Source organism: Lithobates pipiens, unplaced genomic scaffold (genome assembly GCF_037356315.1).
Source record: "Lithobates pipiens isolate NorthernLeopardFrog02 unplaced genomic scaffold, aLitPip1_a1.2 Scaffold_23, whole genome shotgun sequence".
NCBI classification, from domain to species: domain Eukaryota; kingdom Metazoa; phylum Chordata; class Amphibia; order Anura; family Ranidae; genus Lithobates; species Lithobates pipiens.
In genome coordinates this window covers 224,080,808-224,369,165 of record NW_027507785.1, presented here as the reverse complement: position 1 = coordinate 224,369,165, position 288,358 = coordinate 224,080,808, and positions in this window count along the sequence as shown.

Here is a 288,358-nt window from a genome sequence, read left to right as displayed (position 1 = left end):
TCCTTACATTGGTGGTCAGTGAGAAGAATGTTCCTTACATTGGTCACCCCACCGGTTCACCCTAGAAACAATCAGACGATGTGGCCACCTGCTCCCGTACCATTGTTGCACTTTAATGTACATTTTATTTTTCTTTAATACCTATAATAAACATTTATTTTGAATATAGTGTAGAGAAATTATTTGAACGCATGCAATGTGGGCAGTGCAATATGTAGGTGGGACTTTGTGTGGATGTAGCTTGAACGTGGGCGGGGACACATGGGCAGATACACAGGGGGCCCCATGTTCTCCTTTTGCCCGGGGGCCCCATGAGCTGTCAGTCCGCCCCTGGTGGGATCTATACATGGACTTCACAATTTTTAGCTATTGTTAATGTCGGTTTCTGATATGTAAGAGAGCTATACATTGTCTTATGCCTGTTACATACACCTTTGCCATTTATTGGCATTGTCAATTTATTCTCCGTTCATTAATTAAACTTCAAGTTGCACATCACTGTTTATCTGATCATTTGGCTGATACTTCTACATTATGAAAAAGAAATGAGGCACATAAAGGATGTGTCTCCACCCCCTAAATAGGTTACAAGGGAGAAAAGTTCGGGACTTTAAATGAAGCATATGACAGAACATTGGGAAAAATATATAAACGTATTTATTGTCAAAAAGTATATCTAGCACATAAGGTTTACATGTGAAATTCATGTATGCACAAATCACAAATCATTTTAATATATATATATACATGCAAGACTTACATGGAGCTAAAAAGAAAGACATGCGGTATGTTCGAATCCAGGACCCGTGTGTTAGCCCATCCCAGGAGCTGAGGTATGGGACCTACAGGCAGTGCAGATGAGCACAAAGTATCCCAAAGAATAGAAACCTCCAGGTGTATTGGGTGATGGTGCACAACCCCAAAATCTGTAAAAAATTTATAAATAGTGAGGGTCTCACATGTAAAGTAGTGCTAATGAAAGTGGGGGTAAGCACCTTGCACAGTGGGAAGGTATACAGATGAATGTAAAAGTGTAGAAATGTGAAAAGGAACCAGAAAATGTGAAGGTGGGTCAAGCTAGGTGGTGAACAGAAAGACGGTGAATGGGCACGTGCTTGTTGTACCTTTTATATATGTAGCACACTACCCCCTTAGGAGCAGTTAATTTAGTTTGTCTGCCAACACTACTACCGCCATACACACCACTCCCAAGAAACTGCAACAGTCCATCTTTAGGGTTTTCTTATTCTTGATTTTATTGGTATAGAAAAATTAACTTGAGTGGGAGGAGGATTTCTTAAGATGCTCTCTTGCTGTATGTTGATTTTCTCTTTGGTTATAGCAATAAGAAGTCACTCCTTAGTGATGGACTTTGGCAGAGTTGTAAAGAGTCATTCTGAATAACTCTTCAGAAATATATTCCCAGAAAACACATAGGCTGGATGATATGGAGTCACTCTGAATAACTCTTCACCCCAAGGCCTTTTCCTTTAGAACGTTTCTGCATCCCAGGCACACTTGCTGCTCTACCTCCACCTGTTTACTGCTACTCCAATTAGTACAGCACTCCCAATTTAAACAAAGGGCACCACTCTGAATAATCCCCTCTGCCAACTGCTTGGATTTCTGGGTGTGGAACCTAAGCCACAGGCCATCACTGCCTATTTCCACGACTCCCGTTCCAGCATCCCTCAGTCTTTGGAAGTACTGTTTTCCTGGGTTTCCACTCACTTGTCCTCCTGATCAACAGTCCATGTTCTAGGTCCTCCTGATGACTCCTCCATCTCTCCTCTCCGTGTGGCGCGTTCCCCTCCCCGCAGGGGGGGGAGGGGGGGAACCACCCAGGCTACCACCAGCAGCTACTCCATGCTGCTTTTCTCCGTCCACCAGACTAGAGAACCCCTGGAAGCATGTGCCCCCAGCTTATATGGGATCCCTTCCCTCTGCCAATACAAATTAATGATTGATAGAGCTCCTCACATGAGCTGCCTGACACTCAGTTCTCAAGTCCTGCCCCTCTTCCAGAACAATTCCACTGAAAGCAGAGGAGGTATCCTTTGAAACAGAGTACAGGTGACCACACCTCCTTCTACACTAACATTTCCAATCCCCAGATCAAAACATCCAGGCCTGTCTTAAGTCACAGGCCTGGCTAAATTTGCCTGACTCTGGGCCCTGTCACTAAAAAAACACTCACAGATCACATACCTTTGGGTAGTGAGCGCTACATATATATATATATATATATATATATATATATATATATATATATATATATATATATATATATATACATGCAGAACCAGGCCCCATCTGCCACAACCCTGGCAAACAGACTACTCCGGAAGTCTCAAGAGACGCAGCCATGCTCTTGACCAAGCATGGCGATAATCTTTAATCCCTGCAAGACTTTACCCTCTACAGATCTGCCTCCACACTGCTAAACAAACCTACTACAACAATCTCATCAAAACCCTTTCATCCAAACCTTGTAAACTCTTTTCTACCTTTAATTCCTTACTTCAGCCCCCACTGCCCCCACCCCCCAACTTGCTTACCGCTCAACAGATTGCCAACCATTTCAAAAGCAAAATTGGCACAATTCGCAAGGAGATAGCTAGCATTCAACTTCCTCCCCTACGTAACACATTAGGTCCAACACCACACTCAATACTCTCCTCCTTCTGTCCAGTTACCACCAATGATGTTAATAAACTCCTCTCCGTGGTCCACCTCACTACCTGTCCCCTGGACCCTGTCCCCTCACAATTACTGCAACCACCTTCTCACTCTATTCTAAACTCCCTAACCCACATCTGCAACCTCTCCCCCTCCTCCACCACCTTTCTTTCCCCGCTCAAACATGCACTGGTTAACCCCATACTTAAAAAACCCTCACTAGACTCCACCTGTTTGAATAACATAAGACCCATCTCCCTGCTTCCATTTTCCTCCAAGCTCAGGAACGCCTTGTCCGTGACCGAATGAGTCGCTACCTCACAGACAACAACCTTCTTGACCCCCTACAGTCCTGTTTCCGACCACAACATTCCACTGAAACTGCCTTACTAAAACTCACCAATCACCTACTAACCACTAAAACCAATGGCCATTACTCCATACTCATACTCTTAGACCTCTCTGCTGCCTTTGACACAGTTGACCACCTGCTCCTCCTCAGAAAAATACACTTCCTTGGCCTCTGTGATTCTGCTTTATCCTGGTTATCCTCCTACCAATCTCAGTGCACGTTCAGTGTCAAAACTTCATCTCCTCCGCTCCTCTTCCTCTCTCTGTTGGGGTACCCCAAGGCTCCGTCCTTGGGCCCCTCCTATTCTAACTCTATACCTCTTCCCTGGGCCAGTTAATAACCTCCCATGGCTTCCAATACCACCTCTACGCCGATGACACCCAGATCTATCTCTCCACTCCTCAACTTACCCCCTCGATCTCCTCATGGATCTCAAACTTACTTAATGACATATTGGTATGGATGTCACACCACTTTCTCAAACTCAGTCTTTATAAAACTGAACTTTTTATATTTTCTCCTTCCCAGTCCCCCCCCCATGACTTTACATTAAGATCAATACCACAAAAATTGGTCCCTCCACACATGCCAGGGTGATGAGTGTAATCCTTGACTCTGACCTCTCCTTCAGCCCTCACATCCAATTACTGTCTAAATCCTGCCGCCTTAACCTCTGCATAATTCAACCCTTTCTGACTAATGACGCCACAAATGGCCTACCTTTACACAGGCTATCCCCCTTCAGTATAATATGAATGCTGCTACTAGACTAATACACCTCACTAACCAATCCATGACTGCTGCTCCTCTCTGCCAATCCCTTCACTGGCTTCCCCTACACTACCGTATAAAATTCAAAGTGCTAACCACAACACACAAGGCTATCCACAACATCTCCCCCAGCTACATCACCAACCTCACCTACAGTTATCACCCAAATTGTCCCCTCGCTCCTCCCAGGACCTCCAGCTCTCTAGTTCCCTTGTTACCTTCTCTCACGCTCGCCTTCAGGACTTCTCCAGAGCTTCTCCCATTCTCTGGAACTCCCTGCCCCAGTATACCCTATCAGCCTCTAACCTGACCACCTTTAAGTGATCCCTGAAAACTCACTTATTCAGGGAAGTCTATCCCACACCCACCTAACAACTGTCCCCGAGCCACCTCCATCAAATCATTCCTTTCATCTATTACCTTTTGTACCACCACCCTCTCCCTTTAGAATGTAAGTTCTACTAGCAGGGCCCTCCTGTCCCTTTTGAATTGAACTGTGCTGTAATTGTGCTGTCCCCCCTCTACATTGTAAAGTGCTGAGTAAACTGTTGGAGCTATATAAATCGTGAATATTAATAATAATGATTAGGGTTGATTTACTAGGCATAGCAGATGTTGACCTGAAACCATATTTGGTCCGCCCCAGGATGGCCACCTATTTAACATCGTTATGCGATGCATGGGTTTCCTGGTTCCCAGTATTAGCTGGGAGGGTTGGAGTTAAGTGGATGGGGGTTACAAGCCGCTCTCCCTTATAAAATAGATGAGTGGTAAGACATCGCTGCTGAAGACGTCTATGACGAAACGCGACTTCCAGGAAACTGAGCGCGTGGGTGGAACACAACCAGAGTATGTTGTCCACCTATAGCTCCGTTGCCTATGCTTTATACTGGCAAGTGTAGCCCTTATGGGACTAGGCATTAGGCTGCATGAACTGCATTTTTTGTCTGTTTGCTTTTATATCGTTTTTAAATAATCTTTTAATAAACTGAAGTTTTGGTTATACTGCACTATGGGAGCATTCCAAACAGAAGTAACCGTTCTGCCGACCAGAGGACCTGTTGTGGTCGGAGGTAGAGGGGAAGCTTCCGCCACTAAGGGATCAACCACCTTGTTACCAGGGACCACAGTGAGTAGCTGAAGCAAGTACTGGAGCAGTATTCTCACCAACCGGAGACTGTGAAGAATTAGGAAACTTCCGCAGGTGCCAAGCCAGGGACCCAACCAGTGGGATGATGCTTGAGGAGTATCTGGGGTACCAAGCCAGGGATCCAGCAGGGAAGCGAGGGTGACGCTTGAGAAAGATACTTAAGGAAAAAGATTATAAGAGCTCACAGGATTCAGTGGCAGTGAATCAGCAAGTCTAGAGAGAGACTGGGAGCTCAGTGGGCTGAGAGTCTACAAGAAGTGACTGTAAAAAAGTAAAGGAGTTTGTTACATTCTGTGTTAGGAACTATTCTAAGCCCTTGTACACACGGTCGGACATTCCGACGGAAAATGTCCGATCGGAACGTGTTGTCGGATAATCCGACCATGTGTGGGCTACATCGGACTGTTTCCGTCTGAATATCCGACCGACAAAGTTTTAGAGCTGGGCTATAAAATTTTCCGACAACATGATCCGATTGGACTTTGTCCGATCATTTGTAGAGAATTCCGATCCGACAAAGTGCCACCCATGCTTAGGTCAAATTCCTAGATCAAAGCTATTGGCTACTAGCCTGAAGGTAGTCCCGTCGTAACGAAATAACGTCATCACGTTACGAACGATCGGATTTTCCGACAACTTTGTCCGACGGTGTGTATGCAACGCCAGTTTCGGACAAAATCCGTCAGACAAAATCTGACGGATTTTGTTGTCGGAATGACCGTGTGTACAAGGGCTAAGACTATTGCCATAGGAGACAGCGCTCCTACACATGCATATGTGGTGTCTTGCTGGATGCCTTTCCCTGCATGGCTGTCTACCTGTAGAAGTCTCAAAGTCTGCTAATTGACATTGCAACTTCCTACGGGCGTCCTGGCCCTAAACCCTCTCTCCCACTGCTCTGTTCAAGAGAAAATAAATCTCTTTGCATTCAAGAAGTGTCTGGCACCCATGAATCTACCGTACATTACACCCACTATGCCTTGCAAGCCACTCTATACTGAAAGATGTCAGCTGTCCTTTGTTCTGGAGGTTCTCATTAGACTAAAGGAGGCCCGGGAACTTGCTACGTACACATCCTTGGCTTGCACGAAAAGTGGATGACAGTTACCCCATTTTTACATTCATGAGTATAAAACATACAGTAACTATTTTTATATTTTCACAAAAATAATGAATAAAAAAGTAGCACATAGTTTACAGTATATATACTATAATATACAGTTGACAAGAGCTATCTACAAAGGTGTTTTAATAGTCTGTCAAGTTCAGTTGATCTAATTACCCCTGGCCTAACATTACAGATGATTTTGTTGCTAGTTTATGGTCCATTGAGGTTTTCCTGTGACCACGACAACTATCGAATTTCTTGCGATGTTTAGGTTAGTGAGATTACAGAACACCAATTATAGATGTGACCAGTGAGTATTTTATCTATGAATAACATTGCCAGTCCAAGTGACTATGAAATAACAACCTCAATTATATTGGGTGTGAGAAATGCCAGAGTACGCAGTGTTTGCTCTCTCTTATCCCTGGGGCTCAGCTTGTAATATGACTGGTATCCATGTGTAACAAATAGTGTTGTTCACTGGACTGGAAGATAATAAATAGATCTAAGTTGGTGATTTACCGAAGGGTGCTTGAAACATATTCACCCAATAGTGAGTGAAACTTAGATACAAATTCTGCTAAGCTGATATTTGCAGATCATGTACTGTGAGTACATTTTTCCAATATGGATATGAGATGTAGTATAAGCTTAAAGGGCTAGTAGGCTTATTTTACAGACTGGCATGTATAAAAGCATTCGTGGATATGTAAGTGCTTCCAGAGATTGTTAGGACATAAAGTTAAATAAACAATGCATAAAAAAGGACTAGGATCTATTTATTAATAATCTAGCAGCAGTGGGATAGGAGGCTGAACACAAATCCACAGAATGTATGAAGCAGACACGGGGAACATTAAGGAGCACAGTAGTGACATCACCAAATCTCACTCCATATCTCAAGAGTGAGACTATCAGTCACAAGCAGCAGTGCTTTCGGTTGCACACTTCAGGTATGCAGCTATGAGGCTGTAGCCACAGCAGTATCCTGCTTTTTTGCAGGCACAATTTCAAGAAATATACATATTTTTCATGGTACTTCCTAGCCAAAATTTATATTTTTACATACAGTGCTTCCTATACCATAGCAAATCTTCATTGTTGGAGTCTAGGTCCACTTTAATGGTTGCATTTTGTTTGGGTTCAATGGTTCATTCAGTTTCTCTGATTCTATGGGGTTGACTGAAATAAACTGAAAGACGGTTTACTTAACAAAGTGATTGCTCAGTTTACAAAGTGTATGTTCACTTTGTTTAAACCGGCCATAGATGGTCCAAATCTTGGCCAGTTCAGCAGGGACCAGCCGAGATTCGAACCGTGTATGGGCAGAAACCAGCAGGTCTGATATTTCATGCGATTCATGCTAGCGGCTATAGCCACTACCAGTAATCACTGTGTGCTCTTTCAGCAGGGATGGCTCCCAGCGCCCCTCCCGCCAGGAGAGCACAAAAGCTCAGTGGAAGGCATTTCCTCATCAACACTGACTGTGTTGATGGGGGAAATCGAGCAATTTAATTTTCTGCAACCCATGGTTGCAGAAAAGAAAATCACACCATTTATGGCCAGCTTTAGTTAAAATGAAACTAAAGGGAGGATACTCACCTTCCCAGTGTTCACTCGCTGGAACGTCATCTTCTCCTGTGTTCCGGGTTTCGGCTTTGTTCATTGGCCGGTGTGAAACAATGTCACTCCTGTGCAGGAACAGGAGCTAGTCGGCCCAGCCCATTTACAGTCCGAGGATCACTGTAAGCAAGCAGGTAGATACATTATCTCACAAAAGTGAGTACACCTCCCACACTTTTGTAAATATTTTTGTAGCACCTTCTACTTTAGGTAGGTAGGTTGCTAGAGAAGTTGTGTTTTTGTTACAGCCAGTACAGGTAGATTTCAGCAGACCTAGCTGTGATCTAGGCCTGCTTGTTTTTGATCTGGGGCTGGGAGTGGTTTTGAGTATAGCAGCAGGTGACTGACATGTACTTCAACTCTCTGGCACCTCCTCTGTTTCTACAGGGTTCTGGAAAAGAGGCAGGGCAGAGAATCGGAGTGGCATGGAGTGTATCTGGGAGCCCTGGCCTCTAAAACTAGGATTGGCAGGGGGCAGGCTTCCTATATATGCTCATGGTCAGCCTGTTTAGGAGGAGTTGTAAGGATGGAAGAACTAGTGATGGAGTGTTAGGCCTCTTTCACACTGACGTCCCGTTCAGGCCCGCCTGTCAGTTTTTCAGGCGGACCTGAACGGGTGCTCCATAGAGGTCTATGGAGCATCGGATGTCAGCGGTGACATGTCCGCTGACATCCGACCCGCTCCGATCCGAAAAAGTGTAACGGAGGAAAAAGGTATTTTTCCATCCGTCTGCGGATCGGATCGGGTGACGACGGGCACTGCGGTCCGTCGTCATCCGATCTCCCATAGGGGAGAGCGGCGCTGTGACAGGTCCGTCCCTGCGCAGTGTGCAGAGACGGAGCTGTCATCTCCCTGCTCAGCGGGGATCGGCGGAGTGATCCCCGCTGAGCAAACGGACATCCACGGGGCCGATCAGAACTGATCCGCCCCGTGTGAAAGGACCCTTAGGCTGTCGTGGCCCTTGAGGGAACCCCCTTTCTGGGGAGGGGTGAACTTGGGTCGGGAGCTTGGGAGCTGGGAAGGAACTTCTCCATACATGGTCATAGAGAGGTGTCTGGAACAGGATCCATTCTGGTGTTGGTGAGTGACAGGCACAGTGGAAAAGTCTTTGAGAGACATGTCTGGAGTGGATTTGTAGCCAGAGGGAGAGACTGTGATGTCAACCCTGTTTGAGTCAAGTTGTTGCAGCTAGCAGGGCCGGATTAGCGTTTGGAGCTGAAGCTCCAGGCCCCCATCATATTATAGGCCCAAACACTTTAATTTACATGCAATATAAGTTAATCACCACGGCCCGGCCGCTATATGCCTTTGTTATTGCCAGGCAGCTGCATTATAGGCCCACATATTGCTGCGCTGATAATGTTGCAGACAATGCCCTGCAATGCGGGCGGTATGTATCAGAGTGCCGCCGAGGCTGAGCGTGCTCGGCTGCTCGCATCCTTCCTGTAGGCGGAGCTTGACGTCTGGGCTGGCGTGACGTCATCCGGAGGCCTTCCCCAGCGTCCCGAGGCTTGACTAGGAAAGGACTGGATGTACTGAGTGCGAGCGGCGAGCCGAGAGATATATCTGCCTGGAGTGGACACAGCACAGTTAAGTTCAAGTAAGCCACAGGCGCTAGCTGCTAGGGAAGTCAATAGCAGACTCAGGCAGAAATTTTTGAAATTGGCTAGTAGTTAACTTACATGGGGGGGGGGGGGGGGGGCGGTAATATATGTGTGCAACTCGATAGTGACTGTGCAGGCAACCCATCAGTGCCCATTTAGTGCATCTCATCAGTGCCACTGTGCCAATGCCCTCTATCAGTGCCACCTATCAATACCAGTGTCCTCTATCAGTGCCTCCTATCAGTGCCAGTGCCCTCTATCAGTGCCAGTGTCCTTTATCAGTGCCTCCTATCAGTGCCAGTGCCCTCTATCAGTGCCAGCGCCCTCTATCAATGCCCCCTATCAGTGCAGCTCATCAGTGCCACCTATTAATGCCTCCTATCAGTGCTGCCCATCAATGAAGCTCATCAGTGCCATCCAATCAATGCTAGTGCCACCTATCAGTGTAACTCATCAGTGCCACCTATCAGTGCCCATTATTGCAGCTCAGCAGTGCCAGTGCCCCCTATCAGTGCTGCCTAACAGTGCAGCTGATCAGCGCCGCCTATCAGTGCCACCTTGTCAGTGCCCATAAGTCCTGCCTGTCAGTGCCGCCTATCAGAGCCCATCAGTGCTGCCCATTAGTGCAGATCATCAGTGCCACCTATAATTGACCATCAGTGCTGCCTGTCAGTGCCGCCTATCAGAGCCCTATCGTTGCCTATAGGTGCATTTAATCAGTGCCCATTACTGCAGTTTATCGGTGTCACCTATCATCGACCATCAGTGCTACCTATCAGTGCAGCTAATCAGTGCCACCTATCACTGACCATCAGTGCTGCCTATCACTGCAGATCATCAGTGCCACATATCAGTGTCAGTGTCACACATCAGTGCTGCCTATAAGTGCCCATCAGTGCCGCATAATAGTGCTGTCTCACCAGTGCCACCCTATCAGTGCCCATAAGTGCTGTCTGTCAGTGCCACCTATCAGAGCCCATTAGTCCAGCTCATCAGTGCCACCTATCATTGACCATCAGTGCCACCTATCAGAGCCCTATCAGTGCTGCCCATCAGTGCAGTTCATCAGTGCCACCAATCATTGACTATCAGTGCAGCTCATCAGTGCCACCTATCATTGACCATCAGTGCTGCCTGTCAGTGCAGATCATCAGTGCCACCTATCATTGACCATCAGTGCTGCCTATCAGTGCAGATTATCAGTGCCACCTATCAGTGTCAGTGCCACCCATAAGTGCTCATCATTGCCACATAATAGTGCTGCCTCACCAGTGCCACCTTATCAGTCCCCATAAGTGATGTCTGTCAGTGACCCCTATCAGAGCCCATTAGTGCAGCTCATCAGTGCCCATCAGTGCTACCTATCAGTGCAGATTATCAGTGCCACCTATAATTAATCATCAGTGCCACCTATCAGTGTCAGTGCCACCCAAAAGTGCCCATCCTTGCCACATAATAGTGCTGCCTCACCAGTGCCACCTTATCAGTGCCCATAAGTGCTGTCTGTCAGTGACCCCTATCAGAGCCCATCAGTGCTGCTCATCAGTGCCCATTAGTGCAGCTCATCAGTGCCCATCAGTGCTGCCTATCAGTGCAGCTCATCAGTGCAAGTTTTCATTGCCCATCAGTGCTGCCTATCAGTGCAGCTCATCAAAGCCCATCGCTGATAATCTGCATATCAGTGCAGATTATCAGTGCACCATATCAGTACAGCCTCATCAGCGCCCCCTTATCAATGCCTCATCAGTGCACATCAGTGAAGAAGAAAAATGACTTATGGCAAAATATTATCACAAACTAAGAAAAACATATATTTTTTTTAAACATGTCTTTTTTTTCATGTTTAGCAAAAAATAAAAACCACCGTGGTGTTTAAATACCACCAAAAAAAAGGTCTATTTGTGTAAAAAAAAATGACAAAAATCAAAACACATTAATTTTAGTGGATGCAGTCTTAATCAATGTGACTCAGGGTGCAGGGACAGTAATTCCAGTAATTTTATGGGATTTTGGTGCGATTTGGGTGCAGTAGACTGCAATGTTAAATCATAAAAGATGCAAGAAAGTCACACGACTTTGGGTCTCAGCAGTGTGAACCGAACTTTGCCATCTTGGGATCCCTCCACAGTGGACGGACTGCCACTAATTTGTTTTAACAAAAAATTGTTTGTATCTTCATTTTATTTATTTCCATAAAAAGGCCCACCGAAATCCTCAGCCCCAGGCCCATGATGTTCTTAATCTGGGCCTGGCAGCTAGGTGGGTTGTCGGGACAGGACACAGAACTGTCTAGGACCAGTAGTCCACCAAGCTTTGCAACTAGCAGAAGAACTTTTCTTCGTAAGTGGTTGCTAAATCAACGGGGACTGCAGACCCCTGCCAGCAAATGGCTATTATTGAAATGTTAGGACTTATTCATAGTAGGGCCTAAACACGTAGCTGTATCAGGAAACTATTACTGTGCAGTAGAGAAAGTGGAGTTTATTCAAGTGATGTGCTGGAGGGCTTTAGAGAGTGAGACTGCCAATATAGATTCACAATCATTTTCATTTTCAATTCAACAAGATCAATTATCTAGGCATCCCATGTCCCTTTTTCCCAATCCAAGTTAAATCCCCTGAATAAAAATAACAAAAACAAGCTAAAGGACTGTTCATTAACTGGCAATGTGTATCTGAAGTGAATGCCTGGCCAAGCAGGATGACGTGTGGAACTACTACATTCAGCAACCCCATGGGGGCACTGCTACATTTTATTATATCTTTTCATGTGACAACACTGAAGAAATTACACTTTGCTACAATGTAAAGTAGTGAGTGTGCAGCTTGTATAACAGTGTAAATTTGTTGTCCCCTCAAAATAACCCAACGCACAGCCATTAATGTCTAAACCGTTGGCAACAAAAGTGAGTACATCCCTAAATGAAAATGTCCAAATTGGGCCTAATTAGCCATTTTCCCTCCTCGGTGTTATGTGGCTCATTAGTGTTACAAGGTCTCAGTTGTGAATGGAGAGCAGGTGTGTTAAATTTGGTGTTATCGCTCTCACTCTCTTACAGTGGCCACTGGAAGTTCAACATGGCACCTCATGGCAAAGAATTCAGTAAGGATCTGAAAAAAAAAATTTGTTGCTCTACATAAAGATGGCCTAGGCCAGTGATGGCGAACCTTGGCACCCCAGATGTTTTGGAACTACATTTCCCATGATACTCATGCACTCTGCAGTGTAGTGGAGCATCATGGGAAATGTAGTTCCAAAACATCTGGGGTGCCAAGGTTCGCCATCACTGGCCTAGGCTATAAGAAGATTGCCAAGACTCTGAAACTGAGCTGCAGCAGCACGGTGGCCAAGACCATACAGCAGTTTAACAGGACAGGTTCCACCCAGAACAGGCCTTGCCATGGTCGACTAAAGAAGTTAAGTGCATGTGCTTAGCGTCATATCTAGAGGTTGTGCTTGGGAAATAGACATATGAGTGCTGCCAGCATTGCTGCAGAGGTTGAAGGGGTGGGGGGGGGGGGGGGGTCAGCCTGTCAGTGATCAGACCATAAGCCGCACACTGCATCATATTGTTCTGCATGGCTGTCAACCCAGAAGGAAGCCTCTTCCAAAGATGATGCACAAGAAAGCCTGCAAACAGTTTGCTGAAGACAAGCAGATTAAGGACATGGATTACTGGAACCATGTTCTGTGGTCTGATGAGACCACAATAAACTTATTTGGTTCAGATGGTATAAAGCGTCTGTGGCAGCAACCAGGTGAGAAGTACAAAGACAAGAGTGTCTTGCCTACAAACAAGCATGGTGGTGGGAGTGTCATGATCTGGGGCTGCATGAGTGCTGCCGTCACTGGGGAGCTACAGCTCATTGAGGGAACAATGACTGCCAACATGTACTGTGACATACTGAAGCAGAGAATGATCACCTCCCTTCGGAGACTGGGCAGTATTCCAACAAAACGACCACAGACACACCTCCAAGATGACCACTGCCTTGCTAAAGAAGCTGAGGGTAAAGGTGATGGACTGGCCAAGCATGTCTCCAGATCTAAACCCTATTGAGCATCTGTGGGGCATCTTGAAATGGAAAGTCGAAGAGCGCAAGAGGGTTAAGACGGTGCTGGAAAATAATGGTGGCCACACAAAATATTGACACTTTGGGCCCAATTTGGACATTTTCACTTAGGGGTGTACTCACTTTTGTTGCCAGCGGTTTAGACATTAATGGCTATGTGTTGAGTTGTTTTGAGGGGACAGCAAATTTACAGTGTTATACAAGCTGTACACTCACTACTTTACATTAAAGCAAAGTGTAATTTATTCAGCGTTGTCACATGAAAAGATATAATAAAATATTTACAAAAATGTGAGGGATATCTTTTGTGAGATACTGTATGTTCTATTGCAAAATAACAGTTGCTTGTCTCTTCTGCTATAAAATGCCTGCCTAGTCACAGTGTATCATAGTGGTTGACTTCCACTTTAAAAAGGCAGAGCTATGTTCACTTTGAATAACTATGATATGACTTATTGGCAATGTAAATGGTAGAAATCAGAGGCCAGTGGCCATTGTAAGATGTAGTAGTGGCAGATATGTAATCTCTGATGTAGCCTTTGTAGATTCACAATATGGACAGAGGTGTCTGTCACTGCAGGCTTCAGTGGTCATTGTGGGGAAGCCTGTATCTCAGTGAAATGCTATACTTTTTGTAAAACAAGGTATGCCATTTTGGCGGTTATCTCTGGCTATTGCTAGCTCCAGACTCAGTAAACCAAAATTTAGGATCACATTCAACATAAACATTTGAACTAACCTGTTTCTTTCTTGTTTCCTAACCATAATAATACTTAAGGAAAATCTGTTTAGAGAGAATAATGGAGTCTGCCATTGCAAAACTCCCTTTTTAAAGATGCTAGTTTGGTGGCTGTCAGGCTGATGCTTTAGCTTTAATGCTGCCATCAATAACCCAGATGAAGTATAGAGATAAGTAGTTCTGAAACTTGCTTAAACACTCATTTACAGCATGCTTGTTCTAAGAAAGTGACTTAAAAGTAATTAAGTCAGACATAGAAAGGCAAGTAGCATTTTTAGAAGGAGGCCAGCAATGGAAGCTCCTGTGCTACTTTAATTCCTTTTTGAAGTCCAGTTGAAGTAATAGAAATAGAATTAGACATGTGTGGTTCGTTTTGTATGAATCGAAAATTCCTACAAATTTCCAAAAATTCCTACATTCGGAAGCTTTTGAAATATGTATTTCTATGCTTCCGAATTGTATACGAATTTTCGTTGACAAATTTCGGATCCAAATTCCTTTACAGAAACATGACTGGTGTTTTGTTGACCAATCAGAGGTTTTCTTCTGCTGCTGAGTGAGGGTTGGGAAAATTACCTTTTTTTTAATATGGGAGTGGGAGACTGGTAGGCCGCGTACACACGCGGGGACTGTTCGCCCAACTTTGTCCGTCAAACAGTTTCGGCAAACAGTCCGCTCAAAATTAGCATGGACGGACATGGCCACACACGACGTACGAACAGTTTGCTGAAACCGTGCGCGATGACGTGAACGGCACGTACGACGGGACGAAAAATACGACGTCCTATACACTGCATTATAACTTTCGGCGTGTAAAGCCTTTCTGAGCATGCGCGGAACTTAGTTTGACGAACAAGCCTACACACGAGGGGACTGTTCGCTGAAACAAAGTTTCAGCGGACAGTTTTTCGGAATTTCCGAAAAACCTTGTTCAGCGGACTGTTCGCTGAAACTGTCCGCTGAAAGCCCACACACAAGCGGACTGTCCGCTGAAACACTGTTCAGCGGACAAAGTTGGGCGAACAGTCCCCGCGTGTGTACGCGGCCGTACTGGTAGTCGATGGAAGATTCAGAATCTGACAAAATAAGAATGTTCCTTAACCACTTGCTTACTGGGCACTTAAACACCCTTCCTGCCCAGACCAATTTTCAGCTTTCGGTGCTCTCACAATTTGAATGACAATTACTCAGTCATGCAACACTGTACCCAAATAAATTTTGTGTCCTTTTTTTCCCACAAATAGAGCTTTCTTTTGGTGGTATTTGATCACCTCTGGGGTTTTTATTTTTTGCGCTATAAATGAAAAAAGACCGAAAATTTTGAAAAAAAACCCGCATATTTCTTTGTTTCTGTGACAGAATTATGCAAATTATTAATTTTTCTTCATAAATTTTGGCCACAATTTATACTGCTACATATCTTTGGTAAAAATAACCCAAATTAGTGGATATTATTTGGTCTTTGTGAAAGTTAGAGAGTCTACAAGCTGTGGTGCGAATCGCACAAAATTGATCACATCTGATGTACTGGTGGCCTATCTCGCTTCTTGTGACCCGAACAAGTCAGGAAAGTACAAATACCCCCCAAATGACCCCTTTTTGGAAAGTAGACATTCCAAAGTATTTAGTAAGAGTCATAGTGAGCTTTTTGATGTTGTCATTTTTTTCCCACAATTCTTTGCAAAATTAAGATTTTTCATTTTTTTTTCTCCACAAAATTGTCATTGTAATTGGTTATTTCTCTCACGTGGCATGTGTATACCACAAATGACACCCCCCAAAAAATTCTGCAACTCCTCCTGAGTATTACAATATCACATGTGTGGGACTTTTTCACAGCCTGGCCACATAGAGAGGCCCAACATGCAGGTAGCGCCATCATGTGTTCTAGGAACATAAATTACACATCTAACTTGTTGACTATTTATTACACTTTTGAAGCACCAGGACAATGACACGTGACACTGATGACAGATGGCACTGATACGTGGCAATGATGATACTTATACGTGGCACTGATGACAGGTGGCACTGATGACAGATGGCACTAATATGTGGCACTGATGACAGATGGCACTAATATGTGGCACTGATGACACGCGGCACTTATACGTGGCACTGATGACACGTGGCACTAATACGTGGCACTGATGACACGTGGCACTAATACGTGGCACTGATGACAGATGGCACTAATACGTGGCACTAATACGTGCCACCGATGACAGATGGCACTAATACATGGCACCGATGACGCGTGACACTGATGACAGATGGCACTGATAAGTGGCATTGATGACACGTGACACTGACAACAGATGGCACGTGACACTGACAGGTGGCACTGATGACAAATGGCACTGATACGTGGCACTGATGACAGATGGCACTAATACGTGGCACTGATGACAGATGGCACTATGTGGCACTGATGACACGTGGCACTGATGACAGATGGCACTTATACGTGGCACTGATGACAGATGGCACTGACGACAGGTGGCACTGACAACAGGTGGCACTGGGGGCAGGTAGCACTGGGGGCAGGTAGCACTGGGGTGGATGGCACTGGGGGCAGGTAGCACTGGGGTGGATGGCACTGGGGGCAGGTAGCACTGGGGTGGATGGCACTGGGGTGGATGGCACTGGGGCGGATGGCACTGGGGCAGATGGCACTGGGGCGGATGGCACTGCTGGGGGCGGATGGCACTGCTGGGGGAGGATGGCACTGCTGGGGGAGGATGGCACTTTTTATTTTATTTTTTTACTTTTTTTTTTACTAGAGGCAGAACGGCTGCCGCTGCAGCCGTTCATCTCTTCCCTCTCGCACTGTCTGTGCGAGGAGGGAGAGCGGCGCTAAGAGATGATCTCATATGTTTACATATGAGATCATCTCCCATTGGACACGCCGATCACGCTGTAAACGGCCGCTGTGATTGGCCGTTTACAGCGATCTGTGTTTGCCTGTCCCCGGGGGACACGGCGAACACAGGACTTCCGCGATGCGCGCCCGCGGCGGCGCGAATTGCGGAAGTAAACATCAGGACGTCCAGGGACGACCACCCGGACGAACGTGCCTGCTCTACGGCCGTCATTCGGCTATAGGGCGGGCGCGAGGTGGTTAATATCGTTTTATCATTGTCATAATAATTACGATTATTCGTTATAATGAAGTTAAAAACCCAGGAAGTCAGCACAGCACAGTTATGGTGGGAGCCCCTCATAATAAGCACAGCACAGGGCTGGTGGGAGCCCCTCATAATGAGCACAGCACAGGGATGGTAGGAGCCTCTCATAATGAGCACAGCAGGGGTACAGCCCCAGGAGGAAGTCAGCACAGCACAGGGATGGTGGGAGCCCCTCATAATGAGCACAGCAGGGGTACAGGCCCAGGAGGAAGTCAGCACAGCACAGGGATGGTGGGAGCCCCTCATAATGAGCATAGCAGGGGGTACAGCCCCAGGAGAAAGTCAGCACAGCACAGGGATGGTAGGAGCCCCTCATAATGAGCACAGCAGGGGTACAGCCCCAGGAGGAAGTCAGCACAGCACAGGGATGGTGGGAGCCCCTCATAATGAGCACAGCACAGGGATGGTGGGAGCTCCTCATAATGAGCACAGCAGGGGTACAGGCCCAGGAGGAAGTCAGCACAGCACAAGGATGGTGGGAGCCCCTCATAATGAGCACAGCAGGGGTAAAGCCCCAGGTGGAAGTCAGCACAGCACAGGGATGGTGGGAGCCCCTCATAATGAGCACAGCAGGGGTACAGGCCCAGGAGGAAGTCAGCACAGCACATGGATGGTGGGAGCCCCTCATAATGAGCACAGCACAGGGATGGCGGGAGCCCCTCATAATGAGTACAGCAGGGGTACAGGTCCAGGCGGAAGTCAGGACAGCATAGGGATGATGGGAGCCTCTCATAATGAGCATAATGAGTCGACGACTGCCATATTAAGAAAGGTATTTTTTGCTTTTTAAATTCATCAAAACGAATGTTCGTAATCGTTACGAAAAGTTAACAAGCCTAACGAAAATTTGTATTTCGTACAAATCCAAATTGAATTTCAAACACAAATTAACGGCTAATACGAAATGGAATGGAGCAAAACCAAACAAATTTATTGACAGTGCATATGTCTAAATAGAATTTGTCAAATAGACAATGTACTATTAAAAGGTTAGTTCAGTTTTTTAGAAAAAAAATTAAAAAGTTAACGAACTCTTTACATCCTCCTTCCCCCCTTCCCATCCCCATTGCACTTACCTTCATGGATGATAGAGTTTCACCATCTACCCTGGCCTGGGGGCTTCACAACTGCACTGTTCTTCCTCATCTTTCACTAGGGACAGATAAGATTGGTTCTGTTTGTCAGCACCAGCATCCTGACCAATCAGAACTGCTCTGATCCCATTATCCTCTTTTCTGTTGATCAAGTCTCAGAATGTGGACAGACCCTTTACGTCATTGTGTACAATGCAATACCAGCATTGCATGTGATGACATCAGCGAGGGAAGAAGGGTGCATAACCGGAAGAAAAGGAATGGCTTTGTGGGACTGGCTGACCATCCCAGGGCCAGCAGGAAAAAAGCATGTAGGAGTACTAAAGTAAGTATTCCTCAGCAGAACATACAACTAGACAAAACAAGCAGTAATTAAAGAATATATAGAGTGGAGGGGCACCCTCATGGCATTTTTAGGGGTACAGAACTATAAAATGAAAAAGTTATGATAATTCATTTGGACTTTGAAACCTTTTCATCATAACCATTGACTTTGCTATTTAGCAAATAACTTTTACAATTACTGTGTCCCCTATAAGACTCTACTAGTACTTGTTATAAATTAAATGTACAAAATGATTTACATATTAGAGAGACTTGCATTGCCCCTAAGAATGACATATCACAGCATCTGTATTTCAAAGCTTGCAAGAAATCTTTTCTAATTGGAGTATTTTATTTTTTCTCTATCTGCGCCAAAATAATTTACACTTGCTTTTTATTTGTTTGTAAACACTTAGACAAATTAATAAATGACACTACACACTTTTAACTGTTGAAAGCTGAACTTCAGGCGAACAGCTAAATTAACAGTTGAAATAAATATGTGAACTGTCTTAACTGCCACATGATTAGTAATTTGTTTAGTCATTCTGCCAATGTGACCCAGGCACTCCTGCCAGGTAGCGCAGTCTAGCTCTGCCATCTCTGTGACCTCTCTGCATGACACATTGCGAATTGAGCAATACTCCTGATTTAGGACCTGCCACAACCTGAGAATGTACTATTAAGTAGCAACAGCATGATGATTAAGGATGGCCATACATCATACAATTTTCTTGTTCAATTATCCTTTAGATTTACCAAAACCATATAATAAATATGAGGTGAAACCTAAAACATTCCAATTTGTATGCAATCAGGCAGGCCCTTATATCACATAGTTGAAGGTAAATCGAATGCCACGTACACACACAATCAGAATTTCGGCCAGCAAAAGACCGATGAGAGCTTTTCATCGGAAAATGCGACTGTGTGTATGCTCAATCGGAATTTAGCTGGCCGAATTCCCGCCAGCAAAAATTTGAAAGCAGGTTCTCAATTTTTCAGATGGAAAAACTTTCTATCTGAAATTTCGATTGTGCATATGCAATTCCGACGCGCAAAAACTCACGCATGCTCAGATTCAACTACGAGATGGAAGCTATTGGCTACTGGGTATTGAACTTCCTTTTTATAGGACCGTCGTATGTGTTGTATGTCACTGCATTCTTGAGGGTCGGAATTTGGTGTGACCGTGTGTAAGCAAGGCAGCTTGAGCGAAATCCATCATAATTTCATCGGGAAAACCATCAGAGCTTTTTCCGACCAAAATTCCGATCGTGTGTACGTGGCATAATGAAAATTGAATAAGAAAATGGTATAATGTACGACCAGCTTTAGTCAATACCTGTGCTCTCTCCTAATTTCAGAAACTTTCTTTGGGTGGAACACCCTAATACAAAAGAGCCTGACTTAACTGCTTGCTGACCAGCCACTGTCATTATACTGCCGCAGGTTGGCACGATCCTGCGTTTTTCTGTAGCTGTACGTCAATTTGTGAACTCACTTTTCAGGTGTGCGCTCGACGCCGGAGGCATGCGCGCTCTCCAATTGGCCAGCGGGGAAGCCAATCAGCGATTGCTCCCTGCAGTGACAGAACGTGGGATCTGCCTGTGTGCTTGGAGATCACACAGATCCTGTCTTTCTGCTATACAGAAAGATCAATCAGTGTGTTTCCCCAGTCACACAGTACCCCATACAGTTAGAAAACACAAACAGGGAAAACATTTAACCCCTTGTTAACCCCTTCCCTGCCAGTGTCATTAGTGCAATAACAGTGCCGTTTTTTAGCACTGATTAGTGTAATAATGTCACTGGTTCCCAAAAAAGTGTCAAAATGTCAGTTAGGTGTCTGATCTGTCCGCCGCAATGTCGCAGTCCTGCTAAAAATCACTGATCGTCACCATTACTAGTAAAAATTAAATAATAAAAATGTCATAAATCTATCCCCTATTTTGTAGATGTGATAACTTTTGTGCAAACCAATCAATATATGCTTATTGCATTTTTATTTATTTTTTTACCAAAAATATGTAGTAGAATAAATATTGGCTTAAACTGATGAATACATTTTTTTTTTTTTTTGTTGTTTTATAGCAGAAAATTTTCAAGCAGAAGTGATCAAATATCACCAAAAGAAAGTTCTATTTGTACGAAAAAAGGACATCAATTTGGTTTGGGTACAACTTCACACGACCGCGCAATTGTCAGTTAAAGCGACACAGCGCCATATCGCAAAAAATGGCCTGGTCATTAAGGGGGCAAATCCTTCCGGGGCTGAAGTGGTTACAGTGCTGCCCCCCCCCCCCCCCCCTAGTCGAAATGCTGCTGTGCAGGGGAATTTAGGATACTGACTATAAGAGCTGATATCGGTGTATATCTTATAAAAAACTAATTTGTTTTTCATTTTATTGAACATATAACTGTTATAAATGGTGATTTTTTTACATTTTCCCAAAGTTCAGCTTTAACAGCCTTATGGGAGCAAAATAGTAGATTTTTAGCTAATTGCCAATGATGAATGCACGCTAAAATGTGGTGCTCATGTAGGTAACAAAAACTGCAGGAATGGGAAACAAGCTTCAAGAAACCAAATGACTACAGCAGAAGATCTCTCGTTTACAGCCAAAGAGACTGGTTTCATTTATAGCATTATTTTTACCACCACAAAAAATGTAATGGTAGTATCTCTAAAATCAGTGTTTACATAAGGCTCTATAATGGTAAGCAATGCCCCATACACACGATCAAAAATTCCTGCAGAAAAAACTTGGATCGTTTTTCCGACGGAATTCCGCTCAAGCTTGCCTTGCATACACACGGTCACACAAAAGTTCTCTGAACTTTCGACCGCGAAGAACACTACGACGAGCCAAGAAAATGAAGCTCGATGCTTCAGAGCATGCGTCTAATTGTTTCCGAGCATGCGTGATTTTTTGTACGTCCGAATTGCATATAGACTAATGCATTTTCGGATAGGAACTTTTTCCGCCTGAAAAAGAAAGAACCTGCTCTCAATCTTTTGCTGGCTGGAATTCTGCTGCAGTCCAATGGAGCATACACACGGTCGGAATTTCTGACCAAAAGCTCACATCTGACTTTTGCTGGCAGAATTTCTGATCGTGTGTATGGGACATTACTGTGCATATTTATTGCTACCTATAGGACAGCAATAATACAAGAGTAAGTTACACATGGAAATTTTCAAATGTAAAACAAAGTGAGTGGCTATAAACTTAGCCAATACTTTATAAATAGGAAAAGAATGATCTATTTGGGGGTTACATTCTTTATGATAATTCTATTTGACTATCTGCTTGGCTTTCCTAGAGCTCTTATCTGAAAGATACATTGAATAAAATCCAGTAAAAATGATTTTCTGTCTCTATCAAGTCCCCTGTATATTCACTATTTACTCCTGTCATTATGCTGACAGTCATTGTCAGATACAATTACAAGTTTAAATTGGGTGTTCTGCCTGTAACAAACCTTTTAACAGCAGTGTATATCCCCCCTATCTATCACCATGGCAGGATCCTGTACACTATACCATTACTGAGAGAAAATGTAAAATATGCTTGTCACCCATGTATTCTGAAGACAGCCATCTCTGTGGATGAAATCAATATTCAACATTTCAGTTCAAGATGAACTAGATGCATTGTTGTGGCTTGAACCATGAAGTCTTGCAATTTACAGTCACAAATTTCTTGTACATTTTAGTTCTGGATCTAGATTATGTTTTCTTTAAGGGATAGGTTCAATTTAGCAACATATTATATATTACACCCTTATTTAGGGTGTAACATGTTTCTACAGTGCCCCCTCACTCCCCCTTCCCTTTGACAGTGGGCGTACCTCTCCCCCACAGCCGCTTTCACCTTTTAAAATCAGCATGGCAGTGTGGGGTTCGTGCACAGCCATGACATTCATTCACAGAGATCTGTGAATGGAGAAGCTACAAGTCCCATCTGCCACTGTGGCTGATTCAATGGTCCATGAGGGTGTTGATCAGCACTCTTGTAGTTCATTGAATTCTCTCACAGCTTTCAAAATAACAGCTCATACAAAGGTACAGGCAAGAAAGCAGGAAAGAGTGTGTGCAGTAGCCCAACATTGTTCCACAATTAACTGACCACAGGTTCAATGCATTGAAGGCTCCCGTACGGAAAATGATAAATTCACATTTTTTTCTGCAAAAATATGTGCATTTGTTATTTATCCCTGAAAGGTGAACTTAGCCTTTAAATGCGTGTGTGTCATAATGGTATTACCTAAAGAGTTGCCTGAAAGGATCATATTTTAACACCCTTTAAATAAGTAAATACAGCATACATACAGTATGTATATTTTAATTAAAGAAAACATTTTTTTTCTGGTAAAAGTATTCAGCAACTGCAACTGATGTGATACACAGGCTGTGTCCAAGCATACATCCATTTAGCAAGCAAATTGCAACATTAATTGTAAATCAGGCTGTATTTCTGCAATAGGTTTACAGACCTGTGCTTCTGTGTTCCTGGGTAGTCAAGTAAAAAAGTTTGCAAAGTTCAAAGACAGATATATTACTGAAAATAAGACACATTTCCACTTTAGGCCTAGATTCACACCGGTGCGGTTAGTGTGTTGTGTTTGCAGGGGCACAGAAGCTCATTTATTTGAGGAAAAAAGTCCTTGGACCTTTTATTAAAACATGCTCACATGGAGCTGCATGGTGCATTTGTGCGCACTTGGTGCAAGAAAAATGGCAACCCCACGTGTTTGCAAAAGAGCAGCATACTTTGGCTGTGGATGTGGAAAGCGCATGCGATTCACACGTGTAGCCGGGTGCTGCTCTGCCTGCTAGAGGAGGAGTGGACTTGTGCCTCTGTGTCCACTTTCCTTGCCGTCTCCCCAACCGCTGCGTGGTGTGAGCTGAGAGCTATCCCCCCCCCCCCCCTTGCCACTGCACTGCACTGGGACAGAGCTCTGTGCAGAGTCCCCTGTAGCTCTATGTAGAATCCCCTGTAGTCTCTATAGCCAATGTAAGGACCAGTCAGGTGCAATCAAGGCATATATGTGAAAAAATTAAATAAAATAGAGATGTTTCACAGCCATCCGTTAACAAATCCAGTACCATAGAGAGACTTACTATGTGGTGTGCTAGTCCTTAATGCAATGCGCCGTCATTGTGTGTGGTGTCTGTCACATCAATAGCATCAATATCCCCTCCTGGCGGTCAGACCAGTGTTATTTGCCTTCCAGGAAACCGTAAGTGTGGTCCAGACGTCACTTCCTGCACGTCCACTGAAATTAACGTCAGCTGTTAAAGTTAGCGTCCTCCATCTTAGTGAAGACTTCCCTTAGAGGATGAAGAAGATGTGCCTGCCGCTCTCTATGTAAACAGGAATATGCAGAAAGGGGCAAGAAGAGGTGGAAAGGGGCAATTCCACACAAATAGTCCATCTCACCTTTCAAATTGAAAAGGGATGAAAGGTCCCTGAGCTCCTCTGGGATTAGATCACCTAGTGGGTGACCCACAAGCAATACCCTCATAAAGGAATGCACATACATATATATACAGATAAATATAATATATATATATATATATATATATATATATATATATATATATATAAATATATATTTTAATAAAACATACCAAAGCATAATGCACAAGGCTGGTGCACCCTCTTTTTTTATTTCTTTTTTGACTGCTAGGATACCTATATCCTGGAGGGCAGCAAGGCCTGAGACATTATCCATCATGAGTATTTGTTTTCTGCTATCAGAACTGGGGAAGCCTGTTGCCATGTGTGCCTACTATCAGTGAGAGTGTGATCATGAGGACCTCATTGTGAGGACCTGATCCTGAGGACTGTCTTCTGGGACAGCTGACCACAGAGCACATTGTACCAGATTTATTGCATACCAGAAGTGGTGAGTGGAAGTTTACCCACTTACTGCGTACAGTTAATGCTAGCAGCCACCCATGGTACAGTCCCAAAGAAAGCTTCACATGTTCCACCTTACAGAAGGGTCCCAACAATTGCTGTCTAATACTGCAATTTGGTATCAGGTACTTGTACTTGCCACAGACAGGTCTGCCTCCATGCCTTCCTTAATGCTAGTTGCTCCAGTCCAACCTGTTCCAGTGCCAGCTGTTCCAGTTCTGCTATTGGGACCTGCGTCTTCACATATTCCAGCAGTTTCTCCAGTGATGGGTTTTTTAACCTCCCACTAATTTTGCATATCCCTGTATTTGTCAATGAAGTGGCCCATGAATTCAAGGTCTTTGAATTGTTTCATATTTGCTGCAAGACAAAACACAAGACAAAAACACTAATTAGGCTAAACTCTTCTAATCTTATCCCAATATAGGACTCAATCTAGAATCAGTATAGGCCACTGATGTACCAAAGTTAAGATATTACCTTTGTTAGATCATTCGCCCTCCTTCCTCAGCACACTGAACGTACGTACGACACACGTGTATTACATTTATATACACAGCACATGGGTGAAACTCTGCCCGCATCGACCGCCCCTGACGTTCTTTCTCGAAGATTCCCCACCCCGTCTCTTTTGTCGCAGTGGGAGAGGAACATGGCGGAGACAGAGCAGGTGGTCACTACTACTAGTAGTAATGAGGAGGAAAGCCCGGAGGCCGAAACATCCCGATCCGGGAGGAGGTTTAAGGCCTCACAAATATATCCTTTGAAGAGATGGTGGAGATAGTCCACATATTGAAGAGGACCGACTATGATGACAAGAATAGACAGTACCCAAACCCCAATTTGCGAGAGGCCAAAATCATGATTGAAAGTGGTGAGGAGTCTGTGGCAGAAATGTGGTGTATAACGATCCAAGGAGCAATTAAAGTGGTTGTAAACCCTTACAACCAACTTTGACCTACAGGTAAGCCTAGATTAAGACTTACCTGTAGGTCCAAGAAATATCTCCTAAACCTACAGGGTTTAGGACATATTTGCCGAAAGACAGGCACAGCTGTCTACGGCGATATGCCGCGAGTGACGGCTCCTGTGTGCATGCGCGGGAGTGACGTCATCACGGCTTCACCGAATGAAAGCAGCGGACCCACGAGAAGATGGATGCGCCGGACTACAGGGGACAGCGGTGACTTTTGTCAGGTAAGTGACACATAATGGACTATTATGCGGTGCATAGTAGTCCATTATGCTTTACCTTTGCAGGGAATGAAAGAGGAAGTAAACTCATCAGGGTTTACTTCCTCTTTATGGAAACGCTGGTCAGACCTAAGATTAAGGGAGCAGGATCAGTACAGAAGGATAATGAACTTGCTTCAAAAAAGTAAGTACTTGTCGTGTGTCCCTATTATTATTATTAACTTGCATGCTGCTCCATGTGCTTTTCTTTACTGTTGACAAGGTGCTTTGGTACGGCACGGGGGGGGGGGCACCTACTGTATGTGCTTCTCAAATTACCAATTTTCCTATCCACAAACTTTATGTCTGCATCAGGGACCTGCGTCTTCACATATTCCAGCAGTTTCTCCAGTGATGGGGTTTCTCGACCGTAGACAGCGGCGCGCAGGCGCACTGAGCGCGCCGCGGTCAGCGGCGATATGCCGCGAGTGGTGGCTCCCATGTGCATGCGCGGGAGTGACGTCATTGCGGCTTCACTGAATGACAGCGGTGGAGCAGCGAGACCCACCGAGAAGATGGATGCGCCGGACTACAGGGGACAGCGGTGACTTCGCTGGCTCCTGTGTCAGGTAAGTGACCTTTACCTTTGCAGGGAATGAAAGAGGAAGTAAACTCATCAGGGATTACTTCCTCTTTAAGGAAACACTGGTCAAACCTAAGATTAAGGGAGCAGGATCAGTACAGAAGGATAATGAACGTGCTTCAAAAAAGTAAGTACTTGTTGTGTGTCCCTATTATTATTATTAACTTGCATGCTGCTCCATGTGCTTTTCTTTACTGTTGTACGGTTTAAAATGGCTACTTTCATGTCCGTGGGTACAGTAATCATTTGCAGGAAACATTCTTTGTTTGCCAACTAAATACAATTTTAGCTGATACAGGGTTAACTACATTTGGTCATGCTAATTTGTATTAAAAGAAGTTTAGGACATTGTTGTCTAGGTGTCTTTGAAACTAGAATGAATTGCAAACTTGATTCAGTGTAATGTAAGGAGAGGACACTCAGCAGCTGTTTACACATCTGGACTCAGGAGCACTAGTGTGGGACACCAGAGCACATTTTTTAGGGTGACCCACACAGGTGCTCCAGTGGATACTTGGGGTGTCTCCATGTGTGAAACTTGTCCAAATAAGGTAAGTATTCCAGCTTGGTTAAGGGAATTAATCATGTCTTCAACTTGGAACTCTGCCCAAACAGACAATTGTACCCCACGTCCAAGCAATGTTTCCCATTCATATTTCTGTCCACAAATATCTGTGTATACCTTTTATTTCATTCTCATAAGGGTGAAAAGACTCGGTCCCTCGGAGGACAACATGAACCCCCCTACCTCCTCAAGAAGGGGAATAGATGACACCACAATCTGAGGATGTGGAGGGAGGAGAGGTGGAAGAAGTTTTTGAATTTGGCACCACAACAGGTAAGTGTTGGACACCACAGATTCAGTTAATAGATGTATGCCTGCATATTTTTAATACATGGTGTGTATTTTTATTTTAGGTGATGTTCAGGTTGTGGTACCAAAATCGATTAATTTCACCAGTGACAGTGCACAACGGCTTATCCAGGAAATCATGTCTTGTAGTAGTGATTTGGACCTTATCAAAGAAAAAAACAAGGAGATTGAACAAAGACTGAAGAAAATGATTGATGTACTAGGGAGAATCTAAATCCTAAAAAGATTCCCGGATTTTTATTTTTTTCTACAAATTTTATCTAAAGTTTTAATACAGTTTAAAAGCCACATTGGGAAGATGCACACAGTGTGTCAACGTGTGCTATATGCCATCAGGTTATTTTAATGTACCCGTTTGTGGGTGAAACTCTTTTTTCCCAACTCTAGTAGGTGAGAGGAAGTGGTTGCACCCCCAAAACATATCCATTGATCCCCCATGATGGGAGATAGCACATGTTGACATTAGGTTTGGGATCAGAAAGGAAATCCCCATTTTGACTCACAATTTGTGTGCATCTTGTAAATTTGGCTTTTACAGGGGTGACTTCACCCCATCTGATGAAGGCAAGATCAAAACCTTTTTCACACTATAACATGTCTGATATTGCCTTCTTTTTTGCAATGTTGAACTTTGTAAGTTCCAGAGTTACGTATGTTATGTTTGGAAACATGCCTGTTTCTGTATTTTTTCAAAAAAAGGTAAAACTTTGAAAAAAAAGATGTGTTTTTTTTTACCACAAAATATTTTTGTAAAAGGCTTTCTACTCAACAATGTGTGGCTTCTTCTTGCATTGCTCAATAACACTTTTTGTATTAAGTTGGTGTTTACAGTGACTAGGGATGAGCCGAACACCCCTAATTCGAACGAACTTTAGAACCCCATTGAAGTCTATGGGACTCGAACGTTCGAAATGAAAAGTGCTAATTTTAACGGCTAATATGCAAGATACTGTCCTAAAAAGGGTTTGGGGACCTGGCTCCTGCCCCAGGGGACATGGGTCAATGCCTAAAATGTTTTTCAAAATGGCCGTTTTGGTGGGAGCACTGATTTTAATGATGATTAAAGTGAAAAAAAAGTGAAATATTCCTTTAAATATGGTGCCTGGGGGGTGTCTGTAGTATGCCTGTGAAGTGCCACGTGTTTCCCCTGTTTAGAACAGTCCCTGCACAAAATGACATTAAACGGAAATAACACCATTTAAAACTGCTTGTGGTTTTAATGTTATATCTGGTTCCTGCAATATGGTTGAAAATCATTGAGAAAAATGGCATGGGTAGCCCTCCCTGCCCATTACCAGCCCCTTTAGGTCTTGTACGCATATTAAGGGGAACCCCGTACCCATATTAAAAAAAGGAAATGCGTGTGGCCCCCAGGCCCTATATACTCAGAACAGCAGTATACAGGCGGTGCAAACAAGACAGGGACTGTGTAGGTTTGTGGTGTAAAGTTGAATCTGTTTGTAATTTTCAACTGGTACATTTTTAAAGTGTAGCTCCAGTCAAAAAAACATTTTTTAAGCTTTTTGGAAAACATAGGGAAGGGTCATCACCCCTATATAATTTGTTTTGTCGTCCATCTTTTTTCATCTCACTTGCTGTTGTCTCCTTCCGTTTGCAAGTAGGAGATGTTTGTAAATTGGATGTTTGAAAGTAGGGGCCTGCCCTATATGCTCTGCAGAAATGGCGGAACAAGGTGTTGGTTTTGCCACAACATTGTAAGCCCTCAAAGTGACTCTTGGTGGGCGCTGGAGAGCCCTGCTGTGAATGATTATATCAAGAATTGTAATTACATGCCATTGTTGAACAGTGGTAGAAAAATTGACCTTTGGTGGTTGTGGTGCTGGTGCCACAACACTATAAGTCCTCACCGTTACTCTGGGTGGGCACAGGAAGGGGCCCTCCTGTGAAATATTATATCAAGAATTGTAATTACATGTCCCTGTTAAACAGGGGCAGAAAAATTTGGCCTTAGGCACTGCTGCTGGTGCCACCACACTGCAACCTCTCCCATATACTCTAGTTTTATTGCAGGAATTAGCCCTGCTGCAAAGCATTGCATCAAAAATTGTACTTAAACGCCCCTGTTAAACAGGGGCAGAAAAATTGGGCTGATGGCATCAACCAGAACCAGAAATGTTCTTCCAACATATCAGCGGAGGAGGAAGAGGATAGATAATCAACATAACAGGACAGTCACTCAGCATCAGCATAGGCAGTCTTGAAGGGATGTGATATTTCAAAAAAAATTATTCTGTTACATCAGCTTCAGGTGCTTGGTAGCTGTGGGTGATCCAAGACTGATTCATCTTGATGAAGGTCAGTCGATCAACTGATTCGGTGGACAGGCGCACCCTGTGATCGGTAACAAAGCCACCAGCAGCACTGAAGGTGCGTTCCGAAAGAACGCTGGATGCAGGACAGGCCAGTATCTCAATTGCATACTGTGCAAGCTCTGGCCAGTGATCCATCCTCAAGACCCAGTAAGCCAGAGGATTTTCAGTGGGAAAGGTGTCCAAGTCTGACCTTGCCCCTAGGTATTCCTGCACCATGTAAATCAGACGCTGGCGATGGGTGCTGGAACCGATCATACCTTGGGGCTGCGGACTAAAAAATTGTCTGAAAGCATCAGTCAGACGGCCACCTTCTCCACCGCTCCTTCTGACCGAAGCCTCAGCAACACATTGTCCAGGACCAGGAGTTTGTAACCTCCCAGTCTCTGGGAACGCGTTGCACAGACCTTTCTGCAAGGCCTCCCGGAGATGTCTCATCCTCTGCTCCCTCTGCGATGGCAAGATAAGGTCGGCAACCTTACCCTTGTACCGTGGATCAAGGAGAGTGGCCAGCCAGTAATGGTCCCTCTCCTTGATCCGAAGAATACGAGGATCCTTCCGCAGGCTTTGCAGGATCAGGGAGGCCATGCAGCGTAGGTTAGCTGAGGCATTCGGTCCAGAGTCCTCTGGGTCACTAAGGACAACATGATCCGCAGCTACCTCCTCCCAGCCACGTACAAGTCCACGTGTTTCTTGGGACTGTAAATCATCCCTACAAGACTGCTGCTGCTGCTGCTGATGCTGAGTGCCAGCCTCCACCTCCATGCTGACACAATCATCCTCCTCCTCCTCTTCCTCCTCCTCATCCTCTTCCTGTGTGATGGGTGGCACAGCAGGAACACTGTCTGGATAAAGGGGGCCTTGAGAGGCAAGGAAGTCCTCCTCTTCCTGCCTCTGTTCTGCCTCAAGTGCCCTGTCCATTATTCCACGCAGCGTATGCTCCAAGAGGTGGACAAGAGGTACAGTGTCACTGATGCATGCACTGTCACTGCTCACCATCCTTGTGGCCTCCTCAAACGGTGACAGGACAGTGCATGCATCCCTGATCATGCCCCACTGGCGTGGTGAGAAAAAACCAAGCTCCCCTGACCCTGTCCTGGTGCCGTAGTCGCACAGGTACTCATTGATGGCCCTCTGCTGCGTGTGCAGCCGCTGCAGCATGGCCAATGTTGAGTTCCATCTGGTGGGCATGTCACATATAAGGCGGTTCTTGGGCAGGTTCAACTCCTTTTGGAGCTCAGCCAGCCGAGCACAGGCATTAAATGATCGGCGGAAATGCACACAGACTTTCCTGGCCTGCTTCAGGATATCCTGTAAGCCGGGGTACCTGCCCAAGAACCGCTGCACCACCAGGTTAAGGATGTGAGCTACACAGGGCACATGGGTCAGTTGTCCCTGTCGGAGGGCGGAGAGGAGGTTGGTGCTATTGTCACAAACCACCATTCCTGGCTTGAGCTGGTGTGGCGTCAACCACCTCTCGGCCTGCCCCTGCAGAGCTGACAAAACATTCGCCCCAGTGTGGCTCCTGTCCCCCAAACAAACCAGCGCAAGCACGGCATGGCATCGTTTTGCCTGCGTACTTGCGTAGCCCCTGGAACGCCTACGAAGCACCGCTGGTTCTGAGGACAGAGCACTGGAAGAGGCCATGGAGGAAGAAGAAGAGGAGGGGGTGGAGGAGAGAGGTGTGTCACAACCAATAGTAGCATTTTGGAGGCGTGGTGGCGGAACAACCTCCAACACTACTGCACCTTGTCCTGCATCCTTCCCAGCTGCCAGAAGAGTGACCCAATGGGCCGTGAAAGACAGGTAACGTCCCTGTCCATGCCTGCTGGACCATGAGTCAGCGGTAATATGCACCTTACCACTGACCGCCCTGTCCAGCGAGGCAAGGACATTGCCTTCCACATGCCGGTAGAGAGCCGGAATCGCCTTCCGTGAGAAAAAGTGGCGTTTGGGGACCTGCCACTGAGGAACAGCACATTGTACAAACTCACGGAAGGGGGCCGAGTCTACCAACTGAAAAGGCAGCAGTTGAAGTGCTAGCAATTTAGCCAAGCTAGCATTCAACCGCTGGGCATGTGGATGGCTGCGAGTGAACTTCTTTCGCCGGTCCAGCAGCTGGGGCAGGGACATTTGCCTGCTATAATCGGACGTGGGTGTACCGCTAGCAGAGTTCCCGGAAGCACTTGGCTGTGACACACCTAATTCTACACCTTCATTCCTCTCAGAGCAGGTTTCAGAGAGGACTGAAGGTCTAGTGGGGTTGGAGATGCCAGCTGATGAGGAGCAAGGAGAGGTCCGCTTTGTTCTTTGGTGTGGGTCTTTGAGGTACGCTTGCCAACGAGCTGCATGGCAGGTCAACATATGTCTGGTCAAGCATGTGGTGCCCAAGCGGCTGATGTTTTGGCCATGTGAGATACGCTTGAGACATATGTTGCAAATAGCAGCGGTGCGATCTGATGCACTCGTCTCAAAAAAGGCCCACACCAAAGAACTTTTAGAATAACGCGCAGAGGCAGCGCTCTGCACAGGCGGAGCTCTGCGGTGTGATTCAGTCGGTGTGCTGCCCCTAAGCTGGCCCCCGGAGGGCATCCTGCCTTGTTGGACATGTGCCTCCTCCTCCTCCTCCTCTCTCCTTCCAGGCACCCACGTGGAGTCAGTGCCCTCATCATCCCCTCCCTCTTCATCGCTGTAGCAAACCTGGCAGTATGCTGCAGCTTGTGGAACATGACTGCCAGATTGCTGTCCTTCTTGAGCATCCCCTCTCTCTGCACTCACGCTACTGCCTTCCTCTAGCTGAGTGTCATCATCAGAGCCCACAAAACACTGGGCATCCTCCTGGAGCATGTACCCAACACTGTGCTCAAAGAGTTCAGGAGACTCCTCAGGAGGACGTGGTGGGTCTAGGGAAGGAGTCACTGATGATGACATTGAGAGGAGGGAAGACGATGCGTTGGCAGCTGCTTTGCTAGTACCCTGAGACTGGGTGAGAGAGGATGAGGAGGATGAAGAGAGCTTGGTCATCCACTCTACCAAGTCGTTGGCATGTTGCGGTTCAACATGTCCAGCTGCCGAAAAGAAGGACAAGCGTGTCCCATGGCCACGTGCTGATGACAATGCACCGCGTCCACGACCAGCACTGTTGTCTCTAGACACAGAGCCTGCTTGCCCTCTTTTATCGGCTCGCGCCTGTCTGCCTCTCCTTGCTGGCCTTCCAGACATGGTAATGGCCTGAAGGGAGTTGGGTAAAAAAGCAGTTGGGTAGTGTATATTGTGCTAGAGGCACACAACACCCACTAACTCCTGCAGATGCCTTTATTATAGAACACCAGAGATAAAGGGGTATATACAGATGTATACTGTGCTGTGCTGGAGGCACACACAACTTCCAATAACTCCTGCAGGTGGCAAGTGGGCTCAAATAGAGAACAGCTATGTAGGTGGATATAGCGGTATGTACTGGGTACAGAGCACGCAGACAGCACGCACTATCTTCTAACACTACTGACTGCAAGCTCTATTATAAAAGATAGATCACAAGCTATATAGGTGAGGTGAATATAGCGGTGTATACTGCGGTCAGGGCACACAGACAACAACCACTACACAACAGCAAGATCGAAAATCGTCCAAAAACGATCGGTGTGTACTGTGTTGAAGGTACACAGAACACCCACTGCTTCAGACGCCAACACACTACACAAGGCCGCCGCGCTGGCGGCCTTATATAGTGTGGGGCGTGCACTACACAGCCTGAGCTATGATTGGCCACAGGCATCCTGCCTGTGGCCAATCATGGCTCTCCTCGCTGCTGGCGCTGCGATTGGCCAAGCATGCGGGGTCACAGTGCATGCTTGGCCAATCATGAGCCAGCAATGCACTGCGCCATCGCAGTGCATTGTGGGCCGTGAGCGCCACACGAATTTGGCGCGAACGGACCAAAATGTTCAGACTTCGCCGAACGGACGAACAGCCAATGTTCGAGTCGAACGTATGTTCGACTCGAACACGAAGCTCATCCCTAACAGTGACAATGGGTGTTGTTTAAATAATGTAAAAACCACTTGGCACTACAAGTACACTAGGAGAACCTAGGAGACAAATAAAAGAAACACAAGCAGTAAATCCAAATCAAGATTTTATCATATCATTTTTTTTTTTTTTATATATTTACAAATTAGCTGGCATAGCAATGACCGTCCTACCCGTAAAATATTCCACATATTTTTCACGCACTTCATGGGCGCTTTGGGGGGGCAAGCCAGGATAGACTGCTTCCAGGGCCATTGGTGTTGGTTCATGCAGTCTAGCCTCGGGCCCAACTGAGGCTATATAATTTGGAGCATTTCTTTTTAAAAAGTTGTGCGGGATGCAGTAGCATAAAACAATGTGGTTCAGTTTGTACTCCACGAGATTGATTGCCATTAGAAATTGGCAGAACTGGCTGGCCATTAACCCAAAGGTATTCTCCACGACTCTTCTGACTCTGGCCAGCCAGTAATTAAAAATCCTCTTCTCTGGGGTGAGGGTCCTCTGGGGGAATGGCCTCATCATATGATCCCCCAGACCAAATGCTTCATCAGCAATAAAAACAAATGGAAGTCCTTTGAAGTTCTCTTCTGCAGGTAGCAATCCCAAGCAACCGCTCTGGAGACGTCCGTAGAACTCGGTCTGGGCAAAGACTCCACCATCTGCCATTCTTCACCATATTCACATATAGAAACTCGTATGTCACCGACACCACGGCTATCAACACCATACTATGAAACTCCTTATAGTTAAAATAGTATGACCCCGAATGGGATGCTCGGACCATGTGGACGTGCTTCCCATCTATTGCCCCTCCCGCAGTTGGGAAAGTCCCAACGATGGGCAGAGTGGGATGCCACAGTCTGCCATTCCTGTGGCGTTGAAGGAAACTGTGGAGTCCAAACAGAAAAAAATAATAATAATTTTGCACATAAACATTGCAAGCAGATTAGACACAAACATTCTTGGCCAGCATCAGTATAACATTGATTTTAATGTGTATTTAACCACTTAAGGACCGGGCATCTTTTTGAGACTCGGTGTTTACATGTTTAGAAAGTTTTTTTTTTGCTAGAAAATTACTTAGAACCCCCAAATATTATATATATTTTTTTCTAACACCCCTAATAAAATGGCGGGCATTGCAATTCTTTTTTTCCCACCGTATTTGCGCAGCAGTCTTACAAGCGCACTTTTTTGAAAAAAAAATTTTGAATAAAAAAATAAGACAACAGTAAAATTAGCCCAATTTTTTGTATATTGTGAAAGATAATGTTAGGCCAAGTAAATTGATACCCAACATGTCACGCTTCAAAATTGCGCCCGCTGGTGGAATGGCGTCAAACTTTTACCCTCAAAAATCTCCATAAGCGACATTTAAAAAATTCTACAGGTTGCATGTTTTGCGTTACAGAGGAGGTCTATAGCTAGAATTATTATTCTTGCTCTAACGATCGCGGCGATACCTCACATGTGTGATTTGACTACCGTTTTAATATGCAGGTGCTACTCACGTATGCGTTTGCTTCTACGTGCGAGCTCGTCAGGACGGGGTGTTTTAAAAAAAATATACGTTTTTTCTTATTTATTTTACTTGATTTTATTTATTTTTACACTGTTTTAAAAAAAAATGAATCACTTTTATTCCTATTACAAGGAATGTAAACATCCCTTGTAATAGAAAAAAGCATGACAGGTCCTCTTAAATATGACATCTGGAATCAAAAAGTCTTCAGATCTCATATTTGGACTTAAATGCAATAAAAAAAAATGTTCCTTTAAGAGGTATGGGCGGAAGTAACGTTTTGACGAGACTCGTCTCTATAGTATAGAGACGAGTCTCCATACCCAGCATAGAAAAGGACCCGATCGCCTCCTCCGATGCGACGGCTCCGGTAAGCGGTGGAGGGCGCGGGAGAGAGGTGGGAGGGGGGATGGCACCTCTCCCGCCTCCGATAACAGTGATTTCGCCACAGAGACCACCATTATCGTACAAACGACCGGCGCCTGAAGAGATGGATATCTCGGTTGTGACAGCAGCTGCTGCCGTTAAAAAGCTGCGCCGGTCGTAAAGTGGTTAAAGACAAAGAAATTAGGTATCATGTGTCAATTTGCATATTATCCACAAGATGGCACCACACTGAACTGGATTACTACACACCCAAACTGACCCAGAGAAAGGTTAACATTAATACCAATTAAGGACAGGGTGGCTCCACCTGTTCGTTCTCATTAGGGAACAACCCAAACCCTTTAAAAGGCAGAGGAATTTGGAGAGAACCCAACCCTGAAGAAGTCCACACAACCTAGTGGACGAAACTAGTCAGTGAAATTGCTTCAGCACACCCCAATTCACACCAGAACCTAGTGACTACAGGCAGAAGACTGCCATTACTGAACAACCGAGGTCCCCAACAGTGCGCTTGAGGCACACATACTACCATCACTCCCCTGTGAGTCTTCAGTCCCATCCACTGAGAAGAGGAACATTTGCCAAGAGCATCCACTGACCTACACAGTGCAAGGAGAAAAACACTGTCAGTAGCCCCTAGACATGTGCAGAGTAAAATATTTCGTTTCGGAATTTCGTTTTTATTTATTTAGTTTTTCGTTCAAAAATTGCATTAGTCCGAAAATCCACATGAATTACGGTCGAATCTGTCTTTGAGGGTTTATGGTGTCTGTCGAATGTATAAAGAAGATTCGAAGGAGCTAGTATATAGCATACTTCGTGTGAACTTTAGAACCCTATTAAAGTCTATGGGACTCCAGCGTTCAAAATCTAAAGTGCTCATTTTAAAGGCTAATATGCAAGTTACTGTCCTAAAAAGTGTTTGGGGACCTAAGTCCTGCCCCAGGGGACATGTATCAATGCAAAAAAAAGTTTTAAAAACGGAAGTTTTTTTCGGGAGCAGTGATTTTAATAATGATTAAAGTGAAACAATAAAAGTGTAATATTCCTTTAAATTTCGTAGCTGGGGGGTGTCTACAGTATGCCTGTGAAGGGGTGCGTGTTTCTGGTGCTTAGAACTGTCCATGCACAAAGTGTCATTTATGCAGGAAAAAAAGTCCTTTAAAATCACTCACAGCTATTATGAAGTGTCGGCTCCGTAATACAGAGAACACTCATTGAAAGTCATTGATAAAAAAAAATAAAAAAAAAAAAAAAAAAGCGTGGGGGTCCCCCAAATTCAATTACCAGGCCCTTCAGGTCTGGTATGGATATTAAGGGGAACCCTGCGTCAAATTAATAAAAAAAATTGACGTGGGGTTCCCCCTAAATATCCATACCAGACCCTTCAGGTCTGGTATGGATATTAAGGGGAACCCCGCATCAAATTTTAAAAAATTGACGTGGGGGTCCCCCTAAAAATCCATACCAGACCCTTTATCCGAGCACGCAACCTGGCAGGCTGCAGGAAAAGAGGGGGGACGAGAGAGTGGCCCCCTCCCTCCTGAACCGTACCAGGCCGCATGCCCTCAACATTGGGAGGATGCTTTGGGGGCCGGGATCCCCGCAGTGTCTCCTCCATGGAGACAGAAGATGGATGGATTCGCTGCACTGGATCAGCCATCGCTGGAGAGATATCATCCATCGCTGGATAGCAAGAGTGGATTACCACCGCTGGAATATTTTTTTTATTTTTAATAAAGGAATTTTTCAAAAGTGTGTTTGTCTTATTTAACTATTTTTTACACTTTCTTTGTGAAATGGTAGGGGTACTTTTGTACCCCCTTACCATTTCAAACGGGGGGGCCGGGATCTGGGGGTCCCCTTGTTAAAGGGGGCTTCCGGATTCTGATAAGCCCCCCGCCCGCAGACCCCCACAACCACCGGCCAGGGCTGTGGGGATGAGGCCCTTCTCCACATCAACATGGGGACAAGGTGCTTTGAGGGGTCACAGACCCCCAAAGCATCCTCCCAATGTTGAGGGCATGTGGCCTGGTATGGTTCAGGAGGGAGGGGGGGCCGCAGCGAATCCATCCATCTTCTGTCTCCACGGAGGAGACACTGCAGGGATCCAGGCGGCCTGACGTTTGTTATATGCGGAGGGCGGGGCCATCTGTCACCTGACCCCGCCCCCTCTGACGCAAGGGGAAACCCGGGCTTCCCCGTAATGTATGGGTGACCCCGCCCCCTCTGATGTAACACAGGCAGGTTTCAGTTATATAACAAACGTCAGGCCGCCGGGATCCCCGCAGTGTCTCCTCTGTGGAGACAGAAGATGGATGGATTCGCTGCGCTGGATCAGCCATCGCTGGAGAGATATCATCTGTCGCTGGATAGCAAGAGTGGATTACCACCGCTGGAATCTTTTTTTTAATTTTTAATAAAGGAATTTTTCAAAAGTTTGTTTGTCTTATTTAACTATTTTTTACACTTTCTTTGTGAAATGGTAGGGTACCCTTACCATTTCAAACGGGGGGCCGGGATCTGGGGGTCCCCTTGTTAAAGGGGGCTTCCAGATTCTGATAAGCCCCCCGCCCGCAGACCCCCACAACCACCGGCCAGGGTTGTGGGGATGAGGCCCTTCTCCACATCAACATGGGGACAAGGTGCGTTGAGGGGTCACAGACCCCAAAAGCATCCTCCCAATGTTGAGGGCATGTGGCCTGATATGGTTCAGGAGGGAGGGGGAGCGCTCTCTCGTCCCCCCTCTTTTCCTGCGGCCTGCCAGGTTGCGTGCTCGGATAAAGGGTCTGGTATGGATTTTTAGGGGGACCCCCACGTCAATTTTTTTTAAAATTTGATGCGGGGTTCCCCTTAATATCCATACCAGACCTGAATGGCCTGGTAATTGAATTTGGGGGACCCCCACGCTTTTTTATTTATTTATTTATTTTATTTTTTTATCAATGACTTTCAATGAGTGTTCTCTGTATTACGGAGCCGACAATTCATAATAGCTGTGAGTGATTTTAAAGGACTTTTTTCCTGCATAAATGACACTTTGTGCAGGGACAGTTCTAAGCACCAGAAACATGCGCCCCTTCACAGGCATACTATAGACACCCCCCAGCTACGAAATTTAAAGGAATATTACACTTTTATTGTTTCACTTTAATCATTATTAAGATCACTGCCCCCGAAAAAACGGCCGTTTTTAAAACTTTTTTTTGCATTGATCCATGTCCCCTGGGGCAGGACTTAGGTCCCCAAACACTTTTTAGGACAGTAACTTACAGAATATTTTCTCTCTGTGGAATATTTTCTCTATATAATATTGGACTAATAGAGGTAAGGTTATGCACATTCGACCACAGGTTCTATAGACACAGATTGTTATTGTCACAGTCACGTCGAATCTCCTATTCTATATCGAACTGTTGTAACAAGGAAAACGAAAATAAAGCATTTATTTATGTCGGATCTTTCATTTTTCGGATTCTGTGCTTTCGTTATCGTTTGTCAAAACGAAAACTAAAATACCTGAAATTCGGACGAAAATGCATTCGGACGAAAACGAATGCACATGTCTAGTAGCCCCACAACTGGTGAATCTCCAGATAAAACACAGGCAACATTGTCAACTATATTGTCCCGATTGGGGACCAGAGGCTAACTAGAAACACGGCAGATGACTGTGTTTTCACATTGCAACCCCTTTTTGCTTCTATCCTCTATCTCTTAACATTTGGAGGCTCACAGTCACCTCCAGTGAACTGCCAGATCTCTCTCACTGCGCTCACCCTGTGAAACCCCGCTGTACATAGTTATCAACAAACTATGCACACACTGCACTTTCAATGCGACCCCCCCCCCCCCCCATAAGGGAGCACATAACCTTTGGAACAATATGACAGCGCTGACTATACAAAAGTAATAATAATAATAATTTTCCCCTCCCTAAAAATTGTGAAAATGACAGTGTTTATGAATGTCTGTTTCCGAATCTGCTTGTAATTTATGCTATTTAGTCTCCCTGGGGATCTCAGACGTATCAGTGAGGACAGACATCCATAGTGTATATGTACTAGCCAGAATCTAAGCCAGTGTTTCTCATCTCCAGACCTCAAGGCACCCCAACAGGTCATGTTTTTAGGTTTACCATTATTTATTTCCAGGCTAACAACACTGAGGTTTCATGCCATCTCACTAGAACTGAACCCCCCACACACTTATCTATATCAATTTTCAGTACTGTCTGTACTTTATTATAGTTCTTTTAATTCACAATTGTGGTCTGCATGTGAACCTGTGTGTGTACTTTTTATTGCAACATTTTCCTATGTTTTCACCTGTATTGCGCAGTCCACATTACTGTATCTGTTCGTATATGATATGCAATAAAGTTCATAACCATAGGTAAAACCATTACTTGCCTCATTCCACTCCTCCCTTTTGAACTCCTTGGGTATCTTCCCCACTTTGTGTCTTCATTATGCTTCATGTACAGGAGTTTAAGGGCTAGGCTTCACCCAAATTGGTCAGTCGGCAAACCTGATCCTACAGTATTTAACCCCATTTTTTTTATTTGTTACTGTTGACTGAAAAAACAGATAGAGTTGTTTGGCCACAGTAGCAGTAGGTATGTTTTAAGCAGACCAAAGACAGCATTTCAGGAGAAGAACCTCATACTAACCGTGAAACATGTAGGTGGAAATGTTATAGTTTGCTGCTTTAGGGCTTGGCCAACTTGTAGTCCTCAAGTCAACTATGAATCCTGCATCATATCAATGTGTGCTTGAAGTAAAAGTGAAATGAAGTTGAACTAGAAATGGATCTTTCAAAATGATAAAGATTAAAAGCCCACTAGAAAATTCACCTAGGAATGGCTCAAAAAGAAGGAATCAAGGATCATTAGATGCCTTAATCAAAGTCATCATTTGAATCTTACTGAAATTTGCCTGAAGTCGTTCATACGGGGAAACCCCCACACATCTTGCATCTGAAAAAGAAGTGCAGCTAAGAGTGGCCAAAATCTCACAGTTTGTGAAATTATGCATGGAATCTCATTGACTGCCATGGACAATAAGAACTGTTTTTCTTTTCTCTTGGCTTTTTTTTATTTCTGTTGACTGATTTAAAAGTTGACCTGGCTACTATAGGATAATTGATGGTTAGAGGTCATTGTCATTATAACCAAAGCACATACATTGGCTCAGCTATCACATGCCTTTAAAATACTGTTTCAAATAGCAGTGTGGGCTGTAGGCCGTAAATCTTAGCAAAGGAGTACAGAGCAGCAGCAGAGTTTTAAACAATGCATCACAAACGACAGCTCCAGTACATTCTGTAGTTTAAATTCTGCAACGAAAACACTCTTTTCATTTCATTAAATATCATCTTTGGTCCTGGGAGCACATATTTATTTTATAGAGCACACAGCTTACTTACTTTTCAGATACACTTCATTGCTGTCCATTATAACATAGCATCACTGCACCCGCAGAACATGAGGAATGTAGGTAGCCTTGTCAACACCTATATATGTTCTTCCCGCAGCAGTCTAAGGGGCTAAGCAGAGAACATTTCAATGCTGCTGGATCTTTTACAACCGTCTTGCTCCCATCATAGATGCTTGGTAGCTAGGGATGGTCCCGATGTTCGAGTCGAGCATAAGTTCGACTTGAACATTGGGCATTCGTTTGTTCGTAGAACAAACAAACATATGGGGCACTCGCAGGAAGTTTTCCCGCCACGGAGTGCCCCATAATGCACTGCAAGATGACATTACATTTACAAAGGTCCCTTTAAGTGCAATGTGTTCAGGCGACGGACACGTGCACTATGGGAGGCGCCATGTCAATGCAATCACGAGATTGCAGACGAGGCGCTTCATTTGCAGGCTTTGACCTGCTTTGTGGCGCAATCCAAAGTGCCGAACAGCTTCCGCCCATTGCATTACTACGGATGGGAGCTTTGTTGTTCAAGTGAAGAGGTTATTTCCGGTTTTCCTTGAACGTCGACAGCTCCGTGGAACACACGGCAGGAGCGGAGCTTCCTGTAAGGTAAGTGAGGTTCGGGGCTGCACTAGATGGGGCACAGTGAGGCTGCATATGATGAGGCACAGTGAGGCTGCATTTGATGGCACAGTGTGAGCATTTGATATGGCACAGTGGCTGTGTTTAATGGGCACAGTGGCTGCGTTTGATGGCACAGTGGCGGCAACTGATGGGCAGAGTGGCTGCGTTTGGCACAGTGGCTGTGTTTGATGGTACAGTGGTGGCAATTGATGGGCACAGTGGCTGCATTTGATGAGCACAGTGGCTGTGTTTGATGGCACATTGAGGCTGCAATTGATTGGGGTTTGTTTCAGAATGTTTCAGTTTAATTGTACCCCCCAAAAATTTTGAGCATCAGCCGCCACTGGTCAAACTACAGCATCTATGAATGTAACATGATAGAGGGGGCAGAACTTTTAATCATCCGCCTGTCTTCCATTTATAGACAGTTTTTCATTCATAGAAACTATAGTACCGCTTCTATGAATGAGGGTTGACAGAAAAGGCAGGCGTAGTCTGGCACTCTTGAAGAGTTCGGTTAACCTTTGCCACACGTAATCAGAAGATTATGGCTAAAGAGGGAGGCGGGTCAGAGAAGGAATATTTCAAGGAATCCATGAACCAGCAGCACAAGGGACACAGCATATTAGGAGTAAGTAGTGCTCCTTGTGCTGATTTTTTTTATTTTTTTTACAAAATTTAGCTGGTTCTACTACTGAGAAAAAGGTTGCAAACACTGGTTTAAAGTTAAAAATTCAATCTAATGAAAAAGTAAGATATCGTTTGATAACTGCTAAAGTATCTAAATGTAAGCAGTTGAAAACTTTGCTCCTTGAACTTATTTTTTTTAAAGCAGCCTGACTTTTCTCTGCTGCAGAAAAAGAAATACAGCTTAGTTACCTTTTCTACCTCCACCCTTTGACTGGACAGTGAAGAAACAGAAGAACACTTTTAGACCATCTCTGTTTTCTCTTCCTATTAGCAGGCTCCTTGTCAGCCCATGTGCATGTAGCACAACTAATTGGCCTCAAGTGCTGCCTTCCCTCTACTATAGCGTACTTCTATACATAGGATAACAAGAGGCTGATAGCAGGTCAATAAAGATTATTTTACACCAGCTGCCTTTAAAAATGTATTTCTTTATTTTTACTAATGAATACATAGTTGCATTATTTGTGAATTCAGTTTTAACCAGAAAATAAATTGATGCATGTGATCTAAGGTTATTAGATTTCCAAAATGAAATCCAAGGACACCTAACTGCCCACACTCACTTTCAATTAGACCAGTGGTCACGAAACTGCGGCCCGGTGGCCAGATGTGGCCTGTTGCTTGCTTTTATATGGCCCTTGGGGAACTATTTTCATCCACTGACACCAAAAATAATCCCCCCCCCCCCCACTTACAGGTATGAAGGGACATAATTCCTTCCAAAGACAACAAAGATTGGACACAATTCCTCCCACTGACCCCAACAATGGGGCATAATCCCTTCTGTAGCACTGATATTTTTGCCTTCTAATGCTTTAATATGTAAACCTATGGACAATATTATAACTTAGTATTTGGCACCATCTAGCGGCCAAAAACAGGAAATGAACTTGGATGATTTTCCTTTGCTAGAGCACTGAACAAGGGACAGGAAATGACTGTTGTTTACTTTTTATCTTGACCTACCTACCCAGAATGCCAGGTGACCTACCCATGATCACCCTGTACTGGAACTGCATGCTGGGTAGGCAATAAAAGAGCCTGCGCTGCCATTTTCTGTCTCTTGTCTGGACGCATGGCCTGCCTGTAAGGACCATGGAGGAGGTCTCCAGAGAGCGCGGCCTACAGCCACTGCAGAGTGCAGCTAAGACAGACTTTGCCATTCATCTGATAGCTGGAGAGACTGAGTGACCGGATCGGGAAGGATCCAGAGACATCTGTCAGAGCATCAGAGAGACCTGCAGAGCGGATCGGTGTGACAGGCGGGCTGCGGCCCACAGTTTATTACGCACTTGCATACAGTTAGACTTATACACAGTGGTGCTGGGACCTGCAGTCCCATGGAGGAGGACCTAACAAAGACTGACATTAGGCAGACCTAAAGCCTACCCTACTCACTGCACTTTAGGACTGTGTCACACCAGAGACAATAAAGGTTGGAGTATCTCCAGGAACAGTTCCAGGATCCCTTTTAAGTTAACCCTTATTATCTCACCCTTTTTCTGGATTACAAATCACTACAGACCTTTATAGCTAGCAGAAGAAAGAAGATCAAAGACTGCATCCTTTACTGCAAGGCCTTGCACCTAGAATTCAAAGTAGGGGGAGCTCCCTTGTAGTTGTGCTATATGTATCTGTTGTTTAGACTCACTGTACTATTACATTATGTTGATGTGACAGCACAACTTCTGTAATTACCACCTCATCACAACCATAGTAAAATACGTCTTTGTTTAAGTACTTTGGTGTGGAGTATTGTTCCTTTCTCAGCAGGTGGAGCCATTGGATGCCCAGGTAATAATAAAGGTATACTGTTATTATATTGTATAATGTGGAGTTATTCTTCACCATTAGCTCCACACCAACTTTGAACCACAGCTGTGTCAAGGGGACTGAGCCAAGTCAGTGGGGGTTCACTAGCAGAGTACAGGCCCAAACAAAATCAGCAGCTCCTTCGGGGGTCAGTGCTACACTTCCAATGACACCAAAGATGGGATGATATTCCTCCTACTGATACCAGTGATGGGGCATTGTTTATTCCCACTGACATCGGGACCTTTTTTACTCTTAATGCCCACGGTCTGCAGAGATCAGGAGTGCATAATGGACAGATTACAGAGGTCAATAACATATAATGACAGAGGGCAGGTCAGGGAGTAAGCATTGCATGGAGTGCAGAGGTCAGGAGTGAGTATCACAGAGTAAGTAGAGGTGAGGAGTAAGTAATAAATAGAGTGTAGGTTCTGCAGTAAGTACCATACAGGAAGCTGAGATCAGGAGTAAATAGTATACAGGGTACAGAGGTCAGGAGTAAGTTATACACAGAGAGCAAATTCCAGGAGTAAGTAATATACAGAGTGGGGGGTCAGGAGTAAATAATGTACAGGGTGCAGAGGGTAGAAGTAAACAGCATAAAGAGTGCAGTGGTCAGGACTCAGGAGTAAGTAAAGTACAGCATGCACAGGTCAGGAGTAAATAGCTTACAGAATGCAGAGGTCAGGGGTAAGTAAAGTACTGAGTGCAGGGCCCAGGAATAAGTAACGCACAGAGAGCAGAGTTTAGGAGTAACAAAAAGAAAAGAACAATTTCAACTTCCATTTCAAGGGTTCCATGTAATGCAGTTTCATTTACTATAAAGACACTAAAACAAAAACAAGAACAGAGTGCAAGGCAACCTTTGTGCACTAATATCATAAATAAAGATAATGATAAAGAAACACAGTCATACAGAAGTGGATCAGAATGTCACAAGCCAGTGCAAATCTGACAGCCCTCAGTGGCCAGTGGAGACGCTGTGTGGGAAGGGAAGTCTTTCATGATACTTGCAGAGAAACATAGCAGGAGGTATGTCCCCAGTTGAGGGGCAGTGCAGTGTAAAAAACTACACTCTGAAGGAACTTTCACCATCCCAAAATTGTGCTGTTGGAATCCATAAACAGAAGTCAAAAAAGGGAAAGCCACCGACCAAATGAGTATTGCTGGCATGCACAATTCAGCAACACCAGCGACACAATTTTGGGGTGGCCAAGGCACCTGTGCAGACGGAAACATGCTGAGGCTGCTCGTTTCCATAGGACAGACTATTTAAATGGGATTGCCCACAGGAAATGGAGATGAATAGTAACCCTAATGTGATCATCTTTTTTATTTTATTATGTTGATTGACAGCACAACCTAGTAGAAAAGAAAAGACTAAAATAAGCTCCAGATCAGTAAAACCTTGGATTGTGAGTAACTTGGTCTGTAAGTGTTTTGCAAGACAACCAATTTTTTTTAATATATTTTGACTTGATAATTGAGTGAAGTGTTGATATATGAGCAGCGTCACGGCACAACTGAGTAAAAAAAGAGCAATATGGTTACATTTAATGAAGGTACAACATTTAGCAACTCACATGGTTGATAAATAAAACAGGCACATCTAAGTATGGAAGCATTCGGGGTAAAGCTGTCCACATAGACCATCCTCAGCACCACTATCGACATCATCCCTTCCACACGCGCTTCAAGCCTCACTTTCAGATCACTCTACTGTAGGTTAGTGTTCCCGGTGACAGCAGTGAGAGCCGGCGGTGCGAAGTATAGTCTGTGTGTACAGCTTTACCCCGGATGCCTGCATACTTAGATGTGCTTGGTTAATCATCAACCATGTGAGTTGCTAAATGTTGTACCTTCATTAAATGTAACCATATTGCTACACTTAGAGGTGCCTCTTTTCTCTTTTATGGTCTGTAATAGGGATGGTTTGTTTGTCCACAGACAAAGCGAACCAAAATTATGGGGCATTCGCGGGAAAATTCGAGCACTGCAGAGCACCCCTTAATGCACTGCGAGATTGCAGGGCATTCACGGCTGATGAATGGCCAAGGCATGCACCTGACGTTCATGCTTTGGCCAAACACAGCGCGATCTGCTGGGAGAGCCATCATTGGCCAAAGGCAGGGTGCCTTTGGCCAATCATGGCTCAGGGGGCTAAGTCCATGCCCCACACTATATAAGGCTGCTTACACAGCGACCGTATGTAGTGGGATACATGGAGGAGATTGAGAGAACTTGAGCTAGATTAGACGGGTTAGTTACTGACGTGCAGGCAGTTTAATATATATATATATATATATATATATATATATATATATATATATATATACTGTATATATATATATATATATATATATATATATACAGTGGTGTGAAAAAGTGTTTGCCCCCTTCCTCATTTCCTGTTCCTTTGCATGTTTGTCACACTTAAGTGTTTCGGAACATCAAACCAATTTAAACAATAGTCAAGGACAACACAAGTAAACACAAAATGCAATTTGTAAATGAAGGTGTTTATTATTAAAGGTGAAAAAAAATCCAAACCATCATGGCCCTGTGTGAAAAAGTGATTGCCCCCCTTGTTAAAACATACTATAACTGTGGTTGTCCACACCTGAGTTCAATTTCTCTAGCCACACCCAGGCCTGATTATTGCCACACCTGTTAACAATCAAGGCATCACTTAAATAGGAGCTGCTTGACACAGTAAGGTCCACCAGAAGATCCTTAAAAGCTACACATCATGCCGAGAACCAAAGAAATTCAGGAACAATTGAGAAAGAAAGTAATTGAGATCTTTCAGTCTGGAAAGGGTTATAAAGCCATTTCCAAAGCTTTGGGAATCCAGCGAACCACAGTGAGAGCCATTATCCACAAATGGCGAAGACATGGAACAGTGGTGAACGTTCCCAGGAGTGGCCGGCCGCCCAAAATTACCCCAAGAGCGCAGCGACGACTCATCCAAGAGGTCACAAAAGACCCCACAACAACGTCCAAGGAACTGCAGGCCTCACTTGCCTCAGTTAAGGTCAGCGTTCATGCCTCCACCATCAGGAAAAGACTGGGCAAAAATGGCCTGCATGGCAGAGTTCCAAGGAGAAAACCACTGCTGAGCAAAAAGAACATCAAAGCTCGTCTCAATTTCTCCACAACACATCTTGATGATCCCCAAGACTTTTGGGACAACATTCTGTGGACCGATGAGACAAAAGTGGAACTCTTTGGAAGGTGTGTGTCCAAGTATATCTGGCGTAGAAGGAACACTGCATTTCATAAAAAGAACATTATACCAACAGTAAAATATGGTGGTGGTAGTGTGATAGTCTGGGGCTGTTTTGCTGCTTCAGGACCTGGAAGACTTGCCGTGATAAAAGGAACTATGAATTCTGCTGTCTACCAAGAGATCCTGAAGGAGAATGTCCGACCATCTGTTCGTGTACTCAAGCTGAAACGAACTTGGGTTCTGCAGCAGGACAATGATCCTAAACACACCAGCAAGTCCACCACCGAATGGCTGAAGAAAAACAAAATGAAGACTTTGGAGTGGCCTAGCCAAAGTCCTGACCTGAATCCTATTGAGATGTTGTGGTATGACCTTAAAAAGGCCGTTCATGCTCGAAAACCCTCTAATGTAACTGAATTAGGACAATTCTGCAAAGATGAGTGGGCCAAAATTCCTCCAGGACGCTGTAAAAGCCTCATTGCACGTTATCGCAAACGCTTGGTTGCAGTTGTTGCTGCTAAGGGTGGCCCAACCAGTTATTAGGTTTAGGGGGCAATCACTTTTTCACACAGGGCCATGATGGTTTGGATTTTTTTTCACCTTTAATAATAAACACCTTCATTTACAAATTGCATTTTGTGTTTACTTGTGTTGTCCTTGACTATTGTTTAAATTGGTTTGATGTTCCGAAACACTTAAGTGTGACAAACATGCAAAGGAACAGGAAATGAGGAAGGGGGCAAACACTTTTTCACACCACTGTATATATATACTGTATATACATATATATAGGGCAGTCGGTGTAGAATATATATATAGTGCAGGCAATGTATTAATATATATATGTATATATATTGAGTAGACTATATATACAGTACAGTCAGTGCAGAGTATATAATACAGTGAATTGAAGTGGTTTAGGGGAACACTGTGACAGAATTAAAAAAAAGACATGGGGTCCCCCCAAAATCCATACCAGGCACTTTGGGTCTGGTATAGATTTTAAGGGGAACTCCACACGAACATTTAAAAAAAATGGGTCTGGCATAGACTTTAAGGGAAACTCCATGGCAAAATGTAAAAAAAAATTGACGTGGGGTCCCCCCAAAATCCATACTAGACACTTATTTTAGCAGGCAGCCTGGCAGGCCAGGAAGGGGATGACAACGAGTGAGCATCCCCTCCCCTCCTGAACCATACCAGGCCTCTTGCTTCAACATGTGGAGGGTGCTTTGAGGTCCCCCCCACAGCACCTTGTCCCCATGTTGATAGGGACAAGGGCCTCTTCCCGACAACCCTGGCCATTAGTTGTCGGGGTCTGCGGGTGAGGGGCTTATCGGAATCTGGAAGCCCCCTTTAAAAAGGGTGCCCCCAAATCCACAACAGACAGTTTTTTAACAATTCCTTTATTAAAAACTCTTTGCTGTGACAGCTGTAATATAGGCAAGGGTGGGGCTGCCCGGTTATGTAACTGAGTCACCCCGCCCCTTCTGACATTGTGTGATGTAATGTGATGTCATATGGGGCGGAGTCATCCGGTTACATCTGCGGGTGGCCTCGCCCTTCCCTTTATAACAGCTGTTAAAGCTAAAAGACAGCAGTTGCCGGGAGGCCTCCCATGAAGGCAAAGTTTTTTCTTTTTCTTTTCTATTTTTCGGATCTGATCTTTTTTAATAAAGGAATTATCAAAAACTGTCTATTGTGTTTTTTACTTTTTGACACATTTTTGGTAAATTGGTAGAGGTACAATGTCACATCCATTCACATAGGGTGGGGCCGGGATCTGGAGGCCCCCTTGTAAAATATGCTAATATTTTGGGGGGGACCCAACACTGGCAATACATTATAGCTGCAAGCAAGTTTAAATTACATTTTTTCCTTTAGAAATATAATTTTGCTTCGGCACTGTTCTACACATCACACAGATGTGCTACCTTACAAGCAGACTAAGGAGACCCCCAGGCACGATATTTAAAGGAATATTTCCTTTTTATTGTTTCACTTTAAGCTTATTAAAATCACTGCTCCTAAAAAAAAGTGTAGTTTAAAAAAAAAATACACTTTTTATGGCAATAACTTGCATATAAGCCTTTACATATAGCACTTTTGATTTTTCATGTTCATGTCCCATAAACTTCAATAGAGTTCACATGTTAGCTAGAACTTTTTGCTTGTTCGCATGTTCTGGTGCGAACCAAACTAGGGGATGTTCGGCTCATTCCTACTCTGTAGTTCCTGCTGTATTTTGCTTCTAATCCTCTTGTGGAGGCTGCCATTTGTGGATGGGCATTTTATGGGTACACAACCACATTGCTATAATCTTTTTATATTGACTATAAACTGACGGACTTATGAAGAAATGGTTGTGGAATGAATCATCTGAGTTGCCATTATTTGTTATGGCGAAATTAGCTTTGATATACTAGGGCGTTGGATTAAAAGCATGTTTCCAGAATGAATTATGTGCACAATCCAAGGTTTTACTGTATATTACAAACAGTGAGCTTATATTCAATTCAGGCCTATCTAGCTGTGATATGCTGACCATGAAGAGGGGGAGAAGTGGAGGAACAGTGCCCACACAGAGGTCGTAATAGTTTAATTCTTGAATATATGCCTGAAAGTGTAAAGCGAGGGAACCCAGTAAAATGTGTTTTTATTTTTACAGAGAAGGCTAAAGGTTTGTAAAAATTGCACTTGGGGTTATATTACAGTTTAAATGCAAACAGAACTAAATCCTTCTATGTATAGAAGAAAATCAACAATAAAATAGCCATTTTTTTTTTGCAGATTTATGTCTTTTATTGACTGATTTGCTGTAGAGTGTTACATCTTCATTTCAGTCTGCAGTCACATTATGTAACAAATGCTGCATTAGTGAGTGAAGGAGAGTGCAGTAAAAACAGCCAGAGAGAATATTGTGTTTTTAATAGCATTTGGTAAAAATAACAACCTGTCAAATGGAGACACATCTTTAAAGTTACTTGCAGGGAAACCAGCAGAGCAAAAAATACAAATGAAAGTTTGCTGAGCCAAAGACTCAAGATTGCTTTTGTGAATTAGACAAAGAAAGCAATGCCGTGTTTTAACAGGGGCCATTTTTATTCTGTAAAGCTTCATGGACTATAGGTTAGAGATGGACTGTAGTGAGAGAAAATATTCAAAATAACACAAATATAATTTACACAATATATACAGTATATACAGTATCTCACAAAGTGAGTACACACCTCACATTTTTGTAAATATTTTATTATATCTTTTCATGTGACAGCACTGAAGAAATTACACATTGCTGTCCCCTCAAAATAACTTAACACACAGCCATTAACGTCTAAACAGCTAGGAACAAAAGTGATTACCCCCTAAGTGAAAATGTCCAAATTCGGCCCAATTATTCATTCATCCCTTCCAGGTGTCATGTGACATTAGTGTTACAAGGTCTCAGGTGTGAATTGTGAGCAGGTGTGTTAAATTTGGTGTTATCACTCTCACTCTCTCATACTGGTCACTGGAAGATCAACATGGCACCTCATGGCAAAGAACTCTCTGAGGATCTGAGAAAAAGAATTGTGGCTCTACATAAAGATGGCCAGCCTAGGCTATAAGAAGATTGGCAATTCCCTGAAACTGAGCTGAAGCACGGCAGCCAAGACCATACAGCTGTTTAACAGGACAGGTTCCGCTCAGAACAGGCCTCACCATGGTTGACCAAAAAAGTTGAATGCATGTGCTCAGAGTCATATGCAGAGGTTGTCTTTGGGAAATAGATGTATGAGTACTGCCAGCATTACTGCAGAGCTTGAAGGAGTGGGGGGTCAGCTTGTCAGTGCTCAGACCATACACCACACACTGTATCAAATTGGTCTGCATGGCTGTTGTCTGCTAGGGAGCAAGAGTCGCATAAGCCAATGCCTCCTCTGTACTGCTGGCTCCTGTATCATGCGGAGTGATACTCCACTTCTTAACCTGGCTAGAGGTCTCCAGAGTGGTGGCAGGAAAGAGGAGATCTTCAAGTCAGTGTGGAGCAATACACTGGGCATAATAGGGCTACTTTCACACTGATGTGAGTTTTCTGCACTTAGCCATAGACTTCTATTATATCCTGCGGGTTTGGTGCACTTTCTGCATGCACTGTTTTGGTACGCTTTCAGAAAGCACACCACATCTACAAGATATAATAGAAGACTATGGCAAAGCACAGCTAACCCAGGAAGGTCGCAGATGCACTGCGCTGCACCCACGGTGCAGGTAAACCACAGTACATCAGTGTAAATGCAGCCTTACAGGGGGCTCAGAATAGTGTGGTTCATTTACATTTGTAGTTTATGGTGTGGTAAAACCCCATAGTTAAGACGTATTTTGGCAGGCGGTAGCACCCACCTAAAGCAACAGGGTGTTTGATTCCTGCATGTGGTGTACAGTTTTGGCTGCTGCCTCATCAGCTAAAAGGGTAGGGATTGGGGGTGGTAAATCTGCAACTCATGCCCCCATAACTTTGTGTGAACGAGCCCTAAGGGTACCGCTAAGGGACTCATTCACAAGTGCAGCAGGCACCGCTGCTTCTATGAAAAGTTGTGTTTGACAGGTGGTGTGGAGCGATGTCACCTGATTTAAACCCTTGATTGCCATGTAATGCATACGATGGCCACATGGTAGTACGGCAATTAGAGGTTTAAAGTTCAAGTGTGAGGAGGCAACACTGTACCCAGTGATCCCTAATTTCTAGACATGTGCATTCTTTTTCGTCCGCATTCATTTTTATCCAAATTTTGGGCATTTCCATTATTGTTTTAACAAACGATAACGAATGTGCAGAATCTGAAAAATGAAAGATCCGGCATAAACAAATGTTTTATTTTCATTTTCGTTGTGACAACAGTTCGATATAGATAGGAAATTCGACATGGCGCTGACAATAGCAATCTGTGTCCATCGAACCTGCGGTCGAATGTGCCTAACCTTAGCTCTATTAGTCCAAGATTATTCTACATAGAGAGAATAGATTCGACATAGATAGAAAAAATTTGACATAGAGAGAAAAGATTTGACATTATAGAGACAATAGCAAAAAAGGTCGAATGTGCCTAAACTAACTTTTAGTCCAAGATTATTCGACATAGAGAGAAAAGATTTGACATGAAGATTAGACGAAGCAGTCACCGCGAGTGGACATTTATGGTCAAATGCTCCGCCTATAGGCTATAGAAGAATTCTAATGTTGGTTGAGTAGTAATAATAATTAATAAATATAATTATTACTTGTGTCATACAACATTAGAATTCTACTAGCTTGTAGGCGGAACATTCAACCGGAAATGTGCAATTGCAGTGTTGTACAGTTTAGCTGCTCCATCAAATCTTCATAGAACATTCGACAGGCACCATAATCCTTCAATGACAGATTCAACCTTAATTATTTAGGATTTCCAGACGAATGCATTTTTTAATGAAATGAAATAAATAAAAACAAATTTTGGGAGTAACTAAATAAATGTATTTTCCGGACGAAAACAAAATTCCGAATCAAAATATTTCAGTGTGCACATCTCTACTAATTTCTCCCATGTTGTTCGGGTATATCTCCACCTCTTTAAGGTGCCCACCCTTGGTCTATGCAATCACTGAGTTCAGGCTGGATCTCAGGGAAGGTACTTTAAAGGGCCAGGTGACATTCTTTGAGACATAGCCTCTATTTCTGTCAAACTCTCAGGACCTCATGTTTGGGAGGTCATTTGACTCCAGTAAGAAGCTGATATGCCATCAGGTGGTGGAACATGAATTGAACACATCATTACGTGTGGAATGTTATCACAACTTATTTACACAATACATAGACTTTTTTTTGCTGCACTATTTATAATTTATTTAATAGTTCCACATTATAAGGTATAATTTGATGCATGGTTGTATTGTTGACTACAAATGTTTAGGTATATTTGAATCCTTTGATATATTTAAAGAGATGAGGCATCTGTTGTATTTTTTTTATTTATTTATGGTTTTGCACAGTTATTTTTGCAGTTGCACTTTGCATATATAGATGAAAATTTGGTTGTTTTTTCATGATTCTTAATTTACCCTTTGGATTAATAAAGTATTCTGAATTTAATTAATTTGTTCATTTGTGTCACTTGTCTCTTTTTAAAGGGACAGCACAACTAATGCATAAAATAAATGAAAGACAATGCCAGAATGCCATCACTCTATAATAGTACATGCCAAAACAAGGATCTTTATGACCAGATCCCATGTATTATTTTAATGACAGATGCAGATTTAGAAATATTGAAAATAACATTTAACAATTACTTTAACATTGTAGATGAAACATCCCAGATTCACAGCACCACTCCATACCCTCTCCTCTGTCTTGTCCATAGACTAACAGGGTGTTTGCATCATGAAGAGATGAAATGAATGGGAGCTGCACTCCAGTTTAGGATATGTAATCTTTGTGATCAAGCCATATATGATGAAACGCATCAAGGTGACAGAGGTTTTTGGGTGGAGACATTATGGTTTCAGCAATTGTGTGGATGCTTGAAGAAAATAACCCTGAAAAGCAGAGACTAGAGAGCAGCTCCCATTCAGTTAAATAATTTAACATGTTAAAGCTTATAAGATATTTAAGTAATTGAGTTTAGCTATACTTTAAGCAGCAATGCCAGGCAACAAGTAAAATCAATCTATGGAGTACTGATACAGTCGAACAAACAAACATGTAGTGAGAGTGATGCTCTGTTTCCGGGTCACTGCAAACATTTTTGTGGCACTTTTTCTTTCAGCAGGCAGTACTGTTGCAGTTGCAATGTGATGGGCCAGTATTTTTTAGGGTTAAACAGGTATTGTGGAGGCATGTGTACCTTACTACAAAGGCTAGTTATAGATTGGGTGTTTGTCACCTATCTGCACAGCTTGTCGGCTGAATTTGGCATGGGGGACACATTGGATGCCTTCAGCTGCCATTATGTTCTTACTGGGCGTCCAGTGTGTTCTTGTGCCTTTAAGGAGGAGTGGGCTCCCTCCATGCAAACCTGCCCTTAATTTATCCACTGCTGTATGTGCTCCAACTTGGAGACTTTCAAAACTATAGAATTAAGATCGCTGTATAAAGAAGAGCCTTGGCAAGGTAATGCGGTTTCCACATATACTGTATTGGCAAATGTGTGCAATGAAACCCTTTGTTTTTAATGCTTTGAATTGTTAGACCTGGTTAATTTGTTTTTTGCAGGGTAGCTGGTAAGTGTGCTGTTAACAATTTTCAGTTTTTTTGTGAGCAGGGGCGGATCCAGAATCTAGTCTTGGGAGGGGCACTGCCAGAAAATAAGGTGTTGCTTACAGAACTGCATTTAATGTATCATACAGTTTACAATGTACAGAGGTCAGTAGTATGTAGGGCAGTGTACAGAAGTCAGTAGTATGTAGGGCAGTGTACATAGGTCAGCAGGTTGTAGAGCAGTGTACAGAGGTCACTAGTATGTAGGGCAGTGTACAAAGGTCACTAGTATGTAGGACAGTGTAAGAAGGTCAGCAGTATATAGGGCAGTGTACAGAGGTCATTAGGTTGTAGAGCAGCGTAAAGAGGTCAGCAGTATGTAGGACAGTGTACAGAGGTCAGTAGTATGTAGGGCAATGTACAGTGGTCAGCAGGATATAGGGCAGTGCACAGAGGTCAATAGGTTGTAGAGCAGCATAAAGAGGTCAGCAGTAAGTAGGACAGTGTACAGAGGTCAGTAGTATGTAGGGCAGTGTACAGAGGTCAGTAGGATGAAGGGCAGTACACAGAGGTCAATAGTATGTAGGGCAGTGTACAGAGGTCAGCAATATATGGGGCAGTGTACAGAGGTCAGTAGTATGTTGGGCAGTGTAGAGAGGTCAGTAGGACGTAGGTCGGAGTACAGGGAACAGTAGGGCAGAGAACAGGGGGCCAGCAGGGTAAAGGACGGGAGTTGGCAGGACAGAGGATAGGGGGTAAGTAGGGAGGAGGATAGGGGGCAAGAGGACAATATACAGGGGTCAGTGGGATGAAGAGCAGTGTACAGAGGTTATTAGAATGTAGGACAGTGTACAGGTATCAGTAGAGCAAAGGACTAGGTGTCACGGGGGGGGGGGGCAGAATGGCATACACTGGGGGGGGGGGGGGTGGGAAGGGCATACACCAGGGGACTGGAAGAGCACACACCAGGGGAGGTTCAGGAAGGCACACACTGGGGGGGTGGGTGTCAGGAGAGCACAAAAAATATAAAACATAGAGGAGCGCCACTTCAGTAAAATTGCTGTTATTTGATTCCAAAAATGTATAATATCACTTACATATAAAATCATGGAATTACACATGGACGAGCGGCTGTTCCCACAAGCAGGTAAATGTCTCAGAATCCAAGTAGCTGTGACAGGATCCACAGAACGCTGGGGGGGGGAAGCTCAGCTGTGTTCTGTGCTCAGCAGAGATGCAGACCAGCTCGTGAGAGCAGCGTGGGATGTCGGCAGGGGACACAACGTGTTTCTGAGCATGCGCAAAGTCTGTAACAGACATGCGCGCTCCTTTCTCAAGGGTAAGTATAGAGGGGAAACACTGAACACAGCATTTAAATAGGGCTCTTCGGTAAATAACATAATTAACTAGATAATGTCTGCTGAAAAGCTAAACTAAAGATAGCAACCTCATAAAAGAATACTATTCACTACAATTAAAAATATATATGTAAATAAAAGTAAAGTTAATAATAATAATAATGAATACATGAAAATATATATACAAAATATATAAATATATAGACTAAAAAAAATATATAAAGAAATAAATAAATAAACAATAACCTACCAAATTACAATGGCTGAAAGACAAAAAACACCTGTCAAATATAGAACAGTGCTGGTATATAGTTACTATTAAAAACTAATAAAATGGAAATAAAAATTAAAAATAAATGTAAAAAAATAAAAATAAAATAAAACCAGATAAACCAAAATAAAACTATGTTTGAAGGAAAAAAAAATATAATTTTTTTTTTATATAAGTCATTTTATTTTATATTTATTTCCTTGGTAATGTTTACTTGAGTTTAGTAAGACTCATGTGTATCTATAGGTGCACTTAGTTTGGACTCACATGCATTAATATTTGAGCACATTCTTTTGGGCATAGATAAAAGCCCAGTGATTTTTTTTTCTTCTTCAAATATAGTTTTATTTTGGTTTATCTGGTTTTATTTTATTATATTTTATTTTAAATTTTTTAAAATTAATTTTTTTTTTATTTAAATTTTATTAGTTTTTAATAGTAATTATATACTAGCACTGTTCTATATTTGACAGGTGTTTTTTGTCTTTCAGCCATTGTAATTTGGTAGGTTATTGGTTATTTATTTATTTCTTTATATATATTTTTTTAGTCTATATATTTATATATTTTTATATATATTTTCATTTATTCATTATTATTATTAACTTTACTTTTATTTACATATATATTTTTTAATTGTAGTGAATAATATACTTTAATGAGGTTGCTATCTTTAGTTTAGCTTTTCTGCAGACACTATCTAGTTAATTATGTTTATACCAAAGATCCCTATTTAAATGCCGTGTTCAGTGTTTCCCCTCTATACTTACACTTGAGAAAGGAGCATGTCCATTACGGACTTTGTGCATGCTCAGAAACACGTTGTGCCCTGCCGACGTCACACGCTGCTCTCACGAGCCGGTCTGCATCTCTGCCAAGCGCAGAACACAGCTGAGCTCCACCCCATCGTTTTGTGGATCCTGTCACAGCTATATGGATTCTGAGACATTTACCTGCTTGTGGGAACAGCCGCTCGTCCATGTGTAATTCAATGATTTTATATGTAAGTGATATTATACATTTTTGGAATCAAATAAAAGCAATTTTACTGAAGTGGCGCTCCTCTATGTTTTATATTTTTTCTGCTCATGAGCTGACTTCACTCTGGAGAGGAGCTGCCTTCCGTGATCTTGCATATTCACCATCCATCTATTCATTCATCCAGCAAGGAATCCTAATTGGACCAGCCATACAATTCAAGCACTTTTTAAATATAATTTTGGATATGGATTTTAGCATTATACTTTTTATGAATTATATTGAATCATGCTGTTAGACAGTTGATCACCAAGCGCCAGCACTCCGTGTTGTTTTTATCAGGAGAGCACACACCGGTGAGGTCAAGATGGCACACACCAGGGAGGCCAGGGCGACACACACCGGGGAGTTCAGGAGAACACACACCAGGGAGGTCAGGGGGGCACACACTAGGGAGGTCAGGAGGGCACACTCAGGGGAGGTCAGGAGGGCACACTCAGGGGAGGTCAGGAGGGCACACTCAGGGGAGGTCAGGAGGGCATACACTGGGATAGGGGTTGGGAGGGCACACACTGGGGGGGGGTCAGAAGGGTGCACATTGGAGGAGTCAGGAAGGCACACACCAGGAGAGGGTCAGGAGGCACACACTGGGGGTTGGGAGGGCACACACCAGGGAGTCAGGAGGGCACACACTGGAGGGGTCAGAAGGGCACACATTGGGGGAGTCGGGAAGGGACACATCAGGGGGCAGTCGTAATGCTTTAATGAGCCCAATTTCTCACTGTGCTACATGAAAAGCTAACAGTACCTCTATGGTAAGCTGCAGTTACTCAGCAGACTAAGCACAGAGGTGCCTGTAAACTAATTCACAATGTACTGCTAGTTGAGCTTACCTCCAGGAAGTTCACAGTCACTCGGCTCCCTCTGCTCAGCTGCTCACACCTCCCTCTTCCAGGCGGGCACAATCTCGGGCACATACTCAACCCTTCCACTCAAGCAGCAGAAGCCAGGAAGCTCCTGCCTACTTAAGCAGCAGCCTGCAGGAGAGAGGCTGGAATATTGCTGGGGGAGGTACAGGTGGTGGAGAGTCCAGTCCTGATGTGTCTGGGCAATAATTCCTAATGCTGTGAGAATAGCTGTGAATTGTCCCATCACTGTTCTCAGCCTCGGAGTCTGTAATATTTTCTCGGGGGGAGCAATTGCCCTGTTGCCCCCCTGGATCCACACCTGTTTGTGAGCTGAGGAGGCAGCATATCACCTCCTCACTGCCTGTTAAACAATTCACTGCAGATCACTTTTCAGAAGGGCAGCAAGGGCTGCTGCATGTGAGAATGAGCCCTTAAAGTGTAAATACACTTGCAATATATTGTATCTTTTCCTACCCACAACTCCCTCATCCTGCAACTCTTATGTATACCTGTTTCTGATCCAGCAAGATATCACAAACAAGGCCATCAGGCACCTGTCAAAATCTTCTGAGATGATTCTGATTTCCATAAAATTTATTAGAGATTGATCAGTACACATTTACACTTTAAATGTAGCACCCATTAAGTAACAGTAGAGGTTCTAAAAACTCAGCAGGTATGAAGAGAAAGGAGCACAAAAGAAACAGGAAAAATGTGCAAGATAGATACCAGGAGCCATGGCAGTGGGGTAGTGGATGTGATGCCAAACTAACAGTAAAGGCTTGGCCAGGGGAATGAAATTACAATTTGTTAGATACCAAATATAATATAGATTTAATGTATGTTTCTCATATGTCTAAGGAGTTGTATTAGCCGTCTGGACTTCTGCTTTACAATTATACGTTCAAATCAGTAGTTATTGTTAAGGAGCTTACAATTCCAACGTTTTTATCTCACACAGTGGCGGCCAATCCATAGAGGGCGGGCAGGGGCTCCCCCTCCCCTATCCATGCGTCCAGCCCCTTGATCTACATATCGGTGGTGCCAGACCATGGATTTCAATGTGGTGGGGTGTGTTTTTAAAGAACCTGATTAGAGCCAGATGCTCTAACAGTCTTTAAAAAATGGATGCCTTGGAGCTCAGAGCATTGCAGAGGAATACATACATGCCCACACATACTAAGGTCAATTTAGACAATATGCAATTACAGATATATGGTCTTCAGCAGCCTTAATTATTCTCTGCAAATTAGTTGGCAGAAGCAGCCTGAATGTGCAAGAGGGATTTCTACAGTTCTTTAATCTATTCTAAAATACAAATCCAGCTTTATATGTGACGTAAACACCAGAAACATCTTCCCAGTATACTGTCACCTTTTAACAATTTGTATTGCTTCATATAATCAACAAGAAAACCTTTTTAGGCGGTCCCAGTACCATTTTTTAACTGAAAAGTGTCATTTTCTCCTAAACACTGGTCATGTACTGCAATCTCAACCCATCGGTATTAGCAATAGCTGTCACTGACGTAATCCTTTCCCTTCGCCATCTTCAAGTGAACAATGATGTTATATTGTGCATCTGTATCAGCCAAGCAAAGCTGTGCATGATTGAATAACCACCCTAATTATACCAGGGTGATAATGTCTATTTTTCACTTGCATTTGGTGTGTCCATCTAATTGAAAGTTGAGCACATTAGTCGAGCTCTGAATAAATAGGCCATTCCTGCTGTCTCTCATCAATAATGTACTGTTCTATTACCAAGGAACCTAATAGAGTGTAACAAATTCTAGCTAAACTAATATAAGCTTCACACCAGACTACAAAGTACAGAAAATATCCATTGCCTCAAACAAACAAGAATCCTTTATAACGTGAGAGTTTCATATCCTGCACAAAAAAATTATTATTTAGGTAATGTTATTATCATTTGCTTATTTATTTACACAACATTTGCATTGGCCTTTTGACATCCAATATAAATCAATATGTTATAATCTAAAGGGCAAAGTTACGCACAGATACATGGCTTTGTACCTCCTGAAACATAATTGCTTCAAATCTAAGTGCTAATAAAAAAAATCCCTGCAAAAAAAAAATACATATTTACCTCTGTTGCTGACCACACTGCTAAATGCCACTGATTTCATAAGCTGACACTTCCAGGAGTGTCAACTTCTTAGTGACTCCCCGTGCTTAGTGCTTCCTCCGATGGACCCGTTGGTCATTACTGTATCCTATAAAGATGCAACCATGCAGCGGCAAAGGTATGACAGGCCATACATGGTTTTAATCTCGGCCGGTTCAACAGGAATTGTCCGAGATTCTAACCATTAATGGGCAGGCTGATCAACTTGGGTACAAGTTAGTGGCTGCAATAGCAGCCCCCGCCTGGAGCAGACAATTGCTCAGCAGGAGGGATTCCCCTGTCAGCACTGTCTGTGTTGATAGGGGAACCGTGCAATTTTTTTTCCCTCCAAAAACTTCTGGAAAAAAATGAACCATTCAAAAGACTCATTATGCCTCACAGATTGTACGTTGGGGTGTTTGCTTTCCAAAATGGGGTAATTTTATGGGAAATTCCATTGTCCTGGTACTCCAGGGCCTTCAATAGGTGGTTGAGAAATGAGATGCGTCATTTTTGCTCGTAGAACGTCTGAAGGTACTACTTCAACGTTGGTGCTCTGTATGTGGCCAAGCTGTGTAAAAGTCTCACACATGTGGCATCGCCATACTCGAGAAGAGTAGCAGAATGTATTTTGGGGTGTAATTTGTTGTATGCATATGCTGTATGTGAGAAATAACCTGATAATATGACAATTTTGTAAAAAACAATAATAATAAAAAAATCTTCATTTTGCAAAGAATTGTGGGAAAAAATGACAACTTAAAAAAACTCACCATGATACTTACTTAATACCTTGGAATGTCTACTTTCTAAAAAGGGGTCATTTGGGGGGTATTTGTACATTTCTGACTTGTTATGCCGCGTACACACGATCAAACAATCAGGTGGAAAAGTCCGGCAAACTGAAGTCCGCCGGACAATCCCCCCGTGTGTAGCCTCCGGCATACTTTTTTGACCCGAAAGTACGGCGGACTTAGAAAGTAGTTTTGCACTCCAATCTTCCCTCCGGACTCGCATTTCGGCAGACAATCCGGCCGTGTGTATGCCAGTCCGCCGTACTTTTGAAATGAACGTGCCTAAGTTGTAAGTACTTATAAAAGGTACTATTTGATATGTTGAATTCTTGTTTTAAATCTGAAAAAGCTTTCAAGGTACTGCCGTCATATAGCTGTCGTAAGCGTCTAATGCCCTGCCATTCCAATTCTGCTGATTTCTCTATATTACTTAGTTCTGGCAGTTTATTATTGTTCCATAAAGGAACATATTCTGATATCCCCTTATACCCCAGCAAAAGCTTCGCTGTCTGCCAGACTTTTTTAATCAATTTAAACGCCGGGCACTTATGGAAGAATGACTCTGCCTCCAGAACCTCAAGTAGAGAGTTATGCGTTGACCTCATCAACATTAAACTCCTATTGGGATTCCCACCCTCATAATCTCCACAACCCCCCAAGTGTTGGAGCTGGGATGCAAGAAAATATGTCCTAGGATGTGGAACCGCCACTCCCCCCTCTTTTAATGGTAACTGCATGGTTTGTAAACTGATCCTAGGCTGACCCTTCTTCCATATCAGGTCTCTAAACAAAGATTCTATTCGTTTAAACAATTTATGGTCTATCCAAACTGGGGAGTTGTGGAAGAAATATAAAATCTGAGGTAACCAAATCATCTTTATTAGGTTACAGCGCCCAGCTACTGACAGAGGGAGGCGGCTCCAAGTATCTCCTTTTTGCTTCCATTTAAGCAACAATGGACTTATATTATCCCTGAGGTATTGGTTTAGGTCTCTGTCAATCCAGACGCCCAGATACTTTAATTTTCCCACTATTTTTAATTTGGGGATGTCTACACAGGTCTGGTTGCCAAGAGGATCAACTGGCAATAAGGCGGATTTTTCCCAGTTGACAACCAGACCAGAAGCCCATTCAAACTCTCCGACCATTTGTATTACAGTTTTCAGTGAGGACTGGACATCACCTAAAAAAAAAAAAAAGGACGTCATCTGCAAACAACGATATTTTATCCTCCTGCAACTGTCTCCGAAATCCTTGTATCTCGGTCATTGATATGGTCTTTATTGCCAGGGGTTCAATTGCAAGGGCAAATAATAAAGGAGACAGGGGGCATCCCTGCCTTGTTCCTCTCTCAAGCCGAAAAAGACATGAGTATTCATTATTAATCTTTACCTTTGCGCGTGGTTCAGTATAAAGTATTTTCACCCACCTAATAAATGAAGAGTCAAAGCCAAAACTCTCAAGTACTCTCCATAAATAATCCCATTCTAGGGTGTCGAAGGCCTTGGCTGTGTCCAAGGCTAACACAGCCCGTGAACCCTCCTCATCAGTTGGAATCTGCAAATTTAAGAAAGCTCGCCTAATATTAATGCTGGTCGACCTATTGGGGATAAACCCTGACTGATCCGAATGTATCAGATTTTGTATGTGTCTGTTTAGAATTCTAGCTAAAATGTTCACGTCTGTACAGAGAAGAGAGATAGGGCGATAAGATGAAGGTTCCAACTGATCTTTCCCCTCCTTATGAATTACAATGATGTTAGCTTCCGACATTGATGTGGGCAGACCCCCACTGGATAGTGCCCACTCGAAAGTTTTTAGTAATTCTGGGAACAGAACCTCCCCATATTTTTTATACATTTCTATGGGGAGCCCATCTGGACCTGGGGATTTCCGATTGGACATCCCAGCTACAGCACAATGGATTTCCTGCAGCGAGATTGGGGCTTCAAGTTCTCTTTTAGCCTCTGTTGATAAGGTCGGGGTTGATATTTCCTGAAGAAAATCATCAATTTTCTCCCTCCCTTGCTCTCTATTGGATGTATAGAGAGATTTATAATAATTACTAAATACTTGGATTATCTCTCCTACATCCATCGTAATCCCTCCTCCTGGGGCTCTGACCGCAGAAACAACCGGGGGGAGGTGTTAGCTCTAATCAAAAAGGACAGCATACGACCGACTCTCTCTCCTTCTCCAAATTGACATTGTTGCTGAAATATTCGTTTATTCTCTGCCTTCCTCATGATGGTCATTTTGTAAGCCGGTTGTCTTTCTAGCCACTCTTTCTGGGTATCAAAGGTTGGATTCATCACATAGGACCTTTCTGCAAGCAGCATCTCTTTTCTAACATCAATCTCCCACCTTTTAGAAATCCCCTTCACTCTTGCTACCTGTTGAATTAAAAGGCCCCTGAGGTAGGCTTTCAGGGAGTCCCAGACCACCCCCCACGACGCTGTACCAGTATTCATTTGGACAAATTCTTGCAGTTTTTCTACTATTCCTCCAGAGCTGCCCATCAGTTCTAGCCAAGTTGGATTTATTCTCCACTCGATGAGTTGGGCTTTACCCCCAGCGTTTACAATCAACGACAGTGGGGAGTGATCAGAGACCCCTCTTGGGCCATATTCTACACTCCTTATCAACGGAAATGCTTCACTATTAGCTAAGGCCATATCAATTCTAGATAAGGTAAGGTGAGTACCTGAAAAACAAGAATATTGGCGCTCTTGCGGATATCTGGTTCGCCATATATCAAATAGTCCAGTTTCAGATAAAAAGTAGGATAAGCAGCCCTCAGCCGCTGTGTTAGGACTATTCCCAGGTGGGAACCCATCTAAACCTCTGTCTAAAACTTAATTGAAGTCCCCCACCACAATAATGGGGATACCCACTTTGTTTAATGTAAATGCCACCAGTTCTTGTAATACCTCAAAATTAAATGGGGGGGGGGGTATATAGATATTCGCTAAAACATATAATTTATTCTCAATTGAGCAGAACAGAAAAACAAACCGGCCCTGTACATCAATGTGACTTTCTCTACAGGAGAAGACTAATTCTTTCCCAATCATTACGCTCACTCCCCTCGAGTAGGAGGTGTGAACCGAATGATATTGGGAACAAAATTTATGACTACGCAATAGCGGAATAGTATCCTTGGTCAAATGCGTCTCCTGGAGAAAAAGGAGTCCGGGCCCTGACCCCTCTAACATGGACAGAACTATCTTTCTTTTGATTGGGTCCCTCAGGCCTCGGACATTCCAAGAAACTATACTAAAGGTTTTATCCTGCATAAGCATTAAAAAACGATATTTCAAAAATAACAAAAAAAGAAAAAAATAAGTATCAGGGTCAGGCAAGTTAGTGAGAGTTCTATGAACCCTCCCAAAACCAGTCTGACCCTCCACCCATTTGTGTTCCTTCTTCTTCTTTAATGTGCAATCCAACCATTTCTCTAAGTATATCTCAAAACATATCCATATCAGTGTTAATCTTTGTAGTGCCTGAAATAAATATGGTGCATCCACCCCGTGCCCGCCCCCCCACCCTCCACCCTCCCTTACCCTCCCACCTCTGCCCACTTGGGCTACCCATCAAGGGTTTTCTCGTGACCCTACCATACCTATCCCCTCTTACATCCCATCCTTGTAGTATGAAGTTTATAAGTGCAAAGTGTATCCAAAATGGGAGCCTCATTTGCTCCTTAACAAACATTACTCTAAATAACAAAACATACAAATCGAGGTGCACTCACCCTCCTCCACACTGGATTTCCTTTTATTCCTATCATTATTATAACATTATACCATTTTTTACCATTTTAAAGTGTTATTGAAAGAAAAAAAAAAAGAGAAAGAGGCCAGCCACTTCCACCTGGTGGTTTTTCTAACCTCTACTCTAAGCATGGCTCCTCCCCTGGCCCTATCAGGGAACCCTATATTAACCTGTGCACTGCAAGCCAGTGGTGCTGATCAACCATTGTATATTCATTATGTGTTTGGCTTCCTGGTCCCTGCTTGCCATGTGCTCTTCGTTTGTCTCTGTTACCGACCCTGGTGTGTTCTCAATGATTCCTGTCTGCTTGTGACCTTGACCTTTTGGCATGTCCCCAACCATCCTTGTCTGCCTTTGACCCTGAACCTTTGGCGTGTACTCTGTTGTTCCTGTCTGTTAGTTGCCCGGACCTCTGCCTTATCCCCTTACTATTCTTGTTGTTCCAGCCTGCTGCTTCCTTCTACTGTGAGCGTGAGCTGTGAGGCCCTAGGGGCCGCGACCTGGAGCCAGACTGCAGCGAAGTCCATCCTCACCACTGGAGGCTCTGGTGAACACCTGCTGGCTCTTCGACTCCGTGCCCTGGGGAATCTATGCTCTAGCTCCTACTGGGATCTGTGTTAGTGGTCCAGTAGACCTGTGTCCTGAATCTCCCTGGGTACAATCCGCAGAAATCAGTCCTAAGGTCCACTACCTAGCGGTGCACTTCCGGCTCCTACGGAGTGCATCTGTCACCTGGTCTCAGGTGACCTGACAACAGACATTTACTACAGCATAGGCATGTGCACAGGGTGTGCCAGGAGTCTAAGGCTGCAGGTGGCAGCCTGTGTGTGAATGTCTGTAGAGGGCAGATAGGGTCTGCAACTAAAACAGCATGAAGCTGACAGTGAGTAAGCCAGGAGGCTATAGTTTGTGTTTATAAAGTTATTACAATACGCTGCACACACCTATGTACTACAGACACCTGTATGTGATTGGGCAGGGTATAAAGGTAGCAAAATCCAGCTAGTTCGGCAGGAACCAGCCAAATTTCAACGTGTGTGTATCCCTCTCTGTATAACAGGAGTCGGTTGTCGGACTGGCTTCTGTCGAATGGTCCCGCTTTAAAACTAGTATTCGATCAGTGCATGCTGCCAATGGCTACAGTGAAGATCTGTGTATTCTGATAGGGCGGGATCTCTGCTTGCAGAATACAATAGCACAGTGGGGGAGATTCCTGCATCCACATCACTTGTGTCGGTGTTGGAATGTTTAGTTTCTTTTTTCCATTTAATCCGCTGGTTGAAATAAAAAATAAAATAAAAAACCTGGGTATATATACAGTATGTACCTTAGCCAGCTTTGGGCTCCATTCACACAAATGTACTTTTCATGCTTTTTTCTTTTTGCAGAAACGCAGGACATTTTTTTACATTACACTATGGAACACATTACCATGAATGCATTTTTGTGCCTTTGCATTTCTGGAAAGAGTCAAGGCCTTTTTTAAAAGAAAAACGCTGCTTTTTTGGTTCAAAAGACTTCCATGGAGAAGCTGCAGAAAAGCATGTAGTGCATTTTTACCGCAATTTTGCCGCAATTTGCGTTTTGCATTTTTAAATCTGGTCAACAACAAATTTGCCTAAAGAAAAAAAAAATCATAAAACAATGCAAAACGCAAAGCATGGCAAAATCATGGTAAAGTTGTGGTAAAATCACGGTTAAAGAGGAAGTAAACCCTGATGGGTTTACTTCCTCTTTGTCTCCCTGCAAAGGTAAAGCATAATGGACTACTATGCATCGCATAGTAGCCCATTATGTGTCACTTACCTGACACAGGAGCCAGCGATGTCACCACTGTCCCCTGTAGCACGGATCCTCCATCTTCTTCCAGGTATCGCTGCTCTGGCCACTCACAGCGCCGGAGCAGCGATGGCATCACTCCTGCGCATGTGCACGGGAGCCGCCACTAATGCCATATAGCCGTTAGCAGTGGCATGCTCAGTGCGCCTGTGCGCCTCTGTCTATGGCGTATGTGCTGTAGACAGAGGTGCCTGTCTTTTTGCAAATATCTCCTAAACCGAGTAGGTTTAGAAGATATTTCATGGACCTACAGGTAAGCTTTAATCTAGGCTTACCTGTAGGTCAAAGTGGTCTGTAAGGGTTTACAACCACTTTAAAAAACACAGTGAAAAGCACAGCAAAAAGCACTGCGGAAACGCTTAAAAGAGCAGTACTAAATCCAAAACCAAAAATGTAATATATTGCAGCTTACCAATCATTAGATGTGGCTACATTTGTTTTTTTTTTACCTTTTTTTTTAACCTTTTTTACTTGTATTAGAGTGCCCCCACTCTGAAGCAACCTTGTCTGTCTGGGGGTAGAGGGGTGTTAGATGAACTAGCAGATTTATGCACACTAACAAATTGAAGCCATACTTCAGCTCACACTGCAGTTACACAAGCAGTTACAGCAAAAAATTTTTCCCTTTGGGATAAAGGTGTTACATGAATAAATAAAGAAAGCTTGTTCTATTGAATAATAATAAACTTAGTGACTGGATCACCAAGTGAAAGTAAAGGAAAGCAAGCAACCTAATAAAGAAAACGAACGCAGCCATTGCATGTAAGAATTGCTAAACTGCAATATAATAAATGTTTGCTTTTGGGTCTAATGCCGCTTTAATGAAAAAGAAACAAAATTTAATGTTACCGTGTTTTAACAGAAACAAAAAAACTGAGCACAAAATATATACAGTATATTATATATAATAATATACATTATAATATACTGTATATATAGTCATGTATAAACATGTATAAAGGTTAATATTACCCATAGAAATTGAAAAAATTTTTTTAGCATATTTTAACAGACAAGTAATAGATCTTCATTCAAAAAGTGCCTACAGATAAATGTGATATACTTGAACAATTTACATTTAGATTTGCCATTTGGAAAATAAGTGCCTCCACATTTACCACCACTTCACATCCATAAGCTTTTATTTTGGCATTCTAGATTACATGTCAATTATTAGAACATTTTTAGGAAGTATGCTACTGCCTTGTGGTAGTACAGTTGCTTAGTGGTTAGCACTCTTGCCTTAAAGCACTGGTGTCCTCAGTTTACATCCCAATGAGGAGAGTGTCTTGATGGAGTTTGACTGTTCTGTGGTTGTTTGGCTTTTCTCGGTGTACTCCAGTTTCCTCCCACACTCTAAATACATGTGGTAGATTAATTGGCTACTGTCTAAATTGACCCATGCATGTAAAAAGGGGCCATAGATTGTAAGCTACTTGAGGACAGGGACTGATATAAATGGACAATATGTAAATTGTTGGCACTTTAAAAATACCATCAATATTAAACTTGTCTTTAACCACTTCAATACCAGGCACTTAAACACCTTCCTGCCCAGACCAATTTTGAGCTTTCAGCGCTGTCGCACTTTGAATGACAATTGCTCGGTCATGCTACACTGTACCCAAATGAAATTTTTATCAGTTTTTTCCCACAAATAGAGCTTTCTTTTGGTGGTATTTGATCACCTCTACGGTTTTTATTTTTTGCGCTACAAATAAAAAAATACCGAAAATTTTGAAAAAAAAAATGTTTTTTTTTGTTTCAGTTTCAAAACTTTGTAAATAAGTATGTTTTCTCCTTCACTGATGGGCACTGATGGGGCTACACTGATGGGCACTGATAAGGTGGCACTGATGGGCACCAATGTGGCACCAATGAAGTGGCACTGATAGGCGGCACTGATGGGCGACACGGATGGGCGATACGGATGGGCGACACGGACGGACACTGATAGGTGGCACAAATTGGCACTGATAGCTGGCACAGATGGGTGGCACGGATGGGCATGGATAGGCGGCACAGGTGGGCATGGATAGGCGTCACAGGTGGGCATGGATAGGCGGCACAGGTGGGCATAGATAGGCGGCACAGGTGGGCATGGATAGGCGGCACAGGTGGGCACTCATAGGCGGCACAGGTGGGCACTCAGGCGGCACAGGTGGGCACTCAGGCGGCACAGGTGGGCACTCATAGGCGGCACAGGTGGGCACTCATAGGCGGCATCGGTGTTATAGTAATGGATGCCAATCAGTGCCAAACAATAATGCATGCCAATCAGTAATGCCCATTGTGGCCACTGATTGGCATCCATTATGGGCACTGATTGGCACCCATTGTGCTGACTGGCACCCTGGTGGTCTAGGGAGGATTATGGATTTTTATTACCTTTTCCCTGGTGGTCTAGTGGTGTCCCTGCTGGTCCAGTGTGGGCATCCTCGGGGGGGCTGTGCTGATAATCGATCAGCACAGACCCCCCCGTCAGAGGAACAGCCGATCGGCTCTCCTCTACTCGCGTCTGACAGACGCAAGTGAGGGAAAGCCGATCACCGGCTCTTCCCATTTACACTGTGATCAGCCGTGATTGGACACGGCTGATCACATGGTAAAGAGTCTCCGTCGGAGACTCTTTACCGAGATCGTAGTTGCCGGGTGTCAGACTGACACCCCGCAACAACGATCGCCGCGATGCGCGCCCCCGGGGGCGCGCAGCGGCTCATAATCCTAATCACGTCATATGACGTCCGGTTAGGATTATGAAACCACTTTGCCGCCGTCAATTTGTAATAGGGCGGGCGGCAAGTGGTTAAAATCTCAGATATTTATGATTTGGTGTAGTATATGGTGTCATCATGCCAAGATAAAAATATCTCTCTAAAGGCACTCAGAAAGAGGCTTGTGGATGCCTATGAGCGTTTAGCAGTGGATTTAATAAGATCATCATATTAATAAATGAGATTGTACTAATTTAATCTTAATAGGATGTATTTCAGGAGAATGCAGTTGCAATTCAATAACAAAATTAAATCAAGACTACAGTTTGCCATTAAGCCTACAGTATAGGCAAAGACCAGGCCTTCTCAAACAATGTGCTGTATACTGGTGGGTCAAAGATAGTAGACATTTGTGGCACAACCAAAAATAGCATTTCAAGAGAATAGTCTCATACCAACAGTGAAGCATGGTGGTGGAAATGTTATAGTTTGAGGCTTAGCTGCTTTAGTGCCTGCGCTGCTTGCAGTCATTTAATTGAAATCAACTATACATTCTACGTCACATCAAATTGTGATTCCCTCTGTCCTAAAGTTCACATTTAACTGGAAGTGGGTGTTTTTACCACAATAATGATCTGACGAGGCTGGATTTACATCTATGAGTTGCAGATGTCAATATGACCATTCTTTGGAATCACTTGCATTGCTTAGCTTGACCTAGTACTGCTTAAAAAATGTTTACTGTTTTATTGCAAGTTGATGATCTTACTTTGTGGTGATTTTGCTGTAGGTTGCTAAATTCAAAAAGGGGTTTACTTAGACGTAAGCTTCTCAGGGTCAGGGACTAACAGAGCTATTTAAAGTGATTGTAAAGGCTTGTTTTTGTTTTAAATAATAGACATGTTACAATCTTGGAAAACCCAATAAGAGGATAGTATGCGACCAGTCTAAACTACGTGGCATGTTATGGACACCAATGCCAGGAGCCTGGCAGACAAGATGGGTGAATTAGAGATACTCTTTTATGAGGAAGATTTGGAATTTGTGGGAATTTCAGAAACCTGGTTTGGCTGGCAACCATACAAGGGTATACCCTTTATCGCAGGGATAGAAAGGGTAAAAAAAGGGGAGGGTATTTCTATATATCAAGAATAATGTACAAGTGAATGTGAGAGAAGACATCATTAAGGGAGCTAAGGAGGAGGTGGAATCCTTATGGGTAGAGCTCCAAGGGGAAGAGGCTAAGGGGGAAATAATACTGGGAGTATGCTATAGCCCCCCTAACCTGAGGGAGGAGGAGGAGGTGGACCCCCTATCACAATTTGAATTAGCAGCAAGGATGGGAAGTGTTATCAAAATGGGAGATTTTAATTACCCAGACATAGACTGGGCAGAGGGAACCACGCATTCGTCTAAGGCTTACTAGTTCCTAAATGTCTTGCAGGACAATTTTATGGGTCAGATGGTAGACGCACCAACTAGAAATAAAGCGTTACTAGATTTACTGATTACCAACAATACAGACCTGATCACGGATGTGGAAATATGTGGCAATTTAGGAAGCAGCAATCACAGGTTAATTGGCTTCAGTATAAGGCTGGGTTCACACTGCTGCGGTGTACGAGATTGGATGTGATTCGCACCGCACTGTAGTGCAAATCACATGCGATCTCTGTGCAATGCGATTTCAGCCATACAGATAGTATGGCTGAATTCGCATCGCATCCGGCCCAAACTCATACAGGACCCTTTTTTGGTCCGCAGCAGAATCCGATCACATGGGTGTTCACACCATGCGATCCGATTCCTGTCCGAGTTTGCAGATCACACTGCTATATGCGAACTGATTTGGAGGTGTCATTAACTTTTCACTGACACTCCCAGCAGTCCGCATAGGGCAGTGTGAACTGCCGCTGTGAGGAATGCGATGCGGCAACCCGCAGTAGATTCGCAGCATTCCCGCATCGCAGCAGTGTGAACCCAGCCTAAATCACACAAATAGGAAACATAAGGGAAATACAAAGACAGTGAATTTCAAAAGAGCCAGCTTCCCTAGATTCCGAACCTTGCAAGAAGGCATAAATTGGGATACAATCTTAGGAACAAAGAGCACGGAGGAGAGATGAGTCCGTTTTAAGAGCATATTAAATAAGGCCACTAGCAAGTGCATCCCATTGGGTAATACATTTAAGGTTGAATATTTGTTTATTGTTACAGTTCAGGTAACATTTTAATACAGTAAGAAATGAGGGGGGGTACAGAATAAAGAAAGTTGGGGTCGGGGGGACAAGGTGGGGAATGCATTGTATACACGGCATCTTATAAGCATCTTAATAATTTGTATATATATTCGTCCATTCAGAACTTGTTCAAAAAGATGATACCTGTGAGGTCCCCCCACGTGGGTAATACATTTAAAAGAGCGAACAAAAGTCCTGGATGGCTTAACTCCAATGTAAAAATGCATATAAAAGCAAAAGAGAAGGCCTTCAAAAAATACAGGGTTGAGGGATCATCATCAGTATTCAGACTTTATAAAGAACGCAACAAGAAATGTAAGGATGCAATTAGGACAGCTAAGATAGAACACGAAAAACACATAGCAGAAGAGAGCAAAACAAATCCCAAGAAATTCTTTAAGTATGTAAACAGTAAAAAAGAGAGGACAGACCATACTGGCCCCATAAAGAATGAGGATGGGGAGATGGCAAAGGTATTGAATTTATTCTTTTTGAGGGAATCGGGTTGCTTCAGTAACTAAAACTGCTGTGTTTATCCTTGTGACACATCACAGGAAGCACCCTCATGGCTAACAGAGGACAGAATTAGAATTATACTTGGGAAACTTAACATTAATAAATCTCTGGGGCTGGATGCTTGCACCCGAGGGTACTTAGGGAACTCAGTCAAGTAATTGCCAGACCATTGTTCCTAATTTTTACTGACAGTCTACTGACTGGAATGGTACCAGCGGATTGGAGAAAAGCCAATGTAGCACCAATATTTAAAAAGGGCCCATAATACATCCCTGGGAATTACAGACCAGTTAGCTTAACATCAATAGTATGCAAGCTCTTGGAGGGGATGATAAGGGACTATATACAAGATTTTAGTAATGAAAATGTTATCATTAGCAGTAATCAGCATGGTTTCATGAAGAATTGTTCTTGCCAAACCAATCTATTAAACTTCTATGAGGAGGTGAGTTGCCATCTAGATAAAAGAAGGCTCCAAGATGTTTTTTGAAAAAGCATTTGACAGTTCCCCATAAACGTTTACTGTACAAAATAAGGTCCGTTGGCATGGGCCATAGGGTGAGTACATTGATTGAAAACTGGCTACAAGGGCGAGTTCAGAAGGTGGTGATAAATGGGGAGTACTCAGAATGGTCAGGGGTGGGTAGTGGGGTCCCACAGGATTCTGTGCTGGGACCAATCCTATTTAATTTGTTAATTTGGAGGATGGAGTTCAATCTCTGTATTAGTGGTCGATACTAAGCTAAGCAGGGCAAAACTTCTCCGCAGGATGTGGAAACCTTGCAAGAAGATCTGAACAAATTAATGGGGTGGGCAACTACATGGCAAATGAGGTTTAATGTAGAAAAATGTAAAATAATGCATTTAGGTGGCAAAAATATGAATGCAATCTATACACTAGGGGGAGAACCTCTGGGGGAATCTAGGATGGAAAAGGACCTGGGGGTCCTAGTAGATGATAGGCTAAGCACATGCAATGCCAAGCTGATGCTAACAAAGCAAACAGAATATTGGCATGCATTAAAAAAAGGATTAACTCCAGGGATAAAGTGATAATTCTCCCACTCTACAAGACTCTGGGCCTGCCGCACCTGGAGTATGCTGTCCAGTTCTGGGCACTAGTCCTCAGGAAGGATGTACTGGAAATGGAGTAAGTACAAAGAAGGGCAAAAAAACTAATAAAGGGTCTGGAGGATAATGATATTAGTTATGAAGAAAGGTTGTGAGCACTGAACTTATTCTCTCTGGAGAAGAGACGTTTGAGAGGGGATATGATTTAAATTTACAAATACCGTACTAGTGACCTCACAATAGGGATAAAACCTTTTCACGGAAGGCAATTTAACAAGACATGTGGCCATGCATTAAAATGAGAAGAAAAGAGGTTTAACCTTAAACTAAGTAAAGGGTTGTTTACTGTAAGAGCGGCAAGGATGTGGAATTCCCTTCCACAGGTGGTGGTCTCAGCGGGGAGCATTTATAGTTTTAGAACTTTTAGATAAGCACCTGAACGACCACAACATACAGGGATATACAAGGTAATACTAACATATAATCACACACATAGGTTGGACTTGATGGACTTTTTTCAACCTCCCCTAATATGTAACTATGTTATACTTACCTCCCTCCTTTGAGTGCCCCTTAGCCAGCAGCTTGTTACAGGGGTTACCCAAGCTTAGGCAGAGCTCCGTGTATCCATTCAGACACAGAGCCCTGGCCTAACCTGCCCAGCCTGCCCCGTTTGGCTGACTGACTTTGATTGACAGCTGCAGGAGTCAGTAGCGCTGCTGCTCTGTCTCAGCCAATCAGGAGTGTACTGGATGGCTGAGGGGATTGTGGATATCAATGGAAAGAGAAGGAGCTCAGGTAGGTAATTGGTGGGTGCTGGGGAGGCTGCTACACACAGAAGGTTTTTTATCTTAATTCATAGAATGCATTAAAAGGGTTGTAAAGGTAATTATTTTTTTCACCTTAATGCATCCTATGATCATCCTAATAATAGTCCAAAATATAGAGAAAAGTATGCACCATTTCATAAATCCATATGAATAAGTCTCTTAGTAGCATTAACCACACAAAGGGCACTGAAACTAGTTCCCATAAGCAGACCACCAGGGGGCCATCCATCCCTGTAGCAGATGTACTATACACCAGGTTGCTACCTCCGCAATACTCCCTTGTGTGATCCAGCGATGTCTCCTCTCCACCTCGTACTTCTCACTTTCAGTGCCCTTTGTGTGGTTTATGCTACTAAGAGACATATTCATATTATTCATATAGATTTATGAAATGGTGCATACTTTCCTCTATATTTTGGACTATTATTAGTGTTTTCTTTCCATTCTATTTACTAGCAATTATCACTGTATGATTGTTACATTGTTTTATACACAATTTTTTAGCGCAGGATCATTATGGACTTTATTTTTGATCTAGCAGTATGTGAATGCTAATAGACCCTGCTGCATCTTTTAGCACTTTAATTGCAATTTGCACGTGTATACGTATTTGTTTATTACTGTTGATAGTGCGCGCTCACTTTATTTGCAAATTAGCACTTTATATCAGCACCTTGATGTACTTCATTTATATATTTATTTATTTTTTACCACATATTTGATATTCGTTATTCAATATTTATCATAGACGTAGGCTTTTCACTTTTATATAGTAGCGCAAAGGCTATTTTTAGTATTAGACATTGGTTCCCGCTGCTGTCAATCAAATCCAATGACACGGCCATTGTGGGGCAGGGCCGAGTCCTGCATTCGGCTTCCATGGACACCGTATGCTAGACTCGAGAGCGCCCGCAAGGTAACCCCCCACTTCTCCCAGGTGGTTATCTGAAGCAGGGAGGAGCCGAGAGAGCCGCTGAGAGACCCCAGAAGACCAGGATCGGGGCCACTCTGTGCAAAACAAGCTGCACAGTGAAGGTAAGTATGATATGTTTGTTATTTAAAAAAAAAATTACTTTAGTGTCACTTTAAGATAAAAAACCTTCTGCCTTTACAACTCCTTTAACATCAGTGTCACATATCCCAATAAAATAAACATGTCAAAAGTAAATATAATTCTGTAACGTTATTATGGAGGTTAAATAACAAGGTTTATTTAGCATAAGTGACAATCTTTCTATTTTCAGTAATACTATATTCCATTATAATTTCATATATTTTAAATTTTTATGACTTTGTATATAAAATTGGGATGATCCTTTTTAATAAACTAATAAAAATGTTAAATTCTTCATATTCTGGTCTATTGTAAAATAATATTTCTGCACTTATGTTTTTCCCCTTGGTTCTTAAAGCACATTTATTTTTATATCACATTTTTGGGCATCAGACAATTACACTGTTTCCAGACAGTTCATCATTACTACATTTTTATGCCAGAAAACAGTTCATGTTTATCTAGCTCATCATGCTGATTTCTTTCTCTCTCTCACAAATAGTTTGATTTAATCATTATCAAGGACTTGAAATTGGCCTCATATTTAATAGGCATATGTGTAGCTGGTGGGAAGATACAAGTCTCAAGAACTGTTATCATTTAGCTGAACGACAAAGTTTTATTACATACCATAATGTCTTGTTACATAATTTATTTTAACTGCCATATGTTTGTTTGACTATACTACAGTTTGCAAACCCAATATAATTTGTGGTTTTTAACTGTAGCTTGATCCCTAGATAGTTTAGGCTAGGCAGAAGAAGTGTTTTATTTTTGCCTGTGACTCCACTAGGTCAATTTTCCCTCCCTTCCTGTTTGGTCACCATAACTGAAAATAGGGGAAATCTTTCCAACAGGATACAGAAATCAATGATTACATTTGGGAAAGGGTTAAAGTAATTGTAAAGGCTTGTTTAAAAAATAAACAAACATGTTATAATTTTGGTTTTGCACAGAGCAGCCCAGATCCTCCTCTTCTTGGTTCCCTATTTGCCACTCCTGCCCCCTTCCTTCTATCAAGTGCCCCCTCAGCCAGCAGCTTCCAATGGGGGCACTGGAGCCGAGTCATAGCTCTGTGTTTCCATTCAGACACAGAGCCCCAACTCAGCCCTGCCCCTCTCTCCCTTGATTAGCTGACTGACTTTGATTGACAGCTGCGGGAGCCAATGGCACCACTGCTGTGTCTCAGCCAACCAGGAGGAGTGTCCCGAAGGGCTTAAACATTTGTGGTCATTGCTGGGAAGAGAGGAGGCTCAGGTAAGTAATTAGGGAGGTGATGGGGTGGCTGCAAAGCAAAATGTAGGTTTTGGAGTGGCCTAGTCAAAGTCCAGACTTACAGTAAATCCAAATGAGATGCTGAATCATGACCTTACACTGGCCGTTCAATTATCACAAACGCTTGATTGCAGTTGTTGTCGCCAAAAATGGCACAACCAGTTATTAGGGTTAGGGGCAATTACTTTTTCACATAAAGCCAGGCAGGTTTGGACAGCTTTTTGCCTTAATAAATTAAACCATCATTTAAAAACTGCATTTTGTGTTTACTTGGGTTATCTTTGTGTAATAATACAATTTGTTTGATGATCCGAGTCATTTGAGTGTGACAAATATGCAAAAAAAAAAAAATCAGAAAGGGGCAAATACTTTTTCACAGAATTGTATTTGTTGCATCTTAAATCATAATCATACTTACCTAGGTGGATGCAGCATCAGTCTGATGCTGCATCTCTCCCCTGACACCTCTACTTTGAGACATGAGCCAACGAACATCACCAATGGATCAGTTCTCTCGGCTCCCTGAGAGGGGAGCTACTGACTGTCAATCAGCAGCTCTCCTGCTCTGTTCCTCCATGCTGACTAGATCGTTGAGCTGTGGAGGGACAGAGAGTGGCTATCTCAGCCTCCTAGTGGCTCACTGAAAATCTGAGACAGCCATCAGTCTAGGCCCCTGGCAGATCCAGTCTTCCGAAGTTGGGATGATGAGATGCCTGGACTTATCTTGGTGACGTCAGCAGAGAGCAGACTTCAGATCTCTCTCTGCTGAAAATGGGTCACATCCTTAGGAGAAGCCCAGCCAAACGAGTCCAGGCTGGACTTCTCCTTTAAAATGAAAGATATAACAAACAAGACCCAGGACTGTTGAGCAGTTAGAATCCTATATACATAATACTACTTTACCATCTTTGCCCTCCTCCTTGGGAAGCCTTGGACACTGGAAAGCCACGCAGTCCCCCTCAACATTGTCTGTTGTTCTTAATTGAATTGTGAGATACATTCATATGATACTGTACCTGGCTATGTAAGTACTAATCAGAGTCTACCTCTTTATGATCATTTTTGTTCCACCATTTGCCTGCCTTAATATCCTGTTATTTGAACTTTACTAGAATTATATCCTATGCTGTATCTATACCCCTGAAGAAGGAGACTATCCCAGCTCCGAAACGCGTAGAGTGATCGCTTCTATAGTCAATTTTGTATAAAATTGTATAAATAATTCATCCTTTGTACTGTACAAATCTCTATGATATGTATAAACTCTATGTTTTTATATGATTTTATATCAATTTAATAAAACAAGCTAATTGTTCCTATTTGCAAAAGTCCACCACCAGGGGTTTCTTATCGATTGTAGAATCCTATATGAGGTAGCAATTGGACAATTTTCCTATCAGAAAACTCCAGCAACTGGTCTCCTTAGTTCCCAGACATTAAGGCTGGATTCACACCTATGCATTTTTAGTGCTTTTTGCATTTTGCAGATTTGCACTACAGAACGTGTTCCATAGGAAACCGTGTTAAATGGACTGTAGTGCAAATCTACAAAATGCCAAAAGGACTAAAAATGCATAGGTGTGAATCAGGCCTTAGAGAGTGTTGTTAAAAGAAGAGGGGATGACATAGCAAACATGGCCCTGTCCCAACTTTGTTGAGATGTGCCATCTATTTCAAAGTTACCTTATTTCTATCTTAAAAATGTACATTTTTTTTCAGTTTAAACATTTGATATGCATTCTATTTTCTATTTTGAATAAAATATGGGTTTATGAGATTTGCAAATCATTGCAATCAGTTTTTACGTAGATTTTACACAGTGTTACAACTTTTGGAATTGAGGTCGTATATAAAATTTGGTTGTCCTGGCATGTACATGAATTGCTGCTGCTCCCAATGTGTTTGTCTGATTTCTATTGCTGTCTGTGCCCCAACTAGGTGATCCCTCTTCGCTTCTTGCGTGGTCAGTGGGACAGGAAGTGAGAGAAAAATTTACCCAAAACGGATGCAATAAAGACTTGACAGAGGTTATTACCTTTCCTCGCTACACAAAATGTAAAAAAAATTATTTTGGCTGGAGCTAGGATTCAAATAAATATAATTTTATGGAGAAAAACATTATTGGGGTCCTAATAGCACATTAAGAGTTGGGATCCCATAACGTGTTACAATTATACAAATGGCAAATGATAGACTTAGCACCTCTGGATTAGCAAAAACAGCACTTATCTAAATAATATACTGTAATAATGAGCCTAATGATGCAATTGAGAGAAACAAAGACTACTTTGTAGGTGCTAACTTTTCTGTGGCACAAGGTAATAAAAAAGTAATGCAGTGCAACTATATGGCTCCAGAAAAACATTGCACACAGAGGCTACAGCTCTTCAGCGTAGGAGCCCTGTTAATTTAGTTTAGTTTTTAAAATGAATATATAAAACATGTCTTTTTCATCTTCAGTGGTTTTTGACAGTCAACTTCAATACATATCAGTGTGCACTTAAGATGGTATTGTTCCTGTATGAAATGTGAATGCTAAACAGCTAACTGATGTAAAATAGCCCTTAAACATTCTGCTGGTTAGAAATATCACATTTGTTAGAGAATTTCATACGTTTGTTAGTAAATTATATACATTTCGTGTATAAACTGTTAAGTCTTTAAGCTCATTGTTGGCATAGTACCAAATTCTGTGAGCTTACAATAGGTTTGTTCATTCTACTTTGGGGGTGCATCAATGAGGCGTATGCACATATTCTTTAGAAAATCAGGCTTACTGTCTTGACCAGTTATTATTTCAGCCATAGTCATTTTGCACTTTTTTCTGCCATGCACATTTGTTAAAAAATATATGATAAGAATGGGGATCAGAGTGTTTCCAGTTCATTCTCAGTTATGTTTACTGTAGTCTAAGCCCTTGTACACACGGTCGGAGAATCCGTCGGAATGTGTCCTATCGGACCGTGTCGTCGGATAATCCGACTGTGTGTGGTATGCATCGGACTGATTCCGTCGGAATATCCGTCGGACCCAATTTTCCAACATGTTGGAAATATTTCCCGACCAACTGGTTCGATCGGACATACTCCGATCATGTGTAGAGAATTTTGATCGGACAAAGTGCCACGCATGCTCAGATCAAATTCCTACATCAAAGCTATTGGCTACTAGCCTGAACGTAGTACCATCATAACGAAATTACGTCATCACGTTCTGAATGATCGGATTTTTCAACAACTTAGTCCGACCGTGTGTATTCAACAGTTTCGGACAAGATCCGACGGACAAAATCCGACGGATTTGGTTGTCGAAATCTCTGACCGTGTGTACAGGGGCTAAGACTACAAAGGACATTGCCATTTGTTTTACTGCTATTTGAGTCATATTTTTTGCCTTTTCTGAACATTTAAAATGTTACTAAACCCAGGACTCACCCATGTTCCCCATGACTAAGCTCCGGGGGGAATGAAGTGAAACACGTTCTGGGCGTGGCCTGATCAGAATCCAGGCTGAGGTCGCCACTTCATTCATTGCAGTAGGACACCATAGATGTGCCACTTCCAGGGGTTACTCTTCCTTTCTTAAAGTGTTACTAAATCCAGGACTCTGCATTCACTATATCTGGTCTTCGACAGTACACAGAACATGGAAATGAAATTATTTTAGTAAATATAAACTGCTAAATATCTTTTCTTATCAGAGGTATATAGCAGTCTTTTGATCGCAATCAGTGTCCAGCCAAGTACTAGTTAAAGCTTGTGGGGAGAGTTTTCATTCTCCACTGATATGAGGATGCAGGACCTCTGATTTTCTGTCTGGACAGTGCTGATTGGCCTGGTGCTGATCACATGCACCCTCCCAAGAAAAAAAACAAGTCTTTAGCAACATAGACCAAACCAAGCATGCGCAGAATGCTCCCAATGCTCTGTTCTATCAGGAGATGGATTGGGGACTGTAAAATAAGGTGGTGATCAGAGAAGACAAGATCAATCAGCCTTTTTTTTTACACAATGCGGATGATTGATCCCTTAGGTTCCACAGTGAGTATTCTGTATTCTGTAGTATTCTGTAGCAAGCATGCTTTACTGCATATACAGACTTATTTTCTTGTTGTGGGTTTAGTAACACTTTAACCGCTTCAGCCCTGGAATATTTTACTCCCTTCCTGACCAGAGCACTTTTTACAATTTGGCACTGTGTCGCTTTAACTGACAATTGCGCGGTCGTTCGACAATGCACCCAAACAAAATTTACATCCTTCTTCCCCCACAAATAGAGCTTTCTTTTGGTGGCATTTGGTCAACTCTGCTGTTTTTATTTTTTGTGCTATAAACAAAAAAAGAATGACAATTTTGAAAAAAAAGCTATATTTTTAACTTTTTGCTATAATAAATATCCACAAAAGTTATTTTTTAAAAACAAATTTCTTCATCAGTTTAGGCCAATATATATTATTCTACATATTTTTGGTTAAAAAAAATTGTGATAAGCTTATATTGATTGGTTTGCATAAAAGTTATAGCGTTTGCAAACTATGGGAAACATTTATGGCATTTTTATTATTATTATTTTTTTTTCTACTAGTAATGGCGGTGATCTGCAATGTTTAGCGGAACTGCAACATTGCGATTGGAGGCTTTTGACACTCATTTATACAGCGATCAGTGCTATAAAAAGGCACTGATTAGAGTGAAAATGGCACTGGCAGGGAAGGGGTTAACACATGGGAGCGATCAAGAGGTTAAATGAGTGTTCCTTCAGCACTATGTGGGGATGGGAGTGATGAGGAAAGGAGCCATATCGCTTTTCCTACTTAGAAGAAAGAAACTATATGGCTTCTCTCCTCTGACAGCGCAGGGATTTGTGTGTTTACACACACAAATCCCCATGCTGGCACTCATTCACTAAATTGCACGTGGCCAGCGGCGATTGTGGCCGCCAGCCACGTGCATCGGGTGCCCTGCACGCACATGCTGTCTGGTGGCCGAAAACAGTAGGACGTACCCATACGGGATTTTACTCAGGAGTGCCACTGTGCTGCAGTATATCTGTGTGACACAGTTGACAAGTGGTTAAGGGCTTTTGCAGGTATAAACAGTACATAGTTGCCTTTTTTTTTTGGGATAATACAGAGAACACATTCACAATTGCGCAGCCTTAGTATTGATTAGCATATTGATATTAGGCTTCATGCACACAGCCATACAGTGGTGCTACAGTGTGCACTTTCCCAGGATCCACAGCCTTTGCATTCAGACATTCATTCAGATGAATTTCAAGATATCTGTTGTAGATTTTTGTGCACCAGGGGTTGCGTATTGCACCCATGAACCTATGCTTTGAACATAGAAATTATGCATTTAGAGCATACATCTGTGTGTGTACAGGTGCTTCACAGAATTCCTGGGGCATAAACGCATTTAGCCGCATCTTCTAATTCATCCCAATGAACAGCTGTATGGGGCAGCTGCGGGTCCCAGGAAAACGATTACACAAGCTTTGCTTGCAGATTGACCTCTGTATGGCCCTGTGCATTAGACCTTTGTGCTAGTTAAAGTGGCTGTAAACATGAAAAAAAAAAAAGACCTGCAAGACAAAGACAGAATGAGCTAGTATGCATAGCACACATACGTGCACATGTACATTCTATTGCTTCAGTGTGCATGTGCCAATGACGTCGGCACATGCAGATACGGGGGATAACTCCTAAACCGTGCAGGTTTAGGAGATATCCAGGATAGCTACAGGTAAGCCTTATTATAGGCTTACCTGTAGCAAAAAGTGGATTGCAAGGGTTTACAACCACTTTAAAGAGACTCTGTTACTTTTCCATTCAGGAATAAGTGACAGTGGGTCTGATTTACGAAAAGAGTTGAAAAACTTTACTCAAAATCATTAGATTCATTGTCGTCCTTGTAGGGTGACAGTGTTCAGGCAATTGGTCAATCGTGACCAAACACTGCATCCTGGCAAAACGCCACCTGGTTCCACATATCCAGAAGTGTGATCCAGAGTATTGTGGCTAAATCTACAGCAAAGTTGTGGGGGAACATGGCAAAGGTGATTATGGGAGTGGGCCAACAGCAAACTCTTATGCCCTGTACACACAGTCGGACTTTCCAATGGATCTTGTTGTCGGAAAATCCAATCGTGTGTGGGCTCCATCTGACTTTTTCTGTCTTAATTTCTGACACACAAAGATTGAGAGCAGGATCTAAAATTTTCCGACAACAAAATCTGATCGTTTAAATTCCAATCATGTGTAGACAATTCCGAAGGACAAAGTGCCACGCATGCTCAGAATAAATTATGAGACAAAACTACTGGCCCGTTTATAGTCCCGTCGTATGTGTTGTACGTCCCCGCGTTTTGAACAATCTGATTTCCTGACAACTTTGTGCGACCGTGTGTATGCAAGACAAGTTTGCGGCAAAATCTGTTGGGAAAAATAAGATGGATTTTGTCATCGGAATGTCCGACCGTGTGTACAGGGCATAATAGTTATCTCTAGTTATCCTAAACTCTAGTTATCCTAAAACCGGTACACGCAGGCACCACAATAGACATATACAGTATCTCATAAAAGTGAGTACACCCCTCACATTTTTGTGTATATCTTACTATATCTTTTTTTAGATGACAACACTTAAGAAATCACACTTTGCTACCATGTAAATTAGTAAGTGTACAGCTTGTATAACAGTGTAAATTTGCTGCCCCTTCAAAATAAGTCAACACACAGCCATTAATGTTTAAACCGCTGGCAACAAAAGTGAGTACACCTCCATAAGTGAAAATGTATAATTGGGTCCAAAGTGTCAATATTTTGTGTGGCCACCATTATTTTCCAGCACTGCCTTAACCCTCTTGGGCATGGAGCTTCATAGATTGCCCCTGGAGTCCTCTTCCACTCCTTCATGATAACATAACGGAGCTGGTGAATGTTAGAGAGCGTGTGCTTCTCCACCTTCCATTTGAGGATGCCCCACAGATGCTTAATAGGATTTAGGTCTGGAGACATGCTTGGCCAGTCCATCACCTTTACCCTCAGCTTCCCTAGCAAGGCAGTGGTCATCTTGGAGGTGTTTGGGGTCGTTATTATGTTGGAATACTGCGCTGCGGCCCAGTCTCCGAAAGAAGGGGATCATGCTCTGCTTCATTATGTCACAGTGCATGTTGGCATTCATGGATCCCTCAATGAACTGTAGCTCTCCAGTGCCGGCAGCACTCATGCAGCCCCAGACCATGACACTATGCTTGACTGTAGGCAAGACACAGTTGTCTTTGTACTCCTCACTTGTTTGCCGTCACACACGCTTAACACCATTTGAACCAAATACGTTTATCTTGGTCTCATCAGACCATAGGACATGGTTCCAGTAATCCATGTCCTTAGTCCACTTGTCTTCAGCAAACTGTTTGCAGGCTTTTTTGTGCATCATCTTTAGAAGAGGCTTCCTTCTGGTACCAATTTGATGCAGTGTGCGGCATATGGTCTGAGCAGTAACAGGCTGACCCCCCCCCCCCACCCTTTCAACCTCTGCAGCTAAGCATGTGCACTCAACTTCTTTGGTTGACCCTGGCGAAGCCTGTTGTGAATGGAAAAAACTGTCCTGTTAAACCACTGTATGGTCTTGGCCACTGTGCTGCAGCTCAGTTTCAGGGTCTTGGCAATCAATCTATAGCCTAGGCCATCTTTATCTAGAGCAGGGATCTCCAAACTATGGCCCTTCAGCTGTTTCAGAACTACATGTCCCATGAGGCATTGTAAAACTCTGATATTCTCAGACATGACTAGGCATGATGGGATTTGTAGTTCCTGAACAACTGGAGGGCCATAGTTTGGAGACCCCTGATCTAGAGCAACAATTCTTTTTTTTCAGATCCTCAGAGAGTTCTTTGAGATGAGGTGCCATGTTGAACTTCCAGTGACCAGTATGACAGAAAGAGAACACACCGGCTCCCCATTCACAACTGAGACCTTGTAACACTAACGAGTCACATGACACTGGAGGGAAAATGGTTAATTGGGTGCAATTTGGACATTTTCACTTAGGGGTGTACTCATTTTTGTTGCCAGCAGATTAGACATTAATATTTATATTTGTTGAGTTATTTTTAAGAGGACAGCAAATGTACACTGTTATACAAGCTGTACACTCACTACTTTGAATGGTAGCAAAGTGTCATTTCTTCAGTGTTGTCACATGAAAAGGTACAATACAATATTAACAAAAATTTGAGGGGTGTACTCACGTTTGTGAGATACTGTATATTCTGTATAATACATATAATGTTACAGTCTGATTGCTGTAGGGATATTGAGGTACAACATGTAAGGTCAGTTGTCTTTACACACCCACAATTTCCAAAAACTGAAACAAGAACCCATATTTAAAAATTCCATGGATCATCAACAAATATGGATTGTCCTAATAGCCTTTCTTTAGTAGATTATTCCAAGCATGCAATGCATTCTTTCCTCTGGGAGCCAACTTTCTGTATTCAAAAACACAATAAATAATTAAAATTTCAACCTTATAGTTCTTAAGAAAGTATGAAAAATCAATTAAAAATCCAAGAATGATATTTTCAAATGAATGTTCAATGCATGCAAATTTAAATAAAGGTTACTGTTCGCATCAGCTTGTTCAATTTTCTATCAAACAAACTTTGAAGGAAGACGAAGGTTAAAACGTTTGTGACCTCCAGTCATTATCTGACTTAATAAAAAAAGGAAAGATTATTTTTTCCCTGGAAATGTTTTACCACTGACTCCCAGGACAATTTCATGTCATAACAAGCTCTTATCAGCAGTAATGATTATGTTTTTATAGGCCAGTACTGAAATAGCTGGAGCAGTGACTTTCTTAATTGGAAGCATGTCCAATGGTTAACCAATTTAGTTTGTCTAAGGCCTCTTTGTCAGATGTGTATGGAAGTAACTGTTTCTGCTTTACATTGCACATGTCCTACTTACGAAGCTGATACAGTAAATGAGATTAGTACCTTTTTTAAGCTTGCTTTCAATAAATTTGTTGTAATAGCTTATTTTGAAGATAGTCTCAACACTAGACTGTGTTAATTAGTAACATTTCCATGCTCCTTAGCCTTGTATGACACCAGGAATCTTCCTATTGAAATAAACAAGCTAGCTAGTCAAAACAACTTTATTCAGTGTATAAAATAGAAAAATGTTTCTCAACCTTTTTTCCCAGTTAAAACACTCTTTAAAATTATAGACAATCTCAAGGCACCCTCTTAAATTATGGACAGTCTTGAGGCACCCCATTCTAAAATGTAAAAACATATTTTAATACTTTTACATAATGCATCAATGTCCACACATAGGACACCCAACTTTAGAGGTGATTTATTCTTCTAAAGCAAATGCACCTTTTCACACTGGTACTGACGAGCATTCATATGTTTCTCCTCCCCCTAAAATTCTCCCTATCAGTCAGCTAAGCGCTGAGGGAGAGAGGCAGAGGAGAGTCAAACAAGGATGCCGTGGAGGCAACAGACATGCTTCTTATCAACTGATGACATCATTGGTTGTTAGGGTGCCAGTGTCTAGAAGGTCATAATGATGCATAATGAAAACCCATGGCTTTGTGAAGCTAAAAGGCAGGTTTGATCCACCTGCTGGCTGTTATACAATTTTTGATACATTTTTAGGCATTGTGCCAAGGCACCCCTGAAGATACCTCAAAGAACCCCAGGGTGCCTGGGAACTCTAGTTGAAAAAAGTTGAAATAGAAAGTAAAACGTACAATACATAAATTAAAGAGAAGTATAGATTTCGGGTTTTTGCAAAACAAATTGCACTCCTGTGACCCATAGGAGAAGCCCAGCCAAACGAGCTTAGGCTGAACTTCTCCTTTAAGGATATTTATTAGCTAAAATCTGATGTACAGTCAAAGCCAAATATATTGCCCCCCCCCCTCCTTTTCCCAAGGAATTCCAATGTGCTGCAAAATAACTGACAGGCATAAATACTATCTACCAATTTTAATTCTATAGTCCATTGAGCAAACACTTTCTTTTTATTGTGTAACTTAACATTTTTTTTTTCATGCTAAAACAAGTTAAAATAACATGGGCATACTTATAGTATGCCTGTAAAGTGGCACGTGTTTCTCATACTTAAAACAGTCCCTGCACAAAATTACATTTTTAAAGGAATAAAAGTCATTTAAAACTGCTTGCGGCTTTAATGTAATGTCTGGTCCTGGCAATATGGATGAAAATCAGTGATACAAACAACATGGGTACCCCCCCCCCCCCCAGTCCATTACCAGGTCCTTTGGGTCTTGTCTGGATATTAAAGGGAGCCCCACACCCAAATAAAAAAAAGGAAAGGCATGGGGCCCCCAGGCCCTATATACTCTGAACAGCAGTATACAGGCGGTGCAAACAAGACAGGGATTGTAGGTTTGTTGTTAAGTAATTTTGTAATTTTGTAATTTTGAACTGGTATATTTTTAAAGTGTAACTCCAGCCAAAAAATCTATTTTTAGGCTTTTTGGAAAACATAGGGAATGGTTATCACCCCTGTAACATTTTTTTTGCTGTCTGTGCACCTCTTCAGAAGATTTCATCTGACTTTCTGTCCCAATGACAAATGTTTTTAGAAAATTTGCGGTTTTTAGTGAAACAAGGATTGGTGATAAAGCATCAGTGGAGAGGATACACATTTTTTCCACATCAACTCTTACAGGAGAGAATTTCCTTTCCTAGGGGTAGATTTCATGTCACTTCCTGTTGTCTCCTTCCGTTTGCAAGTAGGAGTCGTTTGTAAGTTGGATGTTTGAAAGTAGGGGCCTGCCCTATATGCTCTGCAGAAATTTGGGCCTAAGGTGTTGGAACACCCTGCTGAGAACTATTATATCAAGCACATTTCTGTCCTTCTTGGGCACCCCCTCTCTCTGGACTCACGTTACTGCCTTCCTGGGTACCATCATCAGAGCCTTCAAAACGCTGGGCATCCTCCTGGAGCATGTACCCAACACTGTGCTCAAACAGTTCAGGGGACTCCTCAGGAGGACATGGTGGGGTTAGGGAAGGAGTGACTGATGCCACTGAGCCAAGGGAAGAGGCCGCGTTGGCAGCTGCTTTGCCAGACAAAGTACACTGTGCCTGGGTGAGAGAGGATGAGGACGGCTTGGTCATCCACTGTACCAAGTCTTCGGCATGTTGCGGCTCAACAGTTCCAAAGGTTCTGGAGCAGTCCTGATGTTGAGCATGGGAGGAGGTAACAAGGGAGCTGTAAATCAGGATGTCTTAGGAGGAGCGGAGTGGACGATTTGGGTGATATCTCAAGATCGAAAGAGGTTAATCCAAATATCTCAAACTAAGGTTTCTTAATGGTAAAAGTTTATTCAGGTACAGTCCTAGGGCCACATCTTTAGTAAACTCCGACCTGTTGCTGCTCTGATGTGGATAACTATTAGGAGACGGATGTAGAGGATTGTGCACATTTAAAAGTGGACAAGAGAACTATATTTGTCATTTTAATGGTTTTGGGGAAAAACCTCTATAAAAAAAGAAAAACATTGAGTATAAAGTACAGTCAGGTTTGACTAAATTCAAAAAAAAAATTTGGCAACAGTTTTTTTATTCTCTCCTTTTTAATATTTTTTTGTACCTGACTTTTAGTGACAGTGATCCTGTTCACCCGTTGATCATTAATATGGGAGAGGAGTTATCTATTTTTATTTTTATTTTCTAAGTTGCTGCTGCAACAGCTGCAATGTATTATTTTTCAAGGCACTTTATAATAATTTTTCAGGACAGTTAAATATTGTTTGTTTGTTTTTATGAATACAGATATAATGCTCTTTGACATACAGTGAAATGTGTGTGATAAACGGTCAGGGTTGAAGCAGCATTAAAACAGTGTGTTTTTTTTTTATGCTTATTTTGTTTTATCTCTTTTCTACTTTCTTTGTTTCAAATTCTTATCTTATATCTTATATAATTCTTATATTACATTAAGTGATGTTACCAGTCCATTAACTGATAATTTTCTTCTATATCATTAAAAGTAAATGTATTCATCTTCTGGAACTTTTGTTTGAATATCAGAGATGAGCTGTGAAGTGTAAGGCTTTACCGTTCCTGCCTGACAACTACCATATCTCACAACCATTGCCCTGGACATCCAGGTCTTATGTCTTCTACATCTCCCAGTCTGTCTATTGCTTTAACCTAAGCCCCATGAGCAGGTGTGGTTAACCCAGGGACCTGGCAATAGCATACAGTATTGACTGTCCCTACCTTCAAGGGCCATGGTTGATACTGGCTGTTGCTCGGACTCTCTACCCTGTGGGGATCCCACTTTACTCAGCCACATTACACCCCATATAAATATTTAGTCTTGATGGCCAAACTGCTGTTCCTTCCTGGAATTCCTCCAATAACTGTAGACTGACGTTCTCCTTTCCCTTTTTTTTTTTAAATGCATGCACGACTGCCTGGAGGCCCACCCTACCACCACCTGAAGAAGCAATAACAACCAAGTCATATCTGGAAACAAAGGTGGCATGACTAGATTGTCCTTAACTTTCCTTCACCATGCTGAACAGTGCCTTCTTGTGGTCTGATCCAATCTTTGCAAACCACATAGCATTCCCAAGTTATGGGACTAAAAGATGCTAGGATCCTGCTATCGATGTTGGAGTCCTGCTCTTCCAAGGCAGAGGGTTAAAGAAGCATTGCAGCACAGGCACTCATGGTCTGGATGTAAAGTCTCAGAGGCACCAGAACTTCTTTGATCGCTCAGTCTAAAGTCTATCTTGATGGGCTCATCAGAGCAGATAACAACAAGTTTTGTTGTGTTCAAGAAAGGAAGAGGAGGCTGCAGTGGTGATGGCTAGGACCTTCAGGGCTGTCGTGGGTGAGTGCATGATCATTGAGGGAGGGCATAAGTTCAAGAATGAACTTCAGGGGGAAATGTGATGGAAATATTGATATTAACATTATTGTGGACATTCGATAGGGGTCAGTTTTAAAGTAATTCCGGGGACTGGACAATCTGAGTACAGACAATTTAACTAGCCCTAGAGTTATGTGTGGGAGTTGAGTTTTCTTACATCAAAAAGCTCAATTGAAGTGATGGGGGAAGGAAGGCAGCTGGGGCTGTCTGTCTTGTTATGGCAGGTTATGACCTCAGTTGACCAAAATTAAGTGTACTCTCTAGTCACCCCCCACACCCTTGAGGGAATTTGGCAATGTCTTAGGATATGTGAGGGGGGTATTTCTACCTGTGAGGTGGGCTTTAGAAGTGTATATATTAGAACATAGACAACTGGCCTCTCTCTCCTAGCTCTGTGTGGTTCCCTGAAAGCATGGTAACATAAGGTCTGTCTATGTATTGTATCCTCAATGTGTTGTTTTATGTAACTTCTTCTGTCCTACAATGTTTCCTAATATACTGAACGCTTTTGCATGTCCATTGTAGCAATATTCTGCTTGTATTACTTACTTGTTTTTTTTGGAAACATCTTTGTTTTTAAGGTTTTGCCATCTACCTTATAGTTGGTAATATCTGATTAATGCAAGTTTCTTTTCTGTACAATAGTAAGTTTAAATATATTTGATTGTTATATTCGCACAGTTATCATTCATTTTAATTCAATCTGTAATAGCTGCAACCGCATTGCTTGATTCTTATATAGTCGAAAGGTTTTGACCCCCCTCTGGGCGTGGCCATGCCATGCACCACTCCGTCAGAAAGACGTCATGTGCTGACCAATCATCAGCTTAAGCATAGCTGATGCTGTGCTTTTAAGCAATGCCTTGTGTGTTATTATCAGCTGTCTGTGTACAGCTGATCGCTAATTATCACAATCTGCTGTTCTCACTACTCCACAGTTGATTAGCGGCATGATTAGAACCACCTCCCCCTTACTCTCTTTTGCAGACGATTGGTGGATGCTGGGACACAGCCGGTATATATGTGCTGACTCACACTTGGTAGTGTCAGTTTGCCAGCTGATGTCCCGACGTCCACATCTCTGTCAATTTAAAGGTAACACTCTGGATATTTTATTACTACCATCCTTACTACCTTTTTTCTCTTCATACAAAATATACTGGGGAATATTTAAACATGTGGCAGACCCCCTTGTATTGAAGCTGCAACACTATTCACTATATATTTATATAGTTGTGCATTTAGGGATTCATTTATTTATCAAAAAGGATTTCTCTTTTCCCTTTATATGATTGTTTTCACAATATGAATCTTCTTTTGATGCACTTATCTGGCATCTTTTGTAGATGCGATTTGGCTCCTGAGCTGAGGATCCATGTGGTACCACCTTTAGTGCACGGTTATGAGAAGTCGTGTGACCAGCATTTACTGTGTCATCTGTATTATTGTTTTTACCATTTTCAATGAGTCTGATATGTAAGTACCTTTGAGGTGAAAATAGTTTTATAATGGATTGTGCGTTTTTTTCTGATATTGCTGTATATCATAATGCCGCCACTATTATACAATTTCTCATATTTACATTACAGATGAGAAAACAATATCCCAACCTTTATTTATAATAAAACACCCCCGAAGAAGGAAAATGCACAACAATGCAATCATTTCTGAAACATGTTGGGTTTATGGTTGAATATCCAATCTGCTGACCTTACTGTTGTGGATGGCACTTTGGAATTGCAAGCTTGGGTTAATTTTTGATACGTTATATTTGTCTACTCATTGATGTATTATTGCAATTTATGATTGTTGGATATTTGTATGCTATATGAAAAATTTTAATTTTTTTTTTTATTGTGTATATTAATAAAGTTGGCAGTAAATATGCCTTTTAATTAACTATTTGATTTATATATACTCCTTATTCTGCCATATTAAAAGTCCAAAGGGGCATCTCCCAAATGCAATTGTTGCATATTTTCTATAATGCATAAATAAAAAGAAACCAATGAAAGCTTATCTTTCTTCACTTTAGAACAATCACAGCTATGAAAGATGTCTACTGGTTGGCTCCTATGTGTTACCAAACTGTCCACCTTGCTTCTATTAGCCTCCTATTTTTTTCATATCGCAGTAAGTTGAGGTGTACTGTGCAGAAAATCTTGGACATATTTGATATTGCAATGATTACACAGGAAATCTCCTATGAAGCTTAGCAGTTTTTATTTGTACTACATTGTTTTCTTTTGTCAGCTGAATGGTCTATAACAATAAGACTAATTCACTAATACTGTGGTATAAGAGCCCCAAATGTACAATCGTATACAGCCAGCTTATAAAAAGAAACCTTAAACCAGAATTTATAGCTACATTTGCCTCATTGTTCGTGTCATTACTACAGGTTTTGCAGTATTATCGCTAATATTTCTAATAGCATTTCAAACCATTTAAAGCAATGAAATTTGAGTCGCATGTTTGGTAAATAACCCTAAAACTGTGATTATAATTTTCTTTCAAATTGTTATTAAACCTTATGCAATATTAAAAGCAATAACTGTGTAATGTAAATCAATTGCTCAAAGTAACTCAATTTAAAGGTTGTAAAATTTTGTTGATTTTAGACTAGTGTTAATAGAAATAATGTTGATTGCTGGAAAATTGTCTTTAATGGTACACTATGTTTACTGCTGAAACTCATATCGCACTTGAAGAGTAGATATCACTAGTCAAAGTTTGAAAGCTGTCTCTTGTAAAGCAGATTATGTATCGTGCAAAAATCCATGCTACCCCCAGTTAATATAAAAAGTGATAAATGGTAACTATATAAACATATGTGACAGCTGAATATATATGATAGTGCTGCAATCTAAACAAAAAACGTAATATTCAGTTTAAGAGTTTGTGTAATAATAAGAATAGATGCGCTACTTAATGCTCAGTGCAATTTACATAATATCTGTGCTACACCTGTGCTAAAAAGCCAAAAGTGCACTACTAAATAATATAAGTCCATTGAAAATAATTCTTTAAACAGATTCCCAAATAGGATGATTTCTTCGCAGTAACACTCTTAACAAGCGAAGGATAAATAAGAAGGCCAGTATGGTGGCCTGAATTTATGGGAGGAGCCCAGAGGGGTATTTAATCAGACCGTTCGGCTGCCTTCCTTGTCGGTTTCTATGCGCGATATCTGTTACGTCAGAGATCTAGGGCCGACTATTCAAGGTTATACGTTGTGAGTTCAGTGTTCATGAGTACCCGCATTCGTTAGTCCCGTCTCCGTGAGTCCGTGTTAAAAGTCTGTCTTCGTGTCCGTGAGTTGAGTATTCGTGTATTGTCGTTATCCGAGTTTTCAATACTCAAGTCGTCATTGTCGTACAACGCATCTGGTCCGGCTGTCGCAGGTAGGGCTTCGGCTCCCATTTCTCATTTCATGCATTTTATGTCACTAAACTGCGATATCCTGAACTCACAAAGCACTCACATACATTTCACAAAACGTGTTCTGATCATGTCGCACGCATTCGTTATCAAAACATCGGTTGCTCCTTTGCTTCACGAATGATTCGTTGTCACTCGTTCGTGACACATCAGTCAATGCCACTTCAGGCATTCATTTCGCAAACATGTAATTTATTTGAACAAATCCCTAGTCATTTCTAACCGTTTCGAATCGTTCAAATAATTTCTAAAGTCACAGGTCGTTGCTTGTCATGTCAAAACGTTCTAATCAGTCCGGATCATTTCAAATCAATTCCGAAAGCTCACTAATCATTTTTAATCATTTCATTCATTTCTGTCACGTACCGTGCCCCGTTTCGAATCCAGTCGCATCTCCGATGCACCGATTCGCTCCAGTGGGCCCCAGTTTTCGGCCTCATTTCTGTACATGCTCCGGAGACAGTCACTCGCAGGTTCAGGTTCAGTCTCTGATTCTTGTCTTTGCCATGGCATATCATTTCTTGTCACGTATTATGCTCCGATACGAATCCAGTCGCATTTCAAGAATGCACCGATTCGCTCCGGTGTGCCCAGTTGTTTGGCCTCATTTCTGTACATGCTCCAGAGACGGATTCTTTGTCAAAATCGTTGATCCAGTCGCTGATTCTTGTCTCTGTCATGGCTTATCATTTCTGGTCACTTATTATGCTCCAATTCGAATCCTGACGCATTTACAGATGCACCGATTCGTTACGGTGTGCCCAGTTGTTTGGCCTCATTTCGGTACATGCTCCAGAGACAGGATTCATTTGTCAATCATGGGCTTACTCTCTAATTCTTGTCTTTGTCATGGGTATCATTTCGTTGTCACCGGTCACGCTCTGGTATGAATATAGTCACACTCATGCACTAAATTCATCTCGGCGTGCCCCAGGACAGGCCTCATTTCAATACATGCTCCAGAGTCAGTTTCGTGCTCAGTCGCAAGTTACGGCATGGCGATCCGGGCCCTGTCATGGCAGAGTCTTTCATTTCATTGTCACGTACTGCACCCCGGTACGAATCCAGTTGTTTTGCAATGTTCCGATTCATTCCGTGGGCCTTGCTCATTGGCCTCATTTCACTAATTGCCTCATTTCAGTACATACTCCAGAGTCCGGTTCGTTGTCAGTTGCATCTGCAACATGACCGAGTCGTACCTCTGTCATGGCAGATGTTTCATTTAAAGGCAACATTTCATTGTTTGTTTGTTTGTCTCATTTCATTTTAATTTCAAAACTCACCACCCCCCATTGAAGTCACTATTTTAGCTAGTTGTCTGTGACAGGTATGGAACTCTCAACAAATTTTGCCTTCATATTTGTAGGTCAGTCGAGTTTCAGTAGGTCCACCCTGCACCCGTTCCGACAGTGCCTCCTTAGGTAAGGAAAAAAAAAAGGGACACGTAAGCAGGAGTGCCCACTTCGTTAGGTATGTATACCATTAGGGATCACTAGTGAGTCTTGTAATTCATGTCACCCTAATTAGGTTCCGCTCAGAGAAAATCCAACCCTGAGGACAAGTTGGCATGCCCAGGCTTAGACTACGCTACCATGTCCCAAGCCGGCAGTGAGGATCTCATGGCCCCATTGTCCCCCTGTCACGTACCTGGTGGAAGGAGCCCGGAGTGCAGGGAGCGGCCTCTCGTAAGCCTCTGGCTCGAGATTCCCTGGGAGTGGGGACAGGGACTCTAGAGTTCAGAGGGCACAAGCGCCAATCAGGTGATAGTAGGATTGGCCCTGGAACTGGCGTCAGACAGAGGCGGGTACTGGTAGGTGGTTCTGGAACAGCTGGTGAGCAGTCAGCGGCTGGCAGCGGGTACAGGTGATCACACTGGAACGGCTGATAGGTAGGCAGCAGACAGCAGCGGTCACAGATGGCAGACTGGAGCGGCTGGCAGGCAGGCAGCAGACAGCAGCGGTCACAGATGGCAGACTGGAGCGGCTGGCAGGCAGCAGACAGCAGCGGCCACAGATGGCAGACTGGAACAGCTGGCAGAACAAGCAGGGTCAAACACAGGCCGGGTCGTCAACAGGCAGGCAGCAACGGTACAAAGGAGAAGGCAGAAGCGTGGTCAGACAGTCCGAGGGTCAAGGCTGGCAGCAAGCAGGAATAGTCAGGAGCAGGCCGGGTAGAACAGAGCAGGAACAATCAGGTAAGCAGAGGTAAGTCACAGGAACGCTGTAGACTGGACAGCACCGGGGCACTAGAACGGATTCCTTAAGAAGCCCTCTGGGCGCCAAGAACGGTCGCACGGCGTGCCCGCGCGCGCCCACATGAAACCGTGCAGCCGTTCGTGACCCCGCGCACCCGCGTGCGCTCGTTAGCAACCTCGCGCACCCGCGTGCGCACGTTCGCAACCTCGCGCACCCGCATGCACCCGTTTGTACCTGCTCGCACCCGCGTGCGTCCGTTCACGCCAACGCGCGCCCAGGGAAACCTGTTAACGCTCAACGAAGGGATTCTGTGGATAGGTCTTCCATGAGCCACTGGATTCCGGAGACGACCATGACATTGCCCCCCCCCCCCCCTCCGGATGCCCAACTGAGCCATTTTACCCGGATGGGCCCTCTCAAAGGCGAGAATCAGTCTTCTGGCGTGAATGTTAGATTCAGGTTCCCAAGAGTTTTCTTCGGGTCCGTACTCCTTCCACTTCACCAAGAATTGAACTTGATTGCGTCTACGCCTACAGTCCAGGATAGATTCCACCTCATACTCGACTTCACCGTCGATGATCACAGGTTCAGGTGGGGCAACCCTCCGGTTGTCAAAGGGATCTGGGACGGCTGGTTTGAGCAAAGCTACGTGAAATACAGGGTGAATATGGAACGATTCTGGCAATTTCAGCTCGTACGCCACGTCATTTACCTTCTTCACGATTGGGAAAGGACCCACAAATCTTGGCCCCAACTTTTTGGTTGGACAAGCCATCTTCAGGTTCAACGTGGAAAGCCAAACTTGATCCCCGACTTTGACTTCAAGCTCTCCCCTTCTCTTTCTGTCAAAAACCTCCTTATTATATCTCTGGGTTCTTGTCATGGTCTCCTGCAGAAGTCTGTTGTTGGAGCTGAAGAAGTCAATACTCTCCTGAACCGCTGGTACCGGGCTTTCTGGCAGGTCGTTGGACAGAAATGAGGGATGGAAGCCGTAGTTAGCGAAGAACGGGGACTGACTTGTGGCAGAGTGGATGGAGTTATTATAAGCAAATTCCGCTAATGGGAGCAAAGGAGCCCAGTCATCCTGAGAAAATGACGAGAAGCAGCGCAGATACTGCTCCAACGTCTGGTTCGTCCGTTCCGTTTGCCCATTGGTCTGCGGGTGATAAGCAGACGAAAGGCAGAGATCGATCTTCAGGGCCCTACAAAGTGCCCTCCAGAACTTGGACGTGAATTGCACTCCCCGATCAGATGTAATATTTGCAGGGACGCCATGTAATCTCACTATTTCTTTAATAAATACCTTGGCTGTTTCCGCAGCGGAGGGGGTGCCCTTCATTGGCAAAAAGTGGGCCATCTTAGATAGCCTGTCCACTACCACAAAGATTGTGGAGTAGCCTTCTGACGGTGGTAGCTCCACAATAAAGTCCATCGATATCATCCACCAAGGCCTCTCTGGGACAGGTAGTGGTTTCATCAGACCCCAGGCCCTGGACTTGTTGCCTTTGTTCCGGATGCAGGTGACACATGCCTCCACGTACTTTTTACAGTCAGACTTCAACTGCGCCCACCAAAAGGTTCGCTGAACCAGTTCGGAGGTCTTAAGGGCTCCGAAATGGCCGGCCAGCAGGTGATCATGACATGAACTGAGGACTGGAACCCGGGTTTCCTGAGGAACAAAAATGTTGTCTTCATACCAGAGGAGTTCGTCTTTGGCCAGAAGCGTGACGTTAGGTGGAGGAGCAGCACTAGCGGAAGCCTGCTTGATCAGAGACAGCAGATCTTCTTGAAGGAGGAGAAAGTTCCCTGAGGTCAGAATGGTATCTGGATGGGAAGAAGTCTCGGGCTCGTTGAACATTCGGGACAGAGCATCCGGTTTGGTATTCTTTGACCCAGGGCGATAGGTTATGTGGAATGAAAATCGAGAGAAGAAAAGAGCCCATCTGGCCTGACGTGGCCTCAACCTCTTGGCGGACTTCAGATATTCCAGATTTTTATGATCTGTGTAAATAAGGATTGGGTGCGTGGCCCCTTCCAGTAGATAGCGCCATTCTTCGAGGGCCACTTTGATGGCTAATAGCTCCCGGTCTCCGACGTCATAATTCACCTCTGCTTCGGATAGCTTGTGGGAAAAGAACGCGACTGGGTGCAGATGAGACCTAAGCCCATGTCTTTGTGATAGAACCGCCCCAACCGCGATCTCAGAGGCATCGACCTCTAGAATATAAGGCCGAGTCGGGTCAGGGTGTTTAAGAATAGAGGCCGACACAAACAAGTTCTTCAGAACGGTGAAAGCTTCTTGAGCCTCTGGGGACCACTGGAACTTCAGGCCCTGCTTAGTCAATCTCGTGATGGGAGCTATAATAGTAGAAAATCCTCTAATAGACTTTCTATAAAAATTCGCAAATCCGATGAATCGCTGGACCCCTTTTCTGTCAGTGGGAGCGGGCCAATCACGAATGGCAGAGATCTTCTGAGGGTCCATCTCGATGCCATCTACGGAAATTACCAGCCCCAGAAACTGAATACTTCGTTGTTCGAAGGTACATTTTTCCGGTTTGGCATATAGCCCGTGAAGTCGGAGTCGGGATAATACGTTCCTGACGTGTTCCCGATGTTCTGCCAGGGAGGAGGAGAAGATCAGGATGTCGTCTAGATAGGTGATGACGAACAGGCCTAGGTAGTCTCTGAAAATGTCGTTGATGAAGTGCTGGAATGTGGCAGGGGCGTTACATAAACCAAAGGGCATAACCAGGTACTCAAAATGCCCAAAGCGAGTACGGAAGGCAGTCTTCCATTCGTCACCATCACGGATGCGAACCAGATTATAGGCACCCCGAAGATCCAGCTTCGAAAATACTGCTGCAGACCCCAGTCTTTGGAAGAGTTCCGGCACAAGTGGCAAAGGATAACGATTCTTAATAGTTATCTTGTTAAGGGCCCGATAGTCAACGCAGGGGCGCAAGGTTTGGTCCTTTTTCTCCACGAAAAAGATTCCCGCACCCGCCGGTGAAGTGGAGGGACGTATGAATCCCTTCCTTAGATTATCATCCAAGTAAGTTTTCAAAGCCACCAACTCAGTCTCTGATAGTGGGAAAATCCTCCCAAAGGGAATTTCTGCCCCTGGAAGTAATTCTATAGGACAATCATATGGCCTGTGAGGGGGTAAGGTCTCTGCACTCTTCTTGCTAAACACAACCAGGAAGTCGTGGTAGGCAGGAGGTACAGCCCGACGGGTTTCTGCGTCAACTTCCAGGCAGAGCAACGAGGAGGATGCCTGGTCTGTTCCCGACAAGCAGTGCTGGAGACAGTAAGGTGAAAGGAATTTTAATTCTCCAGTGGACCAGTCAATCTGGGGGTTATGTGCCCTCAGCCAGGGCATGCCGAGAATGATAGGGAAAAGGGGGGATGTGATGACATCCAGACACAGCAACTCCTGGTGGATCCCGGGAATGGAAGTCAATAAAGGCTGAGTCTCCTGGGTTACAGGACCGGACTTGAGAGTGGAACCATCGGCCAGATGTATAGAAAGTCCCTTTGCCCTGGGCCGAAGGGGAACGTTATGTCTTGAGGCGAAAGATAAGTCTATAAAGCCACTGCAAGCTCCCGAGTCAATAATGGTGTTGGTCCGGACGTTCCCTCCTGGTAGCTGCAAGGAAATGGACACAGTCAGATGGGAAGTAGTACTTGGAAAGTCAGACGTAAGGGCAGGAGACACGGAGAGGCACTTACGGAGCTTGGCAGGGCAATTGCGCACAAAATGTCCTGGTTCTCCACAGTATAAACAGAGGTTTCCCACCCGACGGCGCTGGCGTTCTTCAGGCGTCAAAGAAGGCCTAAGTAGGCCCAACTGCATGGGTTCGGGGAGATCCTGATTCGTCGTGGTGGCAGCAGAAGAGGTAGGATGAGGAGAGCTGGGAACCCAAGGAAGCATCCACACTGGACGAGGAGTTGTCGAGGACCGCTCCAAACAACGTTCTCTTAGCCGTCTGTCTATTTGAATAGCGAGCTCCACTAAGGCTTCTAAAGTCTCTGGAATGCCCACTCGGGCAAGCTCGTCCTTCAAGGGTTCCGACAGGCCCATACGGAACTGGTAACGTAAAGCCGCATTGTTCCAATCTGTGTCAGAACTCCAGCGTCGGAATTCCGACACATAGTCTTCTACAGGTCGGCGGCCTTGCTGTAGTGAATGCAGGGCCGCTTCAGCGGTGGCGGTTAATTGTGGGTCTTCATATAACCGCGACATGGCCTGAAAGAAGATGTCCAGGGTTTCAAGGGAAGGATCCTTTTTTTCTAGTAAGCGGTGGGCCCAGGACTGAGGTTCGCCAGTTAATAGGGAAATAACATATCCCACCTTGGTGGCCTCAAGGGAGAAGGTCCTGGGCTGGAGAGCAAAGAACAGTTCACAGGAGTTGTGAAAAGTCCGGAATTTTCCACGGTCTCCAGAGAATCTCTCTGGTGTAGGTACCCTAGGTTCAGGGGGCAACATCACCACAGAAGGGGTAACAGAAGTCCCGGAAGCAGCTGGAGTGGAAGTAGACAGGGCCAGAACCCGTTCCTCCAGCTGGCTATAGCCCTCCTGTAGATTCTTCACCGCTTGAGTGAGTCCTGCAAGGTGGCGGCAGAGCTTGTCCATAGGAGAGGCTCCCTGCGTGGGCTCGGACATGGCTGTCCAGTACTGTCACGTACCTGGTGGAAGGAGCCCGGAGTGCAGGGAGCGGCCTCTCGTAAGCCTCTGGCTCGAGATTCCCTGGGAGTGGGGACAGGGACTCTAGAGTTCAGAGGGCACAAGTGCCAAGCAGGTGATAGTAGGATTGGCCCTGGAACTGGCGTCAGACAGAGGCGGGTACTGGTAGGTGGTTCTGGAACAGCTGGTGAGCAGTCAGCGGCTGGCAGCGGGTACAGGTGATCACACTGGAACGGCTGATAGGTAGGCAGCAGACAGCAGCGGTCACAGATGGCAGACTGGAGCGGCTGGCAGGCAGGCAGCAGACAGCAGCGGTCACAGATGTCAGACTGGAGCGGCTGGCAGGCAGGCAGCAGACAGCAGCGGTCACAGATGGCAGACTGGAACAGCTGGCAGAACAAGCAGGGTCAAACACAGGCCGGGTCGTCAACAGGCAGGCAGCAACGGTACAAAGGAGAAGGCAGAAGCATGGTCAGACAGTCCGAGGGTCAAGGCTGGCAGCAAGCAGGAATAGTCAGGAGCAGGCCGGGTAGAACAGAGCAGGAACAATCAGGTAAGCAGAGGTAAGTCACAGGAACGCTGTAGACTGGACAGCACCGGGGCACTAGAACGGATTCCTTAAGAAGCCCTCTGGGCGCCAAGAATGGTCGCATGGCGTGCCCGCGTGCGCCCACGTGAAACCGTGCAGCCGTTCGTGACCCCGCGCACCCGCGTGCGCTCGTTAGCAACCTCGCGCACCGGCGTGCGCATGTTCGCAACCTCGCGCACCCGCGTGCGCCCGTTCGTACCTGCTCGCACCCGCGTGCGTCCGTTCGCGCGCCCAGGGAAACCTATTAACGCTCAACGAAGGGATTCTGTGGATAGGTCTTCCATGAGCCACTGGATTCCGGAGACGACCATGACACCCCCTCTCCAGTCTCAGAGAGTGGCAGCCTGTGGTCCCCCAGAGGATGGACCATTCCAAAGTTGACCTCAGAGTTGAGGCGTAGAGGTGTGCCCTGTCCTGCGACAGCCAGGAAAGCCAAGCTCTTCAAGCTCCTCTTCCCTCCTCCAGCCATGGCAGGATCCAGCACCCAGCAGGCTTCCCTGGATTCTATTTCCTCGGCTATCGCACAACTCCATACCCTAGTGTCATCTCTGTCATCCGAGGTCCAGAATAGGGTGGCCCTCTTGGAGACCCGCTCACCCGTTTCTCCTCCCGACCCCGCGATAGCCCAGGCAGTGGCTATTCCTCTCGCAGGTACCACAGGGGGCAGTACCGTGGTGTACCCTTCTCATTTGGTCCTGGCCAATGTCAGGAAGGACATCCTAGAGGGCATGGACGTCAACCTAGCCTCCCTGCTCATCTCTGTCCACGACCTGGTGGAGAACAAGGTGTACACGTGGGGGGACGTATCGGTGGTCCTCAAGGCCAAAGATCCCAGGTTGGACAGGAAACTATCGGTGACAGAGTTCACATTGGCCTTCGGCATGTTGAGGGATGTCATCTGCTCAGCCTCCCCCAGCAGGAGAGAGGAGCTGGATTGGTATCTCCATACTGTCGTAGACTTGGGCTACAAATACGGGGGTTTTGGCTTCTATGACTATCACCGCTCTTCGTCTGCTAAAGCGGCCGCCAGGCTCCTGCAATTCCAGATGCCTACCGACTGGAGCGTCATGGATACCAAGCTGTTTTGCCACCACTTTGCGGGCCTACGTTCACCCCTCTGCGCAATTTGCCAGTCGGCCACCCACACCGCCACTTGGTGCGCCAACTCGATATCAGCTCGCCCCTCAGAAAACCCTTTTACCTCTGGTGCAGTTCAGGGCCAGCAGGACCCTGCATGCCTGCCTCAGTTAGATAAATTTGGGCGCCCGGTCAAGACCGTAGGAGGAGCAGCAATCTGCAACAACTATAATTACGGCTCCTGTAACTTTAGTCAATGCCGTCTGCTGCATATTTGTACCCTTTGCCAAAGGGCTCACCCGAGGCTCCTGTGTGAGGTCAAGCAGCTGAAGAAAGCGTGACTAAGCCAGGTCAACGTTACATGGCTCGGCGTCTACCTTGCTTCACACCCCACTCCCTCTCTGGCAACCTACCTCGTTCAAGGGTTCATGGAAGGCTTCCAGACGGGTCTCATCTCTCTCTTGCTCTAATCCGCTCCACCCTGCAGTAATTCACTCTACCCTGCCCTATAACCCAGCCCTAATCCGCTCCACCCTGCCCTCATGTGACATATGAATGCCGGAACCTACGGTCGGCGGCCACCGACGAACAGGCCATAGACCAGCTCCTGCAAGTGGAGTTAGATCGGGACTTTATGATAGGCCCATTCACTCAGCCCCCCTTCAACACCTGGAGAGTCAGCCCTATTGGGCTTGTCAAGGGCAAGCTCTCCAATAAATTGTGATTGGTGTACGATTTGTCAGCGCCTCATTCATCTACTATCCCCAGTCTGAATTCTCTTATCCCCTCCGAGGAGTTTTCTCTTAAATATGCCTCTGTAGACAGGGCCATCCAGGCCATACTCAAGACAGGAACTGGCACCTGGCTCTCCAAGGCCGATATCTCGGATGCCTTTAAGCTCCTTCCTATCCACCCATCTTTTTGGTGCTGGCATGGCATCAAGTGGAGGGAGCTATATTACTTCACCACCAAGCTGACCTTCGGGTCTAAAAGCAGCCCCTGGCTTTTTGACACGTTTGCGCAGTCGCTTACGTGGATCCTTCTACATGAAGCCCGGATTCAAGAGGTCATCCATTACCTAGACGACTTCCTGTTGATTGAACCACCCGGCTCACCCCCGGGGGACCTGGATAAGTTAAGGGTGGTGTTCAGGAACCTCAATGTCCCTATTGCAGAACACAAGGTTGATGGTCCAGCGCAGTCCATCACCTTCCTCGGGGTTAACCTGGACACCAGCGCCATGCAGGCCAGCCTCCCCCCGGATAAACTGGCCCGCATCAGGGCGGTCCTGAGGGACTTCACCCACTCCAGAGCGTGCACCAAGAAGCAGTTGCAGTCCCTTCTCAGCATGCTGAACTTCGCCATGCGTATCATCCCCCAGGGTCGCTCCTTTGTATCCCGCCTACTGGTGTTCCTGTCCCACACGCAGGATCCCGAGCAGGTTCTCAGCCTCGACTCCGCAGCAATAGCGGACCTCTCTATGTGGGAGGAATTTCTATCATCCTGGAATGGCATATCCTTGTTAATTTCCTCTGTGTCTTCCCTTTCACCCCAGGTAGTGACCGATGCAGCTGCCTTCACAGGCTTCACGGCAATTTTTGGCCACCTCTGGTTTGCAGCTCCCTGGCCACCTCAGATATTGGCAATGCAGAGTTTTTCTGACATGTCCTCCCTTTTCGAGTTGTACCCTATCTTAGCAGCAGCACACCTCTGGGGCCGCAGCTGGTCAGGCCAAATCGTGGCCTTTTCTACAGATAACCTGGCCACTGCAGAAATCATTAACAAAGGCAGATCCAGGTCCCTTGTGGTGATGTCCTTCCTACGTCGGCTGGTTCAGCTCTCATTACAATTCCAGTTCAATGTCTACTGTTCCTTTATCCCCGGTAAGCACAATCTTGCAGCAGATGCCCTCTCTCGCTTTAATTTCATCTCGTTTTTTGAACAGGTGCCCGGAGCCGAACCAATGTCAGCAGCTATCCCAGCCTGGTCTCAGCTGACCCTGGACTAGCCCCACACCTTCTAGCGGCAACTCAACTCATCAACTCTTCTCTCTCACGCAATACCCTCAAGGCCTATCAGATGGCCTGGAGGGCCTTCAACCGATTCCTGACACGCCACGGTAGAGAGAAATCCCATGTCAAACAAGTGCTGGCCTTTGTCTCCTACAGCTACTTGGAGCTCGCGCTGTCCCACAATACAATCCGGCTGTATCTAGCCGGGGTCCAACATTTCACATCCCTCCAGGACCCTACTGAACCCTCGTTGTTTTCATACCATGCCGTACGGACCATCTTGCGTGGTGTCTAGAAGCGCCAGCCAGTGTTCAGCGCCAAACGCCTGCCTATTACAGGAGATATCTTCAGGAGCATGTCAGATATCCTGGCCACATCACCCTTCTGTCTTCTCCCTAGCGTGGTCTTGCACGCCGCCATGCATCTGGCCTTCTACTGGTTCTTACGGCCAGGAGAGTTCACCTGTAACAACCCCGCAGAACGCATGCTTCGCAAACGCCACCTGGTCCGTTGCGAAGACCATTTCATCTTACATTTAGCAGTCTCCAAAACACAACAGGTTGGCTCCGGTATGGACATCCATTATTATAAGACCAATAACAGCTGGTGTCCAGTCACCACTCTCACTCGACTGTTGTCACTACTGGCCAATCAACCAGACACTAGTCCACTCCTGCCCTTCCATATCAAGCCCCTGAACGCCGCTCGGTTCCTGGAACACATCAGGATACTTCTACGTATCCTTCAGCTCAACCCTACTCAGTACTCCGGACACTCGTTCCGTATCGGGCAGCCTCAACAGCCTCCCGCCAAGGGGTCCCGAACCATGTAATCAAAAACTAGGCAGATGGAAGTCTGCCTGCTTTGCCCGCTATATTCCCAATCCACAGGTGGAGATGGCCCAGGCCTTTGTCAAACTCACACAGTGACTAAGTTTAAGTCAATAAAAGAACAATCCCTACCTGAATGTTTTTGCCCCCTTATTTTGGTATACAGTACGTTAGACCAAGGCACACTTTCAGGTCCATTTCAAGTGGTAAGTTTGTGTTAACCCTGTATGTCATCCTTATCCGTATCGGCCATAGGGCTCTTAACCATAATAATAAAGCCAGAAGGCCGCATACCAGAAAAGTCGGATCTCTATCACGGAGATCTGATAGGCACAGAACAGGAGAGATCACTCAGGCTGACACGCCAAGGCCATGCGTCTGGATCCACTCCACTGCTAATAGGACCGGCCTCCGGTGCACTCCGTAGGACCCACGTTTTATAGGTAAGGCAGTTGCAATAGGAACATCATGGGAGGAAAAAAGAGGGCTTCATAGTGTAATATGTTTAAAATCCAAGTTTGTTTATTCAAAACCACGGCACAGCACTGCACCACAGAACTTTAAAACTTTAAAACATGAAACAGCAAGCCCTTACAAAAACAGCAAGCACTTCCAAAAAAAATGAAAGAACATAGCCGTGGCTCACGCCAGCTGATTGGGGTGTAATGTGTGAGAACATCCACTCTGCTAGCTCCACCTGACGCTGCGTTTCTCCGTATTAGGCTTCCACAGGGAAAGGAGGCTAGGACTGGACGTCTCACACCAGGCGCCATATATACCTCAGCAGGAGCGTGACACCTGGAAATTGGACTGGAAAAACTTTCCAATCTTATATCAGTGTCCATGGAACAGGAAGCAACCCATGCACCCAGCAGGTGATATGATTAACCACTGCTGCATAAAGGGAGAGGCGATCCCATGTTTCCAATTATGTCTCCAACTAAAAACAACATGATTTGTGCAAATATTCATATCTATGTGACATAACATGAAATCATGCACTCACCTACCCCAATATTTAGCAATTACTGTTCACTCCTGTAATACATAAAAATGAACATAACAATTGTTGTGCGTAACACAAACTCATCAATTAATGTGACTCTATATCCTTATATCAAAAAAGACATTGCCATCACATTACCGCATATTAGGCGGGTATCGAAACATCTGACGACAAGCATCACAGCACCTAATGCAGAACATTAAGCCAAAATGCATCTTGTATTAAAATCCAAATAAAATACGAAAATAGTTAATATCTTATCTTAAAAAACAAGCAATATAGACAGGGAGAGGTTTCAGATATACCTGTATATTCGTCACAGGAGTTAGAGGGCAAGGGGCTCTATGACTTAAAATATTCTCCTCACAGCTAATTCCGGTAGGTTCATATATTACATGTACCTGACCCCACATATACCCATGAACAAAAAAGTATAAATATATATATATATATATATATATATATATATATATACATATACGCACACATAAGTGCATACTTACATATACACACAAGGAAGAGGAAATTGGGGAAGGGGAAGGAAGGAAAATGTAACTCCCAATAACTCGGGGGGGGGGCACCCTCCCTCCATCAACCTAGATGGAGATAAGCACCACCCAGAGGATCGAAAAAAGAATAACCTCACATATACATCAGGATCCGCTTAGCTGTTATTAATGTAACAATTAATGTCCCATTCTATATTGAGGCCTAAGGGGCTATAACAGCGCATATCAAAAATCCATCTGGTCTCACAGCGTGATATGTGTCTATTTAGATTACTTCCTCTCCAGTGGGGAACAAATTTCTCTATGGCTATGGCCTCCAACAGTGAAGGGTCATGGTTGTGAAATTGGTGAAAGTGCCACGAGACACTATGGCCAATGAACCCCCTTCTGATGTTGGAAAGATGCTCCCCTATTCTAATTTAAGTGCCCGGGTGGTCCTACCAATATATTGGAAGCCACATGGGCACCGAAGCAGATATGAGATGAAAATGCGGAAGCCCTAATCGTTTTTGAGGATGCACACCCTGAACACCTCCTACAAGGGAAGAAGCCCTTCAAGTTCCCAAACATACTGATCCTTGGGGGAGGGTCTATGACACTAGGGGCAACTAGGTTTTTAAAGGTCTGATTTTTGAGATAAAGTACCTTGGGACATGCTGGAAGCTGAGGTCCCAAAAGTTTATCGCCTTTCAGGATCTGCCAATGCTTTTGCATCGTTCTATTTATCCACCAAAAATGTGAAGAATAGGTGGTCAGGAAAGACCAATCCAGGTCCTTCTGAGTACCATCTATATTCCTCATCCGGGGGGTCAATAGGTGTTGTCTATCCAAAAGAGCAACCTCTCTTAGTTCCTTATCCAGCTGGAGTGACTTATATTCCTTCTCCAGAAACCGTTTTTTTAGAATATTAGCCTGAAGTTCAAAGTCCTGGATGTGAGAAAAATTACGCCTAATGCGTTGCAATTGCCCTTTGGGTATGGCCCTAAGCCAATTTGGGTGATGGCCACTATCAGTTGGAATATACCCATTCCTGTCGGTAACCTTAAAAAAGGTTTTGGTCAACCGAGCACCCCGTTCCTTGAAAATGACCAAATCCAAGAAATTGACAGATACAGTACTGGCTTCATAAGTGAACCTATCCTAATCATTGGTATTCAACATGGTCATAAAGGTACTGAGCGATTCCTCATTCCCTTTCCACAAGAAGAATGCGTCATCTATATAACGACACTACAGGAGGAGGCGGGGCTCTCCCAATGAAAAAAGTCTGTCATTGAAAAGGCCAGCAAGGCTGGGGGAAAATTTGGCCCCCATGGCTGCTCCGGTGCTTTGTAGATAGAACTGGCCTCCATAAAATAAATAGTTGTGTTCCATAGAAAAACTGAGTAGTTTCAAAACAAACTCCAATGTGGGGTTATCTATGGAAGATTCTCTCATGAGGAAAAACTGGGCTGCCTGGTATCCCAACTCATGGGGTATGATAGTATACAATGAGGTAACGTCTGCTGTTACCAGCAGAATGTCCTCATCTATCGAGACCTCCAATAATTCCCTCATGATTTTCATAGAATCCCTAAGGAATGCCGGTGTCTTAGTGACCAACCTCTATAATTCCTTTCCTGTGGCCATCTTGGACCTTGGACAATACCATTCAGGGATTTTTGATATTTATTGATGGAATTCTTTGGGAGGATTGTATAGGTATCCCAATCCGACAACAAATGTTCCATGTCCTTCGGGTAATCATTTTTGTTTAATACAACAATCCCCCCCCCAAGTTCGCTGGGTCTACAATGAGGTTCTTCCTTTCACATAGTGATGCAATCCCCTCCTTATTTGTTTTGTGACGTTCCTTTTTAAATTGCACCTGCTGTAGGTCCTGTACAGGCATACCCCACTTTTAAGTACACAGTGGGGTTTATTTACTAAAGCTGAAAAGTGCAAAATCAGGCTCACTTCTGAATAGAAACCAATGAGCTTCCAGGTTTTATTACCAAAGCTTAATTGAACTGGCTGGGGTTAGAAGCTCCTGAGTTTCTATACAGAAGTGAGCCTGATTTGTCACTTTCTAGCTTTAGTAAATAAACCACATTGCATACTTAAAAGTGGGGTATGCCTGTAATATCAAGTCCTTCAATATTGTGATACTAGTAGCTACCTTTTCCAGGGGGTTGAACAGGGAGGCATTTCTGAACCCCGTCCCCACTTTATCTACTTCCCCAGTTTGCTGAGTGTTCCTAATAATGGGGTTGGATAGGAAGTGTTGTTTAATACTCAACTTCCTTGCAAATTTCTGCACGTCAATAAACATTTGAAATTTATTTAATGGCTTTCTTGGGGCATATTTGAGTCCCTGATTTAATTAGATTTTTTCCGCTCTACTTAACTCTTCCCCACTTAAATTAAAAACTCTCTGGAATATTGCCTCTTTCGCTTCTTTGGTGTGGTTCCGCTTCACTCCCCTGCATCCTCTCTTAGTCTTCCCTTTTTGTTTTGGCCCTTTCCTAAAAAATTATCCATTTTGTTTCTCAAGGGGGCTGCCACCGGGTGTCCCTCAGTGTGCCGTATCTGTGGGTACCCTACTGCCCCCTGGCCCATTCGGTATATGTCATCCTCTTCATTCCTTCTATCACCATACCCCTGCAGGGGTCCATAGCGATTTCTCACTGGGGTATCCTGTCTCAAAGGGGCTCATGGGGAATTGTAAACACCCTGCCCATACCCCCTCCCCCTCATGGTAGTGTATCTGTGAGAGTTCTCAGTACCACCATTGTAGTCCATACATGTTGGCATATTCTGGCTATACGGATAGGGGTTAGGGTACTGATTGTTAGAACCATAAGGATACCCATTACCCCTATTTCCTCTTGGATAGGGTGGTCTACCTTGATTTTTAGGGTGATGGTTGGGAGGGGGTGTGTAATGGTGGTTGGACATGTTATTGACAGATCCCCTGTCTTTCGTTTTTTTTGGAATTGCTTGCTGTTTTTGAAAGTGCTTGCTGTTTCATGTTTTAAAGTTTTAAAGTTCTGTGGTGCAGTAATGTGCCGTGGTTTTGAATAAACAAACTTGGATTTTAAACATATTACGCTATGAAGCCCTTTTTTTTTCCTCCCATGATGTTCCTATTGCAACTGCCTTACCCATAAAATGATGCGTGTCCTACGGAGTGCACCGGAGGCCGGTCCTATTAGCAGAGGATCTCCTAATAGAGATCCAACTTTTCTCTGACTCTGATGGAGACTCTTTACCATGTGATCAGCCGTGTCCAATCACGGCTGATCACAGTGTAAATAGGAAGAGCCGGTGAATGGCTTTTCCTCACTCGCGTCTGTCAGACGCGAGTAGAGGAGAGCCGATCAGCTGCTCCTCTGACAGGGGGGTCTGTGCGGATCGATTATCAGTACAGCCCCCCCGAGGATGCCCACACTGGACCACCAGGGATGCCACCAGACCACCAGAGATGCCCAGCACCAGGTATGCCCCCCTAGACCACCAGGGATGCCAGTCAGTGACCACAATGGATGCCAATCAATGCCCATAATGGATGCCAATCAGTGCCCACAATGGGCATCACTGATTGCCATGCATTATTGTTTGGCACGGATTGGCATCCATCCCTATAAAATAATGCACACTACAATGCCCATCCGTGCCGCTTATCAGCGCCCATCTGTGCCGCCTATCAGTGCCCATCCATGCCGCCTATCAGTGCCCATCTATGCTGCCTATCAGTGCCCATCCATGCCCATTCATGCCACATATCAGTGCCCATCCATGCCCATCTGTGCCGCCTATCCATGCCCATCCATGCCACCTATCCATGCCACCCATCCATGCCAATCCATGCCACCTATCCATGACAATCCGTGCCACCTATCAGTGCCTATTTGTGCCACCTATCAGTGTCTGTGTCACATATCAGTGCCATCTATCAGTGCCACCTATCAGTTCCACTTCATTGATGCCAGATCATTGGTGCCCATCAGTGCTGCCTTATCAGTGGCAGTCACTGCGGCCCCCGTCAGTGCCCATCAGTGAAGGAGAAAACTTACTTATTTACAAAGTTTTGTAACTGAAACAGGCGGGAAGATGTATAAGTGCCCGGTATTGAAGTGGTTAAAGAAAAAAAACTGTATTTTTTTACTTTCTGCTATAAGACATATTCAATAGAAAAAATGAAAAAAAAATTTCTTCATTAACCACTTCAATTCCAGGCACAGAGCTTTCAGCGCTGTCACACTTTGAATGACAATTGCACGGTCATGCTACACTGTACCCAAATGAAATTTTTATATTTTTTTCCCACAAATAGAGCTTGCTTTTGGTGATATTTGATCACCTCTACGGTTTTTATTTTTTGCTAAACAAATAAAAAGAGACTGAAAATGTTGAAAAAAAATATGTTTTTTGTTTCAGTTGCAAAACTTTGTAAATAAGTACGTTTTTCTCCTTCACTGATGGGCACTGATAAGGCGGCACTGATGGGCACCGATGAGGTGGCATCAATGAAGTGGCACTGATGAGGTGGCATTGATGGGCACTGATATGTGGCCCTGATACGCGGCACTGATGGGCACTGACAGGTGGCAATGATGGGTGACATGAATGGGCACTGATAGGTGGCACAAATTGGCACTGATAGCTGGCATGGATAGGCTTTATGGATGGGCATGGATAGGCGGCACATATGGGCATGGATAGGCAGCACAGATGGGCATGGATGGGCACTGATAGGCGGCATATATGGGTACTGATAGGTGGCATGGGTGGGCACTGATAGGTGGCACAGATGGGCACTGATAGGCGGTACAGATGGGCACTGATAGGCGGCATTGTATTGTATTATATTTTACTGATGGATGCCAATCAGTGCCAAACAATAATGCACGCCAATCAATGATGCCCATTGTGGGCACTGGCATCCATTGTGGGCACTGATTTGCATCCATTGTGGGCACTGATTGGCATCGCTGGTGGTCTAGGGTGGCATACCTGTTGCTGGGCATCTCTGGTGGTCTGGTGGCATCCCTGGTGGTCTAGTGTGGGCATCCTCGGGGGCTGCGCTGATAATCGATCCGCACAGACCCCCCCTGTCAGAAGAGCAGCCAATCGGCTCTCCTCTACTCGCGTCTGACAGACACGAGTGAGGAAAAGCCGATCACAGGCTCTTCCTATTTACACTGTGATCAGCCATGATTGGACATGGCTGATCACGTGGTAAAGAGTCTCCGTCGGAGACTCTTTACCGAGATCCTAGTTGCGGGGTGTCAGATTGACACCCCGCAACAACGATCGCCGCGATGCGCGCCCCCGGGGCGCAGCGGCTCAAAATCCTGAGGACGTCATATGACACCCGGTCAGGATTTTGAAACTTTGCCGCCATCATTTTGCAATAGGGCGGGCGGCAAGTGGTTAACCGGTTCCCGACCGGAGCATGCCGATGTATGTCGGCAGAATGGCATGGACAGGCAAATGGACGTACAGGTACTTCCCCTTAAATTTGCTGCCGTGCCATTGCGTGCGCACAGCTGGCGGCGCGCGCGCCGACCGGGACCTCAGTGAGTCGGACTCAATAGCCCGCGGACTCGATAGCCATGGGGATCATCTCACGGGGAGGAAGAACGGGGAGATGCTTGTTTACATTAGCATCTACCCATTCTGCCTAGTGACAGTGTCACTGATCTCTGCTCCCTGTGATTGGGAGCAGAGATCAGTGACATATCACATGTAGCCACGCCCCCCACAGTTAGAAACACGCCCCAGGACACACTTAACTCTATCAAAAAACAAGCAATCAAGAAACAGCGCAGCAAAGAAACTTGTGATATGATATGAAAAAACACATAAAAATAATTTATTAAATATAAAAAAACAATGACAAAGACATCTGATCCTCCTGGGATCTTAAAAGCACAAAATCCATCGATCATAAAGAATGTAAACTGACAGATATTTTGTGATAAATCACCCCTGAAGTCTTTTGTTTGTGACTTTAAGATAATCAAAAAGCTGCACTGCCACCAATCAGCTTGAACATGGGGACTTGGTGATTGTGAATAATCCTCCCCCAGCACGGGGAAAAGCAAGAGTTAATCAAGTGCAGATAAATGGAACTGTGTTCCTGAAGTCACTCACTGTTGCTGGATGGACTGCGGGACTGGGGCGCCTCCGCTCTAAGCCTGTGGAGTGGAGGGGAGGTGTTCTGTCCTACTCCATGTGATGAATCAGACTCTGGGACGGAGGTGCGGTGCACGCTGAGTGGTGTGGATCGAAGTTGGATGCAAGGTGGCGTCCGCCTGGTGTGACGAGAGACTTGGAGCACAGCGCACAAGCCTAGCGTGTGATGCCGTTTGTCTGAGCGGCTGTTTGTCACGTGGAAGGCTCCGTAGTAAGGAGAGTTGCCATGCCGACTAGCCTGCTTACATGTTTCGTGCACATGCGCTTTTTCAAAACTGGAGCGGTATTCGGCAACACGAGGGATAAGAGGCATCGGGTTGTGTGGGGGGGCGGGGAAAGACAAGGTGGATCGGGTTAACCCCTTGTGTGTCACTTAGCACATTTAAGCTAGAGGTAATTGGGCATGGATATGTATCGGTGTAAGAGCTTATAAAAAACAGTTAGCTGGACAGATGATAATGACATGAGATTAATATGAGTATGTGTATGGGTAAAGTGGAATAAAAAATATATATGAAAAAATATATACAAAAATAAGGAAAATGGAATAGGTTAAGAAAAATATGTGGAAAACGAATATGTGAAAATATATAAAAAAATATATTATATATAAAGACATATAATTGAATGAAAAATAATAATGAAAAAATGAATGAAAGAATAAAAAAAATGATAAAAAAATATAAAAATAAATTATTGTATAAGAAAAAAATATATGGATGAATAAATGGATCAATGGGGAGCCCCACCTGCATATGTAGTACTGGGGCTGTCGTTTAAAAACTGCCCCATGGTGACGGCATTCTGTTTATCAAATCTGTCTGCTGTTGGAAATACTATGTAAGAATAATGATAAAATAAGGATTACAAACGATAAGTTGCATTTGTGTCTGGGTGACATATGTCAAATAGTTATACTGAGAACATCAATTTCTTCATTGAGGCCGTCCGGCGAAAGGGAACCCATCAGATATATCCAAAAAGTCTCCCTTCGGCAAAGGAGGGAAAACCTTTCATTTTCCGTTAGGGTTCCCTTTGGGACAGACTCAATTGCAAGAACCTCAATTTTTTTAAATCTTTATCTTGGAACTGGCGGAAATAGCGTGGTATGCTGTGTTTGAGGCAACCCTTTTTGATCAGGCGGCGATGTTCCCCCACTCTGATACGTAAGGCCCGTATAGTGCGACCTACATAAAGGAGGCCGCAGGGACAACGTAAGACATAGATCACGTACTCAGTAGAGCATGTGATGAATTGTTTTATCTTGAAAGTCTTACCTTTAGGTGTAGTGATGGTGGATTGGCCATTTGGGATGGATTGACAGGTTAAACAGCCTCTTTTGAGACATTTGAAGATCCCATGTCTATTGTCGAAATACATCCTAATGTCAGAAAATATTTTATTATGATTTCTATTGAATTTGGTGAGTTTGCTGGGAGCAATAATGTTTTTTATTGTACGGGATCGTCTGAAGGTAATTTGGGGTTTGGGTGGGAGGGATGGTGCTAAAATTAGATCAAGCTTTAAAATGTCATAATGTTTGAAGATTAAAACTACTCCCTATTTTGTAAACTCTATAACTTTTGCGCAAACCAATCAATAACAGCTTATTGAGATTTTTATTTTTTTTACCAAAAATATGTAGAGGAATACGTATTGGCCTAAACTGAAGAAAAAAACAAATTTTAATATATTTTTGGGGAATATTTATTATAGCAAAATGTAAAACATATAGATTTTTTTCAAAATTTCGCTCTTTTTTTGTTTATAGCGCAAACAAAACCACAGAGGTGATCAAATACCACCAAAAGAAAGCTCTATTTGTGGCAAAAAAAGGATGTCAACTTTGTTTGGGAGACATGTTGCAGGACCGCGCAATTGTCAGTTAAATTGACGCAGTGCCAAATCGCAAAAAGTGCTCTGGTCAGGAAGGGGATAAAATCTTCCAGGGCTGAAGCTGTTAATTTAGACCAATAAATATTCTGCTACATGTTTTTGGTAAAAATAATCTCAATAAGTATATACTGACTGTTTTGCACAAACGTTATTGTGTCTACAAACTATGGTATATTTTTACTAGTGATAGCAGCGATCAGCAGGACATTACAGAGGACAAATCAGACACTAAATTACACTTTTTGGGGACACGAATACATAAATACAGTGATCGGTGCTAAAAGAAAATGCACTCTCACTGTACTAATGACAATGACAAGAAAGGGATTAATAACTGGGGCAATCAAAGGGTTATATGTGCTCCTAGGGAGTGATTTCTAACTGTGTGGGAATGGCTTAACTGGAGGAAAACAGAGATCCGTGTTTCTGCTTAGCAGAAACACAAGATCTCTATTTCCCTCTCTGACAGAACGTTTACATCGGCAGATGCAATGTCTAATGCTATGTCTAATCACAATGGTGGCGGGTGGCCAGTGGCACTCCAGACCTGGAAGAAGAGACATGATGTTTCGTGCAGCCAGGCTGCCGTGCCACAGTAAATGAGCGGTGGGAGGACTGGAAGCAGTTAAAATAAAGAATTTTAGGTCTGAAAATTTTCTAAAACTCCCAATCATTCTATATTTTCTGAAAGCAGAGATTCTAGTTAAATAGTGGTAGTTCCAATTTTTTATGTCATGTGATATTTGTGCAATGTTTTTTTAAGAGCAAATTTTCTGTAAAAAATGCATTTAATGTGATTGTAGTCATGTTTTTTTTTTCTATAAAAATAACAAACATATTATACTTACCTGTCCTGTTGCAATGGATTTGCACAGAGCAGCCCAGATCCTGCTCTTCTTGGATCCCTCTTCTGTGATCCTGGCCCCTCCCTCCTGTTGAGTGCCCCCCACAGCAAGCATATTCTGGGAGGACGTCCATGGATGTCCTCCCGGAATAAATCAACTGCGCTGTAGCCGTCTTTTGGCTATGGCCCAGTTGGCAAGTGGTTAAATAAACTGGTTGTGAATCGCCCCAAGAAGGGGGGGAGTGGTCTGAGCATGGCTGAGTGAGGGCGCACAGAGTCCGTGCTCTGAGCAGAACCGCCAGTCACAGGAGATTTGTGCCTGAAGATCCCGGGATGAGCGCACCTAGACAGAGGGAAACGAAAACCTCTCGTAGAGCTGTAGGGTGCGGTGGCCCTCAGTCTGCTATACAGCAGTATTTCTCCCCCAGGCGGATGTCTGCTGGGCATATCCCTGAGACCACGGACACAGCCAAGCCCCGTGAGGCGGTGAGTGTGCAGCGGGATAGAGGAGAGATGAGGTGCTCAATGGAGGCAGGGAACAGCAGAGTGGAAGACGAGGAGGCTGCCCCCCGCCGTATACGATTGGAAGCAGAGGATCTGAAGAGTCTAATTCAGGCTTTACCAACGAAAGCCGATATAGAGGCTCTCATTAAAAGAGTGGAGGAGACTCACCGCGCGGAGATCCAGCAGGTGCATACGGAGATCCAGCTCATTTCTGACAGTGGGGCAGGTAAGAGTGTCCTCATTTGGAGGAAAAATTTAGAGAATGGAGAGGGAGAGTAAGGAGCATGGCGAGACGATGGCGGAGATGCAGCTTCAGATTGAGGAGCTCGAGGATCGCAGCCGTCGCTGGAACCTGAGGCCCCGAGGCGTCCCAGAAGTCGCTGAACAGGAGGACTTGCAGGGGAAGGTAATGAGCGTTTTTCACAAAGTTTTAGAGGGCAATGTCCCGGCCAACATGGACTTGGACAGAGTACACAGGGCGCTAGGTCCTAAATCGATAGACCCCCAAAGACCCAGGGATATAATCTGCCGCCTCCACAGGTATGCGCATAAGGAGACTCTGCTGAGGAAGGCATGGGAGGCTGGCACTATTGAGATAGAGGGGTCAGTAGTGAAGCTCTTACCTGACCTTTCGCGGGCCACATTACAGCGTAGAGCACAGCTGCGAACAGTTTTAGACTGTGTACGACAGGAGGGACACACATACAGATGGAAATACCCGCTTGCTGTGGTAATAAGAAAAGGAACATCTACATGCCCATTGCGACTTTACAGCGATCTTTCAAAACTATTTGCCTTCATAGGTGTTGAGCCGTTTATGGTGACGAATTGGAGACTCCCACTCTCTCTCCTACAGAGAAAAAAAACAGAAATATAGAAGGAGAGGGGGGAGAGGGAGGGAGAAGGAAGAGAGAAATATGTTACAGTATACCGGGACACACGCTGGAAATTAAGCCATACCTCAGAATATGCTTTTCTGCTTTTTTTTTTCCCACCGCCCAGGTTCCCAACTTGTTTAATTACTTCCTCCTATGATGATTTGAGAAGTATGAGTGGAGTGAAATATGCCTTTTTTTTTCTGTGTGGATTGGTATGAATGGAGAAACGAGAGGTGAGAGGTGGGTAGCAAGGGGGAGGAGGAAGTCTAGGGGAGGGAGGGGGGTAGGACGGAGGGGGAACAGGAGATATAGATGGAGAGTTCAAGATAAATGCATAAATATGATCATATGATTATATATATAAATACGGAGGGAGGGATGGGGGAGAGGGGGGATCAGATCCCTTGGGAGACTTCCATAACCTAGGTTCCTAGAAGGAGTGATCACTTAGGAGAATATTATATTTCACAAGGGGGTAAAGAAATGGTTGGGAGAAAATGCGAGGATAGGGGTTTGCTGTGGTTTTTTTTTTTTTCCTCTTTTTGGGAATGAGTTTTTTATTTTTTATTTTTAGAAGTGTTGTGGGGGGTATATAACATTTTTTTTTTTTTTTGAGAGAGGGAGAGGGTAAAAGAGAGGTGGGTTAGTGAATACATATGATGGTGGCACAAGGGTGGGCTTGGATTTTGGGAGGGATAACGGGAGAGATAATGAGTAGGTGAGGGACGGTTAGAGAAGGAGAGTATATTTAATATTAGCACTAGGAATTGTTTATTTCATTTTTTTTTTTATTAAAAAGGAGTTAAATAACAAACACTATTAATCACTAATATCATTAATAAAATAAAAGCACATAGTCAGGGACCTGGGGGAGACGGAAGGCCCACGTGAATGGACCTCCCTATCTGAACCTAAAGATAAATAAAATACTACCCTTCGGTTTCACCCCCTTCCCTCCTTTTCCTCTCCCCCCCCCCCCCGCTTTTTTTTTTTAGCTGAAAAATGATGAGGAATGTATGGTGTTATTGTATTGTTGTATTAATGTATTACTGTATTGCACTGTTGGAATAAGGTTGATACACAATATGGCTTTTGTGTGAGGAGGGGGGAGAGAAATAGAGAGGAGATATGGAAAATGGGAATGAGGGGGGAATGATCAATATAAACATAGGGAAGGTTTAAGTGGTGGACAAGTGTGGGTACACGTATGTATTTGCTTACACGGGTCCATTTATATGTGTATGTCTATACATGTGTATTTATAGACATATGCATGGACAGGTATAGACGGATATATTTAAAGTGGTCTTTCTAATTTTTTTTTTGTTTCTTCTCTCTTCTGCGATCTCCCCTTTCTTTTGCAAGAGCCATGTTGGAGTAGATACAATGTACTATGAAGTAACAGGTGACATATGAAAATGCGTTATTATAAAAGACTGGGGGAGTGCACGGGGGAAGCTCGGCCTGGAGCAGCCATGCACAACCACAAAACCCCACTAGGTCAACACTCATAATCCGGAGGGTCCAGACGTTGATTGGTTAAAAGCAGTAGAGCTTTGAGATTCGTGGGGTGGCTGTTGGTAAACGGCCAACCCAGGGATTGGTAGTGAGGGAGGGAGTAGGGAATTGGACGGGAGGGGGTGGATTTAAAGGGATTTTATTTTTCTCTCTCTCTCTCTTTCCGAAGAAAAATGGAAACTTTAAAAATAATGTCCTTGAACGTAAAGGGATTGAATGTCCCTGAAAAAAGACGAATGTTATTCCACGATTTAAAGAGACTGAAGTTAGATGTAGCGTTTATTTAAGAAACGCATTTCAGAGAAAATAATCTCCCTTTGTTAAAGAATACGGGTTATCCAATGGTCTATCACGCATTCAATCCGGATTCCAAAACTAAAGGGGTAACCATTATGATATCAAATACAGTAGTATGGAATCACAGAGATTCCCTGATAGATGTAAAGGGAAGGTATTTGTTCGTAAAGGGGACTATAGGAGGAGTAGGAGTAACATTAGCAACATATTATGCCCCCAATATACAACAAGACTCTTTTGTTAAAGAGACATTTGATACATTTATGGAATTCACAGAAGGACAGTTGATTATGGGGGGAGACCTTAATATCCCACTAATCCCTAGGGAAGACACCTCATCGGGGACATCATCAGTGACACCTAAAATAAGAAAGAGGATATGTCAGGCAATAATAGAAGCAAAACTGGTAGATATGTGGCGATTATTACACCCCAAGGAAAGAGATTATTCTTTTTTTTCTAGCCCGCATAGAGTGTACTCACGGATAGATATATTTTTTATCCCGCATAAACAACTATCCTCAGTTAAGGAAGCCACTATTGGTCTAATTACCTGGTCAGATCATGCCCCAATCTTTTTAAAATATAATCTAACGGGGAAAAAACATTTAACCCCCAGGATGTGGAAACTCAATGAGAGCCTCCTTCAAGACTCTTTAGTGCTGGAGGACGTTCGAAAGGAGATAAAAAATTTTTTTCAGGAGAATGTAGGTCCAGAAAGTTCCTCGGGAACAATCTGGGAAACGCACAAGGCCATAATAAGAGGAGTACTGATTAAGCATGGAGCGAGGATTAAGAAGGAAAGAGAAATTAAGAACTTTTAGCAAAAATGCAACATTTAGAAGCCCGACATAAACATGTTCAGAATTTAGAAGTTGAACAAGAATTAATAAGTTCACGTAGGCAAGTGACAGATTTGTTACAGTACAGAGCTAAAATGGCAATTCAGATAGGACGTAAGTGTAGCTATGAATCTGGCAATAAATGCGGAAAACAATTGGCGAGAGCATTACGGGAAATACAAACAAAGACATACATACCTACAATTAGGAAAAAAGATTGGGAGGAAGTGTGGATGCCAGAACAGATTGCTGGTGTGTTTGGCGATTTTTACTCCTCACTATATAATTTGAATTTGAGGGCATCAGATCAGGCAAAGATAAATGAATATATAAGCTCAAGTGGAATGCCGTGCCTGACAAGCACTGTACGGGAGGAGATGGAATCGCCAATCACACTAGATGAGGTACAAAACACGATAAAACAGGTAAAAAGTGGGAAAGCACCTGGCCCAGATGGATTTTCAGCCCAGTATTATAAGATGCTTATGCCAGAATTATGCCCATATATGGTTAAATTGTTCAATGAAATAGGAGACATATCGACTTTCCACTCAGAAACAGCTAAAGCTACAATTACAGTGATACAGAAAGAATACAAAGACCCGAAACTATGTGGAAGTTATAGGCCAATATCTTTGCTGAATGCGGATCTGAAAATATTCAGTAAAATAATAGCCTTGAGGATACAACAGTACTTGCCCTCTTTGATTCACCAAGACCAAGTGGGATTTGTTCCAACGAGAGAATCAAGAGACAATACTATCAAGGCCATAAACTTAATGCATACAGCCACCTCTGCCGAGACCCCCTGCATATTTTAAGGAACAGATGCAGAGAAGGCTTTTGACCGGGTAGGGTGGGGGTTCATGTTCTCGGTACTCCGACATATAAAGTTAGGGGGGAAAATGATAGGCTGGATAGCAAGTTTGTATGAAAAACCTACAGCTCAAGTAAGAGTAAACGGAGTGGTATCTTCATCTTTTCCGATAACAAACGGGACCAGACAGGGATGTCCACTGTCCCCATTGTTATTCGCGTTGACCTTCGAACCACTGTTATGCAGAGTAAGGCTGAACAGGGATATCCAAGGAATAACTATAGGAGGAATTCATAATAAAGTGGCAGCATATGCAGATGATATGTATTTTATAGTGACGAATCCAATAATTTCGCTCCCAAATCTATTTAAGGAATTTGAGACATACAGTATACTATCCTACTGTAAAATAAACTGTTCCAAGTCAGAAGCCCTGATGATAGCAGTCCCAGAGAAAACAATGAGATTAATAAAACTAAATTATAAATTTAATTGGATGGATCAAGGCCTGAAATATTTAGGAATAATGATTGCAACAGACCCCAATAAAATATATTAATTACATTTTGTGCCGGCATTGAATATGGTACGTGGATGCCTGGAGAGATGGCATAGGGAAATATACTCTTGGTTTGGAAGAAATAATATAATCAAGATGAATATTCTGCCAAAACTCCTGTACCTCCTCCAGGCAATCCCAATTCTAATGCCAAGGAAATTTTTTCCCCCATACATCAAGTAAGTGTTGGAGGTGTCAGAAAGAAGTGGTAAATTTTCTACATATATTTTGGTCATGCCCAAAAATTGAGAAATATTGGAAGGACGTACGAGAGATTATTCAAAAATTCAGTGAAGTAGAAATACGGGAGGACCCAGCAGTATTCCTCTTGCATTTGTCAGAGACCCCGGGGAAAATATATAGGAATTCCATCCTGTGCCACTTGGTAAACACAGCCAAGGCATGTATAACACTTAGGTGGAAACAGACACAACCCCCTAGTGTGAGCATGTGGCTGAAGAAAGTTGAGAAGGTGAACAGGATGGAAGACCTAATATGGACAGCTAGGAAAAGAAGAAAAACCTACTTAGAAATATGGACACCATGGAATCTTTATATCTCTTCGGAGGAGGGAAAGAGACAGATTGATGCGATCTAGGGGGGAGGAGGGGGAGATATAGGGGGATGAGATGAGAACTTCCTCTCTCTCCCCCTCCCCTTCTTGGTCTGTGGGGGTGTTGAGGGGGTGGTTTGGGGTGGGTTTTTTTTTTTGGTTTGTTTTTTCTGGGGAATAACAAGGATGGAAATAAAGGGGGGGGGAGATGTGAAATAAGAAGATAACAATAAAATTTTGGCCTGGCTGGGAATAGCACCAACCCAGGACCAGACATAGGGTATGTGGGACCGAACTCAGAGGGAGGAGTTTCCTCGACGTCATCCCTATACATTACCACCAACTTAGCTTTTTTCCTTGGATTTATATATTATACTATAAGGTATGCAAGAGGTAAAGGAAATAGAACGAATTGTTATGTTTTTCTTTTTATTATGTATGAATATGGAAATTCGATGTATGATATTTATACTGTTTATGTAAATTTCCATTCTTGTTTATATGAAAGAAAAAAGGAGAAAAAATAAAGAAATTGTAAATAAACTGGTTGTGAGATATTACACTTAGAAGCGCCTGTCCCCTTCTCTCCTTTATTTTACTCTCCAGGGTCTCTGCTTTTATAAAATGTATATCATAATGTTTGGGGTTTCTAAGTATTTTTCTAGCAAAAAAAAAATGCCGATTTTAACATGAATGTAAAAAATGTACGACAATTGCTAAGAGTGTGAAACAGATCGATTCAAGCTGCAGTGATTCAGCAATCCAAAGTAAACATCTATTTGTTGTAGAGGGACACAGACCGGTGTGCATCTTTGAGCAAATTGATTGAATTATCCCAATTCGTCATATATTTAATTGGTGCTTTTAGTCAGGCAGCGGTAATGACAGGTTTTTAAAGTTTTCGACTTGTTTTTGAGCTGTGGTGTACATTCATAAGGCAGGTGAGTTATTCCTGTATTGGACTGTGATTGTCAGTTTTGCTGAATGCAGTTCATTCAAAGATCACAGTCCTATTAAGATACTATGTACTGTACTCAAAGCACAGGCAAGAGCAATTGCACACATTGGGTGCACAGATCATTGCGTTCAATAAACCTATACGTATCGAATGGGAAGGTAGGGGGGAGGTTGTTCTGGGTGCAATGTCCACTGGCAAAATTATACTTATTTTTTCACTCATGTTTACAGCATCAATATATACTTAACAAGCCTTTGACATCAGTGTAAACAATTTGCTGTTATTACCACAGTGGGGAGGAGATTCAGGTTCAGGTCTGATGTGGGTCAGAGAACCCGCTGAACTAATGTGGCAGTTCACCAATTCGAATTCCTGGCTGCTGCAATATAAAAAGACAGACAGACAGGACAGTTGGCACTGACTAAATATGACAATATTTGGTCAATGATGTCAAGCGGATCCCTGGTGGTGTTCTTACAATACCGCAGAGCTAGAGATCTATCATTTAGCAACAGGATTGTGTAAAGATCTTCAGGCAACAGTCATCTTGATTGATATGGCTTTACATCACCGAACGCCATGACTGATGATGGATTTACATCACTGGATGGTGTGATTAACATGTACAGTATATATTGGGGGCATTAATAAAGTTTTGGTGTGTCTGTTTCAATTAAAAAGCTTTTTCGTGTTTATTTCCTTTAAAATTCTTTATAGGAATGGATAAGTGGGTGGTAATGTTTTTCTTGGAGGTGTTGCCCTCTTATTATAAAGCGGGTTTCCAGATTCTAGTAAAAGCTCCCTCCCATTACTTTCTCACTATTTTTGGTTGGGGAAGAGGTCATTGTCCCTCAGAAATTGGACAAGGGTGTCTTTTCTGGCCACTCAGGCTGCATACCTAGATAAGTGTCTGTTTTTTTTATATAGTAAGAGTATCACTTACTGGGGACATTGTTCAGACACCTACACCCAGGTTCAGAGGGACTTATTTTTGAGTGCTCCAATGCCAGATTTGGGCCACCACATATTGGTCAGAAGGGAGGGGTTTGACAAAGACTGCTGGACCAGTGTCAAAACATTGCCCCATAGACAAGACGTTCCCCAGTAAAGGGATTACCTGTACTTCTCTGGTCTGCTTGTTTATTACCAAGTGTATAGATTATTTTTACAACTGTTTCACATACTTTAAGTGTTAGGCCTCTTTTACATGGATGGACAGGTCAGGTACGCCTGTTAGTTTTTTAGGTGGACCTGAACGGACACTCCATAGACCTCTATGGAGCGACGGATGTCCGCTGACATCCGACCCGTTCCGATCCGAAAAAGAGTGACGGAGGAAAACCCTATTTTTCCATCCATCTGCGGATCGGATCAGATGAAAATTGACTCTACAGTCCTTCTTCATCCGATCCCCCATATAGAAGAGTAGCGCTCTGACAGGTCCATCCCTGCACAGTGTGCAGAGACAGACCTGTCATCTGCCTGCTCAATGGGGATCAACACAGCGATCCCCCGCTGAGCAAAGCGGAGCCCGTACATGGGCATGTCCATGTGAAAGGGCCCTTTATTGCCATTTTCTATTTCTTTGGCGATTGTAGCATTGTATATAGTATTGTATATATTATTGTCATATATATCCTCTCTGTGTCTGAGACCATGCTCCTGCTTACAGAGCTCTGGGAACAGGGACCTGGAAAAGCTATGGGGTTGATTTACTAAAACTGGAGAATGCAAAATCTGGTGCAGATGTGCATGGTAGCCAATCACCTTCTAACTTCAGCTTGTTCAATTAAGCTTTGACAAAAAAAAAATGAAAAGCTGAGGTTTCTATGCAGAGCTGCAGCAAATTTTACAAGCTCTAATGTTGGTAAATCAACCCTTATGTCTCCTTCTGGGGTATGCTTGTTATGATGCTGCTTCTGCTTTCATTGTCCCATCACGGGCTGGGGTGGGCTCAGGAGAACCTGGGCTCAGAGGAAGAGGGTTGGATGATGTTGAACATCAGAGTACACCTAGCGGTAGAAAAAAAAGCACTGCGGGAAAAGTAAAACTTTATTTTTATTTGAAATATTAACAGGATATTTGTTTTTGTTTTGCTGTTTTTAGTTGGAGTCACTGACTCACAACATACATGCAGAAAAGCATAGTAAAATACTAAATTAAAAGGACCAGTATGACAGCAAGGTAGCTAGCATTTACAGAAGAAAAGGTCTGAATTGATACCCACAATGTTTCTCACGCCACACATTACCTTTAACAAGATTCTAGAATGTTATATAACTCCTTTAACGATGATTTCACACCTGTGAAGCTTTCAAATAATAAATGTGAGGGCTCTAATAAACTATACAGGATGTTAAAAAGATTAATTAGTAAGTAAAATAGATTGCTGCTCTAAAGAAGACGAAAAAAAAACTTTTAAAGCACATAAATGATAATAAAAACATGTCTGCTTAGTTTGGTGTAATTCCAATGATCATAGAAATATTAATTGTGCATCATTAAGTTTGTTATATGAATAGCACTGCCTTGAGGTTACAAATCAATGATCAAATGCATAAACATCAAGTGCTAGTCACTGTCATGCATATTCATGTATTGCACATTTACTGTGGATGTTTTCCTTTCTTCTTTTTTTTAGGAGCACTTTAAAAAGCACAACAATCTGGATACATTTGGCCTGTATAAATGTGCTTGCATTTGCCAACTTTTTACCATATATAACCTGTGTATTTTTAGAGATGAAATATTTTCTAATGCAGAGCTAATGCAAATAAAGTGTTCACAATGTTCAGTATATTGCAGGGGAGGATTGGAAATCTTTGTCTTGGGGTCAAACACAACTAACTATTCCCTTTGTGGGATTAAGACCGTGCAAAGTGTATCACATTGGAGCTCATTTACTAAAGGAAAATCCACTTTGCACTGATAGTGCACTTGGAAGTAAAGTCACTGAAGATCCGAGGGGGACATGCAAGGAAAATAAGAAACAGCATTTTAGCTTGCACATGATTGGATGATAAAATCAGCAGAGCCTCCCCTCATTTCAGATCTACCCCTCAAATTTACAGCAACTGCACTTCCAAGTGCACTTGCAGTGCAAAGTGGATTTGCCTTTCGTAAATAACCCCCATTGTCACAATGATCATTGAGCATGGTGAAAAGTAGATGTTCCTAAAGGACATGGTTTATTGCGACACACCTTTTCACATCTTCCAGTATCAGCTTCCTTTGCGGTTCTTAGAATATGTTGCCATCTTAAAGCCCCATAGAAAGTTAAAGTGGTTGTAAAGGCAAGAGTTTTTTTTTTATCTTAATGCATTCTATGCATTAAGATAAAAAACATTTTGTGTGCAGACGCCCCCCCCCCCAGCACCCCCTAATACTTACCTGAACCCCATTTCTATCCAGCAATGTTGCAGGAGAGACTGTCATCAGGGACTCTCTCTCTGGATTGGCTGAGACACAGCAGCGACACCATTGGCTCCTGCTGCTGTCAATCAAAGTTATTTAGCCAATGAGGAGAAAGAGGGAGAGAGGCTGAACCGGGGATTAGTGTCTGAATGGACAAACAGAGCTGCAGCTCAGCTTGGGTGCCCTCAGAGCAAGCTGCTTGCTCTGGGGGCACTCGACAGGAGGTAGGGGCCAGGAGTGCTGGAAAAGAGGAGGCTCTGGGCTGCTCTTTGCAAAGCTACTGCACAGAGCAGGTAAGTATAACATGTTTGTTATTTAAAAAAAAAAAAAAAAAAAAACAAGACTTTACAATCACTTTAATAGGAAGTTAATGCTGGAAGACCTTCCTGAGCTAAATGCTCTGCTTGTAGGTATAAATGGGGACCTGGAATCTATACAGTACCCATGATGTGTCACTGTGGGTCTCACTCTGTTTGATGTCTGAATGTGGAAGTGTCTTCACTCAGGGCCATCAAGACAACATATACTGTATTTCTAGTAGAGATTTTTTTTTTTGAGTTCAGGTCAAAGATACACTTGAGGTTACCATAAAATTAATTGCATTTTGAAAAAAAAAACTATGAATTAATGTGGCCGTTCACTACTATTGTAACCGATAATGCACTTCCTGGCCTTAGAACAGTGGTCAGGTAACTTAGAAGGGCCAATACCATTTTTACTTATGGCAGTGTTCCCAACAGTGCTCCAAGCAGCCTTTTGTAAATATATTTTTTAAGAATTGAGTAGGGAGAGTTGACTGTGTGTGGTTCATGACTATAGTATGGCTGATGCTGCGCTGTTATTCTAATAACCACCTGCATATCATACCCTTTCCCATTAAATGAGACCACACATTTTTGGAGCAATTGGTGGCCGTAGCAGCCCCTTTATTATCAAAATATAATTAACATGTAAACCAAAACAACAATATAACAACATCCTTTTAATTTAACAACCCTTAGCACGTTGGTCTTCCACAGGACATTCCCCCTCCTCACCCATTATCATATTGATCAAACAGGCACTGCGGTGATATTACTGTAACTAGGCCTCAAGCTGACATGCTAGCTCAAAGACATCCCAACTCTTGACCGCAGTGCACCCCATTACCAGTTACCATATAGACCCTCGCTATATGGCATATCAGCAGCGAGCCCATATCTCCAATGGGTCCCGCATCAACAATTCTCTGTGGGGAGGGGTTATCTTCCTTTGCCTGCACCGACCAACACCCGCCACCGCTACGACATCCAGCACTAAGTCCTGAAAGGAAAATAAGTTAACTTCTGAACACCATAGTGAACTACCACAATCCCAAGCAGAATCCCCATGTATCCAAAGGTTGTACACCCCTCAACGCCCCTAGGGCACCACCCCGCGCTAGCAACCCACTACCTACCCTGTCAAAGCAAAGCAAGAAAAGTCAAATGGAAACAAAGAATGAAAGGGAGGGAGGGTGGGAATCTTCTTTCTCGCCGACTGACGCTGGGGCGTGGAGCGCGCTCTCCTCCACGCTCAGGCTCCGCCCCCTTACACTGAGTTGGCCAATCCTTGCCCAGCACTATGTCATGACCTTACTCCGCCTACCCTTCGGTCCTGGCTCCGTGCAGTTCTTGACTATAGTATGGCTGATGCTGCGCTGTTATTCTAATAACCACCTGCATATCATACCCTTTCCCATTAAATGAGACCACACATTTTTGGAGCAATTGGTGGCCGTAGCAGCCCCTTTATTATCAAAATATAATTAACATGTAAACCAAAACAACAATATAACAACATCCTTTTAACTTAACAACCCTTAGCACGTTGGTCTTCCACAGGACATTCCCCCTCCTCACCCATTATCATATTGATCAAACAGGCACTGCGGTGATATTACTGTAACTAGGCCTCAAGCTGACATGCTAGCTCAAAGACATCCCAACTCTTGACCGCAGTGCACCCCATTACCAGTTACCATATAGACCCTCGCTATATGGCATATCAGCAGCGAGCCCATATCTCCAATGGGTCCCGCATCAACAATTCTCTGTGGGGAGGGGTTATCTTCCTTTGCCTGCACCGACCAACACCCGCCACCGCAATCAAGGATAAAACCTTATCCTTGAGAGCACCTCCACACCCTCAAAGCTCGCTCAATCCCATCCTGTAAGCCAAGAGTCCACAAATCAATGCCAACCGCATTGAGGTGTACCCCATCATCCTTCAGGTACCGCCACGTATCCACCTCCAGCTCCAAATGTCGAACAGCCAACCCCCCATTGCGCACTACAAAACGGCTGACCTCCTGGTTCACCTTCCTCCTGGCCTTGTTGATCTTATCCACCGAACGCGCAAATCGCCACTGAGTCCTGGCCACTATGTCCGACCAAACAATAATCATTTGCGGGAAGGACGCTCGCAAGCGCAATAGATCATACTTAATGTCCCTGGTGACGTCCAGCTTAGTGCGGAGGCCCAGATCATTGCCCCCCACGTGCAAAACTAGAACGTCCGGGGCCCTATCGAACCCCGCAAAACGATGCACTTCGTGCACCATCCTGCTCCATAGCATGCCCGGAAACCCAAACCATTTTACTAGCGCCTCAAGCCGGGAAATGCCTAACTGCCTGCCATCTGGTCGCACATCACCCCTCCTGGCACCCCAGCAGACGTAAGAATGGCCCATAATCCAGACCAAACCTGGCGCAGCACCTGTAAGAAAGAAACAAAAACACACATCCAAATAACAATAACCACACATGTGTCACACGAACCCATGCCAACACCACCAACCCGTGCAGCTAAACGCCCACCAATTCCGGCCGCACGTACGATTTGAACCTCCGCGACTCCCAACGACCAATCCGTTTCACTGCCGCCTCGTCCAAGCCCCACCGCACCGCCTCCGTCGCGGCCCCAATCCGAAAAGAATGAGAGGAAAACTTGTCCCCCCCCAAACCCAAAGCCCGCAGGCACTTCCTGAAAACCCCGATAAACTGGAACCGGGAAACAAACTCCCCATTAACATGTACCAACAAAGGGCCCGGACACGCCGGCCGAACGTACAAGAATTCACGCAACACCAGAACCGGGCAGAGCCTGCTGCCCGGAATTGCGAATACCACCACTTCCTTCCCTTTACCACCCTGATCCGTCTTTGACCTACGGATCCGCATGCTCACCCGATCATCCCCACAAACCACATCCTCAAAAAACAAACCCCCCTGCCCCTTCCTGGAAGGGCTGACCAGCTCGCTGATCCGGAAAGCTCCAAAAAATGCCAACACGAATGCGGCTTTAAACAAAAGCCGCTCATAAGCCGAAAAACACACCAGCCCCAACCGATCGCACAGCCTACCCAACAGATCAAAAGACACCGGTCTCCTGGTGTCCTTCACCTGTCGGCCCCGCCGGTAACCCCTCATCACTTGTCGCACCCAGAAATCCTTTGTGTAATCCACCTCCCCCCGCAGCTTAAACCAAAAGGCCAAGCCAGCCAATTTTTTCCCCATCCGCGAAATCGATACGCCTTCCTCCAAATTCCGCGACACAAAGTAGAGTACCATCAAACGTCGGTCTAGCACATCAGCCCCCACCTGCAACCCCAAAGCCTCCCATTCCTCCCAGGTCTTCTCATACGCTGACCAAGTGCCCCCACTCACCGACCGCTTGATCCAGGCGGAGGCCGTTCCAACGCAATCGTCCACAGCTCCTCTGGACAGGGGACCCCCTGAGCGTCCGCCGACGGTGCCAGCTCCCGGAACCTGTCCCACTGAAATCGAGACAGTGCGTCAGCCACCACATTCTCCACCCCGGGCAAGTGCACCGCATGCATAAAAATATTCAACTGCATACAACGCAAAACCAAATGCCGCAGCATCCGCACCACCGGCGGGGAGGATGCAGACACCCGGTTAATTACCTGCACCACCCCCAGGTTGTCCCCATGGAAACGAACCTTCCGGTCCCGGAGGCACTCCCCCCACAGCTCAACCGCCAGCACCACCGGGAAGAGTTCCAGCAGCACCATGTTCTTCAGCAGACCCTCGTCCCTCCATGAGTCGGGCCAGGGGCCCGCACTCCACCGACCGTGAAAAAAGGCCCCGAACCCCGTGGACCCCGCAGCGTCCGTGTAGAGCTCCAAATCAAAATTGCTCACAGGACCCGCCATCCATAACGCCCTGCCGTTGAAGTTGTCCAGAAACACGTGCCAAACCTGCAGATCCGCCCGATGATCCCTGGACAACCGCACAAAATGCTTAGGGGAAACCGCACCCCCCGTACTGGCCGCCAGCCGCCGACTGAAAATCCTACCCATGGGTATGATCCGGCATGCGAAATTCAATTTACCCAGCACAGACTGAAGAGTCCTGAGCTGCACCTTACGCATGCCGACCAAACCACGCACCTCCTCCTTCAACGCCTCCAACTTATCCTCTGGCAACCTACACTCCATCCTCTCTGAATCCAGCACAATGCCCAAAAAACTCAACATCGTCGTCGGCCGTTCGGTCTTCTCGGGGGCCAGCGGGATCCCAAACGCCTCGGCCACCCGTTCCAGCGTCGTCAACAGCACCGCACACAGCGCCGACGAAGCCGGCCCTACGCACAGGAAGTCATCCAGATAGTGTATGACCGAATTAACTCCCGCAACGTCCCGGACCACCCATTCCACGAAGGAGCTGAACCTCTCAAACAGCGCACACGAGACGGAGCACCCCATGGGCAAGCACCGGTCGACATAGTATTCGTCCTGCCAGCGGCAGCCCAACAGTCGAAAACTCTCGGGGTGCACCGGCAGCAATCGAAAGGCCGCCTCGATGTCAGTCTTAGCCATCAAAGCCCCCCGGCCATAGCGCCGAACCCAGAACACCGCAGCATCGAAGGACGTGTATGACACTGCGCTAAGCCGGGGGTCGATGGCATCGTTAACCGAACCCCCCTTGGGATAGGACAGGTGATGTATCAAACGATACTTACCCGGTTCCTTCTTGGGAACCACCCCTAAAGGCGACACCACCAAATCCGGCAACGGCATGTCAGCAAACGGGCCCGCAATCCGCCCCAGCGCCACCTCCTTCCGTAGTTTCTCCGAAACCACCTCCGGATGAAGCAACGCCGATCGCAAATTCTTGGACACCGGGGGAGGCGTCCCAAGGAGTGCCGGGATCCGAAACCCCTCCGCAAACCCCAGACCCAAAAGCAACGCAGCCTCCCTATCCGGATACCGATCTAGAAAAGGACGCATCCTTTCCAGTCTCACCGGTGTCGTCCCTCTTGTGCGAAGGCTCCCCAGCTCTGTTTTTGCCCTGCTTGAAACACCGAGAAACCGGATGGGTCCCCCCACAACCGGAGCACTCGTGCTTGTATTTGCAACTCCCGGCAAACTTACAACCCCCTTCGTTGTATTGCCAGCAGACTCCCTTCTTGCGAGCGGCCGACGGACCGGAAGTCCCTGATCCACCGCCCCCCCTGAAAAAACTGATTCGGCATCCGCGCCGACGACATGAGGCGCATCCACAGGCTGATGTCCTTATGATCCCAGCGAAGAGCAGGTCGAATCGCCCTCCGCTGACGAAATTGTTCATCGTACCGCAGCCATGCCAATCCCCCGTAGACTCTGTGTGCCTCCCCAATCGCGTCCAAGTAGCAGAACAGAGCAGAACAGTGCTCCGGGTTCCTTTCCCCTATCACACTGGCGAGAATCGCGAACGCCTGTAGCCAGTTCGGGAACGTCCGCGGAATCAGACGGTACCTCCGCTTCTCCTCGTCCTCCTTCTTGGTGTCCTCCGGCTTAACTCTGTCCAAGTTGAATTTTTCCAGGGGCAACAGAGAAAATATCTCCACATACTCCCCTTTCCAAATCTTTTCCCTAACCTCCTGCTTGAGATGCGCGCCCAACGGCCCCTCGAAGCACACATACACTTCGCACCGCGCCGCATCCGCCAACCGAATCAAATCTTGTTTTTTTCCCGCATCCCCCCCCACATCACCCACGGACCCCGGCGGCACTGCGGGCGACGCAGCCACCACCGAGTCCCCCAAGCTGGGCCCCGCAGAGGCCGTTGCCGCCCCCACGCCCCCACCATCCCCTGCTGACGCCACGCCCGCAACCCCAGACACACCCCGCGGAACCGCGCTGCTCCCGGCGCGTTGCCCCGGTGCCACCCACGCCGCCCCCGGTGACCCGGGCCTGACCCCGCCCGCTTCCAGCCTCCCCACCAGCTCCCGCAACCCCGCCAGGAGATCCGCTAGCCCCCCATCCGCCGGGGTGCGGTCAACGACCGCGTCTGCCAGAGGGAGGGCGGACGGGGAGGGATCCCCCCCGCCGCGGGCAACTCCAGAGCTCCAGACCCCCCCCTCCCCGCCCGCCCCCTCCCCCCCCCAAGAACCCAGAAGCAAACTGGACTTACCGGGCCGCCTGGAAGACTCGCCTCCAGCCGCCGATCCACTCCCGACCGCCGACGGAACGCCTCTCGGTCCTTCGTCTTCCGATGATGACACTTCCCCCTCCGACCGGACAGGGCTCTCTTCCCCTTCCACAGGCGACATGTGATCCGTCTGCGGTGGGCTGCTCCTGGGCCGTCCCCTGGTCCGCCCCGTGGCCGACTTCCGCACTGCTTTTCCCTGTCCCTTGTAGCGGTAAGCTGCTGTCGCAGAGGGTGGGCTGTGTGCCGCCCCCCGCCCCTCTGTAGGCCTGGCCGCCATCCTGGAGGTCCTCTTGCGCCCAGGCACAGGTGTTGAACGCTTCTGCGAGCAGGACCCCGCCCCCGCCGCGGCCGCGACAGGAGCACGGCCCGAATCCATCTTCCTGGGCCTGGTCACGTGTCCTGAGGCCACCGCCGGGCCGGCGGACGGCCCCTCATAGTGTTCACCATCACCCCCAATGCGCCCAGAGGCCTCCCCTGCCCGAACGGCCGGCCGTTTCGCGGGCGGCTCGTGGGGGGTGGAGCCAGTGTAGTCTGTAAAGCGGGCGGCAGGAGCCCCGCGCGTGTCTGGGGAGAAGCGTGCCGGCGGGCGGGAGCGCCGCGCCCGGACCGCTCCATCCGCCGCTGCCCTGGAATCATCAGGCCGGCCCCCGAGTACCTCCAGCGTTCCCCGTTCGCAGCGGCCGCGGCCCGCAGCTGCAGGACCAGGTCACCCAGCGAGGACGCCATGCTTCTTCGAATCTTCTTTCTCGCCGACTGACGCTGGGGCGTGGAGCGCGCTCTCCTCCACGCTCAGGCTCCGCCCCCTTACACTGAGTTGGCCAATCCTTGCCCAGCACTATGTCATGACCTTACTCCGCCTACCCTTCGGTCCTGGCTCCGTGCAGTTCTGGAGAGAAAGTTGTGTTAAACTGTGCTATACACAGATACTGTATTTTGCTACAGTTTACAGGGAAAGATAGTTGCTGGTATACAGTGTTATGCACAGTGCTATACACATTGCTGTATTGTGTTGCAGTACTGTAAATTGCAGTTCATATTAGTGTGTACTTCTTACTTTGTTTACAGTGCATCAACACCATTTTTAGGATCACCTTTTTGTGTGTATCAGCAACAACTGCAGTCACTATTTCACTACTGGCCTCACTTGCAGTTTTTTTTCTCTTTTATGTAACTTTTTTATTTTTTAGCTTGGCAAAATAAACAAAACAAAACAAAAAACAAATCATGTACAAAGGGCAATTGAAAACCTTTTCTAAACGATGGAAACTTGACAGCTGGAAACCGACAGTGAAAAATGGCAGTTTTACAGCTTTTACATACTGGGTTTATGCAAGTTAAGCATTTGACGTTAGAAACTTTTTTTTAAAGATAACCACAGGAGACCCTCTCAAATGCCCACAATGCATGAAAAACATGCAAATTATTAACTATTTCAGCCATTCTGTGAGAGAAGAGGAAGCGGTGTGCTTATCGCACAGCAAAGAAAACACAAATAAGTCGCACCGCATATGTAAACAGTGTTCAAATCACACATGTGAGGTATCGCCGTGATAGCCAGAGCGAGAGCAATAATTCTAGCACCAGACCTCCTCTGTAACGCTAACCTGATAACCTTTTTTTTTTTTTTTTTTTTTTTTTTTTTTTAAAGCATCACCTATGGAGATTTTTAGGTACTGTAGTTTGTCGCCATTCCACGAGTGGAATCAATTTACTCGGTGTAACATAATTTTTCACATTATATAAAAAAATTGGGCTAACTTTACGGTTTCATTATTTTTTAATTCAAGTGTCCTTTCCCCCCCCCCCCCCCCAAAAAAAAAATTGTGTTTTTTTTTAAATCAAAAACAAGTTTATTGATACAATCTGAACATGTGTATGTACAGTTAGATAGTACGTGTTGCCAAAAATTGTGTTTGAAAGATCACTGCACAAATACAGTGTGACATAAATATTGAAACGATCATCATTTTATACTCTAGATTGTTTGCTAAAAAATATATATATATATAATGTTTGAGGGTTCTAAGTAATTTTCTAGCAAAAAATATGGATTTTATCTTGTAAGCAACAAATGTCAGGCTTAGGCATGTAAGGGATTTATAGAAGAATACTGCACTAACAGTCTCACAATGCTAAAAACTGCTAGCACCACAAAAGGACAGAGAAGTTTGTATTAAAAAATCATATAGTACATGTAGATAGATTCTCCTATGGGATGGCGATTCGGATTCTTTGGCTGATTTCATTACTGGTCTCAATGTAAATGATACAGGGATAAGTCTCACTTTTGAGGCGAGCGGTACTGATATCCATTTTTTAGATTTAAGAATTAGAGTGATAGTAGACCAAATAGTAACATCCACTTTTTTTTAAAGAGACGGATCGTAATGGCTATATCGATACTAAAAGTTGTTATCATAAGGCTTGGTTGGCCTCGATACCCAAGAGCCAATTCCTGAGACTCAGGCATAACTGTACAAATTATGATGATTTTTTGTCACAAGCCTTGGTTCTAAGGAAGTGGTTCTTGGACAAAGGGTATGCGGCTGAAGAGTTGGATGCTGCTGTCACCTTTGCCTCTGATAAAAATAGGGATGACTTGTTGACTACTAGGCTTAAGGCCGTAGATGATTCATTTAAATTTTCTTAATATTCTAGCCAATATTATGATATTCACAAGATCATACAGAGATACTGGAAGGTCCTAAGGGGTTTTTAGGCCCTAATTTGCCAGCCAATCCCTGGATGATTTATAGGGGAGTATCCCCATTGGCTCTACAAATAGTCCCAAATGTGGTGGATCCACCTAAAAAAGTTTCCTTCTTTCAAAATATGGAAGGTTTCTTTCCTTGTCGGAGGTGCCCTATATGTAAGCGTAATGCTATTAGGAGCAGGAGGACACAATCCTTTGTTGCTACGTCCACACAGGAGAATTTTCCTATTAAGTCATTTATCACGTGCACCACAAAAAATGTGGTCTACGTAATAAAGTGCCCCTGTGGGCTACAATATATAGGGCCTACAATTCGCATGCTGCACATCAGGCTTAGCGAACATGTGGGCAATATTAAGAGACGTTACCCATAGTTTGTCTAAACACTATGCGTTGAAACACAATTGTACATCCTTTTTGGGTATTGATACGTTTTTGGGTCACTGGAGGGCGGGCAATACAGTTCAGGGGGGTTTCCCAATTGGAAACTAAGTGGATTTATCAAGCTCAGACATACCATCCATGGAATGAATATTGAATGGGATCTGAATTCTTTCATCAATAATAGCTAAAAAGTTTATGTTAGCTCTATGTGTAGTAATATGAATTTTTTCTAGTAATTTTTAATTAATATTTAGAATTCTTTTGCTCCTTTGTTGTTTTCTGGTACTGTGTAAGCTTTTTTGTTAATGCATTTTTTTATTAATGAATTGTTGTTCGTGTATTTTTGTTTTTATACCATAGGGTGCCGCTGCTCTGTTGTTCTATCGTATCCCTATATAGTCGCACTATAAGATCAAACCTATCGTATGTTTTTAATACTTATCCCCTTTGCCTATTTATCTTTTTCCTATTTTTATAGGTTATTAGCAGATGTGGTTTTTAATCGCTCTGCGAGTCATGTGTGTTTAGTATTTTTGTTTTTCTCTGTGCCCAGTCATAAGTGGCTTGCTTCACTTAAACACTGGGGCTTCCTGTGAGGGGATGCTTTCGGTTTAGCTGTTTGTTCCCGTTTCCCTGCTTTGACTCTCCATTTTAAATGATGTTTTGCTTATTTCTAGTTGCAATTTTGTATGGTTATCACATGTGGATACAATTGAGGTCTATAAGGTCTCGAAAAAGCAGTGTCAACCCTACTACATCGACTACACAGACATCTTAACTGAGATATAGTATGTTAAGTCCATGGTGTAGCTATGACGTCTTATACAACAATTTAAATGTTTTTGACACATCTATTATGTTTTTAATGTGGATTTTAGTAATAAAAAAGTACATATTTTATACTTCGTGTGTGTACTATTGGAGGCATGCATAAAGTCGCATGCAACGTGTTTTTTTCTTTTCAAATTAGTATTTTGGGGCTGATGCATTCCAAGATTATGTTAAATATGAAATTTGCCACAGATTGTTTCTTGTAATTTTTCACTCTGCTCTTACTCTGTCCTGTTCTGTCTCTTTTTTTCTTGTAGTGAAATCCCTACTTGTGCTGTTTGTCTGTTGTAACCTTGAGCTGGACGCTTGAACTCGAAGCTCTGCTCCATCCCGGACCAGCAGAGCCCAGAGAACCTGCTCCCGCCACGCACAGGCATCAGGAACACAGGATTCGCCCTCCCGCAATACCGGAGCTCACACCCATATGCACCGTTCGGGTGCCAGGCGCAATTTGGAGTCGGAATTCACCATCTCCACCCCACCTGGGTGTACCAAGATGGCCGCCACGACGGCTGCGACAGCTCACCCTCAGGCCTCAGCGTCTGAAGGGACACTAGAGAACAGGCAAGTCCTGGCCCCTGCTCATCTAACTTTCACCCCGGGGATACAGGGTTTTGGACAGCAAGCATACTCTCCCTTTCCGGTATCCCCAGAGTCCCTCCTGAGTCACTCCTTCAGGGATCAGGCCTACTCCCAGGCTGGGCCTGCAGGTTCTCCCCACACATAATTTTCCCCTCATGGTGTCACAGGCCCAGAACACTCCTTTAATGCAGCAGATCTATATCTAAAGCTGTCTACCCTCCTGGAGAAAGGGCTAGCCACCACAGCTGCTAAAATAACAGGGGAAATTAAAGCAGACCTCCAGACTATAGGATCTAGGATGGATGCCACTGAAGGAAAGCTGGATCAAACTGCTGCTATTACAGATCAGAACTCTGATCTCATTCAAACCCTCCATGACAAACTGGATACAGTCCTTTCCCACATAGATGACCTGGAGAACAGATCCAGGAGATATAACTTCAGGATTAGAGGTCTGCCTGATTCAATTTTGGATGTGGAGATGGCTACACATGATCTTATGAAGTCCCTGATCCCCAACATTCCCACACCCCTGGACAGGGGTGGACAGGGCTCACAGAGCGCTGGGTTCCCCCCCAAAAAGATGGATCTCCCAGGGACATTATTGCAAAGCCCCACTTCTATGCGTTCGAGGAGGCGGTAATGAAACAAGCCCGCACAATGCCACAAGTGATTTGCCATGGACACCCGGTGCAAATTTTCACAGACCTTTCCCCCTCAACCATACAGTGCAGACTGACCTTGAAACCGCTCCTGAATACTCTGACCCAGAAAGAGGTCAAATACCGATGGGCCTTCCCTTTCATAGTGAAATTCACTTACAAAGGACAAAACCTAACATTTTCCAACTTCACAGCGGGAGAAAAGTTACTTCTCAATCTGAAGATTATTACCCAAGAGATGGAAATGGAAACCTTGACATCGGCCACGGGACCAAACAAATGTCCGCCTCCTAATAGCCTGCAAGATCCCCTTTGGAACAAGCACAAGACCCAAAGATCGTCACACAAAGGTCCCCCACGAGTCTCGGAATGGTACTTGTTTTGGTTCTAGGATACCCTGATGCACCCGCATCCAACTCTTTTCTTTTCCTGGGTCACTGACTCCCTTATAAATCTAGGAGTATGTTCCACCGGTGTCATATATTGGCTTTTTTGCAGTTTTAGCTCTGTTTTCTTGATCGTGCCTATGGTGCCCCTAGTGATGGACTACTTAATCGCCCATCCAGAAAACATAGGACAAACTGTTCTCAATTTTGTGAGGCAATAGTGATTGGGTCCACATACTGCTCTCCCCATCCCCCCGCTTAGTTAGGGGGATCGGGGGATTGGGGGGCATTATTTAGGGGCAGTTAGAGGGGTCTCTTGACCCATTAAGTTCCCGTATTTACCAATTGTTCTTGCTTATATTATTTTTCAAGTTGCTCTAAGCCCTTGTACAACGGTCGGACATTCCGATGGACAATGTCCGATCGGACCGTGTTGTCGGATAATCCGACAGTGTGTGGGCTCCATCGGACTGTTTCCGTCGGATTATCCGACGGACAAAGTTTTAGAGTTGGGCTATAAAACTTTCCGACAACATGATCCGATCACGTTAGTTCCGATCGTGTGTAGCCTAGTCTGACGGACAAGGTGCCACGCATGCTCACAATAAAATTCTGAGACGGAAGAGCTCGCTCAGGTAAAACTGTCCGATTGTGTGTAGAGAAATCCGATCGGACAAAGTGCCACGCATGCTCAGATCAAATTCCTAGACCAAAGCTATTGGCTACTAGCCTGAATGTAGTCCCGTCTTAACGAAATAACCTCATCACGTTACGTACGATCGGATTTTCCGACAACTTTGTCCGACCGTGTGTATGCAACACAAGTTTCGGACAAAATCCGATGGATTTTGTTGTCGGAATGTCCGACCGTGTGTACAAGGGCTAAGAGCTTATTTGTTTGACTTTACAGGGCGCCCTGGTACGGGTTGGCTGTCATGTTCCTCCTCCTATCCCTTGAACTCTGGCTGGTCTTTGAGGGATAGGGTCTCCAAGGTGTCTAATATGGAGTTTTGGAATAGTCAATATATTCTCACGAATTTACGTGAGATGATCCTTAAGGATCTTTTCTCTCCCGCAGGGTCCGCTAACCCTTCGGTGGGGAAAACTTCCTCCTGTCCTCACCTTTCTGTCTCTCTATCTCTCTTTTCTATCCTCTTCCGAGCATCGCCTGGCAGTTTTATTTCTTGAAGCTACTTCCTCTGGCTTGGTGAGCCATCCTACAAACTTTAGGAGATATTGTACCAGCACTCATATTGTTGAAATGGGCTGGCAGAAGGCTTCAAGGGTAAGTGACGGTAGATATCGCAGCACACCTCACCTCTGGTTCCATGGCTGACCACACTCTAAAGACCCTAAAGGTCGCCACACATAATGTCCAGGGGCTAAATTATCCCCTGAAACCCAGGAATCTCTTTAATACATAAGAATCATCTAACCTGGACATAGTAATGATACAAGAAACCCATTTCCCGATTCGGTACAGTCCCAACTTTCTCCACTCTCATTTCCCTAACTTCTATATGGCCAGTGCAGTCAATAAGTCCAAGGATGTGGCTATTCTACTGGCAAAATCATGCAAATTTACCTGACAAAAAAGATGCGGAGAGCAGATATATTCTAGTAAAGGGTATGATCGAGGGCCATCTATACTCACTAATATTTTACTATACTCCCAACAAAGGTCAAGCGTCCTTTTTTAAACATTTATTCGAAACACTTGCTCCTATGCTGGAGGGTACAGTCATCTTTGGGGGAGACTCTAACGCAGCATTTGACCAGGGTCTAGAGAGAACTAAAACCCCCTCAGCCCAACTAACATGGCCAACTACGGAAAGCCTGAAAATAGCGAAACTTATACACACCCAGGGTCTGTCTGATGTTTGGAGAGAACTAAATCCCAATAAGGCGGACTACACACACTTCTCGCATCCTCACAACTCCTATGCCCACATTGATCATCTATTGGTCCCAAACCGTTCTATCCCTCTAGTTGTAAAATCCCACATCAAGGACATGATCTTGTCAGATCACTCCCTAGTGATCATGTCTATACAGACTCAGGGCGTGAGGCCGGGCCAGAGACACTGGAGACTGAATGAATCTATTCTCTCTGACCCTGTCCATGTAACCACGTTGGACAAAGTTCTAAAATAATATTTTCTATCCAACAATGTAGATGGAATAGCTGCAGAAACTCTGTGGGCAGCCCACAAGACCTTTATCAGAGGGGAAATCATTAGGATGTCTGCTCAGATCAAGAGAGAGAGGGCGATAGATATAGAGAAGCTGGAAGGGGTATATGCACAGCTTAAAGCCCAGCACAAATTAAACCCCTCTCCCAATACGGTGACACAACTGGATAAATCTAGGCTGGAGCTCAATTTAGCACTCACAGCCAAAGCAGAAAAACAAATCAGATGGAGCAGGAATACATTTTACACCCATGGAGACAAGATGGGCTCTATGTTGGCAGCTAAGCTATCACCTCGATTCAGATCATACACCATGCCCAAAATCAGGATCCCAGGGCACGGTCTCACCTCCAACCCCTCCAAGGTATTGGACGCTTTCCAGTTGTTCTATGCGAATCTCTATAGTCCTCATCCGATCTGTAAGGATGACCTCCTGCACAAGTTCTTGGATAGCCTTTCCATTCCTTTACTCTCTCCGGAGCACAAAGGAGAGCTTGAAGCCCCCTTTACTGAGGGAGAGGTACTGGATGTGATTAAAGACCTAAAAACTGGGTCTGCCCCAGGGCCAGATGGGCTCGCGAACACATATTATAGGGCGTTTGCCAAAACCCTCGTGCCTCATCTAACGAAATTTCTAAATACAGAAACACAGGGAAACCCTCTTGATCCTCAGCTTAACACAGCATATATTGCGGTGATCCCCAAGCCAGACAAGAATCCGGAAGAGATTGGCAATTATCGACCCATCTCCCTTATTGATAGTGACTTGAAAATCTTAACTAAAGTTCTAGCGAATCGCCTGGCGGCATTCATCAGCACTTATATATATAAGGATCAAGTTGGGTTTATCCCAGGAAGGCAGGGCCCCGATCAGATAAGGCGGGTGATAGATATTGTTTTTATCCTTCAGACAAATTGGGCGGGGGGGACCAAGAAATCGGGGATGCTCCTCTCTCTGGACCTTCGACTCAGGCCTTTGACTCAGTGTCCTGGCCGTATCTCTTTGCAATTCTAGAGCGTTGGGGTTTCGGCACAAGTTTTCTAGGTTTGATGCATACACTATACTCTAACGGCACATATCAGACTCCAAGGATGCTACTCCAAGTCCATTCCTATACAGAAAGGCACTAGACAAGGTTGCCCTCTGTGCCCCCTCATTTTTATGATAGCCATCGAGACACTGGCCATCGCAATTCGCCAAAATCCAAACATACAGGGGGTCTCCTGTGGACCCCAAACACATAAATGCGGCCTCTTTGCAGATGACATTATGCTATTTGTCACCTCCCCATCACCTCCCTTCCAAACATCTCTAAAACATTAGACGATTTCGCAACAATATCTGAACTACAGGTAAACTACACCAAATCTTGAGCACTGAATGTCTCACTTCATAACGAAACAGTGGCTCTTCTAAAAAAAACCTTCAAGTTTGCTTGGAGTGAATCCTCCATCAGGTATCTGGGCATTAAACTGACATCTAGGACAGAATCCCTCTATACAAATAACTACCCCCCCCCCCCCCCCCCCCATACCGGAAGCTAGAGACAGATATGAATGCCTGGTCAAAAAACAACCTGTCATGGTTGGGAAGGGTGAATTCTATAAAAATGACATTGCTCCCACAGCTATTATCCCTGTTTCGCTCTCTCCCCATACCCATGCGGAAAGATCACATTAAATCATTCCAGAGTAAATTACTGAAATTTTCCTTGGGGAAAAACAGGATATAGGATACCACAAAAAGTACTATACCTGCATAGGAAAAAGGGAGGTCTAGGCTTTCCCCACCTCTACAAATACTACCAAGCTGCCAGACTAGCCCAACTGTCTGTAGTTTATTCTAGATTTGAAAAAACTGATTGGGTACACATAGAAAAACATGCTGTCCCAAGATTCACATTAGATTATCTCATAAAGGACAGACCCCCGATTTTAACCCCAACTCTGTCCCACTCCTTCACCCTCTGGGATAGGCTGCGTTAGTCTCTTAGTTAGAATGTGTTAGTCTCCTCCTACAGGCTCCTATCTCACCTCTTTAACAATCTGAAATTTCCCGCTGGGAGTAATGTTCTTGCATTCAAATGGTGGTTGGAGAAGGGACTGCACCAAATTGGTAATTTCTTTACAGCAGCGGGCTCCTTCAGCCTGTGTTACTGTGCAAAACACTAGATTTACCTAACTCAGAACAATTCCGGTTTAAACAAATCGTACACTTTCTACATTCTCTCTGGAAGGAAAAACCTCTCCCACCAAAGTTTACCAATTACGAGATATGGTGTGGTCAAGCCAGGAACCAGAGGGGCGGAATATCGGTGATCTACCTATCGCTTATCTCTACGACCACCAAGGTGGCCTTTATGCATGCCTTTATGAATCCGACTTCCACTTCCAGTGGGATCTGGAAAAGTGGCAGATTGCCTTTTTCAAATCCTTTAAAGGTATCCTCAATACTGCACTGATGGAGGCTAGCCTGAAAGTGATTTCAAGGGGGAATTACACCCCATCCAGACTTACCCCAATCTACCCCGTGGCTGATCCTCTTTGTTTCAGAGGATGCACACACGTTGGTACGATGGCCCACATTTGGTGGGAATGTCCAAGAATATGCCCCTTCTGGAAAAGCACTTAAAACTTAATTGACAGGTTGGTTGGAGAGTGGATTCCCAGAACTCCGATGATTGTCCTCTTAAATGCTCAGATCCCACTGCTTTCCAAACCCTCTATGAGGTTAATCCACTTTATATTGCTAGGAGCTAAGCTCACAGTGGCTAGGGCTTGGAAGCAACCGACCGTATCATTTTCTGCGGCCAAGAAGAAAATATCCTGGATAATGTCGCAAGAAAAGCTCTCAAGTATGCTGCTAAACACAAGTGAAAAATTTGAAATAGTATGGGAACCATGGGCCCAACAGGTTGGAGTTACCTTGGGGTCCTCCTCATGGCCAGCATAGTTCACTCTCTGAGTATTAGGTGATGCTCTTCTTTCTTTCTCCTCTCTGCTCGCTCTGAGCCTTCTTGCTATCCCTTCCATTCCTCTTATCTCTAACCAAGTTTAAACTCATCTAGAGGTCAAAAGTTTAAGGACTCTGGTAGAGTCCGAATTTTTTAATTCTTGCTTTGTATTTTATGTCTCAAGTTTATTATGGTCAGTTGTTTATGACCCAGTATACGCCTCTTCCCAGAGGAGGAGGTCTGGAGGGGGGGCAGGGGCCCCCCATCGGGCACAGCTTGTTCCCACTCGGGTGCTGGTGGATGTGGGCCTTTCCCCTAAACCCTCTCAGCTTTACAAAAGATATACCGAAAGTTGATCTTCTTTGTAGGTACGGAATTGACCCACAGTCTGGACTCTTTCAGCCATAACTAAGGAAAGCTTCAAGGCCTCTACTCATACTCTAATGTTTACTTTTGTATGACTTATGCTTTATGTATAATCTATGCATTTTGAAATAAAATTTCAACATAAAAAAAATTCAGCTTCTCAATCATACATTTCTCTCATTTTCTGACATGACACATACAACAATGCAGGTGAGTTCCTTAAGTGCATATTGGGCCACATCCAACTGGTGCTTCATCCTTAACAATCAGTAGTGATGGCTTTTAGTTACACCTTTGCCTTCCCTGGCTGTTGTCTCATTTCACTAGGTCAGAGATGGACTTATGAAAATGAAAAAAAAAATGCTAAAAAAACGCTAATAAATATTGTCAAAAAAACCTGTTGTGGCAGGTGGATAAATGCCTGGGTTGGGACCAGTGTCTAACTCTAAAGCCCCATACAAACTATAAGATTTTCTGCTGATTTTTGTCTTCAGATTCACCAAAACCATATAATATGAGGTAAAACCTTAGGAGTTTCAATTTGTATGCAATCAGGAAGGCCCTTGCGCTACATGGTTTTACATGGTAAATCTGAAGACAAAAAACAGCAGAAAATCTAGTGTATAGAGCTTAAGCACCATCAAAGTTCATGTTTCCACAGGGTGCAGGAGCTACAATACAGAGGCTGGTGACTGTACCCTTGAGGAGAGAAAAAAGAAAACGGCACAATCATCACTGTGAAAAAGGCTCAGCTTTGCACCCTTGAGTAGGGGGAAATGGAGCAGGTGCAGCACTGTAAAAGAAGGGTCTGCTCTGCACCCTTAATGAAGAGGAAATGGAGCAAAGCAGACCCTCCAAATATTGCTGCTATGTGCTCTTAAGGAGAAGGAAGGAAACAGTCAGGAATTTTACACTGGCTTACATGGTAGGGGTTGAGGCATGAAGAAATTTGCCAAATAAATAATGCCTGCAATGAACCCTTGAGGAGAAGGTGGAATAGAGCGTATTAGCAGCACTTAAAAAAAGTGTCTGCTACAAAACACTTCAGGAGGAAAATAACATATTAGCAACACTTAGAAAGTGGATGCTATGTGCTCCAGTGGAGGAGGATTTACTGCTGATTTGTCTTATTGTCTCCCACCAAGCTCTGTGGTTGTAGAGTCATGTGTTTCTTCATGCATTTGATCTAAAGTCTTTATTTTGAATATTTGGGGAATAATCGGGAGTGCAGGATGGGAGTTTGTTAAGGGAATGTGGGATTGTGGTTTTGAAGTCTTTCGGAGCTTGTTTGCATTCTGTTTTGATATTTTATTAAACATTAAACAAAAACAAAAAACACGCACACAAGCTATAATATGTTTGGCCATTAGCCAGTTGGTATGACGTTGGGGGTTTTAACCTGGCATATCAGGAGTCACTGGGTAGAGGGGAGGAAATGATGTGTTCACTTTCTGGTTCAGAACTGTCATTCCCTGGCTACTGTGGCTGAGGAAGCAGCTAATGGAGCATGGTCTGTGGTCCATTAGTTTCAGTGGAGTTCAGGGGAAACTTCCGGGTTCTTATAGACCCCTGGTATTTTAATAAAGAGAACCTATCATAGTAAATATCCTGTTACATAGAAGTCTATTGGTCTCCTATGTGATAGCAATAAAAGTTAAATGAAAATGAAAATGGTATGAAAGTGACAATTGTCCTACACGTTATAGATCACCGTTCATGACAGCGTCAGAGAAATAATTTTATAACCATCATTCATGTTTACCTCTAAACTAATGATTCTTTTTAAGTGTCACCCATGGACAATTTTGAGCAGCAAAGTTTGTAGCCGTTGCACAGACACAAAGAATTTTAAGACTTAACATGTTGGGTAGCTATTTACTCAAAATAAATTCTTATTTTATAGTTTAGAAAAAACATATTGTGCTTGTGTGCTCTAAGATGAACTTTAGTGCATCCTGTTTAATTGAAGTATGTGTCTAAATAACTGTTTCACTAATATAAAATACATAAACAAATGTTAAATAACACCATTTTATTATCCAGGGACCCTGCTTTCACAATACATACATTTTTTTTAGAGGGGGGGGGGGGGGGGTTAAACTAATCTTTAGGCCAAAAATGTGCATTTAACATGCATTAAAAAAAAAGGCGAAAGGGCCAAAGGCTTACCCCAAGCATTTAGAGGGCTGGTGCTTTTCCTCTGTCACCTTTGAAGCCATGTAAAAAGTAGGACCCTCTTCACTCTGCACAGTACTTCATTTGTTTTTGTTTTTTGATTTTTTTTGTCTTTTGTATTGGTACATGTCCACCATGGCAGTGCCTAGCTCCTTGTCCCTTTGTTTGACAATCCCTTGTCTATTAGCCTGGAAAATAGCCAGAATTTTCAAGTCTCCCCCCCTTAAAAACTTCAATAGGGTTTGGATTTAATATTGACATTTTCAGACTTTTCAACATATCCAATGAATGCCCCCTGAACTCAACCCAACCATATGTTTACCATGTGACCATGAAAATAAAGCTTTTGACCCTTTCGAGAAATTCTTGGTGTGCTGATGGCATTTCTTCACTCTGAAATGAATCCAGGCACATTTGCTAATCCCTAATTTATAGAATTGGTCCACCGGAAATGTCTCCATCCTTTAATCCCTGGTATGTTAAAGTGGTTATAAAGTCGGAAGGTTTTTTTATCCTAATGCATCTAAGATAAAAAAAAACGTTCTGTGTGCAGCAGCTGCCCCAGCACCCCTGGAACCCCCGGAACTCTCCTCCTGATTGGCTGAGACACAGCAGTGTTGTCACTGGCTGCCCCTGCTGTCAATCAAAGTCAGTTAGCCAATCAGGAAAGAGAGAGGCAGAGCCAAGCCGGGGCTCCGTGTCTGAGTGGACACAGGGAGCTGTGACTCAACTCCGGTGCCACCATAGCAAGCTGCTTGCTGTGGGGGCATTCGACAGGAGGGAGGGGCCAAGAGAGCCAAAGAGGGACCCGAGAAGAGGATGATCCAGGCTGCTCTGTGCAAAACCATTATACAGGACAAGTAAGTATAACATATTTGTTATTTTTAGAGGGAAAAAAAAAAACAAGACTTTACAGTCACTTTAAATGTGCATTGAATTTATGTGACACTGGATTAACAAGTTCCATGGCTACACCCCAACCGTTACCTTGCAGCATTGACGAAGCAGAAAAAAAAAATCTAATCCAGTAGGCATATATAGTATACCATTGGATGTAATTAGGATGTGATTAGACATTAATGGCATAATGGTGTGTTGAGTTATTTTGAGGAGACAGCAAATTTACACTGTTATACACTCACTACTTTACATTGCAACAAAGTGTAATTTCTTCAGTGTTGTCACATGAAAAGATATAATAAAATATTTTAAAAAATGTGAGGGGTGTACTTACTTCTGTGAGATATTGTATCCATCTTTTATAATGTGTCTACTATATGGCTCTATATTACTTTATATTTGCTGTCACTCAAACATTTTGCACACACTCTGTAATAAATAATGGACAGTTATTGAACACATGCTGCAATCAATTCTTAGTAAGTGATACAGGGAAGCATGATATGTCACCAGCGGATGACATTTTAAATGTACTAGTCTTCTTATGTCAAGCAGCTTTGCTGGGCAGAAAAGTCTTGTGTTTGTTATAATAAGCATCACTTATCACCCAGTGGGCCCATAAATCTCTCTGTAAAGTGTAATCATATACAATCCATAGTATAAAAGGCAGTGTAGTGGACGAAGTGCATTGTATGAAGCCTAAGTGACTGATGTTTGAAATGACTATTGATTATGCATTTCCTGTCTTAGTAACAGTCCAGCAAATTAAGAGACAGTGAGCTTCTCTTGTAGGGTGAATGTGGTGTGGAGTGTTTGAATGAAAATACAAGTCTACTGTGCCATGGCTTTGTAATTATTGACTAGTGTGATATAGACACAACTGTCTATTGTATTAGCAAAATTGGTGAAAGTAGAAAATAGTATGTAGCATTAGATATTGTGGCATAGCACTCAATCACGCTTAAAGGCTAAGTTCACATTTGAGACCATGTTACATGTTACACCCATACTTAGGGTATAAAATAGTACCAAGCAACCCCCCCACCCCCAAAAATGTCCCCTTCTCTCAGCATGTAGGGGTTCTTCTCCCTTGCAGCAGCTGTCAGATTTGAAACTGGTAGAGGAGGAGCCCCGCACAGCCAAATCATTCAGAGATCTGTGAATAAATGAATGAGACATGGCAGGTGGACTTGTAGCTCTCATTGGAACACAAATGCAGTGATTATCTCTCTTGCAGACCATTAAAAATTCCTCCAGCTATCTAAATGAAAGCCTGAACCTCAGTACAGACAGGGAGGAAAAGTCTGCATGAGCCTGGCATAGCAACCACAATCCACTGATCACAATTGTAATGCCATGAGGGCTATTTTTTTTAAAAAAAAGGGCATTTTTTATTTATTGTTTGGTTTTAGAATTTCATCTCTTGGCAGTTAAAACTCAAATTTACAAGACTGTATTTTTAGTTTTGATAGTTATATTAGGCAAATAATTAGAATAATGGGATGCACATCTCTGATGTCAATCTCTGACCAGTAACAGTCAACGTGTATCTAAACATAAGAAGAAATATGTAATATAGTGCAGCTTACCAGTCCTTAGGTGTGGTTGACTGCATGTATTTTCTTATTTCAGTTTTTTTTTATTTTTTTACCTGATTAACCTGTAAGTAACGCACTTCCTGTTCTAGGCTGACAGATTCCTATGTCCTCATCTACATAAGATATGGAAATGTGTGCTGTCATTCACAAAGGTGAACTGGGCAGGGTTGATATCATTGATTAAAGAATATTTCTACTTTTGCAGCCAAATTGAGTTAAAGAAGAAGTAAAGGGAAAAAACAAAACAAAAAAAAACAGATCCTTAATCTAGGCTTACCTGTAGGTCAAAGTGGTTTGTAAGGGTTTACAACCACTTTAATATCTACATTATGCTTATTATATGTCCACATTCACATAGCATGAAAAAAATTAAATATTAAAGCGGAGTTGCGCCAAAAAAAATAATAATTTAAAGTCAGCAGCTACAAATATTGCAGCTGCTGACTTTTAATAATCGGACGCTCACCTGTCCCAGGGTCCAGCGATGCGGGGGAACGAAGCCCTGTTTGTCTCCCCCTCCTCTCTGCAGCACCGGCATTGTAGCTGTGGGCTCCCGGCTGTGGCTTCACAGCTGGGCACGTACTGCGTATGCGTGAGCCGCGCTATGCGCTGTGACTAGCTGGGCAATCATCTGGGACTTGTGAGGTGTCCCAGATGATTGCCGAGAGGGAGGGGGAGAGGTGCTCTGGGGGGAAGTGGGTGCTGGAACTCTCTAAAAAGAGGGTTTCCGCTCCCCCCCAAAAAAATTACATGCCAAATGTGGCATGTTAGGGGGTCACCTTCACTTAAAGTGGAAGTTCCATTTTTGGGTGGAATTTCGTTTTAAATTGCAACTTCCTTTTTTTAGATGTTTTTTTCTGGACCCTCCAGCAAGGAAACATTCTACTTACTTATTTTTGTTTATGAGGGGGCAGGGCAGCTGGGTTTTCTATAATTAACCCTGCATTGCACAGGCAGGTATTTATTAGTAGTTGTAATTAGATTTGAGTAGTGTTTGTCCTAAAGCCCCGTACACACGGGCAGACTGTCGGTACAAAAACACTGGCTGACATTCTGCATGTGTGTGTGTCGATCTGTCAGACAGAAGACGGCTGTCTTGCCAACTTCTGTCAGATGTGCATGCTGGAAAACCAGCAGCTGAATGACTTCCGATCAGCTCTCTCAACCAATGGCAGAGAGCACTGATCGGAGTGTTCTGGCGGGGGGATGTCCCCCTGTTAGAACACAACAGCTCAGTGGGGGAGATGACTGGACTAACCTTGCATGGTTAGTACAGCGGCTCCGACAAGAGCTGTCAGTTCTTTTTGGTGCAACCCGCAAGGTTGCACAGAAAAAAAACTGTAGTGTGTACCCGGCTTAACAAAGGGTTACAGGTGTAGAGGTTAGGTTTCTTGCATTGTATGTTAGTGAGATAAGACTTAAGATAGTCTAACATTGTTCAAAAATCTTTGCAGTGAAAAATGGCAGGACGAAGGGGGATGAGGGGTCAGTAGTTTTGTTGAAGAGGCCTCCCAACACCTGCCTCTATTATGGGAGGACCTTCACTATTTGCATAAACAGCTTTGGTATGTACTATTCATTGAATACAGAATTGCATAGGGGTATTTTTGGAAATTCATCAAAAAGGTGACCTTACACTTTAATTGCACTGAAGGTCAGGGTATCTGCATCCCAAGAATGGTTGGATAGAGAAACAAATCTTGGGAGTAAGAAGGTTTACATACAGTATATGTATTTCATATGCATATAGATATTTGCCCACTGTCTAGCTTTAAATAAATCTTTTGTGATAGTTTTGAAAGAGAATGAATAAGCAGGTTGTAGCAATGTCATCTGCTTTTTTTTTGTTATGGACTAAAAAGAGTTATGTCTTTTATCTATTTAACTAAGCTTCTGCAATTTTTTCTGGTACAGAACAGGAAATTTCTCTCTTGAATTTCATATCCTGCTTTGAACTTGTAGCATGTCATAGCAGTGGTAGCAATGTGCCAGCCACCATCATTTAAAAGATAAACACAATGCTTCACAATGCCATTCACTTTAAATAATACAAATCTGTTTATTATATATGAAGGTAAATGTGAGTGACCTAATATTTTTCTCCACCTAAACATTTATAAAGAATAATTTCTTCCAAAATAATGTTAATTCTTGCCATAGAAGAGAAGTAATAACATTTAAATATTATAATTTCAAAAATGGCAGACAGAGACCACACTTTTTGATATTCTGTTTTCATTCTGGGCTCTTTATCCTTATTTAGGAAGAGAACCAAAGAGTTCTAAAGCTCACATCCGGCAAGGGATCACACAATAAGACTTCAGGCAATTCAATTTGAGAACATTGACATCTCCACTGTGCCCAATATATACTGCAGCCTCAGGTTGCCCCAAGCTTCAACGTTAATGGGAGTATATTTTTTCAATCCTTAATTCTTTCTGTTCTTCGTAGGTGACAATGGATCCAAAAATTGCTATTTTGGGAATAAGGCCTAAAAATATTCTTCCTGCTGAAATGCAATTATTGTGAATACCTTCCCTATATTTCGCCTGAGGCTCTAATTGGCATAAAAAAGGGTGGGCACGGGGCGCAGAGCACTGAGCCCTGTGCCCACCCAGTTATGTGCCAATAGCAAATTAATATTCGCTATTGTCTTCCTGATTCTCCTCCTGGCCAATCAGGAAGAGGGTCCTGAGACCAAATTGAGAAGAGAGCCACTGTATTGGTCGCTGAAGAGCAGATGCAGTGGAAGCCGCTGAAGCTACCCGGAACCTAGATGGGATAAATGTAGGGCTGGTGGGTGGAAGAACAGGTGAGCGATGGGGGGTTGTGTGTTGTATTGCCGATCGACCGAACGACGGGGGGATTTTGTTCAACTGACCAAAGGGGGGGATGGGGGGTTTGACCGACAGACCGACTGAGCTTGGGTGGTTTGTTTGCCGCCCCCCCCCCAAAAAAAAAATGGAGCACCAACCGCCACTGGCTGGTAACCTATTTACCTCCTTACTAAGGGTGACAGTACAATATATCATTGTAATAATAAATGCTCTATAATAGTAGTACTGGAAGTACTCTTCTCTCGGTCTATAAGATGATGTACATTGTGAGAGAATTATTTTTAGTATCTGACAATTTACTGTATGTTTGTATTAACACAATCGGAGAGTCTTTTATTGTCCTGTAAAGGGTTGATTTTTTCTGTTACCGTTCATGCTCTGTGATACAGTGCCTTGAAAAACTATTCATAGCACTTGACATTTTTCACATTTTATCATGTTACAACCAAAAATGTAAATGCATTTTATTGGGATTTTATATGATAAACCAACACAAAGTGGCAGATAATTGTGAAGTGGAAGGAAAATTTGTATTCAGCCCCCTTTACTACGATACTGCTAACTAAAATCTAGTGCCAAGTGACGTCAGATGTCTACTAATTAGTAAATAGAGTCAACCTGTGTGTATTTTAATTTCCCTGCACCAGAAAAATTTGCAGAAACTTAGTTAAATAGGTAACATAGTTCTTTTTAGAAAAAAGAAAAAAACTGATAACATTGCTACAACCTGCTTATGACAAAATGTGGAAAATGTCAAGGGGTACAAATACTTTTTCAAGGCACTGTATGTGCATTACTTGTTCCAAATGACAAACGTGTATGCTGTAACAGATGTTTTTGATTTTATTTTCTTTACTTTTGTTGTTATTGAGAATTTTTTTTTAATGAAAATGACCTGATTCAAAAATAAATAAATAAATTGAGAACATTGATCCATAGCGTACTTTGATAAGAAAAAGTACATTACCATGAGTGTTCCATTCAAATCAGAAGAGAATTGCTTATATCTAAAGGAGACCAATCTTTCTGACCTATTTTTGGAATTTGCCTCCCCTTCTTCAGGGCTGTTAACTAATGCTGATGTAAGAACACAGCTGCAAAGAAGCTAGAAACGACAAATGCAGTGATAAAAAAGGTTTAAAGTACAGATTACATCTTCAAAAGGTCTATTTTTTTCCAAAGCTTCTTTTGTTGATCAGTTCTAGACAGTCTAAAATGCACAGATGGTTAATCTGCTTCTTTTTTTGTGCCACTTTCTGGTGGCCACCATCAGTAACACATTCATTAATGATCATCAGCAAATAGTAACACCCTGCTTGATATCTACGTTGGCTAATAATGGGGCTACTTAGCCAGTCTATTACCAACCTTATACAACAAAGCAAGCATTACTCCAGGTCAGTCCACCACTATGTTGCCCTTGCAAATAACCAGGGTTCAGGTTCAGCTCGTACCATGACAGTGCAAGAATAAGATAAGGGATAATCACACACCTCAAAGAAATTAAACTCCAGTTTCTTTGTTTCAGCAATTCAAATCTTGGCAGCAGCACAGCTAGACAAGTAACATGGTTGATATGTTTTGTGTCACAGATGCTTAATCATAACAATTGTTGAAATAAGGAAACTGGAGTTTTATTTATTCAAGGTGTGCCATTATCCATGTTCTTATTCTTGCACTAGTACCATCCTTCTACTGAAAATTCTACAAATTGAAAATGGTTTTGCACAGAGCTGCCTTGGTCCCCTTCTTTTGGGGTCCCCCATGGTGCTCCAGGCACCTCTTCTTCATCAGGTGCTCCCACGGAAAGCTGATCTCTCGAGGGGCACCTCCTGAGTCCTGCTGCTGCATCCATTGACACAGACATTGGGACTTGGCCCTGCACAGGATTAGATTGACAGCAGCGGGAGCCAATTGCTCCTTCTGCTATCAATCTGTCCAGTGAGGGGAGAGACAGAGGCTGGAGCCACTGTGCTTGTGCTTATCACTGGATTGGATTGGGCACAAGTTTGGGGGGGGGGGGGGCAGCTGCAACACAAAAAGTTTTTCACCTTAATGCATAGAATGCATGTGGAGAAAATAAATCATTACACACCAAACCGCAGTCTTTGATCAGCCAACAAAAACCTCCTCCTCGTGCCCAAAGCCCGGTACAAATACAAGGGGGATCGGAGATTTGCTGTCCAAGGTCCTCGGCTATGGAATGCTCTACCAATCAACATCCGCCTGGAAGAAAATCACCTGGCTTTTAGCGCCTAGAGGCGATTCAGTTCGCATTGTGCGCATTCATTCATTCATTCAATGCATTAAGGTGTAAAACCTTAAGGCTTTGGAACCACTTCAATGGTGATCTTGGTTTCCGTACATTCTGATCTACTTACTTGGATCTGAGATTTACAAAGCCTTGCCACACAGTCACAGTCAGGTTCCACTGATACAGTTAAAGACTGTAGAAAGTGATGTCCTCTAACCTTCTGACTGGACAGTGAAAGAGCAGCAGCTGGCATATGAGGTCATCTACCTACTTACTCTGCTCTTTCTTCCTACCAGCATGTTTCTTGACAGCACATTTGTATGCTGCATAGCTTACTTGCTTCCAGTTCTGAACTAATCTGTCTCACATTCTGAATGCTGCTATATAGGGGATTGTAAGAGGCTGACAGCAAGTCAAATTCAAGTACTTACTATAATTGCATTTAAAAAATAAATTAAATAAATGTTTTAATGAATACTTGTCTGCATTGTCTGTGCCATGTATACCTGTAAATGAATGACGTATACCTTTAAAGTATTGAAGCAAGAGGATTCTACAACAGCCAGGCAGCTAGCATTTTCAAAAGTGGAGACTGGCAAGGGGAACTTCCATGTTTTTGCCATGGCAGCTTTCTTTCATGAAGTAGTTCTAAGTGGAAAACATAGTAAAACAGAGAAAATGTTGTATTCTTTAGAGATAACATTCCTGTTTTCATTTTTGCTATAATTTTATCTCTTTATTATTCATGAAATGTAAACACAATCTATATGCATTGAAATTAAGACTGAAGGAGACATGCAGATATGCAAAAACATTCTAAAGGAGATGCCAGTGACACTGTCTTGTTGCAAAAATGTATTTTTAATACATCACAACATATTATTGTATAATGACACTGCTCAATAAATATACAATACACCATGCTTACAGTAATAATAAAATGCTATTAAACAACGACCATGATAACTACATGGCACTTAGCAATGTGGTAATATACTGCTACCATAAAACAATAACACCGATTTTCAATGGTTCATTCATTTTAGTCTCTCTGCACTCATTATATTGAACAGTCGACTAAAGCTCTACACATTTTATCTAACTAAATACTGAATTTTATTAGGGTGAATTTGCAACTTTCCAAAACTGTCTTTTAAAGAAGATTACCCTAATACTATACTATACTATAAGATTATTTGGTTTTACATGGTTTTTACATGCTCTAGGATTTTAATTGTGTCTAGAAAGATTCTAAACAATCAGCAAGGAAGAATAAATTATTGGGATCCATTGCTAATAACCCACCAAATAACAAGAAGTCGATGAAAAAAAATTATTGGTAGAAGGTGCGCTTTAGAGAGTAGTTCACAGGAGGAAAGCCCATAACCCACTTCACATCCTCCTACATACTATGCAGATTTGCCCATTTTATTGCTTGGCCAGGACATGGCAGTGCTTACAAGGAGAAAGAGTTTTGGCATGTCATAAATTAATGAGCTTTCAAAGAGCAGAAATTGGGAATAATAGGAATGCCATATACCAGATTTGTCCATCATTTCCTATAGTGGCACTGATGCCCAGCACACCATTTTAGTAGACCTGAGATAGTACTGAAGATAAGTATGCATCTGAGATCTGTGATATTATTATAAATTTATAATAATGATGGAGGGGGGCAGATTATAGGCTTTCAGCATGTGATCTTTTCCCTATCCTTCCACAATTCAGAACTTGGGTCTCAGCAACCAATCCCAACACCCAAACACTTCACATGGAGAGAGAAAAATGGAACTAACCCTGTGTAAGCTCCAACACAGACCAACATGTAGCACAGGGATTCGATTAAATGCATTCATAGATGAAAAGGTAGGTAGGCGATAGAGCACAGGAAAGTTAAATATTATTGGGTGGGGGGGGGGGGGGTTGCCTGTTAAGAGAACTTGTAAATTGGCCTTAAATTGGAAATGTCAGAGGTTCTTGATTGGTAAACTCAAACGTGTTTGTTTTAAATACTTATTAAAGCCATAGTAATCAGAAGCAAACTGCAGTTTGTGACTGGCGGAAAATCTATTTGTCACAGTCTATCCTCCTCTCACTGTCTCAGCATGTATCTCTTATTTTCAAAGAATTTGTTTTATGCTCAGCTTAATCAATACATCAATTCTGAATACCCTTGATTAATTTTAAAGGCAACTGACCTGCATTACTTTGTCCTTGTTTTATATATGAACACAGTATCTACAATTTCTTTCAAATGTGTGGACCACGGAAAAAATAATGAAAGGTTTGTATTATTCATAAATAATTACCCAGCAAGAAATTGATTAATAGTCTACTGTACATCTATAATGGAATGTATGAAGGCATTGTTGTAAAGATCAGTGTGAGAGGCTAGGGTGTTAAATGATGAAAGAATAGGGAACCATGCGGAGGAAGCAAAAAATAAATAAAAAATTAAGGGGTAAAAGTCAATTAGTGGATCAAAAGCTGAAAGAGCAATTTCAGTAATAAAGAAGTAATAATTGTGCAAACTTGAAGAGAATTAGAATGGAAAGATGACAATTATCAAAGGCAGCTTTGGGGGAAAAAAAACATGCACTATACTAAAATGAAACAGAAAAAAAAATGCAATAACAGGATATTGAAGTAGACCCCAAGCACAGGTAAAAAATGAATAATTTTTTTATAATATCTTTTTCTTTATACAATTGGTGGAATATTTTACATTTGCTGAAAACTGTCTTCTGTATTCTAAACTCAAAGTAGCTCCACGCTTAAACATTTGATGTTAAAAAAAAAAAGGAAATAGTGCAAAGTTAGCCTAAAGTTTAACTAATTTGTCATTAAACATAATAAATGAACACTCCATCCCGTTTCAAAGGTTCAGGAGAAAAGTAACCTGGATCATGGTGCAAGAACAAATCGTAGCCAAATTAAAAAACAAGATTGAGAGGTTTAGGATCATTTGTTAACCTTGGGCTACCTTCTGTAATATTTCTCACATACCTGGAGTCCCACCTGGAAGCTTGAACCCCTAAACCCCCTCCTCTCCTCTCACACGTTTCTCTCTCCTCCTACTTTCTGCCACCTCTCTTGGCGAGGTTATGCTACTCTCGCTATACTGAGTGGATAGCGTTCTGTTAAATTTACTTTATTATAATGGTTTAACAAGATAGACTAATCCCCAATCTTACAAATTTGATAGTACCACGATACAAGCCTCATGAGGTGGCCTCGTGACTCTGGCTACTGGGTGGCAGCTTGATCCCTTTGGGGCACCCGGGAGTCCAAAGTTCACAAGGCTTTTACAGGTCTGGCTTCAATCAAAGGCTATATGGGTTTATACTAGCAAATGTGAATTGGGTCAGTGTTATGGGTCCAGTTTAGACAGCTGTAACCTTCATGACAGATTTTGTACGCAGATTTTATTTTACAAGATTGTACACTCCAATGTTTGGAAGTATTGTACATAAGATTGTTAAGGCACTTTGCCTTTCTTCTGCTGTTACCAAAAAAATTTCAATAAAAATTATTAAACATAAAACATAATAAATGTATATAATAAGGAATCACATGCAAGGATCACATTTTTTTTTTACTTATTTTTTCACACATCTGTTTTCAACTTTCTGCATTCTAATTGCAGATGTTGTTAAATGCACTGATGTGATGTGCATCAGCATGTCAGCTTATAGTACACAGTGAAACCATTCTATGGTGACAAAGTTACTCCTGCTTAGGGAGCCACTCAGGTAGCACTGTTACCATAGGACAGGAAGTGGCTTCCAAAACAATTGCTAGCAGTATAATGATGCTGAAGAAAAAGAAAGAAAGGCGTCAGAAAAACAAGTGATTTACATACACTTAAACAAAATAAATTATTCAATATTAATAAACAAACAGTCTATGTAAACCAAGCATATGTACTGTATTTATGCATATATTCTTTATAAACATTGTTGCTTTTAGTATGTTGAGCTACACTGTATGTATTATTTGGCTATTTAAATTTAAACAAAACCAAAGAAAATTTTAAGTTCAACTTACCAACAAGCCTGCAATCAACCGAAATTACCCTGTCTAACAGTATGCCTTAAAAATAGGGGTTTATTTTGCACACGTTTGTAAATACATGGTAAGCTGCAGAGCCACTTCACGGCGCCCCAGTATTACCTGCAGTCCTAACTCTAAATTTTGAGAGCCTCCATAGTAGAAGCACATGCATTATAATGGATAGGCAGATGGCAAGTGAACCTGGAGGGAGCCCACCCATCCTTCAAGGCACAGGGGAGCACTGGACACCCAACATATAGCACAATGGCATCAAAGATGTCCAGTGCATCCTCTCACCAGTATTCCAACAATATAACCAAATGGCCACTGCCCACACCTATAACTAGCCTTTGCAGAAAAGAGCACATGGAAGGGTGACACATGTCAAACAAAACCAGAGAAAATTCTCTGCTCAACTTATCAACGAGTCTGCAACCAATCAAAATTATCCTGTCTAACAGTATTTGTTAAAAATAGGGGTTTCGTTTGCACACATTTACAAATACATGCGTAAGCTGCAGAGCCACTTCATGGCACCCCAGTATTACCTGTGGTCCTAACTAAAGCCTCCATAGTAGAAGCACATGCATTATAATGGATAGGCAGATGGCAGGTGAACCTGGAGGGAGCCCACCCATCCTTAAAGGCACAGGGGAGCACTGGACACCCAACATATAGCACAATGGCATCAAAAGTGTCCAGTGAGTCCCCTCACTAGTATTCCAACAGTACAAACAAATAGCCACTGCCCACTCTGTCACGATCGATCGACCGTCCCGATCGTACATAGAAAACTCACCCGCAGGTTTCCTGTACAAGAAGCTCGTCAGTGTCCTCGGACGCGGGCTGGCGCGAACGAACGCACGCGAGTGCACGTAGTCCCTAACAGGCGCACGCGGGTGCGCGTTGACACGAATGAGCGCACGCGGGTGCGCGATGAACCGAACGGGCGTACGCGGGTACGCGGGGTCACGAACGGGAGCACGGTTACCGGCGGGGGCACGCAAACTCGCCGTGCGACCGTTCTTGGCGCCCAACAGGCTATTAAGGTAATCAGCTCCTGTTCTCCCGTGCTGTCCTGTCTACAGCGTTCCTGTGACTTCTGCTACCCGTTCCTGCTTGTTCCTGATACTGTACCCGGCCTGTTCTTGACCTTGTTTGATTGCTGCCTGCCTCCGACCCTCTGCCTGACTGACCACTTTTCCGCCTTCTGCTGTGTACCTCTGCTGCCCGCTAGTTACCGACCCGGCTCGCCTCTGACTACGCCTGCTGCACCCACCTGAGCTTCAGCATCTGCTAATCCTGCTGTTCCTGCCTGACTGCCAGTGCCAGCTGTTCCTGCCATCCCTGCCCGGTTGCCAGTGCCAGCCGCTCCTGCTGTTCCTACCCGGGCTTCCAGCGCCGGCTGCACCTGCCGTTCCAGTCAGTTACCTGTTGCTGCTGTGCCCGTTGTCTACTGCATTCCGTCCTCTGCCTGACCTTCTGCACCAGCTGGTGGTGGATCTCCGTTGCTGCAACCCGGCTTGGCACTTGTGCCCTCCAAACTCTGGAATCCCTGTCTCCATCTCCAGGGGCTCTCGAGCCGGAGGTTTACGAGGCGCCGCTCCCTGCACTGTTGGGCTCTCCAACCAGGTACGTGACAGTACAGGGCAGCCATGTCCGAGCCCACGCAGGGAGCCTCCCCAATGGACGAGCTTTGCCGCCATCTAGCCGGCCTTACCCAGGCCATGAAGAACTTGCAGGAAGGCTACGGCCGTCTGGAAGAACAGGTCCAGGCCCTGTCTGCCTCAACTCCAGCCGCCCCCGGACCCTCAGCTCCACCTTCAGTGGTAATGATGCCGCCTGAACCAAGGGTCCCTACTCCAGACCGCTTCTCTGGCAACCGAAACAAGTTCAGGGCCTTTCGAAACTCCTGCGAGCTCTTCTTCGCTCTACAACCCCGGACTTTTTCTCTCGAGGCAACAAAAGTGGGGTTCGTCATTTCTCTACTGACCGACGAACCTCAGGCCTGGGCACATCGTCTTCTGGAACGGAAGGATCCCTCTCTGGACTCTCTAAACGCCTTTTTCCAAGCGATGTCTCGGTTGTACGAGGACCCCCAGCTTGCTGCCACCGCTGAAGCAGCCCTGCACGCGCTCCAACAAGGTCGCAGGCCGGTGGAGGACTACGTGTCTGAGTTTAGACGCTGGAGCTCCGACACTGATTGGAATAACTCGGCCCTTCGCTACCAGTTTCGCATGGGTCTCTCGGAATCATTAAAAGATGAACTGGCTCGCGTGGGTATCCCTGAAACCCTCGAAGCGCTCATTGACCTCTCAGTCCAGATCGATAGGCGCCTAAGAGAACGACGCCTAGAGCGTTCTTCTTCTACCTCTCGCCCTGTCTGGATGTTGCCACGGGTTCCTAGTTCCAACCCTCCAGTCCCTTCTGCTCCTGTTCCACCCTCTCCGGATTCTTCAGAACCTATGCAACTGGGACTACTTCGCCCATCTTTGACGCCTGAGGAGCGCCAACGCCGAAGAGCCGGCAATCTTTGTCTCTACTGTGGAGAACCGGGACATTATGTTCGCACTTGCCCTGCCAAATCGCGTAAGTGCCTTCTCATACCTCCTGCTTCCCCTTCTACCTTGCCTAGTAACATCTCTCATCTGGCTGTGCCTCTTCTTTTGCAGCTCTCAGGAAGGACTATCAGCATCAACGTAATTATTGATTCTGGGGCCTGCAGCGGCTTTATGGACTTGTCTTTTGCCTTAAAGAACAACATTTCTCTCCGGCCTAGGGTAAAAGGACTTTCAATTTACTTGGCCGATGGTTCCACCCTTAAGTCCGGACCAGTGACCCAGGAGACGTCCCCTCTTTTTGCCACCATTGCCGGAACCCACCAGGAGCTTCTGTGTCTGGACATTATTAAGTCTCCACTTTTTCCCGTTATCCTTGGCATGCCCTGGTTGAAGGCCCACAACCCTCTCATTAATTGGTCCACTGGAGGAATTGAGTTTCCATCTGCCTACTGCCGTCAGCACTGTCTCCCAGTCGCCAACACGGATTCTTCTGCGCTGCTTTGCTTAGAAACGGACACCGAGATCCGACAGGCTGTGACCAAGGTTTATCACAACTTTTTGGATGTGTTTAGCAAAAAGGGCGCTGAGACTTTACCCCCTCACAGACCATATGACTGCCGTATCGAATTGCTCCCGGGGGCAGAGATTCCCTTCGGAAGGATTTTCCCCTTATCTGAGACTGAGCTGGGAACCCTGAAAACCTACCTGGACGATAATTTGAAGAAGGGTTTTATCCAGGCATCCACCTCCCCGGCAGGTGCAGGGATCTTCTTCGTCCAGAAGAAGGACCATTCCCTGTGCCCATGTGTGGATTATCGGGCACTTAACAAGGTCACGATAAAGAATCGTTATCCCCTACCGTTAGTGCCCGAACTATTTCAGAGACTGGGGTCGGCCGAGGTATTCTCCAAACTAGACCTTCGGGGTGCCTACAACCTCGTCCGCATTCGTAAGGGCGATGAATGGAAGACCGCCTTTCGTACTCGTTTTGGGCACTACGAATATTTGGTTATGCCCTTTGGACTATGTAATGCTCCTGCTACATTCCAACATTTTGTAAATGATGTTTTCAGAGATTACCTTGACCTGTTTGTGATAGTATATTTAGATGATATCTTAATCTTTTCTTCCTCCCTAGCCGAGCATCGGGAACATGTGAAAAGTGTCCTAGCCCGACTCCGTCTTCATGGTCTGTACGCCAAACCGGAGAAGTGTGTTTTTGAACAGCAAAGTATTCAATTCCTTGGTCTAATTATTTCAGTGAAAGGAATAGAGATGGATCCCCAGAAGATCTCAGCTATCCTAGACTGGCCCGCTCCCTCTGACAGGAAAGGGGTCCAACGGTTTGTAGGATTTGCTAATTTCTACAGGAAATTCATCAAAGGATTTTCCTCCATCATTTCCCCCATCACCGAGCTGACCAAACAGGGTAAAAAATTTCAATGGACTTCTAAGGCACAAGAAGCCTTCAAGACCCTAAAGGACCTGTTCATATCTGCCTCAATCTTAAGACACCCTGATTCAACCCTGCCTTATATCCTGGAGGTGGATGCCTCGGAAATTGCGGTTGGGGCAGTGCTCTCCCAGAGACAGGGGCCTAAGTCACTTTTGCATCCGGTCGCCTTCTTTTCCCGCAAGCTTTCGGAGGCGGAGCGGAACTACGATGTTGGCGACCGTGAACTGCTGGCAATCAAGGCGGCACTGGAAGAATGGCGCTACCTCCTCGAGGGCGCTTCCCACCCGATCCTGGTCTATACTGATCACAAAAATCTAGAATATCTTAAATCGGCCAAGAGACTGAAACCAAGACAGGCCCGGTGGGCACTCTTCTTTTCTAGATTCATGTTTCACATCACGTACCATCCGGTATCGAAGAATGTTAAACCCGATGCCCTCTCTCGAATGTACAGTGAACCAGTGGAGCTCCCTACTCCTGATACTATCCTTCCTCCAGGAAACTTTCTCTTGCTTCAGGAGGACCTACTTTCCCGAATTAAGCAAGCCTCCAGTGATCCGGTTCTCCCACCTGACATGTCTTTAACCTTCAGAGATGGTCTTTTTTGGCATCAGGACAGGATCTACGTTCCCCAAGAAGTACGTGTCGCAGTTCTCAGCTCCTGCCACGACCATCCACTGGCCGGCCACTTTGGGGTGCTCAAAACCACGGACTTGCTTCAACGCACGTTTTGGTGGCCACAGATGAAGAGGCACTGCAGGGAATACTTGGAGGCATGCACCATATGTATCCGGAATAAAGGTAGCAAATCAAAGGCTTGGGGCCTCCTGAGACCACTGCCCATCCCGGATAGACCTTGGAAGATGATATCCATGGACTTCATCGTGGAATTGCCTCCTTCTGAGGATTTCTCCACAATCTTTGTGGTGGTAGATAGGCTTACTAAAATGGCCCACTTTCTGCCTATGAAGGGGACCCCTTCGGCCGCGGAGATGGCTAGGACTTTTATTAGAGAAGTGGTAAGGCTCCACGGTATCCCTGCCGACATTACTTCAGATAGGGGGGTGCAGTTCACGTCCAGGTTTTGGAAAGCACTCTGTGGGGCCCTGAAAATTGAGCTTCGCCTTTCTTCGGCCTATCACCCGCAGACCAATGGCCAGACTGAGAGAACCAACCAAACGCTAGAGCAATATCTGCGTTGCTTCTCTTCCTTCTCCCAGGATGACTGGGCATCGCTCTTGCCATTAGCAGAGTTTGCATATAACAACTCCATCCATTCCGCCACAAAACAGTCCCCGTTTTTTGCAAACTTTGGCTTCCACCCGCTTTTTCTACCCAGTAATCTCCCTGAATGCTCAGTACCGGTGGTACAGGAAGACCTTAATTTTTTCAAGACCAACAATAAGATCCTACAAGAGACTCTGGCTAAAACTCAGGAACACAACAAAGAGGTCTTTGATAGGAAGAGAAGAGGGGAGCTCAATCTCCAGGTCGGGGACCAGGTCTGGCTGTCCACTTTAAATCTGAAATTAGCTTGCCCATCCAAGAAGCTGGGCCCGAAGTTTGTGGGTCCATTCCCTATTGTAAGGAAGCTGAACGACGTGGCTTTTGAATTGAAACTCCCGGAGTCGTTTCGGATCCACCCGGTCTTTCACGCTTCGTTACTTAAGCCTACTGTCCCGGACCCCTTTGCCGATCGGAGTGCCAACCCCCCGGAACCTGTGATGATCAATGGAGAATTAGAGTACGAGGTCGAATCCATCCTGGACTGCAGGAGAAGACAGAATCAGACTCAATTCCTGGTCAAGTGGAAGGGGTATGGCCCTGAGGAAAATTCCTGGGAACCGGAATCCAACCTACATGCGAAGAGACTAATCCTTGCCTTCAAGAGGTCTCATCCGGATAAAATGGCACGGTTGGGCATCCGGAGGCTGCCCCTTGGGGGGGGGCAATGTCACGATCGATCGACCGTCCCGATCGTACATAAAAAACTCACCCGCAGGTTTCCTGTACAAGAAGCTCGTCGGTGTCCTCGGACGCGGGCTGGCACGAACGAACGCACGCGAGTGCACGTAGTCCCTAACAGGCGCACGCGGGTGCGCGTTGACACGAATGAGCGCACGCGGGTGCGCGATGAACCGAACGGGTGTACGCGGGTACGCGGGGTCACGAACGGGAGCACGGTTACCGGCGGGGGCACGCAAACTCGCCGTGCGACCGTTCTTGGCGCCCAACAGGCTATTTAGGTAATCAGCTCCTGTTCTCCCGTGCTGTCCTGTCACAGCGTTCCTGTGATTTCTGCTACCCGTTCCTGCTTGTTCCTGATACTGTACCCGGCCTGTTCTTGACCTTGTTTGATTGCTGCCTGCCTCCGACCCTCTGCCTGACTGACCACGTTTCCGCCTTCTGCTGTGTACCTCTGCTGCCCGCTAGTTACCGACCCGGCTCGCCTCTGACCACGCCTGCTGCACCCACCTGAGCTTCAGCACCTGCTAATCCTGCTGTTCCTGCCTGACTGCCAGTGCCAGCTGTTCCTGCCATCCCTGCCCGGTCGCCAGTGCCAGCCGCTCCTGCTGTTCCTACCCGGCTTCCAGCGCCGGCTGCACCTGCCGTTCCAGTCAGTTACCTGTTCCTGCTGTGCCCGTTGTCTACTGCATTCCGTCCTCTGCCTGACCTTCTGCACCAGCTGGTGGTGGATCTCCGTTGCTGCAACCCGGCTTGGCACTTGTGCCCTCCGAACTCTGGAATCCCGGTCTCCATCTCCAGGGGCTCTCGAGCCGGAGGTTTACGAGGCGCCGCTCCCTGCACTGTTGGGCTCTCCAACCAGGTACGTGACACACTCCTATAACTGGCCTTTGCAGTAAGGAACACATAGAAGGGTGACGCATATCAAACAAAACCAAAGACAATTTTCAGCTCAACTTACTGACCAGCCCTGTTTTTAATGCATACTGTTCGACAGGATAATTTGGTTGGTTGCCGGCTAGTTGGTAAGTTGAGCTGGGAATTTTCATTGGTTTTGTTTTACATGTGTTGCCCTTTAATGTGCTCTGTGCTGCAAAGGCTAGTTATATGTGTGGGCATTTGTTTGTACTATTTAAATTTAAACCTGAGTTGTCACGCACTAACTGTGAACTAAAATCAGGCTTGCATTGGGAATGCTTTAAATATGGAGGTAGTTAGGTGGACTTACAGAAGAAGCCAGTGTTGGGGTGTATATGGAGGAGTGGGCAGATGACAGTAAGTAGTTTGGAGGAGGACTGCAACTTCTGAAAGTGTTATGGGTGGTTGAATCACAAGAGTATAGATTTCCCACAACATTAATTGCAAGTAAATCTAATCCTTATATCCAGTATGTGAGTTTAGCTTTGCATTTAGCTTTTTGGCAGGTGTTGTCCTTTAAAATAATGTTGCTTTTGCTTGTCAGTTGAAGCAGATATTTTTTTAACTATATGTTCCTGGTGTCCACAATCTGTCCGAATAGCTTTTGATTTTTTGGTTCATTAAGGAGAAAGATGTTGTGTTAGGTGAAAGTTTCCCATTTAATGGCGTGCTTCGTACATTAATGAGAATGATACTTTTGTAACTGACAAAGGCTAATGACAAGTACAATAAGTCAGCCTCACTGTTGAAGTGTGCCTAGCCGGATGATAAGTTTCTGGAGTAAATCCACATAATAACCAAACTCTTTCATACTATAAAGCAAACGGCCTTTGAAGTTTTAAATGAGCACAAATTCATTATTTTTAGGCTGATTAAGATGAGAGAATGCAATAATTTGTATGGGTTAAGGGGATGCTTTTATGCAGCATGAAAAGACAAAAAAAATATGCAAGTAGGAAAAAGAAAAAAAGAAAAAGAAGTGAATTAAATAATTAAAAATATACATATTGTGCAAAATCAAAATGGTAAACAAAACAGTGTAATTATTTAAAGAGACTTTGCAGACTGACACTGTACAGCCTAAGGCCACTTTAAATTAGCATTGCTTTAAAAAATAAAATTAGATATGCAATATTCAGTAAAGTAAAATTAAAACTCCATAGATAATTTAACCACTTCAGCTCCGAAAGGGTTTACCCCCTTAATGACCAGAACACGTTTTGCAATTTAGCACTGTGCTGTTTTAACTGGTAATTGCGCGGTTATACAATGCTGTACCCAAACAAAATTTGCGTCCTTTTTTTCCCACAAATAAAGCTTTTTTTGGTGGTATTTGATCACTACTGGGATTTTTATTTTTTGCAATATAAATGAAAAAAGACTGAAAATTTTGCAAAAAAAAATTATATTTTCTACTTTTTGTTATAAAAAAATCCAATACACTCAATTTAAGTCATACTTTTAGGCCAAAATGTATTCAGCCACATGTCTTGGGTAAAAAATATCAATAAGCCTATATTTATTAATTTTCACAAAAATTATAGCGTCTACAAGCTATGGTACATTTACAGGAATTTACGCAGCTTTTAGTTTATGACTGTCTGTCTCATTTCTTCAGAGTAAACCCCACCCCATTACCAATTTTTGAAAATTAGACGTCCCATGGAATTTGCTGAGAGGCATGTTGAGCCCATGGAATATTTCATTTTTTTGTCACAAATGAATGAAAAAAAAAATAATGCAAAAATTGTCACTGGAATGATATATTGCTCACACCTGCCATGGGTATATGGGAAATTACACTGCAAAATACATTCTGCTGCTACTCCTGAGTACAGGGATACCACATGTGTGAGACTTTTTGATAGCCGAGCAGCGTACAGGACCCCATAAATCAAATCAATCACCGTCTTCAGGCTTTCTAAGGGCTTAAATTGTTGATTTCACTCCTCACTACCTACCACAGTTTTGGAGGCCATGAAATGCCAAGATAGCACACAATGTCCCCTAAATGACCCCCTTTTGGAAAGTAGACACCCCAAGCTATTTGCTGAAAGGTCTGCTGAGTCCATGGAATATTTTATATTTAGATTTTTGTCACAAAGTTTTGAAACCTGAAAACAGAAAAAAAAAATCCTTTTCCTTTATTTTCAAAAACAAATGAGAACTGCAAAATACTCACCATGCCTCTTAGCAAATACCTTGGGGTGTCTACTTTCGGAAAAGGACTCATTTAGGGGGTTTTGTGCTATCTTGGAATTTCATGGCCTTCAAAACTGTCATAGGTAGTGAGGAGTGAAAACTATTTATGCCCTTAGAAAGCCTGAAGGCGGTGATTGGATTTTAAGGTCCTATACGGGGTCAAGTCCTGGGGAAAAAAGTGTGGGAACTCCCACCCAAGATCCACTCCCCCACCAAAAAAAAAAAAAAAGTACGCTCATATGCATATATATTTCACAGAAAATACAGTACAACATTTATTGTAAAGTGCAAGTTTACAAAAACAAAATAAGTTAACTTGTCAAACAAAACAATCAACACAATGGGTGATGATCTTTCCCTCGCAGGGAATTTCTAACACAAATACACCCTGTTCCAAATTCTGTTAAAGAACCCATTAGAAAATATCCCACAAACTGGAATAATGTTGCCCTTGTCATTTAAGATTATCAACTTTCCGAGATTTATTATCATCTGCGCTGTGATGTGTGGTCAGCCATTTTGTGACATATGGCAAAGGATCCCAAAATGCACAGGGGGGCCAATGAGACTAATAAACAAAAGAGAAGATAGGCGTTCAATGCCAAGCCCACTCCTGCATTGCAGAATATTGGCAGGGTATTACAGAGTATTGGCAGGGTATGTATTGCAGAGTATTGGCAGGGTATTGCAGAGTATTGGCAGAGTATTGCAGAGTATTGGCAGGGTATTGCGGAGTATTGTCAGGGTATATATTGCAGAGTATTGGCAGGGTATTGCAGAGTATTGGCAGGGTTTTGCAAAGTATTGTCAGGGTATGTATTGCAGAGTATTGGCAGGGTATTGCAGAGTATTGTCAGGGTATTGCAGAGTATTGGCAGGGTATGTATTGCAGAGTATTGGCAGGGTATTGCAGAGTATTTCAGAGTATTGCAGAGTATTGGCAGGGTATTGCAGAGTATTGGCAGGGTATGCATTGCAGAGTATTGGCAGTGTATGTATTGCAGAGTATTGGCAGGGTATTGCAGAGTATTTCAGAGTATTGCAGAGTATTGGCAGGGTATTGCAGAGTATTGGCAGGGTATGTATTGCAGAGTATTGGTGGGGTATTGCAGAGTATTGGAGGGTATGTATTGAAGACTATTGTCTGGTTATGTATTGCAGAGTATTGGCAGGGTATTGCAGTGCAGAGTATTGGCAGGGTATTGCAGAGTATTGCAGAGTATTGGCAGGGTATGTATTGCAGAGTATTGGCAGGGTATTGCAGAGTATTTGCAGGGTATTTCAGAGTATTGGCAGGGTATGTATTGCAGAGTATTGGCAGGGTATTGCAGAGTATTGGCAGGGTATGTATTGCAGAGTATTGGCAGGGTATTACAGAGTATTGCAGAGTATTGGCAGGATATTGCAGAGTATTGGCAGGGTATGTATTGCAGAGTATTGGTGTGGTATTGCAGAGTATTGTCAGGGTATTGCAGAGTATTGGCATGGTATTGCAGAGTATTGGCAGGGTATGTATTGCAGAGTATTGGTGGGGTATTGCAGAGTATTGGTGGGGTATTGCAGAGTATTGGTGGGGTATTGCAGAGTATTGGCATGGTATGTATTGCAGAGTATTGGCAGGGTATGTATTGCAGAGTATTGGCAGGGTATTGTATTGCAGAGTATTGGCAGGGTATTGCAGAGTATTGGTAGGGTATTGCAGAGTATTGGCACGGTATGTATTGCAGAGTATTGGCAGGGTATGTATTGCAGAGTATTGGCAGGGTATTGCATTGCAGAGTATTGGCAGGGTATTGCAGAGTATTGGCAGGGTATTGCAGAGTATTGGTAGGGTATTGCAGAATATTGGCAGGGTATGTATTGCAGAGTATTGGCAGGGTATGTATTGCAGAGTATTGGCAGGGTATTGCATTGCAGAGTATTGGCAGGGTATTGAAGAGTATTGGTAGGGTATTGCAGAGTATTGGCGGGGTATGTATTGCAGAGTATTGGCAGGGTATGTATTGCAGAGTATTGGCAGGGTATGTATTGCAGAGTATTGGCAGGGTATTGCAGAGTATTGCAGAGTATTGGAAGGGTATTGCAGAGTATTGCAGAGTATCGGTGGGGTATTGCAGAGTATTGGCAGGGTATTGCAGAGTATTGGCAGGGTATGTATTGCAGAGTATTGGCGGGGTATTGCAGAGTATTGGTGGGGTATTGCAGAGTATTGGCAGAGTATTGCAGAGTATTGGCAGGGTATGTATTGCAGAGTATTGGTGGGGTATTGCAGAGTATTGGCAGGGTATTGCAGAGTATTGGCAGGGTATGTATTGCAGAGTATTGGCGGGTTATTGCAGAGTATTGGTGGGGTATTGCAGAGTATTGGCAGGGTATGTACTGCAGAGTATTGGCGGGGTATTGCAGAGTATTGGCGGGGTATTGCAGAGTATTGGTGGGGTATTGTAGAGTATTGGCAGGGTATTGCAGAGTGCAACTTAATAAAACACTAACGTGACTAACCTGGTATTCTCTTCCCTGGTATTCTCTAACCTGGTATTCTCAGCCGCTGCACTGGTAGCAGTGCAGCGGCTGAGGCCCCAGGAGGCCAGGACTGTCTGGCACAGGGTAGAGGGGAGGGAGGGGACAGTCCGGATCCAAGCGGCGTGTGTCTGTTGCTGGCTGCGCTGGAGGCCGTATGCGCACTGCCCACTGACTCCTGCCAGTGCGTGCCCACGTGTACAGCCGACGTCATGTGACCGGTTGCTAGACGCGGAGCGGCCCTAGCCTAGCAATCAGTCACTCGGGCGGCCGCGGAGCGGCAGACTACGCAATGAATAGACTCAGGCAACTAATGGGAACGGCGTTCCTGTTGTGGAAATAGTACGGGAACGCCGTTCCCATGCGTTCCCGCAGGACTCGAGCCCTGGTCCTATATGCAGCTAGGCTCCCAAAAAGTCTCACACATGTGGTATTCCCATATTCAAAAAAAAACAGCAGAATATATTTTGGGGTGTCATTTCATATATAGCCATGGCATGTTTGAGCAATATATCATTGAGTGACAACTTTGTGTAAAAAAAAAAAACTTTGTGGTTTTTTTTGGGGGGGGGGGGGGGGGGGGTTTGTTATCTTGGCATTTCAGGGCCTCCGAAACGTATAGGTAGTGAGGAGTGAAATCAACAATTTGTTGCCTTAGAAAGCCTGAAGGATTGGTTTTCAGGGTCCTGTACGAGGCTCCCAAAAAGTCTTAGCCCTTGTACACACGGTCGGACATTCTGACAACCAAATCCGTTGGATTTTGTCCGACGGATTTTGTCCGAAATTGTTGCATACACACAGTCGGACAAAGTTGTCGGAAAATCCAATTGTACATAACGTGATGACGTTATTTCATTACGACAGGACTACGTTCAGGCTAGTAGCCAATAGCTTTGGTCTATGAATTTGATCTGAGCATGCGTGGCACTTTGTCCGTCGGAGTAGGCTACACATGATCGGAGTATGTCCGATCGGAGCATGTTGTCGGAAAATTTTATAGACAAGTTAGAAAACTTGGACCGTCGAATATTCCGACGGAAACAGTCCGATGGAGACCGCACACAGTCGGATTATCCGACAATATGGTCCGATGGGACACATTCCGTTGGAATCACCGACCGTGTGTACAAGGGCTTACACATGTGGTAAGCAGGATAGGCAGCAAAATATAGTTTGGGGTGTAATTTCACATATACCTATGTGTGAACTATATAACATTAAGTGACAACTTTGTCTAAAAAAAATAAAAATAAATAATAATTTTCCCGAAACATGTGGCAAAATATAAAATATTCCATGTACTCGACATGCCTCTGAGCAAAGGGGGGATTTGGTTTTTTTTTTTTTTAAACTTTAAGTTTTTTATTGAGTATAATATAGAGTTACAGGTACAATTAACACAGTACGTCGAACAGCGACGTCAATACATAACATATACAACGGGTTCGTTGTTTAACACTGTTATACGTATACATCAATAGGTAATGTAAGTCAAAAATGCATATAAGGAAATAAAAAGGAATAAAGGGAAAAAGAAAAGCAAGGTAATTAGTATGACCCGAGAAAGCTTAACCAGAATTCCCACTAGTGTAGCACCCCGTAGGGGATCATTAGTGCCACACCAATGGGAGATTCCCCCTAGAGATCATTAGACTAAAGTGTCATTTCATTGGAGATATAGAAAAAAAAAAAAAAAAAAAAAGGGGGGGTAATCCAAGGAACAAGTAAAAGATAATATCTAGTATTGCTCGGTCAAGAATCTAGGACTAGGTCAAAAAATTACCATCATGGAGTACTAGTCACAGCAGAGTTCCACTTTATCCAAGGTTGCCAATTAGCAGCGGTTTTAGAAGACCGACCACTGCCCATTGACAACCCGGACTCGTAGTTGCAATGTAGAGTCACTATATCTGACACTTGCGCTAAAGTGAGAGGGGTGTCCAATCTCCAGTGTCTGGTGATATTAAGCCTTGGAGCAAGTAATATATGTGTGGCGACACATCTCATGTTGTGAGGAATTTGATCAATGGTCAAATTGAGTATGGCCAATGCAGGGGTCTGGGGCACAGTGCAATTAGTAATTGAGGAAATGAGATTGAAAATATCCTCCCAATATTGTTTTAGGTGAGGGCAAGCCCATAGGATGTGGATTAAGTTTCCGGATTCTGATTTGCACCGCCAACAGCTATTGGTGGAATGGGGATCGAAGGATGCTAATCTAGTTGGGGTAAGGTAATACCTTAATGAGATTTTTTGCATGAGTTCCCACAACGCTGCACACTTTGTATATTTGTAGGTAACATTAATTGCCAATTGCCACTGATCGTCCGTATACGTGTGTGTTAAATCTGTCTCCCATTTGTGATGGGGGGCCAATTTAAGGAAGGTGTGTTTGTGTTGTAGGAGATTGTAAAAGTGAGTTATGCCTTTAATATTTGAAGTCGTATTATTGAGAAACTTCCAAGTCTTAGGGGGGATTGTGTACAGCGGGGAAGGTGTATTAGATAAGCAGTGCCCGATGCGTATGTAAGTAAAGTATTCTGAGCTGGGGAGATTATATTCAGATTGTAGTTGGGAGAAGGGTTTGAGACGGTGATTTTGGTACATGTGTTGGAGGGTATGAATACCTTTGACGGACCAGAGTGAAGTCGGTAAGTCAGGTGTTAAATGAGTAAGTGTTTCTAAAGGAATACTAAAGTTGGGGGAAGGAGTTTCAGGAAGTCCGTTGACAAGTCTACGCCATGCCAGGGCCGACGCTTTCATAGTCGGGGATAAGTAGGTCGGAATGTTAGTACCTAGAGGTATACTGAGCAGCCAGTATTTTAAATCGGTGTTAGTGATCGTTTCTCGTTCCATCTGGGCCCAAGGAGTGAGTGGTTGTGGGCAAAGCCAATGTGGAAGTTGGGCTAATATGGCTGCTGAATGGTAGTCTTTAAAGTCTATGGAGCCTATTCCGCCCACTGTTTTGTGTTTGATGAGATATGAGTGAGCACACCGGGGTTTCTTCCCCTTCCAGAGATATTTATTGTATATTGTTTGTAATGAACGAAAGAATGTAGTAGGGAGAGGGATAGGAAGTGTGCGGAAGAAATAGAGGATTTGGGGGAGGCAAATCATTTTGAAGGCGGCGAGTTTGCCAGTCCATGAAAGTTCATGTTTTGCGAGTTTCTGTGATGTTTGTTGTATATTGTGTAAGAGTGTAGGGAAATTGACTGAGTAAAGATGTTTTAGGGATCTTGGTAATTGGATGCCAAGATATGGTATGTGAGTAGATGCCCATTGAAATGGATATTGTATTTGCAGGAGATTTTTCGTGGTGGCGTCAATATTTATATCAAGTATGAGGGATTTGGACTCATTTACTTTGTAAAGTGAGACCGAACTGAACCATTTAAGTAGTCTATGAACCTCAGCTAGGGAAGAGGTCGGGTTAGTAAGACTCAAGATGACATCATCTGCGAACAAGCAAATTTTATAGGAAACAGGGCCAATTGTTATACCAGTGATAGTAGAGAGAGACCTTATATGTTCAGCCAGGGGTTCCATAACTAAGTTGAAAATAAGGGGTGATAGGGGGCAACCCTGGCGGGTACCATTGGTGATGGAAAATGGGCGGGATAGCATTCCTTCCGTGAAGACTTGTGCTTCCGGAGTAGTATATAGTGCCATGATGGCATTTAATATAAGACCTGTAAAACCAAACTTTTTCAAGACTGAGGTGAGGTAGGGCCAGTGAACTCTATCGAACGCCTTCTCTGCATCCAAAGAGAGAAGCAGAGAAGGCGTTCCTGTTGATTGTGCTTGGTGGATTAAGTTGAGCATTCTTCTGGTGGCATCAGGGGCTTGCCTCCCTTTGGTGAAACCTGCCTGATCCTGGTGAATGAGGTGGGGCATGATGTTAAGTAGTCTACGGGCAATAGTTTTGGCGTATATTTTCAGATCTTGATTTAATAGTGAAATTGGGCGGAAGTTTTGGGGGACATTCGGTTCCTTCCCTGGCTTAGGTATAGTTATCACAAATGCTTTTAAGTATTCTTTATTAAAATTAGAAGAGGAGGCAACGTTGTTAAAAAGTTCAGTCAAATGGGGGACTAGAAGTGGAGCAAATTGCTTAAAATATTCTCCAGTGAGTCCGTCTGGGCCTGGAGATTTGCCATTTGGCAGTGTTTTGATAGTTTCCAAAATTTCTTGTTCGGAGAACGGGGCATTGAGTTCGGTCAATTGGTCTGCAGTCAAAGTGGGGAGGTCTAGATTTTGAAGGAAATTGTCGATATTAGTTTGCGAAGGTTGTGGAATAGTAGGGTCTCGTGCAAGATTATACAGGTCACTATAATAGGAGCTAAAGGCGTCAGCAATGTCTTGGGGGTCGCTAAGTTTAATTTTGGAATGGGGGTGAATCAAATGGGTAATTTTGGTCTTAAGGCGCCGCCCTTTTATGCGTTGCGCTAGTTTTTTGCCTGCTTTATTGGAGGTTGAGTACGTCGTTGCTTTCACTTTCCTCAGGAGATGTTCATAAGAGTGGAGCAAAAAGGTCCTGAGATCTTGACGGAGGGACAATAATTTGTCTGTCAATATGTGACTAGGGTCTGATTTATGTTTCAGTTCTAATGCAGAAAATTGGGCTGTTAATTCGTCAAAACGTTGCGTCCTCTTTTTTTTGTGGAGGGAACCCAATTTTATGAGTACCCCTCTCACATATGCTTTATGGGCACTCCATACCACTCCCGGGTCAGACACAGTGCCCTTGTTGAGCTGGAAATAATCTGTAATATGGGTCGAGATTTCTGATGTGTATTGATCGTTTTGGAGGAGGTAGTTGTTAGCTCTCCATAGGTGAGCAGTGGGGGAGGAACGGAAAGTATCAATAGAAATAGAAATAGGGGCGTGGTCTGACCAAGTCGTGGTGTGGATTGCAGAATCTACAATTTTTTGCAAGGTCCACTTATCAGATAGGAATAGGTCTATTCTTGAGTAAGAACGATGTCTGGCGGAGAAAAAGGTAAAGTCTCGTTCAGAGCCATGGTGACAACGCCAGATGTCGTAAAGGTCATGGTTGGAAATGAAGTCTCTCAGAGGTGACCCGAGTCTTGTAGCAGTAGATGTGGAATCCATCAGTGGATCTGGAATCAAGTTGAAGTCACCGCACATTATGAATCGATGTTTTTGATCAGGTTTTGCGAGTCGGAGTACTTTATGGAGGAAGCTCAATTGAAGGGAATTAGGGGCATAAACATTAAGGAGCATATAGGTTGTTCGGTTAATGTTACAGGTGAGGATGAGGTATCTGCCCTCTGGGTCTGATGTGGCATCTAGAAGTTGGAAGTCAACAGTGTGTTTGACAGCGATCATAACTCCTCTAGATTTGGTGGTATGAGTGGCATGGAAGACATGAGGAAACAAATGGTGTTTGCAGAGCGGGGTGTCCTCTGACAGTAGGTGTGTCTCTTGAACGCAAATGATGTCACTACGGAGGTCAGAGGCAGTTTTCCACAGTAAGTGGCGTTTGGCCGGATGGTTTAAGCCATTGGCATTCAGAGACACAATGGTGAGTGACATCCTGTGTTGGAGAAAGTGAGCAATCAGTGGAGTGTTGTATTGGGATCACTCACGATTAGGGGAACTCAGTATTGAGCAAAAATTGCACGTAGCCAGGAACAAAAGTGTCTGTCAGAGGAGACGGGAGTTTAAGTGGTCTCTGAACTGTGGATAGAGCAATACTGTGCTGGTTAAATTAAAAATAAAGCAGAGAGAGAGACAGAAAGTGAGATTGGTTGGTACTAGTGTGTCCCAGTGAAACAAATCTGCCTCAGAATTTAAGGCTGCTCGGGGTTGGTAGCTTTGTATGTACTTGCGTTGGTATTAATAAGAAAAGAAAAATAAAATATGCAAAGAAAACTTGTTGGAGGGGTGCCTAGAGCACTTATTAAAGCCTCCAAATAGGGGTTGAACAGTTCGGATATCCAGGAAACAAGAGGTGGGGTGTCGGTAAATCAAAGCTCCCGGGAGCTAAAAAAACGTGAACCAGAACAGCATAAAGTGGCCGAGTAGTAGTAGATGAGGCGGCATTAGGATTTGTTAAAGTCAAGGTTTCGACTGGACCCAGGTTGAGCTCTTTGATGGTTGGTCGAGATGGGGGGTTCGATCACAACACCCCAGGAGTGGAGGAGATGAAGGCCCCTGTCAAATGTACCAATCACATGTGTGTGACCATTTTTGGCAATGAGGAGTGTGGCTGGATAGCGCCATTTGTAGGGGATTTTGTGGTTTTGCAGCGACTTGGTGATTGGATTAAGATGCCGTCTCATTTGTAAGGTATATTTGGAGAGATCCGGGAACAATTGGATTCCTGTATAAGGAGACGGTAAAGGAGATCTTTCTTTCATGCCCAGTAGTATTCTTTCTTTCACGTGATAGAAATGGATCCGCATGAGCACATCTCTAGGTACCGAGGCCGCTAAGTGGGGCGGTTTGGCAATTCTATGAATGCGGTCAATGATCAAGTCGCGTGGGGATATATCTGGTATTAGAACCCGAATGAGCTCTTTGGCGTAGCGTGGTAGATCAGTAGGGGGGACATTTTCGGGGACCCCCCGCAGCTTAAGGTTGTTCCTGCGAGACCTGTCCTCGAGGTCGGCCAGTTTGGCTTTTATCCAGGATTGTTCATCTTTTAGGTCTTCACAGGTGTCAATTATGTCATTGACTGTAGTGGAGCAGTCAGCCATTGCCGTTTCTGTTTTAGTCACTCTGTCAGATAAAGAGTTAAAATCATATGCGATTTTGGAGAACATTGAGGAGAGATCAGTCATTAAGGAAGACTGGAGGGATAGGAGCATCTCCTTTAAAGTTGTGTCTAGCACTGGCTGACCTGCTGTGGGAAAGGCAGCCATGGAGGATTGTAGGGCCTGTCCAGAAAACAGAGGAGTTGAAGCCTGGGACTCAATTTGGGGGTGGGAAGGCCGCTGTGGTGGTGTGTCTAGCCGCACTTTGGCTTTGGCCGGACTATCCAGTAAAGAATCGAGCATTTGGTCAAGAGGGGGTGAAGAAGGAGTACCTGTGTCCAGGGTATCCATCGCTGGATCGTTCGGTACATTGTATGCCTCGCTTCGTGCAGTCCGGTCGGCGCCATTTTGACTAGGCGCGGAACGATCCGCCGGTTTGTATGCAAACTCAGTGAGTTTCTGAGGTTTGCGATCGGTGAGTCTCTTCCGAGATGAGCTCATCGTTTTCTCCGGTCGTTACTGTGCGGAATACCCGCGGATGGTACGTCGATGTCGGCCTGAGTCGTGAGGTAAAAGCTCCCGGTTGACGAGCTGAGGAATCAGGCGTCCATCTTCCTTCCTGGCTAGCCACGCCCCCCGGGATTTGGGGTTTTAACTGTACTGGAATTTTATACCAAACTTTGGTAGCTTATGCCACACATCACCCACTATTCTAACCATTTGAAGTCCTTTCTGACACTTTTTGTTGACAGGAAAAAATATATATATATTTTTGCTAGAAAATTACTTTGAATCCCCAAACATTATATATTTTTTTTAAAGCAGAGGCCCTACAGATTAAAATGGTAGATGTTGCAATATTGTCCGATTTTCACTGTGATAGTTGCTTACCTGTAATTGACTTTACAGCCGGCCGCCCTGCCGAAGTACCGTATATATGCGGTGGTGAACTGGTTAAAGGTCACCACACACATTACAATCTGATTATTCAATCCCCTTTTATATCTTCCCCCTTTATATCTTCCAAGAACTATGTTGCCAAAAGTTTTCCCGATTGCTTATAAACTTATTGGATAGTTTACCATAGGTAAGTATTCATACTACATTTACATTTGTTTCTCCTCAATCAAACCCTTGCAATACTACTTTCTGCTTGCACACTACTGCCGACACAGTTCACTAACACCCGCACCGCACCCCTCAACACAAGTGATCTGACACAGACTTGCAGAGAAGGGTGGGAGTGTTTCAGAACAGGTCTGTTACAGAGTGCAGTGTCTAATTCTGGTGCCTATTGGACTGCACTGTCATATTTAGACACTCTTCGCAGCTGTAATAGAAAAGAGGAGGTAAGATAAAAGCAGAAGCTTTTAGTGCAGCTACCACAGAGTTTATCTAGTATGTGTGCTAGGTGTAGATAGGTTTGTGTTAGTGTAGGTAAAAATTTGTTTTAGCTCAGGCCTAAGAATAAGCTATGAATCTGTGTCTGGGTTTAATTACTCAGGTGTGGGTGAATCATCCTGCCCCCCACTGTTCTCTGGGACATTGGAGAATATTCCAAACATAATGGGTGGATGTTAGGAGGAGTTGCTTGGAATACTTATGAGGGCTTCAGCCAATCCCCTGTAAAGGGTTGGCAGAGGCAGACACCCTCATAAATAGGCATGAGTCATGCCAGGGGAGGGCAGTCGGGTAAAAGATGGAGATGGAGAGCTGAGGACGCTGTTGATGGCCCTTGAGAATGCCCCCTAGTCTGTGGGGTGACCTTGGGCCTGGGGCTCGGGTGCTAGGAGATTCCCATAAAAACACACAGAGGGAACCCTTCCTGGAGGCATAGGAGCAAGGAGAGAGGACAGCAGGAGCAGGTCATCATGTCTGGGAGATCTCCTGAGAGTCACCCAGGTGGGCTTGTGAGTGTCAGTATGGAGGACTGTGGTGAAGTTAGCCAGGAGGGTTAGTGAAAGGGGCAGCTGCAGCCAAGTGGGTTGGCAGTGCCTGAAGAGGTAGTGCTGGGATCAGTAACTACAGGAGTGATGCTAGCTGTACACGGAAAGTCAGCTACACAACTAAGGGGCCTCAGATTCCTGCCTGTAAGGGACCATTGCTTCATCTGATTAAGTGACTGTCCGGTACTCGCATTGTCCCAGCTAGGTTCTGCGAGCAAGCGTGTGCTGGAGTAAAAAAGAGGAGCTTTATATAGAGACTGTATATAGGAGAACTTGTCACGTAAGTTATTCTTGAAGTCAAATGGGCATCCCAAAACCTCCTATCCCTATCCAAGTTATTACCCACAATAAAACAACAAAAAAAAACAAAATCATGGACTGTTCTCTGACTCAAGTGTGCCTGTGAAGATTTGGTGTGCCTGGCTGTGCAGGGTGGAGGATCCCAGTGTATTTGCAGCTTCCTAGGGGGTGCACTACATCTGTGTAGCACCCTACAAGTTAGGTTGCTAGCAGGATTAAGGCAAATTTCCTCCTCTGTTGTCAATGGCAAGAAGTTTCATTGCTGTTGGCTGTTCTGGGTTCTGCTGGTTGCAGGATTGACTGCTTCCCCCTGATTTCTAGTGAGTTTAGTGGGCTGGAAGAGTCAGATCCTGAACTTGAATATTCATACAGCCTCAGCCAATCTCTGGGAGGAAGAATGACCAGTAGGGGCTGAGGTAGACTGAGCCCACGTACACACGGTCGGAGATTTTGCCAACCAAATCCGTCAGATTTTGCCCGTCGGATTTAGTCCGACGGATTGTGTCCGAAACTGTTGCATACACACGGTCGGGCCAAGTTGTCTGATTTCGCGGTTGCCAAGAACGCGGTGACGTAAGCCGTGTATGGCGGGACTAGAAAAAGGAAGTTCAGCACCACGTCCGGCACCCTTTGGGCTCCTTCTGCTGATCTTGTGTTTTAGTAGAAGTTTGGTGAAAGACGATTCGCGCTTTTCAGATTAGTGATTCAGATCGCTACTGCTCTTCAGTTTGTGCTTGTCTTTGCGTATCTGATAATCAGTGCATGCAGTCATTAAGTATTTGCTTCTCATTGTGGACTCTATCTTGGTATAGTACGCTTTGAAAGGCATTTTTTATTGTCTGCTTGCTTCTGCTATTCAGGTCATCCTTTCAGGCCTTTCTGTTTAGCGTTGCTTTCTGGTGTCCGTTCTGACCAGCCGACCGTTTTCCAAACATGTTTCGTCTATGTACTCATCGTACAGTTTGTGCTGTGCAGGGGTTCTTACTTTGACTTTGACACAAGCCAAAGGGCTTGTGTCAAAGTCAAAGTAAGAACCCCTGCACAGCACAAACTGTACGATGAGTACGTAGACAAACCTTCAGGACCTCAAGTTCTCTACAGGCATCTCCCCCCAGGCTCTGGGGATCATTATTCCAGAGACCTGTTCTGCCATCATTCAGCTCCTGCTGAAGGACTATATTATGCTAATTTTTAAACTTAAACATCACATTCTATGTATTTCATGATTGCTAATGTCTTGCATTTCTTTCCTCATTCCCTAATTACCATCATTGCAATATGCTCTAATTTATATGCTCTGGCCCTTTGTCCTCATGCGGATTTGCCTCACTAACTTCCCCACCATGCTCTTCTTGGCCCCTAAAACTATAGTCTAGTCTTGACAATGTCTTTTGGCAGCTCCATAGTATTGCTTTCCCCTAAACACCCCCTAAAATGTCTACAAATGTGATGTGTGTGCTTCAATTCATGCAAAGTGACCTTTTTTTTTGTTTTGGAGTTGTGCCAAACTCATTAGTAAACCCCCTCTCCCCAACTGTTACCTCAGCTGATAGCAATCTTCTATCTGATGACTTGACCCAACCCAATACACACTGTAAATACCTTTTTCATGATAACATTTATGGAACAATTCACCAAAGCATGTAGTGTAAGGGCCTGCCTCAATACTTTCAAATGCTATTTGGATTTTTTTAACACATTAATTTTCTTGCTATGTAATAGCAGAATGTCAAAATCTCCTTCCATTTTATGTTCAATAGTTTTTTATTGAAATTTGTAGTAGTACAAGAAACAAAGGAACAAAATAAAAGATAAGCGAAATATCAATAGTACAGTCAGTAGTAAAGTAATACACCGTGTGTCCAAATGGGATCTTGCTGTGTACTGGGTCAAGGATCAGCCTCAGAGCATCTTAAGAATAAAAGCGCAATATTAAGGTTTTCCCCGAGGATGCAGACAAGCAATATAGGTCAAATATGACCAACTTTCAAGAGAAAAGAAAAAAAAAACAGACTAACAACAAAAAACAAAAAAACAAAAAGAAAAACATGTATAAAGCTCAACGTAGTTGGGATGCAGCAAATGCAAGAGCAAACAATAGTTATCACATGAGTACCTGGATCCGGGTAAGTGGTGGGCGTATTAGAGTACGAGTATGGTAGCGGGTGAGAAGTCATAAAGCATAAACAAAAACAAAAACAATTTGGGGGGGGGGTGGGAAGGAGGAAGGGCTTGGGGAGGTGAAAGATGAAGTGGTAAGAGAGCAAGTAAGTGAGCCCATAATGGAGTATGAGTATTAGATAAGTAGGGGATGGGATTTGTCAAACCATTGTAACCAAGCTTCCCACAGTTTTATGGTTCTGGGTAGGTGGCCCTCAGCAGTGGCGTGCATGCGTTCATACATTCCGTGTAGGTGTGTTGTTCTCACAACTTCAGCACAGGAAGGTGTGTCAAGGGATTTCCAATTTCGGGTCAGAGTCAATTTTGCTGCTAAGCAGATGTGTGTTACTATGCATCTAAGGTCATGTGGGAATTGTTCGATGCCAATGTTGAATAAAGCTAGAGCGGGATCAAGTGGGGTAACAATGTGGGTGACCGCCGATATAAGATTGAATATGTCTGCCCAGAAGGGAACCAGTTTGGGGCAGGACCAGAAGGTATGATAGAGGGTTCCTGGGAGGCCACAGTGCCTCCAGCAGGCAGAATTTGCGTTCTCAAAGTATTTGTGTAGAAGGTTTGGGGTAAGGTACCATCTGAGGTTAATTTTATATGTGAGTTCCCAAAGATTGGCCGACTTGGTCGCAGAATAGACAGCTTTTATGGCGAGCGACCATTGTTGTGGTGAGTAAGAAGTACCAGTTTCATGTTCCCATTTCACCAAAGGGGGTAGTTTAGCAAAGATCATTTTATCATTAAGTGTGGTATAGAACAAAGAGATACCCTTAGCTGTAACATCATTACCCGATATGTATTGCCAAGTTGTTTTCGGAATACTCACATGGAGATGGGGATTTTGTAGTAGGCAGTGAGTGATTTGAAAGTATTTAAAGTAGTCGTGGGGGGAAAGATTAAATTCCTGTCGTAGAGATGTAAAGGATTTGAGGAGTCCAGAATCATAAAGGTCTGCTATGTGTGTAATCCCATTGTTTTTCCAAGAATGGAGACGCAGATCGGAGATCAGTAATCCAATAATATCTATTGGAAGGGGAATTCTACAGTTGGTGATGTTTGATTTTGTGTGGGTAATCAAGTATTTGAATGCTAACACTGATGCTACTATAGATGGGGAAAGGTGAGTACAATTTGCCTTCAATTTAGGCGCTGAGAGGAGCCACAATCCCAGATTGCTACCAGGTATTTGGTAGGATTCTATGGAGCTCCACTGATTGGAAGGATCAGGATTAAACCAGGCTCTAATTTGAGCTAGTATAGCTGCGTTGTAATAGTCTCTAATATTAATATATCCCATGCCTCCTGCCTGTTTGTGTTTTATTAGGGAGTTGTGTGCTATTCTAACCCTTTTTCCTTGCCACACAAATCTTCTGAGGAGTGATTGAATTTGCGTGTGGAAGGATGAAGGTATGGGGATCGGGATTGCTCTAAATAAATACAAGAGTTGAGGAAGATGAATCATTTTAAACGCTGCTAGTCTACCCGAACTTGTGAGCATCAGTCTAGACATTTTATCTAGTTCTAGTGATAGTTTATTGAGAAAAGGGACGAAGTTGGTTTTGAATAGATCTTTAGGGCGAGAAGTGAGAGTGATACCTAAGTAACTCAGAGAGTCTGTAGACCACGTATATTGATAATGGTTTTTTAGGAACAGAGATTGGCGCTCCGGTAAGAACAAGGGGAGGACATAGGATTTAGAAATGTTCACTTTGTAATAAGAAACAAGACTGAATTCATCAAGTGTTTGTTGTACCGAAGCCAGGGAAGCTGTGGGATTTGTCAAAGAGAAAATAACATCATCAGCAAAGAGGCTAATTTTGTGATCTGTGTTGTCAATGTTGATACCAAAGATGGTGGGGTGGGATCTAATTTTAGCAGCCAGGGGTTTGATCAGTAGGTCAAAGATCAGGGGCGACAAGGGGCATCCTTGGCGAGTGCCGTTGGAAATGTGAAATGGCGTCGATAGCATGGACGAGCAGTAAACTTGGGCCGAGGGATTAGAATAAAGGGCTAGGATGGCTGAGAGAATATGGTTCTGAAATCCAAATTTCTCTAGGGTTAATTTTAAGTAATGCCAGTGGACCCTATCGAACGCCTTCTCCGCATCCAATGATAGAAGCAGAGAAGGCGCTCGATGGGCCACCGCGTGATGGACAAGATTGATCATCCGTCGTGTAGCATTTGAGGTTTGGCGCCCCTTAACAAATCCCGACTGGTCAGGATGTATCAACATTGGCAAGACGTCGATCAATCTTTTTGCTATAACTTTAGCATAAAGTTTCACGTCGTGATTTAATAATGAAATAGGGCGGAAGTTTTGAGTTAAGTTTGGTTCCTTCCCTGGCTTCGGTATAGTCACTATTAATGCTCTAAGCATCTCTTGAGGAAAAGAGGCAGAGGAGGCAGCAGAGTTGAACAGTGGTGTCATGTGCTCAGTGAGAATGGAGCTGAATTGCTTATAATATTCTCCCACAAAACCGTCAGGGCCGGGTGTTTTACCATTGGGTAGCGTTAACATGGCAGATTGAATTTCTATTTGTGTGAAAGGGGCGTTTAATTCCTCCAGCTGTTGTGAAGTCAGGCTGGGGAGTTTCACAGAATCTAAGAATGCTTGTATCTGTACGGGGGTGGGTTGGGCTTGATCAGGAGCGTTCTTCAAATTATATAGTTTGCCATAATATGCGCTAAAGGCATTAGCGATATCTTGTGGGTTTTGTAATTTGGAGTTAGAGTCAGGATGATGGATATAAGGAATGGGACGTCTAGTGAGAGGTCCCTTAATCTGGTGGGAGAGTAGTTTGCCAGATTTATTACCTGCAGCGTAAAAGTTCATTTTGTGTTTCCGCTGAATATGGTCATGTTTTTCTAGAAGAAGAGCACTAAGTTCTAATCTTAATGATATTAATTCTGATTTGAGTGCTTGGGTGGGATGGGATTTATTGAGTAGATCAGTATTTTGGATGTGCATGAGAAGTGCGTCCATCTGCTGCCTCCTTCGCCTGCCATCTCTAGCTCCAAGTTGAATGAAAAGTCCCCGCATATATGCTTTATGCGAGGCCCATAAAATATGGGGATCTGCAACAGAGTCTTTGTTGTGGACAAAGAATTCCTCCGAATCGTTTTTCAGTGTTTGAGCATAGGGTTCAGATTGTAGGATTCTAGTATTCATTCTCCAAAGATACGCTGGAGAATGTCTGACATTGTCTTCCACGGTAATGCTGACAGGGGAGTGATCTGACCATGTAATCAGGTGTATGTTGGAGGAGGATACGGTTTGAAGGGTCCTGGAATCTGTCAAAAAGAGGTTGATGCGGGAGTAAGAGTTATGTCCTGGGGAAAAGTACGTATAGTCCCTCTCGTCTGCATGCTGACATCTCCAAACATCCAGAAAACGTAGCTTATTCAGTAGAGGATTCAGTGCCAGCCTGCTTCTCCTGGGCTGGAAGGACGAATCAAGATCAGGATCAGGGGTGCTGTTAAAGTCTCCACACCATATTGTAGTGCCTTGTTTTTCTGTTTCTACTTTTTTATGTAAATTTCGTAAGAAACGAGCTTGATGAGTATTGGGCGCATAGACATTAACAAAAGTATAAGGAGCCCCATTGATGATACAGGATAGAATAATACGGCCTTCAGGGTCCTTGGTGCACTGAACCAGTTGAAACGCTAAAGAATTTTTAAAAGCAATAATCACCCCTTTCTTTTTTTTAATTGCATTAGCTGTGAAGACAGTGCTGAAGTCTCTGTTGGTGCATGTAGGGGGATTACTCTGTTGGAAATGTGTTTCCTGTGCGCGTAGAATTTCACATTCGGTATGCTTGACCAGTGCCCACAAGGATCTTCTCTTCGCAGGGTGATTTAGTCCCTTCGTATTGATTGTGACAATGGTGATAGGCATATGTAGTGCAGGAACGTCAAAAAGATGAGAAAGGTATTACTTGATAGGGCTTAGGGCTAGAGGAAACTGGGACTTTAGTGAGCGATGAGATATGGTTCAGTTGTCAGAATAGGTGAGCATTGAGGGTGAACAGCAAGGAGTGCAGGTACCGTGCTAGTGGACTTGTAATAGAGGCGAGGGTAGACCTTGAGTGGGAGCGGTCAGGCAATTAGGTCGTGGCTCTCAAAGCGCTGTGTGAGGCAGAGATACAGGATGGGAAGGAGGAAATAAGGGGAGGGTAAGAGCGTAGGGAAAGAACAAAAACAAAAAAGGAAAAGTACAAACAGGTACAAACGTAACTCAACGGTCCAAGAAACAACAATAGCAGTGGATTAATATGATTCGGAATGCTGCTTGGTAGATGACCGTAAACTGTAATAAGTGTTTCGAGTGAGGAATTACCTCAGCGCCACCGCGCGTAGAAACACTAAATAGGGGTAACGAGTCTTAAGACCGGGTGTGAGTAGATGGCAGCGCCAAACGGCAATTGTAAAGCATGGCCCCAAACCACATAGCTAGTGGGAGGCATTTTTCTGGCTCCTTGGGGGCAGAAGTTGGGTTGAAAGAGAGCCTGTGTTACTTTGATCCATGGGTGCTGCATCTGGGGGAGCAGGGATGATGTCCCATCTTTGTAGTAGGTGCAAACCTTGTTGCAGAGATGTTACTACGTGTTTTCTCCCTTCACGATGAATGGATAGTTTAGCAGGTGCTATCCATTGGTATTGAAGCTGATGGTTACGGAGAGCTTTAGTTATTGTGTTTAATTGTCTCCGTCTGCTCAGGGTGTGCTGTGAGAGGTCAGCATAGATTTGGAGACGGGAGTACGGGTCTGGTAATGATTCCATTCCCCTCATTTTGTGCATAAACTGTTCCTTGATGTGATAGAAGTGCACCCTCAGTATGACATCTCTAGGTACTGCATCTGGTAAGAACGCAGGTTTAGGTAATCTGTGAATGCGATCTATGACCAGCTCAATATTTTTTGCCTCAGGAAGCACCGTTTTGATGAGACCTTTGGCAAAGGCAGGTAGTTCAGTATTTTGGACAGATTCTGGGATCCCTCTAATTTTAAAGTTATTACGTCTGGCCCTGTCCTCTAAATCCGCCATTTTGTCTTTTATCCAAGCAATGTCCTGAGATTGTGCCTCCTGAGTGTCAATAACATCATTCACTGTGCCCGTAATGTCACTTACAGTAGCCTCCATGTGTGTGATTCTGTCATCCATTGCTCCTAACTTGTGGCCAAAACTATGCATAAGGGAGAGCATGTCGGATTGCAAAGAGCTCCTCAGAGACATGAGCATGTCTTTCAAGGTAGAGTCTATTACAGCCTGTCCAGTGGTAGGAAATGCTGCTATGGCGTCAGGCTGGTGGTGCATCTGAGGGTAGGCCTGAGGCATCCCACTGATCTGAGCCCTGCCCTGGGCCAGTTCTATGTCATCCAGGCGCATTTTAGCCTTAGCTGGGCTGTGGGCTGTGGGAGTTCCCGGGGGAGAAAGAGAGTGTCCTGTTTTGCTTACCAGAGGATCCGATGCGATGTGGTAAGCTCCCCCTTCATTCGATCGGGATGCGACCTCAGCCTGTGTAGGTTGTGAATTCGCTTCGGCGCCATCTTGGTTCTTCCGCGCGGACGGCTGATACATATACACCGTCAGTTTTCGGGGAAGCCGACTATCCTTTCGCTTGAGCGACATCTCCGGGAGGTAGAGCGGGTGTTCCCCCAAGTTGCCAGAAGCAAAAAGAACGGATTGGGATCGCTGAAATGCCGCTTCAGAAGCCGTTCAGACGGAGAGCAATCTCCTCACGCAGCCATCTCGGTCACGCGCCGGCCACGCCCCAATCTCCTTCCATTTTGTTATTATGACACTTCTTACCTGTCCGGTGGGCTGCCAATAGTGTAACTAAGGAGGGGCTTCACAAAGTATCACACATTATTTAAGCATTCAGCTCTCAATCAAGTGGAGAGGGTTACCTCTCCTAAACATCCCTCCTCATTTTTTATCAAGGGCCCATCAGATGGGGGGGATGGGGGGGTGATGACTCTCATAAGGGGACCTTATACTTTAGGCTTTAAATACTCATTTAAAAAAATGTTATACTAATTTTGTCCAAAAATGTGGGTGTCTAATCTGCATGGAATGCTGATTTGTAAAATTACTATTTTTTTTTCTTGTGTCACTACACAGTGTCCTTCAACGCCACAGGAATGGCAGACTGTGGCCTCCCACTTTGCCATTTTTTTCGTCAAGTTGTGCCTTTTTCAGCAACAGTGCAAACCCAAGTTCAGAGTGAGATGAGGGGACAGTCTCTTCTTCAGATAATCTTATTATGTTGTGGGTCTGCTACACACACACCTTCTTTTTGTTAACTAATGTGTAGTGCATTACTGATCTAAATCATGCTCATTTTTAGCACCCTGGCAGGAAAATGGCACGATTGTCCAAATTTATACATCACTGTGGGTGCTTTTTACTAAAGGCACATCCACTATGCACTACAAGTGCACTGCAAAAGTACACCTGAAACTGCACTTGGAGTGCAAAGTGGAGTTGCCTTTAGTAAATCGCACTCCTCAGCACAAGCTCAAATTTCACTACAAATACATTTTAATCCCAATAAAAAAGGAAGCCACACATTGTTGAGAATTCAACTTTTTAATACAAGCACATTCATATGTGCATTTAGTAAAGGTTTTTACAACAAACCAAGATATTTTGGATATCCAAAACCCAGTTTAATCATATTTATTTTTTACTTGTTTTTTTGTGTAAACAGGCATGTATCAAAGCGTAAAATACAGAACACAGGAACTTACAAAGTTCAACTTGGAAAAGTGAAGACAATATCAGACATGAGTATGTACAAACTGGGCTGATATTGCCTTCATCACATGGGGTGTGACCCCTGAAAAATACAAATTTGGAAGATGCACACAGTGTGTCAACATGTGCTATCTCCCATCATGGGGGATCAATGTACATGCTTTGGGGCTGCAACCCCTTCATCTCTGACACTTTCCACAAAACATGTACATTGATCCCCCATGATGGGAGATAGCGCATGTTTACACACTCTGTGCATCTTCCAAATTTGGAATTATGCAAAATACAATAAAAAAAAAAAATCTAAAATAAAACCCTATCTAGTTTTTTTCATTTTCACACTCTCCCCAAAACATCAATGATGTTCTTCATTTTATTTTTAACATCATTGATGTTTTTTTGTACAATTTCCAAATCCCTATTGTACCCCATTATTTCCCCAATCAAGATCTGGGCACTTTCACTGGTAAAACGGGAATCTTCCTCCACATCACCTAGAAAAAAAACAAACAAACACACCATGTAATCCAAATATGGTGATATACATTGATGAGCTTACCGGAAGCTGTGTTCTCCGACACTTACCTGTTGTGGTGACAATTTGGCCAACCTCCACGATCTCTCCTTCTTCCTCCTCCTCCTGCTCCTGCTCCTGTTCCTCTGTTTCTTCTTTTGGAAGTTGCCCTTCTTTGGGAGGGGTGTGGTCCCTGGTGTCCTCATGGTCCCTGGTGTCCTCATACTTGCCGAGTCTTCTCTCCCCTATGAGAATGTAAACAAAGATTAATTAGCACACAGAGGGCAGAAATATGAATATGAAACATTGGTTGGAAGTGTTGTACAATTGTTTTTTTGGGCCGAGTTACAAGGTGAGAACATTATTGGGGCCACTTTGTTAAGCTGGAATACTTCCCTGCAGAACGATGTTTCATACGAACGAACGAAACCATGACCTTGAAAGTGGCCATTTTAAAATGCACAACATGAAATCAAAGCACATGGAGCATGTATGCAAGCAAGAATAATCATATGAACACTTGACAACTACTTACTTTTTTTAAGAACACGCTTGATCCTTAGGTACTGCTCGTGCTCCCTCAGTTTCAGGTCTGACCAGCGTTTTCTCAGTTGATCCTTGGATCGGCGTACCCCAAAATTCTTCAGAAGACTCTTCACAACTTTATTCATGATCTTGGCCTTTCTGATATTTGGGTTTGGGTAAGGTCCATACTTCCCATCATAGTCGGTCCTGTTCAATATGTCGACCATCTCCAACATCTCTCCAAAAGACATATTTGAGGCCTTAAATCTTGTCTTTCTGGATCGGGACGTTTCAGGCTCCGGGCTTTCCTCACCCTCCTCCTCGTTAGTGGAACTATTATTGCGCACCTGCGTTCTCTCCGCCATGTGCTCTCCCCACTGCACGGGAAGCGAAGGGGCGGGGAATAGTCTGGAAAGAATGTCAGGGGCGGGCGGAGTTTCACGCATGCGCACTGTATATAAAAGCCACACATGTGTATCGTCCGTACGATCTGGGAGGAGAGTGTGAGTCACGGACGCGGCGAACGTCGAAACGAAGGTAACATTTTTAACTTTGTGCTTCACTAGACTAGACTGCTTGTATCTAGGCCGCTGTTGGGACAAGATTAGGAGGGATTTTAATTGCATTATTAGTATTTGAGGGTTTGTCTTGTGTTGTGTCTTGCAGACAAAATGGACCCATTCAACAATACCAACTTTATGGGGCTATTCCTCGAGCTCTACATGGAGATGCCCTGCCTGTGGCAGTTCCACAACAAATTTTATTATGACAGATCAAAGAGGAACGCAGCACTGGAGAAACTGCTTGCTTTTGTGCAGATCAGGGTCCCCACGGCAGACATGACATATTTGAATCGCAAAATTGTGGCCATGAAGCTTACATATTTCAGGGAGAGAAAGAAGCACATGGAGTCCTTGAGAGCAGGAGATCCAGATGCTGTTTATTACCCCAGGATGGTGCACTTTGACAGGCTGCATTTTCTGGTAGACCAGGGGGTACCCAGGCCACCACTCAGGCCACCACTCTCCAGGCTTCCTCCAAGGCATCCTTCACCCCCAGCTGAGGCTTCTGATGTACAACCTGGGCCTTCCAGGCAGCACCCTGTGGTGGGGCCCAGCTTGAGACAGGTGTGGCATTGTTGAACATATTTCTTGTGTTACATTTAATGATGTTAACTAGATGTTCTTATTGATCAGTAAGTTGTGATTTCTCAAAGTGGTTTACATCTCAATAGACAGTAGTGACCAAAAATGATTGGGACTGGAAAGAAAAATGCTGGTGTCAGAACGATAGTCTGTTCTATTTGGTAACAGTCAAAGAGCAAAAGCCAGGAGCACAAAATGTTGTGATTGATGATCAAAAAACTAAAACTATGTCCCCTTTTCATACACAGGAAGACCTCAGTCGGGGGGAGGCTGTAACAAGTGGCAGCCAGGAGGTCCACCAACGCCCTCCTTCTCCTCCTGCACCAGCTACAGGAGCCCAGCCACAGCCTGGAAGGATGCCTGGTGGGAAGTCACAAAGGAAGACCAGAGAGTGATGGCCTGGGATGAGTCTGGTGTGCCAGAAGATGCAGCCTCTTCAAGATCACCATCCTGGGGACAGAAATGTCATCTGAATTTCCTGTTCTCTAGGACTTCAGGAGCAGACTTCTCTCCCTGAGATATGTACTCCTCAGGCCACCAATTTTTTTATATGTCATTTAGTCATGTCTGCCCTGGGGGCCAAAGGCTGCACCAAAGTTAAGAAGTTTCTCCAGTGCTGCGTTCCTATTTTTATTTTCGAGCCAAAAAAATAAATTTTATTTTTGTTTGATGAAATACTTGTATAATGTGTTTTCCTTCAAAAAGTAGAGTTTATTTGTGAGCAGGCAGGTACATTTCCAAAATACAAAGTGAACTAAATAACAAGGGGTACCAACACTAAACAACCTCCTGTACATTAAAAAAGCAAAAGAAAATCAAAAAAATACAATAATGTTGTTGTTGTAAGTTTACACCCAAAAATAAAAAGTAAAAAAAGAGAAATGAGCAGTGTCTTTAAAGGAGATTTTTAGGGAATCCCCCCCCCCCCCAAACATCCAAAAAATAAAAAAATAAAACAAACATTGTGTAGATGTGACTTAAACTAAAATTGTATTGCTGAAATGGTTAAAAAAGAGTAATGAAATCTGTTCGGGAGAAGTGTGTGTGACTATGAGCATCAAAAGAAGTTGGTTCTTGCAGCATTGTAAAGAACAAGAGAATGCGCTTGATTAATGATTTTTTAACATTGCAGCGTGACAAATGTGCTATATCACTAATGAGCAGTAGTTTTACCTGAACGAGCGCTTCCGTGTCAGAATTTGAATGTGAGCATGCGTGGCACTTGGTCCGATGAAAATGCTCTACACATGATCGGATTAGGTCCGTCTGGCCCAGTTGGTCGGGAAATCTTTCCAACATGTTGGAAAATTGGGTCGGACGGAGATTCGGACGGAATCAGTCCGATGCATACCACACACAGTCGGATTATCTGACGACACGGTCCGATAAGACTCATTCCGACAGATTCTCCAACCGTGTGTACAAGGGCTGAGGTAGACTGGCACCTAGAACCATTCTAACAGGAGTCCTTGTCTTGTGGGAGAAGAGTGGGGTCACTCTGGGTCCCTTAGCTTGAAGCTTACAGGAGGTCATTGGGGTCCCAGCTCATGCAGAGCTGAGGGACTCATGTCTGAAGTTTTCGGGAACAGTTTGAGGAAGTCCACTGAGGATCTATGTGAAATATGTTGACTCCTCCTGCTTCTATTTGCCTTCATTTGACTGTATATGTGATGCCGCCTTCCATATTTTTTGTGCTTCCAATCTTTAGTTAACAAGCTGAGCATTGCAGCTGCTCTTTCAAGGATAGTGTGGGAGGCCATATAGCAGACTTAAAGCGGGGTTCCACCCTAAAGTGGAACTTCTGCTGATCGGAGCCCTCCCCCCCTCCGGTGTCACAATTGGCACCTTACAGGGGGGGGGGGTAGAGATACCTGTCAAAGACAGGTATTTACACCCACTTCCGGGCATAGACTCCCATGGGAGTCTATGTCATTTCCTGTCCTGCCGCGCTCTCTGCTGGGACACACACGGGTCCCAGTGACAGCGCGGACAATTCCTATTACGCTGCGCGACTCGCGCATGGGCAGTAGGGAACCGGGAAGTGAAGCCGATTCGCTTCACTTCCTGATTCCCTCACCTAGAATGGTGACAGCAGCAGCCGAGAGCCGAGCGATCGATCGGCCTCGGCTGCCGGCATCGCTGGAACCCTGGACAGGTGAGTGTCCATTTATTAAAAGTAAGCAGCTGTAGTATTTATAGCTGCTGGCTTTTAATATTTTTTTTTAGGTGGAATCCATCTTAGAGCAGAGTCTTTTTGTGCTGCATAAAGGAAGGGTATTTTATACATTTTAGTGGCTACCCCCCATTATTTTATTTTTCTTTTGTGTGTCCCTCAGGTCACATGCCCTTAATTCAGGAAAAATAACTTGACAGCGGGGCCCCTCTCACAAGGCACAATGTTCTTATATTTACTGAAAAAGTTCTCAGCCTCACATCACTGACCCATTGGATGTGGGGGTCTGCAGGGGATGGACGTCAGAATCTGAATGCCCCCTTTAGAATATCAGGCCCCTCCTACATGAATGAGCAAATAATACATAGTACCAGCAGTAGAATATCAACATCCTGGTTAGTTATGCTGACTGATGTCCCTGATTTTATATGGTCATGGAGTTAAAGATGTCACATATGAAAATCCTGCTGCTGTGTTTACAAAAATAAGCTGTCTTGAAATGATCTGTAATTTAGTGGCAATAGTTTTTTTTTTTTATGTCACTTTTGCTGGGTACAATTGTGCCACTTCATGCACAGGTTTAAGAGATCCCCCAAGCATGTTGGCCATTTTTAAAACTGCTTTTAATCATTATTAAACAACCCATTTCCTGCTGAACAGCATTTTTAAAAGATGCTTTTTTTGTAATTGGTGCGTGTTCCCCATGGTGAGTGCCTAGCTAGCATGCCAATTTTTACCAAACTTGCAAATTAATCTTGAAAAATTGGCTCCCATAGACTTTAGTGGGATTTGTCAACTCTGTTAATGGTTCTTCAATCTTCCGCCGATCGGAACCCCCACCCTCCGGTGTCACAATTGGCACCTTACAGGGGGGAGGGGGGTAGAGATACCTGTCAAAGACAGGTATTTACACCCAATTCCGGGCATAGACTCCCATGGGAGTCTATGTCATTTCCTGTCCTGACGCGCTGTCTGCTGGGACACACACGGGTCCCAGTGACAGCGCGGACAATTCCTATTGCGCTGCGCGACTCGCACATGGGCAGTAGGGAACCTGGAAGTGAAGCCGATTTGCTTCACTTCCTGATTCCCTCACCTAGAATGGTGACGGCAGCAGCCGAGAGCCGAGTGATCGGTCGGCCTCGGTTGCCGGCATCGCTGGAACCCGGGACAGGTGAGTGTCCATTTATTAAAAGTCAGCAGCTGTAGTATTTATAGCTGCTGGCTTTCAATATTTTTTTTTAGGTGGAATCCCTCTTTAAGTAGAGCAGAGTCTTTTTGTGCTGCATAAAGGAAGGGTATTTTATACATTTTAGTGGCTACCCCCCATTATTTTATTTTTCTTTTGTGTGCCCCTCAGGTCACATGCCCTTAATTCAGGAAAAATAACTTGACAGCGGGGCCCCTCTCACAAGGCACAATGTTCTTATATTTACTGAAAAAGTTCTCAGCCTCACATCACTGACCCATTGGATGTGGGGGTCTGCAGGGGATGGACGTCAGAATCTGAATGCCCCCTTTAGAATATCAGGCCCCTCCTACATGAATGAGCAAATAATACATAGTACCAGCAGTAGAATATCAACATCCTGGTTAGTTATGCTGACTGATGTCACTGATTTTATATGGTCATGGAGTTAAAGATGTCACATGTGAAAATCCTGCTGCTGTGTTTACAAAAATAAGCTGTCTTGAAATGATCTGTAATTTAGTGGCAATAGTTTTTTGCTTTTTTTTTTTTAAATGTCACTTTTGCTGGGTACAGTTGTGCCACTTCATGCCCGGGTTTAAGAGATCCCCCAAGCATGTTGGCCATTTTTAAAACTGCTTTTAATCATTATTAAACAACCCATTTCCTGCTGAACAGTATTTTTAAAAGATGCTTTTTTGTAATTGGTGCGTGTTCCCCATGGTGAGTGCCTAGCTAGCATGCCAATTTTTACCAAACTTGCAAATTAATCTTGAAAAATTGGCTCCCATAGACTTTAGTGGGATTTGTCAACTCTGTTATTGGTTCTTCAATTTTAGGCTGGGTTCGCTCATCACTAATAGTGGACAACATTGAGGAGAACGAGTAACAAAAGAACATTTGCAATAATATCAGTCATCACTCTTATGGTTATAAGGCTGCAGTCTTACTTTGTGATAGTTGTTTTTCCAATAATTCTGTAAACTCTCTCTCTCATAGCAATCAGTGTCGGGCTGTAATGCAACTACGGGGGGGGGGGGGGCTTCTCAACCCTGGACAGATAACAGACACCGGTAAAGTTGGCAAATATAGGTGCTGTAAAGAATGCATCACATTTTATGGGACATGAGACTACATGATCCAGCAAGGACATAGGGTTCAGAGAAAGGAGCTTCAGCTTATGAAAGGGGGCAAAGATGTCTTACACTACTAGAAGTGTTGAATGCTATATACAATGATGGAGGCTGCATTGTGGGAACTGAAAGAAGGTAGGACACATGGGCCACTGGAGGGGTGTGTTTCCTGAGTGAGTGTGAAATGGGGGGAAAAGGGGATTAGCCTGTCTTAAGGCTCCCCTTTTCCTTATGGGATTGTGGCAGGAGCAGTTTCCAGGCTCCCCGCTGTGAAGAATCGGTGGGAAAGCCTGTGATTTTTCTCTTAGGATCACATGTTAGATAATATTACATTTGCCTGGTGAAAGGCAACAAGAAAACTATTACATACATATTACAAACATTATGGGTATTATTCATCACTCTTTCACAAATGTTGAGACTAGAGATGTGCACTTCGTTTCGTAACAAATCGAAATTTGGCTGAATTTTGCATCATTCGGATGCATCCGAATGTCCGAATAAAAAAATTATGAATTTCAACGAATATGAAAGAAATTATAGTGAATATAATAAATAAAATCAACATGATTCGGTAGTTTGTTAAAGATCTAATGAAACAAAAGGTCAACTCAAAGTAAATCTTACAGTCCAATCAGCTGATTAATTTTGTGCTGGAGGTTGGATTATTGGCAAAGTGCATTCCTGAGAACTGAGTGAGAAGGGTGTTGTATTGTATTTACGTAGAGGAGAAGAGATATTGTCATTGTGTGTTAATAGATTCAATAAACAAACGACTTTCCAAACTACAAATCATTATATCGATTATATATACATACATAACTATTGAATTTCAACTAATACGAAAGAAACTATAGCGGATATAACAAATGAATTTGACATGATTCGAGATTAAGTATAATGAATATAGACACTCTATGAATAATAACGAATTATCCAAAAATGAATTAACGTAACAAAATGAATATGACAGAACGAAATTATGTATTTTACGAATGACAATGAACCAAAACTAAATGAAATTTCCCATTGTGCACAAGTCTAGTTGAGACATTCACTATTTTGTTTTCTAAATAGACCCCTCTAAAGGCTGGTTTACAAGCATTGAGTATTTCCAAAACAATGTTTTTTTTTTTTTTTTGTAGTACGGTATGTTCATTTTAGTAACCAAATGGGTTCTGTCCTAAGTGTGGGCTGAGATCGTGCTCAGGTGACCCATAAAAAGCATTAGTTATATGAACTGTTAAATTCACCAGAAAATATCGGATTAGTTTGCAACTTTGCACTCCTAACTTGGTTTTGTAATCCTCTTTCTAGGCCTTTATTAAAATACCAGTTCTAATGTTACCACATTGTGGTCAGTGTTGTCCAAACTTTATTGGATCTGCCCACTAGACATGGTATCAGTCTATTACAAATAAGGTACAGGGTAATTGTTAGGTAAAGACGACATGGATGTACTGTGCATCTTTTACTAGAAACACGTTTCATTGTTTTTATTTGATAGCTGAAAAGAGACCAAATCTTTGCTTGTTGCCTTTTATTTATTTGCATTCAATACATGTTAGATACGGTATTTTAAGCAAGTGTACTACCCAACTGTTTTATCTGTTCTAAAATAATTAATCTAAGCCAGGGGACATTGATGAATGACAATAAAGCAGAAACTAAAGAGCCTGGCATGGAGTGTGAAGGTGGCAGCACAGGAGTGAAGTGTTATACCAGCATTTCCATCTGATACTATTTTCTGACAGTTTTATTTGTAAAATATATTTAGGCTCCCTGTTCAATAATAGAACAAGATGGATAAATAAAAAACAATGGCGCACCCACTACTATTAAATTAAGAAAGGTGAATAAGTGAAAATATCTAAAGGAAATACCAAACAGGTGTTGCAAGTGAAATATCTAAAAAAAGGACATTCATATAAAATGCCAATACACAAGAAAAATACATATAAAACAATTAGTGAACTGATCACCATAGAAATTGATCAAAAATATTATTGCATATGCTCAAAAAAAAAACAATAATAAATAGTGCATATAAGTGTAATGACCACGATATGAGACACCGTATATCTTCTAATATTCTGAAGTCAGGAAATAATATCAATGCCGCTTAGCAGATTTGTAGGATTTGTAGGATCTCAAATTATAGAGATCAAAGATGCCTGTGCACAAGCCTGCTGACGTGGAAAAAGATCCTCCTGTGGTTCTTTTCACAGGAAAATACTCCTTCTGTTGCAGCGGGATATCCAATTTTAGAGAGAAGACTTTCACATGAGAATCATCCTATATTTTTCAAATAGTCCTGGATGGTCTCATTCAATAGAGGATAGAAGAAAGGACTTCATGGTGTAGTATATCCAAAATAAATTTATTTTAAAATTGTAGCAAATGCTTACATCCAAGAACACTGTAAGTAGATTTCAAAACCAGTTGCGGCTCAAGCCAGCTGACTGTTAGCATGATGACGTCAAGGGCTAGTGCTCCACCTGACATGTTTTAAGGCATCGACTGGGAATGGAGGCTGTACCTGGACGTCACTCACCACACTAGTCATAAGGCAGGAGAAACACTGGAAGAGACATATCGAGCTCTTCTGAATGTTGTCATCCATTTTACTGGATTCCAAAAATTAAAATCTATAAACTGATCATGCTCACATGATATATATAATTAATTATTCATATATAACTGGATACACATAGAAAAAAGTTACATTAAAAAAATTCTTTTATACTTGCATATTAAAAATTCATAAAACATTTAAAAAATGTGAATTATGAAAAAATAAGGAACCATCATACATTTTTAATTACTAAAATAGTATAGTTCCACAAGTGATACAATCTTTGATATTGTATGTCTATTGCCGTGCACACATGACCAGACTTTCTGGCAGACTAGGTCCGATGGAATCAGTCCGTCGGACAATATAATCGTGTGTGGGCTAATCCGATCGTTTTTTTTTTTTTTAAATCCGATGGACCTAGAAATAGAACATGTTTCACATTTGTCTGATGAAGTCAATTAGTATTGGGAAAACAGTTCATCTGCATGCTGGTCTGACAGACCAAATACGACGCAAGTGAAGCTATTGCCTACTGGCTATTGAACTTCCTTTTTCAGTCCCGTCTTATGTCATCACGTTCAAAACAAACGGACTTTCGAATGGACTTAGTCCATTTGTGTGTAGCCAAGTCCATTCGTTCGGAAGTCTGTCAGAACTCTGCTGAAAAGTCAGTTGGGAAGACCGTCAGACCTAGAAGTAATCTGGGAAGTCAAGAAAGAAGTCCTAAGAGCTTTTGGAAGTCCATACACACTATCAGATTTTCTGTAAATTTTTTCCTTCAGATTTACCAAAACCATGTAGTGCAAGGGCCTGCCTGATTGCATACAAATTGAAACTCCTAAGGTTTAACCTCATATTATATGGTTTTGGTAGATCTGAAGGTAAAAATCTGATAGTGTATATGGGGCTTCATATACCTTATATGTTTTGCAAGGAAAAAATACTTTCAGATTCCCTAATTGTGGGAGGTAAGTCAATTGCACTTGGTGCCAGCTTGTCTTTTAAAGTTTTCTTTCTCTGATACACAACATTAGGTTTGTTTGGGAGTACAGGGCCTAGTATCCTATCACCTTTTAGGGCTTTCCAATATTTTTTCATTATTCTATTCACCCATCAATGTTGAGAAGAGAAAGTGGTAATAAAAGCCCACTCAAATTATTATTGTTATTCCCTGGGTACTTTTCTTTGAGTTTTAGAAATGTCTCTCTTTCTGTGGTTGTGACCTTTATCAATAAAACGATCTTACAGTATCTTGGCCTGGGCTTCAAAATCGCTTATTCGGGAGCAGATGACTCAGAAGAAAAAAGAGTGTCTAGAATATTGGATATACCAAATATGGGAAGACCCTCTCCATATTATATATATTTTTTTCAGATAACTTTTTTTCAGATTTTTCTTCTTTTTTCATTTTTTTTTTTAAGAATTTTTCATTGGCATATACATATTTTCTTGTTTTTTTTTAGTTATTCATATACTGGACACTACTATATTTATCTCCAGCAGTCCATTATCTTATATTCACACTATTTTTTAGTCTATAATCACCAGATTTCCTACCTTTCAAAACGTGTCCATCCATTTAACACTATATCCAGGTTTGGTCATCTTTAGGGAAAAACTATTAATTAGTTATTTCTTAGTGGTTTTACCATGTTGTCTATTTATATACTCCATCATGGGCATGTAATATGCTGTAATTGGTTCCAACCAGAGGATGCCACAGTATGGGATTCCCCATAATTGTTATGCCCAAGTGAGTTATTTTTTTCTGGCTATAAGTAAATATATATATTTTATAATGAACATGTATATGTATCTAGTCTATCTAGGAGAATATATGTTTTAATATACTTATATTACTGCTGTATTTTAAACATGTAATAAATACCGAATGGTGCGGTCAGCATGAACAGATCAGCATTCCTAGAGGCAAATTTCCCACTACATATTTGTCCCCTCCTCCATATTGGAGAAGCCTAACCAATAGAAATTATTCTATCTACATAAATGGAAACGCTATTACATCACTTCCTGAAGATGCCAAGCATGGCAAAATGTACATTGGAGTGGGGGATTCGTCACGTCCAGGTCCTGTGTGATACCCATCTGGCTTAACCACCTGAGCGAGGCATGAACCATGTAATATTGCCAGAGGAAATAGCCATATCTGCACATGCTGTATACACCTAGTGCCGGAATTCAGGCACACATACATGTAGTGCAACCATTACTTTTATCATTAATAAATTTACTACACTATGAGACTTTTCCTATGTCTCCTGTGGAGCCATTTTTATACGTCCTAGTTTTATCCTGAGGGAACATTGGAGTGGAGTGGTGTCAGCAGCAGAATCTGGTTTTCCAAATGTGTTTTTTGACCATCCTGTAAAAAGGGGTCAAACACCTCTGGTGAGTTGCCACCTTTCCATTGAGCACCCCCGTGGTGAAAAAACTAGAAGTTACCCATATATAGAAGCAACTCGTTTGGTGTCGGGATCTATCGCAAACTGACTTTATGTTTGTACATCATGTCATTGATTCACATTCAGTCCTGAAGTTATTAATTGTGTTATATATTTTTCTGTATCCGATTTTATGGTTTATATATTTTTATGAGCACAGCAAGTGCCAATGCCTTTACACATGTTATATAATAAGTGTCTATAATAAGTAATTGAGCAACTCAAGGATCTTATAATCCCAGCCATGAAAAACCCCTTTCTGTGATCATAGGGTATGGTTTTTATAGGCATGATGAAAAAAAATAAAAGATAAAGTCCGATGTGTGCCTACTAGTTTCAGAACTACAGGTCACATAAACAAAGATCCTTTCAAGTCACAGAAAATTAATAGCTGTGATTTGGACAAAATCCATCAAGAGCAAAAGGAGGTGTTGTTCAATTTTTCCACAGAGCTTCAGAAAAGCCAGACCACATTTCTAGATGTCAAGCAGAGATTGTCTTTCCAACTTGGCATATTCTGCTCATCTGAAAATATTGTAGGTAAAGTGTACCAAGTGTTCTATGCCATAAACTGGCTGGACCAAGGGTGCTAGCTGTGAATACCATACAGTGTTGGAACACTTATATGGCACTTACAGTGTTGGATATATTGGACTTTTGGTAATATTATGGATATGTTTAGATATCAGTTTAGGTTAAACTTCTTGCATGATACGTTACTGTATATCTTCAACCTAAGCTAGTTAAGTAACTTGTTGACCCTGTAATAAATTGAGTCTTGCCACCACTTGCATTTATTCAAAGGAAGTGTTGTGCAGGACACAGCTGAATGAAGGAGCTCACCTGATAGTTGGGTACGCACAATGTCTGCTTGGTGTTCTCTTTGCTGAGCAGAAGCACAACTCCAGTTTCCTAGGGTCACCTAAGCCATACTGTAGAATCACCTACCACTCACTCATTTCATCTCATGTCATTATACTAATAACTGACTTGGAAATTCAGTTAAATTAAATATTCTGCTCAAATCATCCCTAGTTATTTGATGAATCATATTGAGAAGTTGGGTCATATTAAAAAATTGTACCCCTAATTTAAAAGAGTGCTCCAATGAGGACAAAAAAGTCAACAGTGCACCAATATATTGTCAGATTTCTTGGTGCTTTTGTAAATATTTTCTATTACAGAATGTACACACCAGAGGTTACTATTTATATTTCCTCTACCCCCAGATGTAGTTATGGTTTTAATTAGTAATTTCCAAATTAGTCTTGCGCTACATAAAGTACACAAAAACTATAAGGGCCGGTTCACACTGCAGGCGAGGCGAGGCGACACCGACTTGCCTCGCCGCGACCTGCCGCGACCTCAGCGGCAACTTGCAGATGACTTCTGTATAGAAGTCAATGCAAGTCGCCCCGAGGTCGCCCAGAAGTAGTACAGGAACCTTTTTTCTGAGTCGGAGCGACTCGAGTCGCTCCTCTCAGAACGGTTCCATTATACAGAACGGGGGCGACTTGCGAGAGCGAGGCGAGTCGTGTCGTCTCGCCTCGCATCGCCCGCAGTGTGAACCGGCTCTAACTATATATTAAGTGAAAAGTCCAAAAGATCCCAATTTAAATAGTCCACTGTCCACTGTGAATATAAATAGTGCACTGTAAATATATATTCTTTACACAAAAAGTGCACCGCCAACTTATGAAAATAAACATAAGTGTAAGCAACCAATTGCTTTAGGGTGTGTATCCCAAAGCTCAAACACACATTCATTTCTCTGCAGCCTCAGTTGCATGGGGCAGTGAATGAATAAGCAGTGGCATCACTAGAGTTGGTGTCACATGGTGTGGTAAAACATGGTGTCACCTCCCCCAATAATTTTTGCAATCTGCGTTTGGGATGTCATTAACTTTGCACTGACACCCGCAGCAAATTGCAAGGGCAGTGCAACTGGAATGCAGTGCGGGAAGCCACGCGGAAACATGGTTTTCCCTCACTGCTATCTAGTGTGAAAGACCCTAAATCTGTGAAGCAGTCCTATGCAGCCTGGGATAGTGGAGCAGGGGAACGCTCTCGGGGCCTGTTCCCATTGGCACATGGTCTGGGAGACCTGCATGTTTCCCACACTGCATTCCAAATGCACCTCCCTTGCAATCTGCTGCGTGTGTCAATGCAAAGTTCAGAACACATCAAATGCAGGTCGAAACTGCAGTGCGTTTGCCCCAACTGGATTGCATTGTACAGACTGAACATGTGATCCAGTTGTAGTGCATTTCCAAAAGTAGTGCATGCCCTACATTTGGTGTGGTGTGGTATGATTTTAGCCCATTTAAAATGAAACTCACAAAAGGAGAACTAATCACTCATTAAATAAAACTGTGGGGAAGATGACACACTGCATCCGATCACACTGGTCCAATGTTGAAAAATTGGACCAGTGTGGTGTCCATCATAGGAGCTGATCCAGGAGGCGGGACTTTGTTTGACAGTGGCCGGTGTCTCGGGTCTAAGCAGTAATAGACCCCCTCTCTGCAGGGCCAGATTAAGAACATCATGGGCCTGGTGCTGAGGATTTTGGTGGGGCCTTTTATAAACAATAAATAAATAAAAATGCAAACTATTTTTTGTGATAACAAATTAAATTAAAGAGAGAGAGGGAGGATGAGAGAGAGAGAGAGAGAGAGAGAAAGGGGGTGAAAGAGGTGTGAGGGGTAAGGGAGGGAGGATGAGAGAGAAAGGGGGGGTGAGAGAGAGAGAGAGAGAGAGAGAGAGAGAGAAAGGGGGTGAAAGAGGTGTGAGGGGTAAGGGAGGGAGGATGTGAGAGAAAGGGGGGGTGAGAGAGAGAGAGGATGCACATGAGCATGTGTGGGAATGACATCAATGCAGCCTGGCCAAGGCAAGTGACGGAAGGCACAGAACCCAGAAGGAAGACCGGGTGAAGATGGAAGTGCCCGGGGCCCCGCCGGTTGATCACAGCACAGCACTGGAGGGCTCAGTCTGACAATTTAAGTGTACCCTAATGTGCTAATATGCTGGGCATACTTGTACATTATGGCATAACCTACCCCAGGGCCTCTAAAAAGTAGTAATGTTAGAAAAGTTTACTACCGCTTTAATATCACGAGCTTCTCATGGGGCCCCCTACTGACCCTGTGGCCCTTGGGCAGTGCCTAAGTGCATAGTTGTCAACATTTCAAAAATATTTTCAGGGACGCTTTTCTTTACAAGTGCTATATTTATAGTAGCTGACATCCCCCGTGTTCCTCTATACATCACAATAGTAATTACAAAATGAAATAAGTACTAATAATGGGGCAGAACAAATATGAGGACTGTGAGGTTTCCTTTAGTTGAACTGACAAAAGTGCCCATTCTAGAGCTGGTAACATTGAGGATATTCAGTATAATTTTAAAGAACAGTTTTTGTGGGTAAGAGGCATAGGGGAGGAGTATGGATGGTATAAAAGTGGGATGTATGCGCAGGTGAGGGAGAGGAATGTGGAGGGTCTAACAGTGGGCACTATGTACATGAGGAGTGCAGAGGGTATGGCAGAAGGCACTTTGTACAGGAGAAGAGTGTGAAGGGTATGACAGTGGGCAGTATGCACAGCAGAGGAGTGTAGAGGGTATGACATTGGGCACTATGTATAAGAGAAGAGTGTGGAGGGTATGACAGTGAACAATATGTACAGGAGTGTGGAGGGCATGACAGTGGGCACTATGTACAGGAGAGAAGTGTGGAGAGTAGGACAGTAAGCAGTAATTACAGGAGAAGAGTGTGGAGGGAGGGTATGACTTGGGCACTATGTATAGGAGAGGAGTATGGAGGGTATGACAGTGAGTAGTATGTACAGGAGAGGAGTGTGGAGAGTATGACAGTGGGCGCTATGTATAGGAGAGAAGTGTTGGAGGTATGACAGTGGGCACTATGTATAGGAGAGAAGTATGGAGGGTATGACAGTGAATAGTATGTACAGGAGAGGAGTGCGGAGGGTATGACAGTGGGTAGTATGTACAGGAGAGGAGTGCGGAGGGTATGACAGTGGGTGCTATGCATAGGAGAGAAGTGTTGGAGGTATGACAGTGGGCACTATGTATAGGAGAGGAGTATGGAGGGTATGACAGTGAGTAGTATGTATAGGAGAGGAGTATGGAGGGTATGACAGTGGGCAATATGTACAGGAGAGAAGTGTATGACAGTGGGCACTATTTACAAGAGAGGAGGAGTGTGTAGGATATGACAGCGGGCGTTATGTATAGGAGAGGAGTGTGTAGGATATGACAGTGAGCAGTATGTACAGGAGAGAAGTGTGGAGAGTATGACAGCGGGCACTATGTATAGGAGAGAAGTGTAGAGAGTATGACAGCGGGCACTATGTATAGGAGAGAAGTGTGGAGAGTATGACAGTGGGCACTATGTATAGGAGAGGAGGTAATCTGGGAAGGAAAAATGTAAAGGTTTGTGGAAGGATGTTTAGGGACTGCATAGTGGTTAAGTGGGCCAGACATGGATTGAAATTACACCAATTAAGCAGAGACCAGCCATAGTCGATCTATGTATGGGCTAGCTGGTTTTACACAAGTCAACCTATTAACCGACTTGAGTACAACCAGTCTGTCAGGTTTTCCCCAAAACAATCAGTGCTGCCAGCTATAGTTGGCAACACTAATCATTGTATTGACTGGCAGAACACAATAACACTGCGGGAGTGATTGCCCCATTCACAGGTCAGCGGGTGAGAGGGTGTGTGGGGACAGGCTGGGGAGAGATACTAGTCAGTCCCTGGGTAGGCACTGGTTAGTATCAGAGTCAGATACACACAGGTTCCATATGCTATGATTGTTAGAGCGAGAACAATAATTCTAGCACTAGACCTCCTCTGTAACTCTAAACATGTAACCTGTAAAAAATGTAAAGCAAAATCGTGCTAACTTTAGTGGGTTTTTTTATGAATGAAACAGTTTCTTTCCAAATAAAAATTTGAAAAATTGCTGTGCAAATATCGTATAACATAAAAAGTTGCAAAGACCACCATTTTATTCCATAGGGTGTTTGCTAAAACAATATATAATGTTTGAGGGTTCTGAGTAATTTTCTAGCATAAAAAAAATGATGATTTTTACATGTAGGAGAGAAGTCTCAGAATGGGCCTGGGTGGCAAGGGGTTAATTATCATAAGTTATCTACAAATAATTATTATAAGCACTGTGAGTTCATCCTCTCCGTTTGCTGCAGAGTGTTCCAGCTTGTATTTATACTGCCGCTCTGTATGCAGCTTCTGACAGGCTGCGCAAGGAGCCCTGTATCTCCGGAACCATAGATGATAGCAGCCCCATATTTGAACCAGTGCTGGAGTGGGTCTTTAGCTACCTACGCCCCAAAGGTGGAGTCTCTGTGACTCCTGATCGCCGAGCTACAATTCTCGAAGTCGATCTTTTTTTTTTTTTTTTTTGATTTTTTTTTTTTTTTTTTGGCAAATGGGCCTATCTTGAGAAAGGGGCCTGGAGCTGCAGCTCCAATAGCCCCTATGTTAATCCGGCCCTGCCTCTCTGTCTGTCCTGGCTGGCTCTCCTCCCCATTCAGGCTTTGATTCGGATGCAGTATGTCACAGACTGATCACTTCTCCAACGCTTCTGTAGCCCCTGCCCCCTGTTTGCAGTGGAAGCGGTGCAGCCTTACAGGGGGCATCAGAGCCACCGGGCAGTCCACCCCTGGTGTCACCCCCCTAGTGATGTCACTGCTAATAAGCTGCTTTATTATCATAAGGTGGACAGTGCACTTTTGTTGTGAAGAATTTAGATTCCTGGTGGACTATTTATATTGGCAGTGGACTATTTATATTCGCAGTGGACTATTTATATTGACATTGGAGTACTTATATTCACTGTGAACTATTTAAATTGGGATCTTTTTGACTTTCACTTAAAGATAGACTTATTTGGAAATATAGCCAACAAGTATCTCTGTGCTGGTCAAAAAAGAGTTAGAACTGCTACAACTCAAATCCAGAAAAGGGGATTAAAACAAACAAAAAATAATGGTGCACTGTTCATTTAACAAAATAACATGACCTAAAGCTACAACAGGTGAAGTAATTGAAATTAACCATATATTCTGACTTAGGAAGCAAATTCAATCGCAAATAAATAACATGCACAGGCGTATAATGCACACCCCAATTTTAGGAGGGAAGTTTAAGGAAAACAACTTACGTTTTAAATAAAGAACTGTGAAGCAAAATTAGGGTCACAGATCATCAATCCAGCCTGCTCAGTGCCCATCTGCACCCTGCTCAGTGCCAATCTGCAGCCATTAAATTGGCCAACAATACAGCCTGTTCAGTGCCCATCTGCAGCCTATAACTTGACCAACAATGCAGCCTGTTCAGTGCCCATCTGCAGCCTCACCTTTCCCATCATTGCAGCCTCACCAGTGTTGGATTATCCCTGCAGTCTCCAAGGGAAGAGGAGGAGTGAGCACCGCTGAATTACACAGATCCGCAATCTCCTGTATACCCGGCGCTCCGTCACTCACAGCCACGCCTCCTGGCCCTGATCATATGATAGGCAGAACAGTGACCTAATGCGGGCCAGGAGGCATGGCTGTCAGTGACAGAGCCCTGGGTACAGACGAGATTGCGGCTCTATGTAATTTAGCGGCACTCTCTCCTCTTCCCTCAGAGACAGCAGGGATCGGTGTATAACACACACCCACGATTTTCCCTTGGATTTAAGGGGAAAATGGTGCGTGTTATACGCCGATAAATATGGTATATATGTACATAAACACTATCCTTCAAATCAATAAAGAAAAAAGTGTACAGATAGAAATTGAGACAAATATGTGTATATGAATAAAAAAGTGAAAAATATCAGTGAAAATGTATCCATATGTAAAGTCCACACATGTAAAAAATTGCATATATCAATGCAAGTGCATAAATGTCAGATATTCTACTGCTGCAGACACAGGTGCTCCAAAATCAAAATGACACCATCAATTGAGAGAAATAGCCTCTTACCAGACAGGATGGATCCCCATAACAGAGATCAAGACCGTATGGATGTTTCCCATATCATATATCCATTCCATATGCTTTGCAAAAACAAACTCCAAATGTTCAAAAACCATGTATAGAGAAGTGAGAAGCCTCATAGTGTAAAACAACCAGACACTTTTATTAAAAAGCGAAAAATTGCACTTACATTAAGATTAAATTCAAGCATAAAGGAGTATCACTCGTCCACCCAGTTCACATGTATTCTCTGGCCTGACACATTTCCACAAAACTGTCCATTCCTCCATTCCCAGTTGACGACAGTTTTGGGGAAACACATCAGGCCCGGAGAATACATGTAATGTCATCTGAACTGGTTGGATGAGTGATACTGCTGTGTCTGGCTTTGAATTATTGGATGAGTGATACCGCTGTGTCTGGTTTTGAACTATGAACAGGGGCGGACTGACAACTGATGGGGCCCCTGGGCAATAGGAGATTGTGGGGCCCCCGGGCAATAGGAGATTGTGGGGCCCCCTGGCAATAGGAGAAGATTATGGGGCCCCTGGGCAATAGGAGATTGTGGGGCCCCCAGGCAATAGGAGATTATGGGGCCACACAGTATACACACACAGACACACAGTATACACACACACAGACACACAGTATACACACACACAGACACACAATATACACACACAGTATACAAACACAGAATACACACACTGAAAAGGTACTGGAGAGGCGGGGCAGCTATAATCTTGGGATTTTTTTAAAAACACAGATTTTTACATACTGTCCCTGGTTTTATTGAGGCTGGCAACCCTGATGGGGCCCCTTAGTGGCATAGGGCCCTCGGGCAGTGCCCGAGTGCCCTAATGGTTAGTCCGCCCCTGACTATGAGTCTTCTCCCTTCTCTAGAACGTTTGAGGTTTGTTTTTGCAAAGCATATGGATATATGATATGGGAAACTTCCACATCTGAGACAACTATTCCTGCAATTATCTACCTACAAGCTTTCTTGATCTCTGTTATGGGGATCCATCCTACCTGGTAAGAGGCTATATCTCTCAATTGCCAGAGTATTTTTTGATTTTGGAAGGTGGGTGTTGGTAGCTGTGGAATATCTGATATTTAAGCACTTGCATTGATATAGGGAATTTTTTTACATGTGTGGACTTTACATATGGACAATTTTTTTACTGAGATTTTTCACTTTTTTATTCATATACACATATTTGTCTCAATTTCTATCTATACATTTTTTTTCTTTGTTGATTTGAAGGAGAGTGCTCATGTACATATATATATTTATTTGCAATTGAATTTGTTACCTAAGTAAAAATATATGGTTAATTGCAATCACTTCCCCTGACATTGTAGCATTAGGTCACATTATTTTGTTAAAGGAACAGAGCACTAATTTGGAAATAACTGGTTTTGATTATTTTATCGGTGTATACCTAGTTTTAACCATTTCAGTTTGCATACAATTTCTTTGGTTTGACATTATCTCTTAGGAAATCAATGCTCGTGGTCCAGGGCTATATTACAATTAATAACCTGAAAAATACATTAAAGCACAATACTTTTAGTTCTATTTTACAACATAAAAGGTGGCCCTGCTTTACATATAGGTCTGTCCAGAACAATAGTAAGCTATGCATACATCAAACAAAATGTATTATTCAGATAGTCATTCTCTCAAATCTCTAGTTCAGTTAAGCTCATGAACAGGTAGCTTTTTTTCTTTAAATAGGTGACATTTTTCATGTGGCTGAAACAACTATCTGTCTTATTTGTGGCCAGGCTGTCTGTCTTTCAGTCAGCATCTGACTAAAGATCAATGAGAGATAGCTTTTTGAAGGTGCTTTCAGGACCTGCAGAGAGGGATGATCAGAAAGCTGCCACAAGCTGTAGGCCTGGTTGATAAATGAGGAAATAGTTCTAATACTAATTAGAACTACTTTACAATTGAAAGTGTCCAGTGCATTAAACACTACTTCTGCTTATTGCAATTAGCCTGCCAATTGACTTACCAAGCCTTACCGCAGGGCTGTTAGGGATAGAAAAAATATGGTAGCTATTAAATAATGCATTGGCTTACATTTGGATTTGATAGCACTTAGGTTTTAAGATATGACTACATCCCATTTGGATTGTAACTTAGACTTATCTAAATAGGTGAAAGGAATATCTCAATTTCCACTGCTATGTGTTCTTGCCAAAGTTTAAAAGCCATCCAAATAATAATAATCATGATATACAAATAACACCCTTCATATCAATTTAATAAAGTAATCTAAGAGGCAAGCTATAATGCATCATGCAGTAATTCGTACAGCATATGTATTTTTACTGCATCACTGGAAGAGGAATTGACAATGATTGTTATGAGTTACTGCATTTCCTCTTTACCTTCGTAAATAAACTGAATTCTCATGTACAGTATCTCACAAAAGTGAGTACACCCCTCACATTTTTGTAAATATTTCATTATACCTTTTCATGTGACAACACTGAAGAAATTACACCTTGCTACAATGTAAATTGGTGAGCGTACAGCTTGTATAACAGTGTAAATTTACTGTCCCCTCAAAATAACTCAACACACAGCCATTAATGTCTAAACTGCTGGCAATAAAAGTGAGTAAACCCTTAAGTGAAAATGTCTATATTAGGCCCAAAGTGTCAATATTTTGTGTGGCCACCATTATTTTCAGCACTGCCTTAACCCTCTTGGGCATGGAGTTCACCAGAGCTTCACAGTTTGCCACTGGAGTCCTCTTCCACATCTCCATGATGACATGGATGGATGTTGGAGACCTTGTGCTCCTCCACCTTCCATTTGAGGTTGCCCCACAGATGCTTAATAAGGTTTAGTTCTGGAGAAATGCTGTACCAGTCCATCACCTTTACCCTCAACTTCTTTAGCAAGGCAGTGGTCATTTTGGAGGTGTTTGGGGAAAATATATAATTGGGTCCAAAGTGTCAATATTTTGTGTGGCCACCATTATTTTCCAGCACTGCCTTAACCCTCTTGGGCATGGAGCTTCATAGGTTGCCCCTGGAGTCCTCTTCCACTCCTTCATGACAACATAATGGAGCTGGTGAATGTTAGAGACCGTGCACTTCCCCACCTTCCATTGGAGGATGCCCCACAGATGCTTAATAGGGTTTAGGTCTGGAGACATGTTTGGCCAGTCCATCACCTTTACCCTCAGCTTCCTTAGCAAGGCAATGGTCATCTTGGAGGTGTTTGGGGTCTTTATTATTTTGGAATACTGCCCTGCAGCCCAGTCTCCAAAGGGAGGGGATCATGTTCTGCTTCAGTATGTCACAGTACATTTTGTCATTCAAGGTTCCCTCAATAAACTGTAGCTTCCCAGTGCTGACAGCACTCATGCAGACCATGACACTCCCACCATGCCTGACTGTAGGCAAGACACACTTGACTTTGTACTCTTCACCTGGTTGCAGCCACACACACTTGACACCATCTGAACCAAATAAGTCTTAGCCCTTGTACACACGGTCGGAGAATCCGTTGGAATGTGTCCTATCGGACCGTGTTGTCGGATAATCCGTGTGTGTGGTATGCATCAGACTGATTCCGTCTGAATATCCGTTGGACCCAATTTTCCAACTTGTTGGAAATATTTTCCGACAAACTGGTCTGATCGGACATACTCCGATCATGTGTAGAGAATTCTGATCGGACAAATTGCCACGCATGCTCAGATCAAATTCCTACACCAAAGCTATTGGCTACTAGCCTGAATGTAGTCCTGTCGTAACGAAATAACATCATCATGTTCTGAATTATCAGATTTTCCGACAACTTGGTCCGACCGTGTGTATGCAACAGTTTCGGACACAATCCGTCGGACAAAATCCAAAGGATTTGGTTGGCAGAATGTCCGACCGTGTGTACAGGGGCTTAGTCTCATCAGACCACAGGACATGGTTCCAGTAATCCATGTCCTTAATCTGCTTGTTTTCAGCAAACCGTTTGCGGGTTTTCTTGTGCATCATCTTTACAAGAGGTTTCCTTCTGGGACGACAGCCATGCAGACCAATTTGATGCAGCATGCGACATATGGTCTGATCACTGACAGGCTGACCCCCCACCCCTTCAATCACTGCAGCAATACTGGCAGCACTCAAACATCTATTTACCAAAGACAATCTTTGGATATGATGCTGAGCACATGCACTCAACTTCTTTGGTCGACCGTGGCAAGGCCAAACTGCTGTATGGTCCTGGACAACGTTGTGCAGCTCAGTTTCAGGGTCTAAGCAATCTTCTTATAGCCTAAACTATCTTTATGTAGAGCAACAATTCTTTTTTTCAGATCTTTAGAGAGTTCTTTGCTATGAGGTGCCATATTGAACTTCCAGTGACCAGTATGAGAGAGTGATAACACCAAATTTAACACACCTCCTCCCCATTCACACCTGAGACCTTGTAACACTAATGAGTCACATGACACCAGGGAGGGAAATGGCTAACTGGGTCCAATTTGGATATTTTCACGTATGGGTGTACTCACTTTTGTTGCCAGCCGTTTAGACATGAATGGATGTGTGTTGAGTAATTTTGAGGGGAAAGCAAATTTACACTGTTATACAAGCTGTACACTTACTACTTTACGTTGTAGCAAAGTGTCATTTCTTCAGTGTTGTCATATGAAAAGATATAATAAAATATTTACAAAAATGTGAAGGGTGTACTCACTTTTGTGAGATACTGTAAATGCAGGAAGTCAGTATAACAGTATAATGGGGGTTATTTACGAAAGGTGAATCCACTTTGCACTGAAAGTGCACTTGGAAGTGCAGTCGCTCTAAATCTAAGGGGTAGATCTGAAATGAGTGGAAGCTCTGCGGATTTTATCATCCAATCATGTGCAAGCTAAAATGCTGTTTTTTATTTTCCTTTCATGTCCCCCTCGGATCTACAGCGACTTTACTTTCAAGTGCACTTGCAGTGCAAAGTGGATTTTCCTTTAGTAAATAACCCCCAATGTCTGCATCTGAATTAAAATTTTCACTTCCTTGATGTTGCCATTAGTGAGGTATATCACTGCCATTGTTGTTATGAAAAATATAACAGGAGGAGTAGGACTCAAAACACATAGGTAGGGGGAGTGGTAAGGTGGTCCTACTGCTAGACCTTCTTAACCACTTCAGCCCTGGACCATTTTGCTGGTCAAAGACCAGACCACTTTTTGCAATTCGGCACTGCGCCGCTTTAACTGACAATTGCTCGGTCATGCGACGTGGCTCCCAAATAAAATTGACGTCCTTTTTTTTTCCACAATTAGAGCTTTCTTTTGGTGGTATTTGATCACCCCTGCAGTTTTTTTTTGCGCTATAAACAAAAATAGAGCGACATTTTTTTCCCTCAGTTTAGGCCGATACGTATTCATCTATATATTTTTGGTAAAAAAAAATCGCAATAAGTGATTATTGATTGGTTTGCGCAAAAGTTATAGCGTTTACAATATAGGGGATAGTTTTATGCCATTTTTATTAATCATTTTTTTTGTTGTTTTGCGATCAGCGATTTTTATTGTGACTGCGACATTATGGCGGACACATCGGACATTTTTGACACATTTTTGGGACCATTGTCATTTATACAGTAATCACTGCTATATAAATGCAGTGATTCCTGTGTAAATGACACTGGCAGTTAAGGGGTTAACCAGTGGGTGGCAGTGTAGGGGTTAACTGTTCCTAGGGGTGTTTTACTAACTGTTGGGGGCTGGGCTTTCATTTAGTGAACACTGATCTCTGCTCCAATCACATGGAGCAGAGATCAGTGTCACTAGTTGCTAGGCAGAACGGTGAGATGCTGTTTACAATGGCATCTCTCCGTTCAGTCGCCCCATGAGACGATTAGCCTGCGATCGAGTCCGCGGGGCCCGTGACCAGACTCACGGGGGTCCCGACCAGCACGGGCGGCATTAGAGATCGGACGTACCTGTACGCCAATATGCCTGCCCGTGCCATTCTGCCGACGTACATCAGCGTGCGCTGGTCGGGAAGCGGTTAAGCTTTTCAGTATAAGAAACCTGCAAGTGAATGAGTAATTTGGCCTTTACCCAAAAGTAGAATTCCAGAAAAACCTACCTAGTCCTGATACTTTCCACTCCCAAGTCCTAACACCTATGCTGGCTAACCTGTGTAAAAAAGATGGATGTACTTACCTATTTTAAGCTCACCTATGCAGGGCCTTCTTAATAGCATCATGGGCCCCTGGGCAAAGTAATGCTCTGGGGCCCCTACAATGGAGACAGCGAAGGTAACAGACATCAAGTAGGTAGGATGCAGACAAGCGGAGCTTCCCCTTTTGGGTGGAGCTCCGCTTTAACTACATGAACAATTATTCTGTAAAGCAAACAAACAGCTTGTATCTTGCAGTAATGCCCTAAATCTGGGGTCTGTAACCCAACGGACCGTGGGCCGCAACCGGCCCGCCACCGCTAGGTGTCCGGCCCATCAATGCCCATGATTAATTCACGGGCACCTAGCCCTCTGACATTTTTGCCATTGTCCTGTTCATTGGACAGCTGCAAGCAGCGGTATCCCAGGGATGGATGGGGGTGGGGACCGCTGAGTTAACTTTTTAAATTATGCAGTAGGTGACTGGTTGCTGGGCGATCCTAGCAAGCAATCACCAGCCTGTTAATGTGAAATGTTAAGCAGCAGTTCCCGTCCCCATCCAGCCCTGTGATATCGATTTCTGCTCTGCTCGCTGCACACCTGTGTAAGGTAGGAGAGTTATACTTACACAGGGCGTGTGTGTGGGGTGAAGGTGGGCAGAGGACTCTATGGTGGGGACAGAGGACACTATGGGGTGTACATAGAACACTATGGTGGGTACAGAGGACACTATGGGGGGTAGAGAGAACACTATGGTGGAGACAGAGGACACTATGGGGGGTACAGAGGACACTATGGGAGGTACAGAGAACACTGTGGTGGGGGCAGAGGACACTGTGGGGGGTACAGAGGATACTATGGGGGGAGGGTACAGAGGACACTATGGGGTGTATAGAGAACACTATGGTGGGGACAGAGGACACTATTGGAGGTACAGAGAACACTATGGAGAGTACAGAGGACACTATATGGGGTGTACAGATAACACTATGGTGGGGACAGAGGACACTATGGGGGTGTACAGAGCACACTATGTGGTGTACAGAGAACACTATGGTGGGGACAGAGGACACTATGGGGGGTACAGAGGGTACTATGGGGGTACAGAGGACACTATGAGGTGTATTGAGTACACTATGGTGGAGGCGGAGGACACTATGGTGGGTTACAGAGGACACTATGGGGGGTACAGAGGGCACTATGATAGCGGACAGAGGACTCTATGGGGGGTACAGATGACGCTATAGGGGGGGCAGAGGACACTATGGGTGTACAAAGAAAACTATGGTGGGTACAGAGGACACTATGGTGTGGTACAAAGGACACTATGGTGGGGACAGAAAACACTATGGGGGGTACAGAAGGTACTATAGTTGGGGGGGGGGGGTAGGGGACAGAGAACACTACTTTGGGGCATAGGAAACTTGCTATGGGGGAGAAGGGCAGAGGACACTATGGGAGTGATGTGAAGGGGGCAGAGGACATTGCTATGGAGTACAGAACACACTGCAATAGGGGGACCCTATTAGGGACCCCAGCACCCCTGGGGACAAGGGCCCCTTCTCCCTTGAGAACAGGGACCCTTTGTACCCTGGGGACAGGGATTCATCGCACCTGGGGTCTGGGACCCCATCATCCTCGGGGACAAGGGCCCCTAATCACCTGGGAATAGGGACCCCATCATCCCTGGGGACAGGAACTACTCCTCACCTGGGGACAGGGATCCCATCACAAATATGGACAGGGACCCATTATCCCCTGGGAAAAGGGACCCCATCATTCCTGGGGACAGGGACCCCTTCTCCCCTGAGGACAAGGACCCTTTCTCCCCTGGTGACAGGGACCCATCACACCTGGGGTCCGGGACCCCATCACTACTGGGGACAAGGACACCTTTTCACCTGGGAATAGGGACCTCATCGCCCCTGGGTACAGGGACTCCTTCTCACCTGGAAACAGGGGCCCCATCACCCCTGGGGACAGGGACTACTCCTCACCTGGGGACAGGGATCCCATCACTCCTAGGGACAGGGACCCATTATCCCCTGGGAAAAGGGACCCCATCACCTCTGGGGACAGGGACCCCTTCTCCCCTGGGGACAAGGACCCTTTCTCCCCTGGTGACAGGGACCCTTCACACCTGGGATCCAGGACTCCATCACCCCTGGGGACAAGAAGCCCTTATCACCTGGGAATAGGGACCCCATCATCCCTGTGAACAGGGACCCCATCACCTCTGGGGACAGGGAACCCATCATCCCTTGGGACAGGGACCCTTTCTCCCCTAGGGAGAGAGACCCCATAATCCCTAGGGACAGGAACCCCATCTGTAGACCATGCTGGCTGGCAGGACTGGCATTCTCCACCCTTGTATATCAGGATGGGGGAGGGGGCAGTAAAATCCGAATCCCAAACCTAATGCTCCCTCAGGGTGAACTGGCTTTGTATTAGTGAAGCACCTTAAAGTGAGGTAAACTTGTATTGTTATTATTACTATGTTAGGATTATTATTATCTTAGTTTATTAGCAGGTGAATGCGGACCTCCATACATTCACATACAAGCCCCTAAGTGGAAAAAGGTTGTTGACCCCTGCCCTAAATGCCATGCTATACCACTGTGTGTTTTTTCTGGACAATTTTTGGACTACAATTAACATTTAAGTTGTTGCGTTGCTTTTCAGATATTTCTTTTTTTTCTCACACAAACACAGAAATGTCTAGTACATAAAATATCTCAGTAATGTTTTACAAAAATACAATATATTGTAGCATATGTTTACACAGCAGGATCAAAACATTAACTTGCAGGGCACGTATTGTGAGAGGGTGGAGATTATACATTATGCAGCATGACTGAAACTGACACTGCTTGCAATAAAGTTAGATTTATCCCTAAATAAAATGTAAAGTAAAATGGCACTTACATCATTTGTCTTCATTTTATTGTATTTTTGTTTTACATATTAATGTAAGAGAATAGAGCAAGGCTTGCCTTCCTGTGAATCACACTTCTGTACTTGATGATTTAATAAAACAAACCTTTTCTAATTAAAAAAATGAGGGCCCTTGTCATTACTGAATTTCTTCTGAAAATGTTTTTTGAATGGCTTTCATGCTGATCCTCAGCCTTCAATAATTTTAAACTGGCTTGCAACAATTATACAGTTCATATTATATCAGGAACATTCTGATTCTTAAGTACAATATCAGTTCTACATATTGAGAGCTGAATGTGCTTTTAGCACTCATGTGTAGTAATCCTATGTCTTAAAGAGACCCTGTCACTAGACGGTCATCTTGGACCTGATGGCATCCCCAGAAGACTTAGCGCTGTCAGGCAGTATTTTCCTTCACTTTTTCCTTGGCAATAAAAAACTATGTGTGAAGAGAGTAGAGGGGATTAAATGTGGATGGGCCGGCACAATAAATAAATTATACTTGGAAAAAGAGAAGACTATGACGTTCAAGGAAGGATGGGGCTGTGATAGGGAACTGACTTTGGGAATTTGTTAGTTCAAAGGCACATGCAAATTAATACTTTTTTTTGTTTTTGTTTTTAATGGAAAGGAAAAAATTTGCTAGTAAGCATTTAAATGATTGGTGTTTCTTTGTTCTTTCTTGCACTTTAAAGTTGGTAACAGGGTACTTCCTTTTTTTTGTTTTTCTTTTATACAAGTTTTATTAGGAATAAAAGAAGAAAATATCTTTTAGAATGGATACAAGTTGTACATAGATGAAAACATATTATAACCTCTACATACACTGTTGAAGATAACATAAGAACATAAACGTATAGAACATTTGGCGGTGAGTCTTATCAAGAATGAGTAGACGGTCCATCGTTAACTGGATAGGTACGGCTGGCCAGGAATGGGGGTGGGGACGAGCGAGCACCCCCCCTGTGCCCTCAACATGGGGGGGTGCCTTGGGGAAGGGGGGGCTGGGTAGCATGCTCGGATAAGGGTCTGATATGGACCTGGGGGGGACCCCCACGCCGGTTTTTCAGCGTAGGGGTTCCCCTTTAAGTCCATACCAGGTGACGGGCCAGCGACGCCTCCTTTGCTGGCCCCGAGTGCCTGGAGACGCGCTCAAAATGAGCGGACTTTTCTCCAGGCGGGAAAAGTCCATTCATTTCAAAAGTACGGTGGACTGGCACACACACGGCTGGATTGTCCACCGAAATGATAGTCCGGCGGACAGATTGGAGTGCAAAAATACTTTCTTAGTCCGCCGGACTTTTGGGTAAAAAAAAGTCAGCCGGAGCCCACACACGGAGGGAAGTCCGCCGGAATTTTCCACTTGATCATGTGTACGAGGCATTAGGAGAATCATATAAGGAGGACACAGATGATCGTAAGTGTCTCTTGTTAGTGGATGTGGATATACTGTATAGTGAGCAGGGATGGGCGAACAGTTCGGCCTGAGCATAAGTTCGGGGCAAACTTTTGGTGTTTGGCCTTTCGGCGAACGGCCGAACAAACGGCCCCCAAACCAACCACAATGCATTGCGGCACTGAACAGTGCATTGCAACCCCTGATTGGCTGAAACAGTGAAAGCTTCAGCCAGTCAGGGCACAGAGCACTGTCAGAGTCATGATTGGACACCGTCATCATGACTTTTTCCAATCATGGCTCATTCCCCACAGTATTAAAGTATTCTTTCAATTGCAGCCATTTTCAATGTGATTTTGATGTGGAGAGAGATAGAAAAAGGCTCAGTTCAGTGCTTAGTTAGTTAGTGTACTATACTGTGCTATTTTGCTTCAATTGTCAGTGTAGAATATTAGTTTAGTGTCAGTCTAGGAATAGTGTGAGTGTAGTGAGGAGGACCATCATTCAGCTTTGCATAGTGTGCAGCTAGAGTAGGGACAGCTCAGATAGATTCACTGTAGTTTAGTGAGACGGTGTCATTATACATATATTAGTATAGAGTAGGGACATCTCAGATAGTTTCAGTGCAGTGTAGTGAGACTGTGTCGGTAATCTTTAGATTAATGTATAGCAAGAGTAGGGTCAGTTCAGATAGCATGGATTAGGCAAGTAAAGGCGCAACTCACTGGTGATAAGTATCCTCAGAAAAACCTCTTATTTTTAGGGGCACCAAGAGAAAATATTTCTATTGGAATAGAACGTATATACAAAAATAATGAATAAATAAAAATGGAAGGGAAAAGAAAAAAAAGGGGGGGGGGGGGGGGAGAAATAACTAAAATATATCTAATTCAATATGTACATTATTGCTTCCTATGCTCCAAGCCTCATTTTGAGTCTTATCTCCACCGTGGCCGGCTTCTCCATTATGCGGTATAAACAACGCACGGCCTCCAGAGCGCAGCAGAGAGGATGAAATTATGACGACAACTGACGATCTCCCCCTGATGGACGATTCTTGATGCTCATGATGATCACATAAAATGTGAGTTGCCTGTGTATTTTTTAATCGAAAAAATAAATTGTGTGTTAAAATCTACACCCAGAGGCGCCCCTCTCCGTGCTTTCTTTCAGTTCAGATAGCGTCAGTGTAGTGATGATTGAACACCGTCTATTTGATTGTGTTACAGCCAGTTTAACGCCATATAGTTCTGTGTGCGTTACTGCCAGTTTAACGCCATATTTTTTTCTGTGTGTTACTGCCAGTTTAACGCCATATAGTTTTGTGCGTTACTGCCAGTTTAAAGCCATATAGTTTTGTGCATTACTGCCAGTTTAATGCCATTCACTTTTGTATGCATTACTGCGAGATTAACGCCATATAGTTCTGTGTGTCACTGAATGTTTGGAGCATTATATTATAGTGTATCCATGGAGTGCCTGTGTAGTGTGAGTACTCAAATTAAAGTGCACCAAACACCTCTTTACATTGATTGAAGTGCATCTACGTACAGATATCAACTTCTTCTTTACATTTGCTTATAAACACATAAGAACATAATGCCTGGGAGGACAGCATGGAGAGGCAGATGTTCCCTTGGCACTGTAAGGGGGTCAGTAACAAATGTTTGCACAGGCAAAGGTGAATGTGGTGGTCAGTTCTCACGCAGAGCATCATTTTCTCTGTTTAGTGAGTTTTCCAATGCAATCCAGCCACAGCATGCAGAGGAGGCGGTGGACTGGCTTAATAGACCTTGCTCATCCTCTATCATGCAAGCAGAGACAAGTGTGCAGTCTCCTGCAGTTGCCAGAGTGGATAAACCTGATCCTTGTCCACATCTATTCTTGCCATAGCCCCAACATCAGCCATTGTGGAGTCAGCTGAGTTATTTGACCACAGCATCAGCCACTTGCTCCTTGATGATGCCCAGCCGTTACTGGATTCAGATGTTGGTTCTGAGGTTGAGGATAACAGGAACATGAGCTTGTAGAGAGGGAGGAACACTGGTGCACAAATTGGTATTCGTATTTCCCCAAGCCACAGCGTATTGCCAAGTTGTCTCCAGTGACAAATGATTAGGGATGGGCGAACTGTTTGGCATGAGCATGAGTTCAGATCAAACTTTGGTTGTTCAGATGTTCTGCGAACACCGAACAATATGCGGTGTTTGGGGCAAATTCAAAAGCCGCCGGAACACCGTTAAAGTCCATTGGACACTAACATGAAAAATCAAAAGTGTTAATTTTAAAGGCTTATATGCAATTTATTGTCATAAAAAGTATTTGGGGACCTGAGTCCTGCCCCAGGGGACATTTATCAATTAATTTTTTTTTTAAACGGTCATTTTTTTCAGGAGCAGTGATTTTTCTAATGCTTAAAGTGAAACAATAAAAATGAAATATTCCTTTAACCACTTGCTTACTGGGCACTTAAACCTCCCTCAGTCCCAGACCAATTTTCAGCTTTCAGCGCTGATGCACTTTGAATGACAATTGTGCGGGCATACAACACTGTACCCAAATGAAATTTTTATCATTTTTTTCCCGCAAATAGAGCTTTCTTTTGGTGGTATTTAATTACAGCTCAGAGTTTTATTTTTTGCTAAACAAACAAAAAAAGATGCAAAAAAAAAAAAAAATCATGTTTTAATAGTTTGTTATAAAATTTTGCAAACGGGTCATTTTTCTCCTTCATTGAAGTGCGCTGATTAGGCGGCACTGATAGGCTGCACTGGTGGGCACTGATGGGCTGCATTGGTGGGCACTGATAGGCTGCACTGGTGGGCACTGATAGGCTGCACTGGTGGGCACTGATAGGCATAGTTAAGGCAGCACTAATAGGCACAGATAAGGCGGCACCGATGGGCACAGATAAGGCGGCACTGATGGGCAAAGATGGGCACAGATAAGATGGCACGGATGGGTGGCACGGATGGGTGGCACGGATGGGTGGCACGGATGGGCACTGATAGGTACCACTGATAGATGGGACTGATGGGCACTGATAGGTGGCACTGATAGGTGGCTCTGATAGGTGGCACTGCTGGGCACTGATGGGCGGCACTGGGGTGCAGCACCTTTGAGGCAGATTGTGGGCACTGCTGGGTGGCACTGTGGGTGGCACTGCTGGGTGGCACTGTGGGCACTGCTGGGTGGCACTATGGGCACTGCTGGGTGGCACTGACGGGGGCACTTACTTTTAATAAGTGGGGCACTGCAGGGGGCAGGTGGGCACTGGCAGGGGGCAGGTGGTCGCTAGCAGGGCTGGCCGTGATCGGGACTGATGTCCCGATCACGGCCGCCGGTGATCGGCTTTTTTAATAATAGCCGATTACCGGCTCCGTTATATCACATGATCAGCTGTCATTGGCTGACAGCTGATCACGTGATAAGGGGTCAGGATCGATCCCTTGCACGGATCGGTGATCAGGCGAGTCTCATGGACTCGCCGATCACAGAGCGCGCCGCGCGCGCCCCTCAGGGGGCGCGCAGGCCGCTCGTACACGGGACTACGTCAATAGACGTAGTCCCGGAAAAGGAGATCCGCGCTGTAGCCGTCAATTGACTATAGCGCGGATCTCAAGTGGTTAAATGTTGTGCCTGGGGGGGTGTTTATAGTATGCCTGTAAAGAGGCACATTTTCCCTGTGTTTAGAACAGTGCCACAGCAAAATGACATTTCTAAAGGAAAAAATTGTCATTTAAAATGGATCGTGGCTGTAATGAATTGTCGGGTCTTGGCAATATAGATAAAACACATTGAAAAAAAGAGCATGAGGTCCCCCCAGTCCATTTACCAGGCCTTTTGGGTCTGGTGTGGATTTTAAGGGGAACCCTGCACCAAAATAAAAAAAAAGGCATAGGGTTCCCCCCAAAATCCATACCAGACCCTTATTCAAGCACGCAACCTGGCAGGCCGCAGAAAAAGAGGGGGGATGAGAGAGCGCCCCCCCCTCCTGAACCGTACCAGGCCACATGCTCTCAACATTCGGAGGTTGCTTTGCGGTAGCCCCCTAAAGCACCTTATTCCCATGTTGATGGGGACAAGGGCTTCATCCCCACAACCCTTGCCCAGTGGTTGTGGGGGTCTGTGGGTCGGGGGCTTATCGGGATCTGGAAGCCCCTTTAACAAAGGGACTCCCAGATCCCAACCTCCCCCATGTGAAATAGTAACGGGGTACCCCTACCATTTCACAAAAAAAGTGTCAAAATATTAAAAACGACAAGACACAGCTTGGGGACAAGTCCTTTATTAAAAAATGAAAAAATAAAAATGTCCCATGATGTCCATTCATCTTCTTCTATCTCGTTGCGACGGACCGAAAAAGAAAAAATCCACAACCGATCCTCCGACACTTCTTCGCTGATGACAGTTCTTATATAACTGAGGGTGGGGCCACCTGGTGATGTACCTGAGCGACTCCATCTCCCCTTGGCTTCCCCACGGCGTCAGAGGGGGGCAGGGTCACCCATTTATCCCTGGGTGGCCCCGCCCTCAGGTATATAAGAACTTTCAAAGGCGATGAAGCATCACACGGCGCAAGCTTCCCATAGAGGAGGATCGGTTGCAGATTTTTGGACATCATGGGACGTTTTTATTTTTTTACATTTGTACCCCATTACCATTTCACACAGGGGGGTGGCTGGGATCTGGGGTTCCCCTTGTTAAAGGGAGCTTCCAGATTCTGATAAGCCCCCGGCCTGCAGACCCTCCACAACCACCGGGCAAGGGTTGTGGGGATGAGGCCCTTGTCCCCATTAACATGGAGGCAAGATGCTTTGGGGGGCAACCATGTTGAGGGCATATGGCCTGGTGTGGTTCAGGAGGGGGGCACTCTCTCATCCCCCCTCTTTTTCTGCGGCCTGCCAGGTTGCGTGCTCTGATAAGGGTCTGGCATGGATTTTTGGGAGGACCCCATGACATTTTTTTTTAAATGTTGGTGCAGGTTTCCCCTTAACCACTTCAATACAGGGCACTTAAACACCTTCCTGCCCAGACCAATTTTGAGCTTTCAGCGCTGTCGCACTTTGAATGACAATTGCGCGGTCATGCTACACTGTACCCAAATGAAATTTTTATCATTTTTTTCCCACAAATAGAGCTTTCTTTTGGTGGTATTTGATCACCTCTACGGTTTTTATTTTTTGCGCTACAAATAAAAAAATACCGAAAATTTTGAAAAAAAAAATGTTTTTTTTTGTTTCAGTTTCAAAACTTTGTAAATAAGTAAGTTTTCTCCTTCACTGATGGGCACTGATGGGGCTACACTGATGGGCACTGATAAGGTGGCACTGATGGGCACCAATGTGGCACCAATGAAGTGGCACTGATAGGCGGCACTGATGGGCGACACGGATGGGCGACACAGATGGGCGACACGGATGGGCAACACGGACAGACACTGATAGGTGGCACAAATTGGCACTGATAGCTGGCACGGATGGGCGGCACGGATGGGCGGCACGGATGGGCATGGATAGGCGGCACAGGTGGGCATGGATAGGCAGCACAGGTGGGCATGGATAGGCGGCACAGGTGGGCACTCATAGGCAGCACAGGTGGGCACTCATAGGCGGCACAGGTGGGCACTCATAGGCGGCACAGGTGGGCACTCAGGCGGCACAGGTGGGCACTCATAGGCGGCACAGGTGGGCACTCATAGGCGGCATCGGTGTTATAGTAATGGATGCCAATCAGTGCCAAACAATAATGCATGCCAATCAGTGATGCCCATTGTGGGCACTGATTGGCATCCATTATGGGCACTGATTGGCACCCATTGTGCTGACTGGCATCCCTGGTGGTCTAGGGAGGATTATGGATTTTATTACCTTTTCCCTGGTGGTCTAGTGGTGTCCCTGGTGGTCCAGTGTGGGCATCCTCGGGGGGGCTGTGCTGATAATCGATCAGCACAGACCCCCCCTGTCAGAGGAGCAGCCGATCGGCTCTCCTCTACTCGCGTCTAACAGACGCGAGTGAGGGAAAGCCGATCACCGGCTCTTCCCATTTACACTGTGATCAGCCGTGATTGGACACGGCTGATCACATGGTAAAGAGTCTCCGTCGGAGACTCTTTACCGAGATCGTAGTTGCCGGGTGTCAGACTGACACCCCGCAACAACGATTGCCGCGATGCGCGCCCCCGGGGGCGCGCAGCGGCTCATAATCCTAATCACGTCATATGACGTCCGGTTAGGATTATGAAACCACTTTGCCGCCGTCAATTCCCTATAGGGCGGGCGGCAAGTGGTTAAAATCCATACCAGAGGTCTGGTATGGATTTTGGGGGATCCCAACTCCATTTTAAAAAAAATTTGGCACAAAGTTCTCCTTAATTTCCATATCAGACCCAAAGGGCCTGGTATGGATTTTAGGGGGACCCCCACGCATTTAAAAAAAAAAATTGGTTTGAGGTTCCCCTTAATATTCATACCAGACCCAAAGGGCCTGGTAATGGACTGGGGGGACCCCATGCTCTTTTTTCAATGAGTTTTATCTATATTGCCGAGACTCGACAAATCATTGCAGCCATGATCAGTTTTAAATGCCCATTTTTTCCTTTAGAAATGTAATTTTGCTGTTGTACTGTTCTAAACAAGGGAAAAATGTGCCACTTTACAGGCATACTATAGACACCTCCCAGGAACAATATTTAACGGAATATTTAATTTTTATTGTTTTACTTTAAGCATTAAAAAAAAAATCCCTGCCCCCGAAAAAACGACCATTTACATTTTTTTGCATTGATACATGTCCCCTTGGGCAGGATCCGGGTCCCCAGACACTTTTTATGACAATAACTTGCATATATTTCTTTAAATTTAGCACTTTTGATTATTCATGTTCGTGTCCCATAGACTTTAACGGTGTTCGTGTGTTCTGCCAAATTTTTGGCCTGTTAGGCACGAACTGAACTATGGGGTGTTCGACCCATCCCTAGTAATAATGAAGATGGAGGAGATGGAGATGGTGATGATGATGAGGTCACTGATGCGACTTGAGTGCCAGATAGAGCAGAGGAGGAAACTGAAGATGAGGCGGCACAACCCCAAGGAGGCCGACATCAAAAAAGAGTAGAGAGCAACTATCCTATTCCATCACATTCTGCAGCTGTTATCGCCTGGTCCACTCCCCAAAGTGACTCAGCTGTCTGGGCATGTTTCCGCACATTTACAGTAGATCACACTGTTGCTATCTGCAAACTGTGTCTCAGGCACATCAAACATAGCAAAAACACCAACCATTTTGGTGCCATGTGCTTAATAAGGCATTTAACCTCCAACCACTCAACCCATTGGCAAGAGCACCTAAAACCCCCACAAAAGGGCCACAAATGTGTCCCTCCTCCACCTCCTCCTCTTCCTTAACCACTTCAGTCTGCCCCTGCTATACCGAGTCATTACCTCTCAGCAGCCTCCACTGACAGGGATGATGCTATAGCACAGGGTGTCCCAGGTCTTAGCAGCACATCTGCCAGGAACACACCACTAGCTGTAGACTGTAACCAGCAAATGTCTCTGCCTCATCTGCTGCAGCAGAAAAAAATAGGATTTTTAAAACAGCTAACCTGTAAACTTATTTTCTTTTCACCTGGTGCTTCGGCTGATCAATATCTCAGCCATGGACCTCTGCAAAAATGCACTAGTCCAAGTATAAGCCATAGGGCTTAAACTATTGAGTCCTTCATAGCATCTGTGAGGCTGCGTCAAATACACTAGCCCCTTGCCGGGCCTGCTGATCAGGCAGAACTTTCAGGTATCTGACACCTATTCCTCAACCCCTTGAAGTCCACATTCCAATGCATTGGCGTGACTCAAAATTTGCTCCACCACAATAGTGGAGCAGACGTTAAAGGGTTAATGGACTGAGCTACTCCAATTGCAGCCAGAACTGCAAAAGCATCTTGTCTTTAAAAGGAAAATCCAACCTTAACTTGCTGGATACTTTAACATAAGTGCATTGTCCACTGGACATGTGAGACTCTGCTCATTGAGGTGATTGCAGCATTAATAGCTGGAACCTCCCATTTCTTTCATAGAAATGTTCCCATTCAGAATATATAAGTTATGCATGAATAGGAAAAAACATCCCCAGGTGGGGGAGGTTCAAATGAACCCTATTAGAGTTAGATACCTCAAGAGCCTATGGAAGGCAACAAAAGGGTTAAGTAAGGGAGTATACAAACACCTGACTTGTGCGGCTACTCCCTCCCTGTTAGGATCCTCTGAAGAGGAAAAATAAGTATTTTCCAATATTTGGGAAGATCTACCTGATCCCCAGCCTCCTGCACCTCAACAAAAGGGCCCAGAGGACTAGATGGGAATCTGCTATGTTTAGTCCTACTATGGAGAGACATCATAGCAATAATCTTTTAAATGGTAGAAGAAAAACCTGTTTGTATGAAATACACAGGGACAGAAGTGTTCTACCCTTGGCGGCTTCATCTGACTGGCCGTGTTTTTCTTTTTACCTCTCGGGGAAGGAAGACAGACATTCTTTTGGAAGGGTTTTTAGTTTGTTTGTCTCTTTGCCACTCATAGCTTACAGTACAAAGCAGAGGCAGTACCAGCAAAATAATGTTTCACTTGCTAGGCTATAGTACAGTACAATAACTGCTATTAGTCCTAGCTATACAGTACAATGTTGGCAAAAGGAAAATGCCTATGTCACCAAACCTGACCAGCAACCATTCTGCTCTGTCCCTCCACCGCCAGGCAGTAGCTTCGCTTGCAGAGCTCTAACTACTTCCTACACGTTTTGCCGGTGTCTGGCGCCATTTAGCCATGCCCCCTGCATGAAAATGCACCCCCAGGGAAGCGAATATCCCACGTGAGCACCGGCATCATGGGGGCGGGGGTCAAATCCTCCACTCAGCGAGTGGCCGTGACTTGCTCAAAAAAACTATTTTTTTAAAGAAAAAGAGGCAGCTGGCTGGCATTCAAATAGATTAAAATCGCCAATCTCGGGGGCCTAGGAAGTGATCAGACCCCCCTTCATACCTGAGGGCCTGAGATGGCTTGAACGGAGAGGAGAGTGGAGTTTCTGCTGTTTCCATCGTCAGAATGGTGAGTGCTCAATACAGCCTCCAGTGGTGACACATAGACATGACAACACAATACATGGAAGGAGAGATTATCTCCCCTACCTTTCCTCGCAGCAGGGTTTGTCAGAGATAAAAAACAAACAAACAATCTTCACCCTTCACGGTAGGCTCCGGGACCTTGAAAGGAAACCTTCAGGAACAGAGATAAACTCAGATAATCCCGCAATCCTGGATCTGCAAGAAGACCCTGCCAGTAAACTTTTATTGGCCTTACTAACAAAAAGTACTGGATCCCAGGGCCCAGCTTAAAAGCATTCGCAAGCAAAACCTCGTGTCTTCGGATGACAAGGCCCAGGTACCATTAATTTAGTCCATTACGGAGACATCAGAACGGATCCGGTCAGGATGGCTGGCTCTCATCAAAGGATTACTGCCCATGGAGCTCACACATCCTTACACGTGCCCAACACCTTAGACACTGGAGAAAGAAACGGAGGACTCCCAGTAATGGGAGGGGTTATATGGGGAAGTTCATGCCTTAAGGGGTGTGCCAGTGTCCAGTACCTGATATGGCAATATAACCCACATAGTTATTATTATGGTTCTGTGTCCCCTGATGTAAGAAAAGAAAATACAGTCCCTGCCACCCACATGCACCCCCTCCTCCTCCGTCTCCCCTGCTTCTCCATGCCCTCCTCTGCAGAATTGTTCTATGAACATCAGGTAACCCCTAAGCCAGTGATGGCAAACCTTGGCACCCCAGATGTTTTGTAGCTACATTTCCTATGATGCCCATGCACTCTGCAGTGTCGTTGAGCATCATTGGAAATGTAGTTCCAAAACATCTGGGGTGCCAAGGTTCGCCATCACTGCCCTAAGCGTTCAAAGGGCTATCCCAGAGTCAGGCTAAAAGGTGCCATACAGTGCTTCAGCTGGTGTGTTTAGGGGACAGGAACCACACCGCAGCAGAGATTTGACAGGGGCATGTCATTGCTATTTTTTACAGCAAGGTCAATTCTGGCTTTCATCAAGAGTACCTCTATAGGGTTATGGTGGGAAGGCACCACCAACACCCAAAGATCAATTTTTATGCACCTATTTGACAGGTGAATATCATTGCAATTTTATTACAGCAAGGCCAGTTCTTGCTTTAATCAAGATTACCTCTATAGGGCTACGGTAGAAAGGTGACACTGACCCCCAAAGACCAATTTTTACGCACCCGTTACCTCTATACAAAGTCAAAGTGACACCAGAATGTATCCAAAAAATCTCTAATCTTGTTCCCAGTGTACTACATTGTGGCCTCATCATACACAGTGGCTCCCCAGCTTAACAAACGTTATTTTTTGGGCATTATAAATGAAATTATTGCTGCAGCAGATTCTAGATATGGTACAGATCTGCCACTTTACAGGTAGACTAAGGAGACCCCCTAGGCACTATATTGGAATGATTTTTTTTAATTTTTAGGCTTTCACTTTAAAAATAAAAAAAAATGACTGCTCATTTAACACCCACCAAATGAAATGTCTCCATAAAGTCATGCACACACTACAACCTGTACAGCAGGGGCATCTAATCATTTGTGGCAACTTTAACTTGGTATCTGACATTAAGGGTCGGTTCACACTGCAGGCGAGGCGAGGCGACTCCGACTTGCCTCGCCGCGACCTGCAGCGGCCTCGGCGGCGACTTGCAAATGACTTCTGTATAGAAGTCAATGCAAGTCGCCCCGAGGTCGCCCGAAAGTAGTACAGGAACCTTTTTTCTGAGTCGGAGCGACTCGAGTCGCTCCTCTCAGAACGGTTCCATTGTACAGAACGGGGGCGACTTGCGGGAGCGAGGCGAGGCGAGTCGTGTCGCCTCGCATCGCCCGCTGTGTGAACCGGCCCTTATATGGACACCACATCAGCAGCAAAATTAAGGGAATCCCCCTTGAAGAAATTCCTTACCACATACGATATCTTTGATGTATGGAGATGTCATCACGGCTCCGAGAGGGACTATACACACTTCTCCACACACCACAAATCCTATTCTAGAATTGAAATGTTTCTCTAGGATAAATGGACACTACAAAAAATCTGCGCATTTGGGATCCACACCACTTCATGGTCGGACCATGCCCCTATCACAATATCTGTAACAGATCCCATAGAACATAGCACATATCTCTGGCGGGCTATCAACTACATATTACAGCATCCAAATTACGCACCAGAGATTGAAAATCAACTAACTGAGTTTTTTGATGACACGTTGACAACAGTGGCTCAGTGTCTGACCCTGAGGTAATTTGGAATGCGCACAAAGCTTATATGCAAGGTATATTGATTAAAATGAGTTCAAATTATAAAAGAAAGAGGACGCAGCATTTTGACTCCCTAATGTTGCAAATTGCAAGATTAGAGAAATCACACAAAATCAACCCCTACCCAACACAGACAGCACAACTCCTAACACTAAGACAGGAATTCAGAACACCCCTACGCCAATCTTTTGAAAATACTCAATGCAAAATAAAAGCTGCTTCATACTCCACCTCAAATAAAGCAGGAAAAATTCTGGCAAGATGTATCAAAGGGAGGAGAATCAAAGCCAGAATAACACTTTTATACCATCCCCACACTAAGAAGACTCTAACTAACCCACAAGATATAGCCAATGCATTTAGGAACTATTACAGTGATCCATACAACATAGACCCTTCAACATTCCAACCCTCTAAGGATGACATGAATACATTCCTAAACCAGATTAATCTCCCAGTACTGACAGACAGTCAACTGTCCTACCTGAACAACAGACACCAAAATCCAAAAGATTATTATAACACTTCCCACAGGTAAAGTACCAGGCCCTGATGGGTTTTCAGGGGTGTATTACAAACAATTCTCTAAACAACTAGCTCGACATCTAACAACTCTATTTAACAATGCTGCCTCCTCTTTCAAATTTTCTTCCGAATCACTGAAGGCTTTGATCATCACCCTTCTGAAACCAGGGAAGGAGCCAACCTCACCCCAAATTTTCCATCCAATTTCCCTATTGAATCTAGACCTGAAAAATTTACACCAAAACAATAGCCACAAGACTGATAGAAATCATGCCCACTCTTATCCACAGAGACCAATCAGGTTTCACAAAGGGGAGACAAACGTTGGGCGCCACAAGGAGATTTATACAGTGGTGTGAAAAAGTGTTTGCCCCCTTCCTCATTTCCTGTTCCTTTGTTCCTTTGTTCCTTTGCATGTCTGTCACACTTAAGTGTTTCGGAACATCAAACCAATTTAAAAAATAGTCAAGGACAACACAAGTAAACACAAAATGCAATTTGTAAATGAAGGTGTTTATTATTAAAGGTGAAAAAAAATCCAAACCATCATGGCCCTGTGTGAAAAAGTGATTGCCCCCCTTGGCCTGATTATTGCCACACCTGTTCACAATCAAGGCATCACTTAAATAGGAGCTGCTTGACACAGTAAGGTCCACCAGAAGATCCTTAAAAGCTACACATCATGCCGAGACCCAAAGAAATTCAGGAACAATTGAGAAAGAAAGTAATTGAGATCTATCAGTCTGGAAAGGGTTATAAAGCCATTTCCAAAGCTTTGGGAATCCAGCGAACCACAGTGAGAGCCATTATCCACAAATGGCGAAGACATGGAACAGTGGTGAACCTTCCCAGGAGTGGCCGGCCGCCCAAAATTACCCCAAGAGTGCAGCGACGACTCATCCAAGAGGTCACAAAAGACCCCACAACAACGTCCAAGGAACTGCAGGCCTCACTTGCCTCAGTTAAGGTCAGCGTTCATGCCTCTACCATCAGGAAAAGACTGGGCAAAAATGGCCTGCATGGCAGAGTTCCAAGGAGAAAACCACTGCTGAGCAAAAAGAACATCAAAGCTCGTCTCAATTTCTCCACAACACATCTTGATGATCCCCAAGACTTTTGGGACAACATTCTGTGGACCGATGAGACAAAAGTGGAACTCTTTGGAAGGTGTGTGTCCAAGTATATCTGGCGTAGAAGGAACACTGCATTTCATAAAAAGAACATTATACCAACAGTAAAATATGGTGGTGGTAGTGTGATGGTCTGGGGCTGTTTTGCTGCTTCAGGACCTGGAAGACTTGCCGTGATAAAAGGAACTATGAATTCTGCTGTCTACCAAGAGATCCTGAAGGAGAATGTCCGACCATCTGTTCGTGTACTCAAGCTGAAACGAACTTGGGATCTGCAGCAGGACAATGATCCTAAACACACCAGCAAGTCCACCACCGAATGGCTGAAGAAAAACAAAATGAAGACTTTGGAGTGGCCTAGCCAAAGTCCTGACCTGAATCCTATTGAGATGTTGTGGTATGACCTTAAAAAGGCCGTTCATGCTCGAAAACCCTCTAATGTAACTGAATTAGGACAATTCTGCAAAGATGAGTGGGCCAAAATTCCTCCAGGACGCTGTAAAAGCCTCATTGCACGTTATCGCAAACGCTTGGTTGCAGTTGTTGCTGCTAAGGGTGGCCCAACCAGTTATTAGGTTTAGGAGGCAATCACTTTTTCACACAGGGCCATGATGGTTTGGATTTTTTTTCACCTTTAATAATAAACACCTTCATTTACAAATTGCATTTTGTGTTTACTTGTGTTGTCCTTGACTATTGTTTAAATTGGTTTGATGTTCCGAAACACCTAAGTGTGACAAACATGCAAAGGAACAGGAAATGAGGAAGGGGGCAAACACTTTTTCACACCACTGTAAATGTGATACATCATGCTGATACCAGCAGAATGCCTTCTCTGCTTCAATCTTTAGATGCAGGGAAGGCATTCAATAGAGTGCTCTGGTCTTACCTTCACATGGTCTTACAAAAATTTGGATTCAGAGGCCACACCCTTAGGTCCAGTATGGCACTCTACACCACACCAACAGCACAAGTATTTTCAACACATATGCTATCCAGAGCATTTCCCATAACAAATGGTACAAATTTTCAATATACTCATGGAACCCCTTGCAGAACACATTAGGACAAATCCTCTAATCTCTGAAATGATTGACAAAACACCATATAAAATAAGCTTATTCGCAGGTGATGTGATCTTAATACTTACAAACCCAGCTCCTTCCCTGGTAGAAGTACAAAAAACTCTCCAATGGTTCAGTAATGTTTCCTACTATAGAATAAACATGTCCAAATCACACATCCTGGACTTAAACTTAGATGCCACAACTAAAAACCTATAATGCCCCGTACACACGGTCGGATTTTTCGGCGGAAAATGTGTGATCGGATCGTGTTGTTGGAAAATCCGATTGTGTGTGGGCTCCATCAGACTTTTTCTGTTGGAATTTCTGACATACAAATTTTGAGAGCTGGATCTAAAATTTTCCGACAACAAAATTCTATTGTTTAAATTACAGTCGTGTGTAGACAATTCCAACAGACAAAGTGCCATGCATGCTCATAATTAATTACGAGGCAAAAGCTATTGGCTATTGGCCCATTTATACTCCCGTTGTACATGTTCTACGTCACCGCTTTCAGAACGATCTGATTTTCTGACAACTTTGTGCGACCGTGTGTATGCTAGACAAGTTTGGGCCAAAAGCGTCGGAAAAAATCAGACGGATTTTATCATCGGAAAGTCCGACCGTGTGTACAGGGCATTACAGATACAACATCCCTACACATGGGCAGAAAAAAAGCATTACCTACCTAGCTAATGAAAACAATAAAAAGTCTCTTCTCAATCACTTACAACCCATTTCCCACCAAATTACTCACGGAAACCCAACACCTCACGAAACATGAACTAACATGGTCTGGGACCCTTGCATCATTCAAAATGATACACTTACCTTAAATAATATACCTATTCAGAACCCTCCCCATTCCAATTCCCTTGACCTATTTTAAATCCCTACAGACCATATTCAACAAATGTAAAACCCAGGAGTGTGCACTTGAAACTTATAAAACATAAACTGGCACGTGGGGCAGGCTCCATTGATTTTGAAGATTACTATTTAGCATCCATACTGGCCCAGCTACCAGACTGTTATTTTACTATATGGGGACAAATACTCATCACTCATACACCCAAACCTACAAAGTTGGCTAATGAGTATTCCTCTAGGCTCACTATTCCATCAACTATATCACCTACAATGAGGGTATCTGCCCATGCATAGAAAAAACGAATGCAAATAGGTAATACTGACCCCGTTACCTCCAAATCGCAAATACCAATAGAGGCTCTACACCATCTTTCCATAGACCTATCATTAAATCATTGGTCTAAGAAAGTTATCAAAACCATACAAAATCTACTCCATGAGTCACAACCTAAATCCTTTTACCAACTACAGTGTCAATTTGATCTACCCTCAACAGATAAATTCACTTACATCTGTGTACTGCTTAAAATCAATACTGACACCCTTATACAATATCCCACCAACAGCATGGGAATTCCTAACAAACCGCACATTAAAACTGAAAGGGACATCCCTCTTCTATAACATCTTCCATCAAAAAAACAGAATCACCAAATCCACATCACACCTCCACTGAGAGACAGACTTGGGACAGTGCTACACTGAAAAACAAATGGCAATAAGCTCTAAAAATGATATACAAGTCAACTCAATGCTCTGCTCTCTGGGAGCTCACCCAAAAAATATCTCTCAGATGGTACTTAACACCTACTAAAATTGCTATTGCTCTGAATTATGCTGGAGATGTAACAAAGCCAGAGGTGATTTTCTACATATTCTCTGGTCATGCATACTCATTAGACCATACTGGAATACCATCTTCTGAATTCTGGAAGATATCACTCATGGCCCTGTTACATCTTCGCCCGCTTTAGAGATTCTAAATCTATTAATATAAACCATTCCTAAAGCCCTCAGACACACTATAACGTATATCCCCACCCCCAGTTCACAAAAGAGTAAGCAATTGGGGTGCCTGGGGGGAAGGAGGTCCTCCATTATCTCGTCACTCTCGTCATAGAAACAAAGAACATCAGAACTATGTACCCTTGAAACATCTGTTATGGAATATCTTCTATATTTACTTAAAAAATTGTTTATATTGCTACCATTTAATAGACAAACTATGTCTACATTGTTATGTATATGTTAGTGTGAAAAACGAATAAAAATTTTTGGGGAAAAAAAAAAATATATATATTATTGCGGTCAAATCAGTTTTCATTTTGGATCACAGTAATGAGAAATTTTGAAAGAGCAAGATAGAACATTTTTCTTGAACAAACAAATTCCTAACAGGGAATGTAATTTTTGTTTTTAAAATTACTTTAAGTCCAAAATTGAATGTTAATAGCAAACTAAATTTTGAAATACTTTTGAACTTCACTCGTCAAATCCTCAAATGTGCTGATGAGAATTTTCATACAAAATGTTCATATGAATCTGCTAGTGTACAGTGAACATTACTTTTCCCATGCTGCCCAACTGCTCTATTTATTTGCTCCAGGTCACAACTTATTCAGGGCTGAGAGCTCTCTGCCAATCCCAATGTGACAATGATGGGCCAAATTCTAAGCACTAGCTGTGTAATTTTGGGGGAAGGAAAATGATTCAAATGCTTCGCCATTCCCAGAAATACTGGGGGTTTCTATTTGTCCCGAGAAGCTAAATGGTGCAGAAAGAGGGAAGGTGAAAAGGACTAACGCTCTTGTATGAGCATAGGAAACTAGAAGATGACCATTAATGTTAGATAGCTAAGGGTACTCACTACTACTAGCCATAAGTGAAGTGTTAACATAAACATAAAGTTTAAGATGGGAATTTTACATTTATATCTCTGTTATTATTAAATGCATGTCATCTCATTCTGGCACTTGTACTTGAGGTTGATGATTTCCTTTGTATGTACACTACATTTTTTCAATAGACCTGGTTCATTGTGACACAATAGAATCCCCCATCACGTTTAAATTGTGTTTATATTGATCTTATCTTGGGGAGTTTGGAGATCTTGTTTTTCTGTGGTAGCATTTCTACCTGCCACCTAAGCTATACTGAATATTTCTCCTACATTTCTATTATATTATAGCCATACAGGACATATTTATAAGTTTGTATTTGTTTTCCCTTTTTCTGCTTTAATTGTACATAATTGTACACATTAACTACAGACTTATCCTGCCTATTGATACATTCCATGGTTTGCTAGATCGCTGGAATTTTAAACATTTGCAAAGGTTGCAAAAGTAATTTTGATAATGAGATTGAATAAAGTACACACTTTCTAATGGAAAAGGTTTATAAAGCCCAAATGACTTTTCATGAATATATTAAACATCCACCTACATTTCATAGCAGGTGTATATTTTCTGAAGAGTTCCACTGAAGCCCCAAAACTCTGATCTAGAAAACACCCAATGCAGTCCTTTGCAGATAAGAGCCTCTTGGTTTTATTACATTTTTTCTCTACTTTAAAGCAAATCTGTGCTTAAAATAAAATAATTTGACAGCCACGCACATGCTATAGCAGGTGTTTTCAGATTATTGTAAGCTGGTTCTGTTTTTTGTATAGTTTCCAAGAAACCCCAAAATCCAAAGTGCAAATATGTAAATAATGACCAGTATTGTGGGCATTTTTGTGGCTTCAGAAATACATACAATTGATGATCTTAGTGTAAAGGGATATCCTGTAGATTTACCAGTTTGCCTAAAAAACATATTAGGTAAGTTACGCAGAAAAATATTTGCAGGCAAATGATGAGTTGAAGAGATGAATTGGAAAGTTGATTGGAAAATTTTTTTTCCTGCAGGGTAGGAACAATAAGTTTTTATTTTCCTGACTCTAATTCCAATAGAAATATAATATGAATGGTACCTTGTACCGGCTGGAATAGCGAAATATGTGCATAAGTAGGAAGGCCAGTGTGGTGGCCTGAATTTATGGGAGGAGCCCGGAGGGTATTTAACCAGCCCGCTCGCCTGTGGTCTTTGTCGGTTTCCGGTGCGCGGCACTACGTCACTAGGCCGACTGCTCGTGTTTCGTTGCCATTCGGATAAACGTCTCTCTACTAGAAATCTCGTTGTTTTCGTTTCCCGTTCGTTTTTGTACAACGTCGCCGGCTCGACTGCCGCAGGTAAGGGTCTCGATTGACCTTCCTGTACTATTTTTGAGTGTCGTTAAAACCTGAAATATTGAATCGTTCGTTATGATACCGGGTTGTTATCACTCAAAACGCACTATTTTCGCAGCGCCCTTCATTTCACGGGCGTCATTTCGGTAGATATTGCTTGTAGGAAAAACTGCACTGTTTTAGTAACTTGTTATGTAGTCTCGTTACCGTGTTCCACAGTCAAAATCGTTGCCAGTCGTGTCTCACGGCACAACGACTCGTACCTCTGCCATAGCTGGCTCACGTAGGTCATTTCATCATTTCACTCATTTCTGTCACGCACTACGCTCTGATTCGAATCCAGTCGCATCCGCTAAATGCGCCGATTCGTTCCGGTGTGCCCCTAGTTGCTCGGCCTCATTTCGGTACATGCTCCAGAGCCCGCTCGTTGCTAAATCGACCCGGGTCTCTGTCATGGGAGTCATTTCACCTCACCTATTACTTTCGATTCGAAACCAGACGCTTTTCTCAAAACGCACAGGTTCGATCGACGCGTCCCAGTTGCGTTGGCCTCATTTCGGTACATGCTCTAGAGCCCGTTCGTTGACGGTCGCAGGTTGCGTCCTCTCCGATTCGTAGCTCTATCATGGGAAGCATTTCATTGTCACGTAGTACGTTCAGTTCGAATCCGGTCGCATCCCCGTGCACCAATTCGTCCCGGCGTGCCCCAGGTATTTTTCGGCCTCATTTCAGTACATGCTCCAGAGTCCCGTTCGTTGTCAGTCGCAGGTTGCGGCGCACCGATTCGTGCCTCTGTCATGGGAAATCATTTCACTGTCACGTATCACGTTCCGATACGAATCCAGTCGCATCTACCATGCACCAATTTGTCTCGGCGTGCCCCAGGTATTCTTCGGCCTCATTTTAGTACATGCTCCAGAGTCCCGTTCGTTGTCAGTCGCAATCGCGGCACGACCGGTTCGGGCCTCTGTCATGGCAAACTTTTGTCACTCATTTCATTGTCACTTACCACGCTCCGATTCCAATCTAGTCGCATCCGTGATGCACCGATTCGTTTCGATGTGCCCCAGTTGGTTACGGCCTCATTTCAGTACATGCTCCAGAATCAGGATTCATTATTGGTTGCAGGTTTCGGTTCTCTGATCCATGACTCTGTCATGGGAAATCATTTTCACTGTCACGTATCACGCTCCGATACGAATCCAGTCGCATCGTACACTAATTCGTCTCGGCGCGCCCCAGGTATTTCAGCCACATTTCAGTACATGCTTCAGAGCATGCACGATTAACGGATAGTCGCAACAGCGGCATGATCGATTCGTGCCTCTGTCATGGCAATCAAAATAATTTCACCGCCACGTACCGCGCTCCGTTTCGAATCCAGTTGCATATATGCATCGATTCGTTACGGTGTGCCCCAGTGCTTTAGCCTCATTTCAGTGCATGCTCCAGAGTCCGGTTCATCATCAGTCACAGTCACGGCAGTCGTTACAAGTACGCACACAAGCGTAGACTTCTTGCAATCATTGCAAACACGCATCCAAGCGTAGACTTCTTGCAATCGTTGCAAGCACGCTTCCAAGCATAGACTTCTTGCAATCGTTGCAAGCACGCAGTCAAGCATGGACATCTTGCAGTTGGTACAAGTACGCATACAAACGTACACTTCTTGCAATTGTTGCGAACACACATCCAAGCGTAGACTTCTTGCAGTCATTGCAAGCACGCATCCAAGCATAGACTTCTTGCAATCATTGCAAGCACGCATCCAAACATAGACTTCTTGCAATCGTTGCAAGCACGCATTCAAGCATGGACGTCTTACAGTCGTTGCAAGTACGCATACAAGCGTTGACTTCTTGCAATCGTTGCAAGCACGAATCCAAGCATAGACTTCTTGCAAATCGTTGCAAGCACGCATTAAGCATAAACTTCTTGCAATCGTTGCAAGTTCGCATACAAGCATAGACTTCTTGCAATCATTGCAAACACGCATCCAAGTGTAGACTTCTTGCAGTCATTGCTAGCACGCATCCAAGCGTAGACTTCTTGCAATCGTTGCAGGCACGCATCCAAAACATAGACTTCTTGCAATCGTTGCGAGCACACATTCGGGCATAGACCTCTTGCAATCATTGCAAGCACGCATTTGAGCATAAGACCTCTTGCAATCATTGCAAGCAGATGTCCAGGCACAAACTTATTGCAATCATTGCTAGCAGGCAGTTCTGGCTGGCTCAATAGATTGCTTTAGGAAAAGCCTGGATACTTTCCTAAATGTACGTTATAACGGGGTACTTATATTTATAGGTAAAGTTGATCCAGGGAAAATCCGATTGCCTCTCGAGGGATCAGGAAGGAATTTTTTCCCTGTTGTAGCAAATTGGGCTATGCTCTGCTGGGGTTTTTTGCCTTCCTCTGGATCAGCTGTGGGTGTAGAATTGGGTGTGTCGGGTTGTGCGGTATTTTATTTGTTTAATTTATGGTTAGGACTGGATGCACTTCTGTCTTTTCCGACCTGGCTACCCATGTATCTTACCATAACTCCTTGCAATCGTTGCAGGCACGCATCCTGGCATAACTCCTTGCAATCATTGCAGGCACGCATCCTGGCATAACTTCTTGCAATCGTTGCAGGCACGCATCCTAGCATAACATCTTGCAATCATGGCAAGCACGCATCCTGGTGTGACTCCTTGCAATCGTTGCAGGCACGCATCCTAGCATAACATCTTGCAATCGTTGCAAGCACGTATCTTGGCATAACATCTTGCAATCGTTGCAAGCACGCATCCTAGCATAACATCTTGCAATCGTTGCAAGCACGTATCTTGGCATAACATCTTGCAATCGTTGCAAGCACGCATCCTAGCATAACATCTTGCAATCGTTGCAAGCACGCATCTTGGCATAACATCTTGCAATCATTGCAAGCACGCATCCAAACACATGTTCAAGCACAACTCCTGCAGTCTTCGCAAAGCACATGCGGTAACACGAATTTCTCACAGTCACTACCAACACATCTCCAGTGACAAACTCCCACGCAATTGTCGCAAGTACACGTTTAAACACTACTTTTGCAATCATGCCAAGGCTTGCGACTTAGCATAACTTCTTGCAATCATTCTTTTGCAAGCACATTCTCAGTGGCACACAAACTGGCTACACGTCGTTTTCAGCAGCACTTAATTGACCACTTGTCTCCTGTGGCTTTTCTTACAAGCCACTCACCGTTTCCTGTCTGTCTGTCTCTCCCTTAGGACAGTTGAGTTCAACTTCCATCCTGCACCAGGATCGTGTTGACACACGCAACTGGCTTCTTCCTGCAACACGCTCAGGCTATACCTAGCCAGCGTTCAGCATTTCTTATCCTTACAGGGCCCGGAGAGCCATCTGTCTTTACGGCCCATACAGCAAGATCCCCTCTACGGGGCATCCAGAGGCATCGCCCATAGCCAACGGCAAACGCTCGCCCATCACAACTGCCATCTTTAAGGACATATAAAATCCTCGCATATTCCCCAGTCTTGTCATCCAAGCGGCCATCTACCTGGCCCTTTGTGGTTTTCCATGGCCTAGCCAATTTATTGTTGGTAGCACTGGCAGCCAGGTTCTACACACACACTACCTGACGAACGTTCAAATCGGCAATACGGGCCATTCCCCAGGGTCGATCTTTATGTCACGCCTCCTGGTCCTCCTCTCACGGACACAGGACCCTTCTCAGATCCTTAATTTAGATGCCGTGGCAATAGCAGACCATCAATGTCGGAAGGTTCCTTACTGCATGGATTGGTGTAGCGATGTTTAGACCATCTACGATGCCCCTGTCACCCCTGGTAGTGACAGATGCCCCAGCCTCCACAGGCTTCGCTGCAATTTTTGGCCACCACTGGTTACAGAACCATGGCATCAGGGATACTCCTAAACCCCGGGTTTACCTGGACTTCCTCCCTCTTCAAGCTATACCTGGTCATGACAGCCTCTCGAATCTGGGGTTATGTCAGGACAGGACAGGCTGTGGCTTTCACCACTGACAACTGGGCCAAGGCTCACCTTGTTGATGAAGCCAGGTCTGGCCGCTCTCGGTTGTGTCCTTCCTGCGCAGACTGCTGCAGTTATCTTGGTGGCACCAGTTAAAGTCCATTGTATGGGCATTCCAGGCCTTCAGCAACCCCGCAGGCCAAGTCCTGCATAGTCGTCACTTGGCTCGCTACCAACACCATTTCATCCTCCACCTTGCAGTGTCTAAAACCCAGCAATCTGGCTCCAGGATAGACGTCCATTTCTATAGAAAAGGCAGTGCTTGGTGTCGAGTAACCATACTCGACTACCTACTGTCACTCCTACCGGAACGCGTAAACTCTAGTTCCCTATTGCCTTTTCGTGCTAACACTTGTGTACCTGCCAGTTTCCCAAACACATGGGGTTCTTCTACGCAGCCTACACCTCGACCCCGGTCCATACCGTGGTCACTCTTTAGTATTTGAGCACCCTTGGCAGCATGTTGGCATGGGTCCCAAGTCACGTCATTGAGAGACTAAGCAGTTGGAACCCTGCCTACCTCGCCCGGTACATCCCCAATCCTCGGATGGAAATGGCACAAGCATTCACCAAACTTGCTCAACTAATTAAGCTAAAACTAATAAAACTACACCCCTACCTGAATGTTTTTGCCCCCTTATTTTGGTATACCGACCATCAGACCAGGGCACACTTCAGGTTCATTTCATGTTGTTAATCTTATGGTAAAGTCTATTTGTTCATATCCGTATCGGCCATAGGGCTTTGACCATAAGTAGGAAGGCCAGTGTGGTGGCCTGAATTTATGGGAGGAGCCCGGAGGGTATTTAACCAGCCCGCTCGCCTGTAGTCTTTGTCGGTTTCCGGTGCGCGGCACCCACCCTCCCATCCCCTTTTCAGGGCATTTCTCAAATTCATTTCTCTTCACAAATATTAATTTCTAATATAGGGTATGCCCCCTTATTTTGGTATACCGACCATCAGACCAGGGCACACTTCAGGTCCATTTCATGTTGTTAATCTTATGGTAAAGTCTATTTGTTCATATCCGTATCGGCCATAGGGCTTTGACCATAACTACTACAACTAGCACCTGTAAAGAGCCTCTCCTATCTCTCCAGTGTGGAAGCCCTCGCGCTCACACTGGAGCGGTACGTTTGCAGGATGGTTAAACCCGCTAGCAGCCAAATAGTGCCGGTAAAAATAGTGCATCACTGCAAAGCAGGAAGCAGAACCTGCATATGTAATGAGCATATACTGTATAGCTTTCCCTGTGATTATGATTTATTGCAATCTACACTTGGGAATAATGGTATTTTTCTACTTAATTATTAGGGACACAGAATGTATTGTTACATAGAATTATGACGCTTCCCTTCAGGAAGACTGGAAAAACAAGGCAGTAGGGACAACTAGAGATGTAAAAAAAAAGTATATATATATATATATATATATATATATATATATATATATATATATATATATATATATATATATATATATTTATTTATATATATATTTATTTATTTTTTTATTTTTTTATTTTTTTCCGGAAAATTTGACAACAAACTATTCCGTGTAGTTGAACAAATTTAAAGTAAATTTTGTTACACTGATAGTACCAAGTTTGAAATGACAGATTATTCAATAAACTGAACCGCCTTTTTTAAATAAATGGAACAAGGATAGTATATCATGTCATTTCAAAACCATTGTTGCAATTTTTTTTTAGGGACCCATTAATGACTGGAATGGTACCATTGGATTGCCGCAGGGCGAGTGCTCAGTCCCTTTAAAAAAGGGATCAAAGTCTTTACCAAGCAACTATAAACCTGACAAACTTCTATAGTCTAAAGGTAATGGAGAGTTTAATAAAAGGCCACATAGATGAGTTCTTGTGCCGTCCTGGAAGAGGACTAGAGAAAAATTTACATTCCCAATCCTGCGCTCCTCCAGCAGTTAGATCTGTCCCCGCAGCCCTCTCTCCCATGCTGTCTAGGATCCTGACTAGGGATGAGCTTGGTGTTCGAGTTGAACGCACGTTCGACTCGAACCCCGGCTGTTCGCCCGTTCGGCGAAGCCAGAACTCTGTGGGCCATTCGCGCCAAATTCGTGTGGCGCTCACGCCCCACAATGCACTGCACCATCGCAGTGCATTGCTGACTCATGATTGGCCAAGCATACACTGTGACCCTGTATGCTTTGCCAATCACAGTGCCAGCAGCAAGGAGAGCCATAATTGGCCGCAGGATGCCTGTGGCCAATTATAGCTCAGGGTGTTTAGTACATGCCCCACACTATATAAGGCCGCTAGCGCGGAGGCCTTGTGTAGTGTTAGTTAGTTAGTGGGTGTTGTGTGCCTTCAGCGCAGTATACACCTGTATCTACCCTTTATTGCTGTTCTCTAATAGAGCCATCTGCAGGAGTTAGTGGGTGTTGTGTGCCTCCAGCGCAGTATACACCTGTATCTACCCTTTATTGCTGTTCTCTAATAGAGCCATCTGCAGGAGTTAGTGGGTGTTGTGTGCCGCCAGCACAGCACAATATACACCTGTACCTACCCTTTATTGCTGGAGTTCTCTAATACAGCCATCTGCAGGAGTTAGTGGGTGTTGTGTGCCTCCAGCACAGCACAATATACACCTGTATCTACCCTTTATTGCTGTTCTCCAATAGAGCCATCTGCAGGAGTTAGTGGGTGTTGTGTGCCTCCAGCACAGCACAGTATACATCTGTATCTACTCTTTATTGCTGGAGTTCTCTAATAGAGCCATCTGCAGGAGTTAGCGGGTGTTGTGTGCCTCCAGCACAGCACAGTATACACTTGTATCAACCCTTTATTGCTGGAGTTCTCTAATAGAGCCATCTGCAGGAATTAGTGGGTGTTGTGTGCCTCCAGCGCAGTATACACCTGTATCTACCCTTTATTGCTGTTCTCTAATAGAGCCATCTGCAGGAGTTAGGGGGTGTTGTGTGCCTCCAGCACAATATACACTACCCAATTGCTGTTTTTCTCATCTCCCTGCAGGCCATTACTATGTCTGGAAGGTCAACAAGGAGAGGCAGACAGTCACGAGCCAATAAAAGAGGGCAAGCAGGCTCTGTGTCTAGAGACAACAGTTCTGGTCGTGGACACGGTGCATCGTCATCAACACGTGGCCATGGGACACACTTGTAATTATTTTCGGTAGCTGGACGTGTTGAGCCGCATCATGCCAAAGACTTGGTAGAGTGGATGACCAAGCCCTCTTCATCCTCCTCATCCTCTCTCACCCAGGCTCAGGGTACTAGCAAAGCAGCAGGGTACTAGCAACGCATCCTCTTCCCTCGTCTCAATATCATCATCAGTCACCTCTTCCCTAGACCCACCATGTCCTCCTGAGGAGTCCCCCGAACTGTTTGAGCACAGTGTTGGGTACATGCTCCAGGAGGATGGCCAGTGTTTTGAAGGCTCTGATGATGATACCCAGCTAGAGGAAGGCAGTAGCGTGAGGACAGAGAGAGGGGATGCTCAAGAAGGACAGCAATCTGGCAGTCATGTTCCACAAGCTGCAGCATACTGCCAGGTTTGCTCCAGTGATGAAGAGGGAGGGGATGATGAGGTCACTGACTCCAAGCGGGTGCCTGATAGGAGAGAGGAGGAGGCACATCTCCAACGAGGCAGGATGCCCTCCGGGAGCCAGCTTAGGGGCAGCGCACCAACTGAATCACACCACAGAGCTCCGCCTGTGCAGGGCGCTGCCTCTGCGCGTTATTCCAAAAGTTCTTTAGTGTGGGCCTTTTTTGATACAAGTGCATCAGATCGCACCGCTGCTATTTGCAACATATGTCTCAAGCGTATCTCGCGTGGCCAAAACATTAGCCACTTGGGCACCACATGCTTGACCAGACATATGTTGACCTGCCATGCAGCTTGTTGTTGCAGCTTGTTGGCAAGTGTACCTTAAAGACCCACACCAAAGAACAAAGTGGACCTCCCCTTGCTCCTCATCAGCTGGGATCTCCAACCCCACTAGACCTTCAGTCCTCTCTGAAACCTGCACTGAGAGGAATGAAGGTGTAGAATTAGGTGTGTCACAGCAAAGTGCTTGCAGGCACTCTGTTAGCAGTACACTGATGTCCGATTGTAGCAGCCAAAAACCCCTGCCCCAGCAGCTGTACCATAGAAAGAAGTTCACTCCCAACCATCCACATTCCCAGCGGTTGAATGCTAGCTTGGCTAAATTGCTAGCTCTTCAACTGCTGCCTTTTCAGTTGGTAGACTTGGCCCCCTTCCATGAGTTTATGCAATGTAGGCAGGTCCCCAAATGCCACTTTTTCTCACGGAAGGCAATTCCGGCTCTCTACCGGCATGTGGAAGGCAATGTCCTTGCCTTGCTGGACAGGGCAGTCAGCGGTAAGGTGCATATTACCACTGACTCATGGTCCAGAAAGCATGGACAGGGATGTTACCTGTCTTTCACGGCCCATTGGGTCACTCTTCTGGCAGCTGGGAAGGATGCAGGACAAGGTGCATCTGGTTGTGACACACCCGTTTCCTCCACCCCCTCCTCTTCTTCTTCCTCCATGGCCTCTTCCAGTGCTCTTTTCTCGGAACCAGCGGTGCTCCATAGGCATTCAAGGGGCTACGCAAGTACGCAGGCAAAAAGATGCCATGCCGTGCTTGCGCTGGTTTGTTTGGGGGACAGGAGCCACACTGGGGCAGATATTTTGTCAGCTCTGCAGGGGCAGGCCGAGAGGTGGTTGACACCACGCCAGCTTAAGCCAGGAATGGTGGTTTGCGACAATGGCACCAACCTCCTCTCTGCCCTCCGACAGGGACAACTGACCCATGTGCCCTGTGTGGCTCACGTCCTTAACCTGGTGGTGCAGCGGTCCTTGAGCAGGTACCCGGGCTTACAGGATGTCCTGAAGCAGGCCAGGAACATCTGTGTGTATTTCCGCCGATCATTTAATGTCAGTGCTCGGCTGGCTGAGCTCCAAAAGGAGTTGAACCTGCCCAAGAACCGCCTTATATGTGACATGCCCACCAGGTGGAACTCAACGTTGGCCATGCTGCAGTGGCTGCACATGCAGCAGAGGGCCATCAATGAGTACCTGTGCGACTACGGCACCAGGACAGGGTCAGGGGAGCTTGGTTTTTTCTCACTACACCAGTGATGATCGGGGATGCATGCACTGCCCTGTCACCGTTTGAGGAGGCCACAAGGAGGGTGAGCAGTGACAGTGCATGCATCAGTGACATTGTACCTCTTTTCCCCCTGTTGGAGCATACGCTGCATAAAATAATGGACAGGGCACTTGAGGCAGAACAGAGGCAGGAAGAGGAGGACTTCCTTGCCTCTCAAGGCCCCCTTTATCCAGACAGTCCCAAGAAACCCATGGACTTCCACGTGGCTGGGAGGAGGTGGCTGCGGATCATGTTGTCCTTAGTGACCCAGAGGACTCCGGACCAAATGTCTCAGCTAACCTATGCTGCATGGCCTCCCTGATCCTGCAAAGCCTGCGGAAGGATCCTCGTATTCTTCGGAACAAGGAGAGGGACCATTGCTGGCTGGCCACTCTCCTTGATCCACTGTACAAGGGTAAGGTTGCGGACCTTATCTTCCGTCGCAGAGGGAGCAGAGGATGAGACATCTCCGGGAGGCCTTGCAGAAAGGTCTGTGCAACGTGTTCCCAGAGACTGGGTGGTTACAAACTCCTGGTCCTGGACAACGTGTTACTGAGGCTTCGGTCAGAAGGAGCGGTAGAGAAGGTGGCCATCTGACTGATGCATTCAGACAATTTTTTAGTCCGCAGCCCCAAGGTATGATCAGTTCCAGCAACCATCGCCAGCATCTGATTTACATGGTGAAGGAATACCTAGGGGCAAGGTCAGACTTCTACACCTTTCCCACCGAAAATCCTCTGGCCTACTGGGTCTTGGGGATGGATCACTGGCCAGAGCTTGCACAGTATGCAATTGAGCTACTGGCCTGTTCTGCATCCAGCGTTCTTTTGGAACGCACCTTCAGTGCTGCTGGTGGCTTTGTAACCGATCACAGGGTGCGCTTGTCCACCGACTCGGTTGATCGACTGACCTTCATAAAGATGAATCAGTCTTGGATCACCACCAGCTACCAAGCACCTGAAGCTGATGTGACCGAATAATTATTTTTTAAATGTCACATCCCTTCAAGACTGCCTATGCTGATGCTGAGTGACTGTCCTGTTATGTTGACTGACTATCCTCTTCCTCCTCAATGATCCCGCTGATATCTTGGAAGAACATTTTTGGTTCTGGGTGATGCCACCAGCCCAATTTTTCAGACCCTGTTTAACAGGGGCGTGTAATTACAATTTTTGGTGCAATGCTTTGCAGCAGGGCTCATTCCTGCACTCCAAATAGAGTATAGGGGAGAGGTTGCAGTGTTGTGGCACCAGCACCAGTGCCACCAGCCCAATTGTTCAGCCCCTGTTTAACAGGGGCATGTAATTACAATTTTTGATGCAATGCTTTGCAGCAGGGTTCATTCCTGCACTCCAACTAGAGTATCTGGGAGAGGTTGCAGTGTTGTGGCACCAGCAAGCAGTGCCTAAGGCCCACTTTTTCAGCCCCTGTTTGACAGGGGCATGTAATTACAATTCTTGATATAATATTTCACAGCAGGGCCCATTCCTGTGCCCACCGAGAGTAACTGTGAGGACTTATAGTGTTGTGGCACCAGCACAACAACCACCAAAGGCCCAATTTTTCTACCACTCTTCAACAATGGCATGTAATTACAATTCTTGATATAATCGTTCACAGCAAGGCGCTCCAGCGCCCATCAGGAGTCACTTTGAGGGCTTACTGCAGAGCACGTAGGGCAGGCCCTTACTTTCAAACATCCAACTTACAAACGTCTCCTACTTGCAAACGGAAGGAGACAACAGGAAGTGAGATGAAAAAAGACGGACGGCCAAAAGAAAATTATGCAGGGGTAATAACCCTTCTCTATGTTTTCCAAAAAGCTTAAAAATAGATTTTTTGACTGGAGCTACACTTTCAAAATGTACCAGTTCAAAATTACAAACAGATTCTACTTAATACAACAAACCTACACAGTCCCTGTCTTGTTTTCACCGCCTGTATACTACTGTTCTGAGTATATAGGGCCTGGGGCCCCACTCCTTTCCTTTTTTTAAATTTGGGTAAGGGGTTCCCCTTAATATCCGTACAAGACCCAAAGGGGCTGGTAATGGGCAGGGGGGCTACTCATGTAATTTTTCTCACCGATTTTCATCCATATTCCTGGAACCAGACATTACATTAAAAGCAGTTTTAAATGACTTTTTTCCGTTAAATGTAATTTTGTGCTGTTCTAAACACAGGAAACACGTGCCACTTCACAGGCATACTATAGACACCCCCTAGCATGATATTTAAAGGAATATTTCACTTTTTTATCACTTTAAGCGCCTTTAAAAATCAGTGCTCCCAAAAAAACTTCTGTTTTAAAAAAAAAAAATTGCATTGATCCATGTCCTCTGGGGCAGGAATTGGGTCCCCAAACCCTTTTTAGGACAATAACTTGCATAGTAGCCTTTAAAATTAGCACTTTTGATTTCGAACATTCGAGTCCCATAGACTTTAATGGGGTTCTAAAGTTTGTACGAATTTTCGGTCCGTTCGAAGGTTCTGGTGCGAACCGAACCAGGGGGTGTTCAGCTCATCCCTACTTCTGATTAGCCAAGTCAGAGGTTGTGACATCAGAAGTCCAGCGTCGCCAACTCCTCACAGGGAGGAGTCAGTGATGTCACTTCCAGTGTCACGGGAGCCTGGAAAGAAGTAGTGAGGAGGTTCTTTGCCCCCTCAATTATCTTTATAGTATGTGCATGCACACTGCCCACCACCATCTAGTTAAAACACATTGTAAAGAAAGTATTGAAGACATTTCTCATGTTTAATCATGTCAACATTTATTTAGCCATGTACAATGGTTTTTATGACGCATTACAAATGGTAATGGCTGGCCCTTTAAGGAATCAGAAAGGCTACAGCCTAATGCAGTGATAGGAAACCTTTGCACCCCAGATATTTTTGAACTAAATTTCCAACGATGCTCAACTACACTGCAAAGTGCATGAGCATCATGGGAAATGTAGTTCCAAAAACATCTGGGGTGGCAAGGTTCACCATAACTGGCCTAATGCAATCACAGAAAAAATAAAAAGCAAAAATCATGCTATGTGATAAAAATTACATCTCTGGGATGATCGAAGTTCACTTCAGCCTTGCTTGCATACAAACACGCCAAGTATAGGTGAGCAGAATGGAGACAGCAGCTAAAAAGAGGAAAGGTATAGGGTTAGAGGCAAGACATTTCCAAACATAGTCTTTAAAAGTATATTTCCAGCCATATTCACATTACACCTACTTTTAGATTAGTTAAATGTTGCCATTAATATAGCATAGCTTAGGACGGTAAACCAGTAATATTTAAAAGCACCAAACTTAGAAAGCTAGTGTTGAGCATTTAGAAAGATTCTGAATGGAAGAGAGCATATGGACCAGACAATTAACAAAAAGCTCAACCCTCTTTTTCTGTTCCCCCCTCCCCCCCCATGCTCTTGTTAAGCTTATAATAAGCATTGTCTAAAAAGGACATATCAAAGGAATAAACCCTTCACTTATTTACCATTGTTCTCCTTACAAAGATTTCCTGGAAATATTGCGTATGGATGATTACCAATTTCCCACGCCAGCAGTTTCTTGCCAGAACCTAGCAGTGTTGCTCAGCCATCTGAATGAAATGGAGGTACCATTAAAAACTAGACATGTGGATTAGTTTAGTCTGAATGCGTTTTCGTCCGAATTTCAGGTATTTTTGTTATCGTTTTAACAAACGATAACGAAAGCACAGAGTCCGAAAAAGGAAAGAGCCATCATAAATAAATACTTTATTTTCATTTTTGTCTTGACAATCTGTGTCTATTGAACTTGTATCATAACAGTCCATTCACACAGGGGCAACACGACTTCCAGTGCGACTTTCCCCCCAAAGCACCTTGTCCCCATGTTGATGAGGACAAGGGCCTCAACCCCACAACCCTGGCCGGTGGTTGTGGGGGTCTGCGGGCGGGGGGCTTATCAGAATCTGGAAGCCCCCTTTAACAAGGGGACCCCCAGATCCCGGCCTCCCCCATGTGTAAAATGGTAAGGGGGTACAAAAGTACCCCTACCATTTCACAAAAAAAGTGACAAAAAAAAGTGTTAAAAATGACAGGAGACGGTCTTTGACAAGTCCTTTATTAAGGTCTTCTTTCATCTTCTTTATTCTGGTCTTCTTCCTTCTTTTCTTCATCCTTCGGTTTCTTGCTCCGATCTTCTTCTTCCTCCGATCTGCTTCTTCTTCCTGCTCCGGTGTTCTCATCCGGTATTTTCCTCCACGGCGTCTCTTCTTTGTTCTCGGTCCGCGCCGCGCAATGGGAGGTTCCCGCTGTGTGACGCCTCCCTTCTTCTGTCAGTTCTTATATAACGGAGGGCGGGGACGCCCGATGACTCCGCTCCCTCTGATACATGGAACCGTGCATCAGAGGGGGCGGAGTCACTGGGGGGCCCGCCCTCCGTTATATAAGAACTGTCAGAAGAAGAGAAGCGTCACACATCGGGAGCCTCCCATTGCGCGGAGCAGCCCGAGAATGAAGAAGAAGAAACCAAAGGATGAAAAAGAAGAACAAAAAAGAAGAAGAAAAAAAAGAAGAAAAAAAAGAAGAAAAAGAAGAAGAAGAAAGACCAGAAGAAAGAAGACTTTAATAAAGGACTTGTCAAAGACCATCTCCAGTCATTTTTAACACTTTTGTCACTTTTTTGGTGAAATGGTAGGGGTACCTTTGTACCCCCTTACTATTTCACACAGGGGGGAGGCCAGGATCTGGGGTCCCCTTGTTAAAGGGAGTTTCCAGATTCCAATAAGCCCCCCGCCTGCAGACCCCCACAACCACCGGCCAGCCACCGCTCTCTCATCCCCCCCCCCTTTTCCTGCGGCCTGCCAGGTTGTGTGCTCGGATAAGGGTCTGGTATGGATTTTGAGGGGGACCCCCAGGCCATTTTTTTTTCTTAATGCCAATGCTAACATAACCTGTGTGCAATGCAAATAGCCTTAAATAAAACCATAGAAGACGTACAACATTAGAATCCTACTATAGCTTGTAGTCAAAATATTCGACCGGGTATGTATGATTGCAGCATCATACAGTGAGTTTCACTGCTCCGTCGAATCTTCTTTAAACATTCGACAGACACCATAAGCCTTCAATGACAGATTCGACCTTATTTAATTTGGATTTTCGGACGAATGCAATTTTTTAACGAAAAACAAAATAAATAAAACGAATTTCGGGAGTAACTAAATAAATCTATTTTTCAGAAGAAAACAAAATTCCGAAATGAAATATTTGAGTCTGCACATGTCTATTAAAAACAAAGGATAAGTTAACACATCAACTCCACTGTAAGGCCTAGTTTACATTGATGTGACAAACATTGCAAAACCATGAAAAATGTGTTCCTGGCTGGGCTCTTGAAGAACCAGCAGTGAATCAACCAATATTTTTAAAATCCCTTTAACTGCTCTAGGGTCTGAGGAAAAAAAAAAAAAAAAAGAATGCTGCACTAATGGGACCAAAGCCTGCAACCAACAGAAAATAATTCTTCACTGCACCAGGGCAGGCATAAAATGACCAGCGAAGGGGAATCACTGGCATTGTATATAAACACCACTAGAAAGGGTTTTAGGGCTCTACGAGGAAATACTCGACATGGGGCTAAAGTGCCCTGTAAACAAAATAATGTGCAATCGGTTAAACTGCCTTAGTGGAGCTTTACAGTAAAACCAACCATTTAAACCTATTTGTGTTAAATGGGAATGGCATGTGTTAAACCTTTTCCCCTAAGGGCATAAGTATTCTAAACACAATACCATATAACAAACGTCAGGCCGCCGAAATCCCCGCAGTGACTCCTCAGTGGAGACAGAAGGTGGATGGATTCGCTGCGCTGGATGAGATCAGCGTCGCTGGAACCCGGAGAGATGATCGTCCGTCGCTGGATAGCAAGAGTGGATTACCACCGCTGGAATCTTTTTTTTTTTTTTTTTAATAAAGGAATTTTTCAAAAGTGTGTTTGTCTTATTTAACTATTTTTTACACTGTCTTTGTGAAATGGTAGGGGTACTTTTGTACCCCCTTACCATTTCAAACAGGGGGGGTGGGATCTGGGGGTCCCCTTGTTAAAGGGGGCTTCCAGATTCTGATAAGCCCCCCGCCCGCAGACCCTCACAACCACCGGCCAGGGTTGTGAGGATGAGGCCCTTGTCCTCATCAACATAGGAACAAGGTGCTTTGAGGGGTCACAGACCCCCAAAGCATCCTCCCAATGTTGAGGGCATGTGGCCTGGTACGGTTCAGTAGGGAGGGGGGGCCGCTCTCGTGCCCCCCTCTTTTCCTGCGGCCTGCCAGGTTGCGTGCTCGGATAAAGGGTCTGGTATGGATTTTTAGGGGGACCCCCACGTCAATTTTTTTTTTATTTGACGTGGGGTTCCCCTTAATATCCATACCAGACCTGAAGGGTCTGGTATGGATATTTAGGGGGAACCCTACACCAATTTTTTTTAAATTTGACGCAGGGTTCCCCTTAATATCCATACCAGACCTGAAGGGCCTGGTAATTGAATTTGGGGGACCCCCACGCTTTTTAAAAAAAAAAAAATTTTTTTTTATCAATGACTTTCAATGAGTGTTCTCTGTATTACGGAGCCGACAATTCATAATAGCTGCGAGTGATTTTAAATGACTTTTTTTCCTGCATAAATGACACTTTGTGCAGGGACAGTTCTAAGCACCAGAAACATGCGCCCCTTCACAGGCATATTATAGACACCCCCCCCCCCTACGAAATTTAAAGGAATATTACACTTTTATTGTTTCACTTTATTCATTATTAAAATCACTGCTCCCGAAAAAACGGCCCTTTTTAAAACTTTTTTTTGCATTGATACATGTCCCCTGGGGCAGGACCCGGGTCCCCAAACACTTTTTAGGACAGTAACTTGCAGAATCTTTTCTCTCTGTCAAATCTTTTTTCTCTGTCGAATATTTTCTCTATATAATCTTGGACTAATAGAGGTAAGGTTAGGCACATTCGACCACAGGTTCTATAGACACAGATTATTGTCAGAGTCACGTCGAATCTCCTATTCTATATCGAACTGTTGTAACAATGAAAACGAAAATAAAGCATTTATTTATATCGGATCTTTCGGATTCTGTGCTTTCGTTATCGTTTGTCAAAACGAAAACGAAAATAGCTGAAATTCGGACGAAAATGCATTTGGACGAAAACGAATGCACATGTCTACCTGTTATAATACTTTTTTCTAATTGCATTTGTCACTCTTTGTAGTATCGCTGCAGAACCGCTCAGCAGTCACAATGCTGCACAGTGGAAATGCACTATACCAGGGATCTGCAATTAGCGGACCTCCAGCTGTTGCAAAACTAGAAGTCCCATCATGCCTCTGCCTCTGGGTGTCATGCTTGTGGCTTTCAGAGTCTTGCTATGCCTCATGGGACTTGTAGTTCTGCAACAGCTGGAGGTCTGCTAATTGCATATCCCTGCACTATACTATGCTTTCTATATTTGAAAGTATTTTATACATGTATTACACCCCTATATACTGCACACCAAATAGTACACCTATACCAGTCCTTAAAAGAACCTTTGTGGACCTAATAGTAGCTAGCTAGTAGCTTGTGAATTGCAGACTGTCCCTGCCCCAAACACCAAACTGTCCCTACACTGAGAAACGACAGCTGAAGAATCAGTCAGCAGCACTGCAGTGCACTATAATATGCTTTCTATATTTGAAAGAAAGTATATTATACATGTATTACAACCTATACCAGTCCTTAAAAAGATTTTTGTGGACCTATTAGTAACAGACTGACTGTTCCTGCTCCACACAGCATCCTTTCCCTACACTGGCAAAAGACAGAATGTAAAATGGCAGACAGATCAGGTCTATTTAAAAGGTAGGGGGTATGTCCATGTGCTAAAATGTCTCAATTGGCTGTCCTGTACCACATGATGGATGTGTCATGGGTCAAAATTCTTCACAATGTAAACGAATATGTCCGCCGCGAACAGCACCAGAAGTCCGCCGGTTTGGCGAATCGCGAACGAGCAAAGTTCGCCGCAAACTGACCGCCGGGTGAACCGCAAGGCCATCTCTTGTGTTTCGTGAACATTTGGGCACGTTAGCGGATCGCGTTCCCGAAACGTCCCGTCGGAAGTTCATCCATCACTACCCACCATCCACGAATGCTGCAGGGCAAGAGAAGGGATTCCATCATGCCTGGAGTGTTCAGCCTTCAACTAATGGCAACTTATCTACTTGAGGAGATAAAATTTGAGGTTAAAGTTAAAAACAAAGTTTAAAAATGTAATGAAAAAGGCTCACTGCCATTCCAAAATTGACCTGCTGTCATGCACAACACCTGGCTTCATGTGTTCCAAGTCACCCTTACGTGGACATTCTAGAAGTATTTCTGCACCCTTGTCCTGGTTAAGAGTATTGGTATGACAGCCAAGCAACTGAAGTGAGATTATGAGAAACTCATAATAGAAGCCTCAATGGTTCCCTATGCTTGGGCCTTAATTAAAAAAAAAAAAACACCCTAGAAAATTCCATACAGTGAAGATGTTTTTTGATTCACTTCCACTTGGCTAACTGAACAGTACAGGAACTAATAGACTTGCCTGGCTAATTTGGCTTTAGAAATTTAGGTCAGAAAACAAGCAAGCACTGTCAGAATTTTAGATTTCTCAGGTCAGACACTCAAAGGGTTGAGGCCAAAGCACCAGACAGCCAGAACAAACCTTATCAAAATCAGACTTGAACAATGGTGGCCTCTGTACTTTTCTCATGATTAAGGATTTAACAAGTGCCAGGTCGCCAAGGCTCAAAAAACACCACACACTGCATCCTGGTGCTTGATCAGACACCAAAATGCACTAAAACCCACATATCCCAGGCTGTTTTCTGATCTGCTCTCCCCACTCCTGCTTGCTGCTGACCCAGAAGTGACATATGACATCACTTCCAGGCCCCCGTTGACAGTTTACCTGGCCGTGAAGGCCAGGAAAGAACGTAATGCAGTGCGATGTGCATTGCTTTACATTCAAGGGAGACATGCAGGGTCTTTCAGACACTGGGTGCCTCATTAAAGAGAAACTGTCACAAAAAATAAAAACATAGGCAATTGTGTCCCCTACTGTATGTAATTTTTATTTTTTTTACAAAAAAGTCAATTGGGTAACTTATTGCATTTTCCCCCTAAAATCAACTGCGATGTCTGTGCGCTGCGATTTGAGCCATACAATGTATGGCTCAAATCGCGTCCACACAAAATGGTGCAGGACCCTTTTTTTTTCTGAATTTGAGTTGCATTGCATAGGTGCTCATACGCACCCATGCGATGCAATTATGGCAAGCGCACTATGTTTTGCAATCTGTTTCAAGTGTTGTTAATCTAACATTTACACCCACAGCAGATCACATGGACACCATGCCATTGCTATGCAGTGCGATGTGATGCTGGAAAACGAGGAAAACCTTGTGCATTTTCCACATCACATCAGTGTGAACCTGAGCTCATGGGTTACAGAATAAAAAAAAAAAAAAAGGTTTGTCACAGGTAAGGATGAGCCGAACACCCCCCTGTTCGGTTCGCACCAGAACCTGCGAACAGACCTAAACTTTGTGTGAACTTTAGAACCCAATTAAAGTCTATGGGACTCGAACGTTCACAATCTAAAGTGCTAATTTTAAAGGGTAATATACAAGTTACCGTCCTAAAAAGTGTTTGGGGACCTGGGTCCTGCCCCAGGGGACATGGATCAATGCAAAAAAGTTTTAAAAACGGCCATTTTTTCAGGAGCAGTGATTTTAATAATGATTAAAGTGAAACAATAAAAGTGTAATATCCCTTTAAATTTCGTACCTGGGGGTGTCTATAGTATGCCTGTGAAGGGGCGCATGTTTCCCATGCTTAGAACTGTCTCTGCACAAAGTGTAATTTCGCAAGGAAAAAGAGTCTTTTAAAATCACTTTCCATTGTCGGCTCCTGTAATACAGAGAACACTCAATGAGTGTTCTTTGTATTAGCCGACAATTCATTCATTGATAAAAAATAAAAAAAAAGTGTGGGGGTTCAAATTACCAGGCCCTTCAGGTCTGGTATGGATATTAAGGGGAACCCTGCATCAAATTAAAAAAAAAATTGATGTGGGGGTCCCCCTAAAAATCCATACCAGACCCTTTATCGGAGCACGCAACCTGGCAGGCCGCAGGAAAAGAGGGGGGGGGGCGAGAGAGCGCCCCCCCTGAACCGTACCAGGCCACATGCCCTCAACATTGGGAGGATGCTTTGGGGGTCTGTGACCCCTCAAAGCACCATGTCCCCATGTTGATGTGGACAAGGGCCTCATCCCCACAACCCTGGCCGGTAGTTGTGGGGGTCTGCGGGCGGGGGGCTTATCGGAGTCTGGAAGCCCCCTTTAACAAGGGGACCCCCAGATCCCAACCCCCCCTGTTTGAAATGGTAAGGGGGTACAAAAGTACCCCTACCATTTCACAAAGAAAGTGTAAAAATGGTTAAATAAGACAAACACACTTTTGAAAAATTCCTTTATTAAAAAAAAAAAAAAAAAAAAAGATTCCAGCGGTGCTAATCCACTCTTGCTATCCAGCGACGGATGATCATCTCTCTGGGGTCCAGCGATGGCTGATCTTATCCAGCGACGGGTGATTTTCAGTCCAGCGCTGTCCATACATGCATCCGTCTTCTGTCTCCACTGCGGAGATCCCAGCGCTGAAGTTTCTTATATTAGGAGGGCGGGGCCACCCGTCACCTGACCCTGCCCCCTCTGACGCTGGTGGTGAGGGAAGCCATGGGGTTCCCCAGTGACGTATGAGTGACCCCGCCCCCCTCTGATGTAACGCACCCGAGGGTTCCCACATCGCGCAAGTGTGAAGGGGTACCAACTCATACACTTAAGTTGCGACAAGTTCTAAATAGCATACCTCCCAACTTTTGAATGAGGGACATTTAATGGAGATCGTGACCTGCGGCATGTCGCATGCAAAAAGTGGGTGTGTCCAAACATGAGAGGGGCTTAAGGGCTTTGATAAACAAAACATGGGCTTCTCTGTACCTATAAAATAGGTTGCTATGCCACAAGCTTGAGATACAAAACTCAACACAATCATTTACAAAATTACTTCTAATGCATCTGGTTTTGTATATACTGAAAATAGACAGAGTTTCAGGCTGGGTTCACACTGCCATATGGAGTGGCTCAGAGCAGGGGTCCGGAACGTCCCTGTTTACAGTTTAAGCAGATGCAGCTCTTTAATTAGGCAAATTGGGTAGTCACCTAAGGCCTCAAGCTCACCAGGGCCTTGCGACCCCTAATTTGCCTAGCACATGTAGCGTGTCCCACGAATACCCATCCTGCTTGCTCTCTGCCGGCAACTGACAGGAGTGGATAAGGAGGAGGAGAGACTTCCGCTGCCACCACTGTCAACAACGAAAAGAAGACTCTGTTTCCTTCCCATTCCCCCTTCCTCTTCCTGTCAGAGGAGGAGAGCAGAACAGCATGTCATATCGGGCAAAAGTGGCCTTTTCGCCAATTTGCCAAAAGAAAAAAATGGCTGATAATGGGGCCAAAAGCATCCCGATGCCGCTCATTATGGGGGTGTTGTATAGCACGGAAAGAGGAGAGCTGCCGCTGCCTGTTTGATTACAGTGTCGGTAAAATCACAGCTTTCATTTCAATAGCTGTGTGTTCCCTGCTGTGCGCACCATCATATACAGCCCCTCACCATTGCCCGTACACTAAAATAGACAGGTCACCCTCCCAGGATTGGATGGGTGATCTGTCTATCAAAGTTCCCTGGACAAGGGGGGGGGGCTCTATATGATGGTGCACATGGCGGGGAACACACAGCTATTGAAATGAAAGCTGTGATGTTCCCGGTGCTGTAATCAAACAGGCGGGAGCAGCAGCTCTCCTCTCTCTTTCCTCTCTTCCCCTGAGCAGGCTGGCTGCACTGGGGACACTGGCAGGCTGGGCTTGGCTGCACTGCAGACACTGGCAGGTTGGCCTTGGCTGCACTGGCAGGCTGGGCTTGGCTGCACTGGGGACACTGGCAGGGTGGGCTTGGCTGCACTGGGGACACTGGCAGGCTGGGCTTGGCTGCACTGGGGACACTGGCAGGCTGAGCTTGGCTGCACTTTGGACACTGGCTGCACTGGGGACTCTGGCTGGGCTTGACTGCACTGGGGACACTGGCAGGCTGCGATGTGATGTTGTGGTGTTCCCGGCGCTGTATTCAAACAGGCGGCGGCGGCTCTCCTCTCTTCCCTCTCTTCCCCTGAAAAGGATGGCTGCACTGGGGACACTGGCAGGCTGGGCTTGGCTGCACTGCAGACACTGGCAGGCTGGGCTTGGCTGCACTGCAGACACTGGCAGACTGGGCTTGGCTGCACTGCAGACACTGGCAGGCTGGGCTTGGTTGCACTGCACACACCGGCAGGCTGGGCTTGGCTGCACTGCAGACACTGGCAGGCTGAAATGGGCTGCACTGAGGACACTGGCAGGCTGGGCTGGCTGCAGTGGGGACACTAGCTGCACTGGGGACACTGGCTGGCTGGGCTGCACTGGGGACACTGGCAGGCTGCAATGTGATGTTGTGATGTTACTGGTGCTGTAATCAAACAGGCGGTGGGGGCTCTCCTCTCTCTTCCCCTGAACAGCACTGGGGACACTGGCAGGCTGGGCTCGGCTGCGCCGCGGACACTGGCAGACTGGGCTCGGCTGCGCCTCGGACACTGGCAGGCTGGGCTCGGCTGCGCCGCGGACACTGGTAGGCTGAGCTCGGCTGCACCGGGGACACTGGCAGGCTGGGCTCGGCTGCACCGGGGACACTGGCAGGCTGAGCTCGGCTGCACCGGGGACACTGGCAGGCTGAGCTCGGCTGCACCGGGGACACTGGCAGGCTGAGCTCGGCTGCACCGGGGACACTGGCAGGCTGAGCTCGGCTGCACCGGGGACACAGGCAGGCTGAGCTCGGCTGCACTGGGGACACTGGCCGCACTGGGGACTCTGGCTGTCTGGGCTTGGCTGCACTGGGGACACTGGCAGGCTGTGATGTGATGTTGTGATGTTCCCAGTGCTGTAATCAAACAGGCGGCGGCTCTCCTCTCTCTTCCCTCTCTTCCCCTGAAAAGGATGGCTGCACTGGGGACATTGGCAGGGTGGGCTGCACTGGGGACACTGGCAGGATGGGCTGGGCTGGGCTGCACCGGGGACACTGGCAGGCTGGGCTGCACCAGGGACACTGGCAGGCTGGGCTGCACCGGGGACACTGGCAGGCTGGGCTGGGCTGCACCGGGGACACTGGCAGGCTGGACTGCACCGGAGACACTGGCAGGCTGGGCTTGGCTGCACCGGGGACACTGGCAGGCTGGGCTTGACTGCACCCGGGACACTGGCTACACTGGGAACACTGGCTGGCTGGGCTTGGCTGCACCGGGGGCACTGGCAGGCTGGGCTTGGCTGCACTGGGGACACTGGCAGGCTGAGTTGGGCTGCACTGGGACACTGGCTGGCTGAGCTAGGCTGCACCGGGGACACTGGCAGGCTGAGCTGGGCTGCACCGGGGACACTGGCAGGCTGAGCTGCACCGGGGACACTGGGAGGCTGGGATGGGCTGCACTGGGGACACTGGCAGGGTGGGATGGGCTGCACCAGGGACACTGGCAGGCTGGGATGGGCTGCACCGGGACACTGGCAGGCTGGGCTTGGCTGCACCGGGGACACTGGCAGGCTGGGCTTGGCTGCACCGGGGACACTGGCAGGCTGGGCTTGGCTGCACCGGGGACACTGGCAGGCTGGGCATGGCTGCACCGGGAACACTGGCAGGCTGGGATGGCTGCACTGGGGACACTGGCAGGCTGGGCATGGCTGCACCGGGAACACTGGCAGGCTGGGATGGCTGCACCGGGGACACTGGCAGGCTGGGATGGCTGCACTGGGGACACTGGCAGGCTGCATCTGATGGGCACTTGCGAGGCTGCATTGCTCTCTTGTGCCATGTCAATTTCGGTATCGGTTTTCTGCCAAAAAGCCCATTCTGTGCACCCCTACTAAATAATTTGTTTACCTTTATTACCTGAGGGCAGGTATAATTATAATTATAGTCAAATAGTGTCTACCACTAGACATGTGCGATTCGTTTTGTACGAAAATTCATACGAATCCGAAATTTTTATGCATACGAAATCTATACGAAAATTTCAGATCCAAATTCATAACGAAAATTCATAATTGTTACGAAAAGTTCATGAACCTAAAAGTTAAAACCCCAGGAAGTCAGCACAGGTATAATGGGAACCCTATGGGGAATTTCTATGCTTACGAATTTTATACGAAATTTCGTTAATGAATTTCAGAATTTCAGATGATTTCCATTGAGTAACATTCATATCTGTTCGACTTCAAGTTGCACCGACTTCAAAGTAGCCCTCCCTGTACTTTGGTCTGACTGTGATGTGAGTTGAGGTCTATAGAACTCAAGTTTACACAGGCATTCCCTGAAATTGTGGCAAAATTGCATGGCGTTTAAGTCGCGGCAGTGTGAAAGGGGCCTAAGCAATTGTGTTCCTTTATTGCCTAGATCTTACATTAAGGGGAAAGATTCTATATGCTGGTGTTGCTACATGTGTCTGTAGTGACTCAATAAACCCGGTGCGTCAGAGTGGCCAAGGGGGTTCTTGGAGTTTAGAACAGGGAACCCAAAATTACCAAGCAGCTCCTTTGGGGGTAGTACTCCACATATTACCCCAGTTTTGAGGGACAGTGGACCAAAGAGCCCTAAATCATTTAAGCACGCCTTGTGGTGACTGAACAGCTTATTTGTAGCGTGACTTTATTTTAGAGGTGACAGGACACCTTAACACTACTGTGGGCAGGCAACGTTAAGAGCCGTCACACTCACCTCTCACGTACCTAAGACTTCTGGAGTTCCACCCATTAGTCAATGAGAAGTGACGTTGTGTCCGCGCACATTACCCCTCCCATCTACCACATGAGGATCTCAAGTTAGGAAGGACTGCTGATGAGCGTGAGTGCGGCCTCATGTCTAAGTTTTGCCTAAGGCCGCGTACACACGCGCGGACTGTTCGCCCAACTTTGTCCGTCCAACAGTTTCGGCAAACAGTCCGCTCAAACTTAGCATGGACGGACATGGCCACACACGACGGACGAACAGTTTGCTGAAACCGTGCGCGATGACGTGAACGGCACGTACGACGGGACGAAAAATACGACGTCCTATACACTGCATTATAGCTTTCGGCGTGAAAATCCTTTCTGAGCATGCGCGCAACTTTGTTTGACGAACAAGCCTACACACGAGCGGGCTGTTCGCTGAAACAAGGTTTCAGCGGACAGTTTTTCGGAAATTCCGAAAAACCTTGTCCGTCCAACTGTCCGCTGAAACTGTCCGCTGAAAGCCCACACACGAGCGGACTGTCCGCCCAAACACTGTTCAGCGGACAAAGTTGGGCGAACAGTCCGCCCGTGTGTACGCGGCCTAAGACCTCACAAAGCCTAGGGCTGCCTCCGCTTTTCAGGTCCAATTCTGGTACAAATTTTTGGCTAAATTCAGACCAGAAGATGCTTGGGATCCCACCAGGAAGCCAATACTGCACACGGCTAATCACAGGGAGTGAGACATTTCCCAATCTGTGCAGCTGTGGACCAAGTAATGTCTCAGTGCCTGTGCAGTGTCGGCCTCCTGTCGGGATCGGGCACATGATATTTTGAACACGCCTAAGCCAATCTTTACTCCTGACATATGAAATGGATGCAGGGAAACCTACATCTAATTCACAATACTGTGAACCCAGCCTAAAATAAAGCATTATGAAGTACCTAAGGAACCCTGGGTTGGAGTAAAAAAAAAAAAAGTAAGTGTAGCACATAGTAGCAAATGATGGTCATGGTCATGGTCAAGTAGCGCCTAACAGTGAGAGTGCCTTAAAGTTGCTGTGCACAGTGCAACATTGATTGAACAGATGAACATCAGAAGGAAAGCTTGTCTCAAATGCCAGAAGCATACAACATAACTCTTATGCCGCATACACACGATCAAACAAGCGGGTGGAAAAGTCCGGCAAACTCAAGTCCGCCAAACAATCCCCCCATGTGTAGCCTCCGGCATACTTTTTTGACCCGAAAGTAATGCGGACTTAGAATGTAGTTTTACACTCCAATCTTCCCGCCGGACTCGCATTTTGGCGGACAATCCGGCCGTGTGTGTGCCAGTCCACCGTACTTTTGAAATGAATGGACTTTTCCCGCCCGGAGAAAAGTCCGCTCATTTCGAGCGGGTCTCCAGGTAGGCGGGGCCCACGAAGGAGACGTCGCTGGCCCCGCCACCTGGTATGGACTTAAAGGGGAACCCCAACGCCGAAAAAAATTGTCGTGGGGTCCCCCCAAAGTCCACAACAGACCCTTGTCCGAGCACGCTACCCGGCCGGCCAGGAAAGAAGGGGCGAGTGAGCGCCCCCCCTCCTGAGCCGTACCAGGCCGTGTGCCCTCAACATGGGGGGGTGCCTTGGGGAAGGGGGGCCGCGCGGCCCCCCCACCCCAAAGCACCTTGTCCCCATGTTGGTGAGGACAAGGGCCTCTTCCCGACAACCCTAGCCGTTGGTTGTCGGGGTCTGCGGGCGGGGGGCTTATCGGAATCCGGGAGCCCCCTTTAATAAGGGGGCCCCCGGATACCGGCCCCCCACCCTATGTGAATGAGTATGGGGTACAATGTACCCCTACCCATTCACCTGTAAAATAAAGTCCAAAAAAAACACAACACACAAGATAAAATAATTTATTGCACAGCTCCGGGGGTCTTCCGTCTTCGGGGGTCTTCTCGCCGGACTCCTCCGCTATCTTCTTGTAGCTCTTTTACTAGCGGAGGAGCCCGGCATTCTTCTTCGTCGCCGCGGCCTTTTCTTCCGACTTCGGGGGTCTTGTCCCCCTCTTCGGTTCTTCTGCCGGGCCACCGCGCCTTCTTATAGCTCTTTTACAGGCAGTGGCCCGGTCTTCTGTCGCCTGAAAATTGGTTGGTTGCTATGGGTTACTGCATGGCTGCCAAGTGTTCTGAATCATGCAGGACAGACCAGGGATTGTAGACACTGTTCTACAAGGTCCACCTCGTGCAGCATGTTCAGAGTGGCAGTGGGATGACGGGTGTTGGAACGCAGAGTGCCTGTCACCACAGTAAAAGGTATAGTCACAGCTTCACCAAAGAGGCAGCATAGCAAGAGTGTGAAATTAGGAAAGCAAGTGATAAACACCAATTTATTTCTGCTTCCAGTGACACCATTGACTTGGGGCGTATTTATTTCACTGACACAACCGACCACTTACACCAATATTGGGCTTATTTTTACTCCCAAGGGCATTAATGATAGGGATTTTTTTATTATGCTGACATCAATGATGGGGCTTATTTTATTCCCACCAACATCATCAATGGGTCTTATTTCCTCCTCCTGACACAGATTTTCTATTTCCAACAAAGCATCAATGTGGCTTATTTCACCCCACTGAAACTGATGTTTGGCTCATTTCATCCCACCGATGCCGATGTGGGGCCAATTTCCTCCCACTGACACTGATGTGGGGCTTTTTTCCTCCCACTGAAACTGATGCGGGGCTCATTTCATCTCACTGACACCAACGTGGTGCTTACTTTATCTCACATATAACCAGTAAAAAAAATTTAAAGCGTCGCCTATGGGGATTTTTAAGTAGCGACGTTTGGCGCCATTCCATGAGCGTGTGCAATTTTGAAGAGTGACATGTTAGGTATCTATTTACTCAGCGTAACTTCATCTTTCATATTATGAAAAATTGGGCTAACTTTACTGGGTTTTTTTTTAAGCACAAAACAGTTTATTTTCCAAAAAAAAGCATTCGAAAAATTGCTGCGCAAATACCATGCGAGATAAAAAGTTGAAACGACAACCATTGTATTCTCCAGGGTGTTTTCTAAAAAAACATATATAATGTTTTGGGGTTCTATATAATTTTCTATCAAATAAATGATGATTTTTACATGTAGGAGCGAAATGTCAGAATTGTCCTGGGTGCTCCAGAACGCCTGATGGCGCTCCATGCATGTTGGGCCTCTGTATGTGGCCACACTGTGTAAAAGTCTCACACATGTGGTATCGCCATACTCGGGAGTAATAGAAGAATGTGTTTTGGGGTGTAATTTGTGGTATGCATATGCTGTGTGTGAGAAATAAACTGATAATATGACAATTTTGTGGGAAAAAAAAGTAAAAAAATCTTGATTTTGCAAAGAATTGTGGGAAAAAATGGCAACTTCAAAAACTCATCATGCCTCTTACTAAATACCTTGGAATGTCTTCTTTCCAAAAAGGGGTAATTTGGGGGGTATTTGTACTTTTCTGGCATGTTACGGTCTCAAGAATTGAAATAGGCTGTCAGTACTTCAGGTGTGATAAATTTTCAGATATTGGCACCATAGCTTGTGGACTCTATAACTTTCACAAAGACCAAATAATATCCACCAATTTGTACTTATCTTTACCAAAGATATGTAGTAGTATAAGTTTTGGCCAAAATTTATGAAGAAAAAATTACTAATCTGCTAAATTTTATAACAGAAACGAAGAAAAATTCATTTTTTTACAGAATTTTCGGTCTTTTTTCTTTTATAGCACAAAAAATAAAAAACCGAGCAGTGATTAAATACCACCAAAAGAAAGCTCCATTTGTGTGAAAAAAAGGACAAAAATTTCATATAGGTCCAGTGTTGCATGACTGAGTAATTGTCATTCAAAATGTGAGAGCACCGAAAGCTGAAAATTTGTCTGGTTATTAAGGGTGTTTAAATGCCCAGTGGTCAAGTGGTTAAGGTCGGGTGGATCCGCGCCCCAGGCCATAACCTTCCTGGGGGCTGGTCAGGAGGACCAGGACCATGAAGTCAGTGCATCATACTGGACTGGAACCCCAAACCACGTGACGTCCACATCTTAAATACCCTCTCCCAGAGGGCACAGCAAGAGGGCCACTCCCACTGACCTGGCTCCAAAAGAGAGTAACTTAAGCACCTAACCAGACCATAGTTCCATGCCTGCCGCAAGAGACAGTGCCCCCTGTGGCCAGGCTGAACATCCCACAGTCCAGTCAGACTGATGCAGAGGTCCAATTTAGACAAATAAAGCCAAACCAAACTGCAGTTTAGGCAAAGTTTAACTTTGAAAAACACATAGGAGCCACTACATTACAAAAAGTTAACAAACCTAAAAGTTAAAACCCAGGAAGTCAGCACAGCAAAGGGATAATGGGCACAGCGGGTGTACACTCAGACCCGGTAACTCAGCACAGGGATGGTGGGAACCCCTCATAATGGGCACAACGGGTGTATACTCAGACCCGGGAACTCAGCACAGGGATGGTGAGAACCCCTCATAATGGGCACAGCGGGTGTACACTCAGACCTGGGCACTCAGCACAGGGATGGTGGGAATCCCTCATAATGGGCACAGCAGGTGTACAGACCTGGGAACTCAGCACAGGGGTGGTGGGAACCCTATGGGAATTTCTATTCTTACAAATTTTATACAAAATACAACATTTCGGAAATTCCATTACAACAGAAATGTGACTGGTGCTTTGTTCACCAATCAGAGGAAGTCAGCACAGCACAGGGATGGTGGGAGCCCCTCATAATGATAAATTCATCATAACGAACATTCATTATTTTTACGAAAATTTAAGGAACCTAAAGATTAAAAACACAGGAAGTCAGCACTGCACAGGGATGGTGGGAGCCCCTCATAATGATAAATTCATCATAACGAACTTTCGTTATTTTGAGAAAAGTTTACGAATCTAACGAAAATTCTTATTTCGTACAAATCCAAATAGAATTTCGGACACAAATTACGAATTTATTTTCATACGAAACTAAACTGAATGAAATAAAACTAATTTATTGACGGCGCACATGTCTAGTTGTAAGTTTTATGTGAGAAGGATGTCCTTTCTTAAATAAAAATGCCTACAAGGCAAAGCATTTCTTCATCTGATTTAAAAGTCAAATTCTCCACGTGTTTCCACTGACTCATCAATGTATTTTCAATGCTGCAACAAATGGAGAAGATTCATCTCTATAACTCTAAATCTTTATATGAAAAATGTTTGCCTAGTCATGTCCTAAACAGTTTTAGGATTATCTAAGCCACAAATGCAGCTATGACTGCATAGTCAAGGCATTTCTCTAATTGCCTAATTAAATTATCACAGTCACTTAAAAGAATGAGAATTGATTAAGACTCAGTAATTACTTCCTGCCATGCTTCATTTGTATAAAATAAAGGAGGTACATTTTTAAAATGATTAAGCTGGAAGCAGATATTTCAATAATCAAAATCAGGAATTTTAATTGGATGATGACTGCAGGATACTTTATATTATATATGTGTGTGTGTGTGTGTTTTCCAATTATATTTTATTTAAAAAAGCAAGATTAAGGGTCCATTTAGACTGATGCATGTGCATAGAGGTACATTGTACCATAGAAGTATTTTGTAAGGTTAGGCAGGTGCCTAATGTGTTTTCACGCACTAATATGCATTTTCTAATGTGTGTAAATGCACTTACATGTACTTAGTTGTCACTGGGTTTTATACCATTTTGTCCACGGAGCCCACAATTGTTGTTCTCTAAGGTATTGGGTTTAATTTGTTGTGATCAGGAGTTTGTAGTGTGTTTGGGTCAATGTGATGACTTCATGCAATGATGGAGGCGTAACCGTTTTCCATAGTCTGGTCAGTGATAGTCTAGCTGCCAGAAGCTATAGATCTTGCAGTTTGCCAGGGGGATAAGGTTTATGTTTAAGTTAAGAATGAATAAATCCGGGCAAGCTGTGACTCTGGCCATTAGTGAGAATACATCTTTTCAGTATATGTGTAGGTAGGGACAGTCGCAAAGAATGTGTATTACGGTTCCCATTTGGCCACAACCTCTCCAGCATTTGAGTGAGGTGTTTCCCTTATATATTTTGCTAAAATTGTTGATGTTAACCACTTCAACCCTGGAAGAATTTACCCCCTTCCTGCCCAGAGCACTTTTTGCGATTCGGCACTGCGTCGCTTTAACTGAAAATTGTGCGGTTGTGAGACGTGGCTACCAAACAAAATTGACGTCCTTTTTTTCCACAAATAGAGATTTATTTTGGTGGTATTTGATCACCTCTGCGGTTTTTATTTTTGCGCTATAAACAAAAAAATAGTGACAATTTTGAAAAAAAAAAAATTTTTACATTTTGCTATAATAAATATCCCCCAAAATATTATTTTTTTTCCTCGGTTTAGGCTGATATGTATTCTACATATTTTTGATAAAAAAATTGCAATAATAATTGTTGATTGGTTTGCGCAAAAGTTATAGCATCTACAAAATAGGGGATAGTTTTATGACATTTTTATTGATATTTTTTTTTATACTAGTAATGGTGGCGATCAGCAATTTTTATCATGACTGCGACATTATGGTGGACACAATCGAACAATTTTCACACATTTTTGGGACCATCGGCATTAATACAGCGATCAATGCTAAAATTGCATTGATTACTGTAAAAATGTCACTGGCAGTGAAGGGGTTAACCACTAGGTGTCACTGTAGGGCTTAAGTGTGTCCTAGGTAGTGATTCTTACTGTGGAGGGGGGGTCTGGGGGATACATGTCACTGAGCAGTGCTCCCGATTACAGGGAGAGCTGATCAGTAACAGTGTCACTAGGCAGAACGGGGAGATGCTTGTTTACATTAGCATCTCCCCGTTCTTCCTCCCTGTGAGAGGATCATGGACACGGAGCTCCTGACATGCCCTCCCGCAAGCCGTCTCTTAAAGGGAAACATACAAGCATGTTAATCTGCCTGTACGTGCCCTTCTGCCGCAGTATATTATGATGTGACATTAAATGTGACCTCTAATAGTAGAAAATAAAAATAAAAGTATAGAATTTGTACCATCATCCAGAAATCAAATAGTGTAAGGGTTGGTAGCCTGATCCCCAACCAGGTTACCAGAAATGGAGGCAGTATGGACTATTGCGGTACAACAAGAACAGTACAATGAATAATATAACAAAGTAATAATAATGAAAGATACAGATGATTTTATTGATGCCAGAAAACAAATCATCATTTACATATTAAAAACATAAGCGCAGTACACGTGTATATCATCAGTGAGTAGTCACAATACAGCTGTTGATCACAGATATCAGTTTCCTCGACTAGTTTCGTGGACTTATACCGCTTCATCGGGAGGTTATCTGTGATTAGATCAAAAAATCGAAAAAGTAATCAAAAAATGAAAAAAAATAATAATAATGAAATTTTATACAGCATCCCAATTAAGAAATCTGATTCAAAAAGGTTAAAAATGGGGAAAGAGCGACACAGCTTACCCATGCTCCAAACAGGCGTCAAGCTCATAGTGCTACCACCTGATAAATAGTCCCCTGCGGCAACTCGGGGAAGCTATATAGTGTGATGATTGGGGTCTAGGTAATGGAATAAAATAAGTAAAATAAAATAAATCAGTATACTGTCAGCTTATCGGGGTAAGACAAGTGAAGTGAATGGATAATTGGATGATGGTGAGAATAATTGTGAAACCGCATAGGTGAAACAAATGGGGAGGAAGAAACAATTGCGCTATATTATGATGTGGTCGGGAAGCGGTTAAGGCATGTAATTATGTGCAATGCAGATTGCTACAGTATCTCACATCGGGGAGGGAAAATGGCTAATTTGGCCCAATTTGGACATTTTCACTTAGGGGTGTACTCACTTCTGTTGCCAGCGGTTTAGACATTACTGGCTGTGTGCTGAGTTATTTTGAGGGGTCAGAAAATTGACACTGTTATTCAATCTGTACACTCACTATTTTACAATTTAACAAAGTGCCATTTCTTCAGTGTTGTCACACATCACTTTTGTGAGATGACTTGATTAAGTTGGAATTGGATAAAGTTTTGTTATTGGTCCATTCCAGTCTCCCCCATTCAAGCTATGGAGGGTTACCCTATTGGCCTGATATGTGGTATATTTTCTAATAAAATCCGATTAATCTATGATTTGTCAGCACCTTCTTCATCCTATCTACTGAGTTTAAACTCACTCCTTCTGAGAAATTTACCCTAAAATACACCTCTGTTGATCAGGCTATACAGTACATCATTAAGTCAGGTAAAAACACATGATACTTCCGGTTCCGGCACCGCATGGAGTGACTGATCTCCTCCTCAGCTCCCGCAGCACGACCCTAAAATCTGCTTCTAAATTCTGCTGAGCGGCTGGGAACCCACCGGATCACCTTCAGGCTGAGCTCCCCATAGCCATGGACAGATTTGTGGAGAAAACTGGCTCGCGAGCGAATATGGTGCCGCCCGCGACCGCGGCGCGGCCGCAAATCGAGGCCCCGGCTTCGGCCTACTCGGCTCCCTTCTCCTCGCAGCGCGCAGCGGACATGGAGGTGAGCTGTGACCCTTCCTCCCCTCTCCCTGCCGGCATCTCAAGCCCCTCCATCCCAGGGCACTCTCCCCACAATGCCTGCTGGGGACTCCACTACGGAGCGCATTGCCCAGGCCGTGGCTGCTCTATTATCCCCCATGATAACTGCGTCTGTGGAAAAGGCTGTAAATGCAGGCATGCAACAGCTCAAGGCCCAAATAGGCGAACATCACACCAGACTAAATGACCTGGAACACCGCTTGTCGGATATGGAAGAGGAACTTTACCAGGCCCAAGCCACAGAGCGCTCCCAGGACAGGACAAATCAATACATCCTACAGAAGCTCGATGACTTGGAAAATAGGGCCAGACGGAGCAACTTGCGATTCGTTGGCATTCCTGAGTCGCTTCAGACCTCCGAGCTTTCTGACTTTTGTGCAGTGCGCATCCCAGAAGCCCTGGGCCTCCCGGGCCCCTGCACGGTAGAGAGGGCCCACCGTATGGGTCCCGCCACACCTGAGCGCAAATCCCCTAGACCCATAATCGCAAAGTACCTCAACTACTCTGACAAGGCCCTGATCCTGCAGAAGTTCAGACAAACTCGCTCTCTCCAACTGGACGGAATCAAGGTCCTAATCTTCGCTGATTACTCTATCGACGTCTCCAAGAAAAGGAAAGCATTCCAGCAGGTGTGCTCGGAACTTTTCAAAATGCAACTCAAGTTCTCCCTGGCCTTTCCGGCTGTCCTTCGCCTTAAGGCTCCAAATGGCGACCAACTGACCTTCCAAGATCCCTCTGAAGCGGAGGCATTCCTTCGCACTCTTCACTCGGATTCGCACCCCCATACCCCATCCAAGTCATCATCGCTCAATCGCTCCCTGGACCAAAGGAGCCCCCGGAAGGACTCGCCCAAACGTTTCAGGCCTTCTGCCCCGGACCACCTTCACCGTGGTACCCCTCGGTGATGACATGGTGGTCCCCCCGGATCCTCCTCTCCTCACCTCTCCAGTGACCCTTTCGCCAGGACCACCAGCCTGACTCAGCTTTGTAAGTTGCTTTATTATTTACTGTTCCTGATCAGGCATGGCTACTGTTATGCCTGTTGTTCCTAGTTTTCATACGCCTCAAGCTCTGCTCTCATATAGCAGACGCACCACCGTTGATCCTGGCCACCTCTGTCTCGACTGACATCTTGTCTTCGTTTAGACATGGTCCCGCCGCTTCTGCGGCCACTTTATACTTTATACTTATACTTCTGTAATTTGGACTTTTGTATTTTATACTTTCTATTCTATACTTTATAGTTCATATTTCTATATGCTATACCTATGGTTCAATCCACTCTCATGGGTCTTTTATACTGAAAATGTTTAAGTTGCAGTATGTATGAAGCTCGTTGCTCACGTGTCTTATGACTGTATTGTACCCCCCCTGGACTCACTGTGCATGACTAATGCCGCACCATGGCGCGTGTCCTCTTTGGCTCTTAAATTACAGCCACACCCTTGCTCTTGCTCACCGCCTGGACGCTCTTGCTCTATATCTTGGGTCGTGCACTGGGGGCTGGCCTACACAGTGACTCCATGCGGAAAAAAACGAAGTTCGCTCCAATGTTTATGTTTATGTTTATGTATGTGTTTAAGTTTGCTCCCCACCTCCCTTGCCCCCTCCCTTCTGTCGGAGACAACGTCTCCTTTCTGACCATCATGCTCCACGGGTTCCACGGCCCCACCAGGTCCCTCTTACTTAGTCCAAAGCTGCTACTGCCCTGCCCACCGGCTGGCGACAAATTTGTAACATCTGCCCAATTCCTTTTCTCGGCCCCCCTGACCTGAGAATAGTATCCTGGAACGTGAAAGGCCTCAGGTCACCTAATAAGAGAATGAAAGTCCTCCGGCACCTAAAAAGATTGAAAACGGATATTGCCCTATTGCAGGAAACCCATTTATCCGCTCCAGATTTTCATCGCATGAGGAAACTCTGGGTCGGCAAAGTCCTAGGCTCTGATGCCGTTAACAGTAAAGCGGGTGTTCTCCTGCTGATACACAAAAACCTCCCCTGCGAGATACTGTCCACGCACTCAGACTCTCAGGGAAGACTCCTATCATTGCATGCCCGCCTGGGAACCAAAGAACTAGTGATCACTAACGTCTACGCTCCCAATAGCCCTGGCAAGTCCTTTTATAGTGACCTGACCTCCTGGCTCCTCCGCTTCACCCAAACCCCCCATTTAGTTGGCGGTGACTTTAATGACATCCTGCACCACACGGATGACAGATCCCCTCCCCCACAACACAGGTTGAAAAGTGCTCCCTCTACTCCCTCCCACTTTGCCTCCACCATGGAATCCCTTCATCTTCGCGATCTGTGGCGCCTGACTCACCCAGCGGACAGGGAATATACCTTTTACTCACACCCCCATAATATGTTCTCGAGAATCGACTATTTTTTTGGCTCTGATGATCTCATCCCCAATTTGTCTGAAGCAGAAGTGCTTGACATAGCTATTTCTGACCATGCCCCGATCATAGTTAGACTTGACAATTTAGATCTCCCACCTCACCCAAGACTATGGCGCTTCCCCTCATATCTCCATAATAACCCTGACTTTCAACACTTTATGGCGGACTCCTGGCGTGAATACTCAGAGGCAAACTCCCCCCATTCGGACTCCCTGAACCTTTTCTGGGATGCAGGTAAGGCGTTCCTCAGGGGCCGGATCATCTCTTATGCATCCTCCTTTAAGAGAAACGCCCTGTCCCATTATAAACGGGCCAGCGCGTGACTACATCTAGCCCAAAGATCCCTCTCCACTAATGATTCCCTCAACAATAGAACCGAATGGCAGGCAGCCAAGAAAGGCTTTGATACTTGGGCGGATACGCTCGAACAAACTAAAAGATCCCAACTCGACGCAACGCTCCACAAGTTTGGTAATAAGGCGGGCAAGCTCCTAACGAGGCTGTGCAAGGGCCCGTTTCACCCGACGCACATCACTTCCCTTAAAGATACGAAGGGTGTTATGCACTCCACCCCACAAGCAATTAACAAGGTGATGTTAAACTATTACACGGCCCTCTATGCCCCAGACCCCATAGATAACGCCGCTGCGCGCTCCTTCTTAGATAGTGTGCTCCTATCTAAAGTTACCCCTGAACAACTAGAAGCTCTCAATGCCCCCATCTCCCTTGATGAAATCTCCTCCACGATCCGCAAACTAACCCCGTCCAAAGCACCAGGCCCCGACGGGTTCACCAGTGAATTCTACAAAACCCTCTCCTCCATCACAGAGCCCACTCTTCATAAAGTGTATAATGGCATCTGGTCAGGTGGCCCATATCTCCCCTCTGGAAACCAGGCCGTTATCAAACTCCTTTCCAAGAAAGGGAAGGACCCCCTTGATCCAGGCTCATATAGGCCAATTTCCCTCCTCAACCTGGATGTCACGATCCTGTCCAAAATCATAGCCACAAGACTAGCTGCCATCATACCCTCCCTAATCCATCCTGCCCAATCTGGCTTTGTAAAAGGCAGAACTGCCACCTTGAATATCCGTAAGGTTATGCTCGCTCTGGAACATGCTAAAAACAACCCTGATGGGGATTTTGCCATTATAACGTTAGACGCAGAGAAAGCCTTTGACAATGTCAGTTTTGAATGGCTCTCTATGACTATATCCGAAATGGGCTTCTCGGGGCACTTCTGTCACCTTATCAAAGCCATGTACTCTTCCCCAGCAGCTAAATTAGTTGCAGCTGGAGTTCTCTCAGATGAATTCCACCTGCACAAAGGCACGCGCCAGGGCTGCCCACTCTCCCCGCTCCTCTTTAATATCGCCCTAGAACCCCTATCCAGATATTTGACCCAAAAAGCCCCTCTTCATGGTATCCACATAGGCCAACATGACCTACGCACCTCCCTTTTTGCTGATGATGTGCTCATTTTCTCGTCGGACCCCGCTTCCGACATGTACACCATTAAATAGGTTTTTGACGTCTTCAGATCCTGCTCAGGGCTTCGTATAAATTACGGTAAAAGCGAAATTCTCCCGATAGGGTCCTCCCACAAACCCCCCTGGACGCAACACTCTATCTTTTCGACCGCCAGCTCCCACATCACCTACCTAGGTATTAAAATTGGAAAGTTGCCTTCCTCCCTTTACCACCTCAACTATCCCCCCCTGATCACGAAAATCTCTCAGGAAATGGTGAACTGGATGGATCTGCCTCTCTCGCTTCTGGGAAGATGCCACCTGCTAAAAATGGTTAGCTTTGCCAGGCTACTGTACCCGCTTCAAACCATCCCTTTGCTCCTTCTTCACAAGGACATTAAGACTCTGGAATCAGCTTTTTCTTCCTTTCTATGGCAGGGCAAATGCCCACGTATAGCCTTAAAAAAGTTGCATCTTCCCAGACACGAGGGGGGTATTAGCCTGCCTAATATCAGACTGTATAATCTGTCATGTCTATTGCGCACTGGCCTGGTCTGGATTTCCCAATCCTCCAGATACTCCAACTACTCCATGGAAGCCGCCATGGTCTCCCCACTCTCGTTGACAGCTCTCCTCCACTGCAGGTGGAAATCGGTACCATCACTGCTTCAACACAATCTCTTACTCAGGGACACTGTCATAGCCTGGAGGGAAACCAGGAAGTGCCTCAAGCTCCCCCCTTTTGTTTCTAGGCACCTCCCGATACAGGGGAACCCTACTTTCTCCCCTGGCCTACTCCACAAGCCATTCCACATCTGGAAAGAGAAGGGCATCACCAGTTTTGCTGCACTCTGTGACCTGAACCCTGGCCACCCCCTGCCCTTTGCACTCCTAGCAGAAAGGTTCTCCCTTCCACCAGCTCACGCCTTTCACTATAGGCAATGTATCAGCTACTTAAAAGACATCTGCAGCGATGAACGTAAACGCTTACCCCTAACCTTCTTGGATCGACTGCTCAGGGACGATACCTATAAAATATCAGACATCTACAAACCCTGCTCCAGCGGTATTCTTCCCCACTGACATCCTCATCTGTCGCCAACTGGAAGAAAGACTTTCCTGACCCGGATTTAGTAGAAAAATTTTTGCAAGGACTTAACAAAGTCTACCGCCTAACCCCCAACGAACTATGGAGAGAATCGCAACTAAAAATTGCCCACAGGGCATACCTTCCCTTCCTTCCATCTACCACCGATCAGGACAGCACCAAGTGCCCCCACTGTCTCCAGAACAGGCCCTCGCTGGCTCACCGCTTCTGGTCCTGTTCCTTCATTTCATCTTTCTGGGACCGGATCCTTGCCTACATCTTCAAAGTAACCCTGCTGAAATTGCCAAAGGACCCCCTCCTCCTCATCTTTGGTTACTGGGACCCTCTCCTACTTCCATGGTCTTCCATCAGAAGCTACGTGCCCACAAGCTGCACGCGGTACAAACCCTCCCACAGAGACTGGGCCCTGCTATGCTTACTACTAGCCAGGAAATCTATTCTAAAGAGCTGGACTTCATCTCTTCCCCCCTCCGTCGCTCAGACGGAGAAAGAACTCCTGTCACTCCTCTACAAGGACCGATGTAACGCAAATTTCCGGGACGAAAAGGCGAAGTCACGCTTCTATGCGCTGTGGCTTCCCTTCATATCTGCCACTCACCCTCCGGTGGACATCACCAACTTGGACCACTTCACCTTCTTCTATTACGGCGCTCGACAACTGAACTCGGGGACAGATCCCCCCTCATCTACTGTCTAATTTTGCGCCCAGCAACCTACTGCCTTCCAGGACTGCCCTTTGGAACCTCCCACCTCTGGGACTTTACACGAGAACCTCATGCCCCCTCCCCCCCCCTTCACCCCTTTTATTTCTTTATGTATGTGTCCCCCTCCTCCCCTCCCCCCTTTTTTTTCTCTTTTCTACATTCAGTAGCTACCTCTGACCCTATGATAGGTTTCTTTACTTAATCTTGAGAAATGGCATTATCCTGGTATCTATACATTACTTTCGCAACTAGCTCTTGACTCAGGATCCATCCAGTTACTGTCGGATTGCTGCTCTGTTTTACTAGTTTCACTACCTTCTGTTTGGTTCAAGTATTTCAGTATATGGTATACGTTCATTATGATACAGCTACAATCCGCTCTCATTTTTGTGCACCTCATCTGCGATGTTGGTCCTACTATACCGTACTTGTCTCTGTTGCATCTGTACTGTTATATTTATTGTATTTCTCAATAAATACTCTTTAAAAAAAAAAAAAAAAACACATGATTGCCAAAAGCAGTTCTATCCGATGCATTTAACTTGTTACCCATTAAATGTTCCTTGTGGCAGTGGCATGATATTAAATAAAGAGACGTGCATTATTTTGCCACTAGGCTAACCTTCGGGTCCAAAAGCAGCCCCTGGTTATTTGACGTGTTTGCACAGTCTCTTAGTTGGATCCTGACTGAGTCGGTTCATTGCCAGAAAGTTATTCATTATTTAGGTGATTTTTTTACTTATAGAATCACCAGCTAAGGCCCCAATCAACCTTCAAACACTTATGTCAGTTTTTAGGGATCTCAACGTTCCTGTCACAGTCCATAAGGTTGAAGGTCTTGTGAAGGTTATTATTTTCTTGGGGATCACCCTAGAAACAGTTGTCATGCAGGCCAGCTTGCCTATGGACAAACTGAATCGGATCAGGGAATCAATGCATAAATTGGTCATATCACCTGTATGCTTTAAAAAAGACTTACAGTCTCCTCTTCACATGTTCAATTTTGCGATTAATCCACGGTGGCAGATCTTTTATTTCCAGGTTGTTGTTCCTTCAGCCACTAGCTTACGGTCGTAGCAATGTCATCACTTTAGACGGCTGGACCAAGGCTGATTTACCTATGTGGGACACATTCCTGGCTCATTGGAATGGCATATCAATATTCATCCTACAGGCTTTGACTGACTCTCCCCAGGTTGTCACTGACAAGACAGCCACGGCTATGCAGCTATTTTTGGCCCCCATTGGTCTGCAGGTTCCTGGCCTGCAGAGATTTTTCTCATACCGGATTTTACTCAAACATTGTCACTTTTTAAAATCTATCCAATAGTAGCTGCTGCTAGGGAGTGATTCTAACCATGGGGAGGAGGGGCTGTGTGTGGCAGGTCACTGATCAGTGCTCCCGATTACATTAGCATCTCCCCATTATTCCTCACCATGAGACGATTGCGGGTATCCCCGAGGACACGCGATCGTGGTGGGCGTGCGCAAGCACCCGCGAGCCGCCTCTTTAAGAGGCGAGCCGCCTCTTAAAGGGCAACATACAGGTACCTTAATTTGCCTGTACATGCCCTTCTGCCGCAGTATATCTGCGTGAGGCGGTCAGGAAGTGGTTAAGTACCATCTTTGGGCTATTTTTTGTGTCAGTTCCCATAGGGTTACTTTGTATATTGAATTAAACGTTAGCGACCATTATGTTCCCATTTATTTAGCAAGGGTAGTTTGGAAGGTGCATTTTTTTTCTCTTAGGACAGGGCAAAAATGTTTAAGAGATCCACTCTCGTACACGGTTCCTAACTTAGTGCTAGGATCTTTGGTCCATGATGTTATGCATATGTCAGGGATTCAAATTTTAATGATAGATGGGGGGGGGGGGGGGCTTAGTGGTAGGAGTTTTCTTCCAGGTGAATGTTATCAACTTCCTCCAGGCTAGGACAGAAGCTTTGATTGTAGAATAAAGGTGTGTATGGATATTCAGTTTAGTTTGTCTGCTGAGGAGCCAAAGCTTTATATTTTCATATTGTATTGCTAGTGAAAAAGGAAGAGGTAGACCTGGCGCTATACCTTTAAATATTGTGATGTGACCAAATATTAATAGTGTTCCTTGTAAGGGTGAAAACAAGAAATATTTTATCAATAAACAGTGAAAAAATAGAAAGATTGAATGAATTAAAGTGATAAGTGATGGGTGTGTCCCCAATCTAAAATAGGAAACTTAGTAATTACAAATCCCCTATATTGGGGTTGATTTAAGTGTGATGTTATCGCTTGGGAAAAAAATAAAAAATAAAATGTATAGTTCAATAAATATAATATTGGTGTACGTGTATGTATGTTACTTTTACAACCATACTGTGAAAAAAATCTTAAACTTAAATACTAATAAAAACCAGATGGTAAAAAGAAGGATGAAGTCAGTCCATAAATCGCCAGAAAGCATGCGATAATAATACTGCAGAAAGCATGCGATGATAATACTGCAGAAAGACGCTGATAGAAATATAAATAAAGTTCCAAAGAATGTAGAAGCAAGCTGTGCAGGAGGTATGTGATCACTAATACAGCAACTTCCCGGTTCGTATGACAAGTATTGATATTGCCCTCACCAGATTTATTACTCCTGCTGGGGTGGAATAGCCTCCACAGTGTGAGCCCCTGTGTCGCTGGTTGTAGATTCTCTGGGGGTTCGTTTGTCATCCGCTGGGGAAATGTCACTAGGCTCTCAATGGAAAAGAGGAATGTCCATAGTGTGAGCCATTTTTTAGCAAGAATTTTATTACAGTAAAAAAGTTCTACTCACATTTGTGTAAAAATGACAACGCCAGTATAAAAAAACGTCTGCCGGCTGTTACAGCTGAATGCGGAGAGTGTGCGTCACATCACAATATTTAAAGGTATAGCGCCAGGTCTACCTCTTCCTTTTTCACTGGTTTATTTTTCATCCATTGGGTGGTAATATTAGGTAGAGGCAGCTCCTACCATTAACACACTTGTTACACCATAGCGCAATCTCTTCTTTTTATTTTCATATTGTATTGCTGCCCGTTCTAGTGTAAATAGTTATTTTTAATGCTACTTCAGCAGTAGGGATGAGCCGAACACCCCCCCCCCCCCCTGTTCGGTTCGCACCAGAACTTACAAATGGACCGAAAATTCGTACAAACTTTAGAACCCCATTGAAGTCTATGGGACTCGAGCGTTCGAAATAAAAAGTGCTAATTTTAAGGGCTAATATGCAAGATATTGTCCTAAAAATGGTTTGTGGTGGTGGTGCAGGTGCCACAACACTATAAGTCCTCACAGTTACTCTCGGTGGGTGCAGGAACGGGCCCTGCTGTGAAACATTATATCAAGAATTGTAATTACATGTCCCTGTTAAACAATTGGGCCTTAGGCACTGGTGCTGGTGCCACGACACTACAACCTCTCCCAGATATTCTAGTTGGAGTGCAGGAATGAGCCCTGCTGCAAAGCATTGCATTAAAATTGTAATTACATGCCCCTGTTAAACAGGGGTTGAAAAATTCGGCCTTAGCCACTGGTGCTGGTGCCACGACACTGCAACCTCTCCCAGATACTCTAGTGGGATTGCAGGAATGAGCCCTGCTGCAAAGCATTGCATCAAAAATTGTAATTACATGCCCCTGTTAAACAGGGGCTGAAAAATTGGGCCTTAGCCTCTGGTGCTGGTGCCAAGACACTGCAACCTCTACTAGATACTCTCGTTGGAGTGCAGGAATGAGCCCTGCTGCAAAGCATTGAATTAAAAATTGTAAATACATGCCCCTGTTAAACAGGGGCTGAAAAATTGGGCCTTAGCCACTGGTGGCGTCACCCAGAACTAAAAATGTTCTTCCAAGCTATAAGCAGGATCATTGAGGAAGAAGAGGATAGTCAGTCAACATAACAGGACAGTCACTTAGCATCAGCCTTGAAGGGATGTGACATTTCAAAAAAAATGATTTGGTTACATCAGCTTCAGGTGCTTGGTAGCTGGTGGTGATCCAAGACTGATTCATCTTTGAATGTCAAAGATGAAGGTCAGTCGATCAACCGAGTCAGTGGACAGACGCACCCTGTGATTGGCTACAAAGCCTCCAGCAGCTCTGAAGGTGCGTTCTGGAAGAATGCTGGATGCAGGACAGGCCAGTAGCTCAATTGCATACTGTGCAAGCTCTAGCCAGTGATCTATCCACAAGACCCAGTAAGCCAGAGCATTTTCGGTGGGAAAGGTGTCCAAGTCTGACCTTGCCCCTAGGTATTCCTGCACCATGTAAATCAGACGCTGGCGATGGTTGCTGGAACCGATCATACCTTGGGGCTGCAGACTAAAAAACTGTCTGAACGCATTGGTCAGACGGCCACCTTCTCCACCGCTCCTTCTGTGACTGACCGAAGCCTCAGCAACACGTTGTCCAGGACCAGGAGTTTGTAACCTCCTAGTCTCTGGGAACATGTTGCACAGACCTTTCTGCAAGGCCTCCCAGAGATGTCTCATCCTCACCCTTGTACCATAGATTAAGGAGAGTGGCCAGCCAGTACTGGTCCCTCTCCTTTATGCGAAGAATACAAGGATCCTTCCGCAGGCTTTGCAGGATCAGGGAGGCCATGCAGCGTAGGTTAGCTGAGGTGGTCCAGAGTCCCCTGGGTCACTAAGGACAACATGATCCGCAGCCACCTCGTACAAGTTCATGGGTTTCTTGGGACTGTAAATCATCCCTAAAAGACTGCTGCTGCTGATGCTGAGTGCCAGGCTCCACCTCCATGCTTACACAAGCCTCCTCCTCCTCCTTCTTTTCGTCCTATTCCTGTGTGATGGGTGGGACAGTAGGAACACTGTCTGGATAAAGAGGGCCTTGAGAGGCAAGGAAGTCCTCCTCTTCCTGCCTCTGTTCTGCCTCAAGTGCCCTGTCCATTATTCCACGTAGCGTATGCTCCAACAGGTGGACAAGAAGTACAGTGTCACTGATGCATGCACTGTCACTGCTCACAGCTGCCAAAACAGTGACCCAATGGGCTGTGAAAGATAGGTAACGTCCCTGTCCATGCCTGCTGGACCATGAGTCAGAGGTAATATGCACCTTACCGCTGACTGCCCTTCCAGCGAGGCATGGAATCGCCTTCCCTGGAAAAAAGTGCTAGCATTCAACCGCTGGACATGTGGATGGCTGGGAGTGAACTTCTTTCGACGGTCCAGCAGCTGGGGCAGGGAAATTTGCCTGGTACAATCGGACATCGGTGTACTGCTGGCAGAGTGCCCGCAAGTACTTGGCTGTGACACACCTAATTCTACACCTTCATTCCTCTCAGTGCCGGTTTCAGAGACGACTGAAGGTCTAGTGTGGTTGGAGATCCCAGCTGAAGAGGAGCATGGAGAGATCCGCTTCGTTCTTTGGTGTGGGTCTTTAAGGTACGCTTGCCAGCGAGCTGCATGGCAGGTCAACATATGTCTGGTCAAGCATGTGGTGCCCAAGCGGCTGATGTTTTGGCCTCGCGAGATTTGCTTGAGACATATGTTGCAGATAGCAGCGGTGTGATCTGATGCACTCGTCTCAAGAAAGGCCCACACCAAAGAACTTTTGGAATAATGCTCAGGCAGAGCTCTGCGGTGTGATTCAGTCAGTGTGCTGCCCCTAAGATGGCCCCCGGAGGGCATCCTGCCTCGTTGGAGATGTGCCTCCTCCTCCTCCTGTCTCCTATCAGGCACCCACGTGGAGTCAGTGACCTCATCATTCCCTCCCTCTACATCACTGGAGTAAATCTAGCAGTATGCTGCAGCTGGTGGAACATAACTGCCAGATTGCTGTCTTTCTTGAGCATCGCCTCTCTACTGCCTTCCTCTAGCTGGATATCATCATCAGAGCCTTCAAAATGCTGGGCATTCTCCTGGAGCATGTACCCAACACTGTGCTCAAACAGTTCGGGGAACTTCTCAGGAGGACATGGTGGGTCTAGGGAAGGAGTGACTGATGACATGAGACGAGGGAAGAGGATGCGTTGCCAGCTGCTTTGCTAGTACCCTGAGCCTGGGTGAGAGAGGATGAGGAGGGCTTGGTCATCCACTCTACCAAGTCTTCGGCATGATGCGACTCAACATGTCCAGCTGCCGAAAATAAGGACAAGTGTGTCCCATGGCCCACGTGCTGATGACAATGCACCGCGTCCACGACCAGCACTGTTGTCTCTAGACATAGAGCCTGCTTGCCCTCTTTTATTGGTTCGTGACTGCCTGCCTCTCCTTGTTGGCCTTGCAGACATAGTAATGGCCTGCAGGGAGATGGGAAAACCAGTAATTGGGTAGCTTTAGGTGCACACTGAGCAGATGACACAGTACACCGACTGTAATTTCTGCAGCTGCCTGCCTGCGTTACAGAAACAGAACAACACCAACATTAAGGGGTAGCTTCAGGTTTATACTGTGCAGGAGGCACACAACACCCACTGTAAATGCTGCAGATGCCCCTATTACAGAATACCAGTAATAAAGGGTAGTTTCAGGTGTATATTGTGCTGGAGGCACACAATACCCACTTTAACTACTGCAAATGCCTGTATTACAGAACAACATTAAAAAAGGATAGCTTTAGGTGTATACTGTGCTGGAGGCGCACAACACCCACTTTAACTGCTGCAGATGCCTATATTACAGAACACCAGTAATAAAGGGTAGCTTCAGGTGTATATTGTGTTGGAGGCACACATCACCCACTTTAACTGCTGCAAATTCCTGTATTGCAGAACACCAGAAATACGGGGTATCTTCAGGTGTATACTGTGCTAGAGGCACGCAACACCCACTTTAACTGCTGCAGATGCCTGTATTACAGAACACCAGCAATAAAGGGTAGCTTCAGGTTTATACTGTGCTGGAGGCACACAACACCCACTTTAACTACTGCAGATGCCTGTATTACAGAACACCAGTATTAAAGGGTAGCTTCAGGTGTATACTGTGCTGGAGGCACACAACACCCACTTTAACTGCTGCAGATGCCTGTATTACAGACCACCAGCAATAAGGGGTATCTTCAGGTGTATACTGTGCTGGAGGCACACAACACCCACTTTAACTGCTGCAGATGCCTGTATTACAGAACACCAGTAATAAAGGGTATCTTCAGGTGTATATTGTTCTGGAGGCACACAACACCCACTTTAACTGCTGCAGATGCCTGTACTACAGAACACCAGCAATAAAGGGTAGCTTCAGGTTTATACTGTGCTGGAGGCACACAACTCCCACTTTAACTGCTGAAGATGCCTGTATTACAGAACACCAGTAATAAAAGGTAGCTTCAGGTGTATATTGTGCTGGAGGCACACAACACCCACTTTAACTACTGCAGATGCCTGTATTACAGAACACCAGTAATAAAGGGTAGCTTCAGGTGTATACTGTGCTGGAGGCACACAACACCCACTGTAAATGCTGCAGATGCCTGTATTACAGATCACCAGTAATAAGGGATATCTTCAGGTGTATACTGTGCTGGAGGCACACAACACCCACTTTAACTGCTGCAGATGCCTGTATTACAGAACACTAGTAATAAAGGGTATCTTCAGGTGTATATTGTGCTGGAGGCACACAACATCCACTTTAACTGCTGCAGATGCCTGTATTACAGAACGCCAGTAATAAAAGGTAGCTTCAGGTGTATATTGTGCTGGAGGCACACAACACCCACTTTAACTGCTGCAGATGCCTGTATTACAGAACATCAGTAATAAAGGTTAGCTTCAGGTGTATATGGTGCTGGATGCACACAACATCCACTTTAACTGCTGCAGATGCCTGTACTACAGAACACCAGTAATAAGGGGTATCTTCAGGTGTATATTGTGCTGGAGGCACACAACACCCACTTTAACTGCTGCAGATGCCTGTATTACAGACCACCAGCAATAAGGGGTATCTTCAGGTGTATACTATGCTGGAGGCACACAACACCCACTTTAACTGCTGCAGATGCCTGTATTACAGAACACCAGTAATAAAGGGTATCTTCAGGTGTATATTGTGCTGGAGGCACACAACACCCACTTTAACTGCTGCAGATGCCTGTATTACAGAACACCAGTAATAAAAGGTAGCTTCAGGTGTATATTGTGCTGGAGGCACACAACACCCACTTTAACTGCTGCAGATGCCTGTATTACAGAACACCAGAAATAAGGGGTATCTTCAGGTGTATACTGTGCTGGAGGCACACAACACTCACTGTAACTGCTGCAGATGCCTGTATTACAGCTTCACAAGAAAAAAACACACTGTCCCTGCCTATCCTGCTCTCTCCCTGAATGCCGCAACACACTGCACAAGGCCACCGTGCTGGTGGCTTTATATAGTGTGGGACATGTACTAAACCCCCTGAGCTATAATTGGCCACGGGCATCCTGCCTGTGGACAATTATGGCTCTCCTCACTGCCGGCGCTGTGATTGGCCAAGTATGCGAGGTCACAATGCATGCTTGGCCAATCTTGAGCCAGCAATGCACTGCAATGGTGCAGTGCATTGTGAGTCATGAGCGCCACACGAATATGGAGCAAACGTCCCACAGAGTTCTCTGTGGGTGATAAGGGATGGGAAACTTCCACTGTATTTTTAATGCTTTAACAAATTCTTGGAAAAGTTTTTATGTGAAAGCTGGGCCATTGTCTGAATTTATCTGTAGTGGGCATCCCCATCTAGAAATCACTTCCTCCTTGAGTATGCGGACCACTGTTTGTGTGTCTTCTCTTGTGGTTCTGAAGGCCTCTAAATCAAACAGGAAACAGATATTCCTGTTTTGTTCATTTTTTGGGCATGTAGGGAAAATGAATCTGTAGATGTGTGAAGGGGGTGGTAGGATATGGAAGATTTTCATGTTATGCCTTGTGGGGGATATCGTTTCTGATGTATGTAATGCAGAGGGCTACATAGTCTCTTACTAATTTGGGCAAACCTGAAATGTAAAAATCCTTCAGTAATACCTCACATGTGGTTTTCCACCCTCTGTGGCTAACTACATGGTACTGAGCTATGAACAATGGTGCACTCGCTGCAGGGATGCATGGCTTCCCCTCTCACCTGTGGACTTTTCCTACCTGTCCTCTTCCCATCCTCAGGACTCTGGTTCCCTAACCCATCCTTTCAAATCTCGCTCAGTGGCATGTTTCTGGAGTCCTATCAATGTGTGGTCCAAAACATTGATTTCCTGTGTTAACATTGGCATGGCAATTTGTGCTTCTTGTGTAGTGGCTGCAAGTTTAGCCACTTTGTCAGCAAAAGCATTTCCTCTTGCTATTTTAGTGGTGTCATTAGTGTGTGCCCTGCAGTGGATAATGGCTATTTTTTGGGGTAACTGTATGGCCTGCAATAGATTTTTTCCCAACGTTGAGTGTATCCCCTTGCCTTGCCACCCCCTTGCCATCAGCTGCTACAAATCCTCTCCTTGACCATATGACCCCGAAACCATATTTGGAATCGGTAAAGATATTAACATCTTGGCCTTCAAAAAGATGGACAAGCTCTTGTCAAGGCTATTAATTCTGCTGCCTGGGCTGATTGGTAAGGTATTGATTGGACCTCAATCACTATGTCTGACAACTGGACTACTGCATATTCTGCATGATATTTGTTGTCATTTGGCCTTGAACAAGATCCCCACAATTGAAACATCCCACCTGTTGTGGCTGTGTATTCTTATTAGGATATGGTGGTCTTGAATAAGGTCCTCGATCCCTAAATCTGTCTCTTCCTCTACCCCTACCCCTCTGGTACATGTCTGTTTGGAAGTGGGTACTTATTGGTTTCTCTCTGGGCACCTTGAAACACCCTGCTGCATCTTTTGCTGTTAAAGCCTTTTTAAATGCATCATATGTCTTTTCTGGCCAATCTGAACTGAAACGGGTCCAGAACTCGAGTACTGATTCCCCTGGTTTATGTCTGCAGTCTACTGCAGTGGGCAGTGAGGATCTATTTTTAAATGCTCTACTAAGTTCCTTTTCTATTTCCTCCCACGTTATCTTCCTCCCATCTTCTTTGTGTAAGGGATAATCAGTAGCTGGTGTATTAAGAGCAATAGGGATATTAATACTGGGGACCTGTGCCCAATCCCATTGGGATGTAGTCCCCACTATACCATCTATGTTTGATCTCATGTCCTCTTGGGCGAAATTCCTGCCTCTACAAACCTTTTTTTTAGATAACTCTATGTACCTCCAGGGGCTGTAGTGGGCTAGGGAAAATTTTTGACTATATCATTCATCTCATGTAATTCCAATACCTTGATAACTAGTGTGTCTCCTACAGTTAAGAAAGTATACTGTTGTACTGCTGAGATGATGAGTGTTCTGCTTCTTAATCTTTTTACTATTGGACTAATGGGATGGAAGGAATCTGGTAAAAAAAACCTGATAGAGGAACAGGGGATTGCTACCACTAGCTTCCCCTTTTCTCCCCTTTCCCCCAGCCCCTGTTTCTGAATAATATAGGGGAGGAGGCATAGGGAGCGGGGGAAAAAGAGGGATAGGTGAAAGGCATGGAGCTGTAGGAGGACACATCCGTCTCCTTTGCTCCATGCCATGTAGATCCAGTGCCTCTTCTTTTCTGGGATTGGGGTAATTCCTTCTCCCCTTTTTATCTGACCTATCATACCAATAGGGCACATAAGTCAATCAATTCCCCCCCCCCCCCATTTTTCACATAATCCATGTCCCAGGTGGGATCCCCTGAAAAATACGGAAAGGCTTTCTTGTCTCCCAGACATAAGCCCTTTACCATATCCATATGGAAGGTATCGTTCTGTCATTCCCTGTGGAAGGGGTCACAGCTACCCATGGCTCCGGTCCAACTGACTAAATTGTCTACCCTTGGATTAATGTATACATAATGTGTCCAACAGACTCGGGCAACATAACCTTTGCACGTCTCTCCCAGTTTGGGGAGGTGGAATTGGTTTAATTATCCTGCAACCCACTATTTTTTTATTTATTTAAAAAAATATATATATTTTTTTCTTTGCAAAGTGCCAAAATACACTCCCTTTGACCAGAGGTTCCCCTGATCATAAGTATGCTTTGTACGCTATTACTTTTCTTATTTTTATAACCAAACAATTTTTATTTATATTTCAAATTTCTTGGCAAAGTGCCAACAGATTAAAACAGTACTTTCAATTGCTGTAGTACTAATGCCGCAAACAATTCCCCACTATCTATTACTGTTGGTGAGATATTAGCATTTGAACCCTCGTTGGCAAAATGGCAAATATCCAAATTTTACACCTGACTTCCCTCACACAAGAGATGTCAGCAGCAAAATAAATTTTTCAAATAGCATGTTTTGATCAAAAGTTAGCCTCACCAATCCATGTATTACCTTAAGAAAGTGTTATTAACGCTCTACCCATATTTTAATTGGTAAAAACTTCCCTAATGTCACAATAATTCAAAAACCTGGGACAGACTTGATAAGTCTCCCCTGCTCTTTGAATATGTGACATTACTCCCTTCACTGTCAACACCCTTCTTGAAATACAAATTTGTTATGTAAATTAAACCTTAAAACTTGGACCTAGTTTGAAATGATATGATGGCTACAAGATATGTCCAAGGACCAGTATAACTGAATAATATATCAGTAATACAATCAGGACACTTTTGAGACATTCATTTTCATAAAAGAAATTATCCTGGATACTCACCAATCCAGAGTTCCTTATAAACTCTAAAATTCTTATTCAACTTTATACAGATAAATATATTAGCAGAAGCTAAACACCAATAAGCCCTAAAGCAATAGTTTCAGTATAAGACATAAGCCCCATACACACTATCAGTTTTTCTGCTTTGTTTTTCCTTCCGATTTACCAAAACCATATAATATGAGGTCAAACCTTAGGAGTTTCAATTTGTATGCAATCAGGCAGGCCCTTGCACTACATGGTTTTGGTAAACCTGAAGGAAAAACTCAGCAGAAAAACTGATAGTGTGTATGTGGCTTTAGTTCTGCCAGACCACCCAATATTTTATTCCTCCTTTTTATAGTAGTTATACCTTTTATTTATAGTGATCTTTCCAAGATCTCCTTTTCCTGAATCCTTCCCAAGGATTTTTTACAAGTTCTCTAAGAACATTCTGTTTATGAGTCCTTCCCAAGGATTCTCTTTATAAGTTCTCTAAGAACCTTTGTTATTATAATGATCTTCCCAAGACCCCTTTTTCCTGAATCCTTCCCAAGGATTCTCGTTATAAGTTCTCTAAGAACCTTTGTTATTATAATGATCTTCTCAAGATCCCTTTTTCCTGAATCCTTCCCAAGGATTCTCTATATATGGACTTGTCTATATAATTCCCCCCCCCTTTTTTTTTTTATAAAAAAAATAACACTGAACATCTGATTACAGCAAGGAATACTTTACCAAATCAAACGTCCTGCCAACTACGCCAGTTCTGTAAGGGTTAACTATAGACCTGACTTCCCTTCGTCCTATACCGACAGGTCTGGAGATATACTTGTTACAAACGATGACACATACAGTACTGTGGTTTGGTCAGAGCAAATCTGATAAGCTTTTATTCTTCTAATGCCACGTACACATGATCAGACTATCCGGCGGACAACCCACCAGACTTTGCAGCAGAGGTCCACCGGACTTTCCGAATGAGCGGACCTGCCCACACATGCCCGGACTTATCCACTGGACTATGGCGGTAGTCCATCTGACTTTTGAAATGAATGGACTTGCCCAGACATGGAGTAAAGCTTGTTCATTTTGAATGTGACTCCAGGTATATGGAACTAGCGAAGGAAGTCAATGTTGCCGCCTCCCATCGGCGAGATTGACACCTCGCTAGCCCCGTCACCTGGTATGGATTTAAAGGGGAAGCCCTACGCTGAAAAATGGCGTGGGGTTCCCCCCAAAGTCCATAGTCAGGAAAGGGGGTGGGGACGAGCGAGCGCTCCCCCCCGAGCCGTACCAGGCCACGTGCCCCCAAAGCACCTTGTCCCCATGTTGATGAGGACAAGGGTCTCTTCCCGACAACCCTGGCCGTTGGTCAGTCTGCGGGCGGGGGGCTTATCAGAATCCGGGAGACCCCTTTAATAAGGGGGCCCTCAGATTCTGGCCCCCTACCCTATGTGAATGAGTATGGGGTAGTTTGTACCCCTACTCATTCACCTGGGGAAAAAAAGTGTACATAAAAAAAACACAGTTTTTTAAAATACTTTATTAGATTACTCTGGGTTGTTGTCTTCTTCCGTCTTCGGGGGTCTTCTCGCCGGACTCCTCCGCTATCTTCTGCTAGGTCGGAAGAAGACCCCTGGATGGCGTCAGCGACGAAGGAGAAAGCAGGGCTCCTCTGCTAGTAAAAGAGCTAGCAGAAGATAGCGAAGGAGTTCAGCGAAAAGACCCCCGTAGACGAAAAAAGATACTTTCCTTATATAGGAAACAGATTATCATACAATGCTACACAATACCCCATGGGACTTTTCATAGTTATGCAAAACAATTATGTTCCAGACATATAATTCATAACAATAACTTATAGTACATAACAGTGGCGGCTGGTGACATTTTTGGATGGGGGGGCGCTAGACGCTGCCCATCGTGACCCCGCCCATCATTTTTGGCCCATCCCACTTCTCATAAACCACGCCCCTTGTGTAATCCACCTAATCTGTCCCCTGTATTCCACTTCATTCCACCCATAGTGTCACGAGTATACAGCTCAGATCACAGGACAGAGTATACAGCCCCAGAATCACAGGACACATTATATATCTGGATACAATATTGAAAATGTCAATGTTTAAACCAACTGTTAAAGAATGCAATAAAAGTACACACGAATCAGTGATTTTTTGTTTACAACAGCAAACAAACTCTTATGTCATGGGGAGCTTCTGATGTGAAAGAGGTATTATTCTGATGGAAGGGGCTCTGTACATCATATACTAGGCTCTACATTATAAACCAGAGATGCATCATGAACCAGGCTCTACATTATGCATATGACTCTGCACATCATATACCATACCAGGCTCTACATTATACACATGACTCTGCACATCATATACCATACCAGGCTCTACATTATACACAGGACTCTGCACATCATATACCATACCAGGCTCTACATTATACACATGACTCTGCACATCATATACCATAGCAGGCTCTACATTATACACAGGACTCTGCACATCATATACCATAGCAGGCTCTACATTATACACATGACTCTGCACATCATATACCATAGCAGGCTCTATATTATACACATGACTCTGCACATCATATACCATAGCAGGCTCTACATTATACACATGACTCTGCACATCATATACCATACCAGGCTCTACATTATACGCATGACTCTGCACATCATATACCATACCAGGCTCTACATTATACGCATGACTCTGCACATCATATACCATACCAGGCTCTACATTATACGCATGACTCTGCACATCATATACCATACCAGGCTCTACATTATACACAGGACTCTGCACATCATATAACATACCAGGCTCTACATTATACACATGACTCTGCACATCATATACCATACCAGGCTCTACATTATACACATGACTCTGCACATCATATACCATACCAGGCTCTACATTATACACAGGACCCTGCACATCATATATAGATTTGTGGGTTGAAAATATCAGTCAAGCCTTTTTCATCGGAAGTTCATCCTTTTACATAAAAATAAATAAATACATAAATAAATAAATAAAAAAGATTTAATATTGATTGGACCCTGGGCAAAAATTTGTATTTGATATGATATACATATGAATGGCCCCTCTATTATTTACATATCAATGCCACCGGTCTGCCGCTATTTACATATGAATGCCGGGATTTACATGTTAACACAGGGTCTGCACTCTGCAGGTGAGTTATCTGTACACAACAATAGGGCTGGGCAGCTTTAGTAACAGAACTTCACACTGAGATATTGGGACATAGCACAGGACTAAAACCTCAAGGGACAAGGGAATTTAAACTGGGATAGTTTGCAAGTATGAGTCAGCTGCTTGGGGACACACAACAATGCCAGGGCCCAGGCCTTAAAGATGTCTCTGCCCTGGGTTTATGTATCTGACCGAGCAGTGATCTGATTCTTAAATGTTATATACAGCAAATGCCTTCTGAACCACTTAAGGACCAGCCTCGTTTTAAAATGTAGGTGTTTACATCTTTAAGACAATTATACACGGAAGGCCGCGCTTATGGAGTAGGTCACAGTCAAACCGGGATATATGTGAATGCCTGTGCCTCCCCCAGGCTCTATTGATAATGTATTACTAGTTTCAGTTTTTATGAGGTATAACAATGTAGAAAATACATATGTAAAAGTTGGACCTATTTATATTAATCGCTATGAGGTTGCTGCCTCCCTAAGAACACAGTCTGCAAACCAGGTTATGTTTAAAAATTGAATAGTAGTGATGGGCTAATGGCGCTACCTCAAACCTTATATTACCTTTTATCTTCCCTATAGGCTCTGTGCAACCCAATATGTGTTTGCTATAATGTCCCAATTTTTTGTGTTTATGTCCAACAAATTTTTTTTTGTTAACCCAAATATCAACCACGTGCCACTACAAACCAATTATATTGATTACCCTACGTTGGATAACCTCGAAAAAGGTGGACACGTTCAGTTATTCACCAACGTAGTCAATCAGTCAGAATCCCAAAGGGATAATTAATAACTAAATTAAACCCTAAAGCACCCAAAACCACATATGAAATCCAAGAATCCCAAGCAATGTTCAAAGTATTTTTGTGATACTAATTTTTGTGATACTAAAAATATTAGTATGCTAAACAAAAACAAACGCACTCCGTGTACAAAGCCCCTTATAGGGGAAAATATAACACCTATAATCGCACTGCGCTTGCGCAGTTCCTGTGCTAATAATTACTTTCACTATGCACAATTTATATTTCCACTATAATACCCCAGTGAGTGAAAAAAGTTATTGCAGTAAAGAAACATCATGGAATGGCGTCAAACTTTTACCCTCAAAAATCTCCATAGGCAATGTTTAAAAAATTCAACAGGTTGCATATTTTAAGTTATAGAGGAGGTCTAGGGCTAGAATTATTGAGCTCAGTCTAACGATCGTGGTGATACCTCACATGTGTGGTTTGACGTTTTCATATGCGGGCGGCCGGGCGCAGTACTCACGCATGCGTTCGCTTATGCACGCGAGATCGTCGGGACTAGGTACTTTAAAAAAAAATATTTTTCACAGTTTTTAAAAAAATGGTGTCACTTTTATTCCTGTTTACATTCCTTGTAATAGAAAAAAGCATGACAGGTCCTCTTAAATATGAGATCTGGGTCAAAAAGTCCTCAGATCTCATATTTACACTAAAATACAAAAAAGGTTTATAAAATGTCTTTGCCAGCAAATTAACTGTGAGTAACAAGCAACATAGCAGACCATTACTTTGCACTTGCTGAATAAGAATACCGCATGGCATGATGTGATCCTCCTGCAAGAAGCATGAAATTATTTGTTTCTTTTACAAATTGCTTATTGCTCTCTAATATAATAATTCCTGCACAAGTGCACAGCACACAGAGAGTGGTCTAGTAAAGTCTTAGGTCAGGTGCATTTGGTAATTAATTATTATTTACTTAATTATTTCATTTTTTTCACAGTCAGAGAGTCAATTATGCCACTCACCGTCTTGCAGCTCCGCTCGGGCTGAGGAACGGAGC